Here is a 273655-nt window from a genome sequence, read left to right as displayed (position 1 = left end):
CTTCCAGTATAAACCCCCTAGGCATCTGGTTTCTATCCACCACCCCCCACCACCCTGGGGGCCCCTCAGCCTCCGCCCATGGCCACCCAGACACTGAGCTCCAGAGATGGACGCCCCTGAAGGAAGGGGTGGGATGGTGCCTTTCTGATCTTTCAACCCCAGGATCGAGCTGAACCACAGGGACGCTCCCTTCCCTCCCTGCCTCCCTTCCCTAGAAGAAGCAGGGTGGGATTTCTAGGTTAGAGGGGTTGAATCTGGAACCTGCCTCAGTTTTCTTTAGCTCTTTTTTGGAAAGGTCGGTGGGGGTGGGGAGAGTGAACCCTTGGGACAGTGGGAGACTTATATCTCCCTTCTCAGGGAAGTGCTTCCTCCCACCCCACTACTTTCTGCCCACCCTGGGCTTCCTCTGAGAGCCCCAATCCAAAGGGACTCCTAACTCTTCCTTTGTTGTTGTCATGGGTTTGGCTACCCTAGAGAGAGTCACCAGCAAATAGGGAACAAAGTCCTGAGATGCAGATGAACATGTTTTCTGATACAGACTTAATGAGTCTGTATCACTTTCAGATATGCTGTTGCACACGTGATGAATTATGAACATACATACAGTCTGCAGGCATCCTCACTGACACACACTGATATATATATACATACATTGTACAGATGATGGTCACACCATGACACTGGCCCTAACTTCCAATCACAAAAATGCACACACTAGCACCTATACATGCCTATAGACCCACAGTCACCTACAGAGACTCACACAGACTCTCAACACACGTTTTTACATATGTGGCAAATATCACATATATGTACACACACAGGTCTATCATCACAACTTTGCAGCTCTAGAAATCTAGGGGACTTAGGAACTCTTCTTCGTGTAAGAATCTGGACATAAGGGTGATGTGGCAGGCTCTGCCAGTCCTACAAATTGTTGCCTGCAATTCCTACTAGTGTAGGAAACTCGCGGGTAACTTTGGGGACTTGCTGATCCTTTATCCTCCATATCCACCAGAAGTCAGAGACCCACATGGTCCCGGTAAACTCCCTGGCCCTGGGGAACCCCGGCATCCCCACCCCCACCCAGACCCCCCCCTGCTCTGCGGCCCGCTGACTCATCTCTCCCTCTCTGGAGCTCCCCAACCACAGGGGCCTGGAAGACAAGCTTGGAAAGTTGCGCTCACGTCCCGGGCCCCTAGTCTGGCCACTACCCACCCCCGTGCACCCAGGCCCAACCCTTGTCTCCAGTGAATATACTAGTGACAGAGAACACAGAAGGGACAGGAAAGAAGGCACCCAGAGTCAGGAAAACAGAAAGACCAAGGCAAAGAGGAAGAACAGAGATGGTATGGATACAGATCAGAGACCTTGAAGGATGACAGCTGCTAATCTGAGAGGGTCCTCCAAAAGTAACAGGGCTGATGACCCAGGAAATGTGCTCCTTGGGTGGGGGGAATGTCCACTCATGACTTTGGGATGTGGACACTGCCCAGTGCCTTGACATTCTGAGCTTAGGCTCAGGAAGCTTGGACAAGAGAATCCCATTGTGGGAGGCAAAGCTGAGGATACAAGGAAGAAGGGAAACTCTTAGGAAGCCAGCAACCTCTGTATGTGTGTGCGTGAGTGCTCAGCTGCTCAGTTGTGTCTGGCTCTTTATGACCCCATGGACCACAGCCTGCCAGGCTCCTCTGTCCATGGGATTTTCCAGGCAAGAATACTAGTGGGTTGCCATGCCCTCCTCCAGGGCATCTTCCCAACCCAGGGATTGAACCCACATCTTCTGGGGCTCCTCCATTGGCAGGTGGATTCTTTGCCACTGAACCACCTGGGAATCCCCAACCTCTCTATAGAAGGTTGCTTGAAAAAGGAGCTCCCCACCCTAAGGTTCACATAAGCATATTTACACATCTGTGTTATCTCAGTTCCCTCCCTCTCCACTGGATCCCTCTTCCAGTGCCTGGGTTACAAGGCAGGACTCCTCTTGCTGGCTCTGGTTCCTCTCTGCTCTGAGCCTCAATCTCTTTAGTTGACATTTGAGCCCCAGGATAGGAGATAATACAGCAGTTCCAGGGGAGGCAGATCTAGAATCAGAAGAAATGAGCTGGTAAGGCTAGGAAGGAGCAAGGATGAGAGGAGACAAAGAGGGAAGGGTAACACCGAGAGGCCTGATCCGGAAATAGAGGAACCTGCACTAGGTAGGCATTTTGAAAGGCTCAGGGTGAAATTAAGAGGCTGGCTAAGGACGTCCTTGGTGGTCCAGTGGTTAAGAATCTGCTTTCCAATGCAGAGTACATGAGTTCGATCCTTGGTTAGGAAATTAAGATCCTGCATGCTGCAATGAAAGACTCCGCAGGCCACAGCAAAGATCTGATGCAGTCAAATAAATATTTTTAAAAATTTAAGAAGACTCTGGTTATCACCAGCAAGTGCTTCTGTGTAAGAATGATACCCGGGAATCTGATACACAAAGTATATTACTGTCTTTTAAAAAAATATTTATTTGGCTGTGCCAGGCCTCAGTTGGTGCACATGGAATCTTTGATCTCCGTTGTGGCATGCAAGATATCTTTAGTTGTGGCGTGCAAAATCATAGTTGAGGCATGTGGGATCTAGTTCCCTGACCAGGGATCGAACCCAGGCCCCCTGAATTGGGAGCACCAAGTCTTAGCCACTGGACCACCAGGGAAGTCCCATATATTACTGTCTTTAAACAAAGAGAACTTGAGGTTATAGAGTCCTAATCACATTTTCTATCCTTAGTGATGAAGCTGAACAACTCAAGGCAACGGTTCTTCAAAATCTTAGACATACTCCACCCCACTCCCCCTTATTTCTCTGACCTGCTTAAATTCTTCTTGGGAGAACAGTTTTTTTTTTAATACAGACTAGATCCAGAAACATTTGTTCATTCAACAAATGCTCAGCAAGCACCTACTTTGTGCCAGGCATAGCAGGACTAGACTTAGGCTTGCAATCACAAATCAGACAGACCCAGTCTTTTGCCACACAAACCTACAACCAAGCTAAAGAGTGGGAAGAATCTTAAGAGAGTAAGGACTGGATGTTATTGGAGAACAAAAAAAAAAAGGAATCTAAGCCAGTATTGGGAGAATCAAGGAAGGTTTCCTGGAAGCAGGGATGCACAGGTAAAGAAACTAAAGGAAAAAAGAAGAAACTGAAGGGTGAAAAGGAGTCAATCAAGTGAAGAGAGGAAAAGTGTTATATGCAAGGGGAAGAGTGTATGCAAAGGCCCAGAAGTCTGAGGGATTAATGACATTTTGAGGAGCTGAAAGTTGAGTGCAACTAGAGTATGAAGAGTAGGGGCTGATGGAAAAGGTCTCATCAACTGTGCAAGGGATCTGAACCAGATGCTCAGGGCAACATATGGGAATATTTGTATTTTCAAAAGATGATCCTGGCTGCAGAGGAGAGAATGGAATAGGGACTTAGAGCCAGGCAGTTCTGGGCAGATCAACCGCTTACTATGGTGTAAGGTTGGGCACACTGTTTAACCTTTGATGCCTTGGATTCTTCTTCTTTAGAATGGGGAAACTTAATACAGCAACCTCCCAGGGTTGTTATAAGGATTAGGAATAATACGTGTGGAACTCTTACCACAGGGCTTGGCACTTAGTAGCTGTTCCATAAATGGGGCCTAATAGTATTGTCAGAGTTTGGAGAAGAGCAAAATCAGAGGCAAGACCAGTTGACCACAGCAGTCCAGGCAAGAGGGGAGAAGGTGTGGCCCGCACGGGCAGAGGGAATGAGGAAAAGTCAATGGAAAGGTGATATTTAAGGAGCTGGTATAGAGAGAACAAGGTGAATGATCAGCTATGAGAACGAGATCGAGACCAAGCAGTCGAGGATGACTTCTCTTGCTAAGTGTGTTGGTGTGGGCACGTGCACACAGGACATGTGAGCATGTGACAGGTACCTATTCAATTCTGAGGGTGGCCCTTGATAGCCAGCCGCTGTGCCTGGTCCACAGAGTGAAGGGCCATGCTGCATCAGAGGACCTGCTTCCAGCCTCCCAGGAGGGTCCCCAACACACACTCAGCCCTAGCCTCTCTTTATTTTCCTTTTCACCCATCCCTGTCCCCGGCGGCCCCCCAACCCGCACCCACCGCCCTTCTCCTCTCCTACGAAGGAACTCTCTGTAAGTTTAGAGTCTGCACAGGCCACCCTTCTCCATCCTTCGTTTTTCCACTGCCCGGGTTAATGAGAGTCCTTGAGGCTCAGGCATTCCTCCCCATGCACCCTCAGTCGGACGCCCCCCGCTGGATCCCCAGGCAAGCACCGCTTGACTTTCTCGGCGGGGAGGTTTGAAGACGGGCGAGCGGTATAGCCGAGGCAAGTCTGGTGGTCTCAGCCCCATCTCCAGCTGTTGCGCGGATGGGTGGACCGGCAGATCGCGAGGCCTGAGGCCTCCGGGCCGTGCCTCAGTGTCCTCGCGCGCGGCTGGGAGACGGAGGGGCGGGCCCGCCGGGGGGCGAGGGGCGGGGCGCGGGCGGGGCCGGCCGGGCCGGGCGCCCGGGCAGGAGGCAGCTGCATATCTGCGGTCCCGACCACAATTGCTGGGAGTCGCGTCCCGGAGACTGGCGGCGCTGACTCTGCCCGCTGCGGCCGCCGCGCCGATTAGAGCCCGAGAGGGAGCGCCAACCCGGGGGAATGGGGGAGGAGGCGGCGGCGGGGAGCTCTGTGTGCCCCTTTCCCCTCCGCCCCAGCCAGCGCCCCCAGCTGCCCCGCCCAGACCTCTCTCCATGGCCTGAACCTGGGACCGGAGTCCTGCCTTCCCAACCCAGGCGTCCTCCTGTGGACCCTGCAGGGCCGAGATCCTGAAGGCGCTAACATCCCGTTGACCCCAGGCTGCCAGCCTCTCGTGCCCTTTCTCTTCCCCATCCACCCACACAAAGAGGAGTCTGAATCTCAAGACTTCTACAACCTCGCCCCCCCACCCCCGCCCCAACCCTTCCCGGCTTCCCACAGCACTCTCTAGGCAAAAGTAGTTTCAAGCGAAGAATGGGTCAGAGACTCGAAAGGACCCACATTCAGGGGCCAGAGCACCCCCTGCTGGCTGGCCCGAAGCCCCTGCCCCTCCCCCTCCAGCTGTGACCTCCAGCTGTGGTGGTTGGGAAGAGCTGGCCTCTTTGATCTAGGAGCGTGGCCACCCCCTCCAGGCGCCCCATTAACCTCCATTATCCCAATTAGGCAGCCCTCCCAGTCCTGGATCCAAGCTTCAAAGCCCCTTCAGTGAGGAGAAAGGGCTAAAGCTTACGCCCCCCCCGACCCCCATCCCATCAAGCTACACCACTTTCAGACAAGACCCAGGTGTTCTGGTCCCCAGCTTTGGGTACAGGCTAGCAGGGCCCGAAAAGGGGTCTCCGTCTTCCAGGCACCAACCAGATCTCAATCCTTAAACTTCACTATAAAGAGAGAAAGGAACCTTCTCGCGGACTCTCAGTTTTCTTACACATTTAGGTGGCAGCATCCAGGTTCCTGGCTGACCCGAGTTTCCCATCAATTTATCCTGCTTTACCCAATGGAGAGGGAAGCCAAGAGCCACCCCCTCCTCCCTTAATCCTATCTCAACACTCTCCCCCTCCCTCCTGGAACAATTTCCGCTGGGGGAGCCGAGCAGGGCCCAGCACAGTGGCCGCTTCCTGGAACATTTTCCTGTATCCGAAACCGCGGCTCCCTCCCCAGGGACCCACTGATCAAGGCCAGATGGGAGCAAGGATGGGGGAGGAGGAGAGGGAGCCAGGCTCTCACCATCACCCCCTCCCAACGTACATGCACACCACAGGGAGCCCTTGCCCCGACACACAAAGGCACACACCGCATGCCACCATCACACACCCATGGGCATTCACGGCAACATTGACAACCACAAGGGCCAGGTCTTAGAAGGAGACGTACATAGAAGTCAAATAAGTACATTCAACACACACATGGATGATCACACACACTCCCTCTCTCCTTCCACTCCCTTACTCCTCTGAAGTCTCCTTGGCCCTGGGCCTTCCCTGCCATCTAAGAGAACTTAGGAATCCAAGAATACTGGATAGGAGAGCAGGCAGGCCTTACTTAACAGAGGTTAGGGCACAAACTGAGACATCCAACCCTACTAGACAGCACCCACCACCTCATTCCATTTCTGGATGGTTCTCAGGTTTGACCCCTCTTCCCAGGGTCTCGAGAACTGGGGTAGAGGAAGACTGCAATGCTCCCCCTCAGTGCTACCCTCCAAGCATCTTCTATGCTATGCTATGCTAAGTCACTTCAGTCTTGTCCGACTCTGTGCGACTCCATAGACGGCAGCCCACCAGGCTGCCCCGTCCCTGGGATTCTTCAGGCAAGAACACTGGAGTGGGTTGCCATTTCCTTCTCCAATGCATGAAAGTGAAAAGGGAAAGTGAAGTCACTGTCGTGTCGGACTCTAGTGACCCCATGGACTGCAGCCCACCAGGCTCCTCTGTCCATGGGATTTTCCAGGCAAGAGTACTGGAGTGGGGTGCCATTGCCTTCTCCGCCAAGCATCTTCTAGGTACTTCCAAATCCTTGCAGAAGAAGCATATGATATCCAGTGGACTCAGTCATGGCAGCCAACAGATAAAGAGAGGGCGAGAAGGTGCAGCTCCAGGAGCTTCAGGAGCCTGGGGACCTGGGCACCTGTGGCTGGAGAAGGGGAGCCATTCCCTTCTCCAGGGGACCTTCCCCACCCAGGGATCTTGCATTGCAGGCAGATTCTTTACCATCTGAGCCACCAGGGAAGCCCCAGGTTGAGATGCATCCCTGCATGGGCACAAACCGCCAGTCTTTCAGTTAATAGCCAAATGTGCTAACTGATTGTGCGTACAGTATAGTGATTCACAGTTTTTAACGGTTATACTACACTCATTATAACATATTGGCTATATTCCCAATATATCCTTGTAGCTTACTTCGTAAGTAAGTAAACTATCTAATGGACTTCCCAGGTGGTGCTAGTGGTAAAGAACCCGCCTGCCAATGCAGATTAGACATAAGGGACATGGGTTCGATCCCTGGGTTGGGAAGATCCCCTGGAGGAGGGCACGGCAACCCACTTCATTATTCTTTCCTGGAGAATCCCATGGACAAAGGAGCCTGGCGGGCTGCAGTCCATAGGATTGCACAGAGTCGACACATCTGAAGCAACTTAGCACACAGGCACAAACTACATACTAGTTTGTACTTCTTAATCCCCTACCCCTGTATCACCACTCCCTGCTTCCGCCTCCCCACTGGTATCCACTAGTTTGTTCTCTATATCTGTAAGTCTGTTTCTTTTTGTTATATTCAACTCAGCCCATTCTTTAGCCTTTCCCTCTTCTAACGACTGCCTTTCAGGTTCAAGAGCCTAATTGTTATATCCTCTGTGTTTGTCATTTGCTAAGAAGGGTACAGATTTGGGCATGGATACAATATTGGACAGAGCATTGGAAAAGTTGAGGATGGAGATACATTGTCTGCTGTTTCTGGAACATCTCATTGGTTTAAGGAAAATATCTGAAGCTACAAAATTCCAGAAACTCTAGAGTACCATGGAAGAAGATGAGGGAATGTGATAATTGTAGGAAGAATCAAAGCTCATCAGCCTGGCCAAAACTCATTAAGTTCTTTCCTCAGTCTTGTGGCCTAGTTAGAAGGCATATCCGCAGGCTCACCTGAGGAGGGTATGCTTCAAGCCATCTTTATCCACTTGTTTAATGGTTTACCTCTAGACTATCTAAAGGCCTCTATTTGGTATAGCTACTATCTTCCATCTACCTATTTAACCTGCAACTTCTTGGTTCAGGTTCAGTGGCTAAGTTGTGTCCAATTCTTTGTGACCCCATGGACCGCAACACACCAGGCCCCTCTGTCTTTCACTGTCTCCCAGAGTTTGATCGAATTCATGTTCATTGAGTCAGTGACACTATCGAACCATTCCATCCTCTTGCTCTAGCTCCAGCAATAAAAGCCTACTAATCAATTTAGTAGTCAGTAGGATTTATTGAGTGGACCCTTGGGTGAAATATTATAGAGAAAGTGCTACATAGAACCCTTAGTGCTTGCACTTTAGGATCTTAACAACTGAGGTAGGGCAAAAGAAGAAAAAAATGAAAAAAAGGTGAAAAATACATGGGACCATGTTTGAAAGCATAGATGACCCACTTTCCTCATTTTCCTCATTTGAAAACAAACAAATTTGACTTCAGTGAGCACTAAGTTTCCTTTCTGATTCATCTCGGAACTGTTAGAAAAGGCCTTTAATAATACAAGGCATTAATAGAGAGGGGAGTTCAGGATGGGGGGGACACATGTATACCTATGGCCAATTTATGTTGATGTATGGCAAAAAGCCATCACAATATTGTAAACTAATTATCCTCCAATTCAAATAAATAAATAAAAATTTTAAAAGTCATTAATAAAAAGCATGTTAATATGTTGACTAAGAAAAGTCATATCATCAATTTAATAGATGCTAAGAAGACATCAATATTTTTCCCGGCAATCTTGATTCCAGTTTGTGTTTCTTCCAGCCCAGCATTTCTCATGATGTACTCTGCGTGTAAGTTAAATAAGCAGGGTGACAATATACAGCCTTGACGAACTCCTTTTCCTATTTGGAACCAGTCTGTTGTTCCATGTCCAGTTCTAACTGTTGCTTCCTGACCTGCATACAGATTTCTCAAGAGGCAGGCCAGGTGGTCTGGTATTCCCATTTCTTTCAGAATTTTCCACAGTTTATTGTGATCCACACAGTCAAAGGCTTTGGCATGGTCAATAAAGCAGAAATAGATGTTTTTCTGGAACTCTCTTGCTTTTTCCACGATCCAGCGGATGTTGGCAATTTGATCTCTGGTTCCTCTGCCTTTTCTAAAACCAGCTTGAACATCAGGAAGTTCACGGTTCATGTATTGCTGAAGCCTGGCTTGGAGAATTTTGAGCATTACTTTACTCAAAGTAAAGTAATGTAAAGTGTGGGATGAGTGCAATTGTGCGGTAGTTTGAGCATTCTTTGGCATTGCCTTTCTTTGGGATTGGAATGAAAACTGACCTTTTCCAGTCCTGTGGCCACTGCTGAGTTTTCCAAATTTGCTGGCATATTGAGTGCAGCACTTTCACAGCATCATCTTTTAGGATTTAAAATAGCTTCACTGGAATTCCGTCACCTCCACTAGCTTTGTTCGTAGTGATGCTTTCTAAGGCCCACTTGACTTCACATTCCAGGATGTCTGGCTCTAGGTCAGTGATCACACCATTGTGATTATCTGGGTCGTGAAGATCTTTTTTGTACAGTTCTTCTGTGTATTCTTGCCATCTCTTCTTAATATCCTCTGCTTCTGTTAGGGCCATACCAGTTTCTGTCCTTTATCGAGCCCATCTCTACATGAAATGTTCCCTTGGTATCTCTAATTTTCTTGAAGAGATCTCTAGTCTTTCCCATTCTGTTGTTTTCCTCTATTTCTTTGCATTGATCGCTGAAGAAGGCTTTCTTATCTCTCCTTGCTATTCTTTGGAAATCTGCATTCAGATGTTTATATCTTTCCTTTTCTCCTTTGCTTTTCGCTTCTTTTCTTTTCACAGCTATTTGTAAGGCCTCCTCAGACAGCCATTTTGCTTCTTGCATTTCTTTTCCATGGGGATGGTCTTGATCCCTGTCTCCTGTACAATGTCACGAACCTCCGTCCATAGTTCATTAGGTACTCTATCAGATCTACTCCCTTAAATCTATTTCTCACATCCACTGTATAATCATAAGGGATTTGATTTAAGTCATACCTGAATGGTCTAGTGGTTTTCCCTACTTTCTTCAATTTAAGTCTGAGTTTGGCAATAAGGAGTTCATGATCTGAGCCACAGTCAGCTCCCAGTCTTGTTTTTGCTGACTGTATAGAACTTCTCCATCTTTGGCTGCAAAAAATATAATCAATCTGATTTCAGTGTTGACCATCTGGTGATGTCCATGTGTAGAGCCTTCTCTTGTGTTGTTGGAAGAGGGTGTTTGCTATGACCAGTGTGTTCCCTTCGCAAAACTCTATTAGCCTTTGCCCTGATTCATTCCATATTCCAGGGCCAAATGTGCCTGTTACTCCAGGTGTTTCTTGACTTCCCACTTTTGCATTCCAGTACCCTATAATGAAAAGGACATCTTTTTTGGGTGCTAGTTCTATAAGGTCTTGGAGGTCTTCATAGAACCATTCAACTTCAGCTTCTTCAGCGTTACTGGTTGGGACATAGGCTTGGATCACCATGATATTGAATGGTTTGCCTTAGAAACGAACAGAGAACATTCTGTTGTATTTGAGATTGCATCCAAGTACTGCATTTCAGACTCTTCTGTTGACCATGATGGCTACTCCATTTCTTCTAAGGGATTCCTGCCCACAGTAGTAGATATAATGGTCATCTGAGTTAAATTCACCCATTCCAGTCCATTTTAGTTTGCTGATTCCTAGAATGTTGACGTTCACTCTTGCCATCTCCTGTTTGACCACTTCCAATTTGCCTTGATTCAATGAACCTAACATTCCAGGTTCCTATGCAATATTGCTCTTTACAGCATTGGACCTTGCTTCTATCACCAGTCACATCCACAACTGGGTATTGCTTTTGCTTTGGCTCTGTCCCTTCATTCTTTCTGGAGTTATTTTTCCACTGATCTCCTGTAGCATATTGGGCACCTACCAACCTGGGGAGTTCCTCTTTCAGTATGCTATCATTTTGCCTTTTCATACTGTTCATGGGGTTCTCAAGGAAAGAATACTGAAGTGGTTTGCCATTCCCTTCTCCGCAAGCTGGAATCAAGATTGCTGGGAGAAATATCAATAACCTCAGATATGCAGATGACACCACCTTTATGGCAGAAAGTGAAGAGGAACTCAAAAGCCTCTTGATGAAATTGAAAGATGAGAGTGAAGAAGTTGGCTTAAAGCTCAACATTCAGAAAACTAAGATCATGGCATCTGGTCCCACCACTTCATGGGAAATGGATGGGGAAACAGTGGAAACAGTGTCAGACTTTATTTTTTTGGGCTCCAAAATCACTGCAGATGGTGATTGTAGCCATGAAATTAAAAGATGCTTACTCCTTGGAAGGAAAGTTATGACCAACCTAGATAGCATGTTCAAAAGCAGAGACATTACTTTGCTAACAAAAGTCCATCTAGTCAAGGCTATGATTTTTCCAGTGGTCATGTATGGATGTGAGAGTTGGACTATAAAGAAAGCTGAGTGCCGGAGAATTGATGCTTTTGAACTGTGGTGCTGGAGAAGACTCTTGGGAGTCCCTTGGACTGCAAGGAGATCCAACCAGACCATCCTAAAGGAGACCAGTCCTGGGTGTTCATTGGAAGGACTGATGCTGAGGCTGAAACTCCAATACTTTGGCCACCTCATGCGAAGAGTTGACTCATTGGAAAAGACTGATGCTGGGAGGAATTGGGGGCAGGAGGAGAAGGGGCTGACAGAGGATAAGATGGCTGGATGGCATCACCGACTCGAAGCACATGTGTCTGGGTGAACTCCGGGAGTTGGTGATGGACAGGGAGGCCTGGTGTGCTGCGATTCATGGGGTCGCAAAGAGTCGGACACGACTGAACGACTGAACTGAACTGAACTGAACTAAAGAAGACATTTGACAAAATTAAAAATGGCTATTGTTAAAAACATTTTTTTAAGAAAAAATAAAATTTCTCTCCCCAATTTTTTTTTAAAAAGCAAAATGACAGTTAAAAAAAAAACTTTTTGGCCGCACTGTGCAGAATGTGGGATCTTAGGTCCCTGACCAGGGATCAAACCTGCACCCCTTGCACTGGAAAATTCGGAGCCTGAACCACTGAACCACCAGGAAAAGTCCCCCCAAATGACTATTCTTTCTTTTTTTTTCTGTCCTCACCCCATGCCTATTCTTTTTCTAAAAAAAACTTTATCTGGCTGCACTGGGTGTGAGCTGCAGCCCTTAGACTCTCTGGTTGTGGCACACTGCCTCCGGAACGCTCCGGGTCAGTAGTTGAGGTACCCAGGCTTAGTTGTGCATTGGCACATGGAGTCTTCCCAGGCCAGGGATCAAACCAGTGTCCCCTGCATTGCAAGGTGGATTCTTAACCACTGGACCACCAGGGAAGTCCCTGAAAAATGACTGTTGTTAATAAAATCCACTTGAAAAAAATCGTATTCAACAAATGGTGGGGATTATTAATATCTTGGGTCCTTCTAGCTCTAAAGTTCTAGGGTTTTGAAATCCTTTCTTGGAACTGAGATTAGGTTTCTTGGAAGTGGGGAGGGAGGGTTCTGACTTGCAAAGAGAAAAACTAAAGATGCAGAGAGATAGGCAGGTAGGTATTAAACACCCAGACAGACTGTGACCAAGTAGAGATGGTCTCCCAAGTGTCCTGACAACAGGCCAGCCAAGGTTGCATTTCAGTTAAAGATAACAAAAAAAATCATTAGTTAGTATCTTTTATTATATCCTGGGGCTTCCCGGGTGGCGTGGTAGAGAATCTGCCTGCCAGTGTAGGAGACACAAGAGATTCGGGTTCGATCCCTGGGTCCAGAAGACTCCTCAGAGTAGGAAATGGGAACCTGCTCCAATATTCTTGCCAGGAAAATTCCATGGACAGAGGATCCTGGTGGGCTACATACAGTTCATGGGGTCACAAAGAGTCAGACATGACTGAGCAACTGAGCGCACAGACTTATCACCTCCCAGGGACTGTGGGGTCCCAGGAAAGACAAATATGTATAAAATACAAAACCCCTCACCCTCGAGTAGCTCACAGGCTTAAATTAGGAAGATTCTCTTTTCCAAAGAGGAGTCCATGGTGTGCTACCTTTTAGGAAGATTCTCTTTTCTGAAGCAGGGTCTGTGGTGTGCTACCTTAGTACCTAGCAGTACCCAGTAGTGCTTAGTACACAGGGCAGCAAAGCAGGGACACTAAAATAAATGGAAAATTTGAGATAATTTGTCATTTTTAAAATAAAAGCATTATGGAGAAGGAAATGGCAACCCACTCCAGTATTCTTACCTGGAGAATCCCATAGACAGAGGAGCCTGGCAGGCTACAGTCCATGGGGTCGCAAGAGTCGGACACGACTTAGTGCACTGTCTCACCCCAGAGATCCTGCCACATACACCACAAAAACCAAACATCCCCCAATGACCTTGGCCCCACTGTTCCAATCACTCCCAGGTGGGAATTCAGGCACATGTCCACAGAGGTCACAGACAACATACATACGGTTCTGTTATGTCCCATATATTACCCTTTCATGTCCCAAGGAAGACATTTTCTCTTAGAGATTTTCATTTAGTGTATCTTTAAAAAAATCTTGTGTTAAACTTGCCTCCATCTTTTTCTTGGGTAAGGACAACCCAGAAATGGGCCTTTTGTGTCTGTGATGTTGCCATTCACAGCTTTCTTGATAGGCCTAGTACAATCTTGAGAACAGGGTTGCTGTATGCTGAATGTCAGACGGTAGCTCTTAGCTTTGCCTATCTTAGGTAGTTATGCTGTGCATTTTTTATTGGTGTACCATGTTTGATTTGTCCCTAATACCTTTGAAGTTTTCTGAGAAATGAATAATGCAACATGAACTTATTAAAATACATTTTAAGCCTTTAAAAAAAAATAAATAAAATAAAAGCATTAAGGTAGTCATCAAAAGAGAAGTCAGAATTTTGTGTCACATCCTTACTTGTACTTAGTATTTTCTTGTATCTTGAAGCCATTTTGCTAGAGATGTACACTGTACCGTAATTAAAGTCTTAACTCCGTCCAACTCAGCTCAGCGTGTTCTGCAAATGGGAAGGGATTCCAGAGAAAGAAAGACCTTTGGTGGTAAGGGCAGTGTGGAAATAGCTTCTAGACTTTTTCAGACAAGACTTCTAGATCCTAAGGTCTAAAAGAAGAGGGATCAAGTTTGCTCAGTACCACCAGGTGGCAGGAGTGAGCTGCCCAATGACTCGATCTAGCCCCACTCTCCAGGGCTTGTTCACACCGCCAGAGCATTGGCACTTTTTGCAGGTGACAACAGCAGAGTCGCCAGTGCCAAGGTAAGGAAGGGCTGGGGTGAGAAGAGTCCTCAGAGGGTTATGGTACTGGTTGTGCATCTTCTCCCCCCAGTCTTGACTCAGAGAAGGCAAGACTCTTGTCAAAGGTTTAAAAGTGTCCAGATTCCTAGGCCACAATTCAGCAAGCAGGGGTCTATTTTTTGCCCTACCCACCAGCCTACCAGCCTTTCACAGACATTCCCTGAGCATCTACTATGTGCCAGACACGTGCTAGAAGTGTCCACAATAGCATTTTACAGGAAATGTGCAATCTATAGAAGGAAACCTGGTAAACATCCATGCTCCTACGATACGGCGGCAGTCCGGGGTAGTAAAAGTGGCCGTCTTAAAAGTCAGACAGACTTAGGTGTGAATTCAAGTTCCACCACTTGGTAGCTGTGCAAATTCTGTGAGCCTCAGTCTGCCTGTCTGTAAAATGGGAGTAAATGACTCTCATAGAAGACCCCAAAGATGTTACATGAAAATTCACCGCCTAAATTTTTTTAAATAAAAGAAATAAAATTCACTGTCTGCCACATAGCTGATGGGGCTTTCCCAGTGGGGCTAGTGGTAAAGAATCTGGCTGCCAAGACAGGAGACCCAAGAGACATGGGTTCGATCCCTGGGTCGGGCAGATCCCCTTGAGAAGGAAATGGCAACCCACTCCAGCATTCTTGCCTGGGAAATCCCATGGACCAGAGGAGCCTGGTGGGCTACAGTCCACGGGGTCACAAAGAATCGGACATGACTAAGCACTCACTACTCACATAACTGTTATTATCAGTGCTAAACACTAGGGAAACAGTACCCAGCTTACTCTTGAGGAGACTTTCTACCCAGAGGTCACCACCCAGAGAAGGTGACCTCTAGGTAGAAAGTTGAAGGATCAGATCAGATCAGATCAGTCGCTCAGTCATGTCCGACTCTTTGCGACCCCATGAATCACAGCACGCCAGGCCTCCCTGTCCATCACCAACTCCCGGAGTTCACTCAGACTCACATCCATCAAGTCAGTGATGCCATCCAGCCATCTCATCCTCTGTCGGCCCCTTCTCCTCCTGCCCCCAATCCCTCCCAGCATCAGAGTCTTTGCCAATGAGTCAACTCTTCGCATGAGGTGGCCAAAGTACTGGAGTTTCAGCTTTAGCATCATTCCTTCCAAAGAAATCCCAGGGCTGATCTCCTTCAGAATGGACTGGTTGGATCTCCTTGCAGTCCAAGGGACTCTCAAGAGTCTTCTCCAACACCACAGTTCAAAAGCATCAATTCTTCGGTGCTCAGCTTTCTTCACAGTCCAACTCTCACATCCATACATGACCACAGGAAAAACCATAGCCTTGACTAGACGAACCTTTGTTGGCAAAGTAATGTCTCTGCTTTTGAATATGCTATCTAGGTTGGTCATAACTTTCCTTCCAAGGAGTAAGCGTCTTTTAATTTCATGGCTGCAGTCACCATCTGCAGTGATTTTGGAGCCCCCCAAAATAAAGTCTGACACTGTTTCCACTGTTTCCCCATCCATTTCCCATGAAGTGGTGGGACCGGATGCCATGATCTTCGTTTTCTGAATGTTGAGCTTTAAGCCAACTTTTTCACTCTCCTCTTTCACTTTCATCAAGAGGCTTTTGAGTTCCTCTTCACTTTCTGCCATAAGGGTGGTGTCATCTGCATATCTGAGGTTATTGATATTTCTCCCGGAAATCTTGATTCCAGCTTGTGTTTCTTCCAGCCCAGCGTTTCTCATGATGTACTCTGCATATAAGTTAAAAAAGCAAGGTGACAATATACAGCCTTGACGAACTCCTTTTCCTATTTGGAACCAGTCTGTTGTTCCATGTCCAGTTCTAACTGTTGCTTCCTGACCTGCATACAAATTTCTCAAGAGGCAGATAAGGTGGTCTGGTATTCCCATCTCATTCAGAATTTTCCACAGTTTATTGTGATCCACACAGTCAAAGGCTTTGGCATAGTCAATAAAGCAGAAATAGATGTTTTTCTGGAACTCTCTTGCTTTTTCTTTGATCCAGCAGATAAGTGGAAGATTTAGAGAGTAAGGGGGGAGAAGAGGTAACATTGGGTGGTGCTAGAGGGAGATTCCCAGAGAAGGAGTAGATGGACAAATTGGGAGGATGAATGCACACTCTAGTTTACCAGCAACTGGGACATGGAAAAGGGTTACTGTCTGGAGTTCAGGCTGATGTAATCTGGATTATCTCCAGGAATCAACATGCATTTAGTGAGTACCTACTCTTGAGAGTCCCTTGGACTGCAAGGAGATCCAACCATTCCATTCTGAAGGAGATCAGTCCTGGGAGGTCTTTGGAAGGAATGATGCTAAAGCTGAAACTCCAGTACTTTGGCCACCTCCTGCGAAGAGTTGACTCATTGGAAAAGACTCTGATGCTGGGAGGGATTACGGGCAGGAGGTGAAGGGGATGACAGAGGATGAGATGGCTGGATGGCATCACTGACTCAATGGACGTGAGTCTGAGTGAACTCTGGGAGTTGGTGATGGACAGGGAGGCCTGGCGTGCTGTGATTCATGGGGTCGAAAAGAGTCAGACACGACTGAGCGACTGAAATGAACTGAACTGAACTGAACTCTGAGCTTCTTTCAAACATTGTTCAGCTCAGTTCAGTTCAGTCGCTCAGTTGTGTCCAACTCTTTGCGACCCCATGGATGGCAGCACGCCAGGCTTCCCTGTCCACCAATTCCCAGAGTTTGCTCAAACTCATGTCCATTGAGATGGTGATGCCATCCAACCATCTCATCCTCTGTTGTCCCCAAACATTTCAAGCACTGTAAGAGATAACAAAGATAAATGAAAAATAAATAAATAAAGGCCTGACCTCTTATCTCATGAAGCCTACAGAGGTTGAGAAGATAAAAGGGCAGGGCCCCATACTTCCTGCTCTAAACCTTGCTAGTCTGACCCTCCTTACCTCTGGCCTTCTCATTCAGGATATCCAATCAACACCAAGTCCATCTGTGGTGGACTGCTCGCTCCTTACTGCACACATTTTTTTTTTGCTTCCCATACCATGAGGCATGTGGGATGTTAGTTCGCCCACCAGGGAGGGAACCTGCACTCCCTGCAGTGGAAGTATGGAGTCTTAACCACTGGGCCGTTGGGGAAGTCCCTAACACCCACATTTTTACACCACTCCTCTCAAGTCTCAGGCAGTAAACAGTCTCCCTGCAGTGTGAGAGACCCTGGTTCGATCCCTGATCCCTGTGCTGGGAAGATCCCCTGGAGAAGGAAATGGCAACCCACTCCAGTATTCTTGCCTGGAGAATCCTATGGATGGAGGAGCCTGGCAGGCTACAGTCCATGGGGTCACAAGGAGTCTGACACTACTGAGTGACTTCACTTTCACTTTCTCAAGTCTAGCTAAAATAAATGTAACGCTTGCTGTGAGGAGAAAAAAAAAAAAAAACCTTAAAAGACAGTCTATCAATAAAATTGTTTTCACGGTTCTTTCCAAGCTGTAGTGGCACTTCCCCTGCAGCAACTCATTTGATATTTACAAATACCTTATCAATTAGGTAAGTATTGTTCCGTTTCTTCCCTCCCCATACATACCTTTCTCCTTTTTCTGTGACACCACAATCAAGGATCTTAGTTTTCTTAACAGGTATTGAACTGTGCCTCGGGCCGTGGATGTGCAGAATCTTAACCACTGGACCTCCATGGAAGTTTCAACCACATTTTTATTTTAAAACTATCACCATGAGAAAATATTGCCAGGAACAAAAGGGAACATGTGTGAGGATATTCATGAAAACCTTTTGGTATTGGGAAGCTGTTTTCTCTATCCCTAAGAGAAGCCTGTTCAACAGAAGTGATGAACTAGACATATCTATTGTAACATGGATAAATCTTAAAGTGTTGTGTGATAAAACATTATAGCACAATTAAATTCTACGTGCAAATTAAACAAATCCACAAAACAAACATGTATATATATTCAGGGACAAAGAAATACATTAGAATGATGCTTATAAGGAGGAGGGAGAGGGCTTAGGAATGAAGACAGGAAAAAAATAAAATGGAGAGGGGTCTTGTATGAACTCAAATGATGACAGTGTTAACCTAAAACAATAAAATAGTTATTTTACCATCAAAATAGGTTTGTTCTGAAACAGCAAAGAATTGCAATTCAGGACAAGCAGTCTACGGTGGCCTGCAATCTATGGTGACCCACAGGTAAGCACAGAGGAGAGGACCCCTACTTTATATAGAGCGCCTGTTACAAAGAGTCTATTGAGGGACCCTGGGAGTTGAGTGCTGTGGCTTGTCATTGGCTGAGCTGTTGCTGGGCAAGGAGAAACTCTTCCTCCTGCTGGTAATAGTAAGTGATAGGGTGTGAGAGCTCCCTCTTCTCACTTCCAGACTCCATTTTGAATGAGGTTTCTCTTTATTAACTGTCATGATAGTGTACTACTGAAAAACCATGCACCTCAAATGGGACTTGAACCCAGGGGCCAGAACTCAAACCCAGCCAGAACACAGGCTGAATGGGAGGATTATTCCAGTTAGTTCAGAGAAGGGGCGGAGATTTCTAGGAACTGGGCCACCACCCACTTTTGGCCTTTTATGGTTGGCCTCAGAGCTGTCATGCCACTGGTGGGTGTGTTATTTAGCATATGCAAAAAGGTATTGCATATGGAAAAACCCCTGATGCTGGCAAAAATTGAGGGCAGGAGGAGAAGGGGGCAACAGAAGGTGAGATGGTTGGATGGTATCACTGACTCAATGGACATGAGTCTGAGCAAACTCCAGGAGATAGTGAAGGACCAGGAAGCCTGGCATGCTGCAGTTCATGGGACTGCAAAGAGTCCAACACGACTGAACGACGACAACAGCAAAGGTATTACAATGAGCATATAATGAGGCCTAAGGTCTACTGGATGTTAAATCTTCTGTTATCTTGAACCTCTTTGGTTCTAACTGATCTTAAAGAAACTACAGTGAGCAGTCCTGAAGAGAGATCTTAGTTCCCTGCCCAGGAACTAAGGGTAGCCTCAGTGGAAATCAGGAATCCTAGCTACTAAACCACCAAGGGCTAGAGGCTAGAAGCAAAGTGGCCCTGGCTCTTTCTCCTGTTTGAAAGCAAAAATGTTTCAAGGAGGCAGAAATTGTAAAACCTTCATCATCAGAGACACATTACAAGTGTGAGAACACATTGAGAAGATTGTTTTATTTAAGTAAAAAGCAAGGCAGAAATACATATCCAGAGAGAAATGTATGGGCATCCTCTCTGATGAGGTGGAGTGCAGTAATACAGAGGTGATTTATTTTTAAAAATTTGTTATTTATTTGGCTGCACTGAGTCTTAGTTACGGCACGTGAGATCTTCCATCTTCAGTTGCGGCGTGTGGAAACTTAGTTGTGGTATGCCAGACCTAGTTCCCTGACCAGGGATTGAATATGGGCCCCCTGCGTTGGGAGTGCAGAGTCTTAGCCACTGGACCATCAGGAAAGCTCAAGAGGTGATTTAAATCTCTTTTATAGGGACTTACCTGAGTGGTCCAATGGCTAGGACTCTGCACTCCCAATGAAGTGTTCCCGTGTTCAGTCGCTGGTCAGGGAACAGGGTTCCACATGCCACCGCTAAAGGATCTGGCCTGCTGAAACAGACCTGATGCAGTCAAATAAATAAATAAAAATATTTTAAAAAGTCATTTATATAAGATCATCTTTCCAGGTATTTGTTTACCTTTGGTCAATTATCTTCTTTCTTTTTTCACACCTAATCTGTTCTAGGATTTCTCCCCAGTATACATTTGCAACTTTTTGTTAAAATGGATCCCACTGCAGAGCCCTGTGGGTATGTCCACACTTATTATGGGGTTGCACTGCCTCCCTTTCTGATCCCTCAAGGAGCCTTCCTGAGTATGTGTAGACAGGGAAGTTTTCCTTGATCTCAGGAGTGCTCATCTTATCTATTCATTCCAGCAGAGCTCAGCTTCTGCCACTAGCTTTGTCCTTGAAGTGTCTGGGTGAGAACAAAGCTTCAATTTTACTTCACTTAACAAACATCAGCTGGCCAGCCAGGGGCCCATCTAGCTGTTAGGGAAAGCACACTGAAACCGCCAAACCTGGCCAGGCACCATAGTAACCATTTGTGTGAGTTATTTTATGACAGGTGGTCCTGGTAAGGAACATGGAACTGACAAGCCACCACCAATTGGGAGAATTGGGGAAAGGTCAAAAGAAGACATCACGTGTCGGATCACCTCCTGCGATCCTTCTCGCAGACATCCATCTTGGCTGAGCAATGACTGCACGACCTGGAAGGACTCTGCGTTAGAATGATTGGCCAAAGACAATCCAGAAACCAATCCCAAAGCCATAAAACCCGGGACTGCGAGCCACGAGGCAGAGCAGTTCTCCTGGGCTCCCTTACCCTACTGCTCTCCACCCAGGGGGCCCTTTCCAATAAAGTCTCTTGCTTTGTCAGCAAGCATGTCTCCTTGGACAATTCTTTTCCGAGTATTAGGCAAGAGCCCACTCTTGGGGCCCTGGAAGGGGTCCCCCTTCCTACAACATATCTCTAACCTCATAGCCATAATATATCATTCTTTTAAAGATTGTGCCCTATCGTCTTCCCTCCTATTTCACTATGAACCAAAAAATATGATTAACTTATTGACTCTTTGCACCTAGATTGACAAAGTTAATAATTATGGGTTCTGGACTCTCATTTTCCCATTTAAAATACTTCAAAATTCTCCATAATCTAGAAGATAAAGTCCAAGTCTATGTCTAGAACTTAAGTGTTACTTAGCTATTTTGCCTTTGCTCTGTCTGAAATATCCTTATAACTGGTTTCCAACTCTGGCTTCACATTGAAATGACTTTACAAGCCTTAAAATGTATAGACACAGAGAAAGACCAATACTGTATGTTTTCACTTATACGTGGAATCTAAAAAAACAAAACAAGTAAATAAAACAGAAAGAGGCTCACAGGTACAGAGGAAAAACTAGTGGTTAGCAGAGGCGAAGGATACCTAGAGGTACAAATTCAGTTATAAAAGAAATAAGTCACAGGATTGTAACACACAGCACAGGGAATATAATCAATATTTTATAATAACTTTGAAAAAAAAGGTATAGATATCTCAGCCTCAACCAACCCCAATCAATCATTCCAATTGATTTTATTGGAATGGAGTGGGGTCATGTATGAGTGGTTTTTAAAAGATCCACAGGTAAGTTAAGAATCATGAACTCCAACTCAGTTCAGGGTATCCAGGCTAGATTAGGGTCCCCTTATGTGTTAATCTCTGTGAAATTTCTATTGTCCAATTATCTGAAAGAAAAGAAAAAGAAAGTGAAAAGTGGTTCAGTAAACAATCTGCCTGCACTACAGGGAACCTGAGTTAGATCCTTGGGTCAGGAAGATCCCCTGGAGAAAGGAATGGCTATCCACTCAAGTATTCTTGCTTGAAGAAGTCCATGGACAGAGGAGTCTGGCAGGCTATAGTCCATGGGGTCATAAAGAATTGGACTAACACTTTAACACTGAGTGACTAACATTTTCTATGTGTTTACTCTATCACTGTGCAATTTCTATTGTTCAGTTATCTGAATATTTCATCTCAGCCTAGTGGGACTGATTGAGCCTTTTATGTTTTACTCTTCTGCTTCAAATCTTTTAATGACTTCCATTACCCCCAAGATAAAATCCAGACTTCTTAATGAATCCTACAATTCCTCCTACTCCCAGCTCACCTTTAATGCATTTATCCATTCAACCTTCATCAAGTGTCTATTATGAGTCCGGCACTCTAGAAGACAGTGGAGACAAAGAAGCAAGTAAGAGCAGCACAATCTTCTCTCTGGTGGAGCTTACAATTTGGGAGGAAGACAAAAGTTGAACAAATAATTACAGGGTTATAGAAACTCCTGTTTCAGGAGTTGGAGAAGGAAGGTTTCCCCTGGAGTTAAGAGTTAAACTGAGTGCAGAAAGAACACTAGAAGTTAGTTGGGGGCGGAGGGAGAGAGGAGTGCTCCAGGCAGAAGGAGTAGCGGAAGTAGGACAATGGCTGGGGGAAGATCATGGTATGTGGGAAGAACTGAAAACATGTATGGACGGGAAGAGGGAAATGGAGACCAAACTTGAAGCCTAGTTGACTCACAGACTTAGAGTCTCCCAACTTAGACAAGTTAAAGTTGGGAGACTTTATCCCAAGGGTGCCGGAAAGCCTAGAAAAGGTTTAAGCAGGGGAGTGTAGTATAATCAGATAAACTTTAAAAAAAATATTCTAAGTGGATATACAGTGGAGCCAAGATTAGATTTGGGTGTTCCCAAATCTTATCAGCCTCTCCTTTGCAGATGATATCCTGGAGTCTTTTCACACTGATGATCTGCAGCAGGGCAACAACTGGCAAGGTCTTGTGTGCTCAGTCCTGTTGGACTCTTTTCCACCCCATGGACTGTAGCCCACCAGGCTGCTCTGTCCATGGAATTTTCCAGGCAAGAACACTGGAGTGGGTTGCCCTTCCCTACTTCAGGGGATCTTCCTCTTGGAGTCTTTTACTGATGCTTAAATCCATCCTCTGTGACTAGTTTGCTTTAGCTAAAGGATTGGAATTGAACTGTATTTACTAACTCCTGCAGAATGGCAGTGTAACTACTCACTGTTGTTGGGTCATCCAGTAAACACTAACTGAGAGTCTATTTTGTGCCAGCACGTCCAAGTGCTGCTGATACTTGGTAAATACGACCCAAAGATTTCCCAGGTTCAGTTCAGTTGCTCAGTTGTGTCTGACTCTTTGTGACCCCACGGACTACAGCATTCCAGGCCTCCCTGTCCAACACCAACTCCTGGAGTTTACTCAAACTTATGCCCATTGAGTTGGTGATGCCATCCAACCATCTCATCCTCTGTCGTCCCCTTCTCCTGCCCTCAATCTTTCCCAGCATCAGGGTCTTTCCAAATGAGTCAGTTCTTCACATCAGGTGGCCAAAATATTGGAGTTTCAGCTTCAGCATCAGTCCTTCCAATGAATAATCAGGGCTGATTTCCTTTAGGATGGACTGGTTTGATCTCCTTTCTGTCCATGGGATTCTCAAGAGTCTTCTCCAACACCACAGTTCAAAAGCATCAATTCTTCAGTGCTCAGCTTTCTTTATAGTCCAACTCTCACATCCATACATGACCACTGTAAAAACCATAGCTTTGACTAGATGGACCTTTAGAATTCACCTGTCAATGCAGGACACATAAGAGATGTGGGTTCTATTCTTGGATTGGGAACATCCCCTGGTGTAGGAAATGGCAACCCACTCCACTATTTTGCCTGTAAAATCCCATGGACAGAGGAGCCTGGCGGGCTATAGTTCATAAGGTAGAAAAGAGCTGGACATGACTGAGTGATTGAATACACACACACAAAGTACAAAAAGAAAGATGGATTTGATCTGTTAAAAAATAGGTCCTATTGCCTAGATAACAATAACAAAATTAAAAAAAAAACAATAACAAAATTAAAAGGCAACTGATAGAAGAAAATATGTCTAATACTTTTTTAAAAGGGTTAGTATCTAGTATTTATGTATGTTTAAAAATGTAAAATAGAACTTCCCCAGTGGTCCAGTGATTAAGAATCCACCTGCCAATGCAGGGGACATGAGTTCAATCCCTGGTCTAGGAAGATTCCACATGCCAAGGGGCATACTAAGCCTGTGTACCACAACCACTGAATCCCATGCTCTAGAACCTGTGCTCTACAACAACAGAAGCCACAGCAAAGAAAACCCACGCACTGCAACTAGAGAGTAGCCGCCACTCACAGGAACCAGAAAAAGCCCCAGTGTAGCAACGCGGACCCATTGTAGCCAAAAATAAATATAAATAAATAAATAAAATTAAAACAAAATAAAAGACAGCAATTTTAGAAAACAATTTGGCAGTTTCTTATAAAGTCAACACCGAAATCAGATTGATTATATTCTTTGCAGCCAAAGATGGAGAAGCTCTATAGAGTCAGCAAAAACAAGACCAGGAGCTGACTGTGGCTCAGACCATGAACTCCTTATTGCCAAATTCAGACTTAAATTGAAGAAAGTAGGGAAAACCACTAGACCATTCAGGTATGACTTAAATCAAATCCCTTATGATTATACAGTGGAAGTGAGAAAGAGATTTAAGGGCCTAGATCTGATAGATAGAGTGCCTGATGAACTACGGAATGAGGTTCATGACATTGTACAGGAGACAGGGATCAAGACCATTCTCATAGAAAAGAAATGCAAAAAAGCAAAATGGCTGTCTGAGGAGGCCTTACAAATAGCTGTGAAAAGAAAAGAATCGAAAAGCAAAGGAGAAAAGGAAAGATATAAACATCTGAATGCAGATTTCCAAAGAATAGCAAATAGAGATAAGAAAGCCTTCCTCAGCGATCAATGCAAAGAAATAGAGGAAAACAACAGAATGGGAAAGACTAGAGATCTCTTCAAGAAAATCAGAGATACCAAAGGAACATTTCATGCAAAGATGAGCTCGATAAAGGACAGAAATGGTATGGACCTAACAGAAGCAGAAGATATTAAGAAGAGATGGCAAGAATACACAGAAGAACTGTACAAAAAAGATCTTCATGACCCAGATAATCACGATGGTGTGATCACTGACCTAGAGCCAGACATCCTGGAATGTGAAGTCAAGTGGGGCTTAGAAAGCATCACTACAAACAAAGCTAGTGGAGGTGATGGAATTCCAGTTGAGCTATTCCAAATCCTGAAAGATGATGCTGTGAAAGTGTTGCACTCAATATGCCAGCAAATTTGGAAAACTCAGCAGTGGCCACAGGACTGGAAAAGGTCAGTTTTCATTCCAATCCCAAAGAAAGGCAATTCCAAAGAATGTTCAAACTACCACACAATTGCACTCATCTCACATGCTAGTAAAGTAATGCTCAAAATTCTCCAAGCCAGGCTTCAGCAATATGTGAACCATGAACTTCCTGATGTTCAAGCTGGTTTTCGAAAAGGCAGAGGAACCAGAGATCAAATTGCCAACATCCGCTGGTCATGGAAAAAGCAAGAGAGTTCCAGAAAAACATCTATTTCTGCTTTATTGACTATGCCAAAGCCTTTGACTGTGTGGATCACAATAAACTGTGGAAAATTCTGAAAGAGATGGGAATACCAGACCACCTGACCTGCCTCTTGAGAAATCTGTACGCAGGTCAGGAAGCAACAGTTAGAACTGGACATGGAACAACAGACTGGTTCCAAATAGGAAAAGGAGTTCGTCAAGGCTGTATATTGTCACCCTGCTTATTTAACTTATATGCAGAGTACATCATGAGAAATGCTGGATTGGAATAAACACAAACTGGAATCAAGATTGCCGGGAGAAATATCAATAACCTCAGATATGCAGATGACACCACCCTTATGGCAGAAAGTGAAGAGGAACTCAAAAGCATCTTGATGAAAGTGAAAGTGGAGAGCGAAAAAGTTGGCTTAAAGCTCAACATTCAGAAAACGAAGATCATGGCATCCAGTCCCACCACTTCATGGGAAATAGATGGGGAAACAGTGGAAACAGTGTCAGACTTTATTTTTTTGGGCTCCAAAATCACTACAGATGGTGACTGCAGCCATGAAATTAAAAGACGCTTACTCCTTGGAAGGAAAGTTATGACCAACCTAGATAGCTTATTCAAAAGCAGAGACATTAGTTTGCCAACAAAGGTTTGTCTAGTCAAGGCTATGGTTTTTCCTGTGGTCATGTATGGATGTGAGAGTTGGACTGTGAAGGCTGAGCACCGAAATGGATGCTTTTGAATTGTGGTGCTTGAGAAGACTCTTGAGAGTCCCTTGGACTGCAAGGAGGTCCAACCAGTCCATTCTGAAGGAGATCAGCCCTGGGATTTCTTTGGAAGGAATGATGCTAAAGCTGAAACTCCAGTACTTCGGCCACCTCATGCGAAGAGTTGACTCATTGGCAAAGACTCTGATGCTGGGAGGGATTGGGGGCAGGAGGAGAAGGGGCCGACAGAGGATGAGATGGCTGGATGGCATCACTGACTCGATGGACATGAATCTGAGTGAACTCCGGGAGTTGGTGATGGACAGGGAGGCCTGGTGTGCTTCGATTCATGGGGTTGCAAAGAGTCGGACATGACTGAGCGACTGATCTGATCTATAAAGTCAAACATATCTTTACCATAATACTGTTGCTGCTGCTGCTAAGTCGATTCAGTCGTGTCCGACTCTGTGTGACCCCAGAGACGGCAGCCCATCAGGCTCCCCCGTCCCTGGGATTCTCCAGGCAAGAACACTGGAGTGGGTTGCCATTTCCTTCTCCAATGCATGAAAGTGAAAAGTGAAAGTGAAGTCGCTCAGTCATGTCTAACTCTTCGCGACCCATGGACTGCAGCCTAACAGGCTCCTCTATCCATGGGATTTTCCAGGCAAGAGTACTGGAGTTGGCTGCCATTGCCTTCTCCACCATAATACTACTAAGTAATAATAGCAAATAAGCTACTGATACACCCAACAATGTAGAAGAATTTTGAAACCATTATGTTGAAGAAAGAAGCTAGGGCAAAAAAGAAAGTACATAGTGTACAATTATATTCTGGGGAAACCCTAGACAAGATAAATATAATTTTTTCTAGAATCAATTCTAGAAGTCAGAAAGCAAGTCAGTGGCTGCCCACGGACTGAGGCGAGAGGGGAGTTGGCATGGATTGTTCAAAGGGAAGGGGCATGGGAAACTATTTAGGGTAATGTTCCGTATCTTGATTGTTGTGATGGTTACATGGATATATACCTTTGTCTAAACTCATCAAGATGCACATTTAAAATGAATGCATTTTATTGTATAAAAATTATACCTCACTGAAGTTGATTGTCTTCTATCTCAAAAGCAAGCAAACAAAAACATGACAACTGACAGGGAGAAAATATTTGACATATTGTTAACAAAGAATATGGCATATACATAAGAGCTTAAGTCAAAGGATTCAATAGAAAAATGGACAAGGTACATAAAGGACAACTCACAGAGGACAAAATACAAATGCACAATAACAGAAGACACCTGTTCTTGTAAATCTCAATTAATCAGGAAAAAACAAATTTCAATAATGGAATTGTTAGATTGACAAACAGTTTTCTTTTTTTTTTTGTTTGTAATGTTTTAGCCTAAAGGCATTAGGGATCTTAATTCCCCAACCAGGGATGGAACCCCTGGCCTCTGCAGTGGAAGTGCAGAGTCTTAACCACTGAACCTCCAGGGAAGTCCCAACAGCAATTTTAAAAATTGTTTGAGAATTCAGGGAAATTATCACTTTCACAGTGTTGATATGAGTGCAACTGGAAATATTTTTGTTAGATAATTTGGCAGTGTATCAAAATTTTAAATATGTCTTGACTCTGCAATTCTTTCCTGGAGAACTCCATGGACAGAGGGACCTGGCAGGCTACAGTCTATGAGGCTGCAAAGAGTTGGGACAAGACTGAGCTACCAACACTTTCACTTACTTTCATACTGATAATACTGACATGTACTTAACTGTGTGCTGGGATTCCTACCATACTTCAACCATTCCACCCACTAAATACTCTTGTTTCCTCATTTTATAGATAAGGAAGAAAAGGAGGTTAAGTGACTTGCCCAAGGTCATAATAGCTACAGAGCCAGGATTCGCACCCGTCTCCAGAATCTGTACTCTGAACCATTATGCTGTACAGCTCTCCACTGTCCTAAATGCCATGTGCTGTGCTTAGTTGATCAGTTGTGTCCAACTCTTTGAGACTCCATGGACTGTAGCCTGCCCGGCTCTTCTGTCCATGAGGTTTCTCCAAGCAAGAATACTGAAGTGGGTTGCCATTTCTTCCTCAAGGGGATTTTCCCAACCCAGGGATCTGTAGCCTGCCCGGCTCTTCTGTCCATGAGGTTTCTCCAAGCAAGAATACTGAAGTGGGTTGCCATTTCTTCCTCAAGGGGATTTTCCCAACCCAGGGATCAAACCCAGATAGAAACCTGCTTTGCAGGCAGATTCTTTACCAACTGAGCCACCAGGGAAGCCCAGGAATACTGGAATGGGTAGCCTAGCCCTTCTCCAGGGGATCTTTCTGACCAAGAATTGAAATCAGGTCTCCTGCATTGCAGAAGATTCTTTACCATCTGAGTTACCTTAATCAACTATACTCCAGTATAAAATAAAAAGTTAAAAAGCCAGATATTTACTATCTATTATGTGGGGGGGGGGGGCAGGGTAGGTTAATGATGGGAGCAAACTGACTGTCTCAAATCTTATACAAAGACCTGATGTCATGTATTACTTGAGTAGTAAAAACAAAAATCAAGCAGATTGAAAGAAAGAAAGAAACCAACCCCACAACGAAAGCAAAAAAGATTGTCTACATTTCCACTTAATTTCTCTACAACTCTTCCAGATAAGTAATAATATTCTCATTTTATAGATGAGCAATTAAGGCTCCAAAAAGTTACTTGCCTCAAGTTACATACCTTCTAAGCCTGGATATGAACTTTGATCTGTGGCTCCAAGACCCAATTCACTTCTCTCCACTGGGCCTTTGGCAGTGAGAGTCCAGAGTCTTAACCACTGGACCACCAGAGAATTCCCAGAAATTGAGTTCTTGAACTACTAGTACAAGGAAGGCCACTCCAGGCACACATCTGTATGTGTGTAAATACGATGGCATGGAGCAAACCATTTGACATATTTTATGAATGATAGTTGAGTGGGAGAGCTTTGCTCTCTAGGTGAAAGGTTAATCCTGAAAAGATTTGATTGACTTGTACTGATAATGAAGCACAAGCTGGAAGATTGCCGGAAGAAATATCAATAACTTCAGACATGCAGATGACGCCACCCTCATGGTAGAAAGAGAAGAGGAACTAAAGGGCCTCTTGATGAAAGTGAAAGAGGAGAGTGAAAAAGCTGGCTTAAAACTCAACATTCAAAAAAATAAGATCATGACATCCGGTCCCATCACTTCCTGGCAAATAGATGGGGGAAAAATGGAAACAGTGACAGACTTTATTTTTTGGGGCTCCAAAATCACTGCAGATGGTGACTGCAGCTTGCCCCTTGGAAGAAAAGCTATGACCAACCTACTAGAGAGCATATTAAAAAGCAGAGAGATTACTTTGCTGACAAAGGTCCGTCTAGTCAAAGCCATGGTTTTTCAGTAGTCGTGTATGGATGTCAGAGTTGAACCATAAAGAAGGTTGAGTGCTGAATAATTGATGCTTTTGAACTGTTGTGTTGGAGAAGACCTTTGAGAGTCCCTTGGACTCCAAGGAGATCAAACCAGTCAATCCTGAAGGAAATCAGTCCTGAATATTCACTGGAAGGACTGATGCTGAAGCTGAAGCTCCAATACTTTGGCCACCTGATGTGAAGAGCCAATTAATTGGAAAAGACCCTGATGCTGAGAAAGACTGAAGGCAGGAGGAGAAGGGGACAACAGAGGATGAGAAAGTTGGATTGTATCCCTGACTTGAAGGACATGAGTTTGAGTAAACTCTGGGAGTTAGTGATGAACAGGGAAGCCTGGCGTGCTACAGTCCATGAGGTCACAAAGAGTGGGACAAGACTAAGTGACTGAACTGAACTGAACTGATGATGAGCTATTTCTTATCAATATAAGACTCCCTGGGGCTTATCTTGAAGAGGGTCAACTTGGAGATAAGGAATCCATTGTCTGTAGTAACAAGTAAACAATGTTGGGTTCACCTAAGATAGTGGCTAAGGATATGGAGAGGGAGGAAGGGATGAAATTGAGATATTTGTGGAATAAGATTGATGGGACTCAGTGACTGATGACAGAAGATGAGACTCAATGACTGAGGATGGTAGAGGTCTGAAGAGAGTACAAGTTTGTTGGGGAGAAAACTGAGCACAAGGTGCCTCAAAATGGAATCCTTTTCTGAATTCCCTGGTGGTCCAATGGTTAGGACTCTGCACTCTAACTGCAGAGAGCTTCCTTGGTGGCTCAGAGGTTAAAGTGTCTGCCCGCAATGCGGGAGACCCGGGTTCGATCCCTGGGCCGGGAATATCCCCTGGAGCAGGAAATGGCAAAGCACTTCAGGATTCTTGCCTGGAGAATCTCATGGACAGAGAAGTCTGGTAGGCTACAGTCCATGGGGTTGCAAAGAGTCAGACACGACTGAGTGACTTCACTTACTCTAACTGCAGAGGGCCCAGGTTCAATCACCGGTAGGGGAACTAAGATCCCACAAGTTGCACAGGTAGGCCCCCCAAAAAGGATCCTTTGTGTACATATCTTTTTCATTGCCTGTAAGATAGGATATAATCCCCTGGAGGAGGAAATGGCAACTCACTCCAGTATTCTTGCCTGGAGAACTCCATGGACAGGGGAGCCTGGAGGACTACAGTTCATGGGGTCTCAAAGAGTCAGACATGACTGAGGGACTAAGCATTCATGCACGCAAGCACGCCTTTGAGACAGGATGTTATAATTAGCTGAGTATGAGTCAGCCTCCTCTACTAAGCCATGATTTCCTTAAGGGAGGACCATGTCTCCTTTGTTTCATCTTCCCCAGTGTCTACAGCTCTATCTTGTATAGAAACGTTCAACTCTGAATAAAAGTGCACAGCAGAGAGACTAGCGTTCGTTTGGGGAGCAAGGAATGGTGGGGGATACAATTATTTTTTATTTTTGGCTGTGTGGCTTGTGAGATCTCAGTTCCCAGACCAAGGATCAAACCTGGGACCCTGGCAGTGAAAACAGATACATCTTAACCAGTGGACCACCAAGAAATTCCTTGGTGGGGGATAATCACACAAACTGGGAGGCAGGAAGTTCTTCAGCTTAGTGCCTCCCTCTTCAGCCTTGGTCAGAAGCCTGCCCCTCGGGAAATCACTCCATTTTTTCCCCTGAGTCCTTTACTTTTCTGGGTTAGCCACAGTGTGTGATAGATGCTGTGATGCTGACTGGCTCACACATGGGTGGCTGCTGTGCAGGGAAGAGTATCTTCCTCAAATTCTACTACCACCACCCAGAAAAGGATTCTAAAAAGGTGCCACGGGAGGAGCCTCAGATTTCTACTCCCTTCTTCTAAGTCAACAAATACAAGAGAGACATGGCCAGAGGTGGCACATCTTTGGTACTATGCCATAGGCTGATAAAGCAGGGGCAAAAGAGAATAACCAAAGAAGTGTGAACTCCTGCAGTAAGGAAAGGAGATCATGGGCCTGAGACTTCAGCCATAAAAGGAGAAGTGAGGATTTCCCTGGTGGTCAGTGTATATGCTCCCAATGCAGGGGTTGTTGTTGTTCAGTCGCTCAGTCATGTCCGACTCTTTGCAACCCCATGGACTGCAGCACGCCAGGCCTCCCTATCCTTCACCATCTCCCAGAGCTTCCTCAAATTCATGTCCATCGAGTTGCTGATGCCATCCGACTATCTTGTCCTCTGTCGTCTCCTGTTCCTCCTGCCTTCTATCTTTCCCAGCATCAGGGGCTTTTCCAATGAATCGGCTCTTTGCATCAGGTGGCCAAAGTATTGGAGCTTCAGCATCAGTCCTTCCAATTAATATTTGGGGTTGATTTCCTTTAGGATTGACTGGTTTGCTCTCCTTGCAGTCCAAGGGACTCCCAAGAGTCTTCTCCAACAACCACAGTTCAAAAGCATCAATTCTTCAGCGCTCAGCCTACTTTATGGTCCAACTCTCACATCCATATGTGACTACTTGAAAAACCATAGCAGGGGGCCCAGGTTCAATCACTAATCAGGGAACCAGATCCCACATACTGAAACTAAAAGATCCTGTGTGCCACAACTAATATCTGACACAACCAAATAATAAAAATAAACATTTAAAATTGGGAATTTTATTATTATTTAATTAGTTTAAAAACTATTTGTATTGCTAAAAAAGCATTTAAATCAGAATGGTGAAGAAAATGAATTTGATATAACTATCATCTGGACTTAACAATGATTACTATTCAGGAAGTGGGGTCAAAAAAGTAATTATGTTAATATTTGCCACATTTAGGTCAGTTAGTATTTATTTACTTATTATTTTTTGTGTGTGGCCTCACCATGCAGCTTGAGGGATCCTAGTTCCCTTGACCAGGGATCAAATCCTGGCCCCTATAGTGGAAACTCAAAGTCATAACCACTAAACTACTAGTGAATTCCCTCAGTTATTATTTTAAGTATTTTAATATAATTTACAGACATTTTGAGTTAAATTCTGAAATATTTTAATATGCATTGCTAATAAAAACTTGTTCTCATATAATCCCAATGCTCTTATGTTTCCCCCCAAATTAACAATCATTCCTTCAGTTCAGTTCAGTTCAGTTCTCAGTTGTGTCCAACTCTTTGTGACCCCATGGACTGCATCACGCCAGGCTTCCCTGTCCATCACCAACTCCCAGAGCTTGCTCAAACTCATATCCATCCAGTCAGTGATGCCATCCAACCATCTCATCCTCTGTTGTCCCCTTCTCCTCCTGCCTTCAGTCTTTCCCATTAATCATTCTCTAATATGACCTAATAGTCCATATTCAAAATTTCCCAACTATCCCCAAAAGATCTTTTTACTGTTGTAGTTTTGTTCAAAGTAAGATCATGTTGCTTGTGACTGTTTTGCCTCTTAAGTCTCTTTTAAGTAAGAGCAGCTCTTCCTCCTTTTCCATGCCATTGACTTGTTGAAGAAACAGTCACCCCAAATTGCCTTTGGAATTTTTCTAATTAGTTTCTTTGTGTTTTCACTTACCTTGTTCCTCCAGCCCCCACATTTTCTGCAAACTGGAAATTAGATCTAAAGAATTCCTTAGATTCAGGGAAGAATATTTGTTAGGTGAAGCAGTGTTTTTCTTATTGCCTTACATCAGGGCCACATAAAGCTCGTGGCTGGTGGTCTGGGGTTCTGTGTTTTTGAAGCTAGCTGGGGGGAAGCTAAGCCTGAGGGGATACAGGCAGTTAACCATCTATGGATCTGGAGGCTGAGCTCCCACTGGACCGCAGTCTCCGTGGTTGCTGCCCTTAGCAACACAGTGTGGGTTGAAGTCAGGGATGAGCCACTCAGGATCATCAGCTTGATGCTGGCAGCCTGGACTGGCCCAGTCCTCTGGGACAGGGATACCACACTGGCAGTTCTTCCTTTCAGCCCTGCTGTGTGCACCTTGCAGAAATGAGGAGACTAACCAGGCAAAATTCCCCAGGACTGAGGAGAGATAAACCATTTCAAGACCTGTTCACTGTGTCCTGCACTCTCCACTGTGGAGAGCAGGAAGCTTCCTCTTCTACTCTGGAATATTTGGTGGCGGCGGCGGCGGTGGTGGTGTGGCTCAGAAAATTCCTGCCTCTGTTAGCTCAGGTTTTCTTATCTTCTAACGTGCAGTTTCTGCTTTAAATATGTTTTGACTGATTTTAAAGTTTAGAATGTCAGGGCTGGAAGAACCCTTGTGGATCATCTGGACTAGCCCCTCACTCAAGTATCCTCATTCTCCCTTCTTAAAAACAGCTGCAGTAAGACAGTGAGAGCAGGATTGTTACCATGTAATTCTCCAGTCGACATTCACATTCTACTTTCTTCTTTTTTTAAAAATTTTTATTGAAGTCTAGTTAATTTACAGTATTTTGTTAGTTTCAAGTGTACAGCAAAATGACTGTTTTATATACATATATTCTTTTCCAGATTCTTTTCCATTATGGGTTATTACAAGATGAGTATAGTTCTCTGTGCTATATAGCAGGTCCTTGTTGTTCATCTATTTTATATATAGTAGTGAGTATATACCCACTCCAGTGTTCTTGCCTGGAGAATCCCAGGGACGGTGGAGCCTGGTGGGCTGCCGTCTCTGGGGTCGCACAGTCAGACAGGATTGACTTAGCAGCAGCAGCAGCAGCAGTGAGTATATGTTAATCCAAAATTCTAATTTATCCTTCCCCACCCCGGCCCCCACCACTATCCCCTCTGGTAACCGTAATTTTTTTTTTTTCTATGTCTTTGAGTCTATTTCTGTTTTGTAAACATGTTCATTTGTACCATATTTTTAGATCCCACATACAAGTGATATGATATTTGTTTTTCTCCGTCTGGCTTATTTCACTTAATGTAATAATCTCTAGGTCCATCCATCACATGCCACCTTCTTATCTTTACCATGATCAGGTTCCCCTTGTTCCACGCTGCTGCTGCTAAGTCGCTTCAGTTGTGTTCAACTCTGTGTGACCCCATAGACAGCAGTCCACCAGGCTCCCCCGTCCCTGGGATTCTCCAGGCAAGAACACTGGACTGGGTTGCCATTTCCTTCTCCAATGCATGAAAGGGAAAAGTGAAGGTGAAGTCGCTCAGTCGTGTCGGACTCTTCGAGACCCCATGGACTGCAGCCTACCAGGCTCCTCCACCCATGGGATTTTCCAGGCAAGAGTACTGGAGTGGGTTGCCATTGCCTTCTTCACTCTTGTTCCATAGTATACCACTTATTTTTTCTTCATCTTAAACAATAACACCTGTGAAATGATAGGCTTCATAGGTAGTTAAATTTATTTCTAAAAATTTATTAAAAGAAAACATACAAAAATGTTCACTGCCACCACACTTTGGGAAAGAAATGCTAGAGAAAAATTTGCATCAGGGAGTCCCACCTCACTCTGTCTTGAGACCTTGGTTGGACACACTTCTTAAGTCCTAAATTTATTTCCCAATCAGTAAGAAAGAGACTTCCCTGGTGGCTCAGGTGGTAAAGAATCCGCCTGCAATGCAGGAGACCAGGGTTTGATCTCTGGGTGGGGAAGATCCCTTGGAGAAGGGAAGGCTACCCTCTCCAGTATTCTGGCCAGGAGAATTCCATGGACAGAGGAGCCTGGCAGGCTACAATCCAAGGGGTCGCAGAGTTGGACACAACTGAGTGACTTTCACACACAACAAAGAGACACTATACTATCTACAAGTATCAGTTACTAGCTGTGAGTGGCTGAAGGTTAAGCTCTTAGTGGAAAACACCCAGGGACCTTTGTCCAGGAACCTCTGATCGCCTACAATGGTGGCGGAGGGGAATGCAGAGAGAAGTCAGGCTGTGGTAAAGGTTACCTCTAGGCTGGGGATCAAGCCTCAGGGTAGCGGTGGGAAAACGTCTCTTGGAAGCAAAAGCCTGTAAAGCTCCGGCCCTCTCCACCATCTCTCTGGGCACCCCAAGGAGGCATGAACATGCCGTGCCAGAGCCTTTTCCCAACAGGAACCACCCACTCGCCTAGGGGACAGTGAAAACTTCCGGAAGAAGAGAGGAAAAGTCAGGTGTTAAGTCTCTAGGAGCTTCAGCGGGCTTCTGGGGCTCGAGGGAGGGAGGGCAAAGCAGGAAGGAGGGGTTTGCGGTTGGGGAGAGCCAGCTGGTCCACCCCTAGCCGGAAACTGGGGGTGGAGAGGCCCAGGCCCGGCGCACGCCCGTCTTCCAGCTCCAGACTGGGTCCCAGAGGCCGGCAAACCCCACCCCGCTCCTCTGGGTACCTCGTGGCCCAGGCGGGTTTGTTTATGTATCCAGCTCCCTCCACCCCCAGCCCGGCCCTCCGCCCGCCCTCCGAGTGGCCCCGTGGGAGGGGGAAACCGGGCGAGCCCCAGGCCGGCCCCCTCCGGTCCCCTCCCTTTCCTTCCTCCAGCCTGGGCTTTGGATGCCCGGGGAGGGCAAGTCCTTTTTATAGACTTGTTGAGCCAGTCGGGGCCAGTCTCCTTACTGGGAGTGGGAAGCTGGGGGGTGGCTCAGCTCTTTCCTCAACTCTGGATTCTGGAGAGAACTCAGGGCTTCTTGTCCCAGGAGAGGAAAGAGAAAAGGAAACTGCTTCATTTTTGGTTAAAAGGGGAACTTTTTTTTTTTTTAATGCTGTCAGGCAGGACCCCACTCACCCTTGGGGTGCAGAGGTCCGGGGCCGAGTGCGGGTGGGGGAAACTGGTGAGCGTAACTTGGCAATAAGCACAGGTTTCCAGGACTGGTGAGCAGAGGAGCCAGAAAAGGTTAGATATTTGGGGTGAGGGAAATGTTTTGATTATGTGTTTGTTTTTAGCTGGAGTGCCTAGGGGTCAGATTTAATTGTTCAGTGAAGCGGCTTTTTCACAGTGGGGTACAGACTCCTCTCTGAATCTCTCGGGTGCCTCCAGCTTGCCTCCTCTAGCTCTCAAGAGTGCAGATGGATTGTGTCTCTGGACAGTTTCTCTTCCTATCTTTCTCACTATCCCTTAAACCACCTCTGCTTTTATTTGCCAAAAGGTGGGTTCTTCAAGCTGCAGGGACCATGAACTGAGTTTACTGTCAGGCCTGTTCTTGCAGTCTTCAGAAAAGAATATTCCAGAAAGTTGGGCCAGAGTTCAGCTCCAACAATAACTAGGGTTCTTGAGGATGCCTCTCAGCTCTAAAAAGAAACCCCTCCCCCCAGCCTTTCTTTATTCTCCAGCACCTTTAAGACCACCAGAGCCACGGACCAGGACTAGTTGTACTGCTACTAGCTGCCTTCTTAGTACCAGGCAGGGATGAACCTGAACGCTTCTTAGATAAGGAAACAAACCCAGCAAAGATGCAGAATGAGTCACTTTAAATAATAATAGTAAAGAATATCTGTAGCCTGTCCTGAATTTCTCATCAACAGGTTCTGAGCTTCTCAAAGAAACCTGACTTCTTAGAGTTCTTAGTTACCTGGTTTTCAGGGTCTTGAAAAGACTGAGGGATGTATGATGATCCATTTATCTTCTCCAGTCACCAGTTATTTTGTAAATGACCTGAAATGTGCATGATGTGAAAAATCAAGATTTTCTGAGACTTTATTTTCTTGTCAGGGATTCTTTTATCTTTCTAAGATAAAGCTTCTTTATCTTAGAGTAGGTATGACAGGTAAACAGAATTTTAGTCAATGTGTTTTGTTCTTAACAGCTGTTGAAAGTTTACCAAGAAGGAAGTTTACAATGATGTTATAAAAGAAGAGTTTTGAATCATTTGCATATTTTAATTTGTAAAATATTCCTGTTACCAGATTGCTAAATGGGAAATCGCTAAAATCAAAGAGTATCTTCAAAATCAGGTTTGACTTGAAAAAGGCAACCAACCCAAGGCTGAGAATCAATCCTTGGCGTTGTACTATCTGAAGACCTATTCAGAATTTGGGGGACTGGCCTTCCCCTTTCACTTATCAAGTGTTTACTGTGAGCTATATCCTAGGCCTTGAGGATACATAGGGAAAAGGCATCACTTCCGGCCCTCAAGATTACTTTGACTGGAGATGTGATATTTAGATACCTTTAATGGATGTATGTAAAAAGAGCATGGTGGATAGAGTTTACAGTAACTGGGGGAGTTAGCAAAGACTGCATTAAAATTCATTTTTATCAAAGATAAGAGTTATGAGCCCAGAAGGAGGACCAGCTCAGTGAACTGTACTTTTAAATTTTGGAGACCCAAGAAAGCATGTTTTAGTGGAAAACTTCAACAAAGAACAAAACGAAGGCTAAGAGTGTAGTAGACAGGGAAGGTGAGCCTGAATAGGTGCAGGGCAGACCGATGACCACACTGGAGTGTTAGCACTGAGTGCCTGTGTTCTTATGAGTGGTTTTGAATGAAGACAACCCTCAATCCACATGGCTTTTTTTAAACACAGTCATTAGGAGTTATTTAAATGATTTCACAAACAGTTATGAAGACAAACTTGAAACAAGTTTATTCATTTTTGTTGTTGTTGTTTAGTCGAAAGAAAATCTGTTCAGGTTTTCACAGATGAATTGGACAACATGTCCATTTGCTCTCAGAAACTGTTAATAAACAAGCTTATGTTGAGGACATCCCTCACAGGCCAGGTTCTGAATTCTGTCTCGTCCTGGAGAAGCAAAGAGAGTACTGTGTAAAGGAGTGTGGCTCTTGAACTTCTGGGTCTAAAGCTAGGTCTTTTTTATCATTACCTGGAATAAAACCAAACCCTAGTTCCCATTTTTGGCTTAGACCAGCTTAGAACTATTGGGAAAAGAAAAAAAAAAAAAAAAAGCTTTGAAACTAAACAAAACAGTCATAATTTAAAGTACTGGAGAAGAGCATGACAATTTCTTACATTGGTTGAAAGGATTAAATTAGAAATGTTCAGAGGACTGCGCCACAGTTTTAGTTCCTCCTCCCTCCACCCGCCTCAGCAAGTTTGGGTGTGGTCTTTTGCTAAATACACTAAACAGCTGTTGGAATCTCCAGAGCTTGGTTTACAAAGATGAGCAATGCAGCTTCTTCGCTCCAGGAAGTTTCTTTCCTTCTGGAAGTTTCTTCTCTCAAGTTTCTTCCTTTAGTGCTTCTTAAACTGTGATTTAGGGACTAATCACCTGAAAGAGTTGTGTTGTCTTGTCCCTCTCCAGAGACTATCATTTACTAGACCTAAGATGAGGTCTAGGAATCTACCTTTTTTTAAAAAAGCAGTCCAGAGGATACAGATAAAGATTCCCTGATATTCTATTTTGAGAAACTTTGACTTAGAGATGCTAGTAATAGAAATGTAATGCGATGTTTTGTAATAAAGTTATAAAAGAAGATGATACCATGTAAGCTCTCCAGGAAGTACCTGCAGGATTTTTTTTTAAGAGCTAGAAGGAAACAAAAAGCTTTTCTTAAAAAAAAAAAAAGTTTATTAAGCCCATTTTAAAAATTAAGCTCAATTTTATAAATGGTTATACAGGCATTATTCATTTAAGAACTTACAGACTTTCGGTGGGATTATTCTGAGTTGAAATTTGGCACAACTCATTAGCTTTGTGATCTTTGGGAAGTTACTTCCTAGCATCAATTTCTTAACTTAAAAAATACTAATATCTCAACGTACAAAATACTTACTAATAGCCTCTAATACTTACTAATAACTTCCTCATGAGAATGACATTAGGAATGCAAGATACCTAGCTGATCTAGGCACTTAACTGTAGGCTTTTACCTTCTGGCCTTGCCCAGAGAAACATGAAGCCTCAGTTTCGGGGAATCCAGACTTTAAAACATGACAGTATCAAGTGCTTAACTGTAGATAATGAAGTGACAACATATAACATACAAGTGAAAAAAGATATGACCTTGTCACGTTATTGACAAGTCACCCAGGCAGCTGCCACAAAAACTAGGATAAAGGAAAGGCAGAATGGGAGGCCAGAAATTCAGGAAAAATCCTTTTATGCACTTGCAAAAAGCAAGAACTTTATTTTGCTACTTTGCTTACAGCGTATTTACAATTAAGGGGGCAGCGGCAGCGGAAAGTGGCTTATAGCATCTTGATTATGGGAGGTTCTCCAACATAATTTAGCTTCAAATGCAAGCTCTTGAAAAGTTAACCCGCCTTAAGTAGCCAGCACCAGACAAATTGGGAGAATTTAATAAAATGGCGTTTGCTGGAGTCTCACAAAGACCTCGCAAATCGGTCAGCGCGTTAACTGGCTGTGTGAGAACTCTCACCAGAGCTCTTGCGCCTGTACCCACAGGGCTTACACCACATTCAGAGGCATCCGCCTGCCTCTCCGCCCACCCCTAAAGGGGTGAGACTCGAGAACTACTTTTAAAAGCGGTTAAATTAAGACTCAAACGAGCCTTGGTGTCAAAGCAGAACTTTGCGCCGAGTGGCTCGGCCTGACACTTGTTGAGCTGCACGGTTCAGCTGAAGCGTTGCTACCTAATCACTGTAAAGACGTCCCCAGAGGAGGGCCAAAATGGCGACGGACTCCTCTTGGCACAGCCCTGTTCCCTCCCGGCTCTGGTAACGCCCATCGGCCAAGAGGCGGTGGTGGCTGACTTTCCCCCCAGCCACCTCATTGGACCGAACGACTGAGGCAGAGGCCAATTCTCCTCTGCCCACTCCAGGTTCTTGCCCTCAGAGCTCACGCGGCGCTCAATTGGCTTTTATACATGTCAATTTGCGTCCTATCGCGTCTCTTTTCAGTGTTAATCCAATCATAACTTTCCTGGCTGCCCGCCTGATTTCTGATTGGTTTTGATCTGCTTCATCCTATCCCATTCCTGTCTACTTCTTACCTCCTCCCACTAGGACTTTGCCCAGGCACGTCCAAGCTTCTGGTTGGCTGTTGTTCTGTCATTCCAATGAAAGCTCTTCCAATCCCTACTAATCACGGAGCCCGCCTGGCAGTTGACTGGCTTCTTCCCCAAGCCCATCATCTTTAGTTCCTGCCCACCTTCACTTCCTGCCTCTTTCATTGGCCTCTAAAACTGAGAGGCAGATCTTTTGGGGCGGACACCACGCACGCAACTTTGTCTTACACGCCTTAGAGAGCAAGCGAGCCTTAGCATTGGGCAATCTGCCCGTCTTTCTTCTGCAAGTCCCTCCTTTCTCCCTCCCTCATTGGGCGGGGCAGCAGTAAAGGGGCGGGGCCTAGGCCGGGCTTGTGGCGCGCTGCTCCCTCCTCCTTACCCCCCCCTCCCTGTCCGGTCCGGGTTCGCTTGCCTCGTCAGCGTCCGCGTTTTTCCTGGCCCCCCCCAACCCCCCCGGACAGGACCCCCTTGAGCTCGTCCCTCAGCTGCTACCATGAGCGGTAAGGATGAGTCCACTCCAAGCTTAGGGGTGGGAGGGGAGTGAGGGGGCGCGCGCGAGGGCCGACCGGGCGGTCCCCGCCGTGAGGGGGGGCGGGCGGGAGGCGGCGGCGGCGGCCTTGGTCCCGCCCGGGGCGGAGGGAAGGGAGGGAGAAGGGGCAGTGGCGGGGCCTCCGAGGAGGAGGAGGGGGATGGGCCACCCGCCCCGGGGGAGGGGGCAGCGTGGCCTCGCCCGCCCCCTGCCCGCCCCGGCCACGGGGGACGGGCCTTACCCCCCACTACTCGGCTGCCCGCCTGAGGCTCCTCCTGCCGGGGGCTGGAGCCGCGGGGGCGGCCCGAGCAGAGCAGGCCCCGCCCGGGCCAACCGCCTCCCTGGTCCGCCCTCTGGTCGCCGCCGGCCCCAAGGCCCTCCTCCCTTCCCCCCCTGCCTTAGATTACCCCTCCCCCCGTAAATTACCCCTCCCCCCTACCGTCCCGCCCTTTCCACGCCCCACACCCCGAAACCGCCCTTTCCCTCTAGGGCCCGCCCTCTAGCCGCCCCGAATCGCTTGATTTCTAACCCCTGGACCTCTTTAGCCCCTTATTAATATTTATAAATGTTTCCCCACTCAAACTTTTTATCTGTTCTTTTCCCCTTTCTCCTCCTTTCCTCTTGTTACTTTTTACACTTGAGATTTTCTCTTTCTCCATTTCCTTTGACCCTAGTTTTTAGCAAACTTTCCATCCACCCACATGTTTTATGCCTTATCTATCCTTTTTTTCCCCCAGGTTCCTTTTTCAACATGCCCACCGACCCTCGTATTTCCTGTACCAAAGGCACCTTTTCAGTGTTTTCTGACTTTAATTTTGTGCAAGGGAGAATTGAGGTCCGGTTTTGGCATCACTGAGCCTAGATCACATCCTACTGGTCTGCAACTGTTCCTTCTCCCCGAATCGTTTTTTTAATACTGGCGCCTTTCACCTTCCTGTTAGTCATTTGTTTCATCACAGCCTCTTTTACCCTTTCTCACTTGACCTTTTGCTTTCTCCAATTTTAAGTTATTTTAAAATTATTTTTAGACCAAGATCACTCCATGGATGAAATGACAGCAGTGGTGAAGATTGAAAAAGGAGTTGGTGGCAATAACGGGGGCAATGGAAATGGTAGTGGTGCCTTTTCTCAGGCTCGAAGCAGCAGCGCAGGCAGTAGCAGCAGCAGCGGAGGAGGAGGGCAGGTAAGTGATGATCCTGACAGAATGGGGAAGGTGCTGAGAGGCTGTAAATATCCTTAGATGACTGTCTTTTTACAAAAAAATTTTTGGGGAAGGGCTAAACCATTTTCTAGATAGGGAAGTAAGCACAGCTAGACAAGTGACTTGGAGATCCCTCTGAATGAGAGTTTCAACAGTAGAGATAGATCCAACTTTTTGTTTGGTTGGGTTTTTCTTTTTTTTCCCCTTTTGCACTGTTACACTGCCCCCTGGTCTGGCAAATGGGTATCACTAAAGTAACTCCTTTCCTCTCCCTTATTTCTGGCCAGGAATCCCAGCCATCCCCTTTGGCTCTGCTGGCAGCAACTTGCAGCAGAATTGAGTCACCCAATGAAAACAGCAACAACTCCCAGGGCCCAAGCCAGTCAGGGGGCACAGGTGAGCTTGACCTCACAGCCACACAACTTTCCCAGGGTGCCAATGGCTGGCAGATCATCTCTTCCTCCTCTGGGGCTACCCCTACCTCGAAGGAACAGAGTGGCAGCAGTACCAACGGCAACAATGGCAGTGAGTCTTCCAAGAATCGCACGGTCTCCGGTGGGCAGTATGTTGTGGCTGCCACTTCCAACCTTCAGAACCAGCAAGTCCTGACCGGACTACCTGGAGTGATGCCTAATATTCAGTATCAAGTAATCCCACAGTTCCAGACCGTTGATGGGCAACAGCTGCAGTTTGCTGCCACTGGGGCCCAAGTGCAGCAGGATGGTTCAGGTCAGATACAGATCATACCAGGTGCAAACCAACAGATCATCACAAACCGAGGAAGTGGAGGCAACATCATTGCTGCTATGCCAAACCTACTCCAGCAGGCTGTCCCCCTTCAAGGCCTGGCTAATAATGTACTCTCAGGACAGACTCAGTATGTGACCAACGTACCAGTGGCCCTGAATGGGAATATTACCTTGCTGCCTGTCAACAGCGTTTCTGCAGCTACCTTGACTCCTAGCTCTCAGGCAGTCACGATTAGCAGCTCTGGGTCCCAGGAGAGTGGCTCACAGCCTGTCACCTCAGGGACTGCCATCAGTTCTGCCAGTTTGGTATCTTCACAAGCCAGTTCCAGCTCCTTTTTCACCAATGCCAATAGCTACTCAACAACTACTACCACCAGCAACATGGGAATTATGAACTTTACCACCAGCGGATCAGCAGGGACCAGCTCTCAGAGCCAGACACCCCAGAGGGTCAGCGGGCTGCAGGGATCTGATACTCTGAACATCCAGCAGAACCAGACATCTGGAGGTTCACTGCAAGCAAGTCAACAAAAAGAGGGAGAGCAAAACCAGCAGACACAGCAACAACAACAAATTCTCATCCAGCCTCAGCTGGTTCAAGGGGGACAGGCCCTTCAGGCCCTCCAAGCCGCCCCATTGTCAGGGCAGACCTTTACAACTCAAGCTATCACCCAGGAAACCCTCCAGAACCTTCAGCTTCAGGCTGTTCCAAACTCTGGCCCCATCATCATCCGGACACCAACAGTGGGGCCCAATGGACAGGTCAGCTGGCAGACTCTTCAGCTGCAGAACCTCCAAGTTCAGAACCCACAAGCCCAGACAATCACCTTGGCCCCAATGCAGGGTGTTTCTTTGGGGCAGACCAGCAGCAGCAGTACCACCCTTACACCTATTGCCTCAGCTGCCTCCATCCCTGCCGGCACAGTCACTGTGAATGCTGCTCAGCTCTCCTCCATGCCTGGCCTCCAGACCATTAACCTCAGTGCATTGGGTGCTTCAGGAATCCAGGTGCACCAGCTTCCAAGCCTGCCCTTGGCGATAGCAAATGCCTCAGGTAAGACTTGAGATCTTTTGCATTTATCTCTAGAGCTACTTAGCATCTCAGCTGAAACCACTGAGTCTAAAGAAGAGGGAGTAGAATCTTTTGAGGGCAGTACTTCTGAGGGCAAGTCAGTTAGAGAAATAGCAATGATTCTAAGTCATTTGGAGCTGACTTAATAAAACTTTTTCCTCTTCAGTTACTCTGTCCAGAAAGGAGCATCTCTGGGCAGTGTCTTTGGGGTCTCTGTACATTCAGTGCCTGGTACTACAGTACAAGAGTGGGCAAACTTTTTCTGTAAAGGGCCAGATAGTAAATAGTTTAGGCCTTATGGGCCACATAAGTTCTCAATTACGTGTACTTTTTTGTTTTTGCAACCTTTTAAAAATATAAAATATTCTTACCTTAAGGGCCTTATTTGGCTTGAGGGTTCTTCTCTGCAGACAGGAATGGATTATAAACTTATCTGTAGGGCAGTTATTAAATCATCAGATATTTCTCACAAACTGTAAGCAGGGGAAAACTGATGGATTCCAAAGGACTTCAACAAAATAAGTTCCCTGGTTAATCTTTTAGTTAACCAGAAGAGCCTACCCTTTGAGGTTTAATTTTTTCAACTCCTACTTAGCTTGAAAGTATTAATGTGTATTTTTAATAAGCTTCCTAGGTGATTTTCTTTTGTTTTGTTTCTTAAGCCTCCTAGGTAGTGATTCTAATACTTTCTAGATTAGAGAGCCACTTTCTAGACTGCTTTGAAAGTAGCGTATGGTTGAAAGGTGGAAGAGAACAGAAGTGGGGCACAGAGTGGAGTGGGGAGATGGAGTTGAAAGGAATTAGAAGTAAGGACTTTGAGGGGGAAAGAGAATTGTCAAGGAAGGAGGTGTATACATTGGAATGTATGTTGAATCAGTTGACACTATTCAGTCATTTATTTTGAACTATATTTTACTAGTATTGGTTAATTTGAAATTTAAAACGTGTTTAAAACTGTAAGAATTTATTTAGAGTTTATCATTTTAAATTTCATGGTGATAGAACTAATCTTTAATGATCATGGTGATAGAACTAATCTTGAATGAAGCACATTAGGATACATAGGCATCTTTACATTCTGGGATGATATATAGAAATTATGAGAAGTAGTTTAATACCACTGAACTTCTACTTCTGTTGGTGTATCTGTGGATTTGTTAATTGTTTACTTTTATTATAGAGTTCTTATTCTGTTTAGATTGGCTCTTACGTAAGAGAGGGTAACAAATAGGCAACCATATTTCCTGCCTCCTGCAGTTGAGGAAAATCTGTGGTGGGGAGGTCTGCTCAAGTTCACCACTTGTATGTTTAAAATTACTACATTTTGAGCCTTAACAGACAGAAATTTTCTTAGTGAATTGGAGATCTTAAAATAGAAGCTTAGAGCTGAAAGAGACCTTAGGAATCATCTCATACGCCTGCCTTATTTTCCAGATAAGGACTTTGAGATACTGGGAAGCACATACGTTGAGACTACTTGCTGTTCTAGTCTGGAGCATTCATTACCTATTAATTTTAACTTGGGACATCCTTTAAATTGTTAAAAATCTTTTGGAAAAGATATCTTTTGTTACTTTGAAATTTAAGGCTATAGAGCTGGCAAGTGTTTATAGGCCAAAAATTACGTGAGTAGAAATGGGAAAAGTTTAATAAAAACTGAACCTAACAGCTTGGAAAATTAGACACTTTCTGGGTAATCTACGTTTGTGTGTTTGTTTTCTCTTTGCCCTTAAGTTATTGAGATTGTTGTAGATAGTATTAATTTGGATCCTTGCAATGTGTAAACGGTTTATAACTGGAGCTCTAAGGAACAGTTATGAGACACTTTCATTGCTAAATCATGGTCTGGGGAAGTCTGCCATTTACTTTGTCATAGAATAGGGCTACCTTCCTAGCTGTTATTGATGGTCTCTGAGTTCTAGAAAACACATGTCTTTTTAAGATAGTAACAGCTTGACATTCACTAAGAAGAGAATGAAGCTCTGAAAGGCCATTTTGTGAGAGTTGAGATTGCTTTATTCATAGTGGTTTTTGAAGATACGTGTTTCCTCCTTTCTGGTTAGTCATAGTTGTGCAACGTTTTTTCCCCTTCAATTGATCTGACTTCAGCCTTAATGAAAGATAATGCAGTCATTTCCTGGAAGCTTAGTGCTCTTTAGCTGTTGCCTGGCTGCTACAAAGTCTCTCATTTTACCTGTTTTTCTGGTATACAGTTATTTTATTAGAAAAACTCAGCCTCTTGGCAGTATGATGTAGTGGAAAGAGCCATGAATATGAATTCATGTTGTAAGATAGGTAAGTAGATAGCATTCTGTAAAGGGAAACATTATTTTTAAATGGTTGTGGAAGACTGCAGCTTCTATGTCACTTAATAGATTTAGTCTTTTTGGGGCCCTACCACGTGGCTTCTTGTAGGATCCTAGTTCCCTAAATAGGGATTGAACCCTTACATCCCCACCCCCCACCTCTAGCAGTGAAATGGAAGAGTCCCAGCCCCTGGACTGCCAGGGAATTTCCACATTTATTGTTTTTAAAAGTCATCTTTTAAAACTTTTCTAAGTTCTCTTGTTGACTTTTATTATGTTTATTTGTTTACTTGAATATACAGGCAAAGGCACAAACTTAGACCCCAAATCAGTCGCCCATCTTAGTGTTCCTGTTTTCAGTTCTGCCGCTGGTGGGTGATAGTGAAGAAGGGACCACCCAGTAACGTGGGGATCTTTTGGCTCTTAGTTCTTGTTATTTTTTAAGTGAGCAGCTTTTCCTTTTTTTTTTTTTAACTAACACCCTGTCCCCTTTATTCTTTTATCAACACTCTTTCCTCTCATTTGGTAGTTACACGCTCTGATCTGGGTTCTGGGTTGTTTTGTTTTTTAAGCTTCAAGCTTCAGATTTTTTTCTCAGCCCCGGCTAAGTTCAAAAAACTCTTCCCCAAGGTTGAGGAGGGGCCAGTTTTGAAAGACTTAGTTTGGATGACTTCGTGGGAGTTCTGCCTAATAAAGAGTGCGGGACTGGGCTTTGGCAAGAGAATAAAACATATTTCCTTGATGGCTATAATTCACTCACGAAGCAAATTTCAGACACTAAAAATAAAAATTTCACATCTGCTTAGTTTTATTGGGGTCGGGAAAATGTCTCCTCTTAGAAGTTAAGTTGAATGCGATACCAGAGTTGGTTTGCCAACAGTGTCGCTAAACTTGGGGTCAGATTGCTGAGACCTATTTTGTTAACAGAACAAAATAGTTCATTTGAACATGAGTGTTAAGTAGGTTTAGTTGGTTTAAATGTGTCCAGAATTATCATTCTAGTTAGTGCAAAGGGTCATACAAGAGAATTTTCTATTTTAAAATAATATACTTTCATTGACTATAACATCGTGTTTCAGCATCATTTGCTTTCTTTAGTGTGATTTTATAAGTGTAATTTAAATGAGTTCAGTGTAAGTAGAAAAGATCTCCTTTAAAATCTAGGTGCCTTGATTGATTTGGAAAGACTGAGAAGACAGTCTTGAGGCTTTTTCAGTTGCTCCTATTTATTTATTCTAGTGGCTTTCTGTCAGTGACGTCATTGTTAAATCACACTGCATTGTGTAATGTGGTCCTTTTAGTTCTTAATTAAATAACAAGAGCACAAGGGTGCCTAGTGTTTTGGAAAAATTTACTATCTGTTCTATTCTCAGATCTCCCTTTCCCTTTAATTATTCTACATTGTAAAGTAGCATATAAATGTTGGCACTAAAAATGTAGTTCTGCTCATTTCTTGGTTCTAATTGTTTTGTTTTCCCTCGAAAATATTTTAAATGTAAGAGGAATACCTGTAGAAAGGCTGTATTACATAATATTTTGTAAGTTACTGATTGGATAAACATTAATAGATAATAGTTGAAATTTTTCAGTTTGCCGTTTAATTGAAAAACAAGCGTATTTTTCATATTTCTTATGGAAGGTATGTCAAAATAAGCAGGGTGACAATATACAGCCTTGACATACTCCTTTTCCTGTTTGGAACCAGTCTGTTGTTCCATGTCCATTTCTAACTGTTGCTTCCTGACCTCCATACAGATTTCTCAAGAGGCAGGTCAGGTGGTCTGGTATTCCCATCTCGTTCAGAATTTTCCACAGTTTATTGTGATCCACACAGTCAAAAGCTTTGGCATAGTCAATAAAGCAGAAATAGATGTTTTTCTGGAACTCTCTTGCTTTTTCCATGACCAGCGGATGTTGGCAATTTGATCTCTGGTTCCTCTGCCTTTTCGAAAACCAGCTTGAACATCAGGAAGTTCATGGTTCACATATTGCTGAAGCCTGGCTTGGAGAATTTTGAGCATTACTTTACTAGCGTGTGAGATGAGTGCAATTGTGCGGTAGTCTGAGCATTCTTTGGCATTGCCTTTCTTTGGGATTGGAATGAAAACTGACCTTTTCCAGTCCTGTGGCCACTGCTGAGTTTTCCAAATTTGCTGGCATATTGAGTGCAGCACTTTCACAGCATCATCTTTCAGGATTTGGAATAGCTCAACTGGAATTCCATCACCTCCACTAGCTTTGTTTGTAGTGATGCTTTCTAAGGCCCACTTGACTTCACATTCCAGGATGTCTGGCTCTAGGTCAGTGGTCATACCATCGTGATTATTTGGGTCGTGAAGATCTTTTTTGTACAGTTCTTCTGTGTATTCTTACCACCTCTTCTTAATATCTTCTGCTTCTGTTAGGTCCATACCATTTCTGTCCTTTATGGAGCCCATCTTTGCATGAAATGTTCCCTTGGTATCTCTCATTTTCTTGAAGAGATCTCTAGTCTTTCCCATTCTTTTGTTTTTCTCTATTTGCATTGATCTCTGAGGAAGGCTTTCTTTTCTCTTCTTGCTATTCTTTGGAACTCTGCATTCAGATGCTTATATCTTCCTTTTCTCCTTTGCTTTTCGCTTCTCTTCCTTTCACAGCTATTTGTAAGGCCTTCCCAGATGGCCATTTTGCTTTTTTGCATTTCTTTTCCATGGGGATGGTCTTGATCCCTGTCTCCTGTATGGATGTGAGAGTTGGACTGTGAAGAAAGCTGAGCGCCGAAGAATTGATGCTTTTGTACTGTGGTGTTGGAGAAGACTCTTGAAAAAAGTCCCTTGGACTGCAAGGAGATCCAGCCAGTCCATTCTAAAGGAGATCAGTTCTGGGTGTTCTTTGGAAGGACTGATGGTAAAGCTGAAACTCAGCACTTTGGCCACCTCATGCGAAGAGTTGACTCATTGGAAGAGACTCTGATGCTGGGAGGGATTGGGGGCAGGAGGAGAAGGGGCCGACAGAGGATGAGATGGCCGGATGGCATCACCGACTCGATGGACCTGAGTCTGAGTGAACTTCGGGAGCTGGTGATGGGCAGGGAGGCCTGGTGTGCTGCAATTCATGGGGTTGCAAAGAGTCGGACACGACTGAGCAACTGAACTGAACTGATGTCAAAATAGTATTATCCCTAACATTTAACATTATTATATTAGATCTGTAGCGCTGAAGCATTATTTAAAAGGTATATGTCCACACTGTGACTACATTGTTAATGCCATGCTAGGTTTTAAGAATTGGTCCCTTTAGAAGACCCTGAAAGTTTCTGAAGAAAGTTTTTTCCTTCAGAGTTGGTTGTAAATCTGGACTATAATTTGAATTTGTACTTCTGCTCCAGTGCTTTTTAAGCTCTGGCAATATTACTTGTTTCACAAGTTTGGGTGTACCTATCTGATTTACTCTGAATCTTTCTCACCCTATACCTGTATACAAAATGAATAATTTAACGTGTACAAAATAAATAATTTAACGATTTCGAAGAAGGGGTTAAAATATAAAATACCCAGGTCAAGACAAAGACGTGCCCTTTATGAGATGAGAGAATCAGTTAAAAATCTGCATGTCTGCAGGAATTCCCTGGAGGTCCAGTGGTTGGTACCCAGGGCCTTCACTGCTGTGGGCCTGTGTTCAATCACTGGTCGTGCTTCGAGGTGCAGCCAAACCAAAACAAAAGCAAAGCAAAAAAAATCTACATTTCTGAGAAAAAAAATTTTAATGGTTTTCATAGTAAATCAAATGTCTGCTGCAAGTAATCCAGATAAGGTAAAATGCTATTGAGATGGAGCTTTTCAGATTATTCCATGTGTTCTTCATTAACTTGACACTGTTTGGATTGCTTAGAAGTTATAGCTCTTTGCAAACATATTGTAATTAAACCAAACTCTCCATGTTAATAGCAGTTAAACTTGAAGATGGCTGGAGTTGGAAACCCTCATCCCCTCCAGTACTCTCCTTCTGACAACCTAAGGTGTAGAAAGACTCAGTGACTTGTCAGAGGTCATTGACAAAATTTACAGTGACAGGTCTTTTGACTTCAGATCAGTATCATTTCCACTACACCACTGCTCTCTCGTAGAAAAATGGATTTGTTTTTTGACCCAATTCAGTTATTTTGAAGAGTTAAATTTGTAACTTAAGACAAAAAATAGGAAAAAAAAAAAAGAAGCAAAAAGCATGGTTAAATCAACAGCCTTTTTATAAACATTGTTATGGATCAGAATTGTTATAACAAGATCTATTAATTTGAATTTATTTAATCTGTAATTAAATGTAATGTAAGTAATCAACGATATGAGTACATTAAGGAAGGAAGGAGCAAGATGGTAAAAGAGAAGTCAGAGATTTTCATAATCAGTTGTTTGAAAGCATGAAGGTCCTCTGTGTTATATTGGCGTGAGAGTATTATTCTGGCGCCTCAGTAAAGAATATGCCTGCAATGGGGGAACCCTGCGTTCGATCGCTGGGTTGGGAAGATCCTCTGGAGGAGGGCATGGCGACCCATTCCAGTATTCTTGCCTGGAGAATCTCCATGGACAGAGGATCCCAGCGGCCTGCAGTCCATTGGGTCACAGAGTCGAACACGACTGAGCGACTAAGCACAGCACAGCACATTACCCAACCCTCCTTTTTTTTTCCCCCTACTAGGAAGATGTGATATGTTTCCCTGATTGTTCCTAATTTTTTCCTTGATGGACTTGAGACATTTTTATAGCAAACTTTCTCCTTATTGTCCCTACTATTTTCCATTTTATTCTGAAAATTTCCTTTCGGTGCCTTCCTTCTACTCCCATATTTCTGATTAAATAGTGTATGTATATCTCTTGATATACTAGGGGATATGGTTTAACAACCTTTTTTTAAAAAAAATTATGTATTTTGAGCTGGGCTGGTTGCTGTGCGTGGGGTTTCTCTAGTTGCGGCAAGTGGGGCTACTCAAGTTGCTGTGTGCAGGCTTATTGTGGTGACTTCTCTTGTTTGTTGCAGAGCGTGTGCTCTAGGGTTCGGGGCTCAGTAGTTGTGGTGCGTGGTCTTAGTGGCCCCTCAGCATGTGGGATCTAGTTCCCCAAGAGATTGAACCCATGTCCCCTGTGTTGGCAGGCAGATTCTTAACTACTGGACCACCAGCAAAGTCCTAAAAAAACCTTTGAGAAACTGTATTAGGGCCTGATTTTGTCCAGGCCCTAGATAGACAATGCATAATATTTCTCACTGGTGATACATCTGAAAGTAATCTGCTTAGGATTCTTTGGCAGTTTCTTGCACTTGTGAAGGAAAATGTACTTTAAATGTATATAGACCACTTGTCTTTTTTTTTTTTTTTTTGAATCTTTATTCATCCCATTTGTATTAATGAAGGTAAAAAGCCTGTAACTCTGGAAACTATTTGAAAATTTTTTATATCGTCAAGAAATGTTTTTCTTTTGGGATTCTTTTAAAAGATTATCTGTTGGCATTATTATGTTTTGAATGGCCTCCTTATTTATTCTTAAATGCTGTTAAGAAATGCAATAATACTCACGGTTCAGTTAACTTACATAGGCATTTACTGAACACCAGTGTACTTAGTAATATAACTGCTCCCTACAAGGCTTAAGAATTAGATGCAAAAGTGTTAAGTGGAAGTGGGTTCTAATTTTTGATGCCTCTTTCATAGATAAGTTTATTGAAATTTATTGAGCATTTATTGTATATCAAATGTGTATAGGCTCTTGGAATTCATTGAAACAGATGATGTTGTCTCTTGCCTTCTTGGAGCTCCAGTTCCTGTTGTGCTATAGTTACCTACACTTAATGCATTTTAGGGGGGACCAGTTCAGAATCCACCTGGAATGTGGGAGACCTGGGTTTGATCCCTGGGTTGGGAAGATCCCCTGGAGAAGCAGGGGATCCTACTGGAGTGGTGACCCACTCCAATATTCTTGCCTGACAGAGGAGGCTGGTGGGCTGCAGTTGTTGGGATCGCAAAGAGTTGGATATGACTGAACAACTAACCATACAAACAGTTTTCACAACTAATCCTGAGAGTTACAGCAAAATATATGAGATAATAGGGCCCCACAGTATTTTGGATTTAAATTAGTCTTCTTGTCCTGTGTCATGTATTGTTAGGTTGTTAATTTTTAATTAAAAATGTTGTCCTGCCCTTTAAATACTTTAACTGTTTTTACCTATAATTTTGGCTCAAGTTTGTAAAAACAGATGCATGGCAAGAGGAAAGAGATTTGTATAAATTTTTTGATGTACTTAATGATGTTTTTCTTTGGTCACTATTAAATCCCTGGCATTTATGTAGTTTTAGGGGAAAATTGTTTAAAATGAAAGAATATGCAAGGCAATGTAATTTTTTTTTTAACTGATTTTTTTTTTCTTATTTGTTTGTGTCAGATCTTAGTTGAGTCATGTGGGTGGGATCTTTCGTTGAGGCGCATAGACTCTCTAATTGTGGTGCACGGGCTCAGTAGATGTGGCAGATGGGCTCTGTCATTGCAGTGCTTGGGATCATTGCTCTGTGGCATGTGGGATCTTAGTTCCCCAGCCAGGGATCAGATCCATTTTCCTTGAGTTGCAAGGCAGATTCTTAACCACTGGACCACCGGGGAAGTCCCTAAGTAATTATTTTTAGGGAAAAAACCATGTAACATAAAATTTACCATCTTAACCCTTTTTTAAGTGAACAGGTCAGTAGTGGTAGGTATATTCAGGTTGTTATGCAACAGATTTCCAAAACTGTTTCATCTTACAAAATTGATACACAGTCTATACCTCTTAAGATCTTTATTTCCCCTTCTTTCCCAGACCTTTGCAGTCATTATTCTACTTTGTATTTCAATGAATTTGACTACTTTAGGTATACCATACAAGTGGAATCATACAGTATTTGTCTTTTTACAACAAGCTTATTTCATTTAGCATAATGTCTTCTAAGCTCATCCATATTGCAGCATGTGATAGGATTTCCTTCCTTTTTAAAAAATTCACTTATTTATCTATTAATATTTATTTATTTGGCTATTCCAGGTCTTCATTGGAGCACATGATATCTTTAGTTATAGTATGTGAGCTCTTAGTCACAGCACAGAGGATCTAGTTCCCTGACCAGGGATTGAACCTGGGCCCCCTTCAGTGGAAGCAGAGTCTTAACTTCTGGACCTCTTGGTACTTTTAAAGATAAATCATGCTTAGGTAACTGGTAATTGCTTACCTTCTTATTTTGATTCCTTATACACAAATGACCACAGAAAGCAAAGATGGCTTGTTGCTGGCAAGCATTTCCCTTTTTGGAATTGATTCATTGACCCCTCTGAGCCCCAGAAAATGACAAATTGTCCTTTTATCCCATATTGGATATCCTCCTCTTTAGTTCATATAGAGGTTTAGGAAATTGTAGCATGGCCAGGTATCTTGGTGTAATTAATCTTTTAGTCAAATACCTGATCAGAGCTATCTTAATAAAAGCACTAATATATGATCACATTGTATTATTTTTAACTGAAATGTGAAATTCAGATGCATCCAGACTTTAATTACTAATAGGTCTTTGATTTATTCCTGAAAACATCATGATGACTAATTAAAGTCTTAAAATTTTATTAGAATAACTGGGATGGAGGTATTATAAAATATTATTTTATTACATTATCCAGATGTGTCTTACCATTAAAATTTAAGAACTAGGCATTTAAACTTTTAAGAAATAGGCACATGCAATAGAGATTATATGAAATAGGCACCTTCATTTCCAGTACTACTTTCTTAGTATTGAAAATTATTACTCCATGGACTGTTTGGTTTTAATCATTGCTTTGCTTGCAAAGGAATTTGATGCTGTTTAAAGTGGTACTGGGGCTTCCCTGGTGGCTCAGTGGTAAAGAATCCACCTGACAATGTACTGGACATGGGTTCCATCCGTGATCCAGGGGGGATCCCACATGCTAAACTCATGCACCACAACTGTTGAGCCTGTGCTCTAGAGCCCAGGAGCCACAACTACTGAAGTCCACTTGCCCTGGAGCCTGTGCTATAATAAATAAATAAATAAATAAATAAATATTTATTAAATGAATAAATATTAAATAAATAAAAGTGGCACTGGGACTTCCCTGGTGGTCCAGAGGCTGGTACTCTATGCTCCCAGGACAGGGAGCCCGAGTTCAACTTGTGGTTGGGGACTAGATCCCACATGCCTCAGCTAAAGATCACATGTGCCATAACTAAGACTCAGCACAGCCAAATAAATGTTTTAAAAAATAATATTAAATACAAGTGGTACCAGCCAAGAGATTTGTCCATTTCCAAAAAGCTAAGCATCAAACTTAAAGCAGACTTTTTTTTTAAGCCCCGTAAAACCTCAGTATTACAGATAACTTTGTCCAGAATGATTCTCTTGATAACAATGTCACTGTAGGATTACTAATGTTGCATCATCTGAAAACCCCCTTGTAAAAGGAAGACATCCCAGGGCCACTGTAGAGGATTGTTTGGACATACTTGGCATTGTGCTCAGTATGCTCTACAGTATTGTATGTAGAGGAAAACCAAAATTTTGAGTTGACCAAAAAGTTTGTTTGGGTTTTTCCATAAGATGTGATGGAAGAACCTGAACAAACTTTGGCCAACCCAATTAAAGGTTATGTCTGGAAAACATAGGCTTCTGTTCAGAAGTCAGGTTTAGAGGCTTTTTCTAGTTCTGGTTCAAACAGCACCATCAGGCCCTTGCAGTAGCATTCTGAAACCTGAAATGGAAGTTGATGATGAAACCTACTGCTGCACATGAATAGGTGTGTTTATGAATGAGTCGTATTGTGTCATGTCTCCTGTTTTCTTATATCCCCTCCCCACTACCCCTATTTCTAATCTCAACCTCCTGTGAGGCATTGGTACTATGAACAAACTCAAGCGCTTGCTGAAGAGAACTTTTTTTTTTTTGTTATGCTGCTGTTAGGAGGGAAGATGAAAAGACTATTTGAAAGTACAATATAAAAATCCACAAAATTATTGAGAGATTGGGAACAGTTGTTGGAAAGTTATTCTGTTTAGTTAGTACTATTTTGGATGAGAAATAGATGACTGACTATAAGTGGGATCTTAGAGCCAAAATACGGTGGGGTTTTGTTTTAAATATTGTTTTTGCAGATGAACACATCTCATGTCCTGTGTTGTATAAGGTGAAACAGTTTAGCTGGATGAAATAAGTCCAGTTCTGAAACTAGCAGTACTTGAAAATCCTTTGTGAAAGAAAAAGTGTGTCCTGAGTGAGATGCTTAGTATGGACAGGGGTGTGACATGCCAGGATCGAGATCATAGCTTTGCTGCTTAACTAGCTGCATGACTTAGGGGAAGTTCTTCATCCTCTCCTCTATACAAGAGGGTTAGTATAATATTTAGCCTCACAGAATTACTAGGATTAAATGAAGTAGATAACATAATATTGATCCTCAACACACATTAGTGCCCATATCTCAATAGAAGTTCTGTTCTCCCATTCAGTTGAAAGTAGGATTTTGATTACTTAGCTGAAGGCTGCTCTTTAAAGTTGTGTCTAAGATCTTTGCGTTCTTTCTTGCCTATTGGTGTAGTCAATAAACTACAATAACTACAAAAAAGGAAGTAAACTCCAGACAGTATGCTTTGTTCTTTCATAAACCATTCTGGTAAAAACAGTAGTTGAATTACCCATAAATTTTCTCTTCCTTTATCTCTTGTTGGCTTGGTTATAAACTTGGTGTAGACTGTTTGCTAGAAAAACATTCTTGATGAACACTATGTTGACCAATGATAATTAGGTTTCTTAATTTTTGTTTCAACGAGTTATTTTTCTGTCCCTGTGTTCTTGAGTTGTTTGGTTTTCTGTACGTTAAGACAATTTTATTTTTTCCTTTTACCTTTCTAGAACTTGGTTTTACTTTCTTTTTTACTCTCAGCTAATTCCTGTCTCACCTATCTCACCCCCTCACCCCAAAAAAGCCCACCCCTTCAAAAATGATTGTGAAATAATTTAGGACATCTAGGCAGGTTTAAAGGATAATACAATGGATTTTTTTTTTTTACCCATATCCCAGTTCACAAAATGATATATTACAAATATTAAAGCTCACAAAATTTGTCTGCCCTCAGCAATTTTAAAAAATTGCTGCTAAACTGTGTGGTTTTATCAATTAATGATTGTTTTGATTGTGTGTGTAAACTCACTTGTTTCGATCTTCTGTTGCAAAAGGAGAGTAGAAAATTGAGGCACTGGTTAGGGCTGAACCAACTTAAGTTAGTGATTTTGGAATTTCTTGACTTCTGTTCATCTACAGAGCAAGGATGATGATTATATTCTTCTCAATTCTTTGTGGTAGTGTAGATTCTTAAGTGTACAAGTACATACAGATATCTGAGACATTTGGTAGCTGTTCTCTGTACAATTTTAGGTATGTCAGTGTTTTAGATCTTAAATGCCTACAGGAACAGGGCAGGAACCACCTCTGTTTTTCTTTATACAGAGCATGTTTGGTAGCACAAACCTATGGATACAGAATAACTTATCTAAAGGGAAAACACTGGTTGCTCACAAAGGACTGCTATGTAAATTACAGTTCAGTATGGAAAATGGGAAAATTCAAAGCATTCACTTTATAGAGATCTCTAGAGCTAAAATTAGAAAACTTGTTCATTCACTTAGTCATGTCCGACTCTTTGCAACTCCATGGACTGCGTGCAGCATGCCAAGCTTCCCTGTCCTTCACTTAGTCCTGGAGTTTGCTCAAACTCATGTCCCTTGAGTGGGTGATGCTGGTGTCTGACCATCTCATTCTGTCACCCCTTCTCTTTCTGCCCTCAATCTTTCTCAGCATCAGGGTCTTTTCCAGTGAGTTGGCTCTTCACATCAGTTGGCCAAAGTATTGGAGCTTTAGCATCATTCCTTCCAGTGAATGTTCAGGGTTGATTTCCTTTAGGATTGACTGGTTTGATCTCTTTGGCGTCCAAGGGACTCTGAAGAGTCTTCTCCAGCACCACAGTTCAAAGCATCAATTCTTTGGTCCTGGTCCTCAGCCTTCTTTATGGTCCAACTCTTACATCCATACATGACTAGTGGAAAAACCATGGCTTTTGACTATACACACCTTTGTCAGCAAAGTGATGTTTGCTTTGTAATAAACTGTCTAGGTTTGTCATAGCTTTCCTTGTAAGGAGCAAGTATCTTTTAATTTTATGGCTGCAGTCACCATCCATAGTGATTTTGGAGCCCAAGAAAAAAAAATCTGTCACTATTTCCTTGTTTTCCCCTTCTGTTTGCCATGAAGTGATGGGACCAGATGCCATATCTTAGTTTTTTGAATGCTGAGGTTTAAGCCAGCCTTTTCACTCTCTTCTTTCACCCTCATCAAGAGGCTCTTTAGTTCCTCTTCATTTTCTGCCATTACAGTGGTATCATCTACATGTCTGAGGTTGTTGATATTTCTCCCAGCAATCTTGATTCCAGCTTATGATTCATCCAGCCTGGCATTTTGCATGATATACTCTACATAGAAGTTAAATAAAATAAGGTGGGAGACAATATACAGTGTTGATGTACTCTTTCCAAATTTTGGACTAGTCCATTGTTCCACGTCCAGTTCTAACTGGTAAGGTGGTCTGGTATTCCCATCTCTTTTTTAAGAGTTTTCCAAAGTTTGTTGTGATCCACATGACTTCATTCATGTAGTCAATGAACCAGAAATAGATGTTTTTCTGGAATTCCTTTGCTTTCTCTATGATCCAGCAAATGTTGGCAATTTGATCTCTGATTCCTCTGCCTCTTCTAAATCCAGCTTGTACATTTGGAAGTTCTCAGCTCACTTACTGTTGAAGCCTAGCTTGAAGGATTTTGAGCATTACCTTTGATGATAGGAAAAAATATTTTTAATTTAATTTTTTTTTTTGGCCATGCTGCTCAGTTTGTGTGATCTTAGTTCCCCAACCAGAAACTGAACCCAGGCCAAGGCCATGAAAGCTTGGAATCTTAACCACTAGGCCACCAGGAAACTCCCTAAATATATTTTTAAGTAACTTGTTGAAGTGGTATTGGTAAAAACATTAAACAATAAAAATAATTCTGAAAATAAAGTAAAAATTAATTGAACTTTAACTATTCAAAGATAATCGTTGTTGAAATTTTGGTAATATCCTTCCAGCCATGTTTTTGACCTTTGTGTACAATTTACAAAGAAGTCTATATATTTTATTAATACTAAAATAGTATTATACTCTTTATAGTGCTTCATAATATTATTTTTACTGAACAGTATATCATATACATTTTTCATAAATGATAAATATCATCATTTTAAATGATTGTATGGAAATTTCATGGTATGTTAGTGCTGCTGCTGCTGCTGCTAAGTCACTTCAGTCGTGTCTGACTCTGTGTGACCCCATAAAAGGCAGCCCACCAGGCTCCCCCATCCCTGGGATTCTCCAGGCAAGAATACTGGAGTAGGTTGCCATTTCCTTCTCCAATGCAGGAAAGTGGAAAGTAAAAGTGAAGTCGCTCAGTTGTGTCCGACTCTTCGCGACCCCATGGACTGCAGCCCACCAGGCTCCTCCGTCCATGGGATTTTCCAGGCGAGAGTACTGGAGTGGGGTGCCATCGCCTTCTCCGATGTTAGTACTAGGATATGCTTAACTCTACTGATGTACTTTTTTTCCACCCTAAAATTTCATTGTTACAAGTAATGCTGTGATGAACATCATTGTTTATACTTTTTAGATTAAAATTTTATGAAGTGAGTGATTCTATTCCTAGGTATATTTCTAAGAGAAATGAAAACACATATCCACACAAATAGCAGCACTGTTCCTGAGAGCTGAAAGGTGGAAGCAATCTAAGTGTCCAGTGGGTAAACAAAAGTAGTCTATCCATTTGATGAAGCATTATTCAGCCAATAATATTGGTTTATGTGTGTTAATTTTATAATGGCTATGTTGCAGTCTTACTGCTTTCAGTAATTTTTAGTGATTTTCCAGGTATATTGTCATGTCAACTACAAATAATATTACCTACTCCATGCTAATATTTACACCTCATTTCATTCTTGTTAAATAATAGTCACAATAGTAGGGATCCTTGTTATATATTTCACTTCCAGAGGAGTGATTTTAAATTACTGCATACTATTTTATCAAGTTGTTTGCCACAGCTTATTTCTCTTTTATCATATTAAATACTCAAGTAGTTTCAAGATATCTGTATTTTTAATACAGAATATAATAGACCATACAGTTTTCTCAGTTTAAGTCATTTTCTTAGAATAAGAATATTCCTCAGGAGTATGTTTGCTGATTGGTTCATTACATAATCAATATTAAAAGAACAGAGAACAGAAAGCTCAAAATATATTAAGTAAAATGCATACATCTAAATTATTCATTGCCATAGTAAGCAGAAGTTGAAGAAAACCATTTAGGAAAAGGAGTACATAGATGCATAAATGAGCATCTGTATATTTTCATGGAGTAGCTTTTCTGTCTTTTTTCCTTTTCTCATACTGTCATTGACAGTTTAACGCTGTGATGTATTTCTTGAACACTAGGTATAAATGAGAGTTTTCTGCTTTTAGTATTTATCTAGTAGTCTGGACAAATTAAGACGAAGGGAAATTTAGTTATATTAAAAGTTACCTTTCAGTTTATGGTGGGGGAGTGTTAAAATATCAGCTGTACTATATCATATTACATAATTATACTGTGGGCATTACTCATGCATAAACTTAGCCCTATCATTAAAAGGTACCCAGCATGTAAGTGCCTATTCACATGTTCACTTCAGGCATCTCAGGATAGTATGGATCTGGAGTTATTTTTTTTTTGTGGCTGTGCCATGTAGCATGTAGAATATTAGTTCCCCGATCAGGGATCCAGCCCGCACCCCCTGCCCTGGAAGTGCAGCGTCTTAATCACTGGACCGCCAGGAGGCCTCTAAAGAGTTACTTCTTAATATTGGTTCAGATTTTTATGCTTAATGCTACTGTATTATGATTACAAATTTGTAAAGCTTATTTGTGCAGACAAGTAGTAGTTGAGGGGAAGATGGAAAAAGATAATAATTTGTTGGGGTGGTAGAATTTTTGATATATTCAGCCCCTTTTTTGGAGAAGGAAATGGCAGCCCACTCCAGCAGTCTTGCCTGGAGAATTCCGTGGACAGAGGAGCCTGGTGGGCTACATACAGTCCATGGGTTCGCAGAGTCGGACACGACTAAGTGACTAAACGACCATCACTGTTAATAGTACTTTATTATTACTATTCTACTTATATTTTTAATAATCTTATTCACAGGGGAGAAGGGTAGGGGAAGGGATTGTTGGGTAGTTCGAGATTGATATGTACACACTGCTGTATTTATTTTATAATTTATTTGTTACTTTTGCTTGTGCTGGGTCTTCATTGCCTGCATGTGGGCTTTTCTCTGGTTGCTAAGAACAGGTGCTGCTCTCTAGCTGTGGTGCGCAAGCTTCTCATTGTGGTGTCTTCTCCTGCTGGAGAGCACAGGCTCTGGGCACACGGGAGGCGGTAGCTGCCGCATGTGGGCTTCAGTAGTTGTGGCTTGTGGGCCCTAGAGCGTGAGCTCAGTAGTTGTGGCATGTGGCTTAGTTGCTCTGCAGCATGTGGAATCTTCCCGTACCAGGGATCAAACCCGTGTCCCCTTCATTGGCAGGCGGGTTCTTAACCACTACGCCACCAGGGAGTCCCACACTGCTGTATTTAAAATAGATAACCAAGGACATCCTTGGTGGTCCAGTGGTTAAGACTGCGTTTCCACTGTAGAGGCTGTGAGTTCAGTCCCTGGTCAGGGAACTAATAAGTTCCCACGTGCCATGTGGCTCGGCCAATAGAAATAAATAACCACCAAGGACCTACTCTATAGCATAGGGAACTCTGCTCAATATTATGTAACAACCTAAATGGGCGAAGAATTTGAAAAAGAATAGATACATGTATATATAAACTGTATCACTTTGTTGTACACCTGAAACTGTCAAAACATTGTTAATCAACTATACTCTAGTATAAAATAAAAAGTTTTTGAAAAGGAATTTTATTAGAACATGGTGGTGGTGGTTTCGTTGCTACGTTGTCTTCCACTCTTTTGTAACCCTATGAACTGTAGCCCGCCAGGCTTCTCTGTCCATGGGATTTCCCAGGCAAGAACACTGGAGTGGGTTTGCCATTTCCTCCTCGAGGGGATCTTGGTAGATAGCTACTATTATTAATTTTTCTTCGGGACCCACTAGAGAAATTAATTTGGTCTTGTTACCGAGAGCCTCTAGGACATTTGAGTATGAGATACTTCTCTTTACTGTGTATATCTCTGCTTTGCTTCAGCCTTCTTTCATGCTTTTATCGTCACACAGCATCTCCTTGCTATATTTTATCTAGGAAATTTTCTGAAAACATGAAATTTTGTCCACACTTTTTCTTTTCAAAACTACACTGTGCATTCAGAACAGTTATTTTTGCATTACTAATCAACCCCAAGCGAGTTTTAATCGTAATTAATGAATTACGTATAATTTGAAGACTTCAATATGATTATCCTTTTTCAGTGGTAAATCCAGTGAGTAGAAACAAAATGTTAGATTAGTATGCATTTTATTCTTGGCTTTACAGTATTTTATTGTTGCTATTTTAAACACTAATGATTGAATTTGATGTTATAACTCCCTTGCCTCGTACGCTCAGTCGTGTCCGACTCTTTGCGGCCCCGTGGACTGCAGGCTCCTCCGTCCATGGGATTTCCCAGGCAAGAAGACTGGAGTGGGTTGCCATTTCCTTCTCCAGGGGATCTTCCCAACCCAGGGGTTGAACCTGGGTCTCCTGCATTGTAGGTAGACGCTTTACTGTCTGGGCCACCAGGGAAGTCAAAGGACATACTGTGGATAGTAAGGGTACATGTATAGATGGGAGGAAAACAACATTAAAATTAACATTTAACCTTTCTTTCATTTTCTTAATATATAGTGATTTACTGAGCACCTCCTAAGTGCCAAGAACAGTGCTAGGTAATGTCCGTAGTTATCTCAGTATCCTTTTTGCCAGTGAAGGCTCAGAGAAGTTCCTTGGCAGAAAGTGATGAAACCAGGAGTCATACCTAGGTTTGCCCAGTTGTACCATGTACAGTGCATGTAATGGCCTTTATTAATTTTAATCATCAGAGGCTCTCAGTAATTTAAAATGTCAGTTGTTGAATATGAACAGTTAGTTAGAATTAATTGTGTTCATCTGTTTTGTTTTGTTTTTTTGACTCTACTGCTTGGTGTGTGGGATCTTAGTTCCCTGACCAGGGATCAAACCTGTGCCCCCTGCATTGGAAGTGTGGGGTCTTAACCACTGGACCATTAGTTCATCTACAGTGTGTCTTAATTTTTTTTCACCGTGCCGCACCGCTTGCAGTTCTTTGACCAAGGAGTGAACCCAGGCCCTGAGCAGTGAGAGTACAGAGTCCAAACCCCTGATCTCCAGGGAATTCCCAACTTTGTTCTCTTAACCTTTATGTTCCTCCTCCACAGCTTTCCTCTGGTATATATTAATATATATTTGAATGAATTTTATTTTATTTTTAAATTTGTTTACTTGGCTACAGCAAGTCTTCATTGCAGCACTTGGAATTTTTGGTCTTCCATATTCGTTGAGGCATTCAGGATCTTCAGTTGAGGTATTTAGACTGTTGGTTGAGATATGCAAACTCTTAGATACAGCATATGGATCTAGTTCCCTGACCAGTAATGGAACCTGGGCCCCCTGCATTGGAACTCAGAGTCTTAGCCACTGGACCACCAGGGAATTCCCTAAATGAATTTTTAATCATAACAATTTGAATAAGAATAGGTAATTATAATTAGTTTGGAAGGGATGTTAAAGTGAATCCCCTTTCCCAGGATATCAGTATGGTGAGAGCTGGGAGGAAAGGTAAGGCAATTCTTGTTCATTTCTTTGTCTTGAAAAACAGTTTTCACTATGGAATGATGTTGAGAGAGATGGGAAGTAGATGAAAGTCTTGGAATTTACAAGAACTTCAGTATTTTACTAATAATCAAATTTTCAAGTCCTTGGTTTTCTTGGAGATGAAAAATAGGGAAATCTGTAGCTTTGGAATCATGATGGTTGATGGAGAGACATCTGAATTATAGTTTTTTAAATGGTTGCATTTCAAATTTGTGCATATACTGCACATCCATGCCCATCTTTGTTTCTTAAGCCTCTGCCCTTGGAGGGTGGGCTTTTAAAACATCTTATCACTTCGTTACAGTGACACCTACTGGTGAAAGCCTTTGCCATCTTTGTGTAGATTGCCCTGTACTTAAGGAATTAAGGGATTCCCTGGTAGCTCAGCTGGTAAAGACTCTGCCTATAATGGAGGAGACCCTGGTTCAATTCCTGGGTCGGGAAGATCCCCTGGAGAAGGGATAGGCTACCCACTCCAGTATTCTGGGGCTTCCCTGGTGGCTCAGCTGGTAAAGAATCTGCCTGCAATGCAGGAGACCTGGGTTCAATCTGTGGGTTGGGAAGATCCCCTGGAGAAGTGAATGCCTACCCACTCAAGTATTCTGGTCTGGAGATTTCCATCAAATGTATAGTCCATGGGGTCACAAAGAATCACATAGGACTGAGCAACTTTCACTAAGGAATTATCTTCATACTTTCTGAACACTGTTAATATACCAAAAAATGAGAAGATGCATAGACTAATTTTTTTCCTGCTGTATAGTTGTTTTTAATGATAAAAGTTACAGAGTTATACTGTAGAAAATATGAGAAAGAGAAAGGGAAAAAAACAAACTAATAGCACTGCCCATTGCAGCCACTGATTTGGTGTGCCCAAATTGCTCTACTGGATATAAATTTTAATGTATGCATTTCTCTAGCATAACTTTCTTAGTATGCCTGTAATGTGTTTCTTGGTTTGTTCAGTAATAATGTAGCATAAGCATTTTTTCTAGGTTGTTGTAATATATATAGCCCTATCATTAAAGAATAATATAGTATAAGCATTTATTCTGAGTTCAATTAATCATAATTTTGCTGACTGCCTAGTAATCCATCTGGTTACTTGAACAGTTTATCTACATTTTAATCCGTTTCTTGTATTGCTGTTGTAAATCATTTGATGAATGTCTCTTCAGATGACTCTTTCCATGTGTTTGCTAAGTTGCCTCAGTTGTGTCTGACTCTTTGCAACCCTGTGGACTGTAGCCCGCCAGACTCCTCTGTCCATAGGATTCTCCAAGCAAGAATACTGGAGTGGGTTGGCATTTCCTCCTCCAGGAGATCTTCCCATCCCAGGGATCAGGTCTTCTGCATTGGCACACAGGTTCTTTACCACTAATGCCACCTCGGAAGCCTGACATTTTCCATAGTTGGATTTTTTTCAGTGAAGAGCATTTTTATGTACTCTGACCTTTCCCCAAATAAATCGTTGGCTGTGCTGGGTCTTTGTTGTGGTGTGCAGGCTTAGTTGTTCTCCAGCATATGGGATCTTAGCTCCTCCACCAGGGATCAAAACCACATCCCCCGCATTGGAAGATGGATTCTTAACCACTGGACCATTTGGGAAGTCCCGTTAATCCTAAATACTTTTTTACCCATGCCTTTTTCTTTACTGGAACCACTGCCCTACTTTAGACTTTTATTACCTCGTTATTATCAAATGGAATAACCAGTATATTCCATTTTTTCCCTTCCAACACTCTCCCTCCCAACTCTAATACTTCTCTTAATGGAGTGTTTTATTATCACTTTATTATACACATTATAGGACAGATATTATACTTGTTGGTTTCATGTTGCGTCTTCCCAAGTGAGATGATGAAGCTGGGAAGCTCTGCAATGGCCAGGATTATATCTAACTCGATCCAGAGCTTAATATAGTGTCTGGCACATGTCCTTATTTGTTGGGTTAAATATTAGTCACATCTTAAAGACATGCCCTATATTGCCAATGTGCCCTACACATATAGGAAACGTGCTGTTTCCCTGGCTGATGTATGAAAGTGCTTATCCATACTCTCTCTGCCATCACCTTTAAAAAAAAATCAGTCATTTAAATATCTGTCTTGCATCTAATAATATCTGTTTTGAAGTTCGTCTCTTCACCTACATCCTCCCTCTCCTCCACCACCATCCCACACTCCACTACATTCTTTCGTGCTGCTGGTAGTCTTCCCTTTGCCTGGAACTACCCTTCCCTTGCCAACATTCTTCACTTGGCTAACTCCTATGCATTTTTTGAAGTTTGGCCCAAATCTTGGTTCCTTTAGGAAACAGGCCTTTTCTGAAATTCTAGACTGGAGAAATTACCCTTTTCAGTTCTGGAAAATCTTTGAATGGCTTTTAGTATAAGGTTTATATCGTTATTTTGAAATTATCTGTTTCTCTCTTCTCTAGTGAACTACAAGCTCTTCCACAGTGAAAACTATTTCTTTGAATCTTCAGCACTTAGTGTAGTACCTGGATCAGTAGACAGTAAATATTTGATAAACATTTTTACAGATTGCTGTTAGAGAGTCCACATGGCACTGTAGGGATAAGGTCTTAAGGAGGTTTGTATATAGGAAACCCTATAGATTATCATTTATACATGTCTATGGGTATAAAATCAGAGAAGGCAATGGCACCCCACTCCAGTACTCTTGCCTGGAAAATCCCATGGGCGGAGGAGCCTGGTAGGCTGCAGTCCATGGGGTCTCGAAGAGTCAGACTCGACTGAGCGACTTCACTTTTACTTTCCACTTTCATGCATTGGAGAAGGAAATGGCAACCCACTCCAGTGTTCTTGCCTGGAGAATCCCAGGGACGGCGGAGCCTGAGGGGCTGCCGTCTATGGGGTCGCACAGAGTCCGACACGACTGAAGTGACTTAGCATAGCATATGGGTATAAAATATGATGATTAAGTAACAGGAAGTATTTAATGTGTAATTAAGTAAGTTTAGAAGCAAGATATATATATATGTGTGTGTGTATATATATATATATGAATTTTTATAGAGCGTAACTTACTGATGAATTAGCAAGGGCTTGCATTCTGGAACAGAAGGAAATTAAATTTCTGGTGCCCATTCTTTATTCTTTTAAAAATTTTTCATTTATTTATTTTTGGCTGCACTCGGTCTTTGTTGCTGCACTCAGGCTTTCTCTGGTTGCGTTGAGCGAGGGCTGCTCTCTATCGCAGCGCTCGGGCTTCTGTGCTTGCAGCACACGGGCTCGGTAGCTGGGGCACACTGGCTTAGTTGCTCTGTAGCACGTGGGGTCTTTCCAGACCAGGAATCGAACCCATGTACCCTATACACTGTACCACCAGGGAATCCTACACTGTGTAGGTTTTTGTTTCTTGATTTGGAGCCTTATTCTGGATACCTTGTTCCTCATGTATTGTTACCAGTATTCTGTTTCAACATAGCTGAAAATACACAAACATTTTGTGGTCTGAGATATTCTTCTTTGAGTTAAATCTGTTGTGTAAAATGAAACATTGAGAAAACCCAGTGTGTGCTTAATATAGGTATTGTTCTAAAGTTTAGTCTTACTGTATTAATACTTAATGAATTAAAGAACACTATGTTCCCAAAGTCATTTCAGAAAGCAGATAATAAGGAAGTGTATGGGAACCACCCTTTTGGAAATTATTGAGAAGGTTCTTATTTCATCTTATTTTAGTATTACCCAAGTTTTTTTCTCAGAGAAGAATAGGGTGTTTGACTTGCTATGTGGTGGTCTTGAAAGTTCATAACTTCAGCACACTTCTTCACTTTGAGGAAACTAAAAAAGTGCGTAACTGCCATGGCTATTTCAGAAACTGATGCTAGAGGCAACCACTGAGTTGGGCAAGACTGTCATTAAGCTGTGCCTTTGGTTTACTAGTTATTTTAATCATGGAAAGGAAAATCTTTAATTTATTTCATTGCCTAACCAGTACCACATTTTAAGATAAAACTGTTCTTATTCTAAAACTGTTATTAAAAGAGGCAGGGAACAGATTCTGGTCTGATGTTGATACTCTGTTGACATTTTATCCCTTCTTTTTGTTAAATGAAATTAAAAATTGTTCATTCTGTCTAACCCCATTCTCAGTTTTCTTAGTTTGAAAAAATTTGAAATCATTGTGGGGGTCCAGGAGGATATTAATTTTTGACTGTCCATTTTGTAAGAATTGAAAGAGGGTTAGAGATTTAGTTTTAGTAGTTCTGATATCTAAGTATATTATTCTTATGTTTCAATAAAATGGAGACAGGTTTGCTTCTTTTGAGTTGATTGGGGCAAGGGAGAACTTTGAGGATTGATAAGTTGCTTCTCAAATTTTAATGGAGTTAGTTTAGCTTGAAAAATAGATCAAAGAAGATGATTTGCTTATATGCACCACAATTTTATCGTCTCTAAAGACCTATTATAGATAGTCGGATCACTAGTTTTATAATTGTCTCTTCTGAAGTAATTTTTGGTAGGTAACTATTGGTAGTACTAACTAGCATCCTACCTTATCTGCTGAGCTGTTAGGGCTTATTTTAAAGGATAAATTCTCCATCCCCACTAGGGGGAGTTTCCACTTGGCCGCACATAATTTTTAAGCAGAATGAAAATATCGGCGTGTCTTGTTCTATGATTTCTCCCTACATTTTTCCACAAGGTATTTCCCTAGCAGTATTTGACGTGTGTACTGAATGTCTGCTGTGTGGCAGCTCAGTGTTTCCTGTACTGTGCTCAGCGACTTCCATATTTGTGTTTCACAGTAACTTTATGAGATCTGTCATGTTTCATCCCAGTTTTACTGATGGGGAAATTGATAACTAGAGAAGTTATTTAATCGTTACCAAAAAAGCTAATCGTAGTGCAGGGACTCATTTCTAGGGTCTGTCATATTTCTAAACTGGTTCTTAACTTGTGCTCCAGTACTTCCCAGTTTTCATTCTGCCAGTATCATGGAAATCTCAAAATTTTCAAATTACATTTATTTTGCTATGATAGGCTGTGCTGGAAGTGCTAGAGTGAGAAACAGAGCACAGGGAGGGCTGCTCATAAGGCGCGTGACTCAGATTATGCTGATCGGCAGAACAGAGTTGAAATGAGGTACAGAAGTCAAGAGCCTGGGTTTCTAGATGTTTATTTATTTAGTTTCTACCCCATTTATTTAGTTTCCTTCTTTATAAAATAGATGAAGCAGGGCAGTTCAACACTCTCCATTTATTAGAATCTTAAGTATGGATATAGAGTTTTTAACTTATTTGCAAAATGCTTTCATAGGTGAATGCTTATTGATGGTAGATTTGAAAGCTGGAGAAGAATGTTAGCTATTCCTTTAAACCATTGCTTCTGTCTATTGGCCTAGAACAGTGTTTGAAAATGACAGATGAGACCCATTAGTAACTCATAAAATCAATATACTGGGTCATGACCAGCTTTAAGGGAAAAAAAAAAATAGAGTCTAGAAAATTTCAGAATACACTGCTTAGCATAAGGATAGACACTTTTGTGAAACTCTTTCAATTATATATATATGTACTAGATTACATTGTCAAATATATATATTTTTATTGTATGTTGCAAGTTTGAAAAGCTTGAAAAACACTGTCCTGGAACTTTGTAGAATTTATCTATTTTAATTTTACCAGGAGAGAAATTATAGTGAATTTAAGACAAATTTATCTTTAAAAGGAAATGAAATCAAGTAACAGAATGTATGTATGGTGTTTTCTTTTTTGTGTGTGCATTCTGAAAAGCATCTAATCCCAAACCAAAACCTTCTGGCATGTATATAGCTAGCTACGAAGAATTAACTTTGAGGACTTTCCTGGTGGTCTAGTGGTTAAGACTCTGTATTTCTGCTGCAGGGGGCTTGGGTTTGATCCCTGGCTAGGGAACTAAGATCCCACATGCTGCTCCACATGGCCAAAAAAAAAAGAATTAACTTTGATCTCAGCTCTTTGGTTTTTCTCTGTGTATCAAAATTTATAATATGCATGTACTGTTTCCTGCTGAATATTCAGAACAATTTTTTGCTCGTTTCAGGAAATTTCCCCTTTCTGGTTTTGAATAGTTTCTAGTTTAGAGTCCCGTAAAGTCTTATTTTTAGTCACTTCCATTTTGTTGGTTCCATAAGACATTAGCTCTGGGAATGAGTAAGAGATTTGTTGTAACCTCTTTCTATAACAGTATGTAACTTTATCTCATTCTTTTTAATGCATATATAGTAGTCCACATAAGTTTATTGTAATTTACTTAACTAGTTCAGCAGTGGTGTACCTTTTGATTTTTTCCCAGTTTTTTGTTACAAGGCTACAGAAAACTTTACTGTCACTTATGTTTATGTTCTCATGAATATATCCATAGGACATTGTGATTGAAAGTGAAATTTCTTTGAAGATGTGCACTTAAATTTTTAATGATATTGCCAAATTGGCCTTCAAAAAGGTCATACAGGGAGTTCCCTGGCAGTCCAGTGCTTAGGACTCTGCACTTTCTCTGCCAAGGGCACAAGTTCAGTCCCTGGTTGGGAAACCAAGATCCCACAAGCTGCACAGCTCAGGTGCACCCCCCCCCCCAAAAAAAAAAAAAATATTAAAGGTCGCACTAATTTTCACCACCTGCCACTGAGCCATCTGGGAAGCCCTGTATCTTTGCCGATGCTGTGCCTTGTTAGAGTTTTAACTTTTTAACCTGGTAGGTTAAAACAATCATAAAAGTCAAATAGAATTGTGTTTTAAAATTTGAGAATGAGCATGTTTTCATATACTTATTGTTTCTTTGTCTCTGTAGTGCTGATTTTTGAGATTTCAAGTACAGGCAATATCAGTGAAGGTGACTTCAAAGTTTTGAAGAAATGGTGCTGTAAAAGTCAAGGGTCACTGTGGCTGTGATGACCTTCCCACCTTGACCCTTGTACTCTCTTAATTTCAGGTGATCATGGAGCTCAGCTTGGCCTCCATGGGGCTGGTGGTGATGGAATACATGATGACCCAACAGGTGGAGAAGAAGGAGAGAACAGCCCAGATCCCCAACCCCAAGCTGGTCGGAGGACCCGGCGGGAAGCATGCACCTGCCCCTACTGTAAAGACAGTGAAGGAAGGTAAGTTGATTCAGCCGGTCTCTTTAAGAGTGTAAGGATGAAAAATTAGTAGATTAGGAGGTAAAAATAAGTGGGGTTTTTTGTTTGTTTTGTTTTAACTTTAAGACTTGGCAGGGTTACACAGGGATCAGAGATAGTACAGTGCATTTGATTAGGTTACATATGGTCTTGGTTCCAACTCTGGTCCTTTTCATCAACTCTTAGACCTTGGACCTTCAGAGATGCCTGCTTTCTGTTAGAGACAAGGAAGTCAGATGGAGCCAAATGGTCAAATGATTGTTACTTTATGTCTGTTTTGAGATGTTTGTTTGTTTGTTTTTATTCTTTAAAAAAATTCTATTGGTGAGATGGTTTTAACAAGATATAAAACAGCCTGGCAAAGAAATGGAAACATACCTACTGTAATGATTATTTTACAGTGACTGTGTGAAAATCATGAGTTTCTTTTTTTTTCCCCTCAAAATAGATAAAACTACTTATTCTGGGTAGAAAATTCTTCAATCAAATAATCTAATATCTTCTACAAAACAGACTTCTGATAGATTTTCGCATTAGTGTACTGCCTATACAATATTATCTCTGAAGAGTTCCAGGTTATTTCCTTTTTCTTCAAATCACTGACTTTGAAAGAGACTAGAAAGTCATATAGGTTTTTAATTACCTTTGAAAAAAGTCTGTTAAAGTTTTGCCCCATTAAAAATAAGCACAGGGGACTTCCCTGGCGATCCAGTGGTTAAGAATCTGCCTTGCAGCGCAGGGGACTCAGCTTGATTCCTGGTCAGGTAACTTAGGTCCCATGTGCTGCCGAGCAACTGTGCTTACATGCTACAACTAGAGAGTCCATGGGTCACAATGAAAGATCCTACATGCTGCAGCTAAGACCTGACACAGCTGAATAAATAAATAAATACTAAAATAATAATAATAATAATATGCACAGAGTTTCCCTGGTGGCTCAGTGGTAAAGGATCTGCCTGCCAATGCAGGAGACACAGGTTCAATTCTTGATCTGGGCAGATCCCACATGCTGCAGAGCAACTAAGCTCGGGTGCCACAGCTGTTGAGCCTGTGCCCTTGAGCCCCATGCCCTGCAATAAAAAAAACTCATTGCAGCTAGAGAACCTCCACATAGCAATGAAGAGCCAGCACAGCCAAAGTAAATAAATTAAAATTTTTTTTAAAAGAACTTAAGAAAAAAATAAGCACAAAAATAAGAAATGTACCAAAACAAAAAAACAATTTGAATTCTTTGTAGGTTACCCTACATTATGGGAAAAACCTGAATCAAAAACACTTGAGTACATGGACTTCCCAAGTGGTCCAGTGGTTAAGGTTCCACACTTACATTGTAGGGAGCATGGGTTCGATCCCTGGTCGGGGAACTAAGATCCTACATGCTGCATAGCATCCCCAAAAAATTAATTAAAAGGGGAAAAAAAGCTCTTGAGTACAGTAGAGTTTCCCTCTCAAAAAGCTTCAAGTGGATTTAAGTTTTTGAAGGAAATTCTATGATTTCCACCTAAGTGTGATTTCATTTCTGTTTTTTTTTTTCCTGCTCCTCTGCTAATGTGTGCTGTTAAAACCCAAGGCAAATCTCTTTTGGAAATCTCCATAGTGCCCACTAATGGATCACACATGGTACAAATTGGTTTGGCAAAACATTTCAGAACTGATTTCCTGAGAAGAGCTTAGGATTTGCTCCATATAGGGAATTTTTTTTTTTTAAACATACCTTGAATTAGTTAACGGTCCTTATTTCCCCTCTTTTAACTTTTTTCCATCCCATCTTCTTCCACTGATGTCTCTCATAGTACTTTATCTGATTTTCAGCTTTTAATCTTTACCTTTTGGCTCTTGACCTTTATTTTGGAGAAAGGAAAGCTTTGTAGTTGTAAAATATTATGTTTTAAAGTTCTCCACCAAATGCTTAATGGAGAGACCCTTTGTTCACTAATAAGTTCCCAGTCAAAAATATCACCACATCACCATATTCACAGTGGCTCCCATGGAAAATGCGTGTATTGAGACTTAACGTCCAGAAAAATACAGGAAAATGCCTCATAGATTTCACAGGTCACCTTGAAAATGACATCACACATTGGAACTGACTATAAAGATTTAGCTGTTGATACTAAAAGTGAAGGCTTTTGGGAATTCCCTGGTGGTCCTGTAGTTAAGACTCTGCACGTTCACTGCAGAGGGCACAAGTTTGGTCCCTGATCCAGGGACTAAGATGCCGCATGCCATAAACAAATTAAAAAAAATAAAATGAAGGCATTTGTGTGCGTGTGTGTCTTGAGAAATCTTTTTTCTTTTTGTAAGCTTCACATATCTAAGTGCACATTTTGATGTTTATTTATTTATAGCTACACTAGGTCTTTGTTGCTCTGTGGGCTTTTTTTTGTCGTGATTGGGGGCTACTCTTTGTTGTGGTGCACCGGCTTCTCATTGCAGTGGCTTCTCGTTGCAGAGCACGGGCTGTAGGGCCCGCAGACTTCAATAGTTGCGACTCCTGGGCTCTAGAGCACAGGCTCAGTAGTTGTGGCACAGACTTAGTTGCTCCATGGCATGTGGGATCTTCCCGGAACAGGTATTGAACCTACGTCTCCTAAGTTGACAGGCAGATTCCTTGTTTTTTTTTTTTTAAATAAAAACTTGGATTAGTTTTGAATGGGTCCAGTAATTACTATGGATATTTTATGACTCTAATTTTTGTCTCTAAAATGAACAAAGAATAATTGTGTTTTCACTTCCAGGGGCTCTGGGGATCCTGGCAAGAAGAAACAGCACATTTGTCACATGCAAGGCTGTGGCAAAGTATATGGCAAGACCTCACACCTACGGGCACACTTGCGCTGGCATACGGGCGAGAGGCCTTTCATGTGTACCTGGTCATTCTGTGGGAAACGCTTCACACGTTCAGATGAGTTACAGAGGCACAAACGCACACACACAGGTGAGCGGGAGCTTGGGAAGGGAGAGGTAGTAATGGACCAGAACGAAAAGACAAAATATACCTCGGAAGTAACTAAAATTTCTGAGCAACTTATGTTTGAAATTGAATGTATGGATCATAAATGGCATTGGAGTTAATCTGAAAACCCTTAAGAAATAAGGATTCTGAAGGTCCTATCTTACTTTTCTGCTACACTTCTTCCTTTCTGAGTACTCTCTAATCTTTACTCCCCCCCCACCCCAAAAGACAAAAGATAATCACCAGAATTTTCTTGTTTTTAATCACCTTTTAAGATGAGCCTTATTCTGCCGTATATGGTTTGAAGGGAATGACCTGAACAAGGTACCCCTACTTCCTAAGATGTGATTTTCTCATCTTCTTACTCTTCCTTTACCTAGGTGAGAAGAAATTTGCCTGCCCTGAGTGTCCCAAGCGCTTCATGAGGAGTGACCACCTGTCAAAGCATATCAAGACCCACCAGAATAAGAAGGGAGGCCCGGGTGTAGCCCTGAGTGTGGGCACTTTGCCCCTGGACAGTGGGGCAGGTTCAGAAGGCAGTGGTACTGCCACCCCTTCAGCCCTTATTACCACCAACATGGTAGCCATGGAGGCCATTTGTCCGGAGGGTATTGCCCGTCTTGCCAACAGTGGCATCAATGTCATGCAGGTGGCAGATCTGCAGTCCATTAATATCAGTGGCAATGGCTTCTGAGATCAGGCACCTGGGGCCAGAGACATATGGGCCATACCCATCAACCCTGGGATGCAAGGTAGCATGGGTCCAAGAGACGTGTGGGAGAGTGAGCCATGAGGCATTAAAAATGCATGGTGGTGGGAAGAATTGGGGGTGGGATACAAAAGAAGAGATGGGGTCCTGGCACCCACCTGTATCATCAGTACCTTCTTAAAGTGGGAAACATAGTGAAAATTCTGTTGGTACCACCTTTGGTGCCACCTTTGATGAGCATTTGTTTGACCCCAAACAGTTTCTTAACACTTCTTACCCCAGCCTCCCCCTTCCTGCATTTCCCTTCTCAGCTCCCCCATGATGGATCCCCCCCTTTCCTAAAGCCATCATGCCTTGATAAATATATATGATCATTGAAATACTTTTTAACAAAAACAGATTCTATATTATATATATATATATAAAAGATATATAGAGATGCATTTGCAGGGGTTGGCTGGGAGGAGGAAGGAGACCATTCTGTGACCAAAATACCTTGGTCATTTTTTTTATATTGCCTTATTTCCTTATGGCTGAGCCTTGTTGTGACACATCAAGATTTCTAATAGATGTTGTCTTGGCTTCCCACCAGATTAAGCATTTATATGCTCTGCTTTTAGTTTATATATACATACATAATGTTTTCCTTTCTTAATTTTGTCTTTTAATTTGGGATCAGCTTCTTGCACTCTTTCCCTGACTCAACCCTTTCTGTCTCCCCTTCTCTCGCCTGATCTCTTCATATTTTGTTTTTGGTAGTGGTCCCTGGATGAGGCACTTCTTTCATTTTTTAATAAAGTCCTTAGTCCCAGCAGCAGAATGGAGAAGCCTTGAAGCTCAGGCGAATGCTTGAGGTAGCTGTGAAGAGAGTGTTCAAAATACTACTGACGCAGGCACCCTTTTGGTGCTGGAGAGTCAAAAGCACCTCTCTCTTCATTGGCTGCTCTAAGCATCAGGAATCAGAAGTCTTTCTATGGAATTGTACAAGAGACCCTTTGAAAGTTATAGTCTGGGATCAGTTTGTCCAAACTGTGAAAAGATGGTCAAATAATAGGTAGGAGCTTTCAGTAGGAAAATGATGTGCTCAGAAGTGGAAGTGACTCAAGTAGTTCAGTTCAGGAGTTGGAGTGTTTGGACCTTTGTGCAACTTCTTCCAAGGTAGCTCTAAGCTTTGATGTGTGGGCTTCTGAGTTCACGTTCTGAAAGGAAATACACTTCCTCTTTTGAACATCTCCAGTAGTTGCTTTCCCATTATGTTATTACAGAGCATCAGCCAGTGACTCTGTTCTGGATTTCCATTCTGCAGAACTCCAGAGCATGGATCAGTGGCAAGGCAGTGGTTCTTTGATCTTTCCCCTTAACTCTTCGTAGGGTGGCTCCTGAGGGGAAAGGAAGTGCTCATGATCATGGGAATGATAGCCCAGAACAAAAAGAAATCTTGTCTTACCACTGTGGCTTATAGGGGAGACCAGGGAAAACCATCCTGCTTTTCTCCATGGCCTGATTCCTGAAGAGACTGATCCAAAAATTACAGCGGCAGGGAACTCTTAGTGCATTTGGCACTGAGATTTAAATGCAACCAGAGTTGTCCTCAAGGCCCAGCCATTAAAACATTGTCTCTCTTGACTTTCTGGTATCTCGTCAGAGAGCTTTTCACTGTGAGGAAGTGTGGAAATGGCTGTGTGTATGTGTGTAATCTGTTAGATTGGGGATAGGTTTTCTGTTAGCCAATACTATAAGAGACCTGCAATAAAAAATTACCCTAATCTGATAGAAAGTGAAGTGTTTGTGTATGACCGTGTGTGAATGTGTGTTCTCGCTTGTATATATCTACACACAGATGAGAAATTATATTTGAAATTGTTGGAAAATAAATCAAATTCAGATCAAAATGCCTTTCAGGCCCATTACCTAGAAATCTATCTTAAAACCTGGGTATGTTCCTGAGGTCATTGCTTTGCTTTTGCTAAACTAGTTACAATTATGAATGGGGGATATTCTACTGCACTTTTAAAAGAAGAAACTATTTTTGTGTTTGAAAGTGAAACCAACATCCAGATCTATAGTAGAGTCCTAATTCCTCTCATAATTTTGTTTACCTTGACTATAAATAGATGATGCCATGATTCTACTATATATTTTATATAAAATCTATCCAAATTAGGGTTTGGGTAAGTTTGTGTTGTTGTTTAACCTGAAATACAATAACTGTTAATATTTTAAACAAAAGCTCACTCCATTTGGTCCTTTGTCTGCAGACTTAATAGTGTTTTTGACACAGAAGCTATTGCAAGGAGCTTTCCCCTTATCAAATTGCATTAATACTGAAGTGAAAGTTATCTGCCCAGCCATTTATCACACTCTTTGTTCCCACTCAAAGGCAGAACTCTGAACATGTTATTTTATATCTGTAATCATGTACATAGGCATCTTCTGGAGGAAAGGGGCAAGATAACTCACTGGAGTGTGCAGTGTTTTGATAGAACATTTCAAGGAATGGAATCTTCCCCAGAATGAAATTACTAGATGTAATCTAGCTTAATGATGCTGAAGCTTATACACTTTTAGGTTATTTGATGATGGTTTTCTCTGGGATGGAATGCTGGTTTACCCCCAGCTCTTAGCACAAGCAAATTTATATCCAGTTCTTTCCACTTGTCCTAGTTCCTTCTCAACAAGGAAGCTCAAGATTCAGTATCTTGTTTGGCCCTAAAATGAAAGCCGCTACTGCTTTTATCTCCCCGCAGCAGTAAGTCAGTCAGTCTTTTCCACAGCACGTTAACCCACATTCCTTGAGTCAGGAGCTTATTGCTGAAAGTCCCTTCCCCTGAACTTTTTGCCAGAAGAAATTAGTGTAACTGACAGGCATATTGATTGTATTTTTTTTTTTTTCCACAAGTTGCTCTTTTATGTAACTTTCTAATGACCAAACCTTGTGGGGTTGGGGGTGCCCAGAGAAGTGATAATATTATTCCCTTATCCTTTCAGGTTGCCTGTTCACATATATCTGCTTATCATTTGATTGTCTCACTTTTTACCCAGAGCAGTAACAACCCACATCGTCTTCCTTCAGGGACTTCCCAGCGGGCACCCTGTTTATGGGTGCCATGTAGAATGCAGTGTAACAGATATTTTTCAGAATTCAGAATAGAACTCTTGATCCCAGAATGTATAGACTGAAGTGTTGGGTAAAGATTATGACTGGGGGAGGGTTAGAGACAAAGGCTGTAAATTACTATGGCTGATTGATTTATTTCTACTATATACATATATATATTTTTGCTTTTGTATATCCTATATAGGAAACTAAGCATTGTATTTTTTTTTTTTAACAAATCTGAGAAAGCACTATGAACTGCAGATGTTTGACTTTCAGAATATATTTTGTATTGTTAATATCTTCACATTGTGTGAATACTGGAAGCTGCAGATCTTTGCTAGGATGCAATAAATTTATACACTTTTTGAGGGGTTCTTCTGGGGGTGTTAATCAGGCCCCTGTTACGCTTTTGGGGAGCTCTGGTGCTAAAGTTTTCATTCAGTTGTAAGTACCCTGATGCCTTTTGGACCTTGGGATCAGATCAAAGGAGTTCTGATCCAGGTACCAAGGAAAATGAGGATAGTCTAGCTGCCTCAAGTGAGGGGCCCTTTGCATAGCTCTCCTTCCCCCTATTCAAGTACCCTCTTGGAGTTGGGAGGAGGAATGTGAAATCTCAGAGTTTCATCTCCCTTAGAAGAGAGCCAGTAACTTATTGTGCAAGGATGAAAGGTGGCAGCAGTAGCTTTGGGGAAAGGGAGGAGGATATGGCACTTCTCCAACCCCGGAAAACATTGCTTTTGAAAACTGCTGATAAACTATGGGTAGGTTATTACTTTTGTTTAGGAGCCTGTGTGCTCTGCGGTGCCTCTCTTGGCTCTACTCCTGGGGTACAGACCTCATCTAGGAGGATGAGGAGACCAGCTTTGAGGTTGACCTGTTTCTTTTCTTTGTCTGTCTTCCCTAAACACCAGCTCCCAGGAGGACATTAAGCAGCCTTAAGCTTAAATTCCTACTCCCTCTTGCCAATTTAGCTCACTTGCCTTAGATCGAAGTATGGGAAAGGGGGAAAAAAAATGGGAGTCCCTGGTTTCATTCACCTCCTAGGTCTTCTCCAGTTTGATTTCCCCAAACCCAGAAAGATTGCCTCCACAATGTTCATTTGAGGGAAATGAGTATTTTGTCCCATTTTCTCCCTTCCTCATTATCACAACCACAGCCTGCCTTGTCCCTGCTGAACAAGAAGAGGCATGATCTGTCCCTCAATTCCCTTTAATATCCAAAAAAAAAAAACCCATAAATAGGTCTCAAGTGAGGCTGCCGTGGGTGGTGAGGACTTTGTTGATACCTCTCCTGGGGTGTGTGTTTTCTCTTCCTCGCCTTCAGGAATTACACTGTGCCTTCTCCACAGAGGAATGGGATTCTCTACCCAGCCCCCCACTTTGCTAGCAGCTGCTCTTAAACAGTGTGCACAAGGGCAAGTCTTCATATTTCTGATCACCCCTTTCTCCCATTGGCATCCCATAGCTCTCACTTGGAATCTAAGGTGCAAAGATTTTGGGGAAAGTTGGGGAAAATGTGCTGAGATTGGTCTGAGGAGACTCCTTCTACACATACCAATGGCAGCTGCCCTAGGGCTTGCTTCCTCTTCCAGAGTCTGTCCTCCTCTGGGAGGAAGGGGCAGTGCTCCGGTCTCTGGTGCCTAAAACAAGTTTATTTCTCTCTCTTAACACTGGCAATAACCAGTCTCCATACCACTGTTGCCTTTTTAAACTTCTTAATAATCTCATGCTGTGTTTGTTGTTGGTTTCAATCCGATTATCACCTGGGCTGTGGGGAAATACTTTTAAATGCTCTCTCATCTTTCTTGCTCTTTTTTCCCCTTGATCTTGTGTATGTATGATGCTAATCTCTTGTCTTAGTTTCTTCCTGCTCTTTTGTATCTTACTTTCTTGTTACTTTCTTGTCTTTCCCCTGCCTTTTGTCTCTGGGTGTTTGGGGGCTTTTTTTTTTTTTTTTTTTTTTTGCCTTTTTGTACAAAGATTAGTTCAATGTAGTCTGTAGCTCCTTTGTAAACCAATTAAAAAAAAAAGTTTTTTAATAAAAAGCCATGTCTCTGGTGTGTTGAGAGGGTTGGGATTGGGGAGAATATGGTTATAACTTCATATACTAAACCCAAAATGAAGTTTTCTAGCTACACTGTTAATACATGTTAATCAGTGCAGTGTCCTACACTTAACTCCCAGGTAAACAATTCATGACCAGATCAGTGTGCCAGGACTACACAGAAATGCAGCAGATCCAGAGGAACAGGGACAGTTTGAACTTTTTTTTCTAAATTAGCTTCTTTTTTGAAATATTTTTAAATTCAAAGGAAAGTTGCAAAGATAGTGCAGAGGGTTTCTATATTCCGCTTTCCCAATTTTCTCCGTTGTTAACATTATCAGGATATATTCTCCAAATTAAGAAACTGACATTGGTACATTACATTAGCTGAATCCTAGGCTTTGTGGGCTTTATCCGTTGATGTCCTTTTTCTGTTCCAGGATCTGTGGCAGGATACCACATTGCATTTAGTTGGTGTGTTTCCCTAGTCTCCTCTGTGACTGACAGTTTCTTAGTCTTATTGGTGACTTTGACAGTCTTTGAGAGTACTGGCCATGTTCTGTAGAGTATCCCCCAATCTGAATTTGTCTGATTTTTTTTTCTCATTGTTAGACTGAGCTTACAGGTTTTGGGGGGAGAAAAAAGTACTACATAGGTGAAATGCCCTCATCACATCCTATCAAGGGGTGTGTGATAGCCATGTTACATGGATGGTAAAACCTTTATCACCTGGTTAAGGTAGTATTTGCCTGGTTTCTTCACTTTCTCTTTCCCTATTCTTTGGAAGTGAGTCTGCTGCTGCTGCTAAGTCGCTTCAGTCATGTCCGACTCTGTGCAGCCCCATAGACGGCAGCCCACTAGGCTCCCCCGTCCCTGGGATTCTCCAGGCAAGAACCCTGGAGTGGGTTGCCACTTCTTTCTCCAGTGGATGAAAGTGAAAGTGAAGTCGCTGAGTCGTGTCTGACTCTTAGTGACCCCATGGACTGCAACCCACAAGGCTACTCCGTCCATGGGATTTTCCAGGCAAGAATACTGGAGTGGGGTGCCATTGCCTTCTCCAGGAAGTGAGTCTAGCCCACCCTTAATGGGGTTGGTGGGAAGTAAGCTTCTGTGAGGAAACTGCCTCTTTTTTATTAATTTAAACTAGCAAGTACTCATGTATATTTAAGTGGGTGGTTATAATCCAATTATACAATATTTTTGTTGCTCACGTTGTCCCAGCTTTGAACATTGGAAGTGCTTTTGACGTCTGTGTCCCTTTGATATGTCTACATCCTCTTTTTTCTTGAGCACTTTTTGATACATAAGATGCTTCAGGCTCATACTGTATTTTCCCTGCCCCAGCCCTAGATTGGCCATTTCTCCAGGGAGCCTTTGTTCTTTTTATTGGAGAATGGTAGTTCGAAGCCAAGATCTAGCTCCAACATATTTTGCATTCAGTTAATACCAACCTGTGTCTAAAATGACTGAATCTGGATTATGGCCCCTTGAAACTAAAATTGAAGTTAACGCTAACAGCCTTTCCCATTTCCCGTCAGCCTGTGCTTTTACTTGCCTTCGTACCTATCTAAGAATCCTTGATTGATGGTTTATACTGTAACTACCAGCATTCTTGATTATTTTTGCTCATTTGACCCCTTGTGTCCACTTCATCAAAGCACTCAGTCATTTGATTTTCTTACGTAGCTATTTGAAATATAACATTTTAATGTTTGGCTTTACTGGAGGGGTTTTTATGAGGAGGGGCTGTATGTTTTTTGGCCTTAGGAGTCTTATGTGGCCCTTTAAATAGTTCTGTCAGCTATTCAGTCAGCAAACATTTATCGAGCCCTTACTATGTGCTAGGTTGAGGATAAAAGAAGTAAGACAGGCCCTGCTATCAAATACTTAATAGTCTGGCATAGTAATGTAGAACTGCAAGTTTCCTAGTCTTGACCCCATTTTTCAGCAGATAATTTGCTTCTTATTTTACAGAGAAAACAGAAGCATCAAAGTTCTTCAAACTTCCCTCCAATTTCCCATCAGATTTCCTCAAACTTCCCTCTCTTCTCACGTCTGCGTGTTCGCCAATACCAGTTTGCCCCCTTCTCCTAAGGAGAGAAGTGTTTTTCGTTTGCAGGGCCAAGCCTGCCACTAGTGCTCTCAACCTCATTTTCTTTGACTTCTTTTTGTTCTTTGTTTCAATAGTATTTTCTCCTTTTAAGTCTCTCCTGGAGAGACCTTCCGTCAGCCTATCATGGTGGCTCAGAAGGTAAGGAGTCTGCAATGTGGGAGACCCGGGTTCAGTCCGTGGGTTGGGAAGATCCCCTGGAGCAGGGAATGGCCACCCACTCCAGTTTTCTTGTCCAGAGCATTCCATGGACGGAGGAGCCTGATGGGCTACGGTCCATGGGGTCCCAAAGAGTTGGACATGACTGAACAACTAATACTTTTGACTTTTCAACCATGTTAAAATCTGCCTTTCTGCCCACCTCTCCCATTTTGAAAAGCCTCTGCTGCTGCTTCAAGCTGCTAACCTAATTCTTTGCATTTCCAAAGTGAGTGAGAGTTTAATTTTTCTCTTAGCCACCTGTCTGGCCATCGTTTACCAAGTCGCTCATCAGTACCAGCACCCTGGTTGCCTGCTCCAATGGCCTTTCAGCCCGTAGCCTCTTCGACCTCTTTCCAGCAGTGTGTGTCTCAGTCCTTTCTTCCCATGAAGTGTGAAACTGAGGCACTTCTGGTTTTCCTTCAACCTTTATATGTTTTAGTCTCCTTCATAGCCACTTCTTCCTCTGTCCCTGGAATAACTGGCATTCCCCATCCTGGGTCCTTTCATTACTCTCTCACCCCTGAACAAGTTGCATTCTCTCTTCTCTTTAGCTATTACATACATGTTGGTGACACCTAAATTAAAATCCCTCACTTTTTTCTCAACCTGGCAGCCTGCTTAGTAGATATTTTCATCTGAATGTCCCACAGATAACTCACTCAACATGTAAGGAAGAAAAATAATCCTTTGTGTTCCTTTCCTCACTTGCCATTAATACTCTTGATCATGTATACTTGAAATTTCAGAATCATCTTTTAATTCTCTTTCATCTATCAACATTCATTTGATTACTAATCCTGTCAATATTACTAACAGAGTGTATCTCCATTTTCCCCCTTCTTTTGGGTTTGGTTTTTTGGCCTCTGGGCTTGGAGGATCTTAGTTTCCCAATGAGGGATTGAACCCAGGCCCATAGCAGTGAAAGCTTGGAGTTCTAACCACTGGACCACCAGGGAATTCCCTCCCTCTTATTTCCACTGTCCTCGCACTCACCCTGGCTACTGCTTAGGTCTTGTAACTGATCTCCCTGAGCCTCAGTCGTCCATCTTTCACGTTGCCACCAGACCCCTGCTTAAAATCCTTTGCTTTTAGGAAAAGTACAACCTTTCCAGTCTGGTCCCAGTTTATCTCTAGTTGTGATTTTCAGCTTCGTGTCTCATACCCTTTTCTCCTGCTCAGTCTCTGCCCCTCCCCCATGGCCTGGCCTCAACACGCTTTTTGTGGTTTATACCTGTATTCTTGCTGCCTTTGTTCTTGCTGTTCCTTGGCTACAATAATCACCCTCCTTTTATTTGTTTTCAGTGTGATTACCTTGAGACAATTTACATATTCCTTTCTCTGTGAAACCTTTGGACACCTTTCTTCCCTTGTCTTCTCTACCCTGAACACAGTTTTAGCTTATTTGATCTTTCTGCTTGTGTAGCTCCTTGTTCATACCCTCTAGCTAGACATAATTTTCCGGTTGCTTATTGGTATTTTCTCCTGCTTTTCTAGACTGAGTTCCTGGAGGGCAAGAATCACATGTATTTTGTAGGTTCAGCATTTAATGAAATACCTTTTTTAAGACTAGGATCTAATATTTTTTGAGTTGAATGGATAAACTCACTTTAGCTTTGTCATCACTGGGGTCAAAAGTAAATTATTGGGCCACTACAGACTTTAATCAGGGGATCCTAATGAAGAGCTTTGTGTATGTGGAATCCAGGAAGCCTTCCTTCCTTTGCTTAAGTTCTTTCTCAGGACCTTCCTGATCCCCCAGCTCTCAGATCCTTACCCCTTTTCCTCCTCATCTCAGTTCTGAACTCTGCCCAGAGCATGTAGAGTTCCCATAAACCTGACTGGAATGTTTCTATATTGAGAGACAATATTTTTGCCTTGAGAGTAGTTATCCAAGGCTGTGGGTGAGGAGACTGCCTTCCTGCCTGCTCCTTACCTTGCTCTCCTCTGATAACTCCTGATGCAAGAAGCTCTTTTACCTTCAATTCCCCCCTCAATCCCAGACTTCAGTTCAGTCACCCAGTCGTGTCTGACTCTTTGTGACCCCATGAACTGCAGCACGCCAGGCCTCCCTGTCCATTACCAACTCCAGGAGCCTACCCAAACTCATGTCCATTGAGTTGGTGATGCCATCCAGCCATCTCATCCTCTGTTGTCGCCTTCTCCTCCTGCCCTCCATCTTTCCCAGCATCGGGGTCTTTTCCAATGAGTCAGCTCTTCGCATCAGGTGGCCAGAGTATTGAAGTTTCAGCTTTAGCATCATTCCTTCCAATGAACACCCAAGACTGATCTCCTTTAGGATGGACTGGTTGGATCTCCTTGCAGTCCTAGGGACTCCCAGGAGTCTTCACCAACACGAGTTCAAAAGCATCAATTCTTCGGTGCTCAGCTTCTTTATAGTCCAACTCTCACATCCATACATGACTACTGGAAAAACCATAGCCTTGAGTAGATGGACCTTTGTTGGCAAAGTAATGTCTCTGCTTTTTAATATGCTGTCTGGGTTGGTCCTAACTTTCCTTCCAAGGAGTAAGCGTCTTAATTTCATGGCTGCAATCACCATCTGCAGTGATTTTGGAGCCCCCCAAAATAAAGTCAGCCACTGTTCCACTGTTTTCCCATCTATTTGCCATGAAGTGATGGGACCAGATGTCATGATCTTAGTTTTCTGAAATGTTGAGCTTTAAGCCAACTTTTTCACTCTTGTCTTTCACTTTCATCAAGAGGCTTTTTAGTTCCTCTTCATTTTCTGCCATAAGGGTGGTGTCATCTGCATATCTGAGGTTATTGATACTTCTCAGTCCCAGACTTAGATCTGGCAAAGGAAGATAGTTGTAACTGAGTGCAGCATTCCATCTGCCTGGACTCCTAGAAGAGCCCAAGGAGGGATGGGCAGCTATCCATCAGCCTCAAAGCCCTGGTCATGCCTCTAGCTGCTGCTTCACACTACTGGGGCTTTGATACCCTCATGTAAGCTCCTCGGAAGACAGACTCCAGAATCATCCTGCATCTAAGCCAGATCATCCCTAGAAAGGGTTTCCAGGTAGCCACCAGCGGAACAGAAGGCTAGGAAAACAGGGAACCAGAATTCCTCTAATTCTCATGAGAGCCAGTTCCACAGTTTCTTCTGGGCAGTAATCTGATGGAGCTGGACTCCTGTCTCTCGATTGCGGCACGGGATCTACACCGCTCTCCTTCCATCTCCACGCTGATGTTCCCTCTACACACTCTGAGCCCTCCGGTCACAGTCTGCAGTTCCTGCAGCTTCATAGATACTGGAGATGTACTGTGGATATGAGTCACTCCAGGAGGCCCTTTCTGACCCCTCACTGTGTCCTGAGTTTCTCCTATGTTTGCTGACCTCTGGTGGTGATAGTTTGAACTGTACTATCTTTTTATAGTGGTTGGCTGACAGGTATTGGTACACATTTTCTCAGTCCATATTTAAATACTGTGTTAAAAGAAAATATTTTTTACTGCTGAATTTTGTATTTTCTTTCAGGCATCATGGCCATAAATGCAAAAAAAAAAAAAAGGGAAAACAGGACCTGGGCTTTAGAATCAGACTTACTACGTCCAATCCTAACTGCTATTTCCTGACAGAGTGACCTTGGTCAAGTTACCTAAATTCAGCTTTCTTACCTGTAAAGTGAAGATAATAATAACTCAATGGGAGAATTAGATGTGATGATTGTAAAATTCATAGCCCTAGTCGTGCCCTAGCACATAGGTGCTCAATAAAGTTTGTTACCTTTTCTATAATGGTGATCAATGTGATTTTTTAAAAATTTTGATAACATCAAATCTACCTTCATACATCTATTTTCAATGTGATTTTTTAAAAACTCTAATTTTATACAGCTGCTTTCCTGACCCTTGAGTTTAGAAAATCAGGTCAACTCAAAAGTCTAGGCCTGTGAAGCCTGTCTGTGCCCACAGAACCACAGATCTGAGCCCAGAAAATAAGAGCTAGAAGGGCTTTTGGGAACAGGTGAATGGCTCTGAGCACTTAACCTCACTTGGGTTTCCAGCCTGGGAAGAGCTGACAGCAGCCAGCACTTTTTCCTAGGGTCAGCAAAGGGCAGAGGTTTGGCATCACTCTGTTCTCAGTGGGAACTCTAAGGCCCCCTCCTCCCACTTTACAGAGAAAAGAGGAGGTGGCTGAACAGAGGAAGATACAGGACTGGTTCTCTGCTCCTCCCTCTCTCCCTGCTTTTCCCCACACCCATCCTCTCCCCCACAGCAGCCGTCTCCCCCACAGAGACGGGGAAGAGGGAGGCGGGTGGAGTTGGGGGCTGAAGGATCAGAAGCCCCACGGTGCTCTGTGTCTGAAGGAAGCTCTGGCCAGGGACAGCTGTGCTGGCTCCTGCTGCCCGCTCCAGCATGATGCTGGGGGTCTTGGGGCTCTGGGCACTGCTTCCTACAGCTGTGCAAGGTAAGTGTCTACAGGGAGAAGCAGGGTCTTTCCAGCCACCCATCGTGGGAGGGAGCACTTGAAGAGTGATGAGTGGAGTGGGTGAGTGAGGGTGAAGGGTACAGCCAGGTGTTCCCTTGGTGGGGGTCACGTTCCAGGTCTCTGCTGACCCTGTTTCCTCCTGTGGCTTTACCACGCTAGCTCTGCAATAAGAAACATGTTTTGTCTCTCTCCCGGCTTCTGTCTCTGCCCCTGCATTCACTCCCATCTTGACCCCTCCCCTCCCCTTACCCTGGCCCGCAGCACCCCCCAGCAGGCGGACCTGTGTGTTCTTCGAGGCCCCTGGAGTGCGGGGAAGCACACAGAACCTGGGGAAGCTGCTGGATGCAGGGCCGGGCCCCCCCAGGGTTATCCACTGCCTCTACAGCCGCTGCTGCTTTGGAATCTGGAACCTGACCCAAGACCAGGCACAGGTGGAGATGCAAGGTGAACGGCACAGCATCTGCCAGGCATACCCGGGTGGGAGAGAGGCTCATCCTGGGTGGGGGTGGCCGCTGAGGAGGGCAGGAGAAATGGAATGTGTGGAGGGAAAGAAAAGGCTGTGAGAGATGGAAGGGATGCCCTCTGTGTTCCCAGACCCGTACACACTCTGTCCCTCCCTTTCTCTCCTCCTTCTCCCAACCCCTCTGCGTCAGGATGCCGAGACAGCGATGAGCCAGGCTGTGAGTCCCCCCGCTGTGACCCAAGTCCCCGAGCCCATCCTCGCCCCAGCTCTACTCTCTTCACCTGCTCCTGTGGCGCTGACTTCTGCAATGCCAATTACAGCCATCTGCCTCCTCTGGGGAGCCCTGGGACACCTGGTTTGGAGGGCCCCCAGGCCATTTCAGGTAGCCACCCAAGGTGCTGGAGCCAGGTGGGGGCTGGGGCCCAGGTTAGATGAGAGGTTAGAACCAGGGCCAATTCTCACCCTACCGCTGTCCTAAGCTTCCCTCCTCCTGGCCTTGAGAAGTTGGTTGCCCTGGTGACTGGAAGATAAGGGGGCTTGTGACCAGGGTGGGGGTGGGTAGAGAAGCAATTCTCTGAGGAGAGGGAGAGAAACAGAGAGCAAGGTTTGGGGCAGGGCTCACCCAGTCTTCTTTCTTGCTCTAACCTCCAGGGGAGTCCACCTGGATAGCGCTGCTGCTGCTGGGACTGCTTCTGCTGCTGCTGCTGCTAAGCAGCAGCATCTTGGGTACTACTCTACCCCACCCCACCTTGTGATCCCCCCCCAAGGCACTGCCCCAGCGCTCTGACCCCTCTCCAGGCTCTCCTGACCCCCATCACTTCCCAGTCTCCATGCCTGGGTACCCTGACCCTAAGGCTGTTCTCTGCCCCAGCCCTGCTGCAGCGGAAGGCCTGCCGAGAGCGAGGTGGGCCAGAGCCCGAGCCAGAGTCAGATTCAGGCAGGGACTGGAGTGCTGAGCTGCCGGAGCTGCCTGAGCTGTGCTTCTCCCAGGTGCCCAGGGATGGCGGGGAGGGGGCCTCTGGGCACTCTCAGAGAGTGTGCTGGAGAGGAAGCCCGGCCCAAACCCAGCACTGTGTCCCCACCAGGTCATACGGGAAGGAGGTCACGCAGTGGTGTGGGCTGGGCAGCTGCAAGGCAAGCTGGTAGCCATCAAGGCCTTCCCCCTGAGGGCTGTGGCCCAGTTCCAAGCTGAGAGAGCGTTGTACGAGCTGCCAGGCCTACAGCATGACCACATTGTCCGCTTTATCACCGCGAGCAGGGGCTGCCCTGGCCCCCTGCCCTGTGGGCCCCTGCTGGTACTAGAACTGCACCCCAAGGTGAGGACCGAGGACTGTCTGTGTGTGGGAAGGTGGGGCGGGGAGTGGTGGCAGCTAGGCCCTGTTGAGGCTTGTTCCTTTGCTGTAGATTGCCTTTTCTCCAGAACATTAAATATGCTTTTTATTTTTTTTCTTTTTATTATTATAAGCAGTACTTGCTAATAATTTTGACTTACAATATATAGACAAGGAAAGGGAGAAATCAAAACAATTCATATTCCCAACCTTAAGGAAAACCAATGTTAAAGACAGATCTCTGGGCACAGACTTCCAAATTCATTCATCTATCCATTCAACTAATATTGATGAACAATATGTTGCTGGAAAAAAACACACCCAGCCCCTGCCCTTTCCAGATTTTACAGAGTAGTAGGGGAGACAGAACGGGATCAAGCAAACACAGAAAGAAATGTAAAGTGTCAAGTGAATTAAGTGCTGAAAAGGTCCTATAAGAAAAGACTAAGGAGGCGTAACTCAAAGGGAGGATCATGAGCAAAAAGGATGAAGAGAAACAGATAGGCAGGGGCAGACCGCACCAGCCTTGTAGGCCTCTAAGGACTTGGGATATCGTCACCTACAGTTCCTCCACCTCTGAAATCTTGAGTTCTGGAAAGTCTCTTCTTCGACCATATACCTCACAGCCCAGCTCAAAAATCACCACTTTTTTGGTTTTGTTTAACTTTCCGGGCACACTGAAGGCGCTCAATAATGTCTGTAGAATGAGGGACTCCACTGTTCCTTTCCTCCCAGCTGCTCCACACCAGCTGCTCTACCCAATGTCTCTCCCCACCCACGCCCTGCTACGGGGTGACACCCCAGGCCAGGTGACTCATGCGGGTGCCCCCACCTAGCCTATTCGGCCTCTTCTGTCTTTATCCCAAGTCCTGTGAGGCAGTATAAGGTGGTTAAAGGTGAGTGATGCTGGCAGTCAGACTGCTGGGGGGTCAGGTTGTACAACTCTCTTGCCCAGGGATTTCCAGCAAGCTCCTCATCCATAAAACAGGAATGACAAGAGTACCCACCTCCCAGGGTTGTAGTGAGGGTTACAGGAGGCCTGGCACGTGCCAAGTGCTCAGGATACTTAAACTAGAGCTACTATTTTTCCTGTCAATCTGAGTCATGTACACCCTCACTCCTGCATTGCCTACTGCCGTGCTCTGGGTGTGTCGTGTGTAAGTCTGCTGGAAGACGCGGAGGGAAGTCTGACAATTGATCTCTGCTCCTTGGGGTGAATCAGCCTCTTCCAGCTTTGTGTGTCCCCCTCTTTTCTCTGCTTCTCCCCAGGGCTCCCTGTGCCACTACTTGACCCAGCACACCAGTGACTGGGGCAGTTCCCTGCGGATGGCACTGTCCCTGGCGCAGGGCCTGGCATTTCTCCATGAGGAACGTTGGCAGGATGGTGGGTGAGCTGGGGGCCAGAAGTCATGGGAGTCAGGAGCCATGCTGCTGTTTCTGATTTTCCCTTAGCTTGGAGGGGAAGGATTGGGTCAAAATGACAAAAGAAGAAGATCCGTGCCCCTTCAGCCTGGCTTCTCCCACAGGCCAGTACAAACCAGGTATCGCCCACCGAGATCTGAGCAGCCAGAATGTGCTCGTTCGGGACGATGGGTCATGCGCCATCGGAGATCTGGGCCTCGCCTTGGTGCTCCCTGGCCTCGCCCAGCCCCCAACCTGGGCCCCTAGTCAACCCCGAGGGCCGGCTGCCATCATGGAGGTCAGTACTCTGGAGGAGGGAGAGACCCAGGATGGTGGTGGTGGTGCTGATGACGAAGCAGCGACAGTGCGGCAGCACCTATAGTGTACGGGGTGCTGCTGAGTCTAGTCGGGGGCTTGAGGGTTGCCATGGAGATGATCCTTGCCGTCCAGGCTGGTACCCAGCGGTACATGGCACCGGAGCTCTTGGACAAAACTCTGGACCTTCAGGACTGGGGCACAGCCCTGCGGCGAGCTGACATCTACTCTCTGGCTCTGCTCTTGTGGGAGATTATGAGTCGCTGCCCAGATTTGCGACCTGGTGAGGATGGAGGTGACAGCGGCCCCCTCCCTGCCCCCCCCCGCCCCCTGCCCCCGTGCCCCACCTGCTCATTCTAGACTCACCTACGTCCTGACCCAGGAAGCTCTACCTTTCTCCCTCTTGGTCTTCCTACAAGAAGGCACCCCTTGGGCTACCTGACACCTAGCCTCATGTGCCTTTTCCCAGACAGCAGACCACCACCCTTCCAGCTGGCCTATGAGGCAGAACTGGGCAGCGCCCCCACTGCCTGTGAGCTGTGGACCTTGGCGGTGGAGGAGAGGAGGCGCCCTCACGTTCCATCCACCTGGTGCTGCTTGACCACTGTAAGAGGGTGCAGGCTGGGGGGCTGGGGACCTGGAGAGTCTCGACATGGGCTTCAGGGACCTATGCACCAGGACAGCCCACCTGTTCCTATCCCTTCCCGTCTCCCACCACTCCTGGCTCATGTTCAGCTGGAGCTGGGCAAACTTGCTCTGTACTCATGTTCATCCCTTTCCACTGTAAGCCTCACATAGCCCGTTCCTGAGACACACACCTTCCTCTTGCTCAGGTTTGCCTTGTCCATCCCTCTTCTCTCCATCAGCAGTTTGCCCTGTTCCTCAGTTCCTTCCTCCAGGAAGCCCTCCTTGGCTTTGCTTCTGGTCTGAGCTCTGCCCCCAAGATGGCTGCTTTCCTGGTACACTGGAGCCCAATATTTGTTTTTTAACATTTTTTTAAAAGTATTTATTCATTTGTTATTTTTGTGTATGCTGGGTCTTCACTGGGGCGCTTGGGCTTTCTCTAGTTGCGGTGCGTGGGCTGCTCGTTGCGGTGGCTTCTCTTGTTGAGGAACATAGGCTCTGGGCCAGCGAACTTCCTTAGTTGTGATGCATGGGCTTATTTGCTCCACACCATGTGGAATCTTCCTGGACCAGGGATCAAACCTGTGTCCCTTGCATTAGCAGGTGGATTCTTAACAACTGTACCACCAGGGAAGAATAAATTTAAAAACATTTATTTATTTGGCTGCATCGGGTCTTAGTTGTGGCACGTGGGATCTCTGTTGCGTCATGTGAGATCTTTCACTGGGGCACACAGACTCTCTAGATGTGTTCCTTGGGCTCCAGAGCACGCAGACTTAGTAGATGTGGCTTCTGGGCTTAGTTTCTCCGAGGCATGTAGGATCTTAATTCCCCCACCAGGAATCGAACCTATGTCCCTTGAATAGCAAGGCAGATTCTGAACGACCAGACCACCAGTGAAGTCCCCTGGAGCCCAATATTTAATCCAATAATTTCCTCATTCTGTTTTACACCTCTGTGTTTCTGTCACGACCCAATTAAAGCCAGAACTAGGGATAAGGTTAAAACAGTGCCTGAATAGTGAAATTTCAGGGTTTCTGCTGAAAACAGTTTCCTTACAGGAGGCCCCTTCTGCTGCTACCTGATCTGAAGTTTCCACTGCTCAAGTGTCTGTTGGGTTTGGTAACAAAGGCTAGGTATTGTTTGCAGAAGACGCTGGTTGCCTGAGAGAAAGGAGCAGTTAAACCATTAATGAGTCTGAACTAGCATCTCAGAGGAAAAGGTGGACTCTTTGGAGAGAACTTTTCTCATAAGAGAGGAAATGAAAGGCGTGATTTCGGTGAAAGGGAGGAAGGAGGCTCCAGGAAGGAACAGTAGAGGAGTGTTGAGACCTGGGCCATCAAGGATGCCTTTTAACGCTGGGGCCACTCAGGGTTCTGAAGTAAAGCCTGCCTCCCGGTCATTCTTCCCAGGACCCTGGAGGCCTGAGAGAGCTCCTGGAGGACTGCTGGGATGCAGACCCTGAAGCGCGGCTAACAGCTGAGTGTGTACAGCAGCGCCTGGCTGCCCTGGCCTCTCCTGAGGAGGCCCACCTCTTCCCTGAGGGCTGTGCGCAGGACTGCTCACTTTGCTGCCTGGAAGACCATTTCTCCACTCCTCCCGTCTGCCATTCTCCCCAGTAGGCTGCAGCTGAGTGCCTGCCACTTCACGGTTCAGCAAGGCCCTTTTTCCAGAAATCCTCAACCTACCTGGACTACTTCTCCTGTGTAAATACGCATTTATGTAGATCCTGTGTTTGTTGTTGTTGTTCAGTCACTAGATCGTGTCTGATTCTCTGCAACTCCATGGACTGCAGCATGCCAGGCTCCTCTGTCCTCCACTATATTCTGCTGCTGCTGCTAAGTCACTTCAGTCGTGTCTAACTCTGTGCCCATAGATGGCAGCCCACTGGGCTCCCCGTCCCTGGGATTCTCCAGGCAAGAATACTGGAGCAGGTTGCCATTTCCTTCTCCAATGCATGAAAGTGAAAAGTGAAAGTGAAGTCGCTCAATCGTGCCCGACTCTTAGCGACCCCATGGACTGCAGCCTACCAGGCTCCTCCATCCATGGGATTTTCCAGGCAAGAGTACTGGAGTGGGGTGCCATTGCCTTCTCTGACTATATCCTAGAGTTTGCTCAAATTCACATCCATTGAGTTGGTGATGCTGTCTAACCATATCATTCTCTGCTGCCCACTTCTGCTTTTGCCTTCAATTTTTCCCAGCATCAAGGTCTTTTCCAGTGAGTTGCTCTTCGCATCAGGTGGCCCAAGTATTGAAGCTTCAGCACCAGTCCATCCAATGAATATTCAGGACTGATTTCCTTTAGGATTGACTGGTTTGATCTCCTTGCAGTCCAAGGGACTCTCAAGAATCTTCTCCAGCACCACAGTTCAAAAGCATCAATTCCTCTTGCTCAGCCTTCATGATCCAACTCTCACATCTACACATGACTACTGGAAAAACCACAGCTTTGACGATATGGACTTTTGTCAGCAAAGAGATGTCTCTGGTTTTTAATATGTTGTCTAGGCTTGTCATAGCTTTCCTTGTAAGGAGAAAGCATTTTTTAATTTCATGGCTGCAGTCACCATCTGCAGTGATTTTGGAGCCTAAGAGAAGAAAATCTATCACTGCTTCCACTTTTTCCCCTTCTGTTTGCCATGAAGTGATGGGACCAGATGCCATAATCTTAGTTTTTTGAATGTTGAGTTTTAAGCCAGCTTTCATTCTCCTCTTTCACCCCTCATCAAGAGGCTCTTTAGTTTCTCTTCACTCTTCTGCCATTAGTGTGTATCATCTCCATATTTGAGGTTGTTGATATTTCTCCCAGCAGTCTTGATTCCAGCTTGTGATTCATCCAGCCTGGCATTTCACATGATGTACTCTGTATATAGGACTTCCCTGGTGGCCACCTATTTCCCCCATAATTTAGTTTCAACAGCACTCTGAATAATCTTTAAACATAAGTTTCATTCTGTCTTGCCTCTGCTCAACAGTCCACTTGCCTTTTTCATGACAATGCTGTGAGCACTATTTACCAAGGGCTCAGAGAAGTTTAGAATGTGTTCAAGGTCATACAGACTTTAAATAACAAAGAAGGGATTTTCAGCCATTAAAAGTGAAGTTTATGCTGGAAATAGAACTGCCATACGACCCAGCAATCCCACTGCTGGACATACACACCGAGGAAACCAGAACTGAAAGAGACGTGTACCCCAGTGTTCACTGCAGCACTGTTTACAATAGCTAGGACATGGAAGCAACTTAGATGCCCATCAGCAGATGAATGGATAAGAAAGCTGTGGTACATATACATAATGAAATATTACTCAGCTATTAAAAAGAATGCATTTGAATCAGTTCTAATGAGGTGGATGAAACTGGAGCCTATTATACAGAGCGAAGTAAGTCAGAAAGAAAAACACCAATACACTATATATTAACACATATATATGGAATTTAGAAAGATGGTTACGATGATCCTATACAGCAAAAAAGACATAGATGTAAAGAACAGACTTTTGGACTGTGGGAGAAGGCGAGGGTGGGATGATTTGAGAGACTAGCATTGAAACATGTATATTATCATATGTGAAACAGATGACCAGTCCAGGTTCGATGCATGAGACAGGGTGCTCAGGGCTGGTGCACTGGGATGACCCTGAGGGATGGGATGGGGAGGGAGGTGGGAGGGGGGTTCAGGATGGGGAACACATGTACACCCGTGGCGGATTTATGTCAATGGCAAAAACCAGCACAATACTGTAAAGTAATTAGCCTCCAATTAAAATAATAAAAAAGTGAAGTTTATGGAAACACCACAAATAATTAGAAACAGATAATATTATACGAACATATGTTGACAAGCCTAGGGTTATGTTAAAACAAAGATAAACCTATGATCACAAGAAAAGCAAACAAATACCAATTTTTTTCAAAATACCCAACCAAAACTGTCAAGATTATCAAAAACAAAGTCTGAGAAACTGGCACAACCAAGAGGAGCCTAAGGAGACACATGACCTCTTGGATAAAATCCTGGAATAGAAAAAAAGGACATTGGGTAAAAACCAAGGAAATATGAATAAAGTATGGAGTTAATAATCATGAATCAATATCGGCTTATTTGGGTAACAAATGTACCATACTAATGTAAGAGTTATCAATAGGGGAACAGGGTATGGTGAATATGAAAACTCTGTATTACCTTCTCAGTTTTTCTGTAACTCTAAAGCTGTTCTGAAAAAATAAAGCTTATTTAAAAAAATAAAAACTATGACTTGCTTCAAAACTGTGGAGAGGCCATAAATATAAAAAAAAAACAAGGGGAGGCTTGTCGTAAGCATTACGATGTTTACTTGCAATATTTTGAGTGGATGTGCTGGAATATGTTGTATTGGAGGGATCACTAACAGGAAATTCAGAAAATCTACATGATAATCTTGGCTCTTCTAACTCTGAACTCTTAAGAGTTTATTTATTTAATTTTCTCAGGAAGTTGAATGAATGATTCTCTTAAGTAATTTCCAACCCTATAATTCCACGATTCTATGATAAAATATTAAAGTCCCAGTTTTAAAGATTACTTCACCAAATGCAGTATATAACTAGTATGGCATTGCCATGATTAGTGATTCCATACTCATGGAGATGCAGTATACAAATAAATAAACTTCTTATAAACTTGGAAACAGAAATCTATGAATAGAATGGCTCATGGGAGGGAAACTGTGTGGCTGAAGATGGGTAAAACGATAGAAAAGGACTGATTTTTTTTAACCTCTTGAATTTTGAATTTTTTGCATATTTTGTATATTAAAATTACATGTTTACTTATTAACTTAAAATGTCTATGCCTAGTGAAAAAAAAGACTGGATGGAAGTATTCCAAAATAATAATTAGTGATTCTGTTTGGTGATGGGACCTCAAAAGCAGTCTTCTTTTTCTTTCTACTTTTCTGTGTTTTCCAAGTTTTCTTTAAGTCTTATGAATTCCTTACAGGATCTAGGAAAAATATGTAAATGAATATGCTATCACCAGAAAAAATTCTTAGAAAAAAACCCCCACAGGTCACTTATAGCACCCTCCTTTGGCACTAAGGGACATGATTTGTAGCATATTTTGTGCTTATTGATACAGTGTTTGCTGAAGTTGTTTCATTTGTGACCATCATATTCTCACCTAGTCTGTAATGGGAAGCATGGAGAGCATGGAGGAGCACAGTTTATATTCTTTCTGGTTTTGTTATAGCACCCAGTTTAGGACTCTGGAGTCCTGAGTTCCTAACCTGGATCTGCCACTAACTTGGGTGGAATCTGCAATATGCCATTTCTCCTTTTTTTCCCCACTTATCCCTTGTTAGCATGCAGGATCTTAGTTCCCTCACCAGGGATTGAACCCATGCCCCCTGCTCTGGAAACGCAGTTTTCACTAGACCAACAGGGAAGTCCCCTGCCCCCACCCACCTTTTTTCCTTTTGTCCTGTGCCAGTTTAATGCCTTCACATACTGCCATAGGCCTGCCTACCTATAGTTCTTAGAGAGCAAGCAACAGATGTCTTATGCTGCTTTATATGTCTATAGTGCCTTCCTCCGGAGAAGGCGTTGGCACCCCACTCCAGTACTCTTGCCTGGAAAATCCCATGGATAGAGGAGCCTGGTGGGCTGCAGTCCATGGGGTCGCGAAGAGTCGGACACGACTGAGTGACTTCACTTTCACTTTTCACTTTCATGCATTGGAGAAGGAAATGGCAACCCACTCCAGTGTTCTTGCCTGGAGAATCCCAGGGATGGGGGAGCCTGGTGGGCTGTCTATGGGGTCACACAGAGTCGGACACGACTGAAGTGACTTAGCAGTAGCAGCAGCAACAGCAATGCCTTCCTCAGGTGTAGGAAAACAACTACAAATATTCTATATCTTCAACCTCTTCTCTGAATGTCCTCTTTTCTTTCTCCCACCCGTTAAAATGAACCTTGCTTTTCCTGGAGTGTTAACTGTTTTTTCTTTCACAGACACTGGAGGAAGGTGGATATTTTCCTTGCTCTCTGTTGCTGCCTCTAGACCATTGCTCTTTCTCCTTAAAAATCCAAACTTCTCTGAAATGCATGCCATCAGACCACATGATCTGCGTTGTGGTTATCTGCAGACCTCCTGGTCACTAGTGTATTTGTTGAATATTTTAGTATCTGGTCAAAGTCTTTTTCTTTTCATCATTACTTTTATCATCATTCTTAGTGACTTAAGTCACTATTTTAATCCTTTCATCTTGACCTTTTTCCTTCCAACAAGATTTTCCTTTACCACCCTTAGCTACCAAATCTGCTTCAAGCATTCCATTCTTTGGGTACCAACTCCTGCCTTTTCAGCTCAGTTACTCTAGAAAGCCTCTATTGGCACATCCAATCCATTCACCCTGTCACTTTTTCACTATTCATCTCACCCCTTAAGTTTTCTCTTCTTTGTTCAGTTTATCTTCCATGGTCTTTCGTTATAATCGCTACACTCTCAACAGTCTTGCCCCTCTTTCCATTTCTCTTATATTTTTGCAGGCAAACCTCATCCCAAGTTAAATCCAGTTCTCTTCCTTTTTCACAGCTGTACCCAAGCATTGGCGTTTAACTGGAAGCAGCTACCACCTGTGCTGACGGGTCTCACTTTACATGTGGCCCATAGACTTCAAGTCAGCCCTCCATACTGACCGACAATCCTAATACAGCCCCCTAGTTAATTTATTTGCACACTTTATGAGATGACTATTCCTGACCTTCTTCCTCCACCTCACTCTCAACTGATAATCTTGCTTATTTCCCTGAAGAAAAAAAAGATCAGGAGCAAGCAGTAGAGTCACATTTTCCCCTTCACTAAATCTACCAATGCATTTACATCTAGATCTGTGGACTCTGATTTCCCTCCTGTAACAATAGTAACAGCTAACACATGTAGTCTAGGGGTTACTATATGTTCAGCAGTGTTCGGAGTCCTGCATATATTAAGTCATTTAATCCTCACTATGAATTAAGTATTATTATCCCTCACTTTAGAGATGGGAACTGAAACAGGGAAATTTCTTTTGAATTACCTTGTCCAAGGTTACAAAGAAAGTATTCTGGATTCAGAGTATAAGCAGATAGGGTAGGGGTATCCGTGGAGAAAGAGAACCAAGCATGACTTTTCTGACACAAGAGAAGTCCTTTTGGCCTAAGCCATTTTGTGATCTAACCTTGGCCACAGTGCTTGTCCTTGAACAGGTCTCAGTATTCAATTATCTTAAGGGAAGTGAGGGAATGTAGGAATGAAAGAAAAGCAGTCAAGAAACAATAGTTCAGGGTAAGTACCCTGGTAGTCCAATGGCTAAGACTCTGCATTCCTCATGCAGGGGGCCTGGATTCAATCCCTGGTTGGGAACTAGATCCCACATGCCACGATTAAGAACTGGTGCAGCCAAATAAATAAATTTTTTTTTTAAAAAAAGAAACAATAATCCAGGGATAAAACAGAGTCCCAGTTCCTCGTCAAGGGGTATACATAACAATCTGATACACAGCCTTGAGTTCTGCCGGCTCCCACCAAGGTGGAGAATGGACTAATGACGTTGACCTTTTCTGACCCTTATGACTTCAACCAACTAAAGCTTGGACTCTGTCAACCTCTGCCCCACTTCTATGCTGAATTCAACTCTGTTCACACCCCTTCATGAATATGCATGTACTATTAGCTTAAAACTTCCCCAGTCTTGCTGTTCAGGGAAACACTACTTTGGGACAGATTCCCAGTGTTCTTACTTGCTGCAGGCAATAAATCCTTCCTTCTTCTATGGCTTGGTTGTGTCTTTTGGCTTGACACCTACCAAGAGGTGAACCCAGTTTTCAGGTAACAAGAGCTCATGCTTGGTATTTCTCTGGTGGTCCAGTGGTTAAGCGTCCGCCTGCCAACGCAGGGAACACGGTTTCGATCCCTGATCTGGGAAGACCCCACATGTTGCAGAGCACCTAGGCCTGTGTGCCACAACTACTGGAGACCATGCAGCCTACATCCTGTGCTCCCCAACAAGAGAAGCCACCGCAATGAGAAGCCTGAGAACCCCAAGCAGAGAATAGCTGCTGCTTGCCACAACTTGAGAAAGCCCACGCGCAGCAACGAGGACCCAGCACACCCCATAATAAATAAATTTAATCAGAGTAAAAAAAGGAAATACACTACAATGGGAAAAAGTCTCTTCAGCAAGTGGTGTTGGAAAAGTTGGACATCTGCATGTAAATCAATAAAATCAGAACACATCCTTACGCCACACACACACACACACACACAAGGGTCATTCTTTCAACCACTACATTGTATTAAGTGAACTGTCCTATCTAGGGTCAATGTTTTCTCCTGTAAACTTGAACCCCTTTTTTCCTGGTCACTTAGGAACTTTGCTCCTTTGGTTATCCCTTCCATTTTTCTCTCTACTGGATGATTCCCATCAGTTTAAAAACATGCTTTAAATTCTCCCATCTTAAAAAGTCCTTCCCAGACTTCCCGTCCTCTTCTCCCCCGCCCCCCACCCCCACCCTCTTATGATTACTGCTCCATTTCTCTGCTTCCTTGCTTACTAACACTGCTTGGAAGAATCACTTTTATTTGCTGCCTCCACCTTCTCACATATCATTCTCTCCTCAAATTGTGGCAAGCAAAATTTCATCCCTAGAATGTAATTAAAACCACTCCTAAAAAAATTCACTGTTCTTCAAAATCCCATGGCCAGTTCTCAGTCTGCCTCCTACACAATTTATCAACAGCATTTAAACATTTGATAGCTTCTTCCTTGAATCCTTTCTTCACACTTTTCCTCAGATTTCCCACTTACTCACTGGGAAAGGGGAGAATCTATCCTTTCTGTATCCAATTTCTAAATACTGGCAGGCGGGAGTTCAAGTTCTGGGCCTTTTTTCCTACTCTGGCTACCCGTGCCCCCTCACCAATCTTACTAGCTCCTTTAGATACCCCAATAACTCTGGATTGTTTTCTCTTCAGACAAGACCTCTTCCTGAGCACCGAATTGCCTTCTCAACATTTCCACTTGGATATCTGATAGGTTTCCTAAACTTAACCTTGTCCAAAAATACTTACGTCTGCTCCTCCCCCATCTTCATCTCAGAAAATGACACCATTATTTCCCACTCAATATTCTTGGGTTTATTCTTGATTTCTCTATTCCTTTCACCTCTACATCCAGTCCAAGCCTGCTAAGTTCTACCTTAAAAAAAAAAAAGAACCCATAAATCAACTATACTTCAATTAAAAAAAAAATACCCAGAGTCTGGGGGCTTCCCTTGTAGCTCAATTAGTAAAGAATCTGCCTGCAATGCAGGAGATCCAGGTTTGATTCCTGTGTCAGGAAGATCCCCTGGAGAAGGAAATGGCAACCCACTCCAGTATTCTTGCCTAGAGAATCCCATGGACAGAGAAACCTGGCGGGCTACAGTCCATGGGGTCGAAAGAGTTGGGCACGACTTAGCAACTACACCACCACCACCACCACCCAGAGTCTGACCCTGCTGATCATCTCTACCACTTCCATCCAGGCCACCACCATTCTCCCTTGGACCACAGCAGCAACCTCCTAACTGGGTTCCCTGCTTCACTTTAACCAGCTCTCTCTATTTTGTTCTTTTATTATACAGTAGCCATAATAATAATAATAGCAATTTCATAATTTATATAATAATGTTATTACATATTTATTTATATTCTGCCTCTACTACCAAGATATTACCTCTATGAAGGCAAGGATTTTTTCTTCTGTGTTTTCACTCTGTCCCCAGTACCTGGCTAGCTTGAGAAGTATTTGTTGAATGAATGAATGACAGAAGCATGGTAAATCATTTAAGACTTAATGAATGAGCAATATGAGCTTTAAAAGCATTATTTACATGCTTTTTAAATAATCTGAGTTTAGGGAATTTCCTGGTGGTCCTGTAGTTAGGACTCTGTACTTCTACTGCAGGGGGCATGGGTTTGATCCCTGATCAGAGAACTAAAATCCTGCAAGCTAGGCTTCCCTGGTGGCTCAGTGGTAAAGAATCTGCCTGCTAATGCAGGAGACACGAGTTCGATCTCTGGTCCAGGAAGAACCCATGCAACTAAGCCCAGGAACCACAACTACTGAGCCTGTGCTCTAGAGCCTGGGAACCTCAACTACTGAGCCCACGTGCTGCAGTTACTGAAGCCTGGGACCCCTAGAGCCTGTGCTCTGCAATAAGAGACGCCTCTGAAATGAGAAGCCTGCACACTGCAACGAGACAGTAGCCCCCATGCAAGCCCCACAACTAAAGAAAAGCCCACGCAGTAAGAAAGACCCGCCACAACCAAAAACAAATAAAATAATTAAAATCCTGCAAGCTGCACAGTGCAGTCAAAAAAAAAAAAAAAGAAATCTGAGTTTTAATCTGAGGAAGAATTTCCCAACTAGCAGGTAAGTGAAGAGAGGTATGGAGGATACTGGCAATCTATAAAGGTCCTGCAGGGAGATTAAAAATCATCCTGTGTGAAAGTCGTTTAGTTGCATCCAACTCTTTGCGACCCCACAGACTAGATACAGTTCATGGCATTCTCCAGGCCAGAATACAGGAGTGGGTAGCCTTTCCCTTCTCCAGGGGATCTTCCCAAGCCAGGGATCGAACCCAGGTCTCCTGCATTGGAGGTGGATTCTTTACCAGCTGAGCCACAAGGGAAGCCGAAGAATCCTGGGAATCACCTGAATCTAACAGTAATAGTTCTTAATATAAATGAGAATCATGATACTACTACATGGTAGCATATAAGTGCTTATTATGTGACAGATACACAATTATCTAATCACAACCCTATGAGGTAGGTACCATTGCCACTGTTTTACAAATGAGGAAATTGATGATCCAAGGGGTTAACTTATTCAAGGTCACACCTAAGTGTCAAAGTCACGATTTGAATCCAGGTCTGTCTGACTAACTCCAGAACCATCATGCTCTATTCCTCCATTTGTTCATTCATTCATTCATATAGTTATTTAACAGTTTATTCATTGATACCCTCCTATGTACCAGGCACTGTGTGAACTGTTACCTGTGAAGTGTCCTTCCTTTCAAGAAGCTTACAGTCGAATGCAGGAAGCTAACATAAAGTAATTACTCATTCATGCATGATTATAAGCTGAGATAGATATGCTAAAGGGAAGGCAAGGATCTACTAGCGGCTACAACAAAGGAGTTTACCTGACTAGAGTATCAAGGAGGCTTCCCTGAAGAAGTGATCCTGGAGCTGAGGGCTGATGAATGAGCAGGAGTTAAGTAGGCAAAGTGGAGAGAAATGGGGAGAGCATTCCAGGCTGCAGGGGCAGCAAGTGCAAAAGCCCTCCTGCAAAAGGAATCAAGATTTTCTGCAGGGAAGAAAGAGGCCTGGGGGCTGAAGAACAGAGAACGAGGGGTGAGAAGTATGAGAGGAGAGCAGAGAGGCAGTACGGTCAGACCACTGCAGACACTGCAGTAATACGATGTTGAGTTTTTTTGGTTTGACAAGTTGGAAGAAACAGACACTTATACAGCTGGTGAGGTGAAAGTGAAAAATGAAAGTGTTAGTTGCTCAGCCACGTCCAACTCTTTGTGACCCCATGGACTGTAGCCCGCCATGCTCCTCTGTCCATGGAATTCTCCAGGCAAGAATACTGGAGTGAGTAGCCATTCCCTTCTCCAGGTGATCTTCCCAATCTAGGGCTGGAACCCAGGTTTCCTGCATCACAGGCGGATTCTTCACCATCTAGGCCTCCAGGGAAGCCTGGTGAGAAGTAAATAAATATAACCTCTATGGTGGATAATTCATCAATATCTATAAAAAGCCAAAATATGTAAAATGACATATCAGGGTTATTTATTCCAGCATTGTTTTTAGTACCAGAAGATTGAAAATAACACAAATCTCTTTTGATTGGTTAAACTGATTATGGTACATCATATAAAAGAATAAAATGTAGTTGTGAAAAAGAGTGAGGACATACTCTCTACTGATATAGAAACATCTCCAAGATATATTTAGTGGGGGAGAAAAGCTGCAAACTAAACTCTGCATAGTTTGCTGTTTGTATATATTTAAAAGAGAGGATATAAATTTATGTCGGCATTTGCTTGATTATAATGAAGAGAATGTGGAAATGTATACAAGAAACCAATTATGTGGTTATGTGTGTTATGTGAGTTGGGAAGGTTGGGTAAATGGAGAACCGGAGTGAAAGGGAGACTTTTCCCTTTATACCACTTGGTCCTTTTTGGTTTTCTAACATATTACCTATTCAACAAAAATGAATACATTCATGTAAAAATAGTTTCAACCTTTGTCTAAAGGATAATGCAATGCCGCTGAAGAATTTTAAGCAGCAGGGTGATGTCAGAGTTGGCTTTAGAAGACAATTTCCAAGGTTGAAATGTGGAGAATGAATTGAAAGAGGGCCAGAGTGGATGCTGACAGGACAGTCAATGAGACACCACTTCATTCGCACTAGAATGTCTATACCAATAAAGACAGACAGTAACAAGTGTTGGCGCAGATGGGGGGAAATTGGAACCCTTATACATGTTTGGTGGGGATATAAAATGGTGTGGCTATTTTGGTAAATAATTTGGCAGTTCCTCAAAAATGTTAAACAAAGAGTTACCATCAGTTCAGTTCAGTTCAGTCGCTCAGTCGTGTCCAACTCTTTACGACCCCATGAATCGCAGCACGCCAGGCCTCCCTGTCCATCACCAACTCCCAGAGTTCACTCAGACTCAAGTCCATCGAGTCAGTGATGCCATCCAGCCATCTCATCCTCTGTCGTCCCCTTCTCCTCCTGCCCCCAATCCCTCCCAGCATCAGAGTCTTTTCCAATGAATCAACTCTTCGCATGAGGGGGCCAAAGTACTGGAGTTTCAGCTTTAGCATCATTCTTTCCAAAGAACACCCAGGACTGATCTCCTTTAGGATGGACTGGTTGGATCTCCTTACAGTCCAAGGGACTCTCAAGAGTCTTCTCCAACACCACAGTTCAAAAGCATCAATTCTTCGGCGCTCAGCTTTCTTCACAGTCCAACTCTCACATCCATATATGATTACTGGAAAAACCATAGCCTTGACTAGATGGACCTTTATTGGCAAAGTAATGTCTCTGCTTTTCAATATGCTATCTAGGTTGGTCATAACTTTCCTTCCAAGGAGTAAGCCTCTTAATTTCATGGCTGCAGTCACCATCTACAGTGATTTTGGAGCCCCCAAAAATGAAGTCTGACACTGTTTCCACTGTTTCCCCATGTATTTCCCATGAAATGATGGGATCAGATGCCATGATCTTCGTTTTCTGAATGTTGAGCTTTAAGCCAACTTTTTCACTCTCTTCTTTCACTTTCATCAAGAGGCTTTTGAGCTCCTCTTCATTTTCTGCCATAAGGGTGGTGTCATCTGCATATCTGAGGTTATTGATATTTCTCCTGGCAATCTTGATTCCAGCTTGTGCTTCTTCCAGCCCAGCATTTCTCATGATGTACTCTGCATATAAGTTAAATAAACAGGGTGACAATATACAGCCTTGACGTACTCCTCATGACCCAGCAATTCCTCTCATAAGTAAATACCTAATAGAATTGAAAACATATGTCAGTGCTCATGTCCCATGCACCCTTGCAGTCAGTGGGTGAGCTAGGGCAGCAAGGCAGCCTCCTTATAGCCCTGTGGAGTGCCTCTAGCCTCCTTACTGGAGTCGCTGGCAGGGGCCAGCCTTGCAGTGGTGTGTTCTACATCAATGGCTCCAGCTAGATTCATTGGACTAGGCAAATGGGGCATCCCATGGCAAAAAAAAAAAAATATATATATATATATATCCCATGGACATGGCTATCCGCTTGTTATTTATGATGTGTTTCCTGACGCATACAGAGAATTTCTAGATGCAAGTGAACAGGTAGTGTCTTCTCCAGCAGATATAGCCGGCAAGGATAGAATTATTACAATGTTGCCCACCAGTATCAATGGAATAGAAGCTTATTCTGGAGCAAATGGGATTCCAAAAAAAGCAAAGTAAGGCTCACTATTAATAGACTCTAGTACTGCTGCTGCTGCTGCTAAGTCGCTTCAGTCGTGTCCGACTCTGTGCGACCCCATAGACGGCAGCCCACCAGGCTTCCCCGTCCCTGGGATTCTCCGGGCAAGAGTACTGGAGTGGGTTGCCATTTCCTTTTCCAATGCATGAAAGTGAAAAGTGAAAGTGAAGTCGCTCAGTCATGTCCAATTCTTAGTGACCCTATGGACCGCAGCCTACCAGGCTCCTCTGCCCATGGGATTTTCCAGGCAAGAGTACTGGAGTGGGGTGTCACTGCCTTCTCCGATAGTTTGGCAAGATTGGCCAAAGAAGTTGAGAAAATGGGAGCAATTTTCAGGGTTGCCCCTGTTTCTGGTGGTGTGGAGGCTGCTCAGTCTGGGGACCTCACGTTTATGGTGGGAGGTGTGCTGTGCCAAGTTGCTTCAGTTGTGTCCTATTCTTTGTGACCCTATGGACTGTAGTCCACCAGATTCCTCTGTCCATGGGGATTCTCTAGGCAAGAATACTGGAGCGGGGTGCCATTTCTTACTCCAGGGAATCTTCCTGACCCAGGGATCAATCCTGTGTCTCTTATGTCTCCAGTGTTGGTAGGTGGGTTCTCTATCAATAGTGCCACCGGAGGAGTCACAGACCAATTTGCTGCTGCCCAAGAGTTGCTGGGGAGCAAGAACTCCAATGCGCTGTATTGTGAAGCCTGTGGGCCTGGGCAGGCTCTGAGGATCTGCTACAACATACTGTTAGCTATTGGTATGATTGAAACTGCTGATGCTATGAATCTGGGAATCAGGTTAGGACCTGACCCAAAACTCTTGGCCAAAATCCTAAATGTGAGCTCAGGACAGCATTGGTAAAGTGCTGCTTATAATCCCATATCTGGGGTGATTGATGGAGTTCCCTTCCCTAATAACTATCAGGGTGGATTCAGAACAACACTCATGGTTAACGATCTAGGATTAGCACAAGACTCTAATGTTAGCACAAACACACCAATCTTTCTGGGCAGTCAAATCCATCAGATCTGTGTGGATGATGTGTGCAAAGGGCTGTTCAAAGAAAGGCTGCTTGTCCGTGTTCCAGTTTCTATGAGAAGAGGAGACATTCTGAGTCTGTCCACCTTTGGCAGTGGACACTGTTGGAAACCAAACTCTATTTCGGAACCTGTTTATCTTGCTCACTCTGCAAGTAAATAGGTCTGTTTGTTTTCAATTGTTTAGGTCACAGTAAACCCTGGGATTTTTTTCACCCATTTTTAGCTGCTTATTCTTTTTTAAATCTATTTAGCAAATATGTAATACCTGAAATTGTTTTCCCTGTAAGCCACTAATGATCCCTTGCTAACTAGCTGACTGGCTTTTTCAAAAATTTCAGAACTTCTCTGGTGGTATAAGGATCCCCCTGCCAATGCAGGGGACACGGGTTTGATCTCTGGTCGGGGAAGATCCCACATGCTGCGGAGCCACCAAGCCCATGGCCACAACAACCAAGCCTATGTGCTGCAGCTGCTGAAGCCGGTGCACCCAGAGCCTGTGCTCCACAAGAAGAGAAGCCACCACAATGAGCAGCCCGGGCACCACAACAAAGAGGAGCCCCGGCTCACCGCAACTAGAGGAGCCCGAGCGCAGGAACGAAGACCCAGGACGACCAAAAAGATAAAAGATCCCTGAGCATCTTGAAGTAAATTGTTGCATATTTCAATTACTACAATTGACAAATAAAACCTATTTTTTTCAATACAATAAAACCCATTTTAGAGGGAAGAAAAGAAACTGCTCTGAGGGAAGGAGATAGAAAAAAGGAAAGAATAGTGAATTACCACCGATGTCCCTCAGAAAGTTTGTCCCTTTTGTAGTATTCTTGCATTACTGTTGTTGTTCCATCGCTCAGTTGTGTTTGACTCTTTGTGACCCCATGGACTGCAGCACGCTGGGCTTCCCTGTCCTTCACCATCTCCCAGAGTTTGCTCAAATTCATATCCATTGAGTCAACGATGATGCATTACTGAGGTTACTGATTTATTTTCTAGGAGTTGATAAAGCAAGAGAATGCCTTGCCGTATGTTGTATGATTTGGACTCTGTTACATTTATCTTGGTGTGTCCCTCTTTACAACTCCCAATACTTAGTAAGCTTGTTTTTTATATATTTGCTTCCTTGTACATTCTTACTACATATTTTTGACTTCAAAAGTATACCTTTATAACTGTTTCAAAGCCAAGAATGATACGTGCTTTCAATAATTATTACATTATTCTAAATATAACCATATAATCTTGAATTCAAATAAATTTCTGTGCTGATAATAAAAAGAAAACATATGGTCACACAAACTTGTCCATGAATGTCCACAGCACCAAAGTACATAATAGGCAAAAATGTAAAAACAATTCAAATGTTCTTCAACTAATGAATGGATAACTAAATGTGGTATAGCCAAAGAGTGGCATACTAGTCAGTACTTCCTTCATAAAAAGGAATGAAGATTCATACTACATCATGGGTGAACCTTGAAAATATGCTAACTAAAGCCAATCACGATAGGTCACATATACAATTTTCCATTTGTATGAAATGTTTCAGTTCAGTTCAGTTCGGTTCAGTTGCTCAGTCGTGTCCGAAATGTTTAGAATAAAACAATTTATAGCAAACATTAATTAGTGGTTGCTTAGGGCTTGAGTAAAATGAGGGAGAGGTAAGGAGACAAATGAGGATTCACTATTAATGGGTATGAAATTATTTTAAGGGGGACAAAAAAATCTTCTAAAATTAGATAATGGCGATGGTTACACAAGCTCATGAAACGCTAAAAACTATTGAACTGTACACTGTACATGGGTGAATTGTATGGTATATGAACTATATTTCAATAAAGCTACTTTAAATAAGAGATAGTTTTCAAATTTCCCCAGTGGTCCAGTGGTTAAGAATCCATCTTGCAATGAAAAGGAACCAAGTTCAACTGCTGGTGGGTGAACTAAGACCCCACATGCTGCAAGGCAACTAGGCCCACACACCGCAGCTACTGAGCCCGCAGGTTGCAACCACTGAAGCCTGTGTGTCCATAGCCTGTGCTCCACTACAGGAGCCGCTGCAATAAGAAGCCTGCGCACCAGTGAAGACTAGCCCCCGCCTGCCACACTAGAGAAAACCTGTGCGCAGCAACAAAGACCCAGTGCAACCAAAAGACAATAAATAAATGATAAATTCTAAGAGGAATCATGCCCATACAGACATACTCATAATTTCTTTCAAACTCAATGATCTTTTAAGAAAGAAAAAAATCAGATATCAGTTCAGTTCAGTCGCTCAATCGTGTCCGACTCTTTGCGACCCCATGAAGCGCAGCACGCCAGGCCTCCCTGTCCATCACCAACTCCCGGAGTTCACTCAGACTCACGTCCATCGAGTCAGTGATGCCATCCAGCCATCTCATCCTCTGCCGTCCCCTTTTCCTCCTGCCCCCAATCCCTCCCAGCATCAGAGTCTTTTCCAATGAGTCAACTCTTCGCATGAGGTGGCCAAAGTACTGGAGTTTCAGCTTTAGCATCATTCCTTCCAAAGAAATCCCAGGGCTGATCTCCTTTAGGATGGACTGGTTTTATCTCCTTGCAGTCCAAGGGACTCTCAAGAGTCTTCTCCAACACCACAGTTCAGAAGCATCAATTCTTCGGTGCTCAGCCTTCTTCACAGTCCAACTCTCACGTCCATACATGACCACAGGAAAAACCATAGCCTTGACTAGACAAACCTTTGTTGGCAAAGTAAAGTCTCTGCTTTTCAATGTGCTATCGAGGTTGGTCATAACTTTCCTTCCAAGGAGTAAGCGTCTTTTAATTTCATGGCTGCAGTCACCATCTGCAGTGATTTTGGAGCCCCAAAAAATAAAGTCTGACACTGTTTCCACTGTTTCCCCATCTATTTCCCATGAAGTGATGGGACCAGATGCCATGATCTTCGTTTTCTGAATGTTGAGCTTTAAGCCAACTTTTTCACTCTCCTCTTTCACCTTCATCAAGAGGCTTTTGAGTTCCTCTTTACTTTCTGCCTTAAGAGTGGTGTCATCTGTATATCTGAGGTTATTGATATTTCTCCCAGCAATCTTGATTCCAGCTTGTGTTTCTTTCAGTCCACTGTTTCTCATGATGTACTCTGCATATAAGTTAAATAAACAGGGTGACAATATACAGCCTTGATGTACTCCTTTTCCTGTTTGGAACCAGTCTGTTGTTCCATGTCCCGTTCTAACTGTTGCTTCCTGACCTGCATACAAATTTCTCAAGAGGCAGGTCAGGTGGTCTGGTATTCCCATCTCTTTCAGAATTTTCCACAGTTTATTGTGATCCACACAGTCAAAGGCTTTGGCATAGTCAATAAAGCAGAAATAGACTTTTTCTGGAACTCTCTTGCTTCTTCCATGATCCAGCGGATGTTGGCAATTTGATCTCTGGTTCCTCTGCCTTTTCTAAAACCAGCTTGAACATCAGCAAATTCATGGTTCACATATTGCTGAAGCCCGGCTTGGAGAATTTTGAGCATTATTTTACTAGCGGGTGAGATGAGTGCAATTGTGCGGTAGTTTGAGCATTCTTTGGCTTTAAAAAAAAGTTCCAATTCATCTTAAATACTTAGTACAAGCCTGATATAAAAATACATCAAAATGTACTATGGTTATGCAAAACATAGTATTGTATGTCAAGTGTATTTCAATAAAATATATAGCAAAAACTTTTAATTAAAAAATTAAAATCTATCAATTTTTGTTCAAGATGATAAACTCAGCATAAGATATATCTTCATATTTTTGTACCTTGCAAATTGGGGGTGTAATATTTTCATTATGGTTTGGTTTAAAGTATTTCATTTCCATACTATTTTATTCTTTGACTCAGAGTTATTTGGAAGACTTTTGCCTTTTTAACTTCCAAATATATGTTTGTTTTGTTGAATGCACACAAGCTCATGTGTCCAACACACAGTGAAGGCCAAACAAACCAGAACATTGGAGTTTGGAACAGAGAAAGGTATGTTGCTGAACTGAGCAAGGAGAATTGGTGGTTAGTGTTCAAAAAACCCAAACTTTTGTGATAGTTTTTGGAGAGGAGTTTTTATAAGCAAAATTGGGGGCTAGGCCTCCAGGGCACATGACTTTCTTCTGATTGGTTGGTGGTGAGGTAACAGGATGGTATTACATGAATGTTGTGCTCAGAAGGAAGTTACCATTCTTTACCTGGTTGGGGGGCTTTTTCCCACAGAAAAACTAAAAAATAAATTGTTATGTATTTCCCTTGAGGAGACAGCAGGGCTCTGCTCTAGACTGCACTATTGTTTTTTAACAGTTCCTCCTTTGCTTCTGCATTCTCTCTCTTCCCTGATTAGTAACTATTTGAATCTGCCCTTTGGAATTCAGGGACAGTCTAGGAAGCTGAGGGCTTCTCAGGTGGCACTAGTGGTAAAGAACCCACCTGCCAGTGCAGGAGGCATAAGAGATGCAGGTTCGATCCCTGGATTGGGAAGATTCCCTGGAGGAGGGCACAGCAACCCACTCCAATATTCTTGCCTGGAGAACCCATGAACAGAGGAGCCTGGAGGGCTACAGTCCATACGATCTTGACAGAAGTGATTTAGCAAGCATGCTAAGAAGATGAATCCGTTTTCCTACAAACAAGAAAAGGGGACCAGGAAAAGGCTTGTGGGGCCTTCACGGGTACACGTGAAGGCCCCACAGGGCCCTGCTCAGTTTCATTTGTATTTATATTTTACACTGTGGTCAAAGAATACAGTATGTATTATACAATTCTCAAGTTTCAATTACATTCCTTGAGACCGATTTTTATAAATGTTTTATGTACGCTTAAAAGGGATAAGTAGTTTTTACTTTGGGTGAATGGTTCTACATGTTTATTAAATCAAGCTTGTTAAGTGGGTTACTAAAAAAAAAAAAAAAAATTGAGGCCATTGCAGCAGTCCAGTTAAGAGATGATGGTAGGCTAGGAGCAGAGAAGATGGAGAGAAGTATAGAGATTCCACATTTATTTGGGAAACAAAACAGATCCTTCCTGATGTTGGAGGGGGATGGGAGGAATGTGGAGAGAGCCATTAAGGATGACTTTCTTGGTTTCTGGTTTATGCAATTTGCCAGATGGCAGATATATGAAATAAAAAAAAAATTTTTTTTAAGTTCTACCAGTTTATTGCCAGCAACCCATCTCCCTCCACCCTCATGCATGCATGCTCAGTCATGTAACCCCATGGACTGCAGCCCGCCAGGTTCCTCAGTCCATGGACTTTTCCAGGCAAGAATACTGGAGTGGGTTGCCAAGGTATATGAAATTGAGATAGGGAATTCTAGGAGAGATTAGACATTTATATTTCCCCCAAGAATGTTTCTTTGCTTTCTATGGGGGCTAAGAGGGCAGTGGCAAATATTGAGGCTATGGGTGAGAGCATCTCCCTGCCATTCCTTAAGCCCTCTGTGTATGTATGTGTATCTGTACAACACATCACAGTACAGTAAGTCCCCTATGGAAGAATGAGTTCCATTCCAAGAGTGTGTTCTTAAGTCCAATTAGTTTGTAAGTTCAACGAAGTTAGCCTGGTTACCTAACTAATTTTGGCTATTTAGGCTAACACAATAGGCTATATAGTTGTTCTTCGGTTGCTAAGTCACGTCCACTCTTTGTGACCCCACAGACTGCAGCACACCAGGCTTCCCTGTCCTTTACTATCTCCTGGAGTTTGCTCAAACTCATGTCCATTGAGTCGGTGATGCCATCCAACATCTTATCCTCTGTCGTCCCCTTCTCCTCCTGCCTTCCATCCTTCCCAGCATCAGGGTGTCTTCCAATGAGTCGGCTCTTCGCATCAGGTGGCCACAGTATTTCAGCTTCAGCATCAGTCCTTTCAATGAATATTCAAGGTTGATTTCCTGTAGGATTGACTGGTTTGATCTCTGTGCAGTCCAAGGGACTCTCAAGAGTCTTCTCTAGGACCACAACTGGAAAACATCAATTCTTCAGCCTTCTTTATGGTCCAACTCTCACATCCATACATGACTATTGGAAAAACCATAGCTTTGACCATATGGGACCTGAGTCAGCAGAGTGATGTCTCTGTACTGTAATAGGTTTATAATACTTTTCACACAAATAATACATACAAAAAATAAGGAAAATAAATTTAATCTTAAAGTACCTTGAAAATTATAGTAGTACAGTACAGCTGGCATACAGTAGTGGTAGTAGCTGGCATACAATAGTACAGCAGCTGACATACAGGAGCTGGCATCAACAGAACAGGGAAGAAAAATTACTGACTGGAGGAGGGAGAAGAGGTGGCCGAGGGTAGAGCGGAGGGATTCGTCAGCAATAGGAGACAGAGGGCAAGCTGCATGTGACAATGTACGCCAGACGCGTGAACCAACTTACCTAATTGGACACGTGAACACACGCACATTCTCATCTTCGAAAGTTCATAACTTGAACGTAAATTCATATTGGAAGGGTGTGGCACCCCCTAGACGAACAGCTCAGAAGTCAAGGGTCGAATTTCCTCTAGGCACTTGGGGACCTCGCCCTGAAACTGCCCAGCCCTCTCCTAGCTTGTTTCTCTGAGCCCCGCCCACGGGGATTTCCGGCTGCCCTTTTGCACCCGCCTCTCCCTGAAGCCCTTGGCTCCGCCCCTACTGCCACTTTTGCCTTCTAGCCTAGAGAGGGAATGGAGTGATTGACGAGTACGTTCTCCAATCCTAACGCAGAATGAACACATATTACCAATTAGACGGTAGCAGGGGCGGATGCTGAAGCCTACGGTGGGAGGGTTACCAGGAAGTGAGTAGAGGCTAAGAAGGACAAGTCCGCCCAGGCAGTGGTCTAAGGGTGACCGGACATCTAGAAACCCCAGTCTCCTTCTTTCTCCATTCCTGGGTGAGGAGTCCCTTCGCAGCTGGGAGTCAGGATCTTTATTTGCCCTTTTGAATGGCGGGGGGGAGGGGGTGTGTCTACTATGTAAGCAACTCCTTTCGCCTCAAGTCAGGTCCTTCTCTTAGCCTGAGGTGGGGGTCTTGTCCCCCGTCTCTCTCCGCCGGGAGCGGTAAAGTGTTTAAGGTCTTTGCGCAGCCTCTGGGTGGTTAAAGTCTTCCGGACTCGGTCATGGAAAGGCAGATGAGTTTATAGGGAGTTTAGGTTTAGGGAGATTGGCGAACTCAGCCTCTCTCCCGACAGGAGAGAGGAGTTAGAAGCCTCCTGCCGCGGCCAGAACTAGTGGAAGGTGGAGGGGCTCTGGGAGCTAGGTTCCTGTGGCTAGGGAACTAGGGATAGAATTAGGTATTGGAGGCGAAAGAATGTGTGGAAAGAAACATTTCTTCCGTGGAGGTCGTGGAAGTTCTCTAAGGGACTGCATAGAGTGGAGCCGAAGTCGTTGGAGTTGGGCCTGGGGCTTGGTCTCTAAAACCCCCACCCACTTGTGGGCCATCAGCTGTTTGCCTTCATTTCTTTCTCCTCAGGCTGAAGGAAACATCTGAACATGTGGAATCCCAATGCCGGTAGGTGTTTGGGGGATCGCTTCTCTCGCCCCAACCCCTTTTCAGATGGGCCACACCAGGGGGTTTCTGCGTCAGTTTCTCCTCCTCCTCTCCATTAACCCGCAAAAGCAAAGTCCTTAGTCGCTGACCCATCTTCTCGTCTTTCCCTAGAGTTCACTGTCTCCATTTCTCCCCTGCCCTGCCAGGGCCCTTCCCTTTTCTCTCTCTTCTGTTAAGTTTGCCTCCCCTTCCCTTCATTCTCTTTCCTCACCTTCCCATTTGCCCTTAACTACTGAGTGATTCTTTTTGTTGTTGTTTGTTGTCAGAGGCTCTGGGCAGTTGTAATCGTAATTTATTCTTTGTTTCTTCCACCAGGGCAGCCAGGACCATATCCACACCCCCCTAACGCTGGGTATCCTGGAGGTTGCAATCCTGCCCATCCACCACCTGCCAACCCTCCCTTTCCTCCAGGCCCCTTTCCCACTCCCCCAGGAGCACCCCAGGGGAATCCAGCCTTTCCCCCTGGTGGGCCCTGTCATCCTGTGCCACAGCCAGGATATCCAGGATGCCAGCCCTCAGGTCCCTACCCGCCTCCATACCCACCACCTGGCCCTGGCATGTGTCCTGTGAATCCATTGGTTCCTGGTATAGTGGGACCAGGAATAGTGATTGACAAGAAGGTGCACAAGAAAATGAAGAAAGCTCATAAAAAGAAGCAGAAACACCATAAGCATGGCAAGGTAAGTGCCCCTGGAGCCTGGCTGGGAAGGGGTGCCCCTTCGAAGGGACTGAGGAGGCAGGGGAGGGCAAGGAATGGAGGTTTGAAGTCTGAGGATGTGGGACGGTAACTGTGTAAAGGATTCCCACTGGGAAGAATCTGATAAGCCTAAAAATTTTTATTAGGCTTATTAGGCCTTCTATCTGGGAGGTGCTAGGCTGAGCCACAGAATGGATGTCAGCATCAAAAGTCTTTCTAGTTTGCCTTTCTCTTCCTCGAACTCCCCACCCCACCCGCACCCCATGCTTGTTTTAGCAAGCTGGACACACCCACTGAGGTGGTCAAACATCAAGTAATAGAGTCAGTCCTTTGACAAAGCAATGTCTTATATAATGATTAACTTGTAATAATTTGGCCCTAGGTCCTGGAGTTTCTTTTTCTCCTTCAGTGTTCTCAGGGTGTTGTGTTAGTTACATGGGCCCCATTGTCCTACTGTTCAGTAGGGAAACTGAGTTCGAGAGCAGTCAGTGACTCTCAGCCTCTAATAAAACCTGAGTTTCATGCTCAGCCGCAAGGCTAAATATCTTCACTCCAGAGGATTGTTCATTAGCAAGAGTAAAAGTAGCTCTCAGGAAAACTCTGGAAGGACTGAACCAACCCTGATCTTGAGGAGGCCTTAATTTACATTTTTCTGCCCAATATTTATTTGCCTTATGGCTTTGGATGCTAATTCTAGTTCTTCATCTTTGGTAGAAGTCTGAGGAGGAGGAAAAGTGAGCTTGAATGGAGACACTCAAAAATGTTTTTGATGACAGTTTTGATGGGAGTATACATGTAAAGAACCTTGACTAGGACTCTCCCAGCCTCCTCTCCCACCTTCCTCACTTTCTCCCAGTTGGGACTTAGGAAAAAGTAGAAATAGATGCACACACAGCTACTGGTTCTACTCACTTTTCTTAGTCTCATAGCCACTAGGAATGTCCATGCAGCTAATAAATACTATAAGGGACCAGCTGTTTCCTTGTATAATTCTACTCTAGTGCCTATAATTTATTCCTTGCCTAGGCATTGGCTCAGGTAAAGAAAATTGGAAACTTTCTCCAAATGCAGTATGTTAAATTCTGCGCAATGATTTAGGATGGTTTCATCCATTCCTGTATGCTCACTGCTGAAGGAAATCCTTGCTTTTGCTGTTTAAGGGACAGTCGAGTTGAAGACTCCTGACCTTCTTAGAAAGCAGAGGGCACTGGGGTGGAGGTATAGGGCACCAAAGAATGTCCCATGAAGTAACAAAAGTCATTTGGATCTGATGTATCCTTTCCCCTTTCCCCTTGCAGCATTCCTCCTCCTCCTCCTCTTCCAGCAGTGACTCTGACTGAATACAGGGCCTGGACCCTTCCCTCAAGTCTCTCCAGTTCAGCTCTCCCATCAAGCTTCAGATGCCATCTTGTACTGGGGGAAATTAACTCTTGCTACCCCTTCCCCCCACCCCTGCAATCTAAGCCTCATTCTGCTGTTCAGCATTAACTAGCTAGGACAAATCGGAAAAGAATTGCCACGGGCTAACAAAAGCCATCTTCTCACTGCTTGGATAGAACTTTTAGCTGATGGGTTTGATAGAACTGTTTTTTGAAGATGGTAAGATTTGAGCTAAAATACTAAAGACAAGTCTAAGATCTGTAAAATGTGATTTTTGTTTTTTTTTACTTTCTTTTGTAATACTTATGATTGAGGAGATGCTGTGGACATTGAGTTATGGAAAGGAAAAACGACCTGTACCTTTCTTATAATTGTAGCATGCTTGGGTGATTCAGTGGCAAATAAACATTTCCCAGCAGGCCTCTTATTGGTGGTGCTTACTGCAAGGCTGATGGCAGGTCGAGTCTATTTGGTGGATGAGCCCTGACTGCCATTTTGAAAACTAATCTCTCTTCTCTCACTCAGTATGCTGTCTCAGGCCCTCCTCCCACTCTCCAACTCTCAGTCCAAATAAAGCTGTTTCTCCTGGTTTCTGTTCACCTGTACCATTACCTTGGTTAGCACCTTCTACTAGTTCTGCCCTAAAAAAAAGGATAGATTTATCAAGTGGATGGTGGAGAGGAGCTGGGAAAGGCATGTGCTTAGGAACAGGGTCTAAAGCTCCACAGCATGTTTGGGAATCACAGGTATCCATCCCAGTGGGGCTAGATTAGTTCCCTGCTGCCAAGTCGCTTCAGTCGTGTCCGACTCTGTGTGACCCCATGGACTGCAGCCTACCAGGCTTCTCTGTCCATGGGATTCTCCAGGCAAGAACACTGGAGTGGGTTGCCATTTCCTTCTCCAGATTAGTTCCCTAGAAAGTGTTTATTGAGGAAATACTGTGTTCTGGTGCTGAAGGTACAAAGATTTAGAATAACACAGTCTCTGCCCTTCATGGCCTTTGAGAGCTAATGAAGCAGATAGTCATGTGAATATATGAATGGGTTATTATAATATTGTAGAAGTGAATAAGACAGGGATCAAGCAGTTGGGGAGCAAAGAAGGAGTGACAGTGCCACTGGGAAATAAGTGAGGTCCTGGCTGGGCCTCAGGATGCATAGGGGTTTCCCTGTTATAAATTACAAAAGCTAACACCCAGCATTCATTATGCCCCAGGACTAAGCGCTTTGCATTTATAACTTGTGTCCATCTTCATGGCAGCTCTATGAGGTAGGTACTGCTGTTCCCATTTTGAAGAAGAAGAAAACTTCAGTCAGGATTTGAACTTGGGCAGTGTGGGTCCTGTGTCTGTGCTTGTAACCCAGTGGGTTTCCAGCAGAAGAAGCAGTTTTGTAGAGGCAAAGATTTGTAAAAAGGTGAAGGATGGACGTTCAGGAATTCCTGAGCCGGAGATACCATACCAGAGCCTGATAGCAGGAAGGAGTGGACCTGAGCGATGTTTCTTAGGTGGAACCCACAGGGTTTAGGGATTTAAGTGTGGGACTTGAACAGGAAAGTTGTGTTTTCAGTTGACTGGGTTTCATCTATGACTTGTCCTGGGGGTGAGATATATGAAGTCCATGCTTAAATATATTAGATCTAGCTTCTAATTTTATTAGGAAATCCAAGACCAAGCTGGAGAAGGAAATGGCAACCCACTCCAGTATTCTTGCCTGGAAAATTCCATGGACAGAGGAGCCTGGCGGGCTACAGTCCATGGGGTCACAAAGAGTCAGACAGGACTGAGCGATTGAGCACCAAGACCTGTTTTCCAATGTCCTAATTTTGGGGCCATTTTAGAATCTTAGGATTTTCTTCCTCTGTAACACTGTTTTATTTATTAGCTTTTCCTTTTCCAGGAGGAGAAGGGAAAGGTGGGCATAAGGGGATTGTGAGGTGAAAGAAAAACTGTTGAAAAATAACCACAAATTAAGGAGAGACAATGTGAGATGGCTCAAGGGGGAGAACACAAAGAGAAACAAGTTAGGGAGAAAATTCACCCACCTCCTTGCCCAGTTTTAATCATAAACAGCCCATTTCCCCTTCCTGCCTTTTCTTTTTCTAACAGCACCTTGCTATTTTGCTATCCTTGTTTCTTCAAAAGTCCATTAACTTTTTGAAAGCTACAAGTAATACATGTACCTGGGGTGGGGGAGGGGGTGCGGAATGTAACATTTCTAATAGGATGTTCAGCAGAAAAGTAAGGTTCTCCTCATAGCAGATTTCTAGTTTACTCCCCAAAGGCAACTATGACTACTAAATTATTTTGTGAACTTTCAGAGCTGTTCTGCACATAAGTAAACATCCTGTTTCTACCTTACATGGTTCCTATTGCTTCTAGCCCACTTTATATCAAATGAGAGCCCTGTTTTGGATCTAACATTTTCCCATTTAATTATCTATTGGAGTTGATTCCATATCAGTGTGTGTGTGTAACATTGTTTTTAATAGCATTTTATTCAACCTTTTTTTTTTGCTGGAATTTAAAAATGTTTCCATCTTTGCTATACACTTAACTGCTGTGGGAAATTTCGGTATGTATATCTTTGCCAGAGGTTGGAACATTGGTTGTACATGGCTATTTCTGGCTATGGACTTTTTTTTTTTTTTTTAGGGACTACTTTGTTAATTATCAGACCTTTTCAATAAAGGTTTAGATTTCACGTTTCTGAAGACAGAAATTTCTGAACCACTACTGATCCTTCCTTATAGATGGATTCTATACTCTCCAGGGGCTTCCCAGGTGGCACAAGTGGTAAAGAACCCGCCTGCCAATGCAGGAGATGTAAGAGGCTTGGGTTCAATCCCCTGGAGGAGGTCAGGGCAACCCACTCCAGTATTCTTGCCTGGAGAATCCCATGGACGGAGGAGCCTGGTGGGCTACGGTCCATAGGGTCGCAAAGAATCGGACACGACTGAAGCGACTCAGCAGGCAGGCATGCATGCTCTCCAGTCTTAATCCTCCTTTCAGCCTCCTGTTGCCTTTCTTCAGGCAAATTACGTTAGTTGTCTGGCTCTCTGGAGCATTGGGTTGGCGCGTCCTATTTTGTGCATCAGTGTAAGACTCCAAAGATAGTGGTTCTCAAATGTTTTTATTTTATGCCCTATGTCCATGAGAGGATCTGGAGTTCTACCATTCTGTCCTTACTAGAAACTGAGTATAGTAAGAGTTCCACACAATTAATTGAAAATGGGAAAGGATAGGAAACCCATTAAATCTGAAATGCAAATTGACACTTCAACTTTGAGGACTGTAAGTCATGGGACGAATCATCAATTTGCTGTTTTTCCGGAATCATTTCCCTGTATCAGTGTGTTTTGTAGTCATAGACAAGTTCATTCTTTTGACTAGTTTGGTTCTCCTTCTGAGAAGAATTTATTAATTCATAAAACCATTGAATATTGTTATTGGCTGCATCTTTTTCAAAGCTGGCTGCAACTGTTGGCTGGCCCCACCAGAAGCCAGGTTATTGTTAATAGAGTTATGTTGTGTTATTTTGTTGTTCAGTCACTAAGTCGTGTAATTTTATCAACTTTTAATTTGATCTTTGTTTTGTCTACCATTATTAGAGATGACTTCACAGATAGCCACTCACTTTATTTTTTTGCCACTCACTTCTACTCCAGCTCTTAGAGTCCCTGGGGTGTAAATGACCCAACTGCAAAATCTTGAGGTTAATTTGACCTTCAGCCCAGGCCCTCACTGGGGCTTCCCAGGTGGGTAGACGTGGGTTCGATCCCTAGGTCAGAAAGATCCCCTGGAGAAGGGCATGGCAATCCACGTCAGTATTCTTGCTTGGAGAATCCTATGGCCAGAGATGCCTGGTGGGCTACAGTCCATGGGATCACAAAGAATCAGACATGAAGTGACTGAGCAACCCAGGCCTCACAGTAAGACTGCTCTTTGGTTTGCTTTTCTCTGTGTGTCCTAACATTTTCCTACTTCCTTTACTTTCTTTCAGTATTTGCTCTGCTCTTTACTTGTGTTAAACGACAGACTCCTTTTTATTTCTCACACTGTTCCTAATGCCTACCTATCATTTGGAGGGTGGCAGCAAAGATGTTGGAGTCCCCAAGCTTTATTTTCCACTTCAGAAAGCTATCTCTCTTCAGATAACTCCACTGAATTGAAGTTGCCCAATAAAACCTGATGAATATAAAGGCCAGAACTGACACCCAAAGAACTTGAACGTGGGTAAACAATAACCCAATAGTAGCTGTCTCTTTCAATAGCCTTTTTAAAAATTTCGTTTTGTTCTCTTTCAGAGTTCTTCTCTATTTTTTGAACAAAAGTTTTAATGTGGAAACTTACAGATATGTATGTAGGGAAAGCAGATTTCCCATAACCTAGCTCCAGTAATTATTAACAGTTTGTTCATCTTTTTTTGTTTGGTTGGTTTGTGTGTGTGTGTGTGTGTGTGTGTGTGTTTCACACACCCCAACGAGGGATAAATCCTGAAACCCCTGCAGTGGAAGCACAGAGACTTTTTTTTTAAGCATTTAAAGAATATGACCCAGCAGTACCTCGCTTTATTTATTCGTTTATTTGGCTGTGCTGGGTTGTAGTTGGTGGCCCATGGGTTCTTTGTTGCCACACACAGGATCTTCCTTGTGGCATGTGGGATCTAGTTCCCTGACTAGGGATGAAACCTGGGCCCCCTGGGAGCGTGGAGTCTTAGCCACTGGACTGGACCACCAGGGAAGTCCCACACTTTGCCAATCTTGTTCCATTCCACATCATATTTTTCCCAATTTTTATTATGAAAATTATTATTATTATTGTTATTTTTGGGCATGCCACACAACTTGTAGGATTTTAGTTCCTCAACCAGGGATTGAACCTGGGCCACAGCAGTGAAGGTGCAGTCCTAGTCACTGGAGTGAAAGGGGATTCCCTGAAAATTATTTTTTAAAAGTCTGAAGAACAGTACAATGATCACCTATAAACCTACCATCTATACTCAACAACTGTCAACATTTTTTACCAAATTTGCTTTATTGATTTAATCATGTGAAATATTTGAATCTGTTCCCATGCATCACGACACTTCACTTTAAATAGTTCATTATGTACCTCTTAGAACAGCATTTCTCTTGGATAGCCATAATTCCATTACCACACTTAAGAAAATTAACAATACCTCCTAATATTAGCTAATATTCATGTCTGAATTTCCTCCGTTGTCTCCAAAATGTCTTACATAGCTATAAAAAAACAAACCAGAATCCAAACAAGATCCACACGTTATATTTGATTATTATTGTCTTTTGAATTTATCCTCTCTTTCATCCCGCTCTGTTCTATTAAATTTTCATTTTGATGAGAACAGGCTAGTTGTCTTGTTGAATGTGTTGGATTCTGGATTTGCTGATTATCTCCATGATGTGTTTAACTTTTTCCTTGGTCCCTTGTAAATTTCCTGTAAATTGCAAGTTGGGTCTGAAGGTTTAATTCGATTAAGATTAAACACTTGAGAAGAATACTTAATAGATGATGCTATGTACTTACTGCATCTCATCAAGGACTATGTCAGAGTTGTACTATTAGTGATACAAGGTTTGATCACTTGGATAAAGTGGTGACCTATCTGATCTTTCCATTTAAAACTTTTGGTTCCTTTCTTTTCTTTTTTTTGGCAAATAATCATGTGGTGATATTTGTCACCAGGTTTGTTCCCTTTTCCCTAACACATTTTCCCTTAAAGCTTTGATGATTGATGACACTTGCTTAAGTCAATTATTTCATTTTGGGTTGGAGAATGAATGATTTTCTAATTTTTAAATTTCTCTACATTCATTATATGGAATTCTAGAAAAAAAGTTTTCCCTTGTGGACTAAAGATGAACTACAGTTCTTCCTAAAAGAAAAAGTTCTTCTTTCATTTTAATTACCAATTTTCAGAGTAAAGAGTTGGTGTAAAAGTGACCTCCAAGGTGGCAAGTTAGCTTTTTTCCCTATTTGTATTACTATAGACTAGGGGTTTGTCCCAGTAGTCTCTTCTCACACATCCCATTTTCCTGTCTGGTTTATCCATGACGATTGCCAAGTCTCTCCACACTTAAACGTCTGGGCTTTCGAACCAGCCCGCTAGGGGTCACTAGTTTCCTCCCTGCCCCCATGCTGCCGCTCTATCATGCTCTTCGCCATTTGCTACCGGTTGTTCTCTCGCTGGTGCCAACGCTGTCCACGGAGCCGCTCTAGGCTGTTGGGAGGCCGTCCGCATTGCGTGGGGAAGATTTGGACGACACAGTCGCCTCGCCGGTCCCCGGGGCAGCTAGCGCTTCCAGGGTCGGAGGGTGCGCGGGGTTGAAAGCGGGCCGCTCCGCCCCGTCCCCCTCCCAGACCAGCAGAGGCAGCAGCCAGAGCAGCCGCAGCCTGCGCCCTCTCCCGCCCGCCCTCCACCCGCCCCGGGGTCTCTTTCCCCCTTCCTCCTCCTTCTCCTCCTCCTCCACCCCCTCCCCTTCCTCCTCCGCCCATCCGCGGGGCCCCCCTCGCCTTCCCGCCCACCCCTATTGTTCCGCCCCGGCCTCCCGCACTTCCCCTTCCCGCCCGCTCCCCTTTGTCCCTCAGTCGCCTTGCGCCTGCAGGTAAGCTTCAAATTTTTCCCTCCGCCCGCGGCTATGGCTCTGTTTCTACTCTTGCCATCTTTCTTAGCGGGCTCCGGTGCTCGTCACGAGCCCCGGCCTCGCGTAGTCCCGCGTGAGCGCCCGCCCCCTCCCTCTGCCTGGCCGGCCGCTCACGGGAGGCCCTGGCTCCGATGAGGCCTAGTAGGCCTCGCGCAAGGCCTCCTCCCCTTCCAATCGCCTTTTCCCGGTGGCGGCTGCGCAGGAGTCAAGGAGGGCGCGCGCGCGGTGGGGGGGGGCGGCGGTGGATTTGTTGGTTGAGGGGGGTGGGGGAGGCGATGGCCGGCTTGCTGGCCGGGCGGGTGAGCGCGGCTCCCCGCGGGGGTCAGGCGCTGGCGCAGCCACTCGAGGAGGCGCTACTAGTCTGGCCCCTCCCCCTGGATCGCAGCGCCCCCCCCCGACCGAACCGTTTATTTTTTCCTTTTTTTCTAGTGGAGGGATGGGGGGGTACATTTTTTGAGTGGAAAATGCTTGGATGGCCAAGGGGAGGGGGGCTGTGGAGTTAAAGAAAGGGTAGACGGGCTCCCAGTTACCGAGTTATTCAGGACGTTTTCTCGGGGTAACGAATTTTGAAATTACAAAATGCCTGCCGCTATAGACCCAGACCGAGCTATTTATAGGAGAAGGGGTAATGGATGCAGGATTAACAGCTGGATTCCTGGGGTTGGGTACACTTACATTCTCCTAGTCAGGAGAGAAACATGACAGGGATTTCTTGAGTGGTTTGGTGTTGGAAATGCACCTTTGTGGCATACCTCAAGAAATGGCTTCAAATAGGTTTCCAATTTTCTTGCCTTTTCGAATTTGCTTTTGTCATGGCATTTGTAAAGTGCTTCTTATTCTGTGAGTGAGGATAAGGGATTAAACTGCCAAATTTTTTCCATGTCTTACTAAAGTCGTCCTTACAGACCCAACTATTTTCTCCCTACCCCCAGTACAGTTGTTTTTCCTTGAGTGAAAAGTGTTGAATTCTGGGATTTTTTTCAGCAATTATATTCTGAAAATGGGGGAATGAGGTTCTTTGGGGATGCAAAGCCCTTCTTTTAAGTAATCACATACTTGAGGTAGCCGTGGGGCAGCTTGCTATATACAGGATGGTCTGGCAGCCACTTAACACTTTTAGGATGTTTAGGATACAGCTTTGTGTTACAGCAAAGTTGAAAAGGTGGCTGGTTTTGTGAAGGAGGAAGACTGGCTGTAGGAGAGATCATTGATGTTGTTTTGAAGAGGTGGCTACTAAAAATGTCACTGGAGAAATTTCACCACTTTGGGGAGGTCCTTTTCAAAACTAACACTGTTAGGTCCTAAGGAAGCATTGTAGGCTGATGTATATTCAAAAGCATTCTTTATCCGTTAAAGCAGAAACGTTAGTAACATTGCTTTAGTGCTTACGTGGGGAAAGGGCCTCAGTAGGAAAGTCTCATTACTGCTGTTGCTTAAAACAACCACACAATAAATTTTTAGAGATACCAGCTATCATTTTGATTGTTTCCTTTGGAAGAAAATTTAAGATTAAATAATTTGAATAAAGACTTGAGTAGTAACAGGTTAATGCGGAAACAGGTAAATTCAGATCTTGAGTGACTATCAAGTTTGGTTGGGAAAAGACGACTCAGGCTGCACTTAATGTATTGAGTCATTTCCCAAAGGGGAATGTGGAACCCAGCTTGCATAGAAGGCATTTCAGATAATGCCTTTTTCAGTGAGGTTGTTGATTTAAATCTTTTAAAAATTATTTGGTGACGTGTATTCACATTCAGAATTTTAAGGTGAAAATACATCTTAATTTTTTTAACCTAAAAATTGCTGCCAATAAAAACATTTACATGTGTCCTTTGTAGCTTTCAACCTGAATGGCTTCATAATAGGGAAGCCAAAGTCATAGCCCTCAGTGTATAGTTAGCTTGAGGTTTGCCCTCATGATTTCCAGGTGTTTCTGTATTCTTTGGAAGCTTATTCTGCTAAAGGACAACTGGTGCAGGTTCAGCAGTTCCCCTTAGAACCATTGCCAATTGAAGGAATCTTTCACATCCTGAGAGACAGCGGAAACCCTATCATTAATGAGAGTAGACTGGAAAGTTGCTTTATATACTTTGTAACAGAATCTGAGCTGTTAATGCAGTGTGCTGGATGTATACAAGCCTGCCGACTGATACACTGTCATTTAAGGAAGAGAGTCAGCTAGAAAACATTGATAATGACTAAAGTAACATTGGGAAATATTTCTATTGTTTCCTACTCTGAGTTTGGTCATGTTTGCATTTCAGTTTTTGGCTTTCACCCCCACCAGTGACCAAAGACTTGACCACTCAAAGTCCAGCTCCTCAGAACACTGCTCGACATGGACACCGGAGTGATTGAAGGTGGATTAAATGTCACTCTCACCATCCGGCTACTTATGCATGGAAAGGTATGCAACAGCTTGGGAAATTGGGTCATAGTAACTGCTAGAGGAGGGGCCAGGAAGAGAGGGCATGGATCTTGGAGCTCATCAGATTAGCTCTGTGGGAAGTCTGGCTTTAGCACTCCTCCTCTGGTGGACTAGATGAGACTGTAGTGGGAAAATGGACAGACTTTACTAGGAAGCTCCACTGAGCACGAAAGGCTTAACCAGAGGCTAGAGCCAAAACTATCTGGATGATAAGATTTTTCTCATGGATGTTGTTATAGCTTGTGATAGGTAGATTTCCACTGCCCAAACAATTTTGGGTAACTTTAAGGTGAACTGGTATTTGATATTTTTAAAAATGATTTATATTAAAGACAGCACTTTATTACTCCACTATTTCTTGACAATTCTTTGATAGCTTCCCTTATGTTTTGAGCAAAGAAAATAATAAGCCTTTCCATTCCCCTTCCCAGTGAATCCTAGTTTTTCCATTGCTTTGGATTGTTTTAAAAATTACTTTTTGTGATAACCAATGCTTCAAGTTTCCTTGTATTTGACACTAGTATTCTCCATTGTAGGAAGTTGGCAGTATCATCGGAAAGGTAAGGCATTAGTTGAACTCTTAATCACTATTTAGTCAGCCTGGGTTTAAATAATAATTGGAACTCATTTTTGACTTTCCCTCTTTCAGAAAGGAGAATCAGTTAAGAAGATGCGCGAGGAGGTGAGTTATTGAGGATGGAGGGATAGGGACTGTTAACTTGGAAAGTTAGACACTTCTAAAACAAAAGCAAAGTTTCTGTTTAATGAGAGATTGGTAGGGAGAAGTTGTTTTTTTTTTTTTTTTTTTTTAATATTTTGGGTGCACTGTGGGAACATGGGATCTTAGTTCCCCAACCTGGGCAGTGGAAGCATGGAGTCTTAACCACTGAACCACCAGGGAAGTGTCCCAGAAAAGGGAAGATCTTAATAGGAGAAGCTGGTATTTTTCTGGCTTGGGTTATTTGTATGACAAATAGTATGCTGGGAAATGTTTTAGGAAGTCTGCGTTCAAGACTTAAAGCAGCTTCTGTAGTTTGTTGGAGGATAAATATGGAGCTGTATTTTAAATGATGTTGATGATGCCTTTTATCAGGATCATGTACATAGGCAGCTTCTTGCCCGTCTTGTTTAAGAGGGATTATTTATATATTTGTATGTGTGTCTGTGCTTAGGTTTTTTTGTCTATTAACCTTTTGGCTCTGTTTCTATCCAGAGTGGTGCACGTATAAACATCTCAGAAGGGAATTGTCCTGAAAGGATTATCACTTTGGCTGGACCCACTAATGCCATCTTCAAAGCCTTTGCTATGATCATTGATAAACTGGAAGAGGTTTGTTGTTCCCTGCCCCTCATTCTTTATTTTTTATTGCTTCTTGATAGCTTAGTGATTTCCAAGAGCTTTTAAAATTGAAGAACAGACTAGGTCATAAAGCTCTGTAAATGGGTTCTTTACTCCCATTCAGCATGCCCAAAATTGGACCATTTATAGTTAAAAAGTCACTTCAGTTGGTTAGAAAAATACCATTGGCCATAGAAGAACATGAGTTTGAACTATGCTGGTCTGCTTGTACTTTGATTGTTTCAATAAATAATGTATTACAGTAGTATAAAATATGTACTGTGGAATTACAGTCAGCGATTGGTTGACTCTGTGAATGTGGAACTATGGATAAGTTATACTTGGACTTTTGACTGGGGTGAGGGGTCAGCACCCCTAACTTCCAGCTATAGTTAGAGTGCTCACTTTGGCAGCACATGTGCTACAATTGGAATGATACAGAAGAGATTGATGTGGCCCCTGTGCAAGGATAGTACACAAATTTGTGAAGCATTCCATATTTTCCCAATTATGAGTCATTGGGGGTTTATACATACAGTGTAAGGAATATAGTCAGTAATACTGTAATAACTTTGTTTGGTAACAAACGGTTACTAGACTTACTTTGATCATTTTTTTAATGAATTTAAATGTCAAACAATACTTGTACACCTGAAACCATAGTGTACATTGACTGTGCTTGAATTTAAAAACAAGAACAAAAAAACCCCAAATAGTTTGTTATTAGGGACTCTAAAAAATGTGAAAAAACAGCATCTTTTACTTCTTTACCAACAATTTGAAGGTATGCCACCATTGTGTTCATAATTATGTCCCCTGACTCTTAGTTGAGTGAACTAAATTAATATGGATTTGTTAGGAGCCCTGCTAAATACTAATATACTCTATAAATACAGGTAGGCAGTTACACATTTAAAAAAAAGCCTGGTAACTGTCAGAGCTATACTTGGAGGGGAGGGAATAGTTATCAGAAGCAAAATGTCAATAGTGGGGATTTTTTTTCTGTTTATTAAACTTTCTCAACCTTACAGTGCTGAACCATCATTGCCCTTGGTTCATCCAGTTTTCAGCCTCCCAGCTTCTGTAGTAATGCTGCTAATAATGCAATTGATACTGCAGGCAGAGGAGGGCTTCTGGGCTGTTGCTAATGCCTTAATGGTGCCTGAAATCTTACTCTTGCCAAGATCAGAAATGTTATCTTTCTGACCTGTAAGACCTTGCTAATCCAGAGCTTGTAGCTTTAAAAAAATTCAGAAAATCTATTCATACTTTAACAAATAAGAAACATGGTCTTGACTTAAGGGGCTTATGTCGGAGAAATTCCCAGGTCTATCTAAATACATACTATATACATAGAGATTAAGCTAAATCCTCAGAAGGATAAATTTAATTAGTTTATAGACAAGATGCAGCATATTGTTATGGGAGAGATTATGGGCTTTGAAGCCAATACAGTCTTTTAGTTTAAAATCTACAACTTTTCAGTTGTGATTGGGGTAAGTACTCAGCTTCAATTTCATACCAAGAAAAAAGGATAAATAAAAGTACACTATTTTTAATCTCTACCTAGTTTAAGAGGACAAAATTGGTCACTTGAATTTGGGTTGCATTGTCTCATCTTTTCTCTTCATGTTTAATGTTGACTTCACCAGTATTGTTTTATTTTGCTGAGAAAACTTATTTTACTTAACAAAATAAGTTTTCTCTCTACTAAGAACACTGCTTCTGGCATGAAGGAACATATATTAAGGCTAAATCTGAGGATATTTGTAGGCCATTTTATTTTTTTAGTAATAAGTTGTTATTGTTTGGGGCAGGGGCAATGTTTAAATGTTGTTGGAGATCATGACATAATATGTCCCTTATAAGGTTGTTTTATGCCAGTTAGGGGATCCCAGGGATCTGTTTAAACTTGTATATTCTTGTGGTGTTTTGACTAATTTCTTTTTGTAGGACATCAGCAGCTCTATGACCAATAGCACAGCTGCCAGTAGACCCCCAGTCACCCTGAGGCTGGTGGTCCCTGCTAGTCAGTGTGGCTCTCTCATTGGGAAAGGTGGTTGCAAGATCAAGGAAATACGAGAGGTTGGTTAATTTGTGCTCTTTCTCTTTTTGAAGTGTAAATTCTAAATGAGCTTCCTCTACTAGCTTTTATTATCTAGGAAAAGTTAGCATTTATTGAGATGAAGATTTTTATTAAAGTAATAGTCCTAGAAGACTATAATTTGGTTGATATGCATATTTTTCTTAGATTTCATATATTTCAACAACAGTAAATCAGAAAAGTTAGCCAGAATTTCCAGCTATTGCGTGGGACCTGTTGGTGACTTTTCCATGAGGCTACATGATCCTTTTTTATGTCTAAAGAACTTACAATTTGATATGTAATAATATCAAGTGTTTTTCTTGGCCAAATTCTTAAATAGCTTGGAAGAAATGAAGGTATATTGGGATATAGTTGTAATTCTCCCTTCAAAATTATGAAAGTTAATGGTGAATTATGGGAGCTTTTATTTATATCTGGGAGTTACCGAATTGGATGTTGGGATGAAATTTGAACAGCTCCTATTCGAATTGGACTTATCTGGGAGCCTATTGTACGTACTATGTGAGCAGGGATTTTTATTTTGCTCATTGATATATTCCAAGTACCTGGGATGGTGCTTGGCACATAGAATGGGCTTAATATAAACATTTGCTGAATAAAAGGTGGGTGATATTTATGAATATTTTGTTTGATGACCCACAGAGCTATCATTAAATGAGAGGAAACTGTGTAGAAGGACCTTTCTCTTAAGAGCAGGTTAAATTTAGGCTGTTATTCAGGCTTATTCTCAGCTTTCAGAGGCTAATTTATTTATAACTGTGATTAAACAATCTTATCTGGAATAAGGAAAGAGAGGGGAGGGAGGATTAAAAGGGTTAGATAGGAGATGGGATAAATGTTTACTGAGTTTTAGACTCTAAAATTTCTGCAGGGAGATGTAAATGGTATGAATGATCTGTTTCTCTGATTTTTAAAATTTCTTTTTACCCCAAAGAGTACAGGGGCTCAGGTCCAAGTGGCAGGGGATATGCTCCCCAACTCAACTGAGCGGGCCATCACTATTGCTGGCATTCCGCAATCCATCATTGAGTGTGTGAAACAGATCTGCGTGGTTATGTTGGAGGTAAGCCCTCAGGCTCATGCTGAGAATGGGGGGGAGGGTGATTTAGGGAGACAGACTGATTTATATTTAGTAAGACTAGAATTAGGTGAGGCTGTTAGAAGCCTCACATGGGGGTGGGGAAGAGGTTCCCTGAGTTCATCTTTTCCTTCTCCCAGCTTTGACTTTTCTTATAGTCCAAGCAAAAATAGAAACTTAAGCAGCAGTGATCATTTGGTTTATAGCAATTTTAGCAGGGTTGGTAGGGGGGAGATTTGCTACTTGGAATTTGAGGACAAAAGATGTATCTGGGGTCTTGAGAAGCTAAGTTAAATTGCCTTTCAGGTTACAGTATTTTGGCTACATGCAACTTTGATATGTTTAAATTAATTTCTATGTTATAAGGCAGGATTATTCAAAATGATCTACAATAACAAAAAATATCCATAGTAGTGTTTCTGAATGACTTACGAGGTCCTGGTGGATGCTATTCAGTTAACAAAAAGAATAATAAAATTAAGGAGAATTAAACCTTTCTAGAATTGTCATAGGGAATTGGTCCTATATTGGTGAGAAAGGAAAGTAGAACTTTTAGGTAGAGTTTAGGAAACTATTGACTGAATCATTGAGCTATTAATGGAAAGTCCTGAATTACCCTAGATAAAAAGTTTGGGAGCTTTATTTCCTATTTGATTTTATTTCCTATTCAGGTCAAAATGTAGTTACAAAGGTACATGGGTACATCTAGAGGTTTTGGTTTTTTGTGTTAATTAGCACAATTTGAACACATGGAAATAATGCCTAAATTATTACAGGGGAATCTGCCTTGATGAGAATTAGTGTGAACTGTATAGTCCACGGACCATCTTACTGTTTTAGAGGCAAATAACTGCTGATGATTTGAGATTAGATCTAGCCAGAGACAAAGTTGATAGGTGAAGGGGTGGAAATAATAAAGTTTTTAATTTAACTGACCTGTGTGAGCTTAAGCCACACAGCTGAAGCAGCTTTGAAACCTTATCTCTTTTTGTTTTTTTCCCCTCTGACTCTCTCCCAGTCCCCCCCGAAGGGCGTGACCATCCCGTACCGGCCCAAGCCGTCCAGTTCTCCGGTCATCTTTGCAGGTGGTCAGGTAAGAAGTTTTTTATTGCTGGGCTAAGGTGAACAAGATTGTATTTGAAATGTCAACTTTGCCAGCAGCACACCAGGCCACTCTGCATGCTTGCTGAAATCTGTACTCTGGCCATAGTTTGACCTGCTTTCAGTTTTATTTTTTGTACTGAAGAAAGCTATGAATGCCACCTTATTATTAGCAGGCATTGGGAGTTTTGTAGGCACTCGGAAGAGGTAATCTACTTAGTAATTTAAGGTGGGTTGGGTTAGAAGAAAAGATAAAATTGCTTTGATGTCACTGCTCTCCCTACCCCCACCCCATCCATGTTTTTTCATGTGTGGGGTGTTCTTTAGAGGTCCAAATAAAACATAATAAGGAGTTGGACCTCTGAAATAGATTCTTGGATGGTGGTCTCAAATTGGGGGCTCCTGAAATTGAGTGTCCTACAAACTTCCCCTTTTCCCCACCTCACCTCCCCTATTCCTACCCCTTCACTCCCAAATTCCAGTGTGTTGTCCCTGGGCTCTTAACCTCAAACACTGGTTTGAACCCACATGGCATAACTGAAATCAGCTGGGGTAAGGGTTCAGTGTCTAGGAGCGGGAAGAGCATGTTGGGCTGTGACCTTTGGTGTTAGAGTAAGAACACCAAAGCACCCCTTGGCCTCTCCTCCTTCACCAACCTAAACTCTGGATCCTTGGTACATGGTTTATTCTGAAGTTAGAGTTTTATGACAAAAGGCACTGATTAGCACCATGTTAGTTTTATGCTTTTTGGTTAGCGTTTGAGGCATAGGTCAGTTTTAAAATAATTGGGATTCAGGCTGAAATAGTGACCTTCATTTTGGTAGCTGCCTAAACAAGTACAAGTGTCCCTTTTCCTACGTGGGGCTGACCTGTTAACAAACGCAGATAACTCACCTATTTCCATCTTGTATTTAAACTGGGGGAGCTCTTAGAGTCCATCTCATTCCCATTCTATTGAATTGTCATAAAACTGAACAAGTTTTGGGGAACTTAGTTTGTCTTGTAATTCTGGAAGCTTTCATAGGAAGTTAATCATATCACAGTTTTGTACTTTTTAATACTAGCATTGTACAAACTGGTTTGGTCAAAGTGTGCTTCATGAGTCTGGGTAGTTAGGCGGATAAACAAAGGCCCAGAGTTAGAGTAGCAGGTTTAGCTTCAGGTGTTTTCCCTTCTCCCCTGGAACTACAAGTTCCTACTTTTCTGGATTCTTCCAGGTCACTTGGGATTATCTAGAGTCCATACCGCACAGCAGCAGTCCTCTCTGTTTACAATTCTACCTTCATTTCCCTTTCCTTCCTTCGCCTTCCCACTTCCCCCTTCTTACCTCTTTGCTTTCCTTCCCTCCCTCCCCTTTATTCAGTTGACCACTCTAAAAGCTTGCAGCTTCTTCTTCCATGAGTGGCCCTGTCTTGGATTATTCCCATGGGCCTTTTTAAATGGACCAGTTTATGCATTGTCCACAGGTGAACCTGTGTATTTTGTTCCTTTGTGACAAAGTGGGCTCTATAGGGGTGCAGTTTAATCCCACATTGACCAGGAGCTGGCATCAGCTCTGTTGCCCCACTCCTTCATTCTTACTGAAAATAGTCCAATTGTGCAGTGTGAAATCTGCCACTATAGGTAACTTTTTTTTTTAATTCACTGATTGCAGCTCGTTTCAAATTGTGTTGTGAGCTCCTTTTTAAAGGAAAAGAAAAAATTAAACAACTTTTTTTGTGTGAATTTCATGCTGGTGACAAGGTGCCGGATTGACAGCCCTGGAGACTGAAATCCTCTATTTATCCACAGGACAGGTACAGCACAGGCAGCGACAGTGCGAGCTTTCCCCACACCACCCCGTCCATGTGCCTCAACCCTGACCTGGAGGGACCACCTCTAGAGGTGAGAGGGGATGTTCAGTCTCCAAGGCTCACTCAATCCTTCCGCCTCAGCCGAGACTGCCAACACGCGGGGGGCCAGTGGCGCTGGTGATTTTTGTGCTGTGGACACCACCTGTCCACGGGGACCTGGACTGACCCCCCCCACCTCATTTCACACAGGCTGCGTAGCCCACCAGATGGTAACACCAACTCTTTTTTTTTTTTTTTCCCTTTTTTTTTTCCTTTTTTTGTTCAACCCCTTTTCCCTGTCTCCTATTCCTCCTACCCCATTTTCACCTTCCCACCCCCACCTGGGTACACTTCTGGGGGTACTGGCCACTGTGATGTGAGAAGCTTCACATCCTGTTAACCAGCTGCTCCTTTCTTCCCTTCCTGATTCTCCTTGCCCCCCACCCCATTGCCCTGAAGACCCAGCTCCCTTTTTGGGAGGTTATGGTGTGGGGGGAGGAGGGCGTAGTGGGAGCTGCAAGTGCCTTTTATGGAGGGGAGGTGGGAGAAAGCAGGACCTAGAACATAAGATTTTTTCTTTTTTTTTTTTCTATATGTATTCCTATGGTCAGCTCCCTAGTGCTAGGGACCCAACTAGCTTCCAGTGCACTTAAGATCATTAGGCAGATGTAGAGAAAAGTCAGATAGGAAAAGGGAAGTGTTTTGTTTTAACATGCCGTGTGGGTCTGTGCAGATATAAAACATGTCACCATGATTGGTAGAAGGGTTGGGGTGGTTGAGGAAAAAAAATCATTTTCCTCCTAGGCCATCTTGTACAAAGGGAGAAAGAAGGGGGCTCAGGCAATCAAGGCATTGTTTAATCCTATCTCCCACATTTTCGTTAAGAAACAAATGTGTTATTTTGTCTTTGATTGCAGGGAACATGGCTCCCTTTATAGGCATCCTGAAATAAGCCATCATATTTAGGGTATAAAGAAGGCCAACTCGGGTCTGACTGTATTTGTGAGATACCGTCTACTGCTCAACCCCTGGCCTCCCCATTCTCTGGTTCAACTCTGGCTTCCTGGCTAGTTGAAATGTCTCCCCCTACCCCCCCACCCCCCAACTGGGTGGCTGTCCGTGATTGGTTTTTAATAGGAACTGTTTTCCTCCTTTTGTAGGCCTATACCATTCAAGGACAGTATGCCATTCCACAGCCAGATGTAAGTTTTGTTTTCACTTGTTTTGAAAAGCTCCCTCTCCCTTCCAAAATTGTCTCAGTCCTTTCTCCATGTAGGCAGAAGTGAGCTGGGTCTCAAACATTTGCAGTCTTGTTTCCCTCACAAGGTGAAGTCTGTATTTTGGCCCTTAAATAATCTTTAATCAGGAAAAAGTAGCACCTTGTTTTGAAATTTAATCCCTGGAAATTATAATAGATTATTCTACTTTCTCCCGTGTTACAGATTACTCTGAAAGAGAAATGTTCCACTGTTTACCGTCATTGGTTATCCCAGGGCACAATGTAAATTCACAGTGGACTGTGCATCTTTGCATGAAGTCCTTTCTATGGAGGGAGGGTGAGGGAGTGGGAGGTTGGGTTCGCTTTTGTGTACTCAGTCTGAGGTGGTAATGTAAAAAGCTTCTGGAGGGGTGGGAAAGGGACTTATTTACACAGGGAGGGTTAGGAAGTGAAATATTTGGATTCAACTCAGTGAAATTCCTTGTCACTGAAAACTCCAATTTAAAAAGTGCTGGTATTTAGACTTTTAAGGGCATTTCCTTCTGCACTTACTCTCTGCCCTTACTAACCTTTTCAGGTGCTGAGCTTTAGATTTGAAAAGTTGGAGTTTGGCTTTTGGTTAGTGGTAGGCCCCCGGAGGAGAAGTAGACTTGAAGAGAGATGGTTTTACAACAGCCAGGACAGTTTATATAGATGAAGAAAAATAGCTATAGAAATCATAGGGTCAGGGTTGCTAAACCCAGTTTGGTTTCGCCTTAATCTCTCCTCCTTGCAGTCTCCCTGTCCCCTCATTTCCTTCCCTCCTCCCAGTACTGACGGAACCCTGCATGGTGTGTTTTTCCCTAGCACCACTGCACAGTTTGTTTACCTAGCCTGTCTGTGCTTGTCCCTGGGGCAACTGTTGCAATGGCTGCAAACACCTTCATTAAATAGCCCACAAGGGGGTGGTTGTCAGGCGGTGCTGCTGCATTTCACACACCCCAAACGCATATATTCTCTTTGTACTGATACTCTTATTTCTAACCCTCACCTTCTTGTGCCCATCCCCAGGATTGTGATACCAGCCCCATTCCTTAGCCTCTGTCATAGTTTGAGTAGTAGCCAACTTTGAGGATCAGGAGCTCTACATTTTCCAATTTGAATGTGCTTGAGCTTTGGCTGTGTTACTCTTTTAATGTCAACCTCTTCTGTTTCCTTCCTGCAGTTGACCAAGCTGCACCAGTTGGCAATGCAACAGTCTCATTTTCCCATGACGCATGGCAACACCGGATTCAGTGGTATGGATACCTCAGTGTTGATTTTTGTAAGGTGTAGTACAAGACAGAGGCCAGCCCCAAGGTCTCCATTTGACATCTGTTTAAAACAAACTTCATTACCCAGCGTCCTGCTGGCTTAAACTTGGCTGTTTTCTATGGCTAAACCGAAGGAGGTAATATGTTTGTTAACTTGGTTTTCATTTGGGGTGAGTTATTCTAAAAGAGAAAAAAGAAAGGCCCTTGGAAGGTTTGGGGTGAGATCTGGGGATGCTTGTCAGGCAAAGGGTAGGCTGATATTTCTTCTAACCCGTCCTTATCGCTGCCCCTTTGATCTGATTGGCACCCCCTTTCTCTCCACCAGCTATTCATAGATCTGGGTAGAAACAATCCATTTGTGTAGTGTGTTTTTGTTTTGTTTTGTTTTTTTGGGCTTTTCTATATAAGGAATAACTTGTCCGATAGGGTTAGGATGAGACCACCAAACTCATTTTCACTTGTATCTTAACAGGCATTGAATCCAGCTCTCCAGAGGTGAAAGGCTATTGGGGTAATGATTAAAAAAAAAATCTGTAGTATTCTACTGTTATATTAATAAACTGGTGGGAGTCTTGTTTCACTGCCCATGACATACCAGCAGAACATGCACATGGCAAAAAGGAGCTGAGAGAGCAAAGCGGGGGTGGGCCTGGTGCCCCTGAGGGTCCCTTGATGGATCTGGCCTACCCCCTTCTAAAAATGTTGTTTCAGCAGCCACAGCTGAGAGCAGGACTAGACTTAGAAGTTAGCCAGCTGGCCTTGTCTAGTCCAGGTGTCATATAGATGGGTATGGGTGTTTGCTGATAGGATTTTTTTTTTTTTTTTCTTCTTTTTCTTTGGAAAGCAAAAACCAGAACAAATTATTGAGCAAAAGGACAGGGAGTAGTTTGGAGAAATGAAATTCCCACACCTCACTGCCATTTCTTTCTCACTGACCTTTAAGTGTAGGTTAGGGTAAGGGTGTTGGGATTGGTTAATCTGGTATAGGTATATTTAAAGCAACTCTGCATGTGTGCCAAAAGTCCATGTTACCCAGTAATAGGCATGGTAGTGGTGCTGGTGATAGCATCAGGTGAGATAAAATTGGGATACAACAATAGGAAATCCAACCAGAAAAGGGGAGAAGTGCAGAAGTACTTGGTTAGATTTCGGTCCTGAGAATTGAGGATACCACATCCCCTTGCCCCGTGCTTCCACCCCCTTAGACCCTAATAGCCTGGGCTTTGCAGGAAATGGCATGAAATCAGCCTCTTTTGTTGGTACAGAGGAACCTTTCCAGCATTATTTCTACACCCCTCTCCCCCTCTTTCCTCTTTGGAGGCTTCCAAGTTAGAGATGAATCCCAACAGCCAATGCTGGGTTTCCAGTTCATTTTCCTTCTGTTAGGTTAATGTGCAAACCAGCGGGAGTTGTATGCTGTGCCTTGAACTTCTTTGCTGTCTTCTGTCTTTTAGCAGGTTTGGATGCATCTGCTCAGACTACTTCTCATGAACTCACCATTCCAAACGATGTAAGTAAAAACAGAGGTTGGGCTACTCTTAACACCTTGGGGAAGAAAATGGAGTTACAGGCACTAAAATTCTTAAAACTGTAAAATCTCAAATAAAAACTGATGGAGATTGATGAAATTATTGTGTGAGTTATCTTGAGCCAGAGGAAACTTTTTGTCTCAAATAGAAATTCCCATTTGCTTTTGCATCTTGTAGAATCTGCATATGTAATCCCTAATGGAGTGGTCATTAGATGTTATCTGTGCTGTCCAACATGGTAGTCACTAAGCACATGTAGCTGTTTGAATTGAGAATAATAAAATGATAAACTCAAGTTTGTCAATCTCACTGGCCACATCAATGTTCAGTAATGACATTATTAGTGTCTACGGTATTGGAGAGTGCAAATGTTGACCAATGGTTTACTTTTTTCCTAGGCAAAAGCGTTAGAAATTAGCCAGAATCCTTGTCACTATAGTACAGTAATAATCATGGCAGGATGAGTTAAGGCATCTTTATTGCCAAAAACAGAATAGGTTTATCATCATCTTTGCACTGCTTTGTCTTTGGAATTGGTACTCTGAAAGAAATGAGCTAATGGTCCTAGGAGTCACTCAGTTCAGAGTTGAATGCCATGTTTGTGGGCCTGAGGTATAGAAGCCTGAGGGGTGGGGTGGAATGCTGGGACCTAGCCATGCAACTCTTAATTTGGTATGCCTTGTTTTTCTTCCTTAAGTTGATTGGCTGCATAATCGGGCGTCAAGGCGCCAAAATCAATGAGATCCGTCAGATGTCTGGGGCGCAGATCAAAATTGCGAACCCAGTGGAAGGATCTACTGATAGGCAGGTTACCATCACTGGATCTGCTGCCAGCATTAGCCTGGCTCAATATCTAATCAATGTCAGGTAAGGGTTCCCTATCTTTTGTGTTATTGGTGCCAACACAAGTAATGTGTGTGTTGGGAAAAGTTACACTGTAATATTAAGTATGGGATTCTCTGGGGGATGGAAATGGGAAGGGTAGAGATTGCAAAAGAAAAAGTATCTAGCTCTACTTCTCATCCTTTAGTATAGGGGGGGAAAGTAACCAGACTGTAATGAGTTTGCATGGGGTTGGGGAAAGGGAAGTGGATTGTTTGCATTTGACTTTTTGTTGGTTTGGGGAATGGAAGGTATGGAGCATGTCTTCACTTTGTAGGACTGCTCTGGCTGGAGCACCCATACTGACTTAAAACCAAATGTAGGTCTCATTGTAGGTGTCATACAGACTAATACTTCACTGAGTTTAGGCTCCCAAGCACCCTTAATTGAAATAAAGATAATGACAGCAAGATAGTTTCTTCGAAGCAGTCATTACTGTTTATTCTGAACACATCCATTTGTGCCATTGTGTTCCATTGTTTAGAGCTTGTGTGAAAGGAGAGGTACAGGTATTGGAAGTTTCTAGAAATGCTTAGTATTTTCTTTACCCCCCACCATCTCATCTCATCCCTTATTGACCTGCTGAGGTTTTACTTTTCTTATCCAAAGGTAGCTAATGTTAACACACACAGTTGCAGCAGCACTGTTACAGTTAATGGGCATCTTGCAGGGCATTTTGTATTTCTTGCTTTCTCAGCACATGTGCTTAAGTCATGTTCTTAATTGCTTACTAACATCTTAAAGCAGCCCATTCCGTAAGGGACTTAGTTTTCCCTTTTATGTAGACTTTTACCTAAGTTGTTTATCTCTGTCACAATTAGTTGGTCTCTGTTGTATAGACAGATTTTATGGGTTCCTAAATGTGTAGTGCAAGGGAAAGGAATTCATAAGTATGGTATGGGGTCTATTTTTTGCCATGCTTACGCTGACCATATATTTATTCCATGGTCTTTTATCCCCTGTAAGAATTTATCAGTTTCCCAGTAGTGGTTCCATCTGTTATCATATCTCTTTATGCCTTGAGGTATTTTCTTGTCTTTGTGTAGAAAAGATTCCTATACCTAGATCTGCTTTCTATCGTCTTGCTGTTTGCAAGGGTTTGTTTCCCTGTTTCTGACTGTGGTGCTGTATTGTTAAGAGGCAAGAATTACGTTCTTGCAAGCTGGACGCGTCTGCTTGAGTAGATGTGCACTGAATATTGTCAGATAGTGTTTCCATGTAACCTGCTTGCCTGACCCCTCTACTGGGTTGATGGCTAAGTCTTAAGGAAGCAAAACTTGGGTCCGCCTTCATTTCTTGATTTAGTCACTCTTTTCAGGACCATCCTTTTTACATGAAACTGCCCAAGCTGTGGATTTGGGTCAAAACTTTAAAAAAAACCTTGATTTATTAACAATCAAGGGCTGTGCATGCACGCAGCTAACTCATATTGGCCCAATTTGAACACAGAAAGAAGACTGATTTTATTATGAATACTAGGCAAGAAAGATGTCTCTGTTTTTAGTAATAGACTTTGAGAGTTTCTGCTGATTGTGGCAGCTTTTATGGATTTTAACTGTCCTTGGATTTAGGTAGACAAAATGGGGGTCTTGAGGAGCCTCCCTGCCTTGGAAGAGTTAGTCTTATGCCATAGGATGTCCAACAGACTTCAGCACATACCTGCAGTTCTGGCATAGGCCCATGGAGGCATTGGGAGCTACAGGTCATCACTATTACTTAGAGCTCATTTTAGAAGTAGAAGTGATGTTTTTAGTTCATTAAACTGAATTTTTCAGCAGTGCATGAAGTTTCTCTTCTCTAGTTTTGTAAAGTCTGTGTAAGAAGCATGGTCAGTTAAACAAAAGAACCTTCTTTTCTCCTCACCCATCACCAGAAATAAGGCTTATCTATGCTTCTGTTTTCAGCAATTTTCATTGAAAATGCTACAGAGTTTGAAATGAGTGACCTACTTTGGGCTCTTGTCCCTTTCTATCCTGATATATTAGTTAGTTGACTGGCAATGGAAACAAATTTTGATATTAATTACAGGGGAAAAAAAAACAATTTGAAAAATTCTCGGGGTTAGTGTCCCAAAGCTTCACAAGGGCTTGGTGGATGAAACATTTATTTGTTTGGGAATTGATGAGTATTCTTTCATTTTCTGCTTGAAATCTTTTTCTGCCTTTTGGGTTGCATCAGTATGTCAGGTACATGAAAGTGTGTGATGTCTTTTCTCAGTCCGTCAGCCTTTTCTTCACGTAGAAGTTCTCGATAGCATTGGAATGGAATTTGGCAAAGTATGCATTTTTAGAGGGTGGGACACAGAATAAAAGCTTGTCACAAGCTGATAGAAGTTTTCTTAGTTGGCAACAGAGGCACTTACTGATAAGCGGATTTTGTCCTGTACTTTGCCCTTTTGTGGTCTTCCCTTCCACCCACCCTTTTTTTTTTGTTCCTTTTTTTCCTCTGTTACAGTTTAGAAAACGCTAAACCCTCCTCCCAGGCAGCCTCCGTCACGATCCCCGATCACCTCAGCATCAACCTCTCTCAACCCTCCACCCCTTCTTCTTCTTCTTCCTCCTCCACCACCACCCCCTCGCTCGCCACAGCGGGGACCTCCGACGCACCCTCCAGCCTCCCCAACCCTCTTCCGACCGCCCCTTGTGTCTCCAGTCTGCTTGGCATGAAACCCATCCCTCTCCTGGCTCTAAATGTTGTGTCTGCTGCTAAGGGTACCGGGGCTTCAGCTACCACCACCACCACCTCTGCTGTGCCATGTGTAACTAACAAACTGAAAGGCGAGAAACAGAGATTCTCTCCCTACTGATGGCATATGTCTTGGGGCACCCCCTCAAGTATTTCATGGTTTTTTTTCCCCTTTGTTAATATTGGTGAGAACCAAACAATTGTGAGCTTGTGACCGTTTCCTTTTTACTGTTTCGGGGGGATGACAGGGTGGGGGTAGGGGCTATGGGAAACTGTGTTTAGGTTTAGGCCATTTCTGCTGAGTGCCTGTTTCAGAGTCTGACTTGTTGAATTCTTTATCTAGAGCCACAGTTCTTGCTCTTCTTTCTCATTCTGTTACTTTTTGTAGCTTTATTCTGCCTTGCAATATAACAATGTGTTAGGCTCTGTGTTAATGAATAAAAAATTCTCAGTTAACTTTTTTTTTCTTTTAATTATTTCATGGTTAAGTTATCAGCTGTCCTCCTTGGCCAGATTTGTGTTTCTAGTTGTAATAAAGTTGCCACAGTAAGAACCTTAGTTGACTGCTGTGTAGGAAAGAAGTTTTTTCTTTACCCAGAATGGGGAGGCAAGTTGGGAAAAGTCTAATAAAGTTTGCCAGCTTCTGTCTGCATTCCTCTGAACTAGTATTACTTAAATCTCAAACAACCAACCAGTGACATTGCCTCAAATTTGGCAAGATCCTGCCTGTTTATCCTAAATCAACTCTGATTACTCAAACAGGACCCTTTACCCTTTTATCCCCACCAACCTGTCTGTACCAACCCTGTCATAACTTAGAGGATTAAAGACCTGTAAGATCAACTTTAACTCATTGATCCACTTAAGATTGTTCTAAATTGTCCAAAGCCTTATTCTTTTTTGTATCCCAAGATCACAGTTCTCTCTCCATAAGAGTAGAGATGCCCTGAGTAAAATGGTGGAAGGCCTCTGATAGTCTCCACTTAGCCTGAGTGTATATTGCCAGAGTAATGAAAGTACAGTGCTCTTAGGGCTTAGGAGAACCAGTGTGGAGACTTTTTTTTCCTGGTGACCTTTTCCCACATCCCCCTTCGGCTTACGTTGTTTAAAAAACCTAATTATATTGTAGTATATTAACTACAGTATATTGTTGCCCTTAAGATTGGGGCTGTAAATAAAGTCTGCATGAAGGACTAGTGGGGTGTTTCATTGTCCAGATGGGGGTTTTGTTGGTTGGTAGATGATGCTTTATCATGTGGTGCAGTGCCCCTTAGTAAGCTTTTTTAATAGCTTGCTGATACCATCTCTCCCCAGAAACCTTTTTTTTTTTTTTTTTTAAATTTTTTACCTAGTTCTTTACCTAATGAGTACTCCCTGAAGGATTGCTGGGAAGAAAGTCAGAGGTTTTTTTTCCCCTAAGTGCTTGCTGACTAAAATCCAGAGGTCCTTGGTGTTCAATTTTTTGTAGCAGCCTACAGCTCCCCCATGTGGTCTTTCTTTTCTAGAGTCCTTAATATATTTTAGTTGGGTTTTCCCTTTTCTTTGTTCTCTTTCCCTGCCACCCCCAATTCCTGCCCATACTGGGTGTAAATTCTGGACAATTCTTTTTGAGTTCTTTTTGGTGTCAGAGTGCCACCACCTTCTTGTGTGAACTTACTAATTTTTTTAAATCCTAGATCTGTTTGCAGCAGCTCCTTTCCTGAACCTTCAGTTCCTACTTAAGTCTTTGATTAATGGTCTGTTTTTTATGTTGCCCTAGATCATCCCATTTTGAGGTTGGCAAGAATCTGTCCCCTATTAACTGTTCTCCTTTATACTGAGGTCAAAATACCATTTCTGACTTGAAACTATATGCAGTTTGTAATTGAAGGAGCTCTGTGTTTCCTGGCTTTCCTCCTGGCCAGTTTTTCAATTTGCATTATTCTGGAAGAGATTCAAATGGGGAAGTATTCATGTTCTCTTGACAAGGAATGCCATTACATTTAAAATCTTTACGAAATAAAGTTACAAAATGCGGGGCTTCCCTGGTAGTCCATTGGTTCAGATTCCACACTTCCTTTGCAGGGGGCATGGAGAGGTTCCACATGCCCCAAGGTGAGGGTGTGCTGTGCTTATTAGGTGCTTAGTTGCTCAGTTGTGTCCGTGGGCCATAGCCCGCCAGGCTCCTCTGTCCATGGGGATTCTCCAGGGACGAATACTGGAGAGGTTTGCCATCCTTTCCTCCAGGGGATCTTCCCAACCCAGGAATTGAACCCTGGTCTCCTGCATTACAGGCAGATTCCTTAAACTGTCTGAGCCACCGGGGAAGCCCTGAAGTGTGCTGCCCGCCCACAAAAAAAGTAAAAATGAGACTGGGTCTTAGACATTTAGCTCTGTTCAAAATGGGAGCCAGGTCTTGCTGCCTACCTAGTATCAGAGAAGCAAGCTGATCACTGAACACCTAAAAGACCTTTCCTTCAAAGCCCCAAGCTGGATTCCAGGACTTCGAATGATCTATTTGAAACAGGCATTGTTGCCAGAAATATTTGAATGGAGAGTTTGGCCTAATAAGACCACAAATTGGGGAGCCCTTAGAGCAAGCCTAGGGAGTTGGTGAAAATGGTTTTGATTTCCACTCCAAGTCTTGAAAACTAGACCTAACAATTGTAGGTTGAGTATAATTCTTAATCCAAACTTACTATATTTGCTCCCTCTTTAACATGGCTTAGTTATAAAACACTAGTATCTCTTAATAGTAATAGTCTTTACATTGATAGAGAAACCCAGGACTGTTCTGTGAGCTTAGAAGAAGCCAAAATAAAGCTGGGCAGTAAAGTTTCTGTGTATTGTGAGCCCCCTAAGAGGGGGCTTTTGTGTGTGTGGTCTGTTTTTGAGAGAATGCTTAATGTATCCCACAGAGATACTACGAAGAGCATAGTTTGAGATAGAACTATGGTTCTGAGGTTAATTTGCCCTAGGAAGCTTGGATTGCAGGGCTTATATAGGACCATGGTACTGGTTAACTCGAAATCTTAAAATCAATGTCTCCCTTGATACGGAAACAGATTTATGTACTCCTTCACATCTTATCAACCAGACTAAGTTTTGGAGGTGAGGTACTGCCGGGCACTCAGGAAACTAACTTCGAGTTTTTTTTTGTGTGTGTGTTACAGGCTTTCCTCGGAGACGGGTGGCATGGGGAGCAGCTAGAACAATGCAGATTCATCCATAATCCTTTCTGCTGTTCACCACCACCCATGATCCATCTGTGTAGTTTCTGAACAGTCAGCGATTCCAGGTTTTAAATAGTTTGTAAATTTTCAGTTTCTACACACTTTTATCATCCACTCGTGATTTTTTAATTAAAGCGTTTTAATTCCTTTCTCTGTTCAGCTGTTAATGCTGAGATCCATATTTAGTTTTATAAGCTTCTCCCTGTTTTTTTTTTTTTTTTTTTTGGCTCATGAATTTTTTTTTGTTTGTCATGGAAATGTAAGAGTGGAATATTAATACATTTCAGTTTAGTTCTGTAATGTCAGGAATTTTTCAAAAAAATTAAAAGATGGACTGGAGCTTTTTCTTTGTGAATAGAAACTGGATGCCACAGTGATTTCATGTGGGTTTTATTCTGGTGTCTTGCTGTTATTTTTGCACCTTTTATCCCTCAAAAGGGTAAGGACCCTGCTTGGGTTTTTAAGCGTTTATTCCAGTGCAGATGTTTTCTTCTGTTTTACCACTCCCATCTTTTTCTGGAGCCCTTGAGCCTGCATTGCAGAGTGATCTTAATAATAGCTATAGCAAGCTGGCTGTGCCCTTGGTCCAAGAGAATGGGGATTACAGTTTTCTAAGACATGCCTGCAAAATGTAAGCAAGCACTTCCCACTGGAAGGGTGCACACGCATACACACGGAAGCAGCAGAATTTGTCTCACTGGGATTCACCTTCCTGGGAATACCTACACCCTTGTCCAGAAATCATTCTGTTTAATAAGGATGGATATTTTCTAAGGTCTGTCCTAGTACAATCCTTTATAAAGATAGACCTGTTTATACAGGTTTTAGGTTGGTGCTCTAAGTGGTTAGCATCACTTAAAGCATAAAAGGAGCAAGTCATTCAGCGTTGTAGGTAATTTCCAAAGCCCACGGCTCCTACTTAACCATGCAAGCTACCCCATTCATTCACCAAGAAAACCCTCAACAGCTGGGCCTGCATGGAGTGGTTATATTTCAAGGTTTTTCACAGGGGTTACAATATGACAGTCCCCACCCCAGTCAGGCACCAAGATAAAAGTAGGGACTTAAAACAATACCCCGGTTCTTCAGCCTGAGCCATCACATGCTTTCACAATCTCCTGGCCTCCCCTAGGCCCTAAGCCAGGGCTTGGGCAGAGAAATGGAGGGACAAAGAAATTACATTGCCACCTGAGAAACCTCAGAGGGGAGGACCCAGCCTTAGCCTCCCTCCTCCCAAGTGCAAAATGTGTAAACAGAGTAAACAGAAAACAAAAAAAAGTGCAGTCTAAATGGCTCCCTTTCCTGCTCCTTAGGGTTTGGGCAGAGAAAGTAAAGGAACATAGGCAAGTTGGGCTTTCATGTTGCCTCACCACTGGTTGAACTCATGGGGGTGAAGCAGGAAGGGGCCAGTTTGCCCTTAACCATATCTCTAGGGCAGTATTTATCCTTCATTTCCACAGCTGCCAGTGTCCCTAGAGTTTATCAGGTGACTTGGTTAGGGGTCAGTCTCCCTTGAGCCCAACTTACGGCTGGGACAGCCCTGTCTTTATTGATTATGTGGCGCATATATATTACTTATATAAATATTTCTCTATGTACAGGGATGAGGGTGGCTTTCACGGAGGGAGGGAGGCTGGGGGCCGCAAGGCTTCACCGCTGTTGGCGTTGTCCAGTTCAGTGCTGTCACAGTCTGAGTCCTCAGGGTTGGGAGGGCCCTGGAAAAGGCAGAAAGGCAGTGAGGTGAGACGGCATCTCTTGGCAAATCGCTTCCTTCAGAATCCACTGACATCTTTGTAGTAACAAGTTAGTGATTTTACTGTCTCTAAATTTCAGTGGTTCAGGCCATTCTCCAAGGCACCAGACTGTCAGGATTTCCCCCTGGTTGCAATTTATAGGTAGCATGCAAGCAACCTTATTAAGTACTCTAAATCTCCCAGAGTCTATCAGGTGAATATCTGCTCTTCAGTATGGGAGGGAACAGCTTCAGCTACAGAGTGACAGAGGTTAAGTACCTCTCTCTCTGGCCTGTGCATCTGTCAACCCAGTAGCCCTCAAATGATCAGGCTGTCTCCTCCCTGGTCAGTACCTGGTTGGTGTGACGTACCTGCTCCCCTCTGAGTAGGTCGTGGTGTGGGACGGGCAAGGAGCTGGGTTCTGGGCCAGTAACCACCTCAGAAGCTGGTGGGTCCAGTGGGATTTCTGAGCCCTGCGAGCACATGTCATCAGACCGTTCATCCGGCCGCTCATCTGTGTTGGTACTGCCAACTTCAGGTGTGCCACTGGGGGAAGGCTCACTAGCTGTGCCCTCCTCCCCATCCGATGGATTCTCTGAGCTGAAGGTAGATAGTGACTGGCGCATTTTCAGGCCCTGAGGCCACCTGTTTGTGGGAACAACCAGGGTCACAGCTTGACTACACCTTGCAGTGGAAAGCGAAGAATGCTGTTACCTCCTAATTCCATCACTCACCTCTGGCTTGAGGCCAGTTCCACTTCACTGTCCACCTCTCCTTCCTCTTCCTCTGATGAGATGCCGCGTTTCTGCAGGAAAGATGAGTGACTGGTCAGAGGAGGAAAGAGGTCAAGAACTCAGGATAAGGAAACATGGTTATATAGTGTTAGGAATGGCTTGAGAAAAAGAACGGAAGGTGGGAGCTACAGTGGAGAGAAGGGAAGGGGAAGAGGTCAGGCAGCATCCGTTTACCTGACTTCGGGTGACAGCAGCCCTGTACAGCAGTGCGGCTGGGGTCAAGTGCTGGGACCCAGCCCGGCTTCCTCCCCGTCCCGCCGTCCCTTCCCTTCCAGTTCCCAGCAGCCCTACACTGTCACCAGGTCCTACTGGTGGAGGCGGCTCCCCTTTGGCTCCCCCTGGTGAATCCGGGCTGGTGGAGCCAGGTGCTGAGCCCTCGCTTGGGGGCGTGTCTCCCCGGGCTGGAGGTGGTGAGCCAGGATCCCCAGCTCCCCCTGTAGCCCCCCGGCCCCGGGCTCCCAATGCTGCTGACAGCAGATCTGGCGATGATGAAGACATCTTTCGGAGCAGGAGATCATGGTGGAGCCCACGGAGGGCTGGAGGGCAGGCTTCCCAGGCTGAGGGTCCCCCGCCTAGCCCCACGGGGCTTCCTGGTCCCCCAGGTTCATGGGGTGGCACAGCTGCACGAAGCCCAGGCAGGTCCCCACAGCTGCCCTTGGCGCTGGCCTTGCGGTGACGAGTCTTGCCACGGCGACTCCGTCCTGGTGAGGGGGGGCCCTTAGCACACCCAGGAAGCCCCACCCCACTCAGGGCTGCATCTAGTTTGGGTAGCAAAGACTCAGTCTTGAGGATATCTGGCCTGGTGGGAGAGGGAAAGTGCAAGTTGGAGATTTAACACATTACTTAGGCAGTAAAAGGCACCTCTCTCCCACCTAAGTATCGTCTTCCTGGCATTCTTGAGCCCTACACCTGTCTCTCCAGCACCCCCTTGCCATTCTGGAACCGTGGCACTTGTCAACTCTGGTTGGTCCTACCTTTTGCTGTGGGGCGACAGTTTCTGTGGGACATTCCTCTTCTTGATCAGTTTCTCCATCGTGTTCCCGTGCAGCAGGCCCCGGGAAGGGTGTGACTTCAGCAGACCTGGACACCGCCGCTCTAAAGCTTGCTCCCTCCTAAAGACAAAACGCCTTAGGCATGTGACGAGGGAGCTGGGCCAAGGCTCAGTAGACTCTGGGAGTCAGGTACAGCTTCAGAAGATGGGAATTGGTGCGTGAGGGCGTGTGTGGTTACCTGAGTAGCTCCCGTTCCTTCAGCTCCAGCTGCAACATAAGGGCATTAAGTTCCATGTACAGGTTGTTGGCTCTCTCCAGTTTCCGCTCATAGTGTTCCCTAATGTCCAGGGCATGTCTGAAATGGGTAGAAGTGTTCAGAGGTGAGCTGGCTTCATCTGCTGCCATCATTTATCCCAGTCTCTGGGAACCGCTCTACCAGCCCTGCAGTTGGTGAAGTCACCTTGCCAAACACAGCACGCACCTGAGCTCCTCCCTCCTCCGCATCACCAGCTCCTCTTCTAGGCGGTGCAGACAGGTCCCTTCTGACTTAATTTTTTCAAAATGCAGCTTTACCTCTTCACGCCACTCTGCCTGGGGGTGGAGAGACATTTCGCAGTGAGGGACATCCCTTTACCTGTCACACCTGTAGGTGCCTGTGCTGCTGCAGACTGTGGTGTGTGGCAGCAAAAAGGATTGGGGCACGGGATCAACCAAGACAGGTCCCAGCCCTTCAAGAGCTGATCTACCCATCCCCAGCCACCCTTCTTCCCAGCCTCCCCTCAAAGGGTATCATTATCTCTGCAAAGAGAGGGAGCCGGGGCATTCATCTTCCTCTCCACAGCACACCTGGGACTTAAAGTAAGTCTCCTGGGGTGTGGAGAGTACGTCGGCTGAGGCAATGTCCAGATGCAGCAGGATCTGTCGGAATGATGGGCGGTTTCGTGGTTTGCTGTTCCTAGATGGAATAAAGTTTGGGGGCGGGGAGGAGGCATTTCAGGAAGGAATTAGAGCACCCTTTCCCAAAGTGTGTCCTGGTCCTGGAGAATCCAACCCTAGAATGTTTGCTGTGACAAAAGGATTCCCTGGTCAACTAGCCAGGACATGTTACAAGCTGTCTGTAGTATGTCAAAGTCCTGCAGTAAGGAAACCTATTTAATCCTATCTTGCAACTTGTTTGCCAAAACAAACCTTTTTGAGTAACTCCATTAAAAAAACACTTTGGGAAATGGCTTAGTGAAAAATTAGAAATCTCCCACCTTCCTCCACGGTCTAGGTTCCAAACAAGGATGCAGGGCCCTGGCCTTCCACGGAGTGTCCTGAGGCAGTCTACTTGAGGTCTAGCCAGCCGTGCTTAGCGGCTGTGCTGGGCCTGCACTGGCACTTCATAAGCACCCTCTCTATCAGATGCTGCTGTCCCTATTTTGCAGATAAGGAAACAGGTCACACACACCCCTGCAGACTACTGGTCTCCCCAGCTCCTCTCAGTTCTTTATCCTAGCGCCCCTGATCCACACTCTGAGTCCTAGGGTCTTGGAGAGCCGTATCTGGGAGCCCAGTTCCCCTTTCCCTGTTGAGGATTCTGGGCCTGGATGCCTGGATCCTGGGTGCTGGCTAACCATCATCCATACTCCCTTGCTTCCCAGGTGGTCCTTACCAGCACTGGCGAAGCAGGATTTTGAAGCCGTCTGGGCAGCTGGAGGGCACAGGTAGATGGAGACTGTTGCTTCCCACACCCCAGATGATGGCTGAGGAATCTACGTCTTTGTAGGGGATCTCACCAGTCAGCAGCTCCCACAGCACCACGCCAAAGGACCTAGGGATGAGAGGGGACAGCACTTTGGAGGAGGCCCTCCTCCAGAGGCCCTGCTCACTGCAGGCTCATCTCACTTGCACTCAGGCCCTGGAACAACCCTCTCCCCACCCACCGCTGGCCACCTGCCACCTTCAGTCCTCAACCTGGCCCTCACCAGATGTCAACCTTCTCAGACACAGGTTCGTTGCGGATCACTTCAGGGGCCATCCAGGCTACTGTCCCTGCAAAGGACATCTTGGTGCTCTTGTCACTCAGCTCCTTGGAAGTGCCAAAATCGGAGATCTTCACCACATCGTCGTAGGTGATTAGCATGCTGGTAAAGAGTGTAGTCAGCTGGGGTCCGCGCCCCTCCACGCGCCTCCTCTAGCTGCAGCAACTCTTACTGTTTGAAGTCGTTTGGGACACCCGGAAATGGAGGGCTTACCACAGCCTTCTCAAGATAGGGCTGTCACTTGGGAAGGGTTTCTGACATGGCCATGTGGACTTTAGGACAGGGTCTGAAAGCAGGGAGATGGCCACACTGCCCTGGGTGGGGACACCTATGGGAGACTGCACAGGCGCTTCTCCCTGCTCGCTCGCTTACTCACTTGGGGGACTTGAGGTCCCGATGGATAATCTTGTGCAGGTGCAGGTAGTTCATGCCGCCGGCGATGCCCATGGACCAGTCAACCAGCAAGGAGGGCGTGACGGGGCGGCCAGCCCGCAGCACCTCGTACAGCTGGCCCTGGGCGCAGAACTCCATGAGGATGCAGTAGCAGGGAGCCTGGGTGCACACACCCCTGGGGGCCGAACACAGTGGGATGAAGGCCTCAGCCATCCCAACAGCCCTGTGCTTCACACCTGGTACCCCCTTCCCAACTGTGCCATTTTGATACCCACTTCAGGAAGATCCCTTGCTACCCAAGTAGGTCTCTGCCCTCAGAAGAGTGCGCTGAGGGGAGAGTACCACGGCCCCTGCCCTGGACCTTACTTGAAGGTGATGATGTTTGGGTGCTTCAGCTTTCGCAGGTGCTTGATGTCAGTTTCCTTCAGGTCCCGCACCTTCTTCACAGCCACCTCCTCCCCATGGAAGCGCCCCAGGAAGACGGCGCCCTGGGCCCCTGAGCCCACCCACTGCAGGTCCAGGATTTCCTCAAAGGGGACCTCCCAAAGGTCTGTGGACAGGAGGCACAGTGCCATAGGCTCAGAGAGCCACACTCAGGGCCTTGGGGTGGTCAGGCACTGGGGAAAGCCTGGGGTTGGCTGAAATGACTCAAAGAGGGTGAGGTAGAAAAGCAGCTAAAACAGGCCAAGAAGGTTAGATTTGAGGGGATGGAGGAAATGAAGAGGTGGCCTAAAATAAAGCTGGGGACTCAGCAGCTGATGGACAAATAAGGGGCGGGGGCTGGGCTCGGGGGGATGAAAGGGTCATCGGGCGACTTTGGTGCGGCTGTCCAAACACATCTCGGGCTCAGGGAGACGGGAAAGGGCCCCCTTATGGACACAGCCTACCTTCCTGCTGCTGCTTGTGCTCCGTGGAGTAGGCTTTGCCGATCATGGTCCACACAGGGCGCAGGCAGCCGAAGAGGCCCTCCAGGAAGCCGCTGCCGCTCTGGCACTGGAGCCGTACCTCATCCGCTCGGACCCTGGACGCCCGACTCTCAGGGGACCCAGTGGCTCCCCCTGGGCCCCCTGCATCCTGCTCGTGGAGCTGCAGGACACTGTTGGCAAAAGGCTCAGGGGGCGGCTCTCCACCTGGGGAGGGGCTGGGCCCGCCCCCGCCCTGACCCCCGAGTGGCACTACGTCTCGGAGTACACACTGGGTGGGCGTCAGGTCCTTCTCGGGGGTGCAGTCGGAAGTGTCTGGGTCCAGCTTGCGCATGGATGCCTCGCTTAGGGTGGACACGAAACCCCCAAAGGAAGGGGAGGGTGTGCGGGTCTCATGGAGGCAGGCCATGGCCTCTGGGCCCCAGTGTGGTGGTAAGCGGTGGGCCCTGTGGAAAAAGAGGGAGGAGCTGTCAAAGCCCCAGGTGCCCAGCTCAGGTACATAGAGGCAGAGGCACAAGTTGGGGAGCTGGGCACACAAGAACACTCCTAGAAGTAACACATATTTTAGCTTCAGGTACCCATCTTCCTCCAAGTTTCAGCTGGGACCCATCTTGGGGAACCTGATACACAGGCTTCCTCTCTAGCATCTATTAGTAACATAAGTCTTCCTTCAGTTCAGTTCAGTTCAGTTCACTCAGTCATGTCTGACTCTTCGCGACCCCATGAATCACAGCACGCCAGGCCTCCCTGTCCATCACCAGCTCCCGGAGTCTTCCTTACTCAGGTATATAGGCAACATACCTAAGTATCACTCTCAGGCGGATACAGCTAACAGCCCTGCTCAGGTAGATACTGGGGAAGTATGTCCCAATCTCAAGTATGGTAACAGACTAGATCCCTTCTCCCTGTAAGAGTGCTGTAACTCACCTCTGGAAAACATGTTTCTTTCACTTGAGGCTCACATGCACACGAGTGTTGTATTAGGGTCTTTCAGATACACAACTTTTACTTTGAGTCTCAATCTTACACATGTTAACAGTACATGCAGGCCTCCCTCACACCGAAGCAAAGACAGATGACACTGCTCAGACTCTGCCGCTCAGGCACTCTCAATGACATTTCCACCCCTCCTGTGTACATGTGATACACCTGGGCCTCACACTCATGTACTCGATATGTGATCCTGCTGAGAGTCTTATCCTAAGGCACACTCAAGGCTCACAACTGGGTCTCTCAGGTGCTCACAGCTACACACCTGGGCTGATCCAAGCAACAGCTGATCAGCTCTGTGCCCAGCACAGACACAGAGGGAAAAAGGTAGAACTGTCCGAGGAGGAGGCAGAAGCTGTCAGGGCAGGCTGTGTAGCCTGCTCGCTTGGTCCCCCCTCTCCACCATCCCCCCACCTTGTCCCTCCCATTAGTCCAGCTGCTCCCTCAGGGCTCACTTAGAGAAGGGCCTATCTCCTTTCCTCTTCATTACTCTGTCCCCTACTACCTAGCTTTCCAATCAATGGAGATTTGTCCCAATTGATAGCTGACCTCAGCCAAGCTGTATCTGAGCCTTGATTTCTCCAACTGCACAAAAGGACAGACTAGCTATCGTTCAGGCACAGCAGATTTTTCAGCCTGACGGAAGTCATCTCATCTCCCATCTCCCACATCATCTTACCAGTTACCAGATTCTGAGAGGTAGGGATTTCGGAGGCCAAAATGCCTCTCTTAACACTACTCAGTATAGTAGCGTCCCTCCTTGACCCCTTGCACCGGAGCTTCTGAGTCACTACTGGAGAGGGGTGGCAGGAATCTACAATAAAAAGGACTCCCTGGGTGGGGATGTATGCACAGAGAGGCTTGGCACCTCTGATGGGCTCAGCTCTTGTAACAATTTCCAGGCCTCTCAAATACCTAAGTGTTTAACAAGCACCTGAGGTGATTCTTATGCCTGGCACATCGGTAAAGACCAGAACCAATGCCTTACTAATTTCTCCTCTATTCCACATTACTGCCTTAATCCAGGCCTCAGTAGCTGTCACGTGACCTAGGACAACTGCCCCTTGAATGGTCTCCAAGTTCTTCCAAGATCCCCCTCCACCCCATTCTCCACCCACCCTTTAGAAGGGTCTTTCTAAAGCACAAATTGGCCTTTTGGAGCTCCCCTTTTCTTCAAACCCTCTAGTAGCCCCTCCTTGGTCCTGTAGCCTCACCTCCATGCTCTTGGCCCCTCCCCAGCCTCATCTTCCATTGCTGTTCGTACCCAGGCCCTACTGAACTGAGCCTGTTCCCAAGGTTCATCAGGTGTTTGGGCCAGGGCACCTAATGAGAATGGCTCACACTTATGGAAAGCTGCCGCCCATATTAGCCTCTGTTATAGGTCCATTAGCTTATTTAATCCTAAAATCTCTTAAATTAGGCGTCTAAGTTACTCTCATTTAACAGAGGTATTAGAGGTCTTAAATAACCTGTCCTAAGTACTTCAGCTAGGATGAGGCTCCAGCTCAGTGCCCAGTCGTTCTCAGTCTGGAAGGCGCTTCTCACATACCATCTGTTGTCCTCCAAGTTTCACTTCATCCTGGAAGTGCCCCCCCTCCCCATGCTCTGAGTTAATGTCCAGTCTGAGCTGTGCTTCCTGCATTATGGCTCCCACCATCCTGGAGGCACAGTACAGTCGGGCGTCCTTTGAGAGCCTGTACTCCTGAGAGTGACGACGCCACACGGGATCCCAGGGCTTCCAACAGCATCCAGAGCGCATGAAGGTGCCCAGTTAGGTGCAACCACTGTTCTATGCATCCGAGGATCGTCCTAAGGACCACATGTACTAGCTCCCTCACTCCTCAGAACTCTCCAGGGAAGGAGGTATTATTATAGGTCTCTTTACACTCTTGAGAAAACCGAGGCTCAGAAAGATGAAATCCCAGCCTCCGGACCCCCAACATATCCTGCGAGATAACGGCGGCTTCAAGGAGTGAGATGCACATAGTAAGACAAACGACAGGCCAAGCAACGTGCCAATTCGCTGGAGAACGTCCGCGGGAGGACCCGAGGGCTTTTGCCTGTGCCTCCTCAAGCCGGCCGCCCCTTTGGGGCCGCTGAGAACGAAGGCTGGGGCTCCCGGCACTCCGCCCGGGCGGGTCTGCGGGGAGGGCTGGCGGGACTGGGGCGCTCAGACAGCTAGAAGCCAGAGTGAGGGCGGTTCGCAGCGGAGAGGAAGGGGTTACGGCCCCAGCGCCCCCTCCCCCTTCCCGACCTCCTTCCTGGCCGTCACGTGGAAAGGAGCTGGGGGCGGGGCGGGGGCCCGGCCGTGAGAGGAGGGTGTCCGGGAGGGGACGCAGCGGGTTGGGGGAAGAGCTGGGCGCTGCGGCGTAACCATGACGACTGGACCCGAGGCGGCGCGTGAAGTCACCGGGACAAGATTAGCCCGGAGTCACGTGAGCGGCGACCGCGGGGGTGGGGCCGCGCCAGGGCCCCGCCCCTGACCTGGGCTGGCCCACGTGCTGGTTGCGGGCTCGCAGGCAGGGACCACCGACCAGAGCCAGCCACCGCCTCTGCGTCCCGTCTTCCCCATGTCCACCCCCGTCCCCGAGTGCAGCGGAGAGAGAGCTGTGGTGGTGAAGAGAGGGGACTTGGGTCGGCATTGGGGGTGCGGTGCCATAGAGAAAGCAGGAAATGGGAAAACGGGGAGACTGGACAGGAGAAAGGGCGAAAGGCAGACCAGAAAAGGAGGGCCTGTCTAGCTGAGAAACAGAAGAGCGTGAAACACTGGGAGAGGCAGTCCTAAGAAGGATGGGCTGAAAAACTGATTTGGGAAGCAAAGGACACGGAAAAAGGAGCTGAATGAAAGGGGATTGAAAAACAGGAGATCTGTGCCCTCCCTGATTCCTTTCGTATTTAGAAGCTGAGTTCTGAGTAGGTACAACACCTGGCTTTGTAAAGGAATTTTTCAGCTTTCATCTGGTGTTTGGCAACCAGGAGGCTTAGGCATAGAGAGGGTGACACGCTCCACGACACTTGAAGCCGATCTTCCCTCCAGCTGCCCAGGCCTCCCCAGGGGCCCCTCCTGTATCCAGGGCCGGCAGCTGGGGAGAGAGAGAAGCCATTTCACCTGTTTGTCTTTTCGGGCAGTGGAAGAAGCTGAAGAAGTAGTGGATGGGACCAAAGAAAAGGGAGAGAACCTAGCCAGGCTCAACCCACCCTTTCCTGGTTCTCAGGCTAATGACAGCTCTTCCAGATTGACCTGAAGGAGTGAGTGTGGTGTGCACGTGCGTGTGTGTGGTGAGGGGAGTGGAGGTGGCGGAGCTGAGGCCCCAGGGAATTCTAGTGAAGGAGAGATTCCTCTCTCCTGGCCCACACCCTCTCTGTGTCCTTTATCTCTGACCTGCCAGCTGTGTCCCACTGCCCCCCAGCTGGGCCCTGGCGCCGAGGCTTTGGAGGGGGATATCACGGCTAGGAGCCCCTGGCCCAGACACCCGGTCACCCGGGGGGAGGGGAGCTGTCTCCCTGGCCATCAATTATGCAGAGTGTGGGGGAAGGGCTGGGATGTGACGGGAGCGGGTGGACCTGTCAGTCATTCTGTCACCCATGTTTATCAAATGCTCACAGTGCAGAATTCTGCTTCAGATTGGGTATGGGGCAGAGTGGCCCGTAAATTATGCAAAAGAGGCTCTGTGGGCACCGGGGAGGGGGGGCCCCAGATCAGTTTCAGGTACCAGATTCTCTGTTTGCTGGTGGTACTGTGGGGGCAGGGAGTACCCCCCCCCCAACCTTGGTTCTCCTGCCTGAAAGGCTGGAGGCCTGTGGCAAGGCAACCCTTTAAGTCCTTTCTCTCTCCCTCCTGTTTAACAGCAGAATGTCAACGCCAGGCTGCTTGTCTGGCTGTCTTGGGGGTTCAGTTGAGAGGCCAGGCCATCTGTCTAAGTCTTGGGCTCCCATAATGAGCCCTCGCCACTGTCTTGGACTCTGTTTTGCACTCAGGAAAGGGAGGAAGATTCCCCATCTCTCTTGAGTGGGGGTGTAAGGAATGTCTTCCCAGGGAAAGGAGCCCCAAGACACTCCTGAGAGAATAAAGGACTCTAACCCCTCCTGGCCAAGGGTCCTGGCGCCAGGGTTATTCTCAGCTGGAAAGAACTGTAGCTTGTCTGTTGTGTCCTCCTGAGGGGGGAATGCTTTCCCCTGAGAGCCAGGGTAAAACTGGAGATCACCCCTATCTCCAGGCCCCCAGGCTCACACAGGTCCAGCCCCTAAACCTCTAGCCAGCACCACTTCTTCCGGTAGAGTGGGTACCGAAAGGGCTGGGAGGGAGCAGTACTACTTAGGAAAAAAGGAACCAGCTTTGGATTTGGAGAGATCAGAACTAGAACCTTGGTTTTGCCACGAATTAGTTTAAGGACCATAATCCCTCTGAGATTCCCACCCCTACCTTATGGGGTAGTGAGGGCTAAGTAAGATGATGTAGGGAATGCCATGAGCACAGTGCCAGGCTCCTGGCTTTGTCTTTCTGGTTGGCTGGACACCAGGTCTTTGTAGATTCTGGAGTCTGGAGAGGCCGTCTCTTCTCTCTGGTCAGAAGGGAGACTTGGGTCTCCAACCTTCTATTTCCCCAGGACACAACTTGTTTTCAGGTCCCAGGGGAACCAGGTCCCAAAGGCAGTGGTGTGCTAGAGGCCCCCCGTCCTTCCTCTGCAAATCCTTATGTCCCACCTCCTCTGAACTGAGGGGGAAGGCCTCCTTCTCTGCACCCTGTCGTCACCCCATGGCTCTCGTGGCCCAGGATCACCCCTCAGCCCTACCGTTAAGATGTGAGGGGAAGGGGAGGCAAACAGCAAGGTATGGTGGCTCATAGGGGTCCCTGCTACTCAGGACTTCAGGTGAGCCTGGAAGAAGTTCTGTGTATTTTTAACAAATTGTTCCTGAGCCGGGTGCTATTGAAAAAGATATGGAAGGACAGATAGAAATGTATAACCATTGCTAAGTAGATGGAATTGTGGGTATTTTTATTAAGAAATTTAAAAACCTATTTTAAGTTGAAAAAGAAGAAATGAAAATTACAGAATGCCTATTATTGATTTCTGTCACCCAGCCTTGGACAGTAAGACAGGGAGGGAACATGGATGACCTGAGAAGCAGAGTGGTCTGGTTGAGGGCCTGCCTCTGCTCTTGACCACAGTCTCCAGCTGGGTGACCTGGACTACGAGACTTTTTTTTGGCCGCGTGGCATGAGGCGTGTGGGATCTTAGTTTCCTGACCAGGGACTGAACTTGTGCCTCCTGTATTGGGAGCGTGGAGTCTTGACCACTGGACCATCTGCAAAGTCCCTGCCTGAGACTTAACAAACCTCAGTTTCTTCATCTCTAAATGGGGGCTCACTAATTCACACGGTGGCAATGCAAGCTATTATGAGGGTAAGAACACAGGCTCTGGGTCAGACAGACCTGGATTCAAATCCTAAACTCTTTGGCCACTGATTTTTTGATTTTGAACAGATTACTTAACTTCTTTAAGTTTCAGTTTCCTCATCCCTAAAATAGAGATGATGATCACACTACCTCTCAGTATTGTTATGAGTGGTATTGAGATAATCCAAATAAAGTTCGTGGGCCTGTTACCTGGCATACAGGAAGCTCCCTATAAACATTAGCATATGGAAAGGACCTAACAAGCAGCAGTAGGTTTTTATAAATGGTGTCCCTTCCCTTCTTTCCCCTGTCTGCCTCCTCAAAGCAAGAGGCAGCGGGGAAGGTACAGATGGAGAGTTGGGTAAACATAGGGGATAGAAAAGGGAGTAAGGAGAGAAGGAACCAGAGGAAGATCCTTAGTCTACTCTGGAGTAAGCGCCCCTGCCTCCTCATCACCTTTCCCCAACACACAGCTGCCCCTAGTTCTTCTGGGAGCAAATGAAGCAGACAGACCAGTGTCTGTGGCCAGCTATCGTGAAGCTCCTGTGTCCCCTGCTGGTGTCATTTCCATACTATTCTCTGTTCTGCCCCAACAGGGACTCCTGAAAGGGTTGATTCCCTAATCCTTTCTCCCAGCCCAGCAGGGCAAGGTGGGACTGCCTGTGCTAAGTCACAGGGCGAGTCCATGTAGTGGGTACTAGAATTTAGGGTCCTCTTCCTGGCAAAGCCAGAGTAGCACATCATCACCTCTCGGGGAGGAACCTACAAACAGCAGTTGGATTTTAGACGGGTTCTGCCTTCCTTAGCTGGAAGGACACCCAAGAAGTCCTGAGCCACTTCTTTATGTAAACTTGACTCTCCTGCCTGTAACTGGGTTGAATTACAGGGTGGATATTTAGTTGCTTGTTTTCACAAGTGCTGGAGTTAGTGTCTCACACCATTGGTCATCCCAGCATCCCGCAGTCCCTATAGTGAGTGAGTGGATGGGCTGCCCGGCTGGAGAGCGCAGAATTTTTTTCCACCCTTAAGTGTGAGATAGGACAGAGCAGGTCCTTAAGCTTCAGAGAAACTTCAGTGTCTGGACAGGAAGACCCAGGGCTTTTACTCAGGTCCTTTCCTTCCTGAATCCCTGCTACTTGCCTTCCCTAGGTATGACCCTCTGGCTGAAACAGCAGAACTCTCAAAGCCATGGAGTCCATTCTGTGAGCTGGAAGGGAAATGGTGTTTAGAGGGAGGCACTGACTGTGGCTTGAGAGGACCCTGAGTGCAGGAGAGACCTCGTGTGCACCCCTTCCTAAGGCCCTGACCCACTCTCCTCCCAAGAGGGAGCTAAACGGTGGGACTTTTCCTTCAGTTCTAAGGGACACCCCACTATTTCCTTCCATTGTCCATGCACACTCTGACCTCTTAGCCAAAGCCGTGGTTAGAGGAGTTTTAACTCTGTGGAAAGGATTCTTGCTTATTTTTAGGCCAAGGAGTTTAAAGAGTGTGTAGGGAAAAGGGAGGAGGTTCATGAAAGGCCTGGGCTGGGGAAATGGGTTAGAGGAGCCAGAGCAGATGGAGAGATGGAGAAGGGAGAAAGCCATATATGGATGGGGGAGGGGAAGATGACCATCACCTGGGCATCCAGGAACAGGTGCTGTCTGCCTATAATCCTCAGGTCCAGCCTGCAAAGTGTGCCTGTGCGCGCGCAAGGGGTGGGGAGGGGGAGTGAGGGGCCTATGAGGCCTTGTCCTTCCTTTCCTTTCCTGTGGGGCCGAAACTCTTCCTCCTCCTCCTTCCCATTCCCTCTTCCTGAGGGTGAGTGGGAGGAGAGGAAGATGTTCTCTTGCCCGCTGTCCTTTAAGTCTGTCCCCCAATCATCCCCCTACCCCCACCCCATACACTCCTTTCCAGCTTTGGAGGCCCTTCACCTCCAAGCTGGGCCGCGGCGTCCCTCGGCTCGGCTCCCCTCCTTCCCATCCCCACAGGCGGCGGGTCCAGGTCCCCAGTTCCTCCATCCCGTCTCAGCATCCCCGCGCCACCCTCCCCACACCCCTCCACATCTTGCGTCCCGACCCTCCCTGGGACCTGGATCCCAGGACCCAGACCCATCCCTGCCCCCCACCCTCCACAACTCGGCCCGGCTCTCACCTCGGGGGCTCCGCGGCCGCAGCACAAAAGGCGGCGCTGCTGCAGCTCGGCTCCGGATGCTGCTCCCGCCTCCTCCTCCTTCTCCTCCTCCTTCCCGCCTCCCCCCGCTGCCCTCGACCGGACCAGGGGCGCCGTCACAGGCGATGCTCGTGAGGTGTCCGGGTGCACGGGTGTGTCAGTTCCAGCTTTCTCCCCCCACCCCCCGACCCCAAACCCCGTCCTCACACGGCTTGAACTCCCGCTCCTTCCGAGGCCCCCGCCCCAGGCCCCCCGGGACGGACACGCCCTGAGCGGGGGATGCTGCGCTGGAGCCACGGCCTCTTAAAGGAGCCCGCTGCTGCCATCCGGCACGCTCCAGGCTAGTCCCTGGCCCGTCTGGTCCTCGCACCTCCCTGCTGGCGGTGACCTGGAGCGATCCCACCCCCGACCTTAAGCCCTATGACCGGTCTTATAAGCTCCCTCCTATACCCTGAAACAGCAACCCCTCAGATGGGAACCCCCTCCTCCGCTCAGCGCTCTTGCATCGCTCCCCCTGTCAAACGATCTTGCCTGTCTTCTTTTCCCTAATTGCCACCACTCCGGGTCCACCAATTGGAATCCACTCAGCTCAACGCCCCGTCCCTTTCCAGTGTTCCTGGATGACCCCTCGTTTTTATTCCAAGATTCCATCGGACCTCTAGCCCCGCACGGAGCAAGCCCATCTCGTCTCTGACCCATTCCCAGAACCCTCATTAGAGTCAGACATTTTTCGTGATTTCTTTCCCTCCAAGGTCACAAAAATTTCCCTACATCTTTCACGCTAGTGGCTGAGACTTTGGCGAGGAGGAAATGGAACTCTGGGACCCAAAAATACGGGTTCTGTTCCGCACAGATAAGTCGATTAATCTTAAGAGGCCAGAATTCTCTCTTGCCCTCTCTTTAGCTGAGACCCGGGACACATGGCAGAGGGAATAAGACCACTATGTGCCTTAGTCCTTCTAATCTTGTCCCTTATAGCTCGATTCTCAGGCCCCGGAGGGTATCTCGTGGTGTAAGGGGAAAAGGTGTAGGTCCATTCTAAAAAGGCTTTAGAAAATAAGCGGAAATCGACAGCCTGCAGAATTAATGAGAAGGGTGGTGAAGGACAACACAGGAAAAAGAAGCAGGTTCTATAAGACGAAGGCCCGAGCGCCAGAGGATTAGGCCAAAGGCTGAGGTGGAACTGAGACTGAGGTGCACCAGGATTTACAACAGCCCCAGCTCAGAGGGGCAGGGAATAGTCGCCTCCCGCGTCCAGGCAGGGCCCACCCTCCTAGACTGCAAAGTGTCAGCAACCGACAGCGGCCTCTCACCTGGGCCAATCACAACCTTTTCTCAAGAAAGAGGCGGAGTCAAGAGGGTTGACTCTTCCCTTGTCCCCGCCCCTTTAGATGAGGTAACCAATCGCAATCCACCTGGAGCGAGCACGCAAAATCGGGACTAGCCAATTATGCCGCGAAACTTTTCGCGCATGCTGCCTCCCAGCTGCGACAGTGATGGCGCGCGAGCTCCTGGGTTCTGTAGTTTTCTCGGTACCCGAAGCATCCCTCCCCACCTTCCTAGGCTTGAGTTCGCCCTTACTGCCCCGCCCCCAGCCGCTTCCACTTTGCTGGTACGCATGCCCCGAGTTCCAGCCCGGAGTGAGGAGACGCGGAAGGAAGGAGGCGGGACGTTGTTAAAAATAAAAAAAACAAAAAACCACCCTCAACTCGGGAAGCGACAGTGGAAGGGTCCACTCCTCCCAGAAGGCGGTGCTGCCTGCCTGAACGAACCACGCGGAGGGTTGTGGGGCGGATAGCTCCCCTCCTGATGGAGGCTCATAGAGTCCGGTGGGCGGGGGACTCCATATCCCAGCATGCCCCGCGGTGGGCCCGACCGGCCGCGACTTGGGGCTTGGCCCCGGCCCTAGCTCGTCGGCGGTGTATTGGGGCGCGTGGAGGCTGCAGTCACGGTGGCGCCTGCGGGGACGGAGGAGGGAATGAGTGAAGAGGAGCAAGGCTCCGGCACTACCACGGGCTGCGGGCTGCCCAGGTGAGCCGCCTGGTACCGATCCCTGCAGGGCGCAGAGCTTGGCGCGGTGCGGAGAGAGTAGCGGCGCGGCCCCAGCATGCATCTGGCCTGAGGGTTGTTCCCGGCAAGCACTGGGGTAGTGGGCCGTGGTTCCCGGCATGCACCCCGGCAGTGGCCACTGCCTCCAGCTTTAGCTAGTTGGGGTTGGCCCGGTTCCCAGACTGCACTGGGGCACTGGGCTTTATGCCCCCGACATTAAGTGCATTTGGTGGGTACTGGGTTCCTGGCCTGCACTGTGTCAGGGGACATGCACTTCCAACCTGCACTGGGGTACAGGATCCCCCGCCCTAACTGAGACAGGAACAGTGCTTTCCCTGCTTGCCCCGGGGCAGTGGACCCTGCTTTCCCAGCCTGCACCTCTACTCCACTTTGACCCCAGCCAGTGGCTGCCTGAGGTTTCCTGGACCCAGTGTCCCCCATAGTGTGCGTGGGTCTGATAATGGCAGTGCTTGGCCAGGTGGGTGCAGAGAGGGGAGATGTGATGAAGGGTCTGTGCCCCTACCCCCAGTATAGAGCAAATGCTGGCAGCCAACCCGGGCAAGACCCCGATCAGCCTTCTGCAGGAGTATGGGACCAGAATAGGGAAGACGCCCGTGTACGACCTTCTCAAAGCCGAGGGCCAAGCCCACCAGCCTAATTTCACCTTCCGGGTCACCGTTGGCGACACCAGCTGCACTGGTGAGGAAGGCTTGGGCAGCCTGGCTGGGGTGTGCATTCACAGGGCCCCATTGGCTTTATTGCTTGGAGTCTCTTCACGGTCCTCTTCTCCAAGACCAGTGAGGGAAGGAGAAATTTTAGGGGGAAAATCACTGACTGGATTGGGAGAACAGGTCTGTGAGGAGGTACCTAGGACTTAGGAGAGTTAGAAGAGCAAGCAGAACTGGCACAGTGATCGGGCAGATCGTTGTCATCCTAGAGGAAAAAGGAGATAAATCGAAATCTCAGTGCAGCATTTGGGGGAGTGAGTGCCTGCTGTGCTGGACTCTGTTCCAGGTGCTTAATCAAATTCCACTTAATCTTAAACCTTGGTCGAATCCAGTGATGTAGGTGGTAGTATTTTCATGTTGAATGCGAGGAAACCAAGAGAGAGATTCAATGGCTGGGGCGAGACCACATTCCTAGTAAATGGCAGACCCAGGCTTTGACTCTGGAGCCTACACTTTTACTATTTTTCCAGCAATCTCTATTGAAAGAAAGTGCTCCCCAGAGGAAAGTAGGACAGAGCAAAAACTTCCAGGTGGCTAACCTCAAGGACAATTCTACCTGGCATGACTTGATTTGGGGAACTTGTGGAAAGATAAGGGCCCTTCCTTCTAGCAGTTAGAGTAACACTTCCAGCGTTGGGCAAGGGGAGGTTGGTGAGATGGGGCTTGGTTGATTCCCTCTGGTTGTGAGGAGAAAGGCTGTGGGATGCTGGTTTCTTTTCCATCCTTCTAGTGACCTCCAGTATTGCCCACACCCCCTCTCTTAGGTCAGGGCCCCAGCAAGAAAGCAGCCAAGCACAAGGCAGCTGAGGTGGCCCTCAAACACCTCAAAGGGGGGAGCATGCTGGAGCCAGCCCTGGAGGACAGCAGGTGAGGGAGGAACGGCCGAGGATCCTAGAGGCTCTGTCAGGAACCCAGGCCCCTGCGTCAGCCCCTCTGCCCCATAGGCTTCACTTGGTGACACTGAACTGCCTTGACGTGGCTGCTTCCTGAGAGCTTCCCCTGAAACCTGAGCAGGATGTTTGCAGGGCTCCTGCTGCTGTGAGGGATGCTGGGAGGCAGTGGCCAGCCGCAGTGTGGGGTTGTGGCTGTGGTTTGGGTCCCAGGTTGGGCCTGGGGAGGGAGAGGGGTGGAGGCTGAGGCTGGAGGGGGTTGCTCCCCAACATACTTCTCCTCTCCAGCAAGATGTTGTTCCCTCTTCTGCACTCAGGTTGGCGTTGGTTGCTCCCACGGTTCTTGGGTAGGAAGAAACACCCCTCCCACTTTTCTTAGTATTTTTGATCAAGTGTTTGACACCAGAAGATCTCAGGTGGAACTGGTGGTTGAGCTTCCCTGAGGTTTTGGCTTCGGTAGAAAGAGATTTTCTTAGGGGAGGGCAGCTCAGGAGGACCTGGGTCCCCCACCTTTTATTCCCCACCACCACCCCATGTGGGTGTGAATCAAAGGCCCCCTTCCCCTCGGGAAGTTCTTTTTCTCCCCTAGATTCTTCACTGCCTGAGGACGTGCCGGTTTTTACAGCTGCGGCGGCTGCTACTCCCGTTCCATCTGCTGTCCCAACCAGGTATCTTGTCTCTCCTGACTGCCTGAGGAGGGTGGAAAGGGGTCCTAGCTCCCGGCCTCACAGCCCTTAGACCCAGGCTGGTCAGGCATGAGGAAGTCTGAGAGTGAACAGAGGATGGAATAGTTGGGGACCAGAGTTTGAAGAATTTGCACCAGCTGGTAAGCTCTTGAGACAGGAGGTAATTTATAATTTGGCAGTACCACGTGGATAGTATTTGACCACGCTAAAGGTCTTCCTGGTCCCATTTTCTTCTGAATTGGCCGCATGATGGTCCTCTGTTTGAGTCCCATCAGGTGCTTCTGGGGACTGGATATACCCTCCTCTCCACTGTCCTGTCTAGGTGGTGATCAAGTGTTCCAGAAAACTGAAATGAGCCTGGGACCTGGAGGAGACCTCGTCGGGGGGAGGGGGGGAGGGGGCGGGAGGCAGGCTTGATGTTTGGAGAGACAGCTGCCTGCCTGGTGGGGAGCAGGGAGCTGGCAGTGGGGAAAACAAGAGCAGGGCGGAGGACTCCTGGGCAGCCGCAGGAGGAGCCAGCCCCCTCAGCTTTGGCCCTGGGCCCTTTTTCCTTCAGGAGCTCCCCCATGGAGGTGCAGCCCCCAGTCTCTCCTCAACAGTCTGAGTGCAACCCGGTCGGTGCTCTACAGGTGTGCCGCGTCCTCGTTTCCCATGCCTGCCTGCCTGCCTGCCTGCCTTTGCTTTTACCGGGGGCTGTGGGGGAAGCTGATCGGGGGCGGGTACCCTGTTCTGAGGGCTTTTCCCACCCACCTCCCTTTACTCCTGCTCTAACCTGGAACCTGAGACTCCCAGGATGGGAGCGGGGAGGATGTGAGGACTCCTCTCTCACACTCTTGCGCGCCCTTGTTTCTCCCTTCCAAGGAGCTGGTGGTGCAGAAAGGCTGGCGGTTGCCTGAGTACACGGTGACCCAGGAGTCTGGGCCAGCCCACCGCAAAGAGTTTACTATGACCTGCCGAGTGGAGCGTTTCATTGAGATTGGTAACTGGGCGGAGGGGAGTGCTTGTAGTGACTACCCCGCAGCACTCCAGCCCTGGCCAGGGGCAGCTCCCAGCTTCTCTCTACGCTCCTGGCTGAGACCCCAGCTTGGCTGCTGCTTCCTTGCACCCTTTCTTGCCCTCCTCTTCTGGCCAGCCAGGTTCCCGGGTGCCTGGCAGGTCCTGAGCTCCCCTTTTCAATTGACAGCCACTGAGGGGACCCTCAGCCCAAGTTTAAGCTGGGTGGAAGCAACGGGTCTATTGGGAGCCATAATTCAGCAGCCCTCTCCCCTGTGCAGGCAGTGGCACGTCCAAAAAGCTGGCAAAGCGTAACGCAGCGGCCAAAATGCTGCTTCGAGTGCACACAGTGCCTCTGGATGCCCGGGACGGGAACGAGGCAGAGCCCGAAGACGATCACTTTTCCATTGTGAGTGGCTTGTGGGCCATGCCCCATGCTCCATCCTCCATGCCAGGGCAGGGCACTGAGGACTCAGGTCTGTGACTTGGAAGTGAGCCTCCTGGGCCCCAGGCCTCCTCCTGCCCATTTTCCTTCTGGACACAGGGACCCCTGGGCCCCCTTTCAGCCTCAGCTGTAGGCCTGCGTGGTGAGTGCTTTGGGGGAGGGAGCTGGCCCAGGGCAAGGGACCTGTAGGCTTCTGTTATTGGAATAAGAAAGGCTGCCTGACCATCTGGTCCACAGTCTAGTAGTTAGAAGGGGCCACACAGGGATTGGGCTTCCCGGTGGCTCAGTGGTAAAGAATCTGCCTGCCAATCAGGAGACATGGGTTCGATCCCTGGATCAGGAAGATCCCCTGGAGGAGGAAATGGCAACCCACTCCAGTATTTTTGCCTGAAAAATTCCATGGACAGAGGAGCCTAGTGGGCTACAGTCTGTGGGGTTGCAGAAGAGTCAGACAAGAGACCAGACAATCCAGGGATTGACTGGCAGGTGGGAGGCAAACAGGAGGAAGCATTCTTTGGGCTTTTCTCTCCTTGGGCATAGAATGTCTCTTCAGGGCCTGGTTTCAGAGCCCCTGGCTGCATCCTTCCCCCTCCCTGTCTTGTCAGGGTGTGGGCTCCCGCCTAGATGGACTTCGGAACCGAGGCCCAGGCTGCACCTGGGATTCTCTGCGGAATTCGGTGGGAGAGAAGATCCTGTCCCTCCGAAGCTGCTCCCTGGGCTCCTTGGGCGCTCTGGGCCCTGCTTGCTGCAGTGTCCTCAGTGAGCTCTCTGAGGAGCAGGCCTTTCATGTCAGCTACCTGGATATTGGTATGGCTAGTCGGGGATCGGGGGCCGGGGGCCGGTGGGGACTAGACCAGAGCAAGTATGGATGGGAATGAGGGCTCGGGAGGGCATGACAGTGACATGGACCCGCCCCGGTGCTGCCCTCCTGCCCAACACTGCCTCCCTCTTCTCTCTCGGTCTCCAGAGGAGTTGAGCCTGAGTGGGCTCTGCCAGTGCCTGGTGGAGCTGTCCACACAGCCGGCCACCGTGTGTCATGGCTCTGCAGCCACCAGGGAGGCAGCCCGTGGCGAGGCTGCGCGCCGTGCCCTGCAGTACCTCAAGATCATGGCGGGCAGCAAGTGAAGCCACGACAGGACTCATGAAATACATCCTCTGCTCCCTGCTCTTCCTGCGCCCGGCCTGTGCGCCTGCCCAGCTCTGGTACCGCCTGGAGGTGCCACCTCTACCTCTGACACAGACTGCAGGCTGAGGAGGGCACAGGGTCAGGAACCAGGGACCACAGGGCCTCAGCTGGCCCAGGTTCTGCCATGATGTAACTGGTGATGACCAAGGGGAATGAAACTGGGGGCTCTCCCATTAGAGCCCCAAATAAATGTGCTGCTTTTTGGATTCTTCAGTCCTGGTCTGTTTCCCTGAGTGGTCAGCAGCAGAGGGGGTTAGCGCCAGCTCACGTACCCGGTGCGCCTCCCCACTCTGCTCCCCACGCGTCCCCATGTTTGCCTTTCTGGTGGGTGCGCTGACATCTGGGCACACCATCGCCTGTGTTCCTGGAGAGTTGGGTTTAGTGGAGGTGGGGGAGGCTGTGGTTCTTGTCTTGGGACTCCCTCCCATGTCTCATGCGGATGCAGACACGCGCACACGGATTCAGAAGCCAGACAGCTTTATTTGCAGGGGACACGTGGCAGTTTGGGGCATGGGCCTTGCATGCAGACCTCAGAGGATGACATGTCACTTCTTCCCAAAGCGCTGAGGGGCAGCCAGGCTCCAAAAGGGGGAACTCAGCCCCTCTCCAGCTCGAGGACTCAGTCTTTTGTTGCTCCAGGAGCCCCGGGTGTTTCTGCCAAACCTTAGGAGAGATCCACCCTCAGCTATGGGTCCTCCCAGATCCCCCCTTTCCTCTCCTCCCACTCCTCTCCCTTCAGCCCTGGCCTTGCCTCTGACCCTCCTAGACTCACCTCTGGGGCTGAAACAGGAAGGCTGGACTCCGGCCGGGTCTCTGCATGGCCTGGAGCAGGGAGCGCAGGAGCGACCTAGGGGTCTGAGCATCCTGTGCTGGGTGGGCGCCGCTGTCTTCCTCCTGTAGTATAGAGCCATCCAGGAAGGAAGATGGGTAAGGGCCTTGGGCATTTAGATCACAAGGGGAATGGAGTGACCTCCAGGACAAGTTGTAGGAGGCTAAGGAGTCATTTCCTCAGATGTGAGGACCCAGTGACCCTGGGAGCCAGAGTATTTGAACCTGGAATGTAAGTCTCAAGCTTTTGTTTTTAGTCAGTCGTGTCCGACTCTTTGTGACCCCCGTGGACTGTAGCCTGCCAGGCTCCTCTGTCCATGGGATTCTCCAGGCAAGAATACTGGAGTGGGTTGCCATTTCCTTCTCTAGAAGTCTCAAACCGAGGTCCAGGAAAATGGTGAGATGAGGACGGGCATGCTCACTTACCATGAAGATCTGGTCTCCTCCATCCCGGCCCCCTGGTCCTTCAGCGTGGCTCCAGTCTGTTACTAACAGCAGCACCAGCAGCAGCGCTGCTGCCTGCCTGGCGTCCATGCTGCCATCTGCCTTGCTGTGGCCACACCCGCCTCTTATACCTGCTGTCCCCCTGTTCCTCACCTCCCACAGCCGCCTGAGGGGCAATCTAGAGAAGGCAATGGAAATGCACAGCTCCATTAAGAGCCGCCTGGGACCCCCCTCCCCGGCCCCTGTGGGACTTCCTGCTCTCAGCCTCCGGCCCCAGCCCCTAAGCTTAGAGTTACAGACTTTATTAGATGCATAAATCCTGTCTCCAGAGCTCAAGAAGCATCATTAATTGCAGATGCTTTGTCAGAGCCCTGGGGGGCCTTCAAGAACTCCCAATCCCTCAACAGGTTGGAGAGCTCCCATGGATCACCTCCTCTCCTTGCTAGCTTGTAAAATAAAACACACAGAAAGCCCTGTCAGGCTAGGCATCATGTTCTGGAAAGGAAGGAGGAAAGAGTCAGGGTGATCCCGTCCGGGGACTTGGGAGGCTGCAGGCAGGGCCTCCTGGCCCATTTACACCCACGTGGACCTGCCTCTTGGAGAGTTAAAAATGGAGTCACTACTCTGAGATGTGCCTGTGGAGAGAAAAGTGAGGTACAGGAGACAAAAGCAGTCTCAGAGCCCCTCAGAAAGTGGAGATTGCATCAGATGTTTGGAGACAGACCCCATCTTCACCAGCACTGCTCTGGACCAGCCCCACTTTCAGAGTACGGAGCAGCGCTCTGCAGCCGAAGCACTGCTGCCACCCTGCGGCCACGGCTGTGCACGGTCGGCTTGGCCATTTTCTCTCTGGAGTAGAGTTCAATGAAGGCGAGGTCCCAAGGCCCTGACGTCAGAGTCCCAGAAAGGCAGGGGCAGGATCCTGGGGTTAGATTGTTGTTTTTGTCTACCTCCCTCTAGTCGGTCCAGGCTCTTCCTGGCTCTGCCTCTGACTGATTGGGGCAGGTACCTAGAATCCCCCTTAGGAAAAATCAGTCACCACCTCTCAGGAAGTATTCCCTTCTGATCCTAGTCCTTCCTCAGAACTCCCGCCAGTGTGGTTCTTTAGCTGATGCCAGAGAGGTCTCATGATATAAAGTGCCTATGAATCAGCTTTGGGCGAGATGCTTAGCTCTCTGTAAGTGAAGTTTCTTCACTTAAAACATGGCAGCATTAAAAGGAAGCACTTTCAAAGGGGAACATTATTTGAGACGCTTTTGGTAACCCTGGCATAGAGGAGGGGTCCTTAAAACACTAGCTGTGATTGTCTTTGCACATCCGGGTCCCAGGGAATTTACCATTTCCTGAGCAGTCCAGACAGAATCATCCTTGCAAGGAGTTGGCTTTCATCTTGTGGCCTCCACCAGGGGTTCTGGTTTGCCCCACTCTGAGCGGACCTGTCATCTCACACTACAAGCCTTTCCCGTGTTCGAAGACAGATTGTGATTCTTCCACTCTGTAGAGTTGGGAAGCATTCACTTTCTTTAAAGTGAGGCATCTAGAAACCAACTCACACTTTGGAAAGGTAGATGAGAGCAGGTTTTGATCTGGGTGGCCTAGATACTCGTTTCTATCCGTGCAACCTCAGTTAGGGTGCGCCTTTCTGCGAGGTTTGTCTCCTGGATGGTGCGAAGCACAGAACCTGACCTTCATCGTCATCATGTCTTAGAGTTTCACCACTTCTCAAAAGGAAGTGTCATGTCCACGGGTAGATGGTTTTCCATGGGAAATGGATCGTGCACCATACTGAGGTCCTTGTCCGTTCTTATCCGACTAAGTTCAGAGGAGCAGGGTCTGAGGTGGGTGGCACGCTGCAGAGCAGCTCCCGGGTCGAAAGGTTTTAATGCAGCTGTTAACACTTCACTGTGTGCCTTGGTCAAGAGTCTCAACCTATACCTCATCATCCGTGACAGGAGGCAACTACTCGTTATCCAGAGCGCTTGTGAACGGTAATTTAATGAATGCCAAGCATCTAGCACTCCACCAAGCACGGAGCGGGCTCACCGAACACGTTTATCCTGTTATTTCTCTGATCACTTACAGATGGATCTGAGCTGAGGCTGATTCAGAAAGGAGCTGTTCTAGCTGCTTCCTGTGTCCTGGATGGAGGTGATGGGCCTCTCCTTCGGCGAGAAGTTAGAATGGGTTAGTTCTTCTACCTTGGCAAACTGTCCTGCTCTCAGTTTCATCTCAGCCTCCAAAGCTTCTGTCTCGGCTTTGGTATTTGGCCTTCAGCAACTCCCTTTGCCATTCGCTGGATTCTCGTGCTCTCGACCACAGTGAGGACCACCCTGCCTTCCTGCTCTCCCGCAGACTGGAGCTCTCTGTTTGTGTAAGTTGCACCAAACATCAGCCATGAACTGCATGTAAATCACCTCTCCTCCTGGACACTCCCCTGGGGGCAGCTGGCTATCTCCTAGTCGGCTTCTTCAGCCTGCTCACCCTCCTCATTTGTGGTATCAAGAAATAGAGATACAAGACATTGGTAGTGCCTGCCCACACCGCCTCACAGTTCCTGAGCACTACCTGTTTTTCTTGTGAACTACCTTATCTGCTTCTAAAGAAACTCCACCTCTCATTTCTAGATTCTCTTCTTCCCACACCCATAGACTCACAGAATGCTTCTCTAAGTCTTCGTGTACTCCTAGCTTCTTGAGGGTAGGGCTTATTATTCTCTAATTGTGGGGAAGTGGGGACAAAATGCTGAAAGGCTAAGAGGCCACTTCACCTGCCTTCCAACATCGTCTGATCTCCGAGTTCTTTCTAGGCGGGCTCCCATGATGCCGAGGACCCTTGTCCCCAGGGCAGAGCTGAGCCTTCTGGTGTGTTATGTAATTCCTACAAACCACCCACCTCCTCTAGGCTGTGTCTTCCCCTGCATAAAAAGAAGGGATAAGAATGCCAGTTCTTTCTGTCCTAAGAATTGGGAGAGTGAAGATCCCAGGCATGAGAGCCCAATGAGTTCCCAGAAAGAATGGGACTTGTAGATTGAAGCATCAGACAGGACAGTGGTTCTCTTCATAGTTTAATGTTATATTTGCAGCATAAATAAGGCACAATATACGTCAGGGCAAGGCTGGGAGAGGGAGAAGGCATGGCTGGGGTGACTGCTATGTGGCGAGGGGAGAGGAGGAGGGACGGGAAGGGAGAACAGAGCGAAGCCTCCGCCTCAGCCCCGTCCCAAGGAGACTGTGAGAACCTGCTCACAGGGATCATGCTGAAGTGGGTGGGGGGAGAAAGGAAGACAGTTTTGTAACAAAACAGCCTGTAGCACTGCATCCTCCTGCCTGTCAAAGTCCACCACTGGGGCCCGGGGAAACCCAGACCCAGAGTCAAGTTCCTTAATGACATGGAGAGGTGTTGCTACATGTCAAAGATATACAGATGAACAGAGATAGAACCATAGATACACACAGCTTTCTTTTCAACAGATACTATGTCAGGAGACTATGGCTTCCACTGCTGGGGCTGGAGGCTCATCTCCCTGCCTGAAAGGTGTGTTAGGGGGTGGGGTGGGTGGGAGAACAGGACAGCTGGTCCTTCCTGTAACAAAGAACATGGAGTAATCCGTTTGCGAGGGGGTATGGGCCAACTCCTGTCCAGATCCACGCAGGACAGGTTTTGGGGGTAAGTAGAGGAAGACAAATCTAGGTTTTGAGATGAGTGATGTTGTTATTGTTTTAATGGCAGTGGAGGGAGGGACTGGACAAAATGGAAAAATGTTAGTGCTACGGCAGAGGATGGGACACCCTACAAGGATTTCCCAGCTCGCCCCTAAGGCAATGGTTCTCAAACCTCAGTGTGTCTGAGAATGGCTCTGAGTGCTTATCAGAGCCCATCCCCAGAATTTCTGATTCAGTATGTCTGGAATGGGGCCCGAGCGTGCATGTCTAACAAGTTCTCAGACGATGGTCCTGCTGGTCCCGGACCACATTCTGAGAACCACTGCCCTAAGGGAGTCAGTGAAACTAGTGCTCATAGCCACTTCTTACAGCTAAAACGGCACTCACCAGAGGTTAATGCTGATGAGACAGCTCTAGGCTACCAGCCCCCATTAAAAAGAGAAACTCTGTGATACAAACCTGCATCTGCCAAGGACGGAAGCTGCCCTAAGCTGCCCTACACTCCCCAGCCCCTTCTCATTCTGGGGAAGAACTTTACCCCAAACAGAAACGAATGAACGGCTCTGGAGGGTGGGAATGCTGGCCAGCAACCATCTCTGCTCATTCCTGCCGGGTCACCGCCCTGGAGTGTGGCATTTAGGCCTGTGTGCGCCTGCATGCGTGCATGCAGAAACAGAGAAATCAGTTCTCTACGATCAAGGGAATGATTAGGGTTGTGGGAGGCTGAAGTAGGACTGCGGGGCAGGATCCTTTAATTTGCCTTAGGATCCTCACCTGTCCTGCTCTTCCCTCCACCCCTGTCAAAAAAAAGTCTAAAGAAAGCAGAAAGAGCGTATCAACAAAGGCATATGTGATATACAGCTAGAAGGACTGGATTCTAAAGACTGGTTATGACATTAAAAAAAAAAAGAGTACATTTCCTTCCTGTGTATACAATGTATAATATTACTGAAAAATAATGATTTCGGGATGGGAAGGAAGTTAGGAAAGAAATGGGATCTTTGTGGGGAAGAGCTGTCTCAGGGCTAGCACCTTTCAAGGAGCCTCTCAGTGTGAGCGAACAGGGGAGGAATACTTTGGTGTCTGCTTGGTGGTTCAGGCTGCAGTTGGGGCGTTGTTATGGTTAAGCACCCTGTCTACCAGGATGGGTGGTGCTGGAGGGCAGTAAATCAGGAAAGGAACTGAACAACAGAACAGGCATAGGGAAGGCAGCAAAATGCAGTTCAGTTAGGCTATCTCCTCCTTACTGCCACCAAGAGTGTAGAGTCTAGGGCTCAGGGCCAAGGAGGAGAGCAGAGGCCAAAGGAAGCCAGATTTGGGACATACAACCAACAGGGAAAAATGAAGCAAAGGAGGTCCTACTCCTTCTAGTCCTTCCTAATAGAGTGGGAGGCTTTCTCAGACTTTTCAACTCTAAACAAGCTTTAAGACGACGTGGCTGAAAGTCTGTGAACCAGAAGACGTGGTTCTGGCCCCTCCTCTATGGCCTTGCATCTCTAACAGCTGTGTCCTTGGGGTGAGTGGGAGGACTGAGTCCTGTGTTCACTTAGGAAAGTCCCAAGGCATCACTCTTCCCCTTTCAGAAACTGTCTTCCCTTAGAAGTCAAAGTGTTAGTGGCTCAGTTGTGTCCAACTGTTTACAACCCCACGGACTACAACCTGCCAGGCTCCTCTGTCCATGGAAGTTTCCAGGCAAGAATACTGGAATGGGTAGTCATTCCCTTCTCCAGGGGATCTTCTTGGCCCAGGGATGGAAATCGGGTCTCCTGCATTGCAAGCAGATTCTTTACCATCTGAGCCACCAGGGAAGCCCATTCCCAGCCGCTTTCAGAATGTGTCCTCCCTTAGGCCCATAGAAAGGCCATGGTCCTTCAGAAGGAGTAAGTGACACCCTCCATGATGTTTGTTCTGGTTCAGATGGGTCTGGAAGGCAAGGAGCGGGGTGAGCGGCCACACAGCTGGCTGCAGTCACAAGGTAAGTGTCATTCTCCTTGACTACAGGAGGGGCTTCAGCTCTAGCAATTGCTCTGCTTTCGCAGTGAGACCGAAAACCAATAAGAGGGCTGTACGGGTGGGGGCGGTCCTGTCGCGTCCCTTCCGCAGCTCACTGCTGCTCCACTAAGGTTCTGCCCATGCCTCTCAGGTCCCCAGGACTAACTTCCCACTGACGAGAATGAAATAAGGACTTACTTAGACACGGGGACTAAGAAATTAAAACCCGCTCCATAAATTAGACTTCCTACCCAGGGAAGACCAGCAGGGACTCCAACTTCCCTCAAGGTCAGGCAGTGAGGCAGCACACATGTGCAGTGCCAGCCTGATCCTTAACTTGAAGACACTTGACTAAAGGGGGAAGAAAATTAGCCAAGGGCCTTATGAAGGCTCCTTAGGAGCCATAAACGCAGTCAAGCTTTAGGGCAAGGCTACTAGCGGGAAATCAAGGTAACAAAAAAATGAAACACAGCTAAGGCAGGAGAAAATCCCAGAGAGCAACCATCTACAGGAAATGTCCTGAGCATAAGTATGGCTGTGAAGTTTTAAAGGCAAGCAGAGTCCCTGGAGGTGGTCACCTGTATCCTGACCATCTGTTGTGCCGTTTGCTAGTCTGAGTCACCACAGGGGCTGTTCCTGTTGGGTCCTAGGTGGGGGAGGATGAGAAAACCATGTTTCTCTCTCCTCTTTCTTCACCAGGTGTGGCTTCTTCAGCACCAGCTCTGAACACAGGAGGGGAAATTAAAAACAAATGCAGTAAACATGTCATCTGGCTGGCTCACCAGTTTATCAGTCTGAGGAGACAGGGATCTTGCAGTTTAGACCATTTCCTCATTGCTCTCTGACAGCCAATTTTGGAAGATAAGAAAGGAAGCTGGCAGTTACTCTGTATGCATGTATAAGATGGAAGTAGGAAAGAGAGAGAGAGACAGAGAGAAAGGGACATTACTGGCATGGGCAGATGGCAGAAAGTGGCTCTGGGACAATTGGAAGGGATTCATACTGAAGGGCTATTAAAGCTGACCTATCTATCCACAGGCCTCTGGCTTTGGACTGCTTCCTATGGCCTTGGTAGAAATTGCATAGTTCAGAGCCAAAGGAAGACGAGAAGTCTTAATGGGGAAGAAAGAGGGGCAAGAAGGATAAAAATGTCCCCCCTGCAACCCAACTTTTCAAAGTAAGAATGGCTGAGAGCAATAGTCACTAATTTCCCAGCAGGTTGGACCTTTCAACAAACAGGGCTCTTTGGTGGACATCAGTATTCCACCTCCCCTTCCCGCGCCTCCTTCCAACCTATCTCATACTCAAGAAAACCCACTCCGGACCTTGGCTAGGATGCCTGAGTCCTGGGGCTTAGACTACAGAGAAGCATCACATCCCGGGGGCAGAGAGCAGAAAAGAGCGAAAGAAACACTACAGAACCAGGAGACCTAGAGGCCAGGCTTGGAGTCGCGCGCGAGAAAGAAGGTAGATCAGTGAGGCTCATTCGTGCATATAAGACCCTTGCTCATAAAAGACGACAGGCATGTGAGGCTGAGAGATGGGGGTGAGGGGAGTGAGGGAGCACAAAAGTCCCCCACATGACAGCCTCCAGAGGGCTGCATCAGAACCAATTACAGAAGAGAGACAGAGGCAGGGATACAGGCAGGGGGATGAAGAGACAGAGACACAGGAGTGTAAAGATGACCAAAAGGAGTATGTACGCTTTGGCTGATATGCTGTTGTAAAACATAATCAATCCAGTAAACTGATGGAACAAGCTTTCAAACCACATTGTTCCTGTCTGTCCTGGAGGACAGAGCAGGGGTGGGGAGGGAATCAGCCAGTCAAATCCTGGGTGTTTTCTCTTTTCACTACTGAGCGGTATCTAATAAGGCCATAAGATGAAGGTGCTAAGGCTTAGTGGGAGGTGGAAAAGACTTCACCACCAGACTGGGAAAACTCAAGAGAAAAAATGAGGTACCCAAATAGCTCTGAAATAAATGAGAAAGTACTAGAACTTTTAAGATTTCATTTCTTTTTGTTTTTGGTGGCTGGTAGGGAGAAGGGCTAAAGTTTATGGAAGAGCTGGGAAATACTGCTAATTCATACATTAGAGGTAACCTTACATTCTCCGTAAGTCAATGTTTTAACTAGAATTTATGAAGGGGAAAATGGGACCAATAAGCAGCTCCTGGGAGATGAAGTCCTGAGTCCACGGGGTGGCTAGGGACGGGGCAGCAGTGATGTGCTGTCAACTCTAGCCTCCCTCTACCGAGCAGGAAGTGGCATGCTGCTAAGGATCAAGAAGGTATCATCCATGGCTGGGTGGGAAGAGAGGCAACTGAGAAACTGAATCCCAGAAGTGCAAGCGTTAGTGTTAAGAGACAGGTACACGTGCATGGGCAGGGTGATTGTTCAGACCATCCATAAAGGCCTCTGGCTGTGGGTACATCAGAAACTTCCCTCTTGGGGAATGATCTATGTGGCTCTGGGGCTGGGAGGCTCCTAGTACAGGTGTCAACGTACATGACTGTGTGAGAAAAGCCCCACATCTGACCATTACTCACAACACGCAATTCCCTCCCCCATATTGCCGTGTCCAAGGCAGACGGGAGAGCATAAGATGACGTCTCTCTTGACTCTTGGGCGGGCGAGCTCTGGCTGGGGACCCCTCCACCAGGGGAGGCATCATCTGCCCGCAGACTGAGACTGTGGGGTCATGATCACATGCGACTGTATGGGCATGCCCAGTTCTGTCCTTTGGCTGGCCATTTGAGTGAGCACTGAGGTGGCCACAGCTTCGGCTGCAGAGCGAACACTGAGGCCGTTGCTCGGGGCTGTTGCTGAGCTGTGTTGAATCACAGGGGCTGGTGAACCCGTTGGCTCTGAGCTTTCCTTGGGGCTTTCTGAAAGGAAGCAGGGCAAAAAACAGAGCAAGTGGTTAGGAAACAGAATGTGGACGTAGGCAGAACTACCTTTCCCTGAAATTCTAAAGGGCCCCAAAGGAAAACGAAGCCCATATTTTTAGTGGGAGAAACTTCCCAGAATCTTGGCTTCTAAGGCACAAATGGGCTAGGAAACCACTAGTTGTGAGAAGGGAAGTAAGCTAGGCCAAAATTCACCTATTCATCCCAATAAAGCAAATCCCCAACATGTTAATTACACTACCTGGCTTCTTGGTCTCTGCATAGTTCATTAACCCATTGGAACACTCTTCCTCTTATTCATGTCTTTAAAGGTGATTTAAAATAAATCTCTCTTTTTAAGCTATCCTCTCATTAATGCTCACAACACTGCAATCATTCTATTACTTTTAATATTCCTTTAGCATGGAGTTGCACTAAGGATCAGTTCAGTTCAGTCGCTCAGTCGTGTCCGACTCTCTGCGACCCCATGAATCGCAGCACGCCAGGCCTCCCTGTCCATCACCAACTCCCAGAGTTCACTCAGACTCACGTCCATTGAGTTGGTGATGCCATCCAGCCATCTCATCCTCTGTCGTCCCCTTCTCCTCCTGCCCCCAATCCCTCCCAGCATCAGAGTCTTTTCCAATGAGTCAACTCTTTGCATGAGGTGGCCAAAGTACTGGAGTTTCAGTTTTAGCATCATTCCTTCCAAAGAAATCCCAGGGCTGATCTCCTTCAGAATGGACTGGTTTTATCTCCTTGCAGTCCAAGGGGCTCTCAAGAGTCTTCTCCAACACCACAGTTCAAAAGCATCAATTCGTCGGCGCTCAGCCTTCTTCACAGTCCAACTCTCACATCCATACATGACCACAGGAAAAACCATAGCCTTGACTAGACGGACCTTTGTTAGCAAAGTAATGTCTCTGCTTTTGAATAGGCTATCTAGGTTGGTCATAACTTTCCTTTCAAGGAGTAAGAGTCTTTTAATTTCATGGCTGCAGTCACCATCTGCAGTGATTTTGGAGCCCCCAAAAATAAAGTCTGACACTGTTTCCACTGTTTCCCCATCTACTTCCCATGAAGTGATGGGACCAGATGCCATGATCTTTGTTTTCTGAATGTTGAGCTTTAAGCCAACTTTTTCACTCTCCTCTTCACTTTCATCAAGAGGCTTTTTAGTTCCTCTTCACTTTCTGCCATAAGGATGGTGTCATCTGCATACCTGAGGTTATTGATACTTCTCCCGGCAATCTTGATTCCAGCTTGTGTTTCTTCCAGTCCAGTGTTTTCCAGCTTGTGTTTCTTCCAGTCCAGTGTTTCTACACTCAAATCATGTTATGAATGACCAGTCCTTGGCCAAGGTTGTTAACACAACCAACTACATGAGGTATGTCAGACCCTCCTGATTGTCAACTAGCTAGGCATTAATGATTTAACACATTTACTCTGAGTTATACCACTCCATGTAAAGTGACAGTAACATTTTACTACTAAACAAGTGTCTGAGGTGCATACAAAGATATCCACATGCTGCTCAACGTTCAGGGAGTTTCATTAAACATTGGATAGCCTATCTGGCTCAAGATATCCACATGCTGCTCAACATTCAGGGAGTTTCATTAAACATTGGATAGCCTCTCTGGCTCTTTAAACAGAGATGTGTAGAGTAAGGGCAAATTCCAACAGTTGGTTGTATTTTTGACCTCCTGATAAATGCCTGTGTCTTCTTTCACAACTTAAATATTACCTCCTCTGTGAAGCCTTCGTTTTGTTATGCTCAGGAAATTTAACTATTTCATTGTCTGTGCTTTCAGAGCATACTTCATTTATTCACTGAAGATTTACCAGGTATTGGCTGTGTGCCAGGCACTGGGGTATACAAAGAATAAACAGGCTTCCTGTCCTCAGGAGTCCCCAGTCTAGGGGCTCTTCGGCACATTTGTGCTTACCTTACCTATGAGTCTCTCAAAGATAGGACAGCGTCTCGCTGGTCTTGTGTCAGGCACTCACTGCAATGTCCACACCACCCAGTAGGAACTAAATATATCTTTGCTGTAACAAGTGATTTCAAAGACTAACTACCTGTCAGAGTTCTTATAGGGACTGAATAGAAACCCTACTGTATATAGACTTCATACTGATAAATGCTTAGTCCTTGTCTTCCTTAGCTCATCAAAAGGATTTGAAATAGCTAATCACTAAACTCCCTGAAATACTTTCTTATCTTGGCTTACAGAACACCACACCCAGCTAACTCAGCTGGTTTTCCTCCTACCTGTTTGGCTGCTCATTCTCAGTGTCTCTTATGGGTCCCTTCTCATCTCCCTGACCTCTAAATGTTGGAGTACCCAGGGCTCAGTCTCGGAACTTCTCTTTTTCTACCTATGCACTCTGTCTTGACAATAGCATCTCATCCAGTTTCATGGCTTTAAAAACTAACCATCTTCTGCTGACTGCCAAAGTTGTACCTTCAGCTTTTCCTTGGAATTGCAGACCCATACAACTGCCTGGTTGACAGCACCACCTGCAAGCCTAAGAGGCTTCCAAATCTGAGCTCCTAATACACCAGCGAGTCCACTTGTTCCTACACTTGCCCCATCTCAGTCAATGGCAGCTCTGTTCCTGTAAGGTGCTCAGGCCAAACAATTTGATGCAATTTTTTTTGGGGGGTGCAATTTTTGATTCTTCTTTTTCCTCACATATACTGTCCCATCTAGCCATCATCAAACCTTGTTACTCTAACTTCAAAATCTATCCTGAATTATATCCCTTCTCACCACTTTCACTACCACCAACCGGTACAAGGCTCCATCCTCTTTTGCTCATAACTGTGACAGTCTCTTAAGCAGACTGCCTGCTTCTGCCCGTTCATTCCTCATTCTCTACAGAGTGACCCTGTTCAAACTAAGTCAGATCAGTCACGTTGCTATTGTGCCGAAAACCCTCTAGTGGGTCCCCAAAGCAGAGCGAAACCTGAAGTCCTCTCTATGACCAATGAGGTCCTCCAGAAAAATGCTCCCGTTGCTCCTCCTGCCTCATCTCCAAATACTCTCTAGTCCCCATTCTCTCCAGTCTGGCCACACTAGCCTCCCTGATGATTCTAGAATGTGTGAGACATGCTCCCACTTTGGGTCTTTGCATTTGTTGCTGCTCTTGCTTGCAGTACTTTTCTCCCATATTAATGTGTGGCTAGCTCTCTCAATTCCTTAAAAGTCAAAAAACACCTCATCTAAAATTTCAACCCTGCTGCTAACATTTCATGTTCTTCTTCCCTGTTTTGTTTTTTTTCTTCTAAGCACTTACTCTTATCTGACATAATATATATTGTACCTACTTATCTCGTTTATTGTCTGTCTCACCCACTAAAATATAATCCCCTTACGGGCAGGGACTTTAATCTATTTGGTTCCATATTACGCCCTCAGCATGTAAAACAGTGCCTAGGACAGGTTCAATCAATATCTGCTGGATGAATGAATGTACTCTGAAGTACACATTAAAATTAAAATTGTTGTTCATTCACTAAGTCGTGTCTGACTCTTTGTGACCCCATGAACTGCAGCACGCCAGGCTTCCTTGTCCTTCACGATCTCCCAGAGTTTGCTCAAACTCATGTTCATTGAGTTGGTGATGCCACCCAACCACCTCATCCTCTGTCACTCCCTTCTCCTCTTGCCTTCAATCTTTTCCAGCATCAGGGTCTTTTCCAATGAGTTTTTATTTAAATTAAATGTAAATAAAGATGTTTAAAATTGGTGATGTGGTCACTCTCTTTTTATGGGAACATATCTTTGAAATGATAAAGAGAGTTAGTGGAAAAATAATTTAATATATCAAAATTTGATAGCCAACATTTCTATGAATTTAATTTGTAAAGGGAAATGATTAGTTTTTACTGTCCATAAACAAATTATTCACAGTAATTTTAATTTCAGGATTGTGCTTATCCTGAGCATGACTGTGACCAGCTCTTCCTAGCCCTATATTATGCGTTCACAGATTACAAGAAGAAACCAACATTATCCTGTCATTAGAAAGATAAAACATATCACCAAATCTCAATGCTTGACAAACCCCAAGGTATCATCTGCTGTTATATCCTCTTTAGACTAAGATGGTGGCTTTGGAATAAGGAAGAGCTGGATGTGAATCCTGGGTCTGCCACTTCACCAGCGGTGTAACTTCAGGTAAGAGACTAATATGAGTGAGTAGAAATGGAAGTAATATCTATTTCATGAGAGAACTGGGAAGATGGTTCAGTGCCTCATACAGAACAGGTACCCAATATATATTGCTACCCTTTATCTCCATAAGGATAGTTAATTAGGATAACTACGCTGTTGTCAAAAATTTTTTTTGGCAGGACTGGTTGTTCCACAAAGGCTGCTCACTCATCTGTCTGGGCCCCCCAGAACATTCAGAATGGGGTTATAAAATTATCAACAGTTGAGACACTCATTACATGCAGTTTACTGACTGACTGACGTTGCTTAGGTTGTGAGCCACTCACCTAAATAGCCTTGAGTCTTTTTCTGTAGTGCTGTGACTGGGCAGTCTTTATGAGCTAACAGTAGCTGTTTCAACTGAGCCACCTCATTGCGTAGTAATGTGACTTCATTCTGAGGAGAAAGGTAAGAAAAGAATATGAAGAAAATGCATGCTCCACTCTTGAAGCCCCAGTGACTATCCTCAGAGTGAGGACAGAAGGCTGCCTGGATTTTCTCCTTCGAATCTAGAAAAGATCCAGCAAGGCTTCAGACAGCCCAGGGCCAACATGGCCACAAATTCAGTGACAGAAGCTGCTTTCAATGATAGTAGGAATTTTACACAGAAAACTTACTCCTTTGTAGGGTAAATATGATTGTACAAAAATTAATAATACATATGTCCTTTGACTAGTAAAGCCTACTTCTAGGAATCTATTTAACAGAGCTATTTACTCAAGCGCATACAATGTACACTGCAGCACTGCTGTTCTGGCAAAAAATTAAAAACATTATAAATATCTGAATCTTATAACCAAACTATAGAATGCTACATTGTACAGCTATTGAAAAAAATGAGGTAGGTTCTCTGTATACATGACTAGATCTCAAGAAGATAACTGTTTCATGTTAAAACAGACATATAGTCCCTCTATGGCTCCCCAACAAAAGCTAAAAAATGAAAAAAATATTAGAAATATATATAGATCTGGTAGGTACAAACTTATCTACAAGGAATAGAATGAGACTGGGAAAGACATACTGAAGAGAGACTTTATTTTTAATCTATACTTCTGTGTGTGTATGTATGTATATACTACATATATATTATATAAATATATTACCTTTGTAACTGAGTATTTTTAAAAAATCAGAAGAAGGGAATGATATTCAAGAAAATGTCTGGATTATAACTGTTCTATTTGTACTTGTGTGGTTTTTTTCTTAAGTGAAAGAAAGCTCATTCGGGGAAGAAACACACTTCATAGACAGAGTTAGGCCATCTCAGAAGGTCAGAGAGGCCTTCTTTCTTTCTTTATTTTATTAAGCTGCATTATCTGGACAAATACTTTCCCTCTAGGTGTTCCACTACCAGTCAGATTTTACTGATGATTTAAAAGAGAGCACCCTGGGGCACTTCATTTATTTTCCTTCATCCAAAAGGGTCTATGGATGACTCATTCTGTAGCTGATTTGGGATTAGATGGTGAGTGTCCTTTCCAGTCCCCAGGGAAGAGATTTCAAGTCTGACTGTTAAGACATTCGTTCTGTATTCTTCCTGGCATATGTTCTGAATCCATCTTAATTTAAAGAATTATCATCTTCTACTATATTGTCCCACTTTCTCATGATTCAACATCACTTTCCAGATTCAACAATCCTAATAAGCACCCAGGACCCACTCACACTCAGCTGAATGTTCTGAGAAGTGAGTTCCTCAGCCTTCTTCTCTAGGGAGGACACCCACAGCTTCCGCTTTTGACGGCAGCGGGAGGCTGCAGCCCGGTTGCGCTCCAGAAAGCGCTGTCGCCGCTCATCTGGATCTTCATCAACCGTGCGCCGACGTCGACCTCCAGTACTAGGAGTGGGTTGGGCTGGTGAGACCTGTTGCCCAGAAGGAAGAGGAGTTACTTGAAGATCTGCTTAAAGGATCTACCAGCCTCTGTCACCATAGCAAGTCTCCTCACTCTGTCCCTTAGCTTCTCTTTTGCAGTAGTTCCTCATTCTGCCTCCTGTTTCCTTTCAGTCTTCTCAGTTCCATACTTGGACAAACTATAGTTCAGTTGGAAACTGATTGTTTCTGAGACAGACAGACAAAAATGAAACTAGGATCATTTTTTGTTTCTTAACAGTGAATATGGTGGGCAGGGAAATTATAATCAGGAGAAGTGTCAGGGGAACTTTCAGGGAGACTGTGGAATAAAAAATTGGAGAATTACTGACTTGGCCAAGCAATACAGACAAAACAACTGCATGCTGTAAGTTTCAGAAAAGGAGAAGAGATTTTACCATCAGTGAGATATGAGCTATCATGGAGATATATGAATTAGCATATTTTTTTTGCTGTACCACGAGGCTTGAGGGATCTCAGTTCCCTGACCAGGGACTAAACCTGGGCCGTGGCAGTGAAAGCCTGGAATCCTAGCCATTAGGCCACCAGGGAACCCCTAGTATACTCTTTTTATTTATAATCAGTTATTAGTCATACTCAACAATGGCCCTGCTTCCTGCTTTGTTTGTTCTGTTTTTAAAGAGAAAAACATTTTTAAATCCCTTTACAAATTGGTGATTTAAGACCATCTTTTTTTATTTTTTAAAGTTTTTATTGAACTTATTCGATTTAGCTTTTTTTTTTTTTTTAATGTGTCTTTGGTCTCGAGGCATGTGGAACTTAGCTTCCAGACCAGGGATCAAACCTGTACTCCTTGCATTGGAAGGTGAAGTCTTAACCACTGGACCACCAGGGAAGTCCCCGAGACCATCTTTTTAAAAAAAATACTTATTTTCGGCTGTGCTGGGTCTTCGTTGCTGCGCGTGGGCTTTCTCTAGTTGCGGTAAGTGGGGTCTACTCTCCAGTTGCTTCGTGAGGCCTTCTCATTACGGTGGCTTCTCTTGCTGTGGAGCATGGGTCCTAGGGCACTCGGGCTTCACTGGTTGTGGTGCACGAGCTCAGCTGACCCATGGCATGTGGGATCTTCCCAGACCAGGGAACAAATTGGTATCCCTTGCATTTCAAGGTGTATTCTTAACTACCGGACCAATAGGAAAGCCTTTATCTTTTGTTTTTAAACTTTAGGCTGATGTCTCTTGTTTCTAAAGCACTTTTGAATCATTCTCCTTTTCTGTTAGCTGGTATGTACTCAAAGAAGATAGACCAATCTTATAATAATGGCCAAAATTAAAATATAGAAAGGTTAGCCATCTGTATAAAAGAAACTATGTAATGTAAAACAATGCCAAAAATTAATTCTTCCCGAATCTGTTGCTATTAGAGAACATCTATATTGGTAGTTTCCAAATGCCAGAGCTCAAATCAGTTGCATGAGGATAAACATAAACTCATAAGAAAACAGAATCTTATTCTACTTTAGGCCCTACTGAATCATAGTCTCCAGTAATACAGATAATGAAGAGATAATTTTAATTATTCAGATTAATAGTCTCTCCCCCAAATGAAAAAAAGTGGAGAAGAAATTTCAAACTCATTTTAATGAGCTACAGGCCTTGGGGTTGCTGCTTCTTACTGTACTAAGGGAAGTTTACATAGATTCTCTTGTGATTTTCAACTTGCTCTTTGTTCTAAGCTCACTGGTGCACACGTAAAGACTGGCAATTGAGGGGGAGAATGGGGAAAAGGAAATGATGGATTCCTATTCTCTCATAGGCAACTTAATAATACATGCAGGGAATGGAGGTAAGAGAACAGACCAAGAGAAACTTGGGAAGAATAAGAAGGAAAGGAATTAGTGGTAACTAAAAACGAAGTCATGTCATTTCCTCAAGGGGAAGCAGCACAGTTTGGGCAAGGGGGCTGCTGCTTTACCATTTCTAGAAGGGACTGGCATCAGAAGGGGTTACAGGAAGGTGGGCAGGCTTAGCTTCTAACAAGAAAACTCAAATGAAAGCTTTTGTTGTTGGCCAAGCTTTAAGGCAGCATATGGTCATTAAATGTTAGGACATGTGGTGGTAACTGATGAAGCAGGTGGTGACATCAGGAAAAGGGGATGGGCCAAAGACCTAACTCCACAAACTAATACCAGGTTGTTGTCACCTAACCAGTACAGACAATATGAAACCAAGGCTTACTCGGTTTCCAAAGAAACTTAGTAAAACTGAGGCCTCCTTGAAAAAAAAAGAATTGGGCTTCTAAAGAAGATCTCTCTGGCTTTTTTAAGACTTTAATTTCTCCTGATAAAAAAAGATTAAATTGATAAGGAAAAAGTGTTTTTCAGGGTATGTGTTTGTTTACTGAGCCATCTTAATGCTGTGACATCATATTTTATTAATATATTGTTGTATAATATATTGTATCTGATTTTTGTATAAATATAATCAGTTAAGTTTTTTGGGGGGTTGGTGGGGGTTAAGATAGGAGAGACTAGAGACTTTGTTGTATAAAGTAGCTTGAAATGAGGTTCGGTCACATTTTAGAGGGCTCTACAGATAGAGCACTCACTTGTAGACATAACAAAAAAGCAGAAAACAAAAACTGAGACCTCCTCTGTGGCAGTTCTGCATTATCCAGTCTGCTTGCATTTGTCTAACAAAAGGACAGATAAAGCAGAGTGCATTTTGCTGTCAAACTGTCAACAAGAAACAAAGTGCAAGTCGAAGCCCAGAAGGCTGAAATCCATTCCTCCTTCATTTTCCTGCTCCTTGAAAAAACAGATATGACCTAAAGAGTAACAGCGACAAGCTGGTTCCCCCATCAAGGGTCTAACTGACCTGTGGCTGGGCCGGGGATGGGGCGTCAGGGTGCTGGATGAGGATCTGGCTTTGCTCTGGACGGGCTGTCACCATGGTGCTGGCAGTCCCCACCACCATTCCACAACCACCATTGATTGAGGAGACTTGGTGGGTTAGGGTAGCTTTTAGTCTCTGTGGTAAAAGATAAGAAAAAATAGCTTGTCAAAGGTGAGATTTTATTAAGGGTGAGAAAAGTGGGCTTAGATTTTATTACTGGCCTTACAGACAAAATTCCCACAGTGATTTTCCCTTAACAAAGGGATTAAAAGAAAATGACATAGAGAGAAAGAGTGCCCATGATCCCTAAAATACCTACTCTGTTCCCTCATTATCATCCTGGGCACAGTTGGAGGGTGGGGGTTGTTGAACCGATAGAGTCCAGATGAAAGCTCTACCCTGGAACCTGGCCAGGGGCTGGTTACGCAGTTATTCACCTCTTGGCCAGCTCTCCTGCCCACTCATCCACCCTCCATCTGTCACCCTGGAACTGAAACAGCAAGAGTTCCATCCAAACAATCTGTGCTGCTTCTTTTCACTGCCATGGCCTGTGTACCAGGCTCTAAAGGTGGAAGAGAGGAGATAAGAGTCATGAATCAGGGTCTATTCTTCTCCAGACCCGGCAACTGGGTAGGTCTTTTAGCTCTGCAAGCCCCAGAAGATACCACTTCTTTCAGAGGGGCCAGCATTGCTCCAGGTTGGGATGTACTTACCATCTTGGCTTCTGATGGCATAGGGTGGCCAGAGGGAGAAATGGAACCACTGCTGTTAACTGGTGGGCCAGGGATACCAGGAATGTTGGGCACCATAGACACAGGTCTGGCCAGCTAGATCAAGAAAAGGAAGAAAAATCAGAAGGGGACATAATGCTATTAGTGGGGCAACAACTTCCCCAAATGAAGTGCTTTTGAGGCTGGCACATTAGGGCCTGTTCTATGCACCCTGTCCATGGGGCATGCAGAAAGTCTGGGAAATACCTTCCCTCATGGAGCACCACAGGATAGGGGATCTAATCCTTCAGTGCTGTGACAGTTTCTATGGGAAAGGCTGAGACTGTGTCTTGAGGAAAGTGGTGGGCAATTTGTGAGGTACTTAGTGCCAAGTGAAATAAGCCAATCAGCAGGCTGGCAAGATCAATTCCTAGACCAGGAGCCAACGGTCCAGATGAGCCTTTGTCTAGTGTTCCATAGTGCTGGATTGGCAGAGGTTAGTGAAAAGTATGGGCAGGCCGCCATGCTCAACTAATACAGACCAGAGCCCATGTTTCCCTGGGGCTCATGTGTGTTTATGAGCATTCAGGTGGAAGGGAGGGGTTCGTGTGTTGGTAGGGTTGGCTGCCCCAACTACAGAACTCACCGATATAACAGAAGGCATCTGTACTGGAGGCCCTGGCAGCACAGGCATGGTCTGTCCATTAGCAAGATGCATGACGAGAGGGAGGGAGCCGGTGGGAGACCTAGAGGAGATATAAAGTGAAATGCTCACAATACAGACTCTTTTGCCAATGATCTTCCTCCTGTAATTATAGCAGATTTCCCAGTCTTTTCTAGTTATGGTAACACTGTAAAATGTTGACACCCTCATGATGGCAGATAAAGCAGGGAACGCTACTTACCTTACCTTATAGATGGAGAGAAATGGCAAGACCTTTACACCTTGCAAATTAAGCAAACATCACTGAATTCAAGTGGGTGGGAAGCTAACTACTGAGTTTAGAACAAATAAATAAACATTCCTACACTGGCATGTATAAATTCTGTGCTATCTTAGATAAGGACTACTTCTACCAAAGTTGCCATTTTGCAAGGCTGTGTCATATGATAGCCAAATCTGAGTAAGTTACTCCTGTTCCTTTCCATGTTTTGTTCTACTCTAAGAAGGAAGCCATTCCTTTGTATTTTTCTTAATGGGTCTAGAGAACAATAAGCTTTCAGAGGCTGAAGCCTGACAACAGCCTCTTTAACCCATGGGTACCTGGAGACAGGATCTTAAGTCATCCCATTATGAAATCTGCATGGGCCACGCTAGGAGTGAAGACAAATAGACAAAATTAGGGATAGCAAAGACCAAGAGCCTTAACTGGGACTCAGGGGAACAACCAGACTTAAAAAAGATGACTTAATGGGTTTCAGCCCCTCATTCAGTAGTTCCTCCATAAACGTCTATAAAATTGAGGCCAAGAACTAAATATATACTTCCCTGTGTGACCTCAACCAGTATAATGAACTTCCTAAAGTTCAAAGGATTCTTCTTTTAGGCTGAATAAGTATTAAACCTCCAAATTAAGGAAGTACACGCTCAAATAAATACTTGCTTGCCTACCAAAAAGGTAACGAAGATTCTGTTTATGGAGTGAAAAAAATTCATTTTGAAACACAATCTCAGTAACTTGTTTTCCTTGAGAATTCAGAAACAGTCTCTATTTTATAAAATAATTTCATACAGAGCAAAGAGATTTAAGCTTTGCTGCTTCTCCCTGCTCTCTATACTTACCCCAGTTGCCTGTTAGATGGGGGAGCCTGTGTGATGACGGAGGTTGGGGAAGGAAGGGTTGGGTGAAGTGGATCATAGCCCAAATGGAGAGGCAGGGAGCCCGGGCGTACGATGGTAGGCGTGGGAGTAGAGATCACAACAGGCTTTGGGGCAACATCCTGGGGAGAAGAACCAACAGATCACAAAATGCTTTAAGGGGTGCTTATAGGGAAATACAGAGCCGGTAAAATCTAGTATCAATTTATTGGAAAGAGCACTCAGGCTACTAAGGTAAATCGTGACCTGATTCCATGGTGATCATGGATCCACACCTCACTAACCCATTCAGAAGGAATGATGAGTTAAGACCTTTGGTTATCTCCCTTCCAGGGATAATGGCAATATGAGTGGGATGACAGTTGGAAGACCACTTGAAATCTCTGTAGAAGCATTACAGTATCATATAAATTCTAAGGAGTGACATAATTTTTGTTTGTTTGGGGGCCATGCTGTGCAGCATGTAGGATCTTAGTTCCCTGACCAGGGATTGAACCTGTATCCCCTGTAGGGGAAGCATGGAGTCTTAACCACTGGACCAAAAGGGAAACCCCAGGAGCATTATAATTTTTCATAATCTAGGTACTTTCATTCTAAACCTGATGCTCAAGTGTCCACTGATCCCTAATGGGAAAAGACAAGCATAAGACTGGCAATAAGGCAATCTAGTATCTCCCATAGACCACTTAAAAAAAGGGCTACGGAAGTCTGAATAATGACCATATTGTGATAAAACAAACTGCTTCCCATTGTTAACCCATTAGGACCTTAGACTGCCAGTGCCCACAGTGGCCCTGAAAACATCTCTAAGCAGCCTCTAGGACCTGGCTGCTGCTGGAAAGAGGAGGAGGGGAGGATAGCTGCAATGTTTATGGAGGGGATAGTTTTGAGATGTTAGCAAACTAGTTTTGGAGAGGTTAAGATGAGGTACAGATGCTCTATCCACAGTGGATACTAAATAATAACCACAGTAGAGACTGGAAGGGGCCATAAGGAGACTCCTGAGGTTCTGATAATATTTTCAAAGTGTTGGTTATATACACTGTAGACTGTGAAAATTCAGTAAGCTGTATACTCACAATTTATGTGCTTTTCTGTATGTGTACTATATTTAAATAAATTTATAAAAAAAAAAATCTCACAAAGTGTTTGCTTCAAAAAAGTAACACTAAGAATTCTGATAAATATTTCCTTCGAATCACTTAAAAATGTTCCTTTGGGAAGATTTTTTTTCCTAAATGGTTTAATGTTCAATTTATGAATTATGTGATTTTTCATTTTCACTTATTAATATATGATCTAGTACAATATACATAAAGTATATAAATTTAAAGGATAAAACACAAATACATATGTAAAATAAAAACAAAGCCCATTTTTAGCACCCCAGAACATTCTCCTGTGTTCCTTCCTAATTCATACCTTCCCTCAAGAGGTAAAGGGTTTCCTCCACTTAAAAATAAAAAAAAATAAAAAAAAAAAAGAGGTAAAGAGTTGAAGATGAATTCTATCATCTTCAAATAGTTTTGCCTCTTCTTTACTTTTTTTTTTGGCTATACGGCATGTGGGATGTGAGCTCCCCGACCAGGGATCAAACCCGTGCCTCCTACATTGGGAGCTCAGAGTCTTAACCAATAGATTGCCAGTGAAGTCCCAGTTTTGCCTATTCTTGAATCTGATGTAAATGGCTTCACATGGTACGTACTTTTGTGTCTGAAATTTGTTGTTGTTCAACATAATGTCCACATTGCTGTATATATCATTAGTCTATTCTTTTTTTAATGCCATGTGGTATTCCATTTTAGAAATATACCACCATTTATTTATTCCCTTGTTGAAAGACATTTGGACTGCTTCTAGTTTTTTTACTATTATGAATATGAATTAAATTGAAGAAAGTGGGGGAAAACCACTAAAGCATTCAGGTATGACCTAAATGAAATTCCTTATGATTATACAGTGGAAGTAAGAAATAGATTTAAGGGACTAGATCTGATAGACAGAGTGCCTGATGAACTATGGAGGTTCGTGACATTGTACAAGAAACAGGGATCAAGACCATCCCCAAGAAAAAATAATGCAAAAAGCAAAAATGACTGTCTGAGGATGCCTTACAAATAGCTGTGAAAAGAAGAGAATCGAAAAGCAAAGGAGAAAAGGAAAGATACAAGCATCTGAATGCAGAGTTCCAAAGAATAGCAAGGAGAGATAAGAAAGCCTTCCTCAGCGATCAATGCCAAGAAATAGAGGAAAACAACAGAATGGGAAAGACTAGAGATCTCTTCAAGAAAATTAGAGATACCAAGGGAACATTTCATCCAAAGATGGGCATAATAAAGGATAGAAATGGTAGGGACCTAACAGAAGCAGAAGATATTAAGAAGAAATGGCAAGAATACACAGAAGAACTGTACAAAAAAGATCTTCATGATCCAGATAATCACGATAGTGTGATCACTCACCTAGAGCCAGACATCCTGGAATGTGAAGTCAAGTGGTCCTTAGAAAGCATCACTACAAACAAAGCTAGTGGAGGTGATGGAATTCCAGTGGAGCTATTTCAAATCCTGAAAGATGATGCTGTGAAAGTGCTGCACTCAATATGCCAGCAAATTTGGAAAACTCAGCAGTGGCCACAGGACTGGAAAAGGTCAGTTTTCATTCCAATCCCAAAGAAAGGCAATGCCAAAGAATGCTCAAACTACTGCACAATTGCACTCATCTCACATGCTAGCAACGTAATGCTCAATATTCTCCAAGCCAGGCTTCAGCAATACGTGAACCGTGAACTTCCTGATGTTCAAGCTGGTTTTAGAAAAGGCAGAGGGACCAGAGATCAAATTGCCAACATCTGCTGGATCATGGAAAAAGCAAGAGAGTTCCAGAAAAACATCTATTTCTGCTTTACTGACTATGCCAAAGCCTTTGACTCTGTGGATCACAATAAACTGTGGAAAATTCTGAAAGAGATGGGAACACCAGACCACCTGACCTGCCTCTTGAGAAACCTATATGCAGGTCAGTAAGCAACAGTTAGAACTGCACATGGAACAACAGACTGGTTCCAAACAGGAAAAGGAGGACGTCAAGGCTGTATGTCACCCTGCTTATTTAACTTATATACAGAGTACATCATGAGAAATGCTGGGCTGGAAGAAGCACAAGCTGGAATCAAGACAGCGGGGAGAAATATCAATAACCTCAGATATGCAGATGATACCACCCTTAGAGCAGAAAGTGAAGAAGAACTAAAGAGCCTCTTAATGAAAGTGAAAGAGGAGAGTGAAAACGTTGGCTTAAAGCTCCACATTCAGAAAACTAAGATCATGGCAAATGGTCCATTACTTCCTGGCAAATAGATGGGGAAACAGTGGCTGACTTTATTTTTTGGAGCTCCAAAATCACTGCAGATGGTGATTACAGCCATGAAATTAAAAGACACTTACTCCTTGGAAGGAAAGTTAGGACCAACCTAGACAGCATATTAAAAAGCAGAGACATTATTTTGTCAACAAAGGTCCGTCTAGTCAAAGCTATGGTTTTTCCAGTGGGCACGTATGGATGTGAGAGTTGGACTATAAAGAAAGCTGAGCCCTGAAGAATTGATGCTTTTGAACTGTGGTGTTGGAGAAGACTCTTGAGAGTCCCTAGGACTGCAAGGAGATCCAACCAGTCCATCCTAAAGGAGATCAGTCCTGGGTGTTCACTGGAAGGACTGATGTTGAAGCTGAAACTCCAATACTTTGGCCACCTGATGCGAAGAGCTGACTCCTTTGAAAAGACCCTGATGCTGGGGAAGATTGAGGGCAGGAGGAGAAGGGACGACAGAGGATGAGATGGTTGGATGGCATCACCGACTCAATGGACATGAGTTTGGGTGAACTCCAGGAGTTGATGATGGACAGGGAGGCCTGGTGTGCTGCGGTTCAGGGGTCGCAAAGAGTCGGACACGACTGAGTGACTGAACTGAACTGAACTGATGAATACAACTGCTATGAACATCCTTATATACTTCTTTTGGTGGACATATGCACTAATTTCTCTTCCATACAGACTTAGAAGTGGAGTTGCTGGGTCAGAGAATAGGTGTAATTTATATAAATCCTCTAAACAATGAACATTTATTTAAACATAATCAATCCTTCTGTATCACACTGTGTTTATACAACTATCACATCAAAACATCATCTACCAATTAAGTTTTAGATGACTCTTGGTAAACGGCTTTACCTTCTCCTTAAGCGGTGGGGAGCAGGGGCTAGAGGCAGGACTGTCAGGTGGGGATGAGTCTACCTCCACTGGCTCTTCTTCTTTGATTTTGATGTCTGGTGTAGAAGGCAGAGACATGTCAAGGGGCCCAGAAGCAGCCTGTTAAAAGAGAGAAATGAGCACAGTTCAATCCCATGATTCCCTTCAGGTTTAATCTATATCTTCCCAGTTAAAAGATGAGTGAATATACTTCTAAGAAGTTCAATCCTTGGTCAAAGCACCAAACTGAAAGTCAAAGAAATGTGGAACCCAGGTTTTACACACAACTGTGGCCAAATCGTTTAACTTCTCAGGGCTTCTGTTTCCCAACTATAAAATGAAGTTATTTACACCTGCCTCACCATGGATGAACACTGATAAAGATTCTGAAAGGAGGGGAAAAAAACCTTTAAATGCCTATGAAGACCCTGAAAGGAGAAAATAAAAAAAAGATGTCATTTATTCATCACATTCTATGATTATTTTTTAGGAAAGCACAACAATTTCTGAATCCAGTGCGTTCCTATTCTCAACCAGCTCCACTGGCTACTAGAGAGCTGTGAACACTTTTTCTGCCAATCAGAATGACTAGGTTACCCAATTATCAAAAGCAAACAAAAAAAAGTTGGCTATTAAAGTACTGTCAATGAAAGAGGAAATATCTTTTCTGGGGAACTCTCCATGCTTGATGGTGTTCTCACCCCCAAATCTGATGCTAGATGCTAGAAGCTAGGAAGATAGGGTTTTGGGGTAACAAAGAAAGGAAAGGCTGATCATTTGATCAGTCAAAGAAACTAGAACTTGGGACTAGGGGCAGGACTGGAGAAAACTAGAAGGGAAAGAGTACTCTTCTGGCAGTGGTGCAATCACCTCACAGAACTGGGAAGCCATAAGTGGCTTTGAAGAGAACAATAAACCATCTAAGATGACCCTGATACTGCACAACAGGGAGGCTGGCATTGCAGTTCAGTTTCATGACAAAGTGGATTCTTGGTTCTATTCTTCCCACATCCTAGGCTTCTTGGTGAAAGAGGAGCTTGTTTTTAATTTATCCCTTGCTATTTTAATCACTAGAAATCCTGGTATTTGAGTGAATTGAAGATAATCTGGTATCTACTACATTAGAGAAGGTGGTAATGGTTCTTTCTCTCCAATCTGATAAGGATGAGCAACAGCAAAGATGGTTTCAATTTCTGCCCTCATTTTTTTCTACACAGATGTCAGGTCCAAGTGGGCTAATTCCTGGATCCCTGAAGTCAGAGGGTGGTGGGAAGGAGAGGCCTCTTAAGTAAATACAACCACAAGTTTAAAATCTCCTAGAGGCATCTCCTAGAAAAGTTGTGGTTCAGAGAAGTTTTGGGCTCATAAAACACTCCTGGAGATAATTTTCCACTGAGCCTATGCTTCTCATCAAGAAGAGGTGAAGACCACTCCTGACCAAGCAGGGAGAAACACCAAGAGATGCCCAGTGAGTAAAGGCATGACTGACTGTGTCAACTGAGCTAAAAGGGCAGTGGAAAAGACTTGGAGCCTTTAAAAGGAGGCTAATTTTCTTGAATTTCCCTATAATGAGTTTGGTTTAAAATCCTTCACAACCTGGTGGAAACAATTTGACTGATTTCTTTGGGGCGAGGAAGAAATGACAGGGGGGATAAAGTAGAGAAACTGTAAAATAAAATTATACCACATAGATTGTAAGCAAGTGACTGATAAAAAGAATGACGAACAGACCACCACAAGTTCTGCCATTTGAAAGGAGAACTACAAATATATGCCACTGAGTTTCCCCCCACTTTCTTTTAATATGTGGGAGATAACAGGAAATGAAGATGACAGAAAGCTATAGAACTTGGAAGGACCCCCAGTGATAGGAACACTTCATTCTTATAATTTAAGATGGATGGAAAAATTGTGCACAAACTCTTTTGATTTACCTGCTGATAGCTTATAGTGAATGGTGTTGGATTTGTGGCCTCGAGAGGAGAGAATTTCGATCTGGGGCCAGAGACAAGGCTTGATCACTCAGAGTTTTGTGTAGCAGAAGTTTTATTACAGTGAAAAGAGACAGCTTCTGACATAGACATCAGAAGTGGGCAATGAGTGCCCCAATCACTAGTTCGGGTGGGGCTTTATATACTTTTTCAGTTGGTACCATCAATAGATCAAAAGAGTATCTTAAGGTTGTAAAGGTCTTATCAGACCCACTGGGACAACATAATCTTAAAATAATAGGATTAGTCAGAAGGTTTCTGTTAATGGGAAGCATGTCTCCAAGAAAGATACATTGTTGCTGCTGCTGCTAAGTCAATTCAGTCCAGTCAACTCTGTGCGACCCCATAGAGGGCAGCCCACCAGGCTCCCCCATCCCTGGGATTCTCCAGGCAAGAACACTGGAGTGGGTTGCCATTTCCTCCTCCGAGATACATTGTTGTTATATAATAATTATATACTATATACAGAGCTTAAGGAAAAACACACCATTGAGCAAGATGTGCTGTTCTGTTGTGTAATCCTTAGCTCTGGACTTAAAGTTGGTCTCAGTAGAAACAGATTGTTGCCATAACAACTCAGAGCTTTCCAAGGGCCCTGGTCTCCTTATCAACATACCTAAGAATAAGCTCTCTCACTGCTATCTCCCTCTTAGAGGGGAAGAGTCCTCCCTGGAAATTTTTTCTTAAGTCTTGACTTTCCTGTATTCTGGTAAGATTCCATGCCTCACTGCACCCTGCAATTATGGGAGGTACACGTGTTAATGTGTATGTTCTGAGATAGAGATATTGGAATTTTTTCTGAATTATTATGGAAAAGATACCTGATTTTAAGTAGTGACTAATAACCCAGAATTATAATTCTAAAATAGAGTAAACTTTAACTTTTTCTTTTGCCCCCAAACCCCTTATTCCATGGGAACTATTTTTCTTTGACTCTGCTTCTTGAACTATTTCCTCTGATCTTCCAAACTAAAGGATTCTCTAGGGATCTTGAATATAAAGGTTAAAATCAGGATCACAGCATCTCAGAATCTGAAGTGATTCCAGTATTTTAATCCTCTCCACAATATCTATCCTAAGAGACCTCCATATAATTGGACATACCTTGTGATAGCTTCCTATCCTGATCCTATTTCTACTTCTAGGCCACAGAGAGTAAGTTTAACCCCTCTCTTACACAAAAACTCTTCAACTATTTGAAGACTGCAATTTTGTTTCAATAAAATTTCTTTTCACACTTCCCTGGTGGTTCAGGGGTTAAGACTCCATATTCCCACTGCAGGGGGCATGAGTTTGATTCTTGGTTGGTGAACTAAGATCCCAATGCCACTGCTGCTGCTGCAGCTAAGTTGCTTCAGTCGTGTCCGACTCTGTGCGACCCCATAGACGGCAGCCCACCAGGCTCCCCCGTCCCTGGGATTCTCCAGGCAAGAACACTGGAGTGGGTTGCCATTTCCTTCTCCAATGCATGAAAGTGGAAAGTGAAGGTGAAGTCACTCAGTCGTGTCCGACTTTTAGTGACCCCATGAACTGCAGCCCACCAGGCTCCTCCGTCCATGGGATTTTCCAGCCGAGAGTACTGGATGGGTTGCCATTGCCTTCTCCCCCAATGGCACTGGGTGTGGCCAAATCAAAATAAGAAAATAAAACAGGAGACAAGTATGATCCTTTCTATGCAATAAAATGTGTATGCAGGAAAAAAAAAAAAAAGCGGTTTCTTTAAATGTTCCCAAAGTGACCTAATTTCTGATTCTTTCACCATCCTGGCTGATCTCCTTTGAAAGGTTTTTAAGAACATCCTTCCTTAAGCTTAATGTCTTGACTATTACTACAGAGTTACTCGGAGGTAGGAGTTACATACACTGAAACAAAGAAGAGTCAAAATTCAGTAAATGTCTACTGATTGGCTGACTGAATAAAACAATCCAAGTGAGAAGTCTGATTAGCGCAGAAAAGAGTGGGATTTGGCAAAAAAAAAAAAAAACCATTATATAACAAAATTTGAGTAACATATCCAGAACAAAAATAGTTTAAAAAATAGATTACTGAACAACGTCCACTAGAAGGGCAAGAAAACTGGTTTTTGATGAAGACCCAACACTTGTGCTTATCCATCACCTGGACACCCTAAAGACTTGAATGGCTGACAAGGATAAGTGAGTATTATCTGGTTCTATAGAACCAAGCCCATAATTTGTTGCTTTAACCAATTATGCAAATTATCCCAGGGCACAGTGCAAGTTGCCTAGATCTGAACACCACCAGTTTTTTAGCAAAAGTCCCGCCTCTTGCCTTTTTTTCATCTTCATCTGCAGCTTTTTTGAATTCATGTTCAAAGGAGTTAGCTAGTTCATTGAAGAGTCCCACCTCTTCACAGTTCTTCAGGAATCGAGTTGGAGTAGGAGTTTGATCTGTAGACATGAAAAGAAAAGGAACCTTTATTTTAGTTTTGATCTGAGATTAAAACTAGAGAGCACATCAAGAACACATTTTTATTCTTCTGTTTGGAAAGAATCTCTATGTTTAGGCAGATTTGCTTTTATGGAGCACTAGTCAGTAAAGACTGGTGTTAGGCCACCAGAGGGTGTCTGTGCTGTGTTGCCTCAAGGCCAGCAGAGGGACGACAGAACAATGTTTCGTTGTGTGGCTATCTATATGTAACCACCTTTCTCTCAGAGGCTGGTTTCAGCTCCCTCACCCCCAAAACAAAACAAAAACTGCCCACCCAGGTGGAGTCTGTGAAACTTTTAGGTGGGAAAATCAAGTACAGTTAAGTGACATTTTCTCTTTACACTTATTCTCTGCTAGGTCTGAAGTGAGTAGGTGTAAGCAGATGGACACTAAAATCTGATGAGGAGAAGAGACTGAGGATCAGATGGCTGAGTCTACTTGCTAAAGCTACCAAGTAAGAAATGGTGCCTTGTTTTTCAGCTGTCACTAAGGTAAGAGTCTGTTACCTTCTTGAAGGCATTCCAGGCACATCTAGGGGCTGGGGAACAAGATAGCAAGATCGTGAGCTAGAAAAGGAAACTGCAAACAATAGACCTCACTGCATGGAGACCTGGGACCAAGAGCAAATTCCGGAAACCAGGATATTTGGATTTAGATTTGCCAGCCAAAATATCCTCTCAGAGGCTGCACAAATCTTTCCTCAGCCCGCTGCCTCTGCCCTTGGGAAGAAGGAGGCTCTGGGTAACCCACGGGAACTTTTCAAGCAACTTGAATTTTAGATTTGAGCTTCTCTCTCCCCATCCTGTTTTTCTAGTTTTCCTCTCTTGCATGCTAAGTTGCTTCGGTCGTGTCTGACTCTTGGTGATCCCATGGACTGTAGCCCACCAGGCTCCTCTGTCTATGGGATTCTCAAGGCAAGAATACTGAAGTGGGTTGCCATGCCCTTCTCTGGGGAATCTTCCTGACCCAGGAATTGAACCCATATTTCTTATATCCCCTGCGATGACAGGTTCTTTACCACTAGTGCCACCTGGGAAGCCCCTTTTCTCTCTTAGGTCAGTTGTATCTTGTTCTCTGGTCCTAACTCAATTATGACGGTTTTCCTTGCGCTGCTAATCACCTTGGGGATTCATTTCATATTCCAAACCACTAAACCGAATGATAGGGATAGAATGATGTTTAAACAATATTTTAAGGAGTGAGACCTGGGGCTAAAATCACTCCTCCTAGCATGATCAATTGGGAATAGTCCAGTGGGATTTTCCATGGAAACAACGTAACTTTTTTTTTTTTTAATTTAAACAAAACCTCTTCTGAATCAGAGTGTTTGGAAAACTTACCACTAACCTCCCAAAATAGTTTTAAAAGGTTCTCTGGCAGCTTTGGTTGGCCAACGATAAAGCCACTTTCCCTCCATCCCCGGGTGAGTGGAGGTAATATTCCCTTATGCATAGAGAGTACTTCAGTAAGGGCACATTAAAAAATCACAACTCAAGTGGAACAGGACGGGGCAGCTAAGGGCATGGTTACAGCAGAAGAGGGCCTTATGGATCTCTGATCTGAGGCTCATATAAACTTTTTCCATTCTTGAACAGCCAGCCAGAAAATGTATATAAGAAAACCCTTAGCTTGCTCTGATGATTCCAGAGAAATCAACAGGTGTTTATTGAATGCTTTCTGTGTTTTGCTGCTGTATGTATAAACTGTGTGTACATTTGGGGGAGGGGGAGAGGGAGAGATAGAAGTATAGGAGTTTGGGCCAAAAAGAAGTATGGTTCTTGCCATAGAGAACTAAGAGGATGTTTTATAGTTGAAGAAATAAAGTTAATTTATATAGAGAGTATCACAGTATACAAAAGATATGTGCCATGTATGGCACAGAATAAAACTGTTACAGAAATAAAGACAAATTAATGGCGGAGCAATTAGGAAAGATTTCAAGAACTGGGACTTGAGCTGGGCCTTAAAGAATGGCTTCAGAGGGTAGATGAGAGAGAAAGATTAGTAGGCTAAGAGGAGTCAGGCAGGTGAAGGCACAGAGAGAAGCAGGTATGGCACCAATATATAGATGAGGAGAAAAAGGTATGTGCAGGTCAAAAGACAGTCATGTTAGGGACATAAGTTGCATTTAAAGATGGGTAAATACCGCAGGGCAAGGTTATAGAAAGCTTGAAAACCCAAATAAAAATAGCCTTAAAGTAAGAGAAAATAGGAAGATAATGACAGATTTTGAGCAGAGGACAAGAATTTCAGTAAGTCTGGTTTTTCAACAGAATGCAAGATGGATTAGAATGAGAGACCAGTCAAGGAGGCCAGCTAGAAGACTATGGAGGGATTCAAGCACACTGATGGTGGATGGCAGGAAGCACAGAAAGGAACACAACAGTCAGAAGTGAAGAAAGAATAAAACGATACAAGATTGTGAGAATATTGATATCACTGAATATCAAAGTGGAGGAGCTGGTTTTGAGGACAAGGAATTCCTTAACTGACAGTCACTGACATGAATATCTGAAAACAGAAAGATAGCCAAGTAAGTGTTCAGTAGGGGCTGAAATACATGTGAGGTACCAGGTCTTAATTTGGAGATATGAGAATCACCAGACTAGATAGGAGAGCTGAAATGGGCAGTGGGATGAATGCCCTGAAACAGAAGGCAAAGAATAACAGGAAAACAGTTTATCTCTTTGGGACTGTCCTGTGTCATTTTCTCTCCCCACTCATGGAGGGTGGCATAGGCATTTCCACACATTTGGAATAACCTCTCCAGCTTGATAACTCTGCCCCAAATTTGGTGTGTGTGTTCAGTCATTAAGTTGTGTCCAACTCTTTGCAACCCCATGGACTGTAGCATGCTGGGCTTCCTTGTCCTTCACTATCTCTTGGAGTTTGTCAAATTCATGTCCATTGAGTTGGTGATGCCATCCAACCATCTCATCCTCTGTCGCCCCCTTCTCCTCCTGCCCTCAATCTTTCCCAGCATCAGGGTCTTATTTTCCAATGAGTCGGTTCTTTGTACCAGGTAGCCAAAGTTTTGGACCTTCAGCTTCACCATCAGCCCTTCCAATGAATATTCAGGGTTGATGTCCTTGAGGATTGACTGGTTTGATCTCCTTGCTGTCCAAGGGACTTTCAAGAGCCTCAAATTTACCTGTTGCATAAACTTCTTCAATCAATTTCACTTAATAATAATTCTCTGAGTACTGATGCTGTTTGTATTATTCACTTATACTTGACTTAAAAATACTAAAATTTTTTCCATACATACATGCCCCAACAATAAATTTAAGTATGTGTTGCCTACATACATGTTTATGCCCTCTCCACTCTTCCAAGGACCTTCCCCAGGCTTTCTTAAGGATCACTAATGACAATGTCCCCAACTTAAGTCTTTTTCCAGGAATTACAATCCACAAGCTCCCAGCAAAGTGCCTGGTACACACAGTAGATATTCAACAAATAATAAGGTACAGGAGATCTGTAGGGCAAGCCCCTTCCTTCATGTACAGAACTATGGGAGGAGGTTCTCTCTTTTCTCCTCTGTGTCTCAAGCAGCACTTTGGCTGGTAGTACTTAGAGAGATTGGGCTTTCCAGGTGATGCAGAGGTAAATAATCCACCTGCCAATGTAGGAGATGTGGGTTTGATCCCCACGTTGGGAAGATCCCCTGGAGGTGGAAATGGCAATCCACTCCAGTATTCTTGCCTGGAAAATTCCATGGACAGAGGAGTCTGGCGGGCTACAGTCCATGCGGTTGCAGAGTCAGACATGACTGAACACATGCACACTTAGAGAAATTGTGCCTTACCTGAATTATTAACTGATACTATACAATAATCATCATTAAATTCTCCACTGGTTAAACATGGAGGTAAGCTTGCTTAACTCAGGCTAAATCAGAACCCCTTGTGGTAACAAAAGAAAGAGCCCACTTTGTCTGCCTGTCTAGCTGAAAACAGCATGAGAGAACTGCTGCAGTGTTTGAGAGGAGTTGCTAAGAATGCTCCCTTGAGAATGGCACAGGCAAGCAAAACAGTATCTAGAGCAACCGGTGAGAGGTTCCAGTCGCCCAACTGCCCTAGAAAAGCCCACTGTTTGCCCTCAGTGGTCATAAGGGAAGTTGAATTTACGAACCGACAACCTGCCTGCTTGGGGAGAAACTGACACCCAGTGGAAGAGAAGCAGCCAGGCCAGGCCAACTTCCTTGCTCTCTTTTGTTCACCCCTTTGCTGTGGGTAGGGAAAAATGTCAAAGGCATCTTTTGTCTGCAAATCTTCCAAACTCTTAATAAAAAGGCGGCAAGGAGGGAATAGACTGAAAACAGCTAAGACAAAAACCTCAACACACCCACCTCAAAAACCGCAGAACCCAATCTTGTATTAAAAACTGAGAGAGTGGAGGGCACAATAGAAACTTGGGAGCTTTTAGTGTTCCTTTCTCCTGATTAAATGCAGATCACATAAGGGCTCTTAATGGGAGAAGGGGAGTACAGCTCCCGGTACATCTGGTCCCTGGTATTAATCTTAACTGTCTGGTGATATTAAGGCACGTGGCTTCTGGGGCAGCAAATACCTGCGATGATGACTGAGTCAGTTCGGGCTGGGCCAAATTTCAATGTCATCTCATGCTTGTGTTTATGAACTGCCAGGTGGTCCTCGTTTGTAAATCTCTGAAACGAAACAGAAACAGAGATGTGAAAAAAAAAAGAAGTGACTCAGTGCCCTTTTAAAAATGTCCTACCAAACATCCTACAGTAAGGTTGGTCCCTGGAAAGAGGGACTGGAGAGGGAATGGGAAGGAAGAAAAAAATGGAAATGATGGAAAAGGAGAGGAGATGGATTCAAAAAGAGAAAATAGGAAAGGAGAAAATGAAGCACTAGAAATCTGGAGGAGAGGGGAAGGGGAAGACCGTAGCACCAACTGCTCTGTATTACCAGGTCCAAATGAGAGAAATGGACAGATTGTTGGTGAAGTGGGATCCAGGCAGGAGGTTCCAAATGAAAAAAACATTAAGGCTAGCTCGTAGCAAGCAAGGGAAAAATAATGTTTAATAATGATAATAAAGAAAGGAGAAGGGAAAGGCTGGGTACTGGTTGGTCATCACGAAAATATAGGAAATTCAGAATGAAGCTCTCCATGGTAGGGCTGAACTGGACTATTTATGAGGGGCCTAACAGAGAGATAAATTATGCAGGATTAGGAGAACCATTTAACTTCCTGGCCCCTACAGTGCTGCAGCAGGCGCCTGCCCAGCTATTTGGCTGAGGGTTTTAATGAGCCAGGATGGAGCTGTAGAGGACAGAGGCCCATTGGCCAGAAGTAATGGCACACACCAGCCCCATCGGCCAAATGCTGTCTCCCTTCATCGGGCAGCCCGCCTGGGCTCCATCAGCCATAAAGGGGGCCAGTGCAATGCTGTTGACTACATAATGGTAGAATAAAAATGCAAGCAAAAAAAAAAAATTTTTTTTTTAGGGTAGGGGGAAGCCTGTAGGCAGGATGAGGAAAGAGAAAAAGGAGATGGTATGGAAATTTTATTTATTTAGGGGTTTGGTGAAAGGACAATGAAAATGTGAGGCTAGGTCTGCCTCAGTTTATGACTAAGTGAGACAGGGTTATTGGACAGTAATTTATGCTCCCCCCCTTTCTTTAGAAGGGGGTGATGAATAGAACAGATGAACAGCAGTAATTCAAAAGAATGATACCCTCAAAATTCCCTTTGAGGCTGCCTGGCCATGTTCCTTCATTAAAACATGCCTGCAACGCAGTAACAGCTTGGATGCCGCAGTTTTCCACAGCTCTTTCACTAGCCAGGCTCTGAAACATGGTTCTATTCGTCTTTTTGTTTCTAAAAATAATGATTGGTTAGTCCTCTTTTTTCACTCTCATTAGATAGATACACATTTCCCACCAAAACTCATCCTTTGGCTCTCTATCCACAGCTCTTCTTGACTTCAAACCAGTCAGGAGCTGGCTCCATCCTAGCACCTATCTAGGCAAGAAAGCAAAACTGAACTTTTAAAATTTCTTTATTTTACCTAAAAGTAGCTTTCCCCACATTTTCTCTAAGCTCTATCATAACTGAAGCTTAAGACCTAAAATCCTTCCAGGCTAGGCCTACAAGCCTGAAGGGTAAAGGGAATTTTCAATTAAACATATTAAGAATCAAGAAGTAAAAGAATCAAAAGAAGACTGCCTTCGTTGTTTCCAGTGGATCCTGGACAAAACTGAATAGAGTGTGTGCATATTTAGCCAAGAACTTTAGTTTTCTCCATTGTTGGCTAACTTTAGGCAATGTAGACATTGATTATTATCATAGGCATCAACTTTTTCAGTCACAGATTTTTCCCTAAGGAAAGGATGGAGAGAGTGGGAAAGGGGGGGAATAGTCTTTTAACCATGGGTATGACATTTCTAGGTTAAACAAATCAGTGCAGAGGGTTTGGGATTGCTGGGTATTTGGTAAAAGGAAATGAGCAGAACTAGTCTACGAAAGAGGAAAAACAATCACTTTACAGGGACAGGAAGGGTAGCGGATTAGGGTATATGTTTTCAAAATGTACTGGTGATGTTATGACAATCTTTTTTCAAAAATACATTTATAGGTACTTCAAGGAAATTATCTGTAGGTAGTTTAAAAAATGTGGCACAATGTTCTAGAATACACAAGGATGACTTTCAAGCAAAAAGTCCTTTTCTACTATCAGAAGTCTAGCTTGGAGAAAGATTTTAAATCTCCAGGCTTTGCTCTAGTTAGGATCATTTAGTATTTTAAAAGGCAACTCCCCTTCTTGTTACAACTTTTCTGCATAGTTGTGATCTGTTTGTTCTCTAGTTCTTGTTCCTCTCTGCTACACAACCCCACTCCCTTCACATCACCCTATTCCCCTTTCAGTGGTTTATTTTTCCAAACCAATAGCTGGTGTCTGAAGAGAACTGAACATGACTAAAGGGATCTCCCACCCATCAGCATCTCATAGGGTTTTGAAAACTGTGATCATAGGAAAAAAAATTACATTTTCATTTTCACTAAACTCTGAAATTTAGCATTCCTAATTCATCAAAGAAATTGCACATATTCTCATATTACATTACAGTTATTATAAGTATCTCAGAATAGCCTTTCTACTCATCACTATTTCAAAATTATGATAGTCACCAGACCTACCACTAGAACTTACAGACAGTATTATGCGTAAAAAAGCACATGTATTATCAAATATTTTAAAAATATTTTGATAACTGTATATAAAAATAATCACTTTGTTTGTAATCCTATGTCTTTTATTTTACTGATTTAAAAATATTACTCTGAGGAGGGGTTCATAGGCTTCATCAAACTGCCACTGTGGGTTACGACACTACAAAAACTAAGAATCCTTCTGAACTAAATCATAGTATGCTTCAGAGGAGGAGCGAAAATGGCAGGAGGAGGAGCTTAAGAAGCAGGGCACTGGCATGGTTTGTCTCCAGTCACCTCTCCCTGCCAGAGTAAGAAAGAGAATAAAAGTTTACTAAAGTTTTTTTTTTTTTAGTGAGAGAGTGTCGAGGTTTTTTAAATTTCCAGTTGTGTTGGTGTTTGTTGCTGCACACGGGCTTTCTCTAGTTGCGGAGGGTAGGGGCTACTCTCTAGCTGTGGAGCACAGGCCTCAGGCACACGCGTGTCAGTAGCTGTGGCCCAGGGGTTCGTTAGAGATATGGCTTGAGGGTCCCAGAGCACCAGCTCAGCAGCTGTCATGCGGGGGCTTAGTTGCTCCATGACATGTGGCATTTTCCTGGACCAGGGATTGAACCCATGTTCCCGGCATTGGCAGGTATATTCCTGTTCACTGCACCACCAGGGAAGTCCTAAACTTTTTTTTTTTTTAATCAAAGCGAATGTCAATTTGGCTATTATTTTCATTGTTCCTTATATTCTCTCTTGTTATATTTAAGAGTTAACTCAAGAATTCTCTGTGAAGTGTCAGTCACTCAGTTGTGCCTGGCTCTTTGCAACCCCATAGACTGAAGCCCACCAGGCTTCTCTGTCCATGGGATTTTCCAGGCAAGAATACTGGAGTCGGTAGCCATTTCCTTCTCCAGAGGGTCTTCCTGATCCAAGGATTGAACCCGGGTCTCCTGCACTGCACGCAGATTCTCTGACTGAGCTATGAGGGAAGCTTCTAGGTGAATCTTGAACAACATGCTTAGGAAACCATACCTTTAAAAGCAATTTCTCAATTAAAAAGTCTAAAATTATTAAGTGATAAAAATTTGACCTTATTAAAAATAGATTATTCTATTGAATTAAATAAAATGGGTAGAGACGCTTCTTAAAAAGATCTCCTTTTTGAATTATTGCCCATTTAAAAATCCAGCTCTCTCATTTGTTAATACAGTTAGTGAGTCTTCCTTTGTTCTTTGCTCTTACCTATTCCTAAGGTTTTGGCAAAGAGCCACTCAACTTAGGGGAATATTCACTCTGGTTGTAGAGTAAAAAATGATACTTTTCAATAAATGTATAGATATTAACCATTCCAAGACAACTGAGGGTTGATATTATTCAAAATTGGACTGAAGAATTTAAGTTATACTGGATCACAAAGGCAGTTTATATGCCTTGGGAGAAGATGTAAATAGTAACACAATAAAGTTAAAGAGTTGAGAGTCTTATTTGCCCAAATAAATGAATCAGGACAGCTTCTTGGCATAAATGGGAGAGGGAAAGTATTATGTGCTAATTTGCACCATAGCTAGAGCCCAAGATGACTTAGATTCGCCCTATCCAATGCACTTGAAACGTGGCTGGGCCAAACTGAGGTGTGCTGTCCTGCACTGTGCACACAAGGCTTCCCAGGTGGCGCAGCGGGTGAGGAGTCTGCCTGCGATGCAGGAGACACCGGAGACATGGGTTCCATCCCTGGGTCAGTGGGTGAGGAGTCTGCCTGCAATGCAGGAGACACAGGAGACATGGGTTCCATCCCTGGGTCAGGAAGGTCTTGGAAGAGACATGGAAACCCACTCCAGTATTCTTGCCTTTAGAATTCCATGGACAGAGGGAGCCTGGCGGGCTACGGTCCATAGGGTCGCAAAGAGCTGGACACGACTAAAGAGACTTAGCACCCACTCACGCACGTACTAAGTCAAAACACAGACTGGATTTTGAAGACTTAGTATGAAAAATGAAAGAGAGAACATAAAATATCTCAATTTTATTTTGATTCTATGTTGAAATGATATTTTGAATACATTTGCTTAAATAAAATATATTAAAATTAATGTCACTTGTTTATTTTTACTTTTTAATGTGGCTACTAGGAAATTCAATGCTACTTATGTAGCTTGCATTTTGTGACTTGCAATATATTTCTTTTGGAGAGCTTTGATCTAGATAACATGCCTGAAGATCCAATGGGAATTTTAATCATGTGCCACACTTGATTTTTTGTTTTTTTTCCTCCAAATTAACTTTTTTGGCCTTACTGCACAGCTTGTGGGATTTTAGTTCCCCTACCAGGGATGGAACCCACGTCCCCTGCAGTGGAAGCACGGAGCCCTAACCACTGGACTGCTAGTGAAGTCCCCAAACCTGATTCTTTCCCCTCAAACACTTTCTCTAAATACAGTTTACACTCTATGGTAGTGGTTCTCAATTACGGGCAACTCTGCCCCCCAGGGGACACTTGGCAATGCAACATTTGCTTATTACAACCTAGGGAATGCTACTGAACTATAGAGGGCAGAGGCCTGGGAGATGCACTGGACAGCTCTCTAAAATAAAAACAAAATTATCTGACCCCAAATGTCATTTGTGTCTCTGCTGAGAAATTCTGCTTCAAGATAACAGGGAAAAGAAAAAACAAACAAACAAAAAGGCTGTTTTTTAGTTTCCTTTGCCGAACTGCCAACACATGTTTTTGGATATGAAACTTGGAAGGAGAAAAACACAGGCAGAAAACTCGCAACCTCATTTCAGAAAATGGCTGATGTACTGCCAATCTGCAAATACTTAGGAGAGGGAAATTAGGAAGATGAGACAGAAGGCACTGTAATTGGGAGAAGAACAGACTAAATGCAGTTGTCATGCACTGCCTTGTTAGTAGCAAAGAGGTAACACCAAAAAAGCAAATCGGCTATTTCCTTTTTGGCTATTTTGGATTTTCACTCCTCAACAGAGGGAAAAAAAAAATCAAGAAAGGAAATTTTTTTAGTTTAAAAAGCATAAAATAGACTACTGGACTATGAGGAAGTCAATCGGAAAAGTGATATTAGTATCAGAATGGGCACAGAAGGTACAGTTTTGGTAAAAAATACTTTCCATTTCTAGGAGGTTTCATTCTCACCCAGTCTCCTGTAATAAGAAACTGGACTCCCACCTGCTAGCAAACGGACTAAATAAACAGAACGAAGTAAAAAGTTAGGAATGGCCTGAAGAATAAGCACAGTGGGAACTGGAAATCAGGAATACATGTCAGTGAATGAAGCCTTAAGTTTTTAAAAAGTTGATGTATAATGTATATAAACTTCAAAAATCTCAAGTGTAGAGCTCAATGAATTTTTATATAAGTATGAAAAGAAATAAAGTGAAAGCGTTAGTTGCTCAGCTGTGCCTGACTCTTTGGGATCCCATGGACTGTACTGTGTCAGGCTCCTCTGTCCATGGAATTCTCCAGGCAAGAATACTACAGTGGGTTGCCATTCCCTTCTCCAGGGGATCTTCCCGACCCAGGGATTGAACCCAGGTTTCCCACATTGCAGGCAGATTCTTTACTGTCTGAGCCACAGGGAAGCCTACGCTGGTGTAATCACAACCCAGGTCAAGATATAAAACATTTCAGGCACCCCAGAAGGAACCCTCATACCCCACTTTTCTTAAGCTTTTAAATTAAATAGTTATATAAATAGTTATATAAAACTTAGTACCTGGCACACAGCATATAGTCAGTTAGCTCTCCCCTCTTTCCCTTTTTAAATCTTAAGGTAGACAGGTATATTTAAAAATTAGTTTTTCTTTGTAGAGTAATTCTAAATGAGTCAATGCAGAGAGAGTTTTTTTCCTAATCCCGTTAAGACAAGTTTCCCAGACACTTGTTGAAACAGCACCGCTAAACAGAATTGAAGAGAAGGCTCAGGGCAAATGAGAGCTTAGCCCAAACTAAAGATAAATTTTTGTCTATTGACTTTGAGCCAGGCATAAGCATATGGGCATTAGAAATGTAGTAGTTTTAAGCTAAGTCCTTGGTAAATTTTTGTGACCAATGAAATTTCTGTGCAATATGCGCTCCACCCTTAGCCAAATTCATTCCTGAAATGTTGTTTTTGGCCACCACAGCTCCAGTTTCCATGTGGATTTGCCTCACATTTTAAAATGCTCTTATATCCTGACCTATGATTAATTCACGTCCCTTTCCTTGTTTTAGAAGAGTAGACTGGGGGAAGGAGACAAATCAAAACTCTTTAGTTACTAGGAAATGAGTCCTGGATGCCTAAACTATCAGGGAACTGAGTTTCTACTTACGATAGTCTGAAAAATCACTTACGCTGAAACCTAACTATACTCTTCTCCAAAGTTTGTGGGTTTGGCAGCACTTCATGAACAGAATATCTTTCTTTTATTATAATATCTACACTCAAGCATATCCTGATGAAAGAAAATAGTTTGAAAAAGCAGGAGAAAACTGATAACTATAGGTAGAAAGCTCTAGAATATAGTGATATTGGTGCTGAGCAGGGTGGAAGGAATAGCTGACCTTTTCAAAAACACTATTTAATCACTTCAACTGATCACGTATTCTGAAAGAACAAACTGGGAGATCTCCAACAGTCTTATGCTTCTCACCCTCACTGGAGAACTTCTATTCCCAATGCAAGATATCATTTAGGTTTGGGAAAGTGGGGAAAGGGAGAAGGGAAGGGACTAAACACACACACCTCAATCCAACATAACTTTCATTTGTACCTTAGTTAATCTTAGGTTCCTGCTTTCTACTTCAAGATGCTGCTGTTTATGAAATGAGTCACACATCCTGCTTTGAATGCTTCATGGCTCTTGAATGAATCATTTCAAAGCACAGGATTGTTCAACAAATAAATACAACCACAGCAGCAGCAGCAGCTCCTAGGCTGCATGTGTGAGCAAGGTAATTTATAGAGGAAAAATAAGAACAGGAAACTTCTTCCCAAAATATTCTAAGAGAAAAATGTTGTCAGGGGAATGAAGGATATAAACTGAAAGGAGGGGGAAAAAAATCCACCGAACTGTACCTAAAGAAAATCCTTCTGTCTGTGGACTGAGACATTTTCTGCTTGGAAAAGGCTGTTTGAGTATCTTAAAGAGAAGATTTTGGCAGATGACTAAATTAGTCCATTGAAAAAAGAAAGAATTTTTAGAGGAGAGATATTATTTGATAGTTGGCCTGGCAGAGAAGCCATCTGATAGAATACAAGCCCCTCAAGTGCAAGAATCCTCATTCGTTTATGGAAGTACCACGAGCACTTTGAACAGTACCTGCGCACAGTGGATGCTTAATAAACATTTGTTGAATAGATGCCAACTAGCATATCACATTAAGGGCGACAAAGCACCCCCAACTTAGAAAACTCTTATTCATGTGTACAATGGTGCAAGCATTTTCATTATCAATATTCAAAAGGGGAGTTGATATTATTATAAATATTAGATCTTTCCTATAGGACTAAAGGCTGGGCCCAGTGAGGACCAAGAATACCCTAATGGGAGGAGCTTAGAATAAGAAACAAATAGAATTTCAAAAATTAAGACAACATGAAAAGGTCAAAACAACAGCAAAAGGGATTTAAATCACTGAGAAGAATTTCTCGACTCTGAGGGTGAGGGGGCTGAAATTGTTCCCAAAGGAGATTTTAAAGGAATGTAAAATGTATTCGTTTTCTGGACCTCTTTTATTTTTATAACTATTTTCTCCTGTTCTTCCATTAGTGCTTTCTATCCAGGTGAGTCTCTCCTGATCTGCAAAATGCACTTGTTTTCAATTTTGTGCCTACACACAATCCCTCTACTCTCAGACATGCCTTCCTCTCTTGCCTCAGTTTATCTAAATACTATAACCTTCCAAGGCTCAGCTGAAACCCAACTGCTTTTTGAAAGTTTCTCTAATGATTCTAACCTTCAGTAGTCTAACTTCCCTGAACTTGTATGGCACTTTGAACAATCTGCTCCATATAATTTAGAATTCTAGTCTACATGGTCTCACTGTTTTTATCCTTTAAAGTGGACTATAAACTACCAGACAGTTAAAAGTGTATCCTACACTTACTTTTTTTTGGTCGTGCCAAGTGGCTTTCAGAATCTCAGTTCCCCAACCAGGGACTGAACCAGGCCCCAGCAGTGATGGTGCTGAATTCTGACCACTGGACCACCAGGGAATTCCCCATACTTATTCTTTACTCTCCCAACCAACCCCATCTTGGGGCTTAACTTGGCAGAGAGCACACAATGGGTACTCAATAAATTCCTTTTCCAGTGATTCAGTTAAGTCGCTCAGTCGTGTCCGACTCTTTGTGACCCCATGAATTGCAGCACGCCAGGCCTCCCTGTCCATCACCAACTCCCAGAGTTCACTCAGACTCACGTCCATTGAGTCAGTGATGCCATCCAGCCATTTCATCTTCTCTCGTCCCCTTCTCCTCCTGCCCCCAATCCCTCCCAGCATCAGAGTCTTTTCCAATGAGTCAACTCTTCGCATGAGGTGGCCAAAGTATTGGAGTTTCAGCTTCAACATCAGTCCTTCCAATGAACACCCAGGACTGATCTCCTTTAGGATGGACTGGCTGGATCTCCTTGCAGTCCAAGGGACTCTCAAGAGTCTTCTCTAACACCACAGTTCAAAAGCATCAATTCTTTGGCGCTCAGCTTTCTTCACAGTCCAATTCTCACATCTATACATGACCACTGGAAAAACCATACCCTTGACTAGACAGACCTTTGTTGACAAAATAATGTCTGTGCTTTTTAATATGCTGTCTAGGTTGGTCCTAACTTTCCTTCCAAGGAGTAAGTGTCTTAATTTCATGGCTGCAATCACCATCTACAGTGATTTTGGAGCCCAGGAAAATAAAGTCTGACACTGTTTCCCCATCTATTTCCCATGAAGTGATGGACCATTTGCCATGATCTTAGTTTTCTGAATGTTGAGCTTTAAGCCAACTTTTTCACTCTCCTCTTTCACTTTCATCAAGAGGCTTTTTACTTCCTCTTCACTTTCTGCCATAAGGGTGGTGTCATCTGCATATCTGAGGTTATTGATATTTCTCCCGGCAATCTTGATTCCAGCTTGTGCTTCTTCCAGCCCAGCGTTTCTCATGATGTACTCTGTATATAAGTTAAATAAGCACGGTGACAATATACAGCCTTGACGTACTCCTTTTCCTATTTGGAACCAGTCTGTTGTTCCATGTCCGGTTCTAACTGTTGCTTCCTGACCTGCATATAGATTTCTCAAGAGGCAGGTCAGGTGGTCTGGTATTCCCATCTCGTTCAGAATTTTCCACAGTTTATTGTGAACCACACAGTGATTAGGTCAAGTTTTATATAGTGGTATAATTGTTGAAAAGCTTTTATCACCTTTAGATTCTAAGACCTTTAACAGGTACACTTTCAGAATGATCTGCTCCCTTTCCATCTCCATTTCCAAAGTATATTTCACTAAGCAAATAAATGAGAATCAATGTATCCCCCTATTTTGTTAGACACCAGGTTCCCTTTATTATAGAAAGGCACTTTGGACACTTTCAATAACTGCAGTTATACTGTTGTTGTATGAAAGGGCATTCAAGCCATGGCTTGCGGATCAATTTACTGTCTTTGGGTATCTGATTCCATCACTGAATTTTGGTTGATGTAGCTGCAAAGTCATGTCCAACTCTTTGTGACCCTATGGACTGTAGCCCACCAGGCTCCTCTGTTCATGGGATTTTCCAAGCAAAAATACTGGAGTGTGTTGCCATTTCCTTCTCCAGGGGATTTCACCACCGAGGGATTGAACCTGGGTCTCCTGCATTGCAAGCAGATTCTTTATCAACTGAGCCACCTGGGAAGGCCTCACTGAACTTTACTACCAACTAAAATGCTCTGTGCAGAAAAATATCAATTCATCAACAGCAACCTTTTCCTTCTTCACTCCCCAAACCACCAGTGGTAGTTTTAACCACATCCTTTTAAGCATTTTCTTTTAGGATCCCAATTACTTGAATTTTATTGGGCAGAATATCAGCAACACACACAGAAGTCAAGCCATGTCAAGAACTGGATTCCTCCCTTTACAATGTTTGCCCTGGAGTATCTGACAAGAGGAAAAGGTACATTACAATCAAACTGACAAACCAGTTGGCATTTGGAAAAAGAATATTCAAACCTATTGTCAACACTGAATTGCTGGATCTTCACTGTTAGGATCTGGGATTAACACTAACGCATTATTCATAACATACAGACGAATGATGCAAAGTTTTAAATGCTAAGCCACACCTGATCACTCATTTTTATTTTTGTTCCTGTTCCCTCCTCCTGTTTGTGACAAATGTGAAAAATCATGAGCCCCATGGGTAGTGTTTTTTGCCAAGTAAGTTACAGGTGCCTAATAAATCACAGCAGAAAGGAAAAGAGCTCCAAAGGTCATACAGGCCAACTCCAACCAGGGACTGGGCAGTGTAGAAAAGGGAATGGCAATATAATTTCTTGTGAGTTTTATAACTGAATAAAAATAGTATTTTATTTTTACTTTAATTTATGAATGTTACTTACTATGGGACTGAGAAATATAATCTTACTTCAGGTTTCAATGTACTTAGAAAGTCCTGGTCATCTCAACTTCTAAGGGATTCCGTAGTATCACAGTAAAGCAGGAAGTGTAAATCTTTCCTCCTCCTCTTGCTTTTTTTTTTTAATTGTGATAAAATACACATGACATAAAATTTACCATATAAGCTGTTTTACCTGTACAGTTCTGTGGTATTAAATACATTCATATTATTGTGCACCCATCACCACCATCCACCCCCCCATAACTCTTCCTCTTGTAGAAATGTAACTCTATACCCATTAAAAAGTAACTCCTCATTTTCCCCTCCCCACTTTCTGGCACCCACCTTGATATTTTCTGTCTCTATGATTCTGACTACTCTAAGAACCTCATATGAGTGAAATCATGTGGTATTTGTCTTTTTGTGACTTATTTCACTCAGCACATCCATGTTGTAGCATACTGCAGAATTTCTTTTTAAGGCTGCATGAAAACCCACTGTATGTATATATACCACATTTTGTTTATCCATTTATCAGTAAATGGACAGCTGGGTTGTTTTATATTTTAACTACTGTGAATAATGCTTTGAATACAGTTGAATAAATATCTCTGCTTTTAATTCTTTTGGGTATATACCCAAAGTGGAACTGCTGGATTATATATCAACAAATAGTAATTCTATTTTTAATTTTTTGAGGGAACTATCATACTGTCTTCCTCATTGGCTGTACCATCTTACATTCCCACCAACAGTGCACAAGGGTTCTAATTTCTCCATATCCTTGACAACACTTGCTATTATCTGGGTGGTTTTTTTATGTTGTTGTTCTTGAAGCATCCATTCTAATGGGTGTGAAGTAGTTATCACTATAGTGTTAATTTGCATTTCCCTAGTGATTAGTGATATTGAATATTTTTTCATGTGCTGGTTGGCTATTTGTATATCTTTTTTGGAGAAATGTCTATTCAAGGCTTTTTGCTCATTTAAAAAAATTATTCATTTTTAATTGGGGGATAACTGCTTTACAATGTTGTGGTGGCTTCTGCCATACATCAACATGAGTCAGCCATGGGTATACATATGTCCCCTCCCTCTTGAACCTCCCTCTTCCTCCCATTCCATCCTACACCTCAACGTCGTCATAGAGCACCAGGTTGAGCTCCCTGCGTCATACGGCAAATTTCTGCTATCTATTTTACATATGGAAATGTGTATGTTTCAATGCTGCTCTCTCAATTCATCCCAGCCTCTTCTTCCTCCACTGTGTCCACAAGTCTGTTCTCTCTGTTTGCATTTCCATTGCTGCCCTGCAAACAGGTTCATCAATACCATTTTTCTAGATTCCATATATATGTGTTAATATATGATATTTGTTTTTCTCTTTCTGACTTATTTAACTCTCTATAATGGGCTGTAGGTTCATCCACCTCACTAAGTGACTCAGATGTGTTCTTTTTTATGGCTGAATAATATTCCATTGTATATCTATGTGGAGAAGGCAATGGCACTCCACTCCAGTACTCTTGCCTGGAGAATCCCATGGACAGAGGAGCCTGGTAGGCTGCGGTCCATGGGGTCGCTAGGAGTCGGACACGACTGAGCAACTTTACTTTCACTTTTCACTTTCATGCATTGGAGAAGGAAATGGCAACCCACTCCAGTGTTCTTGCCTGGAGAATCCCAGGGACGGGGGAGCCTGATGGGCTGCCATCTATGGGGTCGCACAGAGTCGGACACGACTGAAGCGACTTAGCACCAGTAGCAGCAGCAGTATATCTATGTACCACAATTTCTTTATCCATTTGTCTGTTGATGGACATCTAGGCTGCCTCTCTGTCCTGGCTATTATAAACAGGGCTGCAGTGAACACAGGGGTACATGTGTCTTTTAGAATTATGGTTTTCTCAAAGTATATGCCCAGCAGTGGGATTTCTGGGTCATATGGTAGCTTTATTCCTAGTTTTTAGAGAAATCTCCATACTGTTCTCCATAGTGGCCATATCAATTTACATTTCCACAAACAGTGTACTACCAGGGCTTCCCCTGGTGGCTCAGCATTAAAGAATCTGCCTGCCAATGACAGTGATACAGGTTCAATTTCTGGGTTGGGAAGATCCCTGGAGAAGGAAATGGCAACCCACTCTAGTACACTTGCCTGGGAAATCCCACAGACAGGGAAGCCTGGCAGGCAAAAGTCCATGAGGCTGCAAAAGGTCAGACGCGACTTAGCAGCTAAATAACAACAGTGTAAGAGGGTTCCCTTTTCTCCACATCCTCTCCAGCATTCACCATTGGTAGTTTTTTTTTTTTTTTATGATGGCTATTCAGACCAGTATGAGATGATACCTCCTTGTGGTTTTGATTTGCATTTCTCTAATAATAAGAAATATTGAACATTTTCCATGTGTTTATTAGCCACCTGTATATCTTCTTTATAGAAATGTCTGTTTAAGTCTTCTGCCCATCTTTTGATTGTTTGTTTTTCTGCCATTGAGCTGCCTGAGCTGCTTGTGTATTTTGGAGATTAATCCTTTGTCAGTAGCTTCATTTGCAATTATTTTCTCCATACTGAGGGTTGTCTTTTCATCTTGTTTATGGTTTCCTTTGCTGTGCAAAAGCTTTTAAGTTTAATTATATCCCATTTTTGTTTTTAATTTCCATTACTCCAGGAGGCAGGTCATAGAGGATCTTGCTGTGATTTATATCAAAAGAGTGATGTTTTCCTCTAACAGTTTTATAGGTTCTGGTTTTATATTTAACTCTTTAACCTATTTTTATTTTATCTTTGTGTATGGTGTTAGGAAGTGTTCTAATTTAATTCTTTTACTTATAGCTGTCCAGTTTTTCCAGCACCATTTACCAAAGAGACTATCTTTTCTCCACTGCATATTCTTTCCTCCTTCTCAAAGATAAGGTGCCTATAGGTACATGGGTTTATCTTAGGGCTTTCTATCTTACTCCACTGGTCTATATTTCTGTTTTTGTGCCAGTACCATACTGTCTTGATGACTGTAGCTTTGTAGTATAGTCTGAAGTCAGGAAAGTTGATTCCTCCAACTTCGTTCTTCTTTCTCAAGATTGCTTTGGCTATTCAGGGTCTTTGTGTTTCCATATGAATTGTGAAATTTTTTGTTTTATTTCTGTGAAAAGTACCATTGGCAATTAGATATAAAGTGAAAAGTGAAAGTGTTAGCCACTCAAGTTGTGTCTGACTCTTTGCGACTCCATGGTTTGTCCATGGAATTCTCCAGGCAAGAACTTGACAGGCATTGCATCAAATCTGTAGATTGCTTTGGGTAGTATATAGTAATTTTCACAATGTTGATTCTTCTAATCCAGGAACATGGTCTATCTCTCCATCTGTTCATGTTATCTTTGATTTCTTTCATTAGTGTCTTATAGTTTTCTGCTCTTTTGTCTCCTTGCTGCTGCTGCTGCTGCTGCTAAGTTGCTTCAGTCATGTCTGACTCTGTGCAACCCCATAGACGGCAGTCCACCAGGCTCCTCCATCCCTGGGATTCTCCAGGCAAGAACACTGGAGTGGGTTGCCATTTCCTTCTCCAATGCATGAAAGTGAAAAGTGAAAGTGAAGTTGCTCAGTCATGTCCGACTCTAGCGACCCCATGGACTGCAGCCTACCAGGCTCCTCCGTCCATGGGATTTTCTAGGCAAAAGTACTGGAGTGGGGTGCCATTAGGTAGGCTTATTCCTAGTTATTCTTTTTATTGTAATGGTGAATGGGACTGATTCCTTAATTTCTCTTTCTGATTTTTCATTGTTAGTATATAGAAATACAAGGGATTTCTGTGTATTGACTTTGTATCCTGTGACTTTTCTAAATCACTGATTAGCTATAGTAGTTTTCTGATCATACCTATAGGGTTTTCTACAGATAGTATCATGTTGTCTGTAAGTAGTGAGAGTTTTACTTCTTTTTCAGCCTGAATTCCTTTTATTTCTTTTTCTTCTCTGACTGCCATGGCTAGGACTTCCATAATTATGTTGAATAACAGTGGCAAGAGTGTTGCCCATTTTTTAATTGGTTGCTTTGTTGTTGCTGAGTTTTATTTTTTATATTTTTAATTTTTATTTTCTTTTTTGGCCACACTGTGTCTTTACTGTCGTATGAGGGCTCTCTCTAGCTGCACTGAGCATGAGTTACTTTCTGGTTGTGGTGCGTGGGCCTCTCACTGCGGTGGCTTCTCTTGTTGTCAAACGCAGGCCCTAGAGTGCCTAGGCTTCAGTAGGTGCAGCTCACAGTCTCTACAGCACAGGGTTAGCAGTTGCGTACACAGGCTTAGTTGCTGCACAGCATGCAGGATCTTTCCAGACCAGGGACTGAACTGGTATCCCTTGCGCTGGCAGGTGGATTCTCAACCACTGGACACCACTAAGGAAGACCTGTTGTTGAGTTTTAGAAGTTTTCTATACATTCTGGGTATTAATCCGTTATCTGATATATGATTTGCAAACATTTTCTTCCATTGTGTAGGTTGCCTTTTTACTGTGGATACTGTCTTTAAATGTATAAAAAAAATTTTACTTAAATAAAATCCAATCTATTTTTTTCTTACTTGTTCCATTGGTGTTATATCCAAGAAATCACTGCCAAATCCAGTATCATGAAGCGTTTGTCCTATTTTTCTTTTAAAAGTTTTCTACACAGTCATTACATGTTTTTACTGCACTGAAACTTTTATTAACATATAATATCCTTCTTTATCTTTTGTAACTTTTTTTAACTTTCACTTTGATCTAAAATCTATTTATTCTTATATCTGTATAGTCATCACTGTGCTCTTTCAGTCACTACTTGCATGGAGTATCTTTTTTTCATCTATTCATTTTCAATCTGTTTGTGTCTTTGGGTCTCAAGTGAGTTTCATATAGACAGCATATAGTTGGATCATGTGGGCTTCTTTTGTTTTTATTAAAGTACAGTTATTTACAATATTTTGTTAGTTTCAGGTGTACAGGGAAGTGATTCAGTTATATTTTTTCAGATTATTTTAAATGATAGGTTATTACAAGATATTAAATGGTTTCCTGCAATATACAGTAAATCTTGTGGCTTATCTGTTTCATATACAGTAGTGTTTATCTGTTGAGCCCATACTCCTAATTCATGCCCTTACTTACTTTCCCCTTTGGTAACCATAAGTTTGTTTTCTATGTCTGAGTCTGTTACTGTTTTGTAAAAGATTCATTTGTATTATTTTTTAGATTTCACATATAAATGATATCATGTTGTCTCTCTGTCTTATTTATTTCATTTGGCATGATATTTTCTAGCTCCATCCATGATGCTGCAAATGGCAATATTTCATTCTTTTTTGGATCATGTGTTTTTAGCCATCCTGCCAATCTCTGTCTTCTGAGTGAAGAGTTTAACCCATCTATACTTGAAGTAATTCCTGATAAGGAGGAACTTACTTCTGTCTATGTGTCTTCAACATGCCTTATAGTTTTTTACCCCTCATTTCCTACATTACTATCTTCTTTTGTTGATTTTTTGTAGTGAAAAGTCTAAATTTCTTTCTCATTTCCTTTTGTGTATATTCTACAACTACTTTCTTTGTGGTTACCATGGGGATTACATTCAACATGCTGAAGTTTTAATACTCAAATCTGAATTTATACCAGCTTAACATCAATAATAAGCAAGAACTCTGCTCCTTTACAGTTCTCTGATGATCTCTTTCCATTGCTTATGTCACACAATTAAAATTTTATACACTGCAAACTCCCAAAACATAAATAATTCTTATAAATGCATGAATCTCTTAAATTACATGGAAAACAAGATTTGAAGTGACAAACCAAAGTTACAATAATACTATCTTTCACAATAGAAATGTTTTTCTTTAAATGAATTACTGTCTTAAATCATACAGAAAACAAGTGCAATTCCAAGTCATTCATTCTTGTAGTAATATTAGCTTTATAATTGCCCATGTATTTACTTTTCTAGAGATTCTTACTAGTATTTCTCCAAATGGTATTGAGTTACTGTCTTGTACACTTTCATTTCACTTTTCAGGACTCCCAAGCATTTCTTTCAGGTTGGGTCTAGCAGTCACAAACTCCCTCAGCTTTTACCTCTCTGGGAATGTCTTAATTTCTCTCTCATTTTTGAAGGGCAATTTTGCTGGATATAGGATTCTTGGTTGACAGTTTCTTTCTTTTAGAACTTTGCATACATTTGGTCAACTGTCTTCTGGCCTCCAAAATTTCTGATCAGAAGTCTGCTTGTAATCTTATTGATGATTCCTTGTATGTGATGGTTCACTTCTCTTTTGGTGCTCTTATGATTCTTTGACTTTGAAAATCTGCTTATAATGTGTTTTGATGTGGGTCTCTGAATTCACCTTCTTGGAGTTTGAGATTTTTGGTTGGGAAGTGGTCAAACATTATTTCCTCAATGTTTCTCTCTGTTCTGTCCTCTTTCTCTATTTCCTGCCTCCCTCCTTCCCTCTATTTCTGGACTCCCACAATGCATATACTGGTCTGCCTGATGGTATCCCAGGGGTCCCTTAGGCTTTGCTTGCTTCTTGTCAGTATTCACTTTCTGTCCTTCACACTTGATAACTTCCAAATTCCTATTTTCCTTTTTTGGCCATGCTGTGCAGCTTGTGGGATCTTAGTTTCCCAACCAGGGATCAAATCTAGGCCCTGGCAGTGAAAGCACTGGGGCCTAATCAGTGGTCACCTAGGAAATTCCCCAAACTCCTATTTTCAAATTCACTGATTCCTTCTTCTACCTGCTCAAATCTGCCTTTGAAACCCTCTAGTCAATTTTTCATTTCAGTAACTGAACTTTTCAGCCCCAGAATTTCTTTTTAGGTTTTCTATCTCTTTATTAATATTTCCATTTTGTTCATACATTGTTTTCTTGGCTTTCTCCACATCTTCCTTTAGTTCTTTTGAGATTTAAGACAGGTGTTTTAAAGTCTCTGTCTAGCAGATCTGCCATCAGGTCTTTCTCAGGGACAGTTTATGTTGATTTTTTTCCCCCTTTGAATGGGCCATACCTTGCTATTTCTTTGTATGCCTTGTGATTTTTTGTTGAACACTGGTTACTTGAATCTAATAAAACAGTAACTCTGGAAATCAGATTTTTTTCTCCCCTTTCCCAGAACTTGCTGATTTTTCCTTTTTTGTTTGTTGTTTGTTTGTTTTTATGATTGTTATAGAGTTTTTTTGTGTTATGGATCAGCCTGAGGTGTAAATTTAATGTTTTCTCAGGTCTTTCCTGATCCTTTCCCCAGGCATGCACAATCACTTTCTAACTTTCCACATATATGTGGTTGTTTTTGAATGTCCTAGACTTTAACAATATGAGGAGATTCAACAAAATGGTTACCTGTTTACCCCTCTGTGATCAGAGCAACAATCAGCACCCTGAGATACAGCCCTGATACCTAGAAGAAAGGGTTCTTTTTGCCCATCTCAGCTCCCTCGCGTTCTGTGTGCAAACTGCATGCACAGCTGCCTGGCACTGGCTAAGGGTGGGAGGATAGGTAGTTGCTACTGTGTACAGCCAAACTTGACAGAAATAGCCACAATTTACCCTTCAATTCTTCCCCTGGAAGTTGTAAGCCCTCAACAGACTCCAAAGTTCTAAAATAGTTACATCAGACAGATTCTGCCTGTGCAACTGCTGCATAAGCGGGGAAACAGATTCCTGGTCCTTTCTACTTTGCCACTTTTCCAGAATCCCTCCTTCTCTTTTTAATAATATTTTTTGACTTTTTTTTTTTTTTTCCAGTAAGGCCATAAATTAATTCTATGTCCAATGGCTTTAAAAGTAGAAATCTATATAGCTTATTAGGCTTCTCTGGTCCTGAGAAGACTGTTGTCAATTAATGCCTTGCATACTAGATTGTTTGGGGGAAGGTAGGGTGCTGGCATGGGGTCTGGGGTCAGGCAATAAGTTTGGGGAATAGGTTTATTCCCCAGTAGGTTTATTAGCTTATAAACCCCAATAGGTTTTAGTTTTAAAACCCAACCCTTATTTCCAATGCTTCTTCCTTGCCTCCCATCACAAAGGCTGAAAAGCCAGATACTTACTTTTCCAGTTACACATGCAGCTAAGATTAAATCTGTCATACCGTTCAGGCCAATGAGACACAGAAAACTACTGGGAGTCAGGGTAGAAGACTGCATTTCTGGGAAAGCATTTACTTCCTTACAAAAGGGAAAGCTGCTGCTGCTAAGTCACTTCAGTCGTGTCCGACTCTGTGCAACCCCATAGACGGCAGCCCACCAGGCTCCCCCGTCCCTGGGATTCTCCAGGCAAGAACACTGGAGTGGGTTGCCATTTCCTTCTCCAATGCATGAAAGTGAAAAGTGAAAGTGAAGTCGCTCAGTCGTGTCCGACTCTTAGCGACCCCATGGACTGCAGCCCACCAGGCTCCTCCATCCATGGGATTTTCCAGGCAAGAGCACAGAGTGGGGTGCCATTGCCTTCTGGTGCTATTCCTTTTTTCTTCCTTATCTGACAGTGAGGCAACAAAACTTGAGAGTGAAAGGTAAAATAGATTAAAAAAAGGGCAGAGCAGAGAGGCAGAAAGAGCTGTCTTCAACAACCTTGCTTAACTGCTCCACCTTAATTCTTAGAACTTCTTGTGTTACATGTATTTATAAAGTTTTAAGTTACTGTTAGGTATCAGCAACTGAAACCATTCCTAACCCATACATAATGGTTTTCAGAATATAGATTTTTCCTCATTTTCTATTTAAGGAACGTGGATATGGAATATGCACTAAAATATCTTGCTCTATGTCTTCAAGAATATTATCAATTGTACTCTACTGCAGAATTCCATTTTCACTTTCACACAGTATACCAAATAAATTATTCTATCTCATCATCAGCTATAGCCTCCCGGGCTCCTTAAAAACAATGGCTACACATTGTCTGGGCTTTGGGAAGGAACAAAACAGTAAGAGTGAAGCTACCTATGATGCTGCTCTTGAAACTGAAGCAGTTGAAGATTACTAAGGTATGGAGGCTGAGTCTGAACCACATCTTTTCTTATTCCTGGCTGCTCCTCTTCCTCAATACTTAATGGCTGGCTCTTCATTAAACACCAGGATACTCTTGGGAACTATGCTAAGGATTTAACAACAGTAGATCCATTATCTTTCTTTAGATGGCAGCTACTTGGATAGATTAAATGCTCAACAAACTTTAAAGGACCAGTGTCTAAGAGCACAGAAATCCCAGGGACAATTCAGCAGGGCTGAGTCCTGTGTCAGTTACATGGTTAATTGCTTTCTCCATAGCTCTTGCCTAATGGTAGACCTTTTAGTATTTTACTTTCCAGATGTAGCCACTTAGTTGGGGTACCATTAAAGCTCCCTAAGGAACAGCTTTAGTTCTTAACCAAGCAAGGAAAGCTTCTTTTTGGGTCAAATGATTACCACACAGTCCTATTACATTCTTACTGATATTACAAGCTTATATTTTTCAATCTCATTTCTCTTCCCAAATTCTTACTAGGATATTATGAACTCTTAAAAAAAATCAAATACTTTTATTTTTAAATTTCCTACACAGTAAAAAAAAAAAAAATGTTGTCATTCCTGGGACTCACACATATGGGTGGAAGGACAAACATGCAGTGTGAACAGTGTGGACCTTAACCATTAAAGTTAGGAAAATCTACTACACTGTGTTTTTCTCTTGGGGTGCAAAAAATTTCATTATGGAAAAAGAATACTCTAACACATCTAAACACATCTCAGATATGCAGATGACACCACCCTTATGGAAGAAAGTGAAAAGGAACTAAAGAGCCTCTTGATGAAAGTGAAAGAGGAGTGAAAAAGCTGGCTTAAAACTCAACATTCAAAAAACTAAGATCATGGCATCCCGTCCCATCACTTGATGGCAAATAGATGGGAAAACAATGGCTCCAAAATCATTGCAGATGGTGACTAGAGCCATGAAATTAAAAGATGCTTGCTCCTTGGAAGAAAAGCTATGCCTAACCTAGAGAGCATATTAAAACGCAGAGAGATTACTTTGCCAACAAAGGTCTGTCTAGTCAAAGCTATGGTTTTTCCAGTAGTCATGTATGGATGTGAGAGTTGGACCATAAAGAAAGCTGAGCACCAAAGAAATGATGCTTTTGAATTGTGCTGTTGGAGAAGACTCTTGAGAGTCCCTTGGACTGCAAGGAGATCCAACCAGTCGATCCTAAAGGAAATCAGTCCTGAATAGTCACTGGAAGAACTGATGCTGAAGCTCCAATACTTTGGCCACTTGATGCAAAGAACTGACTCACTGGAAAAGCCCCTGATGCTGGGAAAGACTGAAGGCAGGAGGAGACAGGGAAGATAGAGGATGAGATGGATGGATAGCAACAGCGACTCAATGGATATGAATTTAAGCAAGCGCCGAGAATCGGTGGACATGGAAGCCTGGCATGCTGCAGTCCATGGGTTCACAAAGAGTCAGACACGACAGTGCAACTGAACTGAACCAACTGAAACACATCTTGTAAATACAGGAGATTCTGAATGCTTACAATAAGCTGAGCAGAGCATATATGAGTCACAGAACAGAGTATACAATAACTAAAACCCTGCCTTGTAAAGGCATATAGAACTTACTACTGTAACAGTTAAGCCAAAAGAAAAATTAAGCTGAGGGAAAGAGAGAGAGAAAGATGGAGGGGAGAGCGGAAGGAGAGAGAGAGATCTGTCTCTCTAAAAGTGTGCTTAGATTGTTGGGGCAAGCTTACAAGATTACACTCACTCACTCTAAATAATTCCAAAACACAGCAATGCATTTTTGTTTTAAATAAACTATCAAATCTTAAGTGCCCTGAGCCTTAGCAACCACAGAAGAGGTTACAGGCTGATAAAGAAATGGGCAAAGACAAAGACTCAAATGGTTTGGCAGCCTCTAGAATAAACCATCTTATAGCTGTTAGGGGAAGCACACTGACTGAAACCCCCCAGCCTGGCCAGGTACCATAGTAACCATCTGAGTGAGTTATTTTATGACAGGAGGTCCTGGTAAGGAACACATAACTAAAAAGCCACTACTAACCAGAAGAGTTTGGGAAAGGTCAAAAGGAGACGCCACGTGTCCTATCACCTCCCAGAATCCTTCTTGCTGACATCTATCTGAGCTGAGCAATGTGTGCACCACCAGGAAGGACTCTGAGTCAGAACAATTGGCCAAAGACAACCAGGAAATGAATCCCACACCATAAAATCCAAGACTGCTAGCCATGTGGCAGAGCAGTCCTCTTGGGTTCCCGTACCCTACTGCTCTCCGCCCGGCCCTCCTTCCCAATAACGTCTCTTGCTTTGTCAGCTCATGTATCTCCTTAGGTAATTCATTTCCGAGTGTTAATCTTTTGGGCCCCGGAAGGGTCCCCCTTCCTGCAACACAGGTATACTGATTCTGCCTTGCCACCTTAATTTAATGCAGCAAAAACTTCTTACCCCAATTTGTTGACATACTTGGCTGATATATTTTTGTGTCTAAATAGTTTTTAAATAAAACCAGGCAAATGGTAAACTTACTAAACTTTGAATGTTTGCTTTTTAGACATTAGAGATAAATTTTAGAATGCTGGCCACTGAATAGATGTCTATAATAAAAGAACACAGGCAGGCCGAGGAAAAGAATGGAATCTATGCTGCCTAACAGTAACACTTATCCACATGCTACTTGACTTTCATAGTGATCCAAAATAGCAACAACATCAGGTAGTGGGGAAACTGCCCCTGCTAACCTCTCCAGCCTCATCTTCTGCTGCTCTGCATCACAATTTGTGCTCCAGCAACATAAAACTATATGCAGTTTCTCTGAACATGATATGCTGCTTCATTTTTTTGTATATGCTGTTCTCTTATGTGCAGAATACTCTTATCCACCTTCTGTCTGGCAAATTTCTACTTATCTTTCAAAACTAGTTAAAGCATCATTTCCTCCATGAAACCTTCCCTCATGTTTAATAGACCTCTCAATACTTGTGAATACTTACAAGTAACTACATTTTTATGTCTGCTTCCCCTATGAGACAGTGAATATGTTGATGTCTTACACATCTTTCTGTCACAGTATCTAGTGTTATGCCGAGCACGTTGCAGATATTCAAAAAAAATTTTTTAATTAAACTGAATCCACAAAAGCTAAAGAGAAGATCTGAAGAAAATGAGAAAATTATTCATTGACTAGTTTCTGTAAACCTGTTTCCAGGCTTACTCAAGTTTGGAGGTATCTAGCAAACTACACAAAGGGAAATGCCTTGATTTTAACAATGGATCTTTTTTGTGCACACAGTCTCTTACTAGAGACCTTTGTGAAAACCAATAGTCAATTTTTGATTGTGGTTTAAAATGATAACAAATTGCTCCAATTACATAGAACCTCCATCCATTCGGTGGTAACGGGATCCTCTTAACCATCATATCCCATTATAGCATGTCCATTCATCAGTTAGGGGAAGATAGGAGAGAAAGGATAAATATAAAAGCCATTACATACCAATGGGTGTCAGGGAGGAGTTAATAAGACTCCGGTACTCCTAGTTTCCACTTTTTGGCAACAAACCACTACCGCAACATGGTAGGCCAATAGTGGCTCCCATACTAGCTCACTAGAGTTGACAAAGTACCACAAACCTGCGGGCGTAAATAACAATTTATTGTCTCATAATTCTGGAGGCCAGAGTTTGAAATCAAGATGTCAGCAGGGCTTGCTCCTTCTGAAGGATGTAAAGGGGAATTCAACCCATGTTCCTCTCCAGCTTCTGGTGGTTTACCAGTGATCTTTGGTGTTCCATGGCTTGTGGCAGCATAACTCCATCTTTTATGCCCTGGGTATACATCTGTGTCCCATTTTCTCTTTTTATAAGGACATCAGTTACACTGGATTGGAGACCTACTCTACTCCAGTATGACCTCATTATCAACTAATTACATCTATGATCCTATTTCCAAATAAGATCACATTTTGAGGTACTTGGGTTTAAGATTTCAACATGTATATTTAGGGGCATAATTCAACTCATAACAGCTCCCCAAAATATGCCCATGTCCTAATTCCTAGAACCCATGAATGTTACTTTATGCTACTGCTGCTAAGTCGCTTCAGTTGCGTCCGACTCTGTGCGACCCCATAGACGGCAGCCCACCAGGCTCCCCCGTCCCTGGGATTCTCCAGGCAAGAACACAGGAGTGGGTTGCCATTTCCTTCTCCAATATGTTACTTTATATGATGACTATATTAAAGGTTTTGAGATGAAGAGGTTATCCTGGATTATACAATTAGGCTCTCAATGCCATCACAAGCACCGCTGTTAAGAGAGGTGCTTATAGACAAAGAAAAAGGTGATGTGAAGGCAGAATCAGAGACTGGAATGATGTGGCCACAAGCCAAAAAATGCTGGCAGTCATCAGAAGCTGGAAGAGGTAAGGAGGTAAGGAAAGGATTCTCCTGAGAGCCTCGAGAGGGGTTGTGGCGCTGCCTGCACCTTGATTTTGGACTTCTGGCCACCTGAACTGTGAGCATAACAAATATGGTGTATATTAAACCAACTATCAGTAATCAATAGTCACTTTAAATGTCAATAGTCTAAATACATCAATTAAAAGAGATGATCAGAGTGGATCAAAAAACAAGACCTGGACTTCCCTGGTGGCTCAATGGTAAAGAATCTGCGTCAATGGAGGGGACACAGGTTCGATTCTGGGTCAGGGAAGATCCCACATGCCACAGGACAAATAAGCCTGTGCTCTACAACTACTGAATCAGCACTCTAGGGCCCACAAGCCACAACTACTGAGCCCACATGCTGCAACTACTGAAGCTTGCAGACTCTAGGGCCCGTGCTCTGCAAAGCCCTCACACTCCAACTAGAGAGCAGCCTGTGCTCTCCACAACTAGAGAAAGCCCGTGTGCAGGATTAAAGACCCAGCACAGCCAAAAATAAATAAATAAATAAAACAAGACCCAACTATATGTTGTTTACCAGAAACTCAGTATAAGTATAAAGACATATATAGATTCAAAGTATGGGATAGGGAGGGGACGAGTATATGCCTATGGCTGCCTCATACTGATGTATGGCAGAAACTATTCCAATATTGTAAAGTTAAACCACCACAATATTTTAAGTTCAGTTCAGTTCAGTTGCTCAATGGTGTCTCTTTGCGACCCCATGGACTGCAGCACGCCAGGCCTCCTTGTCCATCACCAACTCTCAGAGCTTTCTCAAACTCATCTTCATCGAGTTGGTGACGTCATCTCATATTCTGTCGCCCCCTTCTCCTCCTGCCCTCAATCTTTCCCAGCACCAGGGTCTTTTCAAATGAATCAGTTCTTCGCATCAGGTGGCCAGAGTATTGGAGCTTCAGCTTCAGCATCAGTCCTTCTAATGAATATTCAGGACTGATTTCCTTTACGATTGACTGGTTTGATCTCCTTGCTGTCAAAGGGACTCTCAAGAGTCTTCTCCAACAGCACAGTTCAAAAGCATCTATTCTTTGGTGCTCAGCTTTCTTTATGGTCCGACTCTCACATGTATACATGATCACTGGAAATCCTGTAATTTTGACTATACAGACCTTTGTCGATAAAGTAATGTTTCTGCTTTTTAATATGCTGTCTAGGTTGGTCACAGCTTTTCTTCCAAGGAGCAAGTGTCTTTTAATTTCATGGCTGCAGTCACCATCTGCAGTGATTTTGGAGCCCAGAAAAATAAAGTCTGACACTGTTTCCACTGTTTCCCCATCTATTTCCCATGAAGTGATGGGACCGGATGCCATGATCTTCGTTTTCTGAATGTTGAGCTTTAAGCCAACTTTTTCACTCTCCTCTTTCACTTTCACCAAGAGGTTCTTTAGTTCCTCTTTGCTTTCTGTCATAAGGGTGATGTCATCTGCGTATCTGAGGCTATTGATATTTCTCCTAGCAATCTTGATTCCAGCTTGTGCTTCATCCAGTCCAGCATTCCACATGATGTATTCTGCATATAAGTTAAATAAGCAGGGTGACAATATACAGCCTTGATGTACTCCCTTCCCAATTTGGAACCAGTCTGTTGTTCCATGTCCAGTTCTAACTGTTGCTTCTTGACCTGCATACAGATTTCTCAGGAGGCAGGTCAAGTGGTCTGGTATTCCCATCTCTTGAAGGATTTCCCAGTTTATTGTGATCTACACAGTCAAAGGCTTTAGAGTAGTCAATGAAGCAGAAGTAGATATTCTTCTGGAATTCTCTTGCTTTTTCTATTATCCAACAGATGTTGGCAATTTGACCTCTGGTAAGACTAGGGATCTCTTCAAGAAAATCAGAGATACCAAAGGAACATTTCATGCAAAGATGGGCTCAATAAAGGACAGAAATGGTATGGACCTAAGAGAAGCAGAAGATATTAAGAAGAGATGACAAGAATACACAGAAGAACTGTACAAAAAAGATCTTCACGACCCAGATAATCACAATAGTGTGATCACTGACCTAGAGCCAGACATCCTGGAATGTGAAGTCAAGTGGGCCTTAGAAAGCATCACTACAAACAAAGCTAGTGGAGGTGATGGAATTCCAGTGGAGCTATTTCAAATCCTGAAAGATGATGCTGTGAAAGTGCTGCACTCAATATGCCAGCAAATTTGGAAAACTCAGCAGTGGCCACAGGACTGGAAAAGGTCAGTTTTCATTCCAATCCCAAAGAAAGGCAATGCCAAAGAATGCTCAAACTACTGCACAATTGCACTCATCTCACACACTAGTAAAGTAATGCTCAAAATTCTCCAAGCCAGGCTTCAGCAATATGTGAACCGTGAACTTCCTGATGTTCAAGCTGGTTTTAGAAAAGGCAGAGGAACCAGAGATCAAATTGCCAACATCCGCTGGATCATGGAAAAAGCAATTGGGTGGTAGTTTGAACATTCTTTGGCATTGCTTTTCTTTGGGATTGGAATGAAAACTGACCTTTTCCAGTCCTGTGGCCACTGCTGAGTTTTCCAAATTTGCTGGCATATTGAGTGCAGCACTTAACAGCATCATCTTTTAGGATTTGAAATAGCTCAGCCGGAATTCCATCCCCTCCATTAGCTTTGTTCATAGTGATGCTTCCTAAGGCCCACTTGACTTCACACTCCAGGATGTCTGGCTCTACGTGAGTGATCACACCATCGTGGTTATCTGGGTCATGAAGATCTTTTTTGTATAATTCTTCTGTGTTTTCTTGCCACCTCTTCTTAATACCTTCTGCTTCTGTTAGGTCTATACCTACTTTCCTGTCCTTTATTGTGCCAATTTTTGCATGATACATTCCTTTGGTATCTCTAATTTTCTTGAAGAGATCTCTAGTCTTTCCCATTCTATTGTTTTCCTCTATTTCTTTGCAATATTGTAAAGTTATTTTAAATATTATCTTCCAATTAAAATAAAAATTTTAAAAAGTAAAGGAATGGAGAAAAATACCATGGTAACACTAGTCAAAAGGAAGGGGAGGAGCTATATTAATTTCAGACAGAACAGTCTTCAAAGCAAGGAAAGTCATCAGGGCTAAAGAGAGGCATTACATAATGATAAAGGGATAAATACTCCAAAAAGACAAAAAAAAAAAATTCTTTAATATGTATGTACATAACAACAGAGCATCAAAACATGTGACCCCAAAACTGACAGAACTGCTAGGAAAAACAGATAAACCAACTATTAGAGTTGGTGACTTTAACATTCTTCTATCAGAAATGGACAGATCAGCAGGTAGGAAATCAGGAAGGACACAGCTGAACTCAACAACACCATCAATCAACTGAATATAATTGACATCTATAGAAAACTTCATCCAAGAATAGCAGATTACATGTTCTTCTCAAGTTCACATGGAAGGAACATTCACTAGGACAGACCTTAACAAATAATCATACACTATCTGCTCTCAGATCACAATGGACTTGAAAAAGAAGAACAAATTAAAGCCAAAGTAAGTAAAAGAAAATTAATAAAAATCAGAACAGAAATAAAATATAATTAAATACAAGAAATCAATAAAGCCAAAACCTGATTCTTTGAAAAGGTCAATAAAGTTGATAAACCTTTAGACAGGCCAAGAAAGAGAGAAGACACAAATTACTAGGACCAGATATCAAAGAGGGGCATCACTCCAGATTGCATGGATGTTAAAAGGATAATAAAGGACTATTATGAATAATGCTATGTCCACAAACTTGATAACCTAGATGAAATGGACCAATTCCTTAAAAGACACAATCTGCTAAAACTCACACAAGAAGAAACGGACAATCTGAAAAGGCCTGTATCTTTTAAACAGATTGACTCAACAATTAACAACTTTCCAAAACAGAAAGCACCAGGCCCAGATGTGTTCATTGCTGAATTCTACCAAACATTTAAGGAATAAACTATACAAATTTTCTTCAGTCTCCTCTAGAGGACAGAAGCAGAGAGAAAACTTCTAACTTATTCTGTGAGGCCAACATTACTCAAAGCCAAACCAGAGAAAGACATTACAAGAAAATATGACTACAAACCATTCTCTCTGATGAACATTAATGCAAAAATCCCCAACAAAATATTAGTAAATCAAATCCAACAGTGTATAAAAAGTTATACACCACAACCAAGTGGGATTTATTTCAAGTATGCCAGGCTTGTTCAACATTCAAAAATAATGGAATGCAATCCATCACATCAGCAGGCTAAAGAAGAAAAATCTCATGATCATATCAATAGATAAAGAAAAAGCACTTGACAAAATCTTGCATGAATTCATGATAAAAACTCTCAGCAAACTAAGAGTATATGGGAACTTCATTAACTTGATAAACAACATCTACAAAATACCTACAGTTAACACTAAATGGTGAAAAGCTCAAAGCTTTTCTGCTAAAATCAAGAACAAAGCAATGACATGCCCCACTCTCACCACTCTTTTTCAACATTGTACTGGATACACTAGCTAATGCAATAAGATAAGAAAAGGAAATAAAAGTCATAGAGATCAGGAAGGAAAAAAGAAAACTGTTTGCAGTTGACATGATCATCTATGTAGAAAATCCAAAAGAAATAACAAAAAACTCTAAGAATAAATTATAGCAAAATTTCAGGATACAAGGTTAATACACAGTCATCATCTGTTTACTATATACCAGAAATAAACATGTAGGGTTTGAAATTAAAAACACAATGCCATTTACATTAGTACCTCCCCAAATTAAATACATAGGTATAAATCTAACAAAATATGTGAAAGATCTACATGAGAAAAATTATAAAATTCTGATGAATGAAATCAAAGAACAACTAAATGGGTATTTATTATAAAGATGATATAATTTCTTCCCAACTTGATCTATATATTTAATGCAATCCCAATCAAAATCCCAGCAAATCCCACAAAATTATTGTGGATGTCAACAATCTGATTCTAAAGTTTATATGGAGAGGCAAAAAACCCCAAATAGCCAGCATAATACTGAAGAAGAACAATGTTGATGGACCAACAATACCTATCTCCAAGATACACTATAAAGCTATGGGTAATCAAGATGTAGTATTGGTGAAAGAACAGATTAAAAGATCAATGGAACAGAGCAGAGAGTCCAGTAACAGACCCATCTAAATCTAGTCAATTTATTTTTAACAAAGGAGCAAAGACACAAACATTCTTCTCAGGTGCACATGAAATAGTCTCCAGGATGAATCACATGTTAGGCCACAAAACAGTCTTAATAAGTTTAAGAATACTGAAGTCATACCAAGCATATTTTCAGACCAGAATGGTATGAAACTAGAAATTAGTCACATGAAGAAAACTAGAAAATTCACAAATATGTGGAAATGACATATGCTACTGAACAACCAATAGGTCAACAAAGAACTTGAAAGAGAAATAAATTCCTTTAGAGAAAGTAAAATGGAAATATAAAATACTGAAATTTATGGTATGCAGCAGAAGCAGTTCTAAGAGGGAAGCTAAGAGCAATAAATGCCTACCTCAAGAAATAAGAAAAATCTCAAATAAACAACCTAACTTTATAGTTCAAGGAACTTAAAAAAGAACAAACAAGGCCTGAAGTTAGGAGAAGGAAAGAAACAACAAAGATCAGAGCAGAAATAAATGAATTAGAGACTAAAAAGACAATTAAAAAGATCAGAGAAACCAAGAGCTGGTTCTTTGAAAAGATAAACAAAATTGACAAACATTTAGCTAGAATCACCAAAAAAAAGAGCACTAAATAAAGCAACAAGAAAAACCAAACAGAAATGAAAGAGGAGACAGTACAAGTGATACCTCAGAAATACAAAGTATCATATGAGACTACTACAAACAACTGTAAGTCAACAAACTGGACAACCTAAGAGATATGGATAAATTCCTAAAAACATACAAGTATCCAAGACTGAGTCATGAAGAAATAGAAAATATGAACAGACTGTTTACCAGTAAGGAGTTTGAATCAGTAAACAAAAGCCTCCCAACAGACACAGGTCCAGGACCAGATGAACTCTACCAAGCATTCAAAGAATTAATACCAATCCTCAAACACCCAAAATATTAAAGAAGAGGGAATACTTACAAACTCATTTTACAAGGCCAGCATTACCCTGACACCAAAACCACAACACCACAAGAAAAGAAAATTATGGGCCAATATCCCTGATAAACATAAACGCAAAAATCCTCAACACCATATTAATAGAATTCAACAATACCTTAAGAGGAATCATATACCATGGTCAAATGGGATTTATTCTAGGGATACAAGGATGGTTCAGTATCCAATACACCAATCAGTGTGATATACCACATTTACCAAATGAAGGATAAAAAGTATTCCATCATCTCACTAGATGCAGAAAACATATGACAAAGTTCAACATTAGTTATGATAAAAATTCTCAACAAAGTGGTATAGAGGGAACATACCTCAGTGTAATAAAGGTCACACATGACAAGCCCATAACATCATACTGAACAATGAAAAGCTGACGTTTTCCTCTAAGATCGGGAACAAAACAAAACACCACATTTACCATTTTTATTCAACACAGTATTGGAAGTCCTAGCTACAACAGATAGGCAAGAAAAAGAAATACAAGTAATCCAAATTGGAAAGGAAGAAGTAAAACTGTCATTATTTGCAGATGATACATAGAAAACCCTAAAGACCACCAAAAAATTCTTAAAGTGAATTCAGCAAAGGCTGAGGATATAAAATCAATATACAAAAAAATGTTGTATTTCTACACACTAATAATGAACTATCATAAAGAAAAATTAAGAAAACAATACCATTTATAATTGCATCAAAAAGAATAAAATACCCAAGAATAAATATCACCACAAAAGTGAAAGGCCTGTACACTGAAAACTCTTAAGACACTGACAAAAGAAACGAAAGAAGACACAAATAAACGGAAAGATAATCAGTTCATGGACTGGAAGAATTAATATTGTTAAAATGCCCATACTATCCAAAGCACTATACAGGTTCAGTGCAATCCTTACCAAAATTCTAATGGCATTTCTTACAAAAAGAACAACCCTAAAATGTGTATGGAAGCACAAAAGAATCCAAATAGTCAATGAAATCTTGAGAAAGAACAAACCTGGAGGCATCATGCTCCTTGATTTCAAACTATATCACAAAGCTATAGTAATCAAAACTGTATGATACTGGCATAAAAACCAACATACATATCAATGAAAGAGAGCCCAAGATAAACCCATGCATATATTGCTAATTTATGACAAGACTATATAATGGGAGAAAGGGGAGTCTCCTCAAAAAACAGTGTTTGGAAAACTGGACAGTCACGTGCAAAGGAGTCAACACTGGACCACTATCTAATACCAAATACAAATATTAAAATTCAAAATGGATTAAAAACTTGAATGTAAGACCTGAAACCATAAAACTCTTTAAGGAAAAAATAAGAGGCAATAAGCTCCTTGCCATCCATACTGCTGACTGTTTTTTGAATCTGACACCAAAAGCAAAGGCAGAAAAAACAAAAAACAAGTGAGAATACAACAAACTAAGAAGCTTCTGCACAACAAAGAAAATCAACAAAATGAAAAGACAACCTACTGAATAAGAGAAAATATTTGCAAAACATATATCTGATAAGGAGTTAATATCCAAAATATATAAACAACTCATACAGTTCAATAGCAAAACCTCACACAATTCAATTAAAAATGGCAGAGGATCTGAATATTTTTCCAAAGAAGATATACAGATGGCCAACTGATACATGAAAAGATACTGAACAACACTATTCCATATCCATGGATACAGAGAGCCAATCATATATGGAATCTTAAAACAAAACAAAACCCCACCAAACTTATAGAGAACAAGTTGGTAGTTACCAGAGATGGGGGGTGAAGGGGATCCAAGAGGGGAAGGGGGTCAAAAGGCACAAATTTCCAGTTATAAATAAATCATGGGGATTGAATGTACAGTATGGTGACTACAGTTAATATATTACATATTTGAAAGTAGCTAAGACAGAAAGTTTTCATCACAAGGGAAAAAATTCTGTAATTATGTAAGGTGATGGATGTTAACTAGATTTACTATGGTGATCATTTTACAGTATATGTAAATATCAAATCATTATGCTGTACACCTAAAACTAATATAATGTTATATGCCAATTACACCTCATTTTAAAAAAGAGCAAAAGCAATACGATAATCTTTTCAACAAATAGTTCTGAAATAGTGCTTTTCAACAACTTGAAATCCATAAGCAAAAATGTGAATATAGATACAGACTTTAAAACCTTTTGCAAACTAATTCAGAATGGATCATAAACATAAATGTGAAACACAAAACTATAAAACTCCCAAAAGATAACATAGGAAAAAACCTAGTATAATCTTGGGTTTGGCAATGACTTTAGAGGTAACATCAAAGGCATGATCAATGAAAGGAATAATTGATAAGTTGGACTTTGTTAAATAAAAACTTGTGTTCTGTGAAAAACAATGTCAAGAGAATGAGAAGGAAAGCTTCAGCTGAGAGAAAGTATTTGCAAAAGACACATTTGATAAAGGACTGCTATCATACATATAGAACTCTTAAATCTCAACAATAAGGATGGGGCTTCCCTATTGGCCCAGTGGTTAGGACTCTGCACTTCCACTGCAGGGGGTGTGGGTTTGATCTCTGGTTGGGGAACTAAGATCTCACATGCTGCTCAGTGCAGCAAAAAACAAACAAACAAAAACTCAATAATAAGGAAACAAACAACCAAATTAAAAAACAGGCCAAAGACCTTAACAGACATCTCACCAAAGATATACAGATAGCAAACAAAAAACCTATAAAGAGATGTTGCACATCGTATGACGTCAGCAAAATGCAAATTAAAACAACAAGCGTATACCACCACACATCTATATTACTGGCCCAAATCTGGATCACTGACAACACCAAATACTGACAAGGGTGTGACGCAAAAGGAACTCTCATTCATTGCTGGTGGGAATGAAAAGGGACAGAGTCACTTTGGAAGACAATTTGGCAGTCTCTTGAAAACTTACATCCACACAAAAACCTGCACATGGATTTTTACAGCAGCTTTATTCACAACTGCCATGACTTGGAAGCAACCAAGATATCCTTCAGTAGGTTAATGGATAAATAAACTGTGGTACATCCAGACAAAGGACTATTACTCATTGCTAAAAAGAATTGAGGTACCAAGCCATGGAAAGACATGAAGGAATCTTAAGCATTTTAAGTAAAAGATGGCAATCTGAAAAAACCTACATACTATATGATTCCAGCTATGTGGCTTTTTGGAAAAGGCACAGCTATGGAGACAGCAAAAAGACAGTGGTTGCTTGGAGTGGTGGGGGGGATGAGGGGAAAATGAATAGGTGGAGCACAGAGGATTTTTATGGCAGTGAAACTATTCTGTGTGATAATATAATGATGACTATATGTCATTATATATTTTCCAAACCCATCAAATGCACACCAAGAGTGAACTCTTAGGTGAGCTGTGGACTTTGGGTGATTATGGCGTGTCAGTGGAGGTTCATTAGTTGAAACAAATATGCCACTCTGGTGGGGCGTGCTGACCACAGGAAAGGCTACGTCTGTAGGGAAGCAGGGAGTATATGGGGAATCGCTGTACCGTCCTCTCAATTTTGCTGGAAAGCAATCTTAAACATTTTTGGAAACCACCAAGAAAAGTAAATTGTTCCAAGTTTATTCTCAGAGTGCTTAGAAAAGAGCCTGAAAAATTAAGCCTGAAGTAGAATGAATACTCATTGCTTGTATTTCAAATGTGAAGACAGAAAAGCATGGTATAGCAGAAAGTCCAGCTTTCAAACAAGAACTGTTGTGTCTGTGACAGAGCTCCAATCTAATTATGCCCTAGCCACTGATTTTTCTATCACCACTTCCCCTTTGTTTCAGAGACAGCATCCACGACCTTCTGTCCATGTGGTGGAGGAAGAAATTGCTTCCCAGAAAGGCTTAGCCCACTGCATTTTACTAGATAAAGAAAAAACAAAAAGCCATTCGACTCTGACAAGCCGATTATTGTCTATGGAGGAGTAAAATGCCTCCCTTAGGACTGCAAGGTACAATATGTTCAAACCTTTAACCACTGCTCTGCCATGAGCTGCTATACGTGCTCATACATAGAGCTGCACACAACTCTCTCCTCTGAGCAGTCACATGCATAACTGAAAGTACAAGCCTCCAAGAAGCCCTGTCTGGCTGTAGCTTTAAATGCATATAAAGTAAAATTAAAAGAATGATGAAATAGTCTCCCCTTTTCACTTTTGCAATTATCTAGGTAAAAATTAAAAGGGAGGAAAAGAAAGACTGAAGAGGGAATAGGCAAATTACTGAATCTAACATGATGCCTTAGAGAACATATGTAGACATCTAGACCCCAGAAAATTTTAGAGTAACTACTTTTACTGTTCCCTTTCAACACCGTTTAAGTGGACTGCAGTCTCTTCCTTAATCCCAAGAAATACCTGAAACTGAATAAACGTTAACACAGTGAAAAAAATTAATGCACACAGATTGCCACCATGTAAAAAAAAAAAAAATGATGCTCACTTAACTGACAAATGTCTGTAATATTATTTGCCCACTCTGGTATTATACAGTTATCTCCACCTACACACCACAACAGATCTTTAAAACAATCTCAACAACTCTCTTCACTTGAGTCAAATAACCTATGGCAGTGAAAGATTTTTGTTGCTGTTGTTGTTTTCGTCAGTAAGCTTAAGAATGGAGATACAAAAAGGAGGTAACTGAGGTTAGCATTAAAATGTAGGGCCTTTTTCTTTAAAAAAAAAAAAAAAAATCATCTATCCTGCTAAGCTGTCACTGTCTACCTGATAACCTCTTAGGAGCCAAGTTTGCAGTTTCTGTTTGATAGGTTGTTGCTCTGAATCACCTCTCCTTTGTATTTACAATTTTACAGAAACTCTTGGCAGGAGACAGACAGACAGACAGACACACACACACATGCACACAACTTGTGTGTGCATTGTCAGAGGTATCCAACAAAATAAACAAATGAGATCTCTGGACATCCAGAGTTATCATTTTGATAGTTTGTGACCTTGCCCAATAAGGAAGGCTTTCTCAGCTCTGAAGCCAAGAATTTGACTTCATTGTCAGAGGTAGAAAAGAAAAGACTCCAGTCAGACATATCCTGCAGCTGAATGTAGAATTAGTTTCACACAGTCCACAGTTATATAATGAATCACTATCAGAATCAAGAAGGAAATGTACATTTTAAGCAACTTTCCAGTAAAGGATGAAGACATTCAGACAAAACATACAAAGAATACCTTTGCTAAAAACATCAACTATAGAGTCGGACACGACTGAGCGACTGATCTGATCTGATCTGATCTGATAAGACTCTCCAATCTCTTTTGATCCTTTATGTGTTCATGTACATATTTTTTAAATCACAAATTATTTCACATAAATATTTCCATGTATCTACTTGGTTATGTGATTCCACTTCCAATGATAAAATGTCCACTGCATCAACACACCACAGTTCATAAGAGAAAAGGAGAAAGTAGATCCATGGAAGTGTTACGAAGTCAAAGAAGGAAAGAATGTGAGATCTGAGTGGAGACGAATTCTATTAGTCAACAAGTTAAGACCTTCCATGCAATCATACCTCCAGAAAGTCAGAAAATAAATGCACTATCAACCACTAGGCAGATCACATATCTCGCTACACTGGCAAGTAAGTATTAGTCGCTCAGTCGTGCCCGACTCTTGGCGACCCCAGGACTGCAGCCCGCCAGGCTCCACTGTCCATGTGATTTTCCAGGCAAGGACACTGGAGTGGGTTGCCATTTCCTTCTCCAGGGGATCTTCCCAACCCAGGGTTCGAACCCGGGTCTCCGGTACTGCAGGCAGATTCTTTACTGACTGATACTACACTGGTAATACACTCCAAATCAAACTGTAATTCCACCTTAGTCATGTTTCCTCTTGCTACCAATCAGTATTACAGCCACAATAACAAAAGCCCCACTGCTACATGGCACTATATAAAGCAAGACACCCAGATACCATCCTCTGCATCTTACAGCCATAAAACTAAGAAGGGAAAGAAGGGAATATAAAACAGGAAGTGACTAAGTCTACGATTCACAAAGATGACACCACAGTGTATCTTTGGGCCTATTAGTGGGGAAGGCTGAAGCTATGGTTTTTAGGTCACAGTTTTCTAGTTCTATCTACATTTCTGGTTAGTCAAGAATTGGTTTTCTTGCCCATCCTAAAATCATGCCCCTGCTACTAAACAGTGGCTGTTTGCCTCACAGAGAGTTAGATACATCTCAGCAGCATTCCCAGGCAGATAAAAAAATGCAGATTAATAAGGCTGTGGCAGTTGCATAGATGGCTCTTCATTTTAGTAAGAACTCTTATCTCTTCATACAGGCAGAGCTCAGCTGTTGATCCAGCTCTCTCTGGTATGGCAGCCAGATGTCTGTCTAGATCAGTAACAAACTACAGCTAGGACTTAAACTTAAGAGACTGCATTTGGAGCAGTGCAAAAAACCCCACCACTTCTTTTCTTGTTCTGTGCTAGGTGTGCATATTTACATGTTTATGGGAAAGAATAAGGCAGCAATTTACCCTAGAAAAAGTGGTCTGAAGTCTGTCTGGCCTTATAGGTCCATCACAAAGTACTATATGACCTTGTACAAGTTATTTAACTTCTCTGAGCCTTAATTTTCTCCTCTGTATTGTAAAATGAAGATAATATTATACTGTCCCTCAGGGGATTTCTAGGCTAAATAAAATAATATCTGTAAACTACTTCTGCACAGTATGTAAGAGCTCAGTTAGCTTTAGTTATTATTATTCTGCTGTTATTAGACATGGATAAAGTTAAACCATTTTCTTTGCTTTTCTTCTCTCCCATTTCCCCCATATGATCTCCACATAATTCCTGTACATTATATAAACACAATATTTCCTCTAAGTTGTAGATGTATGTATGCATACATACAATGTTGGTCTGCACTAACTGATGTTAACTCTAAACATTATTCTATAGAGCCTACCCTAGGTTAGTGTTCATTTTTACCATTAAGTCATCTCAGTTCAACAAGTAAGCAAATTAAGTAAGTACTGAGGCCAAGAATCAGAGAGGGCAATGGCACCCCACTCCAGTACTCTTGCCTGGCAAGTCCCATGGATGGAGGAGCATGGTGGGCTGCAGTTCATGGGGTCGCTAGGAGTCGGACTGAGTGACTTCACTTTCACTTTTCACTTTCATGCATTGGAGAAGGCAATGGCAACCCACTCCAGTGTTCTTGCCTGGAGAATCCCAGGGACGGGGGAGCCTGCTGGGCTGCTGTCTATGGGGTCGCACAGAGTCGGACACGACTGAAGCAACTTAGCAGCAGCAGCAGAGGCCAAGAATGAATCTCATATATAGCCAAATCTAAAAGGTAAAGAGTTAGTATCTCTATGAAAAGAGATCTTACCTAATACTATGGAGTTAACATTCTAAGTGACAGGAAACTTGAATCCCAGAACTAAAGAAATCATGTCACTCCATTTCTCCCATATTTTATCAATCTAAAATGTCCATGGGAATTCCCTAGTGGTCCAGTGGTTAGGATTCCACGCTTTCCCTGCCAAGGACACAGGTTCAATTCCTGGTCAGGGAATTAACATCCTGCAAGCCTGGAGGCACAGCCAAAATAAATAAGGCAATGGCAGCCCACTCCAGTACTCTCGCCTGGAAAATCCCATGGACGGAGGAGCCTGGTAGGCTGCAGTCCATGGGATCACTAAGAGTCAGACACGACTAGGTGACTTCCCTTTCACTTTTCACTTTCATGCATTGGAGAAGGAAATGGCAACCCACTCCAGTGTTCTTGCCTGGAGAATCCCAGGGACAGGGGAGCCTGGTGGGCTGCCATCTATGGGGTCACACAGAGTCGGACATGACTGAAGTGACTTAGCAGTAGCAGTAGCAGTAATAAGAAATAAAATTTCCAAACCAGGACAAGCAGGAAATGTCTCTATCAAAAAAGAATTAAGTTGTTTCTAATGTTTATTGGTGCCCTTAAAATTTATGGTGGTGGTGGTTTAGTCACTAAGTCGTGTCCAACTCCTTGCAAGTCCATGGACTATAGCCTGCCAGGCTCCTTTGTCCATGGGATTTTTCAGGCAAGAATACTGGAGTGGGTTGCCATTTTCTTCTCCAACGGATCTTCCCAGCCCAAGGATCAAACCCAGGTCTCCAGCATTGCAGGCAGATTCTTTATTGACTAAGGCCACCAGGGAAGCCTTAAGATTTATACTTCTTGGGAATTCCCTGGCAGTCCAGTGGCTAGGACTTGGTGCTATCATTGCTGGGGCCAGGGTTCAATCCCTGGTTGAGGAACTAAGACTCTGCAAGCCATGCATCATGACCCCCCCACATCCCCCACACACAATTTTTACTTCTCAACTAGTATCTAGCAGAAGGAAGTCAAGATAGCCCAAACAAAGCTAACAAGTAAATCTGTTTGTTTTTGACATCCTCATAAGTTGCCACGTCTCCTTTGCTCAGGGGCCATTCCTCCTAAGCCAGTTCTCATCTGCTCTGTCGTGTCTTTGTGACTCTTTGTGGCCCCATGGACTGTAGCTGGTTGGGTTCCTCTGTCCATGGGATTTTCTAGGGAAGAATACTGGAGTGGGTTGCCATTTCCTAATCCAGGGGATCTCCCTGACGCAGGGATTGAACCCACATCTCTTATATTTCCTGAATTGGCAGGCGAGTTCTTTACCACTAGCACCACCACGGAAGCCAGTTCTCATCTACTAAACCTTAACCCAAATAAAAACATCTATTACCTTATGTGGGCTTCCCTTCTGGCTCAGCTGGTAAAAGAATCCGCCTGCAATGTGGGAGACCTAGGTTTGATCCCTGGGTTGGGTACCCCTGGAGAAGGGAAAGGCTACCCACTCCAGTATTCTGGCCTGGAGAATTCCATGGACTGTATAGTCTATGGGGTCACAAAGAGTCGGACACGACTTAGTGACTTTCACTTTATTACTTTATGTAGCCAATATTACAACTGTGTTTGTTAAACTAAGTGTGATTGTCAGCTCCCATTTTTTAAAATAATATTTACTTACATGAATAATTAATTTAAAAGTACAGGAGTTTATTTACACTGATTTTTTTCAATCACAAATAAGGCTGCCAATGGGAGAGGAGAGACTTTATTGCTCTCAGCTTCAACAAATGAAAAGGAATCATAGGTTTTACTTCCTCTCACCTTGCCCAGCCCTAATACTTTGACTCCCCAAACAGTCCATTCAGCGTTCATCCAGTTCTTGTTCCCAATACGTAGAATCAGTAAATATGTCACCAGGCAAGCCAAGTCTTGAACATCAGAGAGACTCCCAGTACAGCTGGCCATGTAAAGCTCCCTAGATTTGATTCTTGTACTTTGAGAAAGACCTCAGAGCTATGACTTGACATGGCTTAATCTTCTCTCCTCCATTTCCCAGCTATTCCAAATTATATGGTTATCTGCTCACGACTTCAAAAAAAAAAAAAAAATCAGAGGAAGGCGTGATTCTATACGATATTCTGGGCTTAGACGGTAAAGAGTCTGCCTGCAATGCAGATGACCTGGGTTCGATCCCTGGGCTGGGAAGATCACCTGGAGAAGCGAAAGGCTACCCCTCCAATATACCTGCTGGAGAACTCCACGGACAGAGGAGCTTGGCGGGCTACAGTCCATGGGGTTCGAAAGAGTAAGACAGGGCTGAGCGACTAACACTTACACATTTTCACTTTGACATGAAGACAGTAAAACAATCAGTAATTAGCAGAGTCTGAGATGGGGTAGTGGATCAATAGGTGGAATAACGGGTTTTTTAGGGCAGTGAAACTATTCTATTTGACATGGTAAATGGAAGATACATGTTATTATATATTTGTCAAAACCCTAATGTAAACTCTGAACTTTGGTTAAATAAGAATGTATCAATATTGGCTCATTAGTTGTAACAAATCTACCCCACTAATACAAGATGTGGAAAGCTGGGGGTGGAACAAGGTGGGGGTATATGCTTACTCTCTTCTCAATTTTTCTGTAAATATAAAACTGCTCTAAAAAAATAAAGCCTATTTATTTTTCTTAATTAGAGGAAACATTGGTTAATAATCCCTGTCAGGTACAATGGCTAATAAGAGCCAAGATAAGCAGTAAAAGAGGAAGGCAAAAACATAAAAAAATTAAGACTATAGGGCTTGATTTCAAACTGGAGAGGACAATAACTAAAGACAAGGAAGAGACTTGAGAAAGACAACTCTTGCAGCACTTTCATAGTGACTGGTGTGCAAAACACTAAAGCAAATGTTATCTCCCTCAGAGAGAGAGAAGAGAAGCCAAGCTTATACAGAGGACTGAGATACTCAGCAGAAAAACCACCACCATTAAGCCTCTGGCATACTTATGAGTGTCACCCTGATGTCTCTCCCTGTGGCTAAGAAATCAGAGCTCGTCACTGTAACTGAGTCTGCAGCCTGTGCTGGTGCCAATCTTTATAGTAGCTTGAGGTATTTTTCAGGAAAAATCAAGGGGTAATTGACCAGTATAGAAAGAGGATCTGACCCTTGGGAGGAGAAAAGAGGTGTTCCTTTTGCCATTGGATGATTCTCTCCGGAATAACATAAACGGCTCTCAGAGAGATTATGTATTTGATAAGCAGAGCTGCAACACTGACAGCCAATCTGCTGAATGCCGAACAGAGTACTCAGCTTTCTACAATGACTCAAAGGACACAGCAAAGCTGCACATTTATTCTGCTGACTTTCCTTGCAGAGCTCCTTAAGTTTTTCAAAGGCAAAAAAGGAAGAACTCTCTCCTTCCAATCCAAGGAATTGCAAATTTCACCTGGGATCTAAAGACAGGACCAGGTGTGTCCCAATTCTGACATCATTAATGGGAACAAGAAGATTTAAAAGCTGGAATGATGGCTGGCAATTTTAGTCTTTAGAGCAGAAGTTGGTTCAGCTCTTCAATCTGCCAGCAGAATCGGCAGCCACACAGGGCACATGGCGTGCCAGACTGGGAATGGGCTAATTTCACAAAGTTCATTCTCATTCCCTCTGTACTTTCACATGACAATTGCAAATAGTCCAGATTCTTACCAAAGCACAATCTTAGGTAGCATGTTTCACTGCACAAATAAACTTGAAAGTAAAAACACTAAGAGATAAATCCCCAAACTTCCATCTTTTCTCCATGATGCTTTCCTTCTTGAAATCCTTTCCTTAACCTGATAATTTTATGTGAAGACTTAAAAAGCAAAATCTATCTACAATAAACTATTGATAGCAGCATTTCTCACTCACAATTTGTATGTCACTTCTTCGAGATGAGATTTTTAAAAGAGAAAAGCTTTCTATATATCCTAACTGGGATGTAACAGCCACGTGTGATAATTTATAGGACTTCCCTCTGTGGTTAAATAGACAAAAGAAAATTAAGCTGAAGAGTTAAAAGATACCCAATTTAAAAAAAACCTTTTTTATGTTACCTTATGGTAAGACAAGGTTAAAAACATTAATGTTTAGAGGTAATTAGTTTTATTTTGGTTTTCAAAAACATGCATTATTGTACTGAGCAAGGACCCTAGAACAGATACTGGAGGAAGGAGACTAGTAATGACAAGATATAGAATAGAAAATTATAAGCAGGCTAAACCAGAATAATATGTTCCCCCAAACAAAATACATAACCCTTTTTAGAAAAACGAAGAGGATAAAAATTAAAATGTTTTGCTCTATAAATAATATGGACAAACAACATATGCCTTAAATTTTAGCCATAACCCAAAGTCTAAAATTTTAGCTAAATGCTAAGCATTTACTAACACTTGCAACTATAACTTTTTCAAAGGGATTTATCACTTAGTTATAAAGACAATTAAGACTGAAACCTGGCCATGACCAAACTTCAGCTGAAGGGGCTTTTCTTGTATTATAAAGTCCAATTTAAAAGGGGCATTTTGTTTCATTTAAGTCACCAGCATAAAGTTAAAAAGCTTAAGTTTGCCCAGTTACACCCTTTGAGCAGAACACTGAAGTTCTCTTTCTTCTCCTATGAAAAAGCATTCAAAGAACATCTCTTGCACCTTGTTCATAATGCACAATTTATCAGCATTTTGTTTCCTTTCTAAATGGCTGGGAGGGAAGAAGAGCTCCACAGCCACTGTGCGTGGTTAGTAATGGCGCTTTTACTTGTCATTGTACAAAGCCTGTTAAATATTTACAACACAGACAGCAATAGCTAGTCCTAAACACCCAGTTGTGAGTTTGAATTTTTTTAGAAATAAATCTATGACAAGTTTTCTCCAGCAAAACGCCAGAAGACTCTCCTAACAGCTTCAAGAGACCCAGCGGGTCCAGAGGAGCAGTTATAGGCCATCTGGTGATTACTTATTATTATTTATACAGCACTGTAGATGTACACACAGATGTGTTATGAATCCACATACCGGGTAGGCCTTAACAAGGGTTTCAGACAAAATGCAACTGCTGAGCAAGTCAATCTGCATTAAAGAAACATGCTAACCAGACAGAGGGAGCACACTGACTGTTCTTCAATCTGCCTCATTAGCTGGAGGGGTATTTGATAAAAGAATGAAGAATTCTATATAATGCTGACAATATCTTGTAAGTTAACAGCCTAGCAATACGTATGTGGTTTTGCAGGGGTGGCAAAAGAGGGATGAATGAAAGACAGGCTCTCCGATCTAGAAGGCAGTATATAAACTCAGCAGTTTGTAAAAGAAGGGACTAGGAAAGAGCCCCTTCTCCTGACTACGGATGAACTGAGATGCAAAGATAGAGGATTTTTTTCCACCAGGAATATTCAGAGAACAGTTTCTGGGCTCCCATTCCAAATATTAAGTCATATCCAAGGAAAAACAAGAGTGAGTAACTGAAAATTTTCACCTTAATTTCTTGAATATAGCTCCAATTAGGTTCATACAACAGTCTCTCTTTTTGGCACACTGGAACAGGGATGCTTTTAACCTACTATGCTCTTAGTAACATAATAACAAATACAACACAAAAAACTAAAATAACCAACCACTTGTTTCTAAGGGCAAGTGTCAAGAGTGCCAGATCTGACATGAAAAAACTAGGGTTTAATTTCTTGCTCTTAACATGTCTACATTTTTTTCATCCCAGTCCCAGTTTTCTTCTTTACTATGTATAACAGTGGTCTACTTCTATTACAAGATTACATAAAACTGCAGCATTCTCAGAGTGGACTGAAAGTTACTGCAAAATCAACATATTATTACAAAAAACAAGGTTAGCATTTGGCCTAATTGTGTATAATGCAGTGTATTTTCAGCAGCCTGACAGCATGCAGGCACTCTTACCAGATGGGAACTGGATGAATTATTGAATGAAATATGAATTATTAAATAAAAATTTGAATTTTTTTAAACTCTTGGCAGGGGGTGAGAAAAAAAGGCTTATTTGTTTGCCTGAAACCGTCCTCACCTGTCGAAGCATGTAAAGATAGCACATATCACCACAAATGGTATTTATGTACCAGAGCCATTTTTTCCTATATTATTCTCTAATTCAAGATGCTCCTCTAACATAAAGAATTAGTAACAGCACCAGTCATTCTTCCCTGCTTTTCTTTTGTGCCAATGCCAGTTAATAGGAAAACTTGCCAAAGGGACAGAATTAAAAATCCAGAGTCCCATAGTACCAGTAGGGCCCACTTAATGGGAGGGCTGGGATAACAGGAATAATCTCTATAGATGTGGGTTATATAGGCAATAAAATACACACCTTTGTAGCATGCCAGCATTTAACCAATCATAGAAGCTATTTGTTGCCTCATATATTACAAAGCAATAGAGATTTAAGGGATAATGTTCATGGAGGCAGAGGATACAAAGCAATAAACAGCACTGGAGGTTGGTTAAATGCCAAGTGAAGCCAGGACTACAGCACCATAAACATTATTCCTATTATACGACAAGATAAGGAGGTAAAGAAGCAGCCCTCCATCCCACCACAACTAAGGCTCTACTGCTACCCTTGGCCTCAGGAAGGGAAAGCAAGCCCTGGAGGTCTATGAGCTAGTTATACATTTCATGTCTCAGAAAGATATGAACAGAATCTCAACCTGTACCTAAATGTTCTCTGGGAGAAGAAAAGATCTGGTAGTAGATATCCTCAAGGGGGAAAAAAAATACAGCTCCTCAGGGTCACAACTGACAGAGAAACAATCAAAGCATTTTTCCTTTAAAGGACAAAATTGATACTGAGTGGTTATGATAGAAACCTTTCTCAATGGCTAATAATGGGATGATACTAATTGTCCATTAATAGTATCTTCTCAGAGGAAATGTGTTCCTGTTCTTAAGGAAATAGACATTCTAAGTAAAAAGCTTATACAACCAGCTCAAAGACTTGATTATGGTAACCGGAAAGGCTACTTAAATCTGCATAATTTGTACTGCAAACCAGTGCCATGTGCCTGAGAGGGAGGTATAGGAATATAGAAATTGTTGACACTTGGTAAAAAAATCGGACTAGGAACTACCTGGCATCCAGTGGTTAGGACTCCGTTCTTTCAGTGCCAAGAGCCCAAGTTCAATCTCTGGTTGGGGAACTAAAATCCCACAGCCATGGGAAAGAAAAAAAAAAGTCGTGGACAGAAAGTATCCAAAAGGTTAGGTTATCTAACCGTATCCACGTGAAGTAACACCTCAAATTCAAGATTACTGACACAGACACAGTAGTAATTTTTCCTGCTTCCACATGCAATAAGAACAATTTTATAATCCACTTTCAAGTAAAAGTGCCCCTCAAAGCTTTAAAAACGTATGACTTCCTAGATTTAGAATCAAACTGTATTCCTATTATTTTAATAACACAGAGGCAAAGCTATTTACAGTTACAGAATTTTTAAATAGATGCTATCTTATAAACATTTCTAAGACCCATACACCTCAAATTCAACCAGCCGTTTACCACAGAGTAGTATCTGGGGCTCTGTTGCCTTAACAACACTAACCCATTCTCTAAAGGCAGTTCTACTAACTATTACTGTTACCACATTCCAGACAGAGATATTAGCAGGGATATTACTTTCCCCAAGTTCCTCTTCCTGAGGGTGATGAGGGCTCAGGGGAAACAGAGACTACAGGAGAAGAGGAATAAGAGAGCTCAGAAAACCCGATCACCTGTCTTTTCAGATAAGAATGCAAAGAACACAACCTTCAGCAACCATCTTTTTTTAAAAAGTACATGTAGCGTATTTAGAACTCAGCTGTGTCACATCAGACTTACTGTTGGGAAGTGGATCATGAACAGAATCCAAAAATAACAGCCATTAAAGACCTAGCAACCAAAACATGTTTACGTATCCATTGAAGGCCCGGTGGTTTTGATTATATGGTGGACAGCATAATCCGCTAGTCTATTTTAGGTGAATTTTCCTTTCACCTCCCCTTAATATTAAAGTGTAAGATGATTTCTGAGTTTAGGGGTATACAGGGTAAAACCTGGGCAGAGAACAAATATGTAAATAATTACAAGATTCCTACAGGTTTTGCTTTATGCATAGATCTCTTGAAATATAATTTGCTTTCATTCCTGCTTCCTCTAACTGGTAGAAGCCACTGATTTTTGAGGTTTCTATGGTTGCTGAGTAGTAAACATGCCTTGCGTAAATTACCATGGTCCTTATTACCTCTCCTGGGACTTATATAACCTTTTTATTATTCTTCCATTTCTGGAGTAACGACTTTGAATCAATGATGATCGATTATAAATAGACTTGAAGGCCTCAAGGAGGCTCCAGAATGAAACCGTTTTCAGGGCATATAAGGAAGCTGGAACAACAAGCCAAGGGTAGTTCACTTTACCAAATTTATCTTCTCTGCCAGATTTTCACTATTTTATATAACATAAAGTAATCACAGTAAATCTTATAGAGACCTCTCTAGAGTTATTACTAGATATTGGGGGAAACTTGAAAGGAGACTAAACATAACTAAAGAACTGCAGTCTCACATGATTATAAGGCTTTGGACATGCAAAGGAGGTAAAGGATGAATCACGCTACCCCAAAGCCTTAAGTTACAGCTTTTTATCTTTTTTTTCTATGAAACAAGTAACTCGAATCCAAAAGAAGGTAGCAATCTCCCTCAGTTCGACATTCACTGAGGGGAAAAAAAAGCCTTCAGAACCTATGCCAGAGGTTACAGGAATCCTAATAACCCAAATACCAACAAACAATTTCAGAAATGGGAAGGAGGAGTAAGAGAAGGAAAAGGCTTATGGTAAACAGAACCCGACAACACAAGAAAGAACTAAAGTAAAGAGTCTCTGTTTTCCTACCTCTAGTTCAAAAATAATGCAAAACAAAAACAAAACCCTTCTGGGATCTCACAAATCTCAGTGAAAACTACTTTTTTTCTGATGAGACAGCCTGAAGAAACCCTACTGCTATATTTTCTTTCTTAGAGAGTTTAAGAGATGCTCTTCCTATGTATTCCTTTATTTTTATCTTCCATTTTTATTTATTTAAGTCCTTGTCTGGGTAGTCTAAGCATACAACATCTAAGTGGGGGCACTGAGCAGCTTAAACAGTCAGTGAAGAAAAATCTTTTCATCAAAAGTGCAGACTCTTAAAGTGAGAGAAGTATTGAAAAAAAAAAGGTACCAGGTTTCAATCATGGGAGTCACAGTAAGTACAATTACCAACAAATTCACACACAAAAATTTGGATAAATCAAATTTAGGTGTGTACTTCAATAAGGCCATCTGAAAAGTGAAACAAATTTACTCTAATTTTCCAAGTGGCTTCTATTGAAAAAAAATTATATATATCTATATAAACCTTACAATGATAAATACTCAAGAGTATATTGGGTTTTCTTAGTCTTTTATGAAATTTTTAGCATTTATTGGAATCTGGAATCGCCCTTCTGACTGTTTCTTGTTATCAATCCACCCCATCCCGCTCTCATATTCTAATTCTTAGGAATCTCTGGAACTTAACTCTTTTCTTTTTATACTTCTCTAAAGTATTTACAATGTTTAATAGAACTAGTCTGCAATCTCACATACTACCTGTAAGTGTCACTGGACAGTCACATGACATATTCCTGTGTGTGTGTGTGTTAGTCGCTCAGTCGTGTCTGACTCTGTGACCCCATGAACTGTAGCCCACCAGGCTCCTCCATCCATGGGATTCACCAGGCAAGAATACTGGAGTGGGTTGCCATTTCCTTCTCCAGGGGATCTTCCCGACCCAGGGATTGAACCCGGGTCTCCTGCACTGCAGGCAGATTCTTTATAATCTAGCTACCAGGGAAACTCTGGACATATTCCTAACTGAACAGAAATTCAACCCTTCAGGCTCCAGAAAATCAACTCATGAGGGAAATAAAACTTTCTTGGTAAGACTTTCTTTGTATTCCTTTCTTCATCCTTTATGGAACATGGCAGAAGGGGAGGGTCTAGGAATAAGAGTTAAGAAGGTATTGAATAAAAAAATGAAAAAAAAAAAGGCAGTTTCAACAAAATTATTTAAAAAGTACATGATGAAAAACTGTTTGATATATAATGATATTCACATAAACCATGACACGGCAGCTAACACACAGGAGGCATCTAACGGCATCAGACAGGGAAAATGGCTGAGAAATCCTGTGTTTATATGTTGCTGTGAGAGCTTGGGTTCTGTGTTGGATTTGTCTTTCCTGGACAGGTATTTGCCTTAGCTGCTAACAATGAGTTTCTGGGTCAACAAACAAAAGAAACTATTTTTTTCTTATTTACAAAATCCAAAATAGGCTCTGCCAAATAGAGGTTCACAATGAATGGGTGCATTTTCAGCTACTTATCCAAATATGTTGAATAGACTTTTATATTCATGAAGGCTAAAAAGAAGATACTTCTAAACTTGCTTTGTATTTATATAAACAGCTTTAGAAAGGGTGCAAGAGCAACATGTATTCCTAAACACAGTGTACTGGGAAACAAACACCAGCAGAATAACAATATGAAAGAGAGCAAGGCAGATTTCATTACAGTAGAGTGCCTACCCTTCCTCATAACTTGGATTTACACACTGCAAATCCTCTGATCTGATTACCTCCAGTGATCACGTAAAACACCGGCTTTAAACTCTTTGCCTTAGTGATAAAACAGCCACTTTGATTCACAACGAGACATTCTCAATAAAGTATATTGTAAACGTACCTGTCCACAGCCCGGGGCATTGCACACAAACGGTCTGTCGTCTCCCATATTTCATAGAGCAGAGCGGAGCTGAGGAGGGGGAGGTAGGGGGAAAAGTTATGTTAAATACGCTGGAGTTAAAAAAAAAAAAAAGTGCTTCAAAAATATCAAGCCCAGAAACAGGTGTTCCAAGAATGCTGTCTATCAAAGCTGTAAACACAGGCTACTTTGGGGAGACCCATTAGACAGGTGGCATATGATCTACTGTGCCTCAATTGAAACTTTTAATTAGAAAAATGTAGACCTGAAGAGTAAAGGAATTTCAAACCTTTTGCTATTTTCCCTCTTTCTGCTATAGTATATAACACACTTCTCCAGTCTGCTGAATTACAACCAGTGTAGTTCCCTACGTCAATAAATCCACTGAACGCTTGATGCGGAAGCCGTATTTCTGAACTAGAGAAGACCAAAATTTGTCATTTAATTAATTAAGGGATTATAGGAGGGGTGCTCCATTTTACAGGGCCATAATCTGGCTCCCTGGTGTATAAACTATGAGACTGTTGGCAAGGGCTGTTTATCCCAGATTATTGCCAAAGAAAACAAAGCACCCATCCTATTGGGCTACATGGGAAATGATTTTCATTAATAAAAAAATAAAAATAAAACCTTTCTCTCCCTACGGGGAGCCTCCTTCTCCCCCCACCAATCATCTGTGGCAAATGGAGAAATATCGGTGCCCTTCCCCCCTGATTCTATTTATGGCTAGGTTTTTAAAAGCAGCAATAAAACAAATGTCGACTCTTTGGGGGTTTACTGGGTGAATATGTTCCGGCTGTTTGTGCTGCTCTCGGCCAGAGTTCTTGGGCTGCTCCGTTGCAGCCAACAGATGTGAGCTGCTGCAGGGGATAAAAGAAATGGCACTAAAAGGCATCACCATCCATCCTCTCTGTTTCTCTGAAGAATTAACAGGGTTTATACTGTTGCTGTTTTTTAATTATTGAAGCTAAATTCTTGAAATGTTGATCAAAATTCTTTGTCAAAGAACAATAATTCCAAATGTATGTGTTGGGGGAAATTTCTCACATCCTAACTAGGAATAAAAATAGAAGTGGAGATGAATAGATTAGAAATGTAAATCATAGTAAAAATATCCCTAAAAGATGTACCATATTTTGAAGGAGTAAAACAGAAAAAAGGGAGGGTCACAAAAATAGTCTTTTAAAATAAAACCCCTAAAGGACATTTTCAAACATCCTTCTACAAGAGTGAAAGCTGTATGAAAGAACAAGAACAAGGGAAGATGAAAGAGAAGAACTACAATCTGAATATGCCTAGAAACGATTTCAGAACTGTAGCCAAACTTTGAATTTTTATCTTGAAGATAAACCAAAATGTCAGGTTAACCTCAGTCAGGTCTACATCAAAATAAAATATTAAAGTGCTAGATGGAATCCGACAATCAGAAACTTAAAAACATGCTTAAAACTCAGATGGGAGTGGAAACATCTCTCCTACTCTGTTAAGACTCACTCTGGGGTTGGATGCCCGTATTTCTGGTAGTCTGATCAGTAATTCCACAACTAATCGGTGTTTAAAATTGTGGGATGCCCATAAAATAGAAAGGGCTTCTTAGTAATCCTTCAGTGTGATAGAACAGGGTCTAACTATGAAGGAAACTGATGCTGCAGCACTGCTGTAATGGAAGAGAGCCTGTATGTACATAGGTGTACACAGATTTATCTCACATTTAGCCAGGATAAATTGCTTCAATAAATTCTGTTCCTAGGAGAGGCCAGTTCAAGCTGATGACTGGGTACTGGGAAAATGAGAGCTTTATTCTTCACATAGCCCCAGGACAAGGGGGTTTTCTGGTTTGTTTGTTTATTTTAAATACATCATGATTTTTTAGCACTTTCTATAACTACATCATAGTGCAAAAAATAAATACAAATATCAATATATAACAGTAAATAAATGCAAAGACCAATGCCACTATGGCTGAAAACTCAGAACATTTCTGGAAAGCAATTATCTCCGGAAAAATCCTAACAACTGCCCTGCTAGAGATAATTCTACTTCCTAGTCCCAGAACCTGCTTTCCTAATATAATCACTAAATGAGAATTTTATTCCAACAAGATCCTCTAACATATTTTTAACCAGGAAGCAAGCTACAAGGTCTAGAATAGATATAACATAAAGAACCAGACAGGATTCCTAATTTTTTACCTCGGTTGTTTTGGAGGCTAAGTTTTCTCAGTTTTCTACCGATTTAGAGGGAAAAACGGGTCTTGGCTGAGGAATGGGACAGTACTGGAATGGTTTTCCTCAAACCACAAAATTCAAAATTTTTGATTTTGCACAGTCACATCACAATATATGGTTTTCAAATTTTATTTCATTGCACCCTTACTAAAAAATAGAGATGAAAAACTATGATTTTCTAAAAGTGGGGAAAAGGGCAAAATAAGTTTGGGGGAAAAGCATTAAAATGTAACAGAAGCAAGCATTCTCACACCTCTTAAATACTCAAATTTGACAGTCACTATCTAGGATTTCCTGCTTCCTTCCCATTTGCTGGCTTTTGTTTGCCATTTTCACCAAAGGGAGACCACAATGGGAGGAAGAAGACCCTCTCTTTTACATACCTACAATTCTCCTTCTTCTTTTTGGGCTGCAACACAACGCATGTGGGATCTTAGTTCCTGACCAAGGATCAAACCAATGCCGCCTGCATTGGAAAAGCATGGAGTCTAACCACTGGACTGCCAGGGAAATCCCCCTACAATTCATTCCCTCAGTCTCTTGCCTTCTTTCATTTCCATCATTCTTGCTTTTAGCTTCAAAGTGATATCTCTTAGAAATATTTAACTACAATAATGATCTGTCTCCCCACTTAAAAAAGAATTTCCAGTTAGCATCCGTTAAAAAATTTCTTTCATTCCCAATCTGCTGTATCAACTGCTGCACATAAAGAATGCGATTGCTTATTCCTCTTTGATACTTAAATCTCTAATTATGAAAGGTCAAACTGATGCCTTCTCAAAAAACAAATAGCAACACATTTCTGTAGTACAAAGACTGAGACAAAAGGTGAAATCTTGAATGATGATGCTGTCATTCACTAGAATTTAACTCACAGCCCATCTGTAACTGTACTGCTTGACAAGTAGATCACGTGTCCAGGCATGGCACTCAAGTCTGTGGTCTGTTTCTCAATCTATTCTTCAGGATGAAACTCAAGCATTTTACAGAACTAAGCAATAAATAACAGAGAGAGGATACACATATTTAGAAACATTTCCAAGGAAAAGTGAAATGCTCTCAATGGAGATCTCAAAACAGGAAAACAAAGATGCAAAAAAGAGCTGTCCTAGGGGCCAAGATAAAAGCTCACACCCTCAGATTCACCAGAATGCATGAATGATGAGAACTGGTATTCACTTAAAAGAGAGAAAGTTATTTGAATGCTGACAGAGAGAAAAGTGAAGAAAACCCTAGGTTTAGAGAATGATTTTTAATGACTGGGGTCATTTAATAGAATCTTTCTTATATAATTTTGTCAGAGCCAGAAATATACCCTAAAATGTATATAAAATGTATATACATAAGTATACATATGTATATCTATCTGTTCTTTTTTTAAATAGAATGAGGATGGAGTCTGTCACTGAGGTCTACAAAGTCATTTCTCTGGAACTGGTGGTAATATGATCATTTCTTTAGTAACCAACTGATGTTAATAAGAAAACCCAACTTTAGGTAAGCAATAAAAGCCATGGTAAGGAATAAAAGCCACGTACCAACACACCCAAGCGCCTGTTTTAGGTTCCTAATAACAAAAAGCAGATATTCCTAAGTACAAAAAAATGAGAAGGGCATATACAACATAAACATCAAAGATTCATGAAAATCTAGAAGGGGTTCAGACTAACTATCATGCATTTTCAAAAACATTACTAAGAAACTATTAAGTGCCAGGCAAAGTAGACATAAAAATAAAGACAGTCCTTTGCAAAAAAGCAATCTTTCATCTGTGTGAAAAAAAAAAAAACCAGAACTAGACAGTAGTCAGGGCTTCCCTTGTAGCTCAGCAGGTAAGATTCTGCTTGCAATGCAGATCTGGGTTCGACTCCTGGGTCGGGAAGATCCTCTGGAGAAGGAAATGGCAACGCACTCCACTATTCTTGCCTGGAAAATCCCATGGACAGAGGAGCCTGGCAGGCTACAGTCCATGGGGTCGCAAGAGTCAGACACGACTTAGTGACTAAACCACCAGACAGTTAAGCAGTAAAAAACAGATTTTATTTAGGAGCATTGCAACAGAAGCTAAGAGACTTCAGTACATAACTGGGCTCAGTTTTAAATATACCATCAGTGAGTGGGAATTTATAGCCAAGGTATAGGGTGGGGGTCAGTGACTAGAAAATTACCAAGAGGAGACATAAGGGATAAGGAAGAGTCTGGTTAAACTAACCTAACAAGATTCTTCCTGAAGACAAGCCAGGGTGATCAGACATCACCTGAGGGATGGTAGAGGATGAAGAACCTGATCAGATATGAGCGTGAACAGATTTTGAGGGGGAGGGGGTTCTTGGTAAACTGACTTAGCAAGGTTCTTGCTAAAATTCAATTTTACAAGGGAGATGGGCCTAAAAGAAGGTTCAGGAGCCTGACTAAAGTTTGGCCAGGCAAAGAATCCTATTAACTAGCATGAAACGTGCCAAGTTAAGATAAGAATGATGGCTTAATTTACAAGTTCAATTAGTCAGAGGTTGATCAGTGTACATATTAGATCTCTTATTATTTCTCCTATTCCTTAAGATCATTTATCAAATTATTTTGCTAGCAATTCCAGAATATATATACATGAGCACAATAGAGATGGTTAGGTCTTGGTAAAATATTTGACAAAGAGATGTATGAAACTAATAACTAAGATTCATCTTTGGGATCAAAAAGTAAATTTATATATTAATATATAATTATATATTAATAATAAAATATATTATTAATATATAAATTTACTTTTTAAATTAAAAAGTTGATTAATTCACTGAACACCTTTATTCAGCACCTAACACACACTCTAGGCTCCAAAACTCAATGAGTCAGACAAGATATCTGCCCTCATAGTGCTTACTTAAGAGTCTACAAAGATGAAACAAATACAAGTTAAAAATAATTTCACATTAATAGATAATTGCTATAAAAGATGCAATGGTAATGTGTTAGTAACAAGGAGTGGACTACTTTAGTTTCATACATAAAAAGGAAATGGCTGTATTATCTGTGACCAGAAGGAAAATGGGGCAGAATATAGAGATTCAGTTTAAAACTTCTGGAAGCCCTTTCTTTCTTAACACAGTTGATGTTCAATAAATGTTTATTAATTTAATTTGAAGTCAGTATTCAAGTATGCTGCTACTGCTGCTAAGTTACTTCAGTCGTGTCCGACTCTGTGCGACCACATAGACAGCAGCCCACCAGGCTCCCCCGTCCCCGGGATTCTCCAGGCAAGAACACTGGAGTGGGTTACCATTTCCTTCTCCAGTGCATGAAAGTGAAAAGTGAAAGTGAAGTCGCTCAGTCGTGTCTGACTCTTCGAGACCCTATGGACTGCAGCCTACCAGGCTCTTCCGTCCATGGGATTTTCCGGGCAAGAGTACTGGAGTGGGTTGCCGTTGCCTTCTCCGATATTCAAGTATACTTTGCTGAAATTTTACACTTATCTTTCCAAGTTTTGCAGAAAGCTACTGGGTTCACAAGACAACTGCGATGTAGATTATTTATGTAGTTAAAGCAATATATATTTAAGACATTATTTTAAATACATATTTACAACTACCTTGTGCCTAAGGAACTTTATGTGACTACACCCAATCAATTCTATGTTCTTATCATACAAATAACATAGAAGAAGTTCTACAGTTTTTGGTTAGAGTGTTAAAAATGGGGAGAAGAGAGGTATTCATCAAGTTAATTGACCCTTGAAAACAAAACCTAGACCACAGATTTTAAGATACATTTTCAAGTATAAAAGAATGCTTGCTAATCAAGGATGCAGCAGAGAGGGAACCTTAATATGAGACTTTGGGGAGTACATTATTTGGACAATCTTTCTGGAAAGCAATCTGGCAATGTTTATATTAAGTGTCTTAAAATGTTTTATATCCTTTGAACAAATAATTCTTCTTTGGGGACTTTATTCTGAGGCTAAAGCCAGAAACATGGATAATCTATATATGAAAATGTTCACCACAGTCATATTTATAACAAAAAAAGGAAAAGGAATTAAATAAAATGTTTACAAAGGATGGAAAAATATAAATTGAAACACTGTCTTACAATATATATAAGTTGTTAATAATAACATTTCTCAAAGCTATTTAACAACATGAGAAAATGCTATACATTAAGTGCTATACATTAAGTAGGATACAAACTTGCACATGCACCATAATTCCAAATCTATAAAAAAGCAAACAAAATAATAAGCACAGAACAAGATGAGGGCAACAACATCAAATGTTAACAATGGTTATCTCTGGATAGTAGCAGTCTAGATGACTGTATTTTCTTCTTTCTACCTGCAGTGTTTCCCAAAGTCTCTACAATGATCATAGATTGCTTCTAATAAATCAAATAATAATATAATTTAATAATAAAAATACTGATTTGCACGACTAAAAAATTTCTGAGTTTAAAAAAAAGGCTTGTATCTGCTAGACTATTCTAAATCACTAACAGTATAGTATTTAAAAACCATACAAAGTTGTTCACTCTACATTACAAAGCAACAGAACCATAGAATCAACTGATAAGTTCAAAATGGACTACCAAAAAAGCTTTCTAAAAATATAAACAGCATCATATATCAATAGAAATAGATGTGGTAGAAACTCAGATTGATACACAGGGTAAATCAAGCATTTCAAGATAATTCCTTCTTTGTTACCCTCAAGGATCCATTTTCAGAAACCCACGAATGCTGCCTAACAATAAAAAGTAGTACTTATATTAAAACACCTAGAAATTGCCCAACCATTCATCACAAAGGGAACAGAGCTGAAATCAAGGTACAGAATGTCTTTCAGTGAGCTACAAACAAGATAAAACATTCAGACACCCAAACAGAGCTCTATAGGCTCTATGCCCCTATGATACTGAAAAGAAAAAAATTATACACAGCTCTCTTCTAAGAACATAACTCTGGTTACCAAGTTTCAGATTCTAAGATAATTTAGCTGCTGCTAAGCAAAGAGCACAAACACTGAAGGGGTCCACCACAGCAGTCTCAACATTTTATTATACACACAGTAGGACACTGTGTTGCTGTGACTCGAATTACATCCAGAACACTGACTTAAGGAAAAGATTCCAATAAACATATGAGACTATAATGAAGGTATTTAACCCCAGACACCATAGAAGACTCAAGTTTAACTAGACAGTAGATTATTTAGGAAGTGAAATTTCTGTTCATAAAATCTGGGTTCATTTGCCACTGTATTATTTAGCATAACAACAGTTTAACACATTATTTCATTAGCAGGTAATCCAAATGCCTCAAAAGGATTGCATAAAAAGCATGTATACTTTTATAAACTTAATTAGCCTTTTATAAGGTCCTTTGCTAACTAACAAATTGGAAAACTGAGGTAGAGAGTTAAAAAAAAATAGGCAAAAGGTAAGTCAAGTAGTTGAAGTTGGACTAAATCCTAGTTACCTGTTCTCACACATCCCAAAGAAGATATAAAAATGGACACCATATCTTTTTGTAATACCTGAAAGTTGTATGGTAACTTGCATATTGTATGACTACTTTCAACTGAATAGCACATTTCCAAGTTTACACACAAGTGTTTCTTATATAAATGAATGTCCAGAAACATGACTTTGAAGGACTACAGTTTCTTGGAGCATTATTTTTGTCTAGGAAAATTAAATAATATTTATGGCTTTAACAATAAGTATGTTTTATCATAATAATTTTTAAACTCATAAACCAGTTACAGTATACATCAAGGATTGGCAAACTCCAGCCCATAGGCCAAACCCAGCCTGCCACTTGGTCTTTTTTGGTCCACAAGCTATGAGTGGTTTTTACACTTTTAAATGGCTGAAAAAAAAACAAAGGAAGAAAATTTTGTGACGTGAAAATTTTATGAAATTCAAATTTTAGTGTCCATAAATAGTTTTATGAGAACACAGCCATGCTTATTCTCTGCATGTTGTCCCTGGCTAGCTACTTTTGTGCTGCAATGGCAGAGTTGTAGTTATAACAGAGACCTCATGACTTCAAAGCCTAACATATTTACCAAGAGGCCTTAGTTTGCAAACTTTTGGTATTATGATAACTATTATTAATTAAAATACAAGGTTAAGATATCCCAAATATGACAAATGTCAGAGTGCTTAATAATAAGGACTTATATTAGGACTATTCAAGTACCAATTTTTTTATTTGACTTCTTAAAATTTAGAAAATAGATTTTCTTAAAATATGATTAAGCTATCTCCAGGGTTCTCAATCTTTAGCATATTCATGTAGACACAGTGTAAAAATACAGATCCCCAGACCTCCTCCTGGATTCTCTTGGCTTTGGTGCCCAAAAATCGACACTAAAAAACACCCTGGGTGATTCGGATGCACGTGGTCAGTAACCCACCCTTTGAGAAGCATTAAGATGGTTGGATATTCCTCCTACATGATAAACAGCTGTATTTTTCAAGTGTGGTTCTCAAAGAGGGCCTCAGGGATCCTTACAGGTCCTTGAGACCCTCCCAGAGGGTTCATGGGTATTCAGAACATACATGGGCAAAAGACCTGTTAAGAGGCAACATAAGTCTGGGTGTTAAAAGTTCACAGATGTGGTATCAGATTCTATACAACAGCCTACTTTTAAGAAGCTATCACTTTTCAGATTTTGATGTAGTTATCAAAGAAGAAAGATTACCAACAGTTATCTGAAAAGAATCTTTTCTTTTCCTATTACATATCTGTGTAAGCACAGGTTTTCTTCAGATACTTCAACCAAACAACATATTGTTAACAGATTAAATGCAGAAACAGATACGAGAATATGGATGTTTTCTATCAGCCAGACATTTGATGTTCTTCTCCCCAACTTTTTAAAACTATAGATACATTTATACTGTTATTTTAAAATAAGTATATGAAATATTTTAAAATTTTCTCCATTTTAATTTCTAATATGGTAAATACAAGTAGATACAATAAGCAAAAGCTCTTTGGAGTCCTCTTTAAGAGTGTAGAGGGGTGGGTACTAAGACCAAAAGCAGTTTGAGACCCACAGTTTGAGAAATAAACAGTAGAGTGCCCTGAACTGATCAAAGAGAAGGTTAAAATTAATTTCTGGATTTCAGGCTCAGACATGCAGCGACAGGTTTCAAAGAAAGGAGCCAGTTTAAATAGACCAAATAGTTTTGTAGCAAATGACTGAAAACAGATGGGAGTGAGAATTAGGCTGAATCATAAGTTAGGCAACACATGGTCAAAGCTTAGAAGCTGTATGGAAGTAGCTTCATACAGGCAATTACTAGACTAGAACTTTTTAAAAGCCTCTCCAGGCTTTTGGAGGATTCAAGGAACTATTCTGAGCTATTCTCAGGAAGGTTAATAAAGCAAAAACAAAGAAGAAATAACTTGCTAAAGTGATAGCAAGGAAGCGGAGTTAGAAACAACTAGAGAACATTATACCTATCTATGCTTGGTCTCAATAAGATTTTAGAAGTAAAAAAATTCCTGGAAACTGATAGGCTGTCAAAACTCTGGCGTTGTTTTGTTTTTTTTCCTACTCATTTTCAGGTAAAGTGTGTTCCCTGAAACAACAAAGCAATAGCAATCAAAGGGCCAACACTGATCTTTGAGGATAAATTTTAAATCTTCATGGACTTAAACAGGCTGCAAACAACAACAAACCTGATAGACTTTAATATTAAACCCGAGTATGAGTTTGGTCCCAGATGGGAAATAGCTATAATATCCCACAATGATAATCATGGAGACCCTCAAAAGTTCTCAAGAAAAAAATTTATTTTCTAATACTGTCCACATACTGGCAACACAGTGACCTATCTAGGGTATTGCAATGTTCAATGACTTTCAGAAGTCCCTAACATAGGTATGTAAAATATTAGCAAACTACTGCTTGACCAAAACTTAAAAAAAATTAAATGGTGCTATGAAAGACATACCAGTACCAGAAATACCAGAAAAATCATGTTAAATCCTAGTTTTATTTAAGTTTGATAAAGCTTAAATAAACATTACTGGCAAGAAACTTGGTGACAACACAAATCATTTATAGCAATCGTGTTATATTCAATAAATCATCCTGTTTTTATAATAAAGGCAAGCATATTCCTATTTCAAAAAGAATGGTTATATTCTATTTTTTAATCTGAAAAAGTGACATTTATCTTACCTGGTAAATTTTAAGCCCCAAATAAAACTGACCAATTTAGAACATAAATCTCTCTCTGTTAGGTCAGAAAGAAGCACCATACTAGATAAGAAGATATTAGTAAATAACTTCACTCAAAGAAAACAAGTTGGGTTTTGTGAGGAGATGAGACTATGGCAGAACAAAACTATTCCCAGGGAAGCCCAAGACATAAACTCACAAAGTAACTTCTCAAGCTAAATCTTGGCTCTTGTTAGACTTTCACAAATTGATATTTATTAAGGATAAATGCAGTACTGAATTAGAGAAACTTTTGGCACAGTCAGGTTTCAAATACATGAAAACGTTTAGGATTAAATTCACCAAAAGATGAGACGCTAACAAAGTTGTGAGTTTGTAATGAGTTTTGTTTTCCCTCATGACACTACTGTAGTAGCTCACCTTTGGTTTATTTATTTTTTTTTATAGCGACTTTATTTATTTTATTATTTTTTTAATTTAATTTTATTTTTAAACTTTACATAATTGTATTAGTTTTGCCAAATATCAAAATGAATCCGTGGTTTAGTTGGGAATCTTTCCTAGATGTCTGCTTCAAAAGTTTTAAAAACTGAGTAGTAAATTTGTCTTTTCATAAAACCTCTCCTGAATTTTAACATTCATCCTTCCTCTCCAAGGAAGCCAAGGAGTTTATGTTTACTTTCAAAGCTGAACTGAAATTTGCTTCACTGTATACAGGCAGTGAATATATTATTCAGATTTTTTTTCCCCTTAAGTTTCTCAACAAAAGGACAAACAAGAGAACCAAAGGAAACAAAATACTATGATTTAACAGAAGAAAAAAAAACAAAACCAACCACATTCTTTCAACACAGTGTCCACCAGGGAAATTCTGAAGAGAAAATGTCATGATAAAATACTTTAAGACATAAAATGACTCCAATGCAAAATATTTGTTGTTGATGACTTTTGTTCTGCTTTTAGCTCACAGGAATTATTATTTCTTGTCATTTATGTTCCTTGCTTTTTGTTTATCCATTCCCACTGGGTCAGTAGAACCATTTCAATTTCATTTTCTTTACATTCTATTTTTCTTCTTGATTCTTAAATAGTAAGTTCCTTGATCTGAGCCTCTACTTATGAATTTTGGGGCTGGAAAGGACTTTGAGGGGTCATCAAGTCCGTATTTCTGCGTTCTAGGAAAATTCATAATTACGATCTTAGATGGATGAGAATGTTATCAGAAGAAAATGTATTCTGTCCCTACAGAGTGCTACTTCATTCCACACAAACATTTCCATACAGAATGTGCAATTTGCTAAAAATGAAAGTAAAAATTAAAACCCCAAAAGAGGAAGATGCTTTAAAATTGCATTTATCAGCTAAAATTGCTCAAACATAAATTGAACTATCAGGCTAAAATTAACACACAGTAAAGTTGTTGGCTGCCAACATAAAGTCTTCAGTCCCTAGAGATGTCTTCTGATGTTTTATCTCATTTGTAAGCACCATTTTCCCTACAGAACAGAGCAAGACAAATTTAGACCACCACACTAATAAACTATAATTTAAATATGTATTTACATATATGGGCTTCCCTTGGTGGTAAAGAATCCACCTGCAATGTAGGAAACAACAGGTTCGATTCCTAGGTCAGAAGATTCTCTGGAGAAGGAAATGACAACCCACTCCAGAATTCTTGCCTGGGAATCCCATGGACAGAGAAGCCTGGTGGGCTACGGTCCGTGCGGGTTGCAAAAGAGTTGGACACGACTTAGCAACTAAACAACAATATACATATATATGTGTACATTTTTTCTTCACAAGTGCTATAGTTTATTTCAAACATAAAACATAGAGATAAATGCAAATTCAACTGAAATTTAAAAATTAATTATATAAATTAACTGGATCTTAGGCTTTAAGAACAGAGGTACTGGAACTTCCCTGGTGGTCCAGTGGCTAACACTCCTCACTCCCAAAGCAGGGGGCCTGGGTTTGATCCCTGGTCAGGGAACTAGATCCCACATGATGCAACTAAGAGCTCACACAACTAAGACCCTACCCAGCCAAATAAATAAAATCAATGTTGTGTTTGTTTTTTTTTTAACTATTCAGTGCAGTGAAAAAAGAAGCCCTACTTGCCCCTGTACTTTGTATTGATCAGATTATATCAAATGTTATATTCAGATCTAAATAAGAAATTCTAAAAACTCAAGCAGGTTGACAAGGAGGCTGAACTTTATTAAAAATGTAACTTAAGGAATGGTTGAAAGAATATGGGATATTTACCCCAGTAAGAGAGAAGTTTTAACAGGACATAACTGTCATCAAACATTTGAAGGGCTACCAGGTTGACAAGGAATTAGGTTTATTTATTGTAGCTTCAGATGGCAGGAGTAAAGAGCACCACAATGTAAAGAATGTTCTAAAAGTAGAGCTCCAATAATGGAACGGGGTATCTATGAAGTAGGGATCGCTTCCTCACAGCATTCAAAAGTTAAAAGACCATCCACCAAACATTCCAAAATGATGCATTTCCACATTTCAAGAATATACTTGATCCTAAAAATAGGCCTGCTAGGGGAAGGCAACATTCAAAAATGAGAAAATTAAAAATCATTTTGTCATGTTTCTAGAAATGGAAGACTTTCTCCCATGAACTCTACAATCATAGTACCACAATCAGAGAAACCAACAACGAAAGAAATACTGTTTTTCTTTTTAAATGAATCCTGCATTTGTTTTTCTCAAAGAAACAACATACGCACCTTAACTTTCGTACCTTTATCAAGGGATAAGGGACAATTGTATGCCAGCCTGCCAACTAGTTTCAAAAAGAGAGCTGTTTTTATTAGACATTTATATGGCAATGCTATTTGCTCCACCTAAAACTTCCTTTCAAAAAGGTTCCTCCTCATCAGACATGGATAGGAGGCTACTGTATCACTGACTCCCTCCTACTGCAGCCTAGGAAAAACGCACTCTTGACGTGTACAAAACAGTAACTTGTGAGAATTTCAGAGCAGCTGTGTTCAGGCAGAGCCAGGGACTTAAAGCAGCAGTTTGAGCGTTGGTTGAAAAAAACAAATTTAATTCTGAACTGGAAGTGGGAAAGGAAAGGAGATGAAAGAGGGAGAGGAAAGGGACAGGGAAGAGAAAGGAGATATACAACGGTATTTATTAACATTTTAAAGCCATGGTAAGCAAAAATGCTTAAAAGTTACAACACTGAAACTATCACAGGTTGTACCCTTTGATCGACAAGTTTAAAGATGAGCAGTGTTTATTATACTCTAGCCTTCTGCTAGGTGGTAACACTAATGAGACAGTGCTCAAGTCAAAGCCATCACAAATTACAGGATGGAAGAATAAAACAAGGAACTTTGCTCTCATTGGAAATTTCTTTGTGCTACTGCCAGGCAAACTGTGAAAATGTCCGAATATCCAATAGCAATGCTCTGAATGTGAAATACTGGAACCCAATTAAGTAATTAATGCTGTAAGGACAGTAATTAATTAGTCTCAATGTGCTGCAGGGGTAAGTTCCTGGCCAGGAGGATAAATGGTTGTTGAAAACCAAAGGTTAGTACAAAGCAACATACTCTGGTTTCTCTTCATATAACACCGTTACTGGTATTTCAGATGTCATTTTGCTTCCAAAAGTAAAAGAAGGAATGTAAAAGACAAATCTGTGCAACAGCAAAGAAGTTATTAATTGACTGTACTAGCTCGTTATTAAATAATAAACAAATATCAAACAAAGGGCAAAGACTTGTCCCTTTTTTGTATAGAATTAAGAACTGGTAAGACTACTTAGTATAGCTGCCAGACTTTTCTTTAGCTTCTTTTATTACTGACATGTTACATTTCGCAATAGTCTCCACTTACCTTATATCCTCCATGTTTAAGTACAAACTGTGTTTGATTTCCCCAACCCTTGCCCCTAAGATATTATGACATATCTGTAGCTTTCTGATCTGGACACAAAAGAAGAAACTGAAAAATTTTCACTTTCCTGAAATACGTGTCCATTTTATTTACACCACTTAAAAAAAAACATAAGCTAGCTAAAACGAACTGCAACCATCCATTTGGCAACTCAAGTGGGAAAGAAACAATTAACAAAACAAACTTCAGTATAGTACATTTTTCTGTGCTTAGAATACCTATAAAGACTGATGTCTCTGCAAGAATTACTTACACTAATGCAAAGTTTTTAAACATAGGAATCAAGTGAGCTTGTGGAGAAAACTCTGCGTACCCCCACAAAACTACACTTACTATGACACAACCCTCAGAGGTACTAAAACACTCTCTGGTAAGTAGAAAACAAACTTTTAGAGTCAGGAAAGTAGCAACGCGGGAATCTGGGTAGGAGGTGCCCTGGGCAGTAAACACCCCAGTCAGAGAACATAACAAGCAATTCAGAGCAACATATAACTCCCGATGGGGCTTTGACTTGGCCACCGAAGTCCCAATCCCCCATCCCTGAGCTGAGGAACAGATGAAGTCGGCAAGAGGAAGAGACGGAGAAAGGAAATCAGAGTAGAAGTGATGAAAGTGTTCTATTTTTCTCTTTACCACTATCCCAGCTTTCTTGCAGGCTGGTTACCAGACTGGATGCCATATTCACCAAAAGCTCTAAAATCACTTCTCAGACTTCTGATACCTAAGCTAAACACCTGTCCATATCAGCCGTCTCCCAACCAAATACCTCTCCTACCCTTCTGGATTCCCCCATACCCTACCCAAAGTGATGCCTTTTGGCCACTACACCCACCCCTATTAAATCTTCCTGAACTCATCCACTTAATTTTCTTCATATCCATACTTTTTCTCTGATATCTTGTCCCTGATAGGTTTTCTTATAATTCAATAGAAATGCCACACTCTCACTTCCACTTACTCCTTCCTATCTTCCCAGCAAAACCAAATGCTATGTTTTCACCTACTCAACCCTACCTCCTGCCTATTACCCCTAACTCTTCCAATGCCAAGCCTCTAACCCCACTCTTTGGAGAAGTCCAGCGTCTTCAATCAGTTTAGTACCCTTCCCCTTTCTCCCATTCCACCCCATTCCAGGCTCCACTAGACTTCCATTCCCTCAGGATTCAACTCCCCTCTTCTTGCCACGCCCTGTGCCCCCCGGGGCTACTTACCCCAAGTTCTCCCCACACTTCAGGCCTCTGGCCCCGCCTTCCCCCCCAAAGGAAGGAGGCGGGAGGAGGGAGAGAAGAGGGGCGTCACTCCGCAAGGTAAAGATGACCTCTCATTAGTATTTGTGGCCGCCAATCGTAGCTTCCTTCTTTCTTATTGGTCGGCGTTAGTCCATGCCCCACCCTCTTCCTCAGACAGGGCCCGGCCACCGCCTCAGCGCCCCCGTCCAACACATACTGGGAGGGGAGCCCCCGGTCTGGGACGCTGGGATTGACCAGAGTTGACGGGGAGACGCCCGTCAGGTCATGGACTAGTTAATGTTAACAGGACTCACCCTCTGGTAGCTCCGTCGCCTCCCGCCCGCCCGCGATCGGTCCCACAATCTATCTCCAGCTCCTTCTTTCCCCCCTCAGCGGAGCAGATACTTTTCTCTCGTCCGGCCAGGCGCTCTCACTTCTCGCGAGACGTAGAGAGGGGTTGGAGGAAGGGCGAGATCCGCCGAGCCAGGTCGGAAAGAAGCCGAGGGGCCGGGCTCCGGAAAAAGAAGGGGCGCGACTTTCGGTGGGCAGGGCTAGGGAGGAAGGCTGAGCGAGTTCCCTAGGCGCTGGTCACACGTGTTCGACTGCAGAGTGTAAGGGGAGAAAAATAAAAAGAAGGAAAGGGAATGCTTACAGGTGCCTGTAGTAATGGAGATCCAAAGTATTCTCATACTAGAGAATTAGATTATTACAAAGAGCACACTTTAAAAACAAGACAAGGTTATATACCTCAATAAAGCTGTTTTGGTTTTTTTTTTTTTTAAGAACGGGGGAAGGGAATTCCCTGGCCTACCAGTGGTGAGGACTCCGCGCTTCCACTGCAGGGGCCACGGGTTCCAACCCTTGGGGATGGAACAAAGATCCTGCAAACCCTGTGGGACGGCCAAAAAAAAAAAAATTTTTTTTTTTTAAATCGTTTTAAAGGGGGGGAAAAACCGAGACAGCTACACAAGGTGATTCAGTGTGCCAAACAGTCGAGTAGTTGCATTTTCTTTTTGGCACTTAGAATAGCATCACTGTAGCCGTAGTCTCTGCTCTCTCTTTGTGTGTATGGGGGTAAGGGGTTGCTGTATATGGAGGTGGAGAGTTCTATCATTTTCTTTTGAGTATCTTTACAGTGGGGCCACCAATCCCATTTTACTCAGAGTTGTAATAATCAAATGAGATAAGCTATATGAAACTTGTTTGGTATTAAAAGGCACTATACTTATTACGCAGAAAGTATTTTAACAAATTCTTAGAACATACTGTGTACAAAGAACTAGGTGTGGGGAGAAGAGTAGACAGACCAGGTCCCTACTCTGGTAGAATTTACAGTTTTAGCAGGGAGGCGGTTGTTGTTTAGTCACTAAGTCACATCTGACTTTGCGACCACATGGACTGTAGCCCTCCAGGCTCTAATGTCCATGGAATTTCCCAGGCAAGAATACTGGGGTGGATTGCCATTTCCTTCTGCAGGGCATCTTCCCCACCCAGGGTTAGAACCCATGAATTCTTTACCATGAGCCACCTGGGAAGCCCTTCCATGGGGAGCGGGAGACAGTTAATAAACATAAATATTTCAGTTAGTGAAGAACGCTTTCAGGTAATGAGACAGAAAGTGACCAAGAGTAGGAAAGCAACTTTACTTCTGCATTGAGAGACCTCACTGAAGAAGTAATCTTTGTATTGAGTTGAACAATGAGGAGACAGCTGTGGGAAGATTTTGGGTGAAACATCAAATGTAAAGGCTGTATTTAAAATTTTCTCATGTTGTTACCAAGGTGGTAAATTTTATATTATGCAGTTTTTTGTGTTGTTTTTTTTTTAACCACAACTTAACAACAACAACAAAAAACTTTAAAAATGTTATGTAATTATAAAGAGGGTTAACTCAAAATATTACCTATGGAATCTATTTTCTCTCAGGTAACTTCCTTTTGCAGCTTTATATTACTCAAATTTCTGAACTTCCTGCCTAGGATCTCATTTATCTTCCTAGCCTCTGAAAGGTAGACAGAATCCAGGTGACTTCTCCCTATTGTACAATTATGCTCATTTTACATGCTAGCAATGTAATGCTCAAAATCCTTCAAGCTAGACTTCAACAGTAAGTGAACCGAGAACTTCCAGATGTACAAGCTGGATTTAGAAAAGGAAGAGGAACCAGAGATCAAATTGCCAACAAACATTGGATCATAGAAAAAGCAAGGGAATTCCAGAAAAACATCTATTTCTGCTTCATTGACTATGCTAAAGCCTAACTATGTGGATCACAACAAATTGTGGAAAATTCTTAAAGAGATGGAAATACCAGACCACTTGACCTTCCTCCTGAGAAACCTGTAGGCAGGTCAGGAAGCAATAGTTAGAACTGGACATGGAACAATGGATTGGTTCAAAATTGGGACAGAAGTACATCAAGACTGTATATTATCACCTGGCTTATTTAACATCTATGTGGTGTACATCATGCTGAAATGCCAGGTTGAATGAATCACAAGTTGGAATCAAGATTGCCAGGAGAAATATCAGTAACCTCAGATAAGCAGATGATTCCACTCTAATGGCAGAAAGTGAAGAGGAACTAAAGAGCCTCTTAATGAAGGTGAAAGAGGAGAGTGAAAAAGCTGGCTTAAAACCGAACATTCAGAAAACTAAGATCATGGCATCCAGTCCCATCACTTCATGGCAAATAGATGGGGAAAAAATGGGAACAGTGGCAGATTTTATTTTCTTAGGCTCTGAAATCACTGTGGATGGTGAGGATGGTGACTACAGTCATGAAATTAAAAGATGCTCCTTGGAAGAAAAGTTATGACAAACCTAGACAGCATATTAAAAAGCAGAAACATCACCTTGCTGACAAAGGTCCGTAAAGTCAAAGCTATGGTTTTTCCAGCAGTCATGTATGGATGTGAGAGTTGGACCATAAAGAAGGCTGAAATCACGATGGTGTGATCACTGACCTAGAGCCAGACATCCTGGAATGTGAAGTCAAGTGGGCCTTAGAAAGCATCACTACGAACAAAGCTAGTGGAGGTGATGGAATTCCAGTTCAGCTATTCCAAATCCTGAAAGATGATGCTGTGAAAGTACTGCACTCAATATGCCATCAAATTTGGAAAACTCAGCAGTGGCCACAGGACTGGAAAAGGTCAGTTTTCATTCCAATCCCAAAGAAAGGCAATGCCAAAGAATGCTCAAACTACCGCACAATTGCACTCATCTCACGAGAAGGCAATGGCACCCCACTCCAGTACTCTTGCCTGGAAAATCCCACGGACGGCAGAGCCTGGTAGGCTGCAGTCCATGGGGTCGCTAAGAGTCAGACACGACTGAGCGACTTCCCTTTCACTTTTCATTTTCATGCATTGGAGAAGGAAATGGCAACCCACTCCAGTGTTCTTGCCTGGAGAATCCCAGGGACGCGAGAGCCTGGTGGGCTTCCGTCTATGGGGTCGCATAGAGTCGGACACGACTGAAGCGACTTAGCAGCAGCAGCAGCACGTGCTAGTAAAGTAATGCTCAAAATTCTCCAAGCCAGGCTTCAGCAATACATGAACCGTGAACTGCCTGATGTTCAAGCTGGTTTTAGAAAAGGCAGAGGAACTAGAGATCAAATTGCCAACATCCGCTGGATCATGGAAAAAGCAAGAGAGTTCCAGAAAAACATCTATTTCTGCTTCATTGACTATGCCAAAGCCTTTGACTGTGTGGATCACAACAAACTTTGGAAAATTCTGAAAGAGATGGGAATACCAGACCACCTGATCTGCCTCTTGAGAAATTTGTATGCAGGTCAGGAAGCAACAGTTAGAACTGGACATGGAACAACAGACTGGTTCCAAATAGGAAAAGGAGTACGTCAAGGCTGTATATTATCACCCTGTTTATTTAACTTATATGCAGAGTACATCATGAGAAACACTGGACTGGAAGAAACACAAGCTGGAATCAAGATTGCCGGGAGAAATATCAATAACCTCAGATATGCAGATGACACCACCCTTATGGCAGAAAGTGAAGAGGAACTAAAAAGCCTCTTGATGAAGATGAAAGTGGAGAGTGAAAAAGTTGGCTTAAAGCTCAACATTCAGAAAACGAAGATCATGGCATCCGGTCCCATCACTTCATGGGAAATAGATGGGGAAACAGTGGAAGCAGTATCAGACTTTATTTTTCTGGGCTCCAAAATCACTGCAGATGGTGACTGCAGCCATGAAATTAAAAGACGCTTACTCCTTGGAAGGAAAGTTATGACCAACCTAAATAGCATATTAAAAAGCAGAGACATTACTTTCCAACAAAGGTCCGTCTAGTCAAGGCTATGGTTTTTCCTGGGATCATGTATGGATGTGAGAGTTGGACTGTGAAGAAGGCTGAGCGCTGAAGAATTGATGCTTTTGAACTGTGGTGTTGGAGAAGACTCTTGAGAGTCCCTTGGACTGCAAGGAGATCCAACCAGTCCATTCTGAAGGAGATCAGCCCTGGGATTTCTTTGGAGGGAGTGATGCTGAAGCTGAAACTCCAGTACTTTGGCCACCTCATGTGAAGAGTTGACTCATTGGAAAAGACTCTGATGCTGGGAGGGCTTGGGGGCAGGAGGAAAAGGGGACGCCAGAGGATGAGATGGCTGGATGGCATCACTGACTCGATGGACGTGAGTCTGAGTGAACTCCGGGAGTTGGTGATGGACAGGGAGGCCTGGCGTGCTGCGATTCATGGGGTCACAAAGAGTCGGACATGACTGAGCAACTGAAATGAACTGAACTGAACTGAACTGAATTGAGCTGCTAGGGAAGACTCTTGAGAGTCCGTTAGACTGCAAAGAGATCAAACCAGTCAATCCTAAAGGAAATAAACCCTGAATATCAGTCATTGGAAGGACTGATGCTGAAGCTCCAATATTGTGGCCACCTGATGTGAAGAGCTGACTCATTGGAAAAGACCTTGACACTGGGAAAGATTGAAGGCAGGAGGAGAAGTGGGTAACAGAGGATGAGATGGTTGGGTGGCTTCACCGACTCAGTGGACATGAATTTGGGCAAACTCTAGGAAATAATGAAAGGCAGGGAAGCCTGGTGTGCTGCAGTCCATGGGATCGCAAAGAGTCAGACGTGACTTAGCAACTGAACAGACAGACAAAGGTGAAATAGGAATGTGCAGTCGCTTGTGTTTGTGTGAAGTGAGAAAAGTTGAGAGTAGTCTTGGCTCCAATCTGTTGTTGTTTAGTCGCTAAGTTATGTCCAAGTCTTTTGCAACTCCATGGACTATATAGCCCACCAGCCTTTCTGTCGATGGGATTTCCTAGGCAAGAATACTGGAGTAGATTGCCATTTCCTTCTCCAGGGGATCTTCCTGACCTAGGGATTGAACCTGAATCTCCTTCATTGGCAGGTGGATTCTTTGCTACTGAGCCACCAGGGAAGCTCTGGCTTTCAATCTACTCTCTCCTAAAACAATTCCTACTTAAAGGAATGCAATGATAGAAACAGACCCTCAATGTATGTGGAAGATTTGTGTATAACAGAGGTGGCATTACAAATCAGAGAAGAAGGGATTCCACAAGTTATGCTAGGCCAACTGATTATTACTCTACACATACAAAATAATATAATAGCTAATGTTTATAGATCTTACTATGTTCCAGGCACCATTCTATGTGTATTACATGTATTCATTTTTCTGCAAATGTATATCTCCAATCCATATATCTCCCCTGAATTACAGACTAATATTTCCAACTGCCTACTTAACAGATTGACTTGGATGTCTAAGTTTGGTATTTCAAACTTATCATGTGCCAAACAAAGTCTTCCTTTCTCTCCCACATGGGCCCCTTCCCTAGTCTTCCCTGTCTTAGTAAAAGTTACCATTCCCGTTGTATATTTTTATTGTGATAAAATTCATATACCATAAAATTCATCTTTTTTGTTGTTTTTTTCTGGCTGCACCATGCAACTTGTGGGACCTCAATTCCCTCACCAGGGATTGAACTCAGGCCATGGCAGTGAAAGCACTGAGTCCTAATCACTAGACCACCAGGGAACTCCCCAAATTCATCTTTTTAAAGTGTATATATAAATCAACTATATTTCAAAAATAAAGTATACAATTCAGTGATTTTTAGTGTGTTCACAAAATTATGCAGCTATCACCAATAGCTAATTCTAGACCATTTTCATCACTCCCCAAAGAAACCCTATTCTCACTAGCAGTCACTCCCCATCACCTCCATCAGACCCTGGCAACCACAAGTCTACTACCTACTTTCTGTCTTTGTGGATCTGCCTATTACAGACATTTTGTATAAATGGAATAATATGATGTGTGGCCTTTTCACTTACCATAGTATTTTCAAGGTTCATTCTCGTTGTCATGTGTATCAGTCAGTACTTTATATCTTTCATGGCTGAGTAATATTCTATTGAATGAATATACCAAGATTTTTAGATTTTTTTTCACTTGGACCATTAAAAATTTTTTTATTGAATTTATTACAATATTGTCCCTGTTTCATGTTTTGTTTTTTGGGATGAGAAGCATGTGGGATCTTAGCTTCCTGACCAGAGGTCTAACCCACACCCCCTGCATTGGAAGGCAAAGTCTCAACTACTGGACCACCAGGAAAGTCCCCAGTATACTAACTTTTGTTTATCTATTTATCAGCTGATGGACTTTTGGGTTGCTCCCACTTTGGGGCTATTATGATAATATGACTTTGAACATCTATTTACAAGTTTTTACAGGGACATTGTTTTCAATTCTCTTGATACATACCAAGGAATGGACTTACTGGGTCATACGTATATCTATGTTTAACTTTTTGAGAAACTGCTATACCAATTGCAACATTTTACTTTTAACAGCACTATATGAAGATCCCAATTTCTCCACATCCTAACGCCAACACTTTTTTATTCATCTTTCTGATTCTAGTCATCCTAGTGGATGTGAAATGGTATCTTATTGTAATTTTGATTTACATTTCCCTAATGGCTAATAATGCTAAACAGTGCTTCATGTGCTTATTGGCCATTTATATATCTTCTTGAAAGAAATGTTTATTCAAGTCCTTTACCCATTTTTTAATTGGGTTATTTGTTTATAATTATCAAGTTTGGATGGATACCAAACTTGCTAAATTGCTATTGCTAATTTCAATAGCAAACAAAATCTTTGCTCTTATATAGTTTTGCTCTTATTTCCTTTCTCCTTTTGTTGTTGTAACCATATATATTTTAATTGATATTCTCTATTTGTGCTGTTGTTGTCATACAAATTACATCTCTCCACATTGTACTGAAGTAGGGGATAGATAGGCCGGACAGCTGTGACGAGTTTCCCCAGGCTGAGCCACTATAGCTGGTCTCCTGCTGATGCTTCAGGATGGTATAACAGTGGGAGCATTGGGTCTTGATTGGGTGCATTCTTGTGGATTTTCCAGCCCAACACATGCTCAGAGAAGGCCCTCAGGCTAGGGGAAGAGCTGAAGGAGAGAGAAAATGCTACTGGAATCCATTCTAGCTGAGAGATTAACATGCACACCAGGACCAAATATGGAAATGATTGGCCAGAAACAACCCAGAAAACTGCCCCGATATAACTGACTCCAAGTCTGCCCATGTGTTCTTCCACACACACTATGCTTCTCATAAACACTTTTATCTTTTTCACAACCTTGGTCTCTTTGCTGAATTCTTTCTTCAAAGAAGACGAGAACTGAGGTCCTTCTAGCTTTTCACTGCCAGAATCAGTATGATTATCAATATAGATTCATGATTATTATTTTATATAATTATCTTTTAAATACTATAGGAGCGACAGTGTTACAAACAAAAATTATGTTTATACCATCTTTTATATTTACCTGCTACTATTTTTAATTTTTTCATGTGACTTAGAGTTACTGTCTAGTTGACCTTTCACTTCAGCCTAAAGAATTCCGTTTAGTATTTCTTATAGGACAAGCTTGCTAGTGATGAATTCGTCTCATTTTTATTTATTTGGATATGTCTTAATTTCTTATTCATTTTTGAAGGAAAGCTTTGCTGAATATAAGATTTTGACAGTCTTTTTCTTCCAGTACTTTGAGTATGACACCCTACTGCCTCTAGCCTCCATGGTTTCTGATGAGAAATTGTATTGAGAATTCCACGTATGTGGTGCGTCACTCTTCTCTTGCTGCTTTCAAGATTCAATCTTGCTTTTTTGACGGTGTGGTAATCATGTGTGTAAGTAAGGATCTGTTTGAATTTTTCCTACTTGGAATCTGTGGAATTTCTTGGATATGTACATTAAGTTTTGTCATCAAATATGAGAAATTTTTGGTCGTTATTTCTTCAGATATTTTTTCTGTAATTTTTTTCTTCTCTCATCCTGCAGTACAACTGATGGCATATCACAGGTCATTTTTCTTCATTGTTTCTGCTTATTCCTCAGACTGGATCATTTCAATTGACCTGCCTTCAAATGCACTGTTCTCTCTTCTGTTTGCTCACATCTGCTGTTGAGTCCTTCTCGTGAATGTTTTTATTTTTGTTATTGCATTAATAAACACCAGAATTTCTATTTCCTTCTTAAAAAAATTATTTCTATGTTTTTACTGATATTCTCTATCTGGTTAGACACTCTCTTTCATTTATTTCTGTAGACGTGGTTTATTTGAGCTCTTTGAATATATTTATTTTTAACTGAGGTAACATTGGTTTACAACTTTATATAAGTTTCATGTGTACAACATTATATTTTGACTTCCTTGTACACAACAGTGTGCTCACACCAAAAGTATAGTTTCCAACTCTGTCACCACAGAGTTGGCCCCCATTAATCATTTTGCTCTCCGTCCCCCACCACTCCATCTCTGTTCTTTCTATATCAATGTGTTTGCTTTTGTTTGGTTTTTTCATATATATACGTATAATTTCACATATAAGTGAAATCATACGGTATTTGTCTTTCTCCATCTGTCTTATTTTACTTAGCATAATACCCACAAGTTTCACTCATATTGTTGCATTTGGCAGGTTTCATCTTTTTAAAGGCTGGATAGTATTCCATTGTGTGTGTGTATGTGTGTATCACATGTTCTTTATCTGTTTTTTGAATATATTTAAGATGGTTGTTTGAAAGTCTTTGTCTCGTAAGTTCATTATCTGATCTTTCTCAGAGACAGTTTCTATTGGCTACATTTTTTTATTTGTATAATCTGTATTTTCTTGTTTCTTTGAATATCTCATAATTTTATGTTGAAAACTGGACATTTAAAATAATATAATGTGGCAACAATAAAAATCAGATTCTTCCCCCCCCCCCAAGGCTTGTTTTGATGCTGCTTGGTGTTGGTAGTTGTTTATTTTAGAGGATTTTCTGAAATAATTCTGTAAATTCTGTATTCTTTGTCATGTGTATCCTCTGAAGCCTATGCAGAGTTAGCCTAGCAGTCAGGTAATTAGTTGACAGAGATTTTCTTAAATGCTTGGAACCAACATGTCTTTGCCAAGGGACTCTGATTTCATATTGGGGTTTGTCTTCAACATTCAGCCAGGCAGTTCACAACTCTACCTTAAGCTTCACTTTCTGCTTGTACAGAGCCTTAAGTTTAGTCAGTGGTGAGAGTTTAAGAGCTTCTAAGGTCTTTCCTGACCATGCACCCAAACTTATGAATGTGCATGGCCTCCTAGACTCCTAGGAACATGTCAGAACATTCCAAACCCTCAGATCAGATCAGTTGCTCAGTCGTGTCCAACTCTTTGCGACCCCATGAATCGCAATACGCCAGGCCTCCCTGTCCATCACCAACTCCTGGAGTTCACTCAGACTCACGTCCATCGAGTCAGTGATGCCATCCAGCCATCTCATCCTCTGTCGGCCCCTTCTCCTCCTGCCCCCAAGCCCTCCCAGCATCAGAGTCTTTTCCAATGAGTCAACTCTTCACATGAGGTGGCCAAAGTACTGGAGTTTCAGCTTCAACACCAGTCCTTCCAAAGAAATCCCAGGGCTGATCTCCTTCGGAATGGACTGGTTGGATCGCCTTGCAGTCCAAGGGACTCTCAAGAGTCTTCTCCAGCATCACAGTTCAAAAGCATCAATTCTTTGGTGCTCAGCCTTCTTCACAGTCCAACTCTCACATCATACATGACCATAGGAAAAACCATAGCCTTGACTAGATGAACTTTCGTTGGCAAAGTAATGTCTCTGCTTTTGAATACGCTATCTAGGAAGGATAACTTTCCTTCCAAGGAGTAAGTGTCTTTTAATTTCATGGCTGCAGTCACCATCTGCAGTGATTTTG

At 43.1% G+C, this 273655-nt stretch overlaps 8 protein-coding genes, 3 long non-coding RNA genes, 1 other non-coding gene and 1 pseudogene across 64 annotated transcripts; 8 read left to right on the top strand and 5 right to left on the bottom strand.

The window, feature by feature from the left end:
* Window positions 1–37717: 37717 nt before the first annotated feature.
* Window positions 37718–40942, bottom strand: LOC101909736 (uncharacterized). Its single transcript, XR_003034703.2, has 3 exons — window positions 40856–40942; window positions 40071–40262; window positions 37718–37899 (listed from the first exon to the last, which is right to left on the bottom strand). It is a non-coding gene; the product is annotated as an uncharacterized lncRNA (long non-coding RNA).
* On the top strand, window positions 40488–84945 carry SP1 (Sp1 transcription factor). Of its 2 annotated transcripts, none has more exons than NM_001078027.1 (6): window positions 40488–40585; window positions 41643–41797; window positions 42103–43618; window positions 69881–70049; window positions 72806–73005; window positions 73404–75503. In NM_001078027.1, the coding sequence occupies exons 1-6, from the start codon at window positions 40579–40581 to the stop codon at window positions 73715–73717; spliced, it is 2361 nt and encodes a 786-aa protein (NP_001071495.1). In that variant the 5' UTR covers window positions 40488–40578; the 3' UTR covers window positions 73718–75503. The 2 variants fall into 2 exon arrangements, with proteins under 2 accessions (NP_001071495.1, XP_024847855.1); XM_024992087.2 differs by having other exon boundaries at window positions 40545–41550; window positions 73404–84945.
* Window positions 84946–85042: 97 nt separating this feature from the next.
* AMHR2 (anti-Mullerian hormone receptor type 2) lies at window positions 85043–94027 on the top strand. Of its 4 annotated transcripts, none has more exons than XM_024991706.2 (11): window positions 85043–85618; window positions 85901–86083; window positions 86293–86484; window positions 86754–86828; window positions 86974–87092; window positions 87188–87418; window positions 88703–88817; window positions 88960–89132; window positions 89285–89444; window positions 89619–89755; window positions 91186–94027. In XM_024991706.2, exons 1-11 carry the CDS (start codon window positions 85567–85569, stop codon window positions 91393–91395), a joined length of 1647 nt encoding a protein of 548 aa, XP_024847474.1. In that variant the 5' UTR covers window positions 85043–85566; the 3' UTR covers window positions 91396–94027. The 4 variants fall into 4 exon arrangements, with proteins under 4 accessions (XP_024847474.1, XP_059742359.1, XP_024847475.1 ...); NM_001205328.1 differs by having other exon boundaries at window positions 85570–85618; window positions 89285–89432; window positions 91186–91797; XM_059886376.1 differs by lacking the exon at window positions 89285–89444 and having other exon boundaries at window positions 91186–91276.
* Window positions 94028–101617: 7590 nt separating this feature from the next.
* Window positions 101618–111449, bottom strand: LOC132345255 (uncharacterized). Its single transcript, XR_009494482.1, has 2 exons — window positions 111259–111449; window positions 101618–103288 (listed from the first exon to the last, which is right to left on the bottom strand). It is a non-coding gene; the product is annotated as an uncharacterized lncRNA (long non-coding RNA).
* LOC100140356 (3-hydroxyisobutyrate dehydrogenase, mitochondrial-like) lies at window positions 103649–104942 on the top strand (annotated as a pseudogene).
* Window positions 111450–111666: 217 nt separating the features above from the next.
* On the top strand, window positions 111667–114910 carry PRR13 (proline rich 13). The gene is given in 4 exon segments (NM_001038047.1): window positions 111667–111756; window positions 112335–112373; window positions 112728–113092; window positions 114408–114910. Coding segments are annotated over 3 exon segments (426 nt in total). The 5' UTR covers window positions 111667–111756; window positions 112335–112354; the 3' UTR covers window positions 114450–114910.
* Window positions 114911–120866: 5956 nt separating this feature from the next.
* PCBP2 (poly(rC) binding protein 2) lies at window positions 120867–142236 on the top strand. Of its 37 annotated transcripts, none has more exons than XM_010804879.4 (15): window positions 120867–121116; window positions 123420–123562; window positions 124120–124143; window positions 124233–124265; window positions 124797–124913; window positions 126876–127007; window positions 127964–128092; window positions 129126–129200; window positions 131000–131092; window positions 132201–132242; window positions 133464–133536; window positions 134024–134062; window positions 135009–135061; window positions 135778–135947; window positions 141800–142236. In XM_010804879.4, the coding sequence occupies exons 2-15, from the start codon at window positions 123494–123496 to the stop codon at window positions 141834–141836; spliced, it is 1086 nt and encodes a 361-aa protein (XP_010803181.1). In that variant the 5' UTR covers window positions 120867–121116; window positions 123420–123493; the 3' UTR covers window positions 141837–142236.
* On the top strand, window positions 125320–125426 carry LOC112446842 (U6 spliceosomal RNA). Its single transcript, XR_003034933.1, has one exon. It is a non-coding gene; the product is annotated as a U6 spliceosomal RNA (small nuclear RNA).
* A 591-nt stretch (window positions 142237–142827) lies between the features above and the next one.
* Window positions 142828–157440, bottom strand: MAP3K12 (mitogen-activated protein kinase kinase kinase 12). Of its 5 annotated transcripts, XM_059886181.1 has the most exons (15): window positions 156726–156956; window positions 148991–149164; window positions 148683–148891; window positions 148162–148345; window positions 147779–147970; window positions 147346–147504; window positions 147033–147191; window positions 146225–146333; window positions 145860–145969; window positions 145617–145733; window positions 145361–145498; window positions 144561–145185; window positions 144327–144397; window positions 143964–144237; window positions 142828–143574 (listed from the first exon to the last, which is right to left on the bottom strand). In XM_059886181.1, exons 1-15 carry the CDS (start codon window positions 156731–156733, stop codon window positions 143476–143478), a joined length of 2628 nt encoding a protein of 875 aa, XP_059742164.1. In that variant the 5' UTR covers window positions 156734–156956; the 3' UTR covers window positions 142828–143475. The 5 variants fall into 5 exon arrangements, with proteins under 5 accessions (XP_059742164.1, XP_024847229.1, XP_059742163.1 ...); XM_024991461.2 differs by lacking the exon at window positions 156726–156956 and adding an exon at window positions 157241–157440 and having other exon boundaries at window positions 148683–149164; XM_059886180.1 differs by having other exon boundaries at window positions 148683–149164.
* A 1430-nt stretch (window positions 157441–158870) lies between these two features.
* TARBP2 (TARBP2 subunit of RISC loading complex) lies at window positions 158871–164448 on the top strand. 4 transcript variants are annotated; one of them, XM_024991692.2, is made up of 9 exons: window positions 158871–159289; window positions 159842–160006; window positions 160800–160902; window positions 161498–161593; window positions 162168–162240; window positions 162473–162590; window positions 162886–163013; window positions 163655–163856; window positions 164017–164448. In XM_024991692.2, exons 2-9 carry the CDS (start codon window positions 159847–159849, stop codon window positions 164172–164174), a joined length of 1038 nt encoding a protein of 345 aa, XP_024847460.1. In that variant the 5' UTR covers window positions 158871–159289; window positions 159842–159846; the 3' UTR covers window positions 164175–164448.
* A 247-nt stretch (window positions 164449–164695) lies between these two features.
* NPFF (neuropeptide FF-amide peptide precursor) lies at window positions 164696–165607 on the bottom strand. The gene is given in 3 exon segments (NM_174123.3): window positions 164696–164898; window positions 165008–165129; window positions 165490–165607. Coding segments are annotated over 3 exon segments (348 nt in total). The 5' UTR covers window positions 165598–165607; the 3' UTR covers window positions 164696–164780.
* Window positions 165608–168553: 2946 nt separating this feature from the next.
* On the bottom strand, window positions 168554–263779 carry ATF7 (activating transcription factor 7). 6 transcript variants are annotated; one of them, XM_005206196.5, is made up of 12 exons: window positions 263676–263779; window positions 247771–247839; window positions 198789–198885; window positions 194058–194176; window positions 189757–189894; window positions 185491–185648; window positions 184354–184453; window positions 183711–183824; window positions 182980–183132; window positions 179941–180138; window positions 178560–178668; window positions 168554–174049 (listed from the first exon to the last, which is right to left on the bottom strand). In XM_005206196.5, the coding sequence occupies exons 2-12, from the start codon at window positions 247816–247818 to the stop codon at window positions 173832–173834; spliced, it is 1452 nt and encodes a 483-aa protein (XP_005206253.1). In that variant the 5' UTR covers window positions 247819–247839; window positions 263676–263779; the 3' UTR covers window positions 168554–173831. The 6 variants fall into 6 exon arrangements, with proteins under 6 accessions (XP_005206253.1, XP_059742649.1, XP_010803194.1 ...); XM_059886666.1 differs by lacking the exon at window positions 263676–263779 and adding an exon at window positions 262073–263390; XM_010804892.4 differs by lacking the exon at window positions 263676–263779 and adding an exon at window positions 263344–263390.
* Window positions 178129–197681, top strand: LOC132345254 (uncharacterized). The gene is made up of 3 exons (XR_009494481.1): window positions 178129–178236; window positions 194574–194707; window positions 196490–197681. It is a non-coding gene; the product is annotated as an uncharacterized lncRNA (long non-coding RNA).
* Window positions 263780–273655: the final 9876 nt, after the last annotated feature.

The sequence above is a fragment of the Bos taurus genome, chromosome 5, assembly GCF_002263795.3.
Source record: "Bos taurus isolate L1 Dominette 01449 registration number 42190680 breed Hereford chromosome 5, ARS-UCD2.0, whole genome shotgun sequence".
In the NCBI taxonomy this organism is placed as follows: domain Eukaryota; kingdom Metazoa; phylum Chordata; class Mammalia; order Artiodactyla; family Bovidae; genus Bos; species Bos taurus.
Note: the sequence above shows the minus strand (reverse complement) of the source record. Positions and strands in the feature narration are given on the sequence as shown.

Bases quoted from the DNA above. Each gene is read 5' to 3' on its own strand.
- SP1 (NM_001078027.1), top strand. The intron at 41,798-42,102 runs GTAAGTGATGAT...ATTTCTGGCCAG, and splicing joins GCAGCGGAGGAGGAGGGCAG to GAATCCCAGCCATCCCCTTT. The intron at 43,619-69,880 runs GTAAGACTTGAG...TCTTAATTTCAG, and splicing joins GGCGATAGCAAATGCCTCAG to GTGATCATGGAGCTCAGCTT.
- AMHR2 (XM_024991706.2), top strand. From the start codon at position 85,567: ATGATGCTGGGGGTCTTGGGGCTCTGGGCACTGCTTCCTACAGCTGTG. The intron at 86,829-86,973 runs GTACTACTCTAC...TCTCTGCCCCAG, and splicing joins GCTAAGCAGCAGCATCTTGG to CCCTGCTGCAGCGGAAGGCC. The intron at 88,818-88,959 runs GTGGGTGAGCTG...CTTCTCCCACAG, and splicing joins TGAGGAACGTTGGCAGGATG to GCCAGTACAAACCAGGTATC.
- PCBP2 (XM_010804860.4), top strand. From the start codon at position 123,494: ATGGACACCGGAGTGATTGAAGGTGGATTAAATGTCACTCTCACCATC. The intron at 133,537-134,023 runs GTATGGATACCT...GTATCTTAACAG, and splicing joins TGGCAACACCGGATTCAGTG to GCATTGAATCCAGCTCTCCA. The intron at 134,063-135,005 runs GTAATGATTAAA...TCTGTCTTTTAG, and splicing joins AGAGGTGAAAGGCTATTGGG to CAGGTTTGGATGCATCTGCT.
- MAP3K12 (XM_059886180.1), bottom strand. The intron at 145,970-146,224 runs GTGTGCTGTGGA...CTCCACCCCCAG, and splicing joins AGACTTACTTTAAGTCCCAG to GCAGAGTGGCGTGAAGAGGT. The intron at 144,238-144,326 runs GTGAGTGATGGA...TCCCACAAACAG, and splicing joins GAACTGGCCTCAAGCCAGAG to GTGGCCTCAGGGCCTGAAAA.
- TARBP2 (XM_024991691.2), top strand. From the start codon at position 159,512: ATGCCCCCGACATTAAGTGCATTTG. The intron at 161,594-162,167 runs GTATCTTGTCTC...TTTTTCCTTCAG, and splicing joins CCATCTGCTGTCCCAACCAG to GAGCTCCCCCATGGAGGTGC. The intron at 162,241-162,472 runs GTGTGCCGCGTC...CTCCCTTCCAAG, and splicing joins ACCCGGTCGGTGCTCTACAG to GAGCTGGTGGTGCAGAAAGG.
- ATF7 (XM_005206196.5), bottom strand. From the start codon at position 247,818: ATGGGAGACGACAGACCGTTTGTGTGCAATGCCCCGGGCTGTGGACAG. The intron at 184,454-185,490 runs GTAAGTATAGAG...TATCTCCTCTAG, and splicing joins CCATCTAACAGGCAACTGGG to GTCTCCCACCGGCTCCCTCC. The intron at 183,825-184,353 runs GTGAGTTCTGTA...TTCTTGATCTAG, and splicing joins AGATGCCTTCTGTTATATCG to CTGGCCAGACCTGTGTCTAT.